We start from the raw sequence: 288,358 nt of genomic DNA, 5'->3' as shown, positions 1-288,358 counted from the left end.
GCTACCGGCCGCGAAATTCTGGAATGTCATTCGCATGATTACAAGAACGTTTCAATATCAAGCTAACTTTACATTTCCTCGACAAGTTTTAGAGGACTTTCTGCACACTCTCGCCCCAGTATCAGTAAATCCTCCCTTTATACCCTCCCCTGTGGGTGATTCTTGTCATTTTAATTTATTATTAAAACCAATCACATATAATGAACATCAATCTGTCCTATATAATGTTAATAGTTCCTCTCCAGGTCCTGATGCAATCACGTATCCTTTGCTAATGGCACTGCCTTCCCAAGGGCATATCCACTTACTACAATATTACAATGGCATTTTGAGACACTATAAGTACCAATGCAATGGAAATTTTTTTTTATAACTCCCATTTTAAAGCCCACCAAACGACCCACTGTGCCCGACAACTTTCGCGGAATTGTAATGGGATCATGTATCCGAAAAATTTTCTGTAAAATCCTAATGAAAAGAATGGCGTGTAAATTAGAATATTATTCGTTATTACCTAAGTACCAATCCGCTTTTATGCGCGGTCATAGTACGCTGGAACCTATTATTATATTACTTCTCGATATTTTATTAGCAAAATGGCGGAAGCAATCTACTATTGCAGTTTTCTTGGATATAAAAGGCGCCTATGATGCCGTTTTATTACATATCCTATGGGAGAAGTTATCTACCTATGGATTTCCCATCAGAATCATTTCTATTTTACACCAATTATTCACCAATCGTAGTTTAACAATTAAATCAACTCAACATAAAATTGATAGCCGGTTCACATCACAGGGATTGCCACAGGGATTGCCACAGGGATAAATACTAAGCGGAATTTTGTTTTCTCTCTATATGATAGATCTAGAATCTATTGTAACACCGTATGCCCGAATTCTAGCCTATGCAGATGATTATGTACTTTATTGTTCACACCACAACATTGACAATTGTAGAGCCACAATATCCCATGTTTAGAGTCTAGTTTTTCGGTGGCTAACGACCCATGGGCTTTCTCTTTCCTTACGTAAGTGTGCGGCGATGATTTTCACTAACAAAGAGTTTTTGATAGAAGTCCTATTATTTTCGATGATTATAACATCTCCTTTTCCCCACAACATTTATATTTAGGCATTTATATGGACCAAAGGCTAACATGGCATCCTCAAATACAGCCTTTAATTAGAAAATCTAATCGATACATCACTATATTAGGAACAGTAACGAAACGTACATGGGGTGCAGACCCCTTGTCAGCATTACAGCTATACCGTGCAACCATTCGTTCCACTCTTGATTACAGTGCACATATTATTGATTTAGCTTCTAAACAAAGTCTATTAGCATTGGATCGTTTACACTTTTCTGCATTACGTATCAGTGTGGGTGCCCTCAGAACAACACCAACCAACGCCCTGTTGGTGGAAACTTCAGAAGAACCGCTTCATATTCGAAGGTTAAAAATTTCGAAAGAATTTCTACTCAAACATATTAGTCGATCGAACTCCATTATATTCGCTAAATTAAAATTATTGCATGAATATTACCAACAGCGTCCCCCTAATAATCATCAATTCCCCGCAATATATATGGCATACGTTGAAATGCAACATATTCCCGAGGATGTTTTACGAACACCACGCTTGAATATGTACATATATGTGTATGATATTCAAATATTCCGTCCATCTATTATTATTGTGCCTTCTGGCTCGTCGAATCAATCTATTCGTGCACCTACCCTCAAACCACCTGCTCATAAGAAATTTAAAGGTTTAGTAAATTCTATAGATTATCATCTTTTTACCGATGGTTCCAAATCGTGTACTGGATTTGGAGCAGCATTTTTTGATCCACAAACACACACTAGCTTTAAATATCCGTTGCCGAATAGTTTAACCATTTTTACAACAGAACTATATGCCATATACCAAGCACTTTTATATGTCCAGCACTTGAATTACAGAAAAATAAATATTTTCTTTGATTCACAAAGTGTACTACAAGCTCTACAATCTTTCTCCCAAAGTCAAAATACGTATATATACGATGTTAAATATCTTCTTTCTCAACTAGAGACGTCTGGCTTTTTTATAACGTTATTATGGATAAAAGGGCATAGTCAGCACGTAGGTAACGATATAGCCGATTTAGCAGCCAAAGAATCAATTGCAGATACTGCTCATTTATTACAAATCAAAATTCCGGTCTCCGATTTCTTCCCACGTATCAAACATGAAGCTCAGCTTGCATGGCACACACAATGGCGTCTATCAGCTGGTACGAAAGGACAATACTATTATCAATTGCAACCTAACATCCCAATACAACCGTGGTTTGCAAACGGTAAGTACACGCGACGTCACATTCCTAACATTATTAGATTACGTTTCAATCATTCGCTAACCCCTGTGTACCTACACCGTTTTCATATCAAGAATGACTCAGCTTGTTCGTGTGGACATAATTATGGAGACAGCGACCACTTATTTTTCCAATGCCCCAATACGCACGACACCAGGAAATTTTAATGCAGAAATTAATTAGATTACACGTACCTTTGCTTACTCGACTTTCATTCTTGCTATCACAACCTTCGCCACACATCATCACTATTCTTAACGAGTATATTGACAACACTCAAATCAAATTGTAATTACGCTATAGAAATTCAGTTGTTTTTCCGGAATGCAGAGAAGTGGCACTTCTATACGTTCCCGGAGAGTGTATCACGACCCTAGCGTTTCACTTTTGTTACATCCTAGTTAAGTGTTTTTTAGTTTTATTTTCCTAAAGTCCATAAGGATCCCTATGTATTCGAAAGTTCCTAAAGTGTAATAGTTTGTGTGGCTCTACTCATGAAGAACAGAATAATGTTTTTTCTTATTACATATAACCCAGTATACTTGTGTCTAAAACGGTTATTTTTATGATGTGAGTGTATCGTAAAGTGACTCTAGTGAAATATTAAGTAGGACTTGTGACTGGGAAACACCATAATTAATCCTAAACCAACCTCCTCAAGAAAGAAAGAAAGAAAGAAAGAAAGAGAGAAAGAAAGAAAGAAAGAAAGAGAGAGAGAAAGAAAGAAAGAAAGAAAGAAAGAAAGAAAGAAAGAAAGCACAAAGCATACAAGCAACATTTTGTCGTGCGGTACACTAACTTGTTTGTGCGAGTTATTTGAGCGCTGCAGTGGTGATCGTTTGTGCATAGTACCGGTATATGTGTGGTGAAGGAGTAGTAAGCTATGGCTGCCGATAGTGGGGGGGGGGGACATTGGCAATGTCCGGGACTAATTTACTAGTGGATCGTGAAATTTAAATACCCATGGATGAGGAATCTGTGACTGATTCATCTATCGATACGAGGCAACAGTAGGGATCTCAGTCAACTGGGAATGATTCGCAATGTCTTAATACGGACGTGTCATCACGTTGTAATACTGAACATAATGGATAGAGCACAATAGATATTGCACTTACGAAAGGACCAATAACAGGCATCATGACTACAATATGGACAATAAACCAAGCCGTGATTAGGAAACACTTACCAATTGAAATACGTATCCAAGGGGAGTGGGAAAAACTACAGAAATAGACAATTCACCCCCTTTCAAGGTAAATAGATGTTGAGAAATGTAAAGATATGCTGGATTCAACTACACATCTAGACACATTAATAGATAATTCAAGATTGGATGATGCAACAGGAATAATAGAAGAAATCCTACAAAAGTCCACCATTCCGCGGGCCACAAGAAGAACAAAGATATGGTTTGATAGTGAGTGTTATAGGCTGAGGAGGGAGACCCTAGGTTTGCAACAGTTAAGGCAGAACTTGAATAATCAAAGTCTAATATACATGTACAATGAGAAGAGGAAACTCTACAAAAGAACACTGAAAGAAAAGAAACGCACCTACTTAGAATCGGAGAGCAAGAAGCTAGCAGAGGAAGCCAAGAAAAATCCGTTCATAGCCCTACACCCAAAGAAACAACAACAGACGCACTACATAGACATGGAAATCTGGGAATCACACTTTAGTAAGATTCTCAACATCGAAGGTCCAGCGCACCCCAGAAAAGATCTACATACCACTACTCCACATATACAATTAGACTGGGTACCCCTGACCATAGAGGAAACTAGAACCGCTATAGACAGCACCAAAACCAAGAAAGCCGCAGGTCCGGACGGGATCCATAATGAATATGTAAAAGACACTGCACACCTGCTAGCCCCTATATGGACAAAATTATATAACAAATGTATAGAAACTGCTTCCATTCCCGACCAGTTTAGAAAGTCAATTGTAAAAGTTCTATATAAAGGCAAAGGAGACCCAAGAGATTCCAATAAGTACAGAGGCATAGCACTGGAAAACTGCCCCTTCAAAATATTCTCCAAAATTATAACAGGAAAAATAAATGAGGAGATAAATGAGCATCTGCCAGAGAACCAATTTGGTTTTAGGAAGGGACGATCTACCCTGAACGCTATTGAGCTCCTGCTAAACCAAATCTGGGATGCCTTAGAAGACAACGGAAAATATTACACCATCTTCATAGATTTTACTAAAGCTTTTGACCTGATAAACAGAAAGCTAGTGATAGACAAGCTTAAGGATATGCTAGGCACGAACAACATATGGACCTATCTCATCACATCAATACTGCAATGGAACGAAGTACGAGTTTCAGATAACCTCAGTCTATCGGATCCAGTAGCTCAATCAAACGGGGTCCTACAGGGTGACCCACTGAGTCCTTTGCTGTTTATAGTTGCAACCGCAGATATCCTAAGAATTACCCAAAAGGAGGGAGTATTTTCTTGCGCGTATGTCGATGATATTGTAATTGGCACAAGAGACATAACAAAATTACAGGAAACTGTAAATGACGTCCAAAACTGGTGCTCCGAAAACAAGCTGTTCATAAACATCTCAAAAACAGACACCATGGTGTTCAGGAAAGGAGGGAGAGTACCCGCCTCAGCAGAGACCTTCATTCGGGATAAAAAAATTAAAGATAGTATCAGTCTTCAAATATTTAGGCATCACCCTGCAATCGAGCGCATATTGTTTCACAAAACATTTCACAGAAAAGGCAACTCAAGTAATGATGGCAATGCATGAAATAAAAGACATTAGATCACTTAGTCTGTAGACAGCAATGTTGCTATTCAGTGTAAAAATTCTTCCAATAATGACTTATGGCATTGAAATTATCTGGACAAATTTAACAACGAGGAACTTATCAACCTTGGAAAAGGTGAAAGCGAACTATATAAAGAAGGTGATAGGTGTAACAAAAACGACACGATCTAGACTTGTATATCTCCTCGCAAGGGAATCATTTCTCATAGAAGATCTCAGGACAAGTATGCCACTACCGAACACCGGCGCATCAAAGAAACTGCTAGCAAATCTGATGGAGAAGAGAGAAGAAGTCCAACCAGAATTCTATGGCACAGGGGCAATGATAGATCGCTCGTGGACAAAAGCTAATTTTGAATTAAGACATGTCATTACAAGATTAGCAGTTCACGGTTTTCATCACCTACTCTGCAAATCAAAACACTTCCATGACCCAAGTATAGACTGTGAGGGCAAACTATGTGGAAAAACATGTGAACAGTACCACATTGAATTCTGTACAAGAAGAACAAAGTCTATAAGTGATTATGCAAATATGTAACCCATCAGTGTAACCTATATTCTCTGTTATGCCTATTTGGCTGCATTAAATAAATGAATACTGAACAACGTAACCAACAATCAGCGGTGTCACAAGTAGTATCCCCTCCGGAATATTACAACAGGTATCACCATGGTCCGTACTTTGTATTTGTAGAATACACGACGGATCAGAACATAGGTAGTTTACACCCTATGGCTCTTGGTCGTCGTTTCTATGAAACAAAGTTAAATGTTAAATCTATCCAACGTAAAGGTCGCAACAGAATTCAAGTTACTTTCCATACGGCTGATCAAGCCAATGCGTTTTTGAACAGCCCTATAGTAGAAACTCTGAAAATCAAAGCATATATACCTTTATCGCTAGTTTTGCGTGTCGGAATAATCCGCGGAGTCGAGAAAGGTCTGTCTAATGAGGATATACTCCAGTATTTGGAATCTGAAGTACCAGTCAAAAGTGTGCAAAGACTCAATCGTTGAGTGGTCCAAGATGTTGAAACGCAATATCTCCCTACGGGCTTTCTTAAAATCGTATTCCGGGCTCAAACGCTCCCACCTCATGTTGCATTATACAAGGTTTATATGGAAGTAGAACCCTTTATTTTTTCACCTACCCGCTGTCGCAAATGCCAGCGTTATGGGCACATGATACGGCAATGTCAGGCAAAAAATGCACGTTGTGGCAAATGTTCCCAGCAGCACGAAACCAATGCTTGTACCGAGCAATTCATGCAATGTGTCTATTGTAAGAAGAATCACATTACGGTATCTCCGAACTGTCCTGAACACAAATATCAGGTTCAAATTAAACGGCTAATGAGCACAGAATATCTGTACTTTCAGGAAGCTAAAGATAGAACAGCACTTTCAGTTTATTATTCTGAACAACAGGAAAATCAATTCCCCCCTTTACCAACGAATCCTCACTCTTCACAGACATCAAACCCCAGTAAACGAAAGTTTACATGAGTTATTTTACAATCACCCCCTTGCACACCTGAACCCGGCTATGATAAGCAGGGATACATGGCCATACTTCGAAATGAGCTTCCTGCCCTAGTAAACCCTATCCCATCATCGAGTACGATGATACCATCTGAGCAAGTCTCACATCACCAATTTTGTCACAACAAAGTGGGCAGCAACATTCCGTGGCCCCCAAGCCATAAATTATACCCCTACGAAGGAACGCCTTCATCAGGAAATCCAGCGACTTATAATAATGTTACTCCAAAATATGAGCCATGAGCCACAGCTTCATCATGTACTATACCAATTAAGGGATCATATAATGAACATACTTTTATGATTAGATTATTACAATGGAACTGTCGAAGTGTCACTTCTAAGCAGCATAAATTACAATTTTTAATAAATGAAACGCAGGCTAACATTATATTTTTGCAGGAAACGTGGTTTCAACCACATTTTTCCTTCCGATTAAAAGGTTATCAGGTTCTCCGCCATGATGGTAATTTTTTCGATGGTTTAGCCACATGAGTACAAACGACATTAAGTTATATACCGCTAACTTTGCAATATATTATTCCACACACGTATGCGGTAGGGATAGTAAACCGTAATACTTGTTTTATGAATATATAACTGTCCTCCTCAAATTTATGTTACTCAGAGTCAATGGTCACAATTTTTTGAGTAATTTGCACAATTGCAGCACCTTTTCATTGACGCCGACTTCAATTGTCACTACACTGGGGGTGTACAACGGACACGACAAAGGGACCAAATTTACTTGTTATGTTAAATCGTCATGACCTTTTTATATTAAATGACGACTCACCAACGCGTTTTACACCGCATGGATCCCCACCAAGTGCTGTGAACCTTACGTTATGCCGTACAAACATGGCTCCTATTACCACGTGGCACACATTATCCGACACTTACACCAGTGACCACATTCCAATCATCATAATTTATGGTAATAACCCAACAACCTCCAGCTATAATGCCCCTTCGTAAGTAATGTACATTCCTATAAAAATTTCAATATCCAAACTTATCAAGCATATATCAATCATATTCTACAGCACCAACGTGGTACATCTATCACCTTTTCAACCTTGATTCCCTATTTAACTCATTATGTAAATATGTTCCATCCGTGCGGACCTCTTAAGGTAAAGAACTCCATCGCCCCCCCCCCCGGAGTACGTAATAAAATGGTGGGATAAAGAATGCCATGATCTCATTATTAAGAGAAACAATTATTTAAACAATATCGTCAATCTATGACACAACATCTTTACTTCCAATTACGTAATCATATAGAAAAAACAAAGCTAATTTTAACACCAAGAAACGTAAGGCATAGCAATCTTTCATTTCTATTTTACCTCCACAGCTACCGGCCGCGAAATTCTGGAATGTCATTCGCATGATTACAAGAACGTTTCAATATCAAGCTAACTTTTCATTTCCTCGACAAGTTTTAGAGGACTTTCTGCACACTCCCGCCCCAGTATCAGTAAATCCTCCCTTTATACCCTCCCCTGTGGGTGATTCTTGTCATTTTAATTTATTATTGAAACCAATCACATATAATGAACTTCAATCTGTCCTATATAATGTTAATAGTTCCTCTCCAGGTCCTGATGCAATCACGGATCCTATGCTAAAGGCATTGCCTTCCCAAGCCCATATACACTTACTACAATATTACAATGGCATTTTGAGACAATATAAGTACCAATGCAATGGAACAATTTTTTTATAACTCCCATTTTAAAGCCCACCAAACGACCCACTGTACCCGACAACTTTCGTGGAATTGTAATGGGATCTTGTATCCGAGAAATTTTCTGTAAAACCCTAATGAAAAGATCGGCGTGGATATTAGAATATTATTCGTTATTACCTAAGTACCAATTCGCTTTTATGCGCGGTCATAGTACGCTGGAACCTATTATTATATTACTTCTCGATATTTTATTAGCAAAATGGCGGAAGCAATCTACTATTGCAGTTTTCTTGGATATAAAAGGCGCCTATGATGCCGTTTTATTACATATCCTATGGGAGAAGTTATCTACCTATGGATTTCACATCAGAACCATTTCTATTTTACACCAATTATTCACCAATCGTAGTTTAACAATTAAATCAACTCAACATAAAATTGATAGCCGGTTCACATCACAGGGATTGCCACAGGGATCAATACTAAGCGGAATTTTGTTTTCTCTTTATATGATAGATCTACAATCTATTGTAACACCGTATGCCCGAATTCTAGCCTATGCAGATGATTATGTACTTTATTGTTCACACCACAACATTGATAATTGTAGAGCCACAATATCTCATGTTTTGAGCCTAGTTTCTCGGTGGCTAACGACCCATGGGCTTTCTCTTTCCTTACGTAAGTATGCGGCGATGATTTTCACTAACAAAAGAGTTTTTGATAGAAGTCCTATTATTTTCGATGATTATAACATCCCCCTTTTCCCACAACATTTATATTTAGGCATTTATATAGACCAAAGGCTAACATGGCATCCTCAAATACAGCCTTTAATTAGAAAATCTGATCGATAGATCACTATATTATATAATTTATTTAGCTTCTAAACAAAGTCTATTAGCATTGGATCGATTACAATTTTCTTCATTACGTATCAGTGTGGGTGCCCTCAGAACAACACCAACCAATGCCCTGTTGGTGGAAACTTCAGAAGAACCGCTTCATATTCGAAGGTTAAAAATTTCGAAAAAATTTCTACTCAAACATATTAGTCGATCGAACTCCATTACATTCCCTAAATTAAAATTATTGCATGAATATTACCAACAGCGTCTCCCTAATAATCATCAATTCCCCGCAATATATATGGTATACGTTGAAATGCAACATATTCCCGAGGACGTTCTACGAACACCACGCTTGAATATGTACATATATGTGTATGATATTCAAATATTCCGTCCATCTATTATTATTGTGCCTTCTGGCTCGTCGAATCAATCTATTCGTGCACCTACCCTCAAACCACCTGCTCATAAGGAATTTAAAGGTTTAGTAAATTCTATAGATTATCATCTTTTTACCGATGGTTCAAAATCGTGTACTGGATTTGGAGCAGCATTTTTTGATCCACAAACACACACTAGCTTTAAATATCCGTTGCCGAATAGTTTAACCATTTTTACAGCAGAACTATATGCCATATACCAAGCTCTTTTATATGTCCAGCACTTGAATTACAGAAAAATAAATATTTTCAGTGATTCCCAAAGTGTACTACAAGCTCTACATTCTTTCTCCCAAAGTCAAAATACGTATATATACGATGTTAAATATCTTCTTTCTCAACTAGAGACGTCTGGCTTTTTTATAACGTTATATGGATAAAAGGGCATAGTCAGAACGTAGGTAACGATATAGCCGATTTAGCAGCCAAAGAATCAATTGCAGATACTGCTCATTTATTACAAATCAAAATTCCGGTCTCCGATTTATTCCCACGTATCAAACATGAAGCTCAGCTTGCATGGCACACACAATGGCGTCTATCAGCTGGTACGAAAGGACAATACTATTACAATTGCAACCTAACATCCCAATAAAACCGTGGTTTGCAAACGGTAAGTACACGCGACGTCACATTACAAACATTATTAGATTACGTTTCAATCATTCGCTAACCCCTGTGTACCTACACCGTTTTCATATCAAGAATGACTCAGCTTGTTCGTGTGGACATAATTATGGAGACAGCGACCACTTATTTTTCCAATGCCCCAATACGCACGACACCAGGAAATTTTAATGCAGAAATTAATTAGATTACACGTACCTTTGCCTACTCGACTTTCATTCTTGCTATCACAACCTTCGCCACACATCATCACTATTCTTAACGAGTATATTGACAACACTCAAATCAAATTGTAATTACGCTATAGAAATTCAGTTGCTTTTCCGGAATGCAGAGAAGTGGCACTTCTATACGTTCCCGGAGTGTGTATCACGACCCTAGCGTTTCACTTTTGTTACATCCTAGTTAAGTGTTTTTTAGTTTTATTTTGCTAAAGTCCATAAGGATCCCTATGTATTCGAAAGTTCCTAAAGTGTAATAGTTTGTATGGCTCTACTCATGAAGAACAGAATAGTGTTTTTTCTTATTACATATAACCCAGTATACTTGTGTCTAAAACGGTTATTTCTGATGTGAGTGTATCGTAAAGTGACTCAAGTGAAATATTGAGTAGGACTTGTGACTGGGAAATAGTGGTCTTAATACCAAACCTACCTCCTCAAGAAAGAAAAGCATACAAGCAAAATTTTAAATCTAAGAGTAACAGAAAAATTAAAGAATTGTACGCATAAAGTGGTGCTCTAGAGAGTGATAGCTTCAGGACTTTTCGAAAAAGAGGTTTCGACGAACAAGAAAACCTGGAAACTTTGTTTGCATGGTACTTCCCTACATTACTAAGTAGAGGTTTCACGAATCTGGCCACCACAGTTACTGACACGTGTTCCTGGTGCTTGCTGTTACTAAAACGCTTTAAAATCTTACACTGGTACAAAGAGGGTAGAACATAGATTTTTATAGTCTGGAGCAGACTTGTAGATTTCTTGCAGTACGGTACAGCCGCCTTAACAAATTTCTGTAGCCCCATAATTAGGCCAATAAATCGTTGCTGGGGATTGCGCTGTTCATCAATGTGTAGGCCTATGCATTAATTGAGGTGGAAACATTATTCAAGCACGTGCTGCATTCTGTTTTTTCTTCGATTACACGCACTAAATAACCTCACACTAATGCCTGGGAAGCAGTTTCTAAAGTGACACACACCGGGTTCGATAGCTGCAGTCGCTTAAGTGCGGCCAGTATCCAGTAATCTGGAGATAGTGGGTTCGAGCCCCACTGTCGGCAGCCCTGAAGATGGTTTTCCTGGTTTCCCATTTTCACGCCAGGCAAATGCCGGGGATGTACCTTAATTAAGGCCACGGCTGATTCCTTCCGATTCTTAGGCCTTTCCTATCACATCGTCGCCGTAAGACATATCTGTGTCGGTGCGACGTAAAGCAAATAGCAAAAAAAATGTGTGACACACACACTGACTTAGGGGGCTCACGAACATCTTCCAGTAAATCAAGTACATACTCAGCGGCATCACTGATTCTGTTTCGTCAAGTCCGGGAGAGGATACTGAGGCAGAAAATTGTGAATTTTTTTTAGTGGATAAAGTTAGCGCCATTGGTGAACATTAAAATACCGGATTTCAGAATTCTCTTTATGGAATTCTGAGCTGCCCGGGAGTCAGTCATGTCATTGCACCCTCCTCCCATTCTTATAGAACTAAACATGGCTTCAACTGGATCTCCTGAAAAGGCCCATGTCCTGGAATGAAATACCACGGCATTCTGGTTTCCCTTCCTTTGATTTTCAGAAAGGCACGCAGTAGTACACCATGTTCACTGGAAACAAGTACAGTACTACCCTATTTCCCGCTATTTCATTCCGACAAGTCTGGAGCCGGTTGGTGCTGCCACTTGCTGTGGGTATTTGTAAACGGAGTGTTTCATTTAGTGCCGTGTTAAAATGTTATAATGAGCAGGCAGCATAAGCAGCCATCGGATGCAGATCGAGCAGGCAGTGGGTAGAATAGAATTAACATTATTTATATAACAACTAGCTGAAATTTTTCGTGACTGGACGATAACACATGAGTCCAACCACACCTTTCAAGAAGAAGAAGAAGAACTAGCTGAAATCCGTCAAGATATGACGGTCAATGGGGCAAATATTTATTGAAGGATTTCCTTATACCGCTATACGACAGTCCTTGCACTTTATTTTTTTACAGTTATCTTTACGTCGCACCGACAGAGATAGGTCTTACGGCGACGATGGGATATAAAATGGCTAGAAGTATGAAGGAAGCGACCGTGGCCTTAATTAAGTTACAGCCCCAGCATTCGCCTGGTATGAAGATGGGAAACCATGGAAAACCATCTTCAGAGCTGCTGACAGTGGGGTTCGAACCCACTTCCTCTCGAATGCAAGCTGATAGGTACGTCACCCAAACCATGCAGTCACTTGCTCTGTACATTCCTTATACAATCATATTTTTGCGCTATTGCAACTTTAAAATACCGCTCTCTTGACATTCCAACATTTAACTGGCCATGGCTGAAAACTCTGCGGAGAAACAAATAAATTTTGATTTCATTTTAGTCACCTGACCCTTTTTTAAGTTTCGACAGACTGAAGAACCTAAGAGTTACTAAAAATCTCCTGAAATTATAAATTATATAAAAAACGTATTGTGCAATCCCTATTGTTTTTTAGCTATATCCTTCCTTTCATTTCTTTAATTATTAAAACAAATACTTAGCGGAAATGAGCAAAAACTGTTGTTCGTTGTGGCTAACCAATTCATACAGCGCGGCAGCGTCTAGTATGTGCTGTGAGGAAGTATAGCAGGGGTATATTTTTTGTCAAGGTCATGGACAGTATAATTCACCCGCTTGCCGTGCGCATTCGTCAGTATGGCAGTCTCACACAGTACATGTGTCTGTGCAGATCCATCTAGTGTCTGTAACTTTGTTAGTGTGTAGTCAAATACTAAACGGCATTTTAATTGTATAATCACGCCAAACTTCTATTTAATTGTAGTACATGTGTAATTATTGTCCCTTTGCTGAAAGTTTTATTGTATAGTTCTATTATTACCGCACTAAATTTGGAGGACTCAACCTTTACGTCACTGTAGAACAGACTGTATTAAAAAACTTACCATTTTTGTAGCTTTTATCTTTCAACTCTTATGTCCTCCAAACTCCCCCCTCACCCCTCTACTACTTTGAAAATGGGAAACCACAGAAAACCATCTTCAGGGCTGCCGACAGTGGGGTTCGAACCTACTATCTTCCGAATACTGGATACTGGCCGCACTTAAGCAACTGCAGCTATCAAGCTCGGTGTTTTATCAGATGTTATTAATCAATTCTAGGGATTAAAACATTCTGTCCAGCTTAATCTCCACATATTATTTCCAAATCTAAACAATTTTCATTCATACCTCTTAGAATTAAGCCCTAATCTGGTTTTGTGCAGGAGCCATTGGGAAACATTCTGATTTCTAAGGAACTTAACTGTGGCTCCAAATTTTAGACTATGTGGAGGCAAACCATTAATTCCAAGGAATTCAAGAATTATGTGGGAAACTGAAGTAACTAGCTTTCTTCTTCAGTATTAATCTGTTGACGCTAGCATATGATTTTGCTAGTGGTTTCACGCCGCACCGACACAGATAGGTCTTATGGCGACGATGGGATAGGGAAGGCCTATGAGTTGGAAGGAAGCGGCCATGGCCTTAATTAAGGTACAGCCCCAGCATTTGCCTGGTGTGAAAATGGGAAACCACGGAAAACATCTTCAGGGATGCCGACTGTGGGATTCGAACCCACGGTTGCAAGTTCACAGCCGTGCGCCTCTAATCGCACAGTCAACTCGCCTGGTAGCATATGGTTTTGAACTACCGGATATAAGCCCATTGACTTTCAAATTAATTAAGAATGGCAACTTTTGAAAAAATTATGTCATCTCTCGCAGAAGTGAACATTTTGCTATAATTTTCAATCACGATATCATCATGTGCTAAAATTCTGGCTTGTACTGTAGTTCAGTAACATTTGATCCATCACCATCTACAGAAGGGCAGTCGCCGTTACCGATTTCTTGCAGAAAATCAGTGTATTACATTTTTATGTGGTTTTGTGTGCATATCTTTATGTAAACAGCTTGTTTTGAAGAAGGGTCGAAGAGGAGACTGTGTAATACAATTATGGCTAAATAATTGTTTGGGGATAAGCATGTAGCAAAACAGGCAAAACCTTTATGAAATCTCCCCCAAGAATAATAATTTTCCCACCAGAAGGAATGGAATGTCATTACCTATGATATATTTTAGAAGACGACTCACACACATTAATGAATGACTATTTGCTATTGGGGATTTTTTTATCCCATATTGAGCCATGCTAACCCAATATCGTTAGCTGCTTTGAAGTTTAATTTTAATCCAGACACCAAACTCTCATTTAAATTTAGAGGGATTTTGAAGGTAATGTGCACTGTTCAACTGCTGGGAAGCAAACCAGCGACTGTTCCTGTCCATGAAGTACAGCTGAACAGTAAGACTGTGCATGTGTGCCTAACCCATTTCACCTCCCCTATACTTTAATTTGCAATTTGCTTTACGTCGCACCAACACAGATAGGACTTATGGCGACGATGGGATAGGAAAGGGCTAGGAACGGGAAGGAAGCGGCTGTAGCCTTAATTAAAGTACAGCCCCAGCATTTGCCTGGTGTGAAAATGGGGAAACCACGGAAAACCATCTTCAGGGCTGTCGACAGTAGGTTTCGAACCCACTATCTCCCGGATGCAAGCTCATAGCTGTGCGACCCTTACCGCACGGCCAACTCGCCCTGTACCTCCCCTATCGTGCCACCTGTTCAGCGGTCTCACGATTCAGGCGGTCTTGAAGTATTAGTGAGCATATTGACCAATGAGAACGCCACATTTTTCTTTAATAATTTTAAAATATACTGGTACGGCAAGAATTGTTATGCTTTTAAAAGAGATTCTGAAAATCTAGAGGCCAGGAGCTTTCACCAGAATGCTTTACAATGTCAGTCAGTTCAGCCATTTTCTCAAAATCAATGTTACAAAAATCAGCCTAGTATTTTAAATATATAGATAATGTCAAGTTCAAAAAAAGTCATATTCCAATAATTTAGTTTTCACGATATAGAAGGTTTGGAGCAATAACACGCAATAAAGTCTGTCATCATCGATTTTCATTTATGGCTGTCACCCAGGTGGCAGATTCCCTGTTAACTGTTAAGGCCTACCTAGTCTTTTCTTAAATGATTTCAAAGAATTTGGAAATTTATAAAACATTTCACTTCATAAATTATTCCAATCCATAACTCCTCTTCCTATAAATTAATATTTGCTCCAATTTGTCCTCTTGAATTTCAACTTCATCTTTAATCTTTAAAAGCTCCACTCAAGCTTATTCATCTACTAATGTTATTCCACACCATCTCTCCACTGACAGCTCGGAACATACTGCTTATTGCAAGTAATGTATGACATGTGACATGTTTAGCCCAAACAGTTGAAAGATATTAACATTAAAAGTTCCCACCTTTACAATACTTAACAAAAGTTCTTAGGAGGTCATTTTGCAGTTGCTCACAATTTTGTAATTTATTTATTACTCTGTATAGAATAACATCATCTGAAAAAAGCTTTATCTCAAGGAAATGGTATACTGCAATCCCGCCATGCAGGCAGGAGAATGATGCTCCAGCATGAATGGATTCATACCCCGCTGCACTCATAATAATTCACGACGGGATCGCTCCTGCATTTGAGCAGACCTTTAAGGAAACATTTTAGTGCGTATGTGTGTGTGTTACAATATTTAAAAAAATGTTTTTAACTACTTTTCTTTTTAGTGTAAGTTAGGTTAATAGATCTTAGAATATCAGAATTTGGTTTTATAATGTCAAGTTCACTGATGAAGAGAGTGGGCTAATCTCTCAAAACATGTACGAATAATGTGTAAACTAATGAGTTTCATAATAAATATTGACAGGGTGGACGTGGGAAAAGTGCTATAAAAGAAGAAGTGTACTTACAGTGATCCCAGGGGTACTCACACCCCATCAACACAGTAATATAAACTGAGAGGACTTTTCCTTTTGGTGAAACTTACAACCTGACTTTTCATGCTGCTTACCAACATACCATTTTCTGCTATACATCTCGCAACATTGTCAAGGTCTTTTTGTAGTCATTCTCAATCCTGTAACTTATTTACTATCTTATACAGTATATCACCTGCAAAATGCCTTATCTGTGATTTCAGTTTTTCACTCATATAATTTATATATGGTACATAAGAAAACATAAATGTCCAATAATACTGCCTTGAGGGAACTCCTTCCTCCTCTTAATCATTGTAGAATTAGACAATCTTTAGCGTACCGGTACTCTAATTCTCTGAGTTCTATTTTCCAGAAATTTAGCCACCCATTCCACCACTCTTTTGTCTAGTCCAGTAGTCCTCATTCTTATCAGTAGTCTCCCATGATCTACCCTATCAAAAGCCTTAGATAGGTCAAGAGTGATACAGTTAATTTGACCTCCTGAATCTAAAATATATGTTATATCTTGCTGGAATACTTCATGTTGAGCCTCAGTGCAATAACCTTTCTTAAACCTGAACTGCCATCTATCAAACCAGTCAGTAATTTTGCAAATATGTCAAATGTAATTAGAAAGAATGCTTTCCCAGGGCTTAAAAGCAACATACATCAAGCAGACTGGCCTGTAATTATCCACTTTAAGTATATAACCCTTTTCTTTGTGTACCTGGGCTACTAACACAACTCTCCATTTATTTGGTATAGCTCCTTCATGCAAACAGTAATTAAATAAGACGTATTTCAGATATAGCAATCCCAACCCATTTTCTTTAGTATATCCCAGATTATGTCATATGTATTATGTTTATTATATAAACATTCAACGTTCACTACTAGTCACAGTAATATGTCAATAGTCACCAGTAATAATCAACATTCACTAAATTTTAAGATTCACTGTAACATATATAAAAATCAGTAGCAGCTCGTGAGCTGAACGACAGGTGAAGCTCTTATTGCATTCATGTAAATAAAGATCAGCTGAAAGTAGTTTCATTGTTGCTTGAAATTATGCTTTTTACAGTATGAAAATAATGTTAGTAATAATAATATCTGTAATAATATTTGGTATCAATCATGTATAACTGCATAATAGTGGGATGTAGTTGCAGGAACACTGAGGTCAACTGAGACTTCCAGTTCTCAAATCAAGGGAATTAACCATGTAAGACCAAAATTCCCGACTCAGCTGTGGGTTAAGCCGCAGGCCCTCTGAAACAAAGACCAGTACACTGACCTTTCAGCCATGGAGCCAGACTGTACAAGTCCAGCATTACATTGGTGTCTGTAATCCACAACCCACATCATTTTGAAGAATCATATTGCATCCACATCATTATTAATTTGCCACTTATAGCAAGACATTAATTAAATATAAAATACATTTCTTTCTGGCAGCACAGTAGCTAATTTTAGCAAATACTTGTTAATACAATAGGCCCTCCTAATGAAAATACTGAGGGCAGAATGAGATATTTGCAATGGGGAAGGTGCAAGGGATGATTTAAAATGTACCGGTACCTCCCTCTTGGCCATGTCGATGAATCAGACTGTCAAAGGAGGCTACAATGTGCCTTTGAAACTCCCAAGTAGATATGAAAATATAGATGTACCGGTACTTTGACTTGAATGACGTTTTAGTCAAACATAAGTTCTACTTGGTCGGTAGAACAGTAAACAGTAAATATGCACGTATCCTTTGCAACTTTGAAAGGAGCTTCAATTTCCAGGCCAAAGACAAGCGGGAAGTTCTATTAAGACAATAGTGGACCCTTGTACACACTCTCTCCTCTTCCTATTAGTACCCTCAGTGTTCCCATTTCAATGAGCTTCCGTATATTCGCCACATTTACCCATCACCTTTTTGTATCCTTCAGTTCTAATAATGTTATTGGCTTTACGTCCCATTAACTACTTTATTTTAAAGGTTTTCGGAGACACCGCGGTGCTGGAATTTAGTCCCGCGGGAGTTCTTTTACGTGCAAGTAAATCTACCGACACGAGGCTGACGTATTTGAGCACCTTCAAATACCACCGGACTTAGCCAGGATCTAACCTGCCAAGTTGGGGTCAGAAGGCCAGCACCTCAACCGTCTGAGCCACTCAGCCCGGCACCTTCAGTTCTATTTCCAACTCTTGTATTGAAATCGCTCATAACCACTCTCCTATCCTTGCTTTTGATGATGATGATGCTTGTTGTTTAAAGGGGCCTAACATCGAAGGTCATCGGCCCCTATCCTTGCTTTTGACGCTGACTATGATGTCACTCAGTGTTTCATAAAACTTGTAAAATTCATCCTCGTCACCACCGTCACATAAGGAGTAGACTGAGAAAATTCTCGTCCTAATCCCTCCAACAGCTAAATCTGCCCACATCATTCATATGCCTACCAAAAATTATGTTTCGTACAGTAGTATTCCTGATGAATGTAGCGCCGGCCATGAAAGCCTCATTTACTATATTCCTGATCAATAGTTCTACCCCACATTCTGCACTTCTCTTTTTAACACCTGTTAAGAATACTTAATAATCTCTTATATCTCCTCTTACTCAAATATCAGTAACACGTAACACATCCAAATGCATCCTTATTGCTGACTCAACCAGTTCTACTTTTTTTCTTACGTAAGTCCCATTAATATTGATAGCTCCCCATCAAATTCCATTTTGTTCACCAAGTTGTTTCTGAGGAATCTTTGCCTGTCAAATGGAAGTGGGATTGTGTTATTCCCACAGGTCCAAGGCTTGTTTAAAGTGATCTGAACTCTGCAAATTATGTGGAGCAGGATACTACCCGCCTCCCATAAGTCCAACCCCTCGTCCACGTCGCGGGAGGTGGGCAACGGCATGAAGTAAGGGATTGCCTGCAGGGGTGATGTACAGCGGGGACAGTGTGTGCCCCCTGACCGCTACGGTAGCTGTGAAGGCCCTACAGGAACCCTGAAAAGTGACGGCTAACGGAGTTCTGGCGAAGTCCTCAATGGCAGATGCGGCGGAAAAAGACACTTTTGGAACGGCAAATCTGGCAGATGAGGTAACCCTCTTCCCGTGGGGTTTAAAGAAACACGGGGAACCACTGTCTTGTGGTGAAGAGGGATCTTCAAAGGCTAAGGGAGACAACCCTACAGAAAACAGCAGGCTTGGAGGCTTAGGTGGCAGTCCCACCACCAAGCTCGGGTTGCTGTGGGCTAATAACTCGCACAGCCTTACATATAAACCATTAAAGAAACTGAAGTGAAACACAACCGGATGGATAATAAGTTGACGACTTTTGGCATGAAACGGAAAACGAGAACGTACCAGTAACTATGACTGTAAACTTGATAGTATATCATTGGCAGTTATTGCGCGAAATAACGTTTTCATATGAAAGCGTGTGAGCCAATACATTTTGTCAAAAGTCTGGAGAAGTACTGCATGTTCAACTATGAACCTCTTAATACCATTAATGAAAGTGAAAACAGAATGTCAGTATCTTAAACTGTTCACGACTTATTTAGGGTGGACATCTTAGCTGAATAATCCTGCATAATTTGTGAATAACTGTAGATAGGATGTACACCTACTCTGGATACTAGGGGCGTGCATTATTCGAACTTGAGACGGGGAAGATGTACTTTGCTACATATGCAACCCCCATTACATATGAGTGGAACGTGTAATCTAAAATGCCCGACTTTGCTCAATTCTTTCTGCAGAGGTGATGAGCAACGCTCTCGAGACCGATTCTCGTGTGTTGCGAGCTGAGCGACGTCCCAGTTACTACGAGTGTAAGCTTGATAGTTACCATCAGCAGTTCTCATATAGAAACGTGTGTGATGATAAAGTTTGTCAAAAGCCTAGGAAAACACTGTGTGTTGAACTATGAGCTCCTTAATAGCATTAACGAAAGTGAAGACAGAATGCCAGTATCTTAAACTATTCACGAGTTATTTCGGCTGGACTTCTTAGCTGAATAACTTGTATAATTTGTTAATAACTGTTATTAGGATGTAAACATACCTGGATGCCTCGTAATTGTTGTCGACAGGGTGGCTTCCTGTGATGCAGGCCGTGCTGGAGGTGTTCTGTGACTATTCCTCTTCATTTATATTATGTGTTTTTAAGTGTCAGATCATCCCAGAAGTATTTCTGCCGACGTATTTTACTTCTTTTGAACAAGCAACACAGCGGGCTGTGCTATGTGACATCTCTTCAAAATAACCGACACCCATGACTTACGATGCATTTCGGACATCGTCTTCAAGTTTCCGCGCACAACTAGACACAATTTCAACAGTCTAGCTTGAGCAAGCGGGGAGTGTGGTCGCATTGTGCAGTGCGTGCCGTGAACATGGTTGGAATTGAGCAATACCAGGCTGCGATTGGGAGGTGGCAGTGGAAGCAGAGGAAGGAGTTCAAGAATGGGCTGGTAAAAAAAGAAGAGTTGATAAAAATGGGTGAAGCGGTGCTGGTAGCAGTGGTGTTAACTATGCTACTGGTCATGAGAGGGGTGGAATTAAACCCCAGCCCAAACACCACTGGCAGCACTTAAGGTGTTAGTGACGGAAGTTAGACACGAAAATTGCCATTGGGATCAGGTGCAAGAAATAAAGGACATGATGAAAGAGCAGAGAAAGGAGATAGGGAAAATGGAGAAATGGATAGAAACAAAGACAAAAGAATCGAATAGCAAAATGGGCAACAATGAGAAAGAAATAGAGTTGTTAAGAGGGAAGGTAAAACATCGAGAAAGGAGGTGATGAAGATGAAGAAGGAAGCAGAAGAGTACAGTCAGGAGAGAATGAAGAAATATATATATGGTGTGGAGGAAGTGAGAAAGAAGGCAAGGTTGACGTAATCTATAAGGTGGTAGAGGTCTTACAGAATAAGATGAAGATAAATTTCAGTGAAGCTGACATAGACGATGTTGAAAAAGTGGGCAAGGCTAAAGTACAGAGACCAATTAGGGTAAAGTTATTCTCTACCCTCATGGCTGAAATAGTGATAAGAAACTACAACAACTTACAGGGATAGAAAGTATGGGTGAAAAGAGACATGCGAAAAGAAGGTGGTGAAAATATGAAGGTTCTGAATAAGCATCTTTAGAGAGCGAGACAGCAAGGCCTAAAAGCCCGCATAAGAGGGCAGAGACAAGTAGTGATGAATGGAAGATGGGTTAGAGAGCACTCAGTGTCAGAACTGAAAGACATGGACGAACACGTAAGCACCGAGATGGGAGTGATGGCAGTACAAGATGGAAGGAAGGAAGCAGAAACAACTAGGGATGGAGTGGAGAAAAGTGTGGAGATCAACCCAGTTGGAAGTGGACAGTGCAGTGTGGATGTAGAAGAACTGAGCAGTGAAGTGGTGAGTGAGGGAGAGCCACAAGAACTGTTGGGAGCAGTGTGCAGTGGTTTAGAGAACAATAAAGGAGGTGAGAAGAGTGACCGACATAAAGGTAAAGCAGTTATGAACAGAGGAAGAAGAGTCTAAAAGACTTGTGGGGGAAAGTGTGCAAAAGTATGGGTGATACTGAGGGCAGAGAACAAAAAAAAAAGTTTTTAAAAAGGAGAAATGGAAACAGAGAGTGAGGTGGCTAGAGTAACTAGGAGTAAAAATAAGGGAGGAAGTTTGGAAGGGAGGGAAAATACGTATAACTATATTGGAAAATAGGATGTGTGAATATTGAATGGCTATTAACCACATTAGGAAATAAAAAGGTTAAGGAAGTAGTAGAAAGTTTTGATGTTGTGACACTTTTGGAGACGTGGCTTGAAACAGGTAAAAACATATCATGGAATGGGTTTGTAGTTAAATATAATACAAAAGAAAGGAAAGGAATAAGGGACGCATCCCAGGAGGAATAGTAGTTCTAATCAAGGAAGAAATTAGTGGACTAGTAGAGGATAGTGATGATGATGGTGGTGATTATTGTTTTAAGAGGGAGTACAACTGGGCAACCATCCTCCTAGTAGAGGATATTGAGACAGACATGCAAGAAGCTATCTGGATGAGATTTAATATGGGGTGGGTAGAGGGAAGGATGAAGAAAATAAGTTTAGCTTTCGTATATTGCGATTCTAGAAGTTCCCTATATACAAATACGCACTTTGTTGAAGAGCTATTGGTGGACATTAGTATGATAAGAGAGAAGTTTGCAGAAGAAGAAGACATGCTGTTATTTGGAGATTGGAACGCGAGAATAGGGGAACAGAGCCCACTTTATAATAGAGAAGAAGGGAGGCTTATGTTGGAAAGTAGAAGAAGTGAAGATAAAATCATAAACAGCTACGGTGAGAAGCTCTTAGAGATGTGCGCAGCGGGGAATTTATATATTCTGAATGGATGGAAGGAGGGCGACAGTACTGGGAAATTGACGGATTTTTCTGAGAAGGGAGGTAGCGTGATTGATATAGTATTAAGCTCGGAAGGAGTGTTAGAGGAAACTGTAAGGATGGAAGTAGGTGATTGGATTGAATCACTCCATTTTCCAGTGTGGGTGTTGTTAAAAAGGGGGGAGAAAAAGCATGTAAAGAAAGAGGCTAAGATGAAGGATGATCTAGGGAGAGGGTATATTAAATATAAATGGACAGAGAAAGTGGAACGAGAATGGGATATCGTAGTAAAAGAAGAGTTATGGGTACTAAAATATGGATGGGAGGTTGCGTTAGAGGAAAATAATATTGATAAAGACTTGGAATTGCTTCTACATCCAATCAAGAGGATAGCTCAGGTTGAAAGAGGTAGAAGGAGAAAAAAGAGAGAGGGAGAAGAATGGTTTAATAAAGAGTGTGAAAGAATGCGAAAGAGGGTTTTGGGAGCATTAGGAGAGTATAGGATAAAAGGTGGGAGTGCAGAAAGAGAGGCTTTCTGTAAGTTAAGGAAAGACTACAAAAAAGAAAATTTGTGAGATAATAAAGGCATGAATGGTAGAACAAACTGAAGTGATAAATAAAGAATGTAGGATGAACAGTATGGAAAAAGTTTGGGAAAGAATAAACAGAATAAATAAGGGTGGACGGAGACTAGAGAAAATGAGTATTGAGGATGAATAGTGGGTGAGCTACTTTAGTGAATTACTTGGGGGAAGGGGGAGGAATGATTGAGTGAGATGGGAGAAGAAGTAATTTGGAGAGATAGGGGAGTTGCAATATATAAACTAGACAAAGAAATCACAAGAGAAGAAACTTTGGGGATGATAAGAGGAATCATGGGCAGGTCGGCGGGGGGTTGCAATGGTATCAATAATGAGTTTTAGAAAGAAATTAGCAAAAATGGGACAATGATAGAGAGCATAGTGAAATTAGTCAATAAGATTTTTGATGGGGTGAAAGTACCCTAAGGAGTGGGAAACAGGAGTTGTATGTCCAATATACAAGAAGAAAGGTTGTGAAAACAGCGTGAAAAATTATAGGGTTATATTTCCGTTAGATTCCTTAAGTAAAATTTATACAGGGGTGTTAGCGAATAGGTTAAGTGAATGGGCTGAAAGAAACAAAGCCTTGTCAGATTACCAAGGGGATTTAGAAAAAAGAAAAGAACAGTAGACAATATAATGTTAGTGAAGACGGTTTTAGAGAAATATATGAGCCTGTCAAGAGGTAAGGTTTATGTAGCGGCAATTGACTTTGTAAAGGATTTGATAAGGGCTCTGTTAGAAAAATTGGATAGGTTGGGTGTTTTGGGAAAGAAGATATGGGCAGTGGAGGTGATATATAAGGTGGTCAGGTGCTGTGTAAAATTGGGAGAAGACAGGTTGAGTAGACCCATAGAGTCTAAGGCGGGTTTAAAACAAGGGTGCAAATTATCTTCCATTATTGTTTATTTTGTTAATTAATGATATTTTGGATGGATACGGGGGAACAACTGGGCCATGCCGGTGAATAATAGGTTGGAGATACCAGAACTGATATTTGCAAACTATGTGTTATTGATCACTCTAACCGCAGGTGGGATGCAGAAAAGCTTAAAGGCAGAGTCGGATTTCACAATGAATTGGGCCTTGAAAATTAACGGGAACAAATCTAAAGTGTTAGTTGCACAGGCACACAAAGGAAGAAAGAAAGATGGGAATTGAATGGTGCAGGGATAGAAGTTGTAACAAGTAAGCAAGTTGAAATATCTAGGAGTGATTGTTAACAGAAAAGGGACTTGGGAGGGTCAAATTAGAAGAGCAAGAAGTAAGGGGATGGCCGCCCTAGCCTCAGTCAAAAATTTGTTGGCTAAATTTACGGGTATTAGCTATAGAACCTTGAGGTTAGTTTTCAGTTGTATTCTGTAGGGTATTGTATGGGGCAGAAGTATGGGGGTTGGATAAAAAGAGAGTGGAATTAAGACAAATTATTAATAAATTTGGTAAGTCGATGATGCGGCTCCCTCAGTGCACAGTGAATGCAGGGGTTGAATTAATGTGTGGGGAAGATATAGAAGTAGAGTGTGTGAAAAGAGTAGTTAAATATTGGATGATATTGAAAAGGGAAGAAGGTGGGAGGGTGTTGCAAGCCAAACAAGCAATAATTGAAGAGCATGTATAAGGGATGGTGGCTAACAAAATTAAAGGATACTTGGAGAAGGTGGGTTTGGGGTACATGTGGGCAGAGGTTTGGATGAAGAAAGAAGCCAGAGGGCTGAGTGTGCTTTCGAGGAGGATTAGAGATATGCAAAGGCAGAAATTATTAGGAAAAAGTAGGCAAAGAAATTCGCTTAGTGTTTTTAATAAAGTAATGGAAGTAACTGGGATAAATATTAGATATGTGGATAGGATAAACAGGGGTGGGGTGGAATGGTGGTTGATGGGGCTATACAAGGGTTGGTTGAAAGGGAGAGACAAGACAGGATATGTATTATGTGGGGTAGTGACGATTTTCACTTAATTGGTAATTGTAAAGAAACGAGTAGGATAAGGAATAGTTTATTGAGTGCCAAACATTGTGAATTAATAAGAAAAGGGGATGAGTAGAAAATTGTTAGGTGGATTATTAGGCAATGGGAAGATGGAGGAGAGTTGAACAGGTACTTATGTGTAATTGAAGGAATTTGTGAAAGGAAGTTGAGAGAGGAAGATACATAGGATGAATAAGTTGATGAGTTAAGGCTGCAAAGGAAGAGGAGCTTTTAAGTCTTTTAAAAAGTGAAGATGAGTGTAACATAATTATGTTAGGGATCTGATTAGATTTTGTAACTGTAGGAGGCCTTATCGATTGTGATACGGCAGGATATTATGGAAGTCTTGACTAATAGTGCACTGGAATCCAGCTAGTAGTAGGTCAGTGGACAAGAAATGTTAAGTCAGTAGTTGAGCAGGCATGCACATGTGATGAGGATGTTGAAATGTGAAGTCAGCGGATCGCGCAGCAACGAAGTGGTGTAATTGCTGTGTGTAGAATTTAAGGAAGATTAGGTGAGAAAGTTTAGGTAGAATTAGATGAGGGAGATGATAGAGTAGGGCTAGATTAGTTTTATTTATTTGTTTACTGGAATTGTAGGGTATTCAATTATTATTATTATTATTATTAGTTTTATTGTATTTAATTGTAACATTATTATTATTATTATTATCATCATCATCATCTGGTTTTATTTTCTTTTTATTACAATCTTGATTATTATTATTATTATTATTATTATTATTATTATTATTATTATTATTATTATTATTATTATTATTATTATTATTATTATTATTATTATTATTATTTCAGCATTATGACACCTAGTTGCATTTATTTTGCCATGTGCTGTTTTCTCACTATTTATGTATAGTAAGAGATGGTAAGGAGAGATGGGTAGGTGGAGAGCAGGACATATCCGTAAGAGGACGGGGTAGGACGGGCCTACCTCAAATATGTAAAAGAATGTTAGAGATATATGTGGAGCCAGGAGTGAGAGAGGCGGGGCATAGGAAGAGAGTGGTTTCTGCCTCATGTGGCCGGCAGCAAATGGAATGGTGAGAAGACTGCACTGTCAACTGGTAGGGGTTGTTGGGGTCTTCCTTTGGGCCCCAAGGATAGGGCCGGTCGTGTCATCACTGGGAGGGTGGCCTTTTCATCATCAGGGGTGATGACACGGCCGGACAGTAGTATTAGGTCGTAAGGTTATTCTTCTTATTATCATTATTATTATTTCTTATTTTTACATCTTGTTTTCTTAATATCCAGTAAAGATGATGGACGCGGCATGTAGGGCTGAGGATGACTGCTGTGGTAACCCTCCCTAGGGAGTGTTACATTTTCGGAGAATCTGATGGACCTCATGGCATGCCCAAGAAGTCTCGCGTTTTTTTTTCATTTTAAGTTGTTTGTGCATGAAACCGGGCATTGTGAACATGTATCTGGGCTGAATGCCTGTTATGTTCAATAAATACTTTTATTAAAGAGGAAAAGCGCACAATGTGCAGGAAAACAAATAGTTAACAATAGTCGTTAGGGTAGTCTCTGTCCCTCACTGCATTTTCAATGAGCACTTCCTTTCACTGCATATCATTGCGTGATATCGATCACAGCTTCTGTTGCACAAAGCACAAACACAAGTGATGTCGGGATCGTGATATTTGCTGGTCATTATATTAGAAAAGTTTGTGAAATTAATAACTGGTTCGATAGAAGGCAGTTCGGTTTTAGGAAAGGTTATTCCCCTGAAGCTCAACTTGTAGGATTCCAGCAAGATATAGCAGATATTCTTGGATTCTGGAAGTCAAATGGACTGTATCGCGATTGACCTGTCTAAAGCATTTGATAGGATGGATCATGGGAGACTACTGGCAAAATTGAGTGCAGTTGGACTAGACAAAAGAGTGACTGAATGGGTTGCTATATTTCTAGAAAATAGATCTCAGAGAGTTAGAGTAGGTGAAGCTTTGTCTGACCCTGTAATAGTTGAGAGGGGAGTTCCTCAGGGCAGTGTTATCGGACCTTTATGTTTTCTTATATATGTAAATGATATGAGTAAAGGAGTGGAAACAGAGGTAAGACTTTTTGCGGATGATGTTATCCTCTATAGAGTAATAAATAAGTTACAAGATTGTGAACAACTGCAGCGTGACCTCGAAAATGTGAGGTGGACAGCAGGCAATGGTATGTTGATAAACGGGGTTAAAAGTCAGGTTTGAGTTTCACAAATAGGAAAACTCCTCTTGGGTTTAATTACTGCGTTGATGGGGTGAAAGTTCCTTTTGGGGATCATTGTAAGTATCTAGGTGTTAATGTAAGGAAAGATCTTCATTGGGGTAATCACATAAATGGGATTGTAAATAAAGGGTACAGATCTCTGCACACGGTTATGAGGGTGTTTAGGGGTTGTAGTAAGGATGTAAAGGAGAGGGCATATAAGTCTCTGATAAGACCCCAACTAGAGTTTGGTTCCAGTGTATGGGACCCTCACCAGAATTACCTCATTCAAGAACTGGAAAAATTCAAAGAAAAACAGCTCGATTTGTTCTGGGTGATTTCCGACAAAAGGGTAGCGTTACAAAAATGTTGCAAAGTTTGGGTTGGGAGGAATTGAGAGAAAGAAGATGAGCTGCTCGACTAAGTGGTATCAAAAGTATCAAAAATGTGGAAGATTTTAAATTATTGTAACTCTCTGTGATTAGAAATTAATACGGATAATGAAGCTGATTACTTGCAATAAGTGGTATGTTCCGAGCTGTCAGCGGAGAGATGGCGTGGAATAACATTAGTAGATGAATAAGTTTGAGTGGCGTTTATAAAAGTAGGAAAGATCACAATATGAAGATAAAGTTGGAATTCAAGAGGACAAATTGGAGCAAATATTCATTTATAAGAAGGGGAGTTAGGGTTTGGAATAACTTACCAAGGGAGATGTTCAATAAATTTCCAATTTCTTTGAAATCATTGAGGAAAAGGCTAGGAAAAAACAGGTAGGGAATCTGCCACCTGGGCGACTGCCCTAAATGCAGATCAGTATTGATTGATTGACTGATTGATCCAATCACCTTGAAGTGGAAGCCATGAACGGCATAGCATGTCACTAAATATCTCAGCTCATAGTTCCCTTGTTGCCAATCGCTGTAGATCATAGCGTCTGCAGCGTAGAACTCTGACCGTATTTAATTTTTCTTTTTCCAAAGCACTTCCATGAGGCCTTTATATGCAGGAGTTGCTGGCAAAAGTAGCTGCAGTCATAGTTCCTCAATGAAGAAAGGCTCTCTGGTGAGCTCGTATGCAAGCCAAGATGGTGTGAATTTGGAAAGGCATAATCATTTCTTCACAAAAGTAGCTTTCACTTTCTCAATCTGTTCCAGATTTCTCTGTGTGCAGTGTATCCAAATTAATTCTAGTCCATATGTTATGATAGGAGTGATTTTAATTTTGAATAAATTTACCTTTAAATTAGACACAATTTCACATTGCACCGTCATATATCAAAGTACCTAATTTTGACGCAAATACTCTATAACATTGTAAGGAATTATTTCCTTCGCCACCAAAATATCGATAAACATACGCAGTGGTCATATGTTATTGAATGTGGGGTCTGATAATGATGCATACCTACCTGTCAAAAGAATTGGAGCAAACTCAAGCATTTTAGACTACACATTCCACCCATGCGTAATGGTACTTGCATATGCAGCAGGGCGGATCTTGCCTCGACTCGAGTTTGAATAATGCACGCCTCTAGTATTCAGGTATGTGTACCGACAGTAGCTATCAGGTTCTGTATTTAAACCACTCATACGTGTACCTACCACTGCATACAATGCCAGGATACTGCGCAAAATAGACCTCAGTAGAAATGAACGCCCTAATCGCTTGTTGACACGTATTTACAAAATGGAGAAGGTCCGTGGTTGGCTCTTCGGATACTCAGCACAAACAACATTCAGCTCCGACTATCTGTAGGCCTACGACACGCTGTTCGCCGCACAATGCGGGGACAACGCCCTTGAGATCTCCCAAAATTTCTCGCGAGAAATAGTACCTGCGCTAGTCTCGAGAAATCTTTAGACCTCGTCTCAGACTGCCCATCACTAGGAGACGGGCGAGCAAATGTAAATGACATGAGGGGTAAAGCAAAGTTGCGTAACTTAGCGAATATTCCGAGATGCACAAGCATCGTCCTGCATCAAAATGTCGTAGGATCTTTTTTGTTGCAAATTTTATCTACTTTCCGTACTGTATTTCTAAGTATTATTTCCCCAAATTATGCACAAAAAAGGCTTTATTAAACCTACATTTTTGGGGACTTTTCTAAAAATTGTGGTGGGGGTTGCAGGAGAAAATTTTGGTGGGAAGTTAAAAATTCAAATTTAATGATCCAAAAACCAAAGTAGGCCAATTTCCAGAACTACTATGAACTTTTCTAGGTAAAATCCGCTATTGCCTGGACTAATATTGTAGATTGATGTTTTGTGGTGTTAGGCATACATTTTAAACATCACTTTGTGCCCGCGGTCATGCGGTCAGCACACTATTCTCCCGGTAGCTCTATTTCTTCTCAGGGTATTCTATCTATCGCTCATAAAATCTGAGATTTTTCATTTGGTTGTTTTTAACGTGGTTTCGGAAGAGACTCGGTCTGCTGAGACACGTATCACTGGGGAATCTATTCGCTCGAGTAAGTGCCAACGGCCGAAAACCTAAAAAAAAACTCTTTCATTCATCAAATCCTTCAGTTACTTATATCTACTTAACAGCTAACTTATAAACTAGGTGTTGCCAAAAAGAATTCATAACACAGACACCTTCTAGAAAAATAATATAACAAGATTTATTGGAATAAAATAACGTTCAATGAAAATTTGATGTGGATTCTGGGTAGTATAAGCTTGATAACCTGTATGCATAAGGGATCAGAGTCAGCGCTGGCTCGAATAAAAGTTTTTTAAAACTATTTACACTCATTCGTACTCTTCCTATTCATGCTCATTCTCATTCAATGTTCAAGTTCACATTCATTATTTATGTTTATATTCGTAATCATGTTCCGAAATGAGTTTAAATTACTCTAATTATATTCAATAGTTCACTGAGCAATCACAGTCTCCATTTAAATACTTCTGTCTGTTGATGTGAATACTGTCACTCTCACCACATTTAAGTCAATTCTGTGTGATAAAAACGTTTGCTAGAATGAAGCGTAATAATAATTAAATGGGTTAAAGTCAGATTGTGAATATAAATATGAGCATATCTTTGGTTATATGTCTCCGAAATAAACTCTAGCGTGAGTATGAAATCATAAAACTGCTCTCTTAAGTTTGCATTCATAAATCTGAACTCTAATTATTTGGTCCTTCTTCTTGAACACGCTTAAATAACAACTTACGGGCTAAGACAATACCTCCCTAGAGCCTACGACATACGGCTCCTAGCTTACCATTTTCCTACTCATTATATTATTTAAGAACTTCAACTCAAATCATCTCTGCGTTAAAAGAAATAAATAATCTATCTAACTGTTTAGGTAGTTTCCGATCCACACACACCTCTACCATCGGCTCGATGTGCTTTGGCTATCTCTTATTACACAATATCTCTCATGTATGTGAACTACGCAACTCATATGGTCATATTGAAATATGTCACCGCACCAAAGAATATCATAAGTAGACTTAGCCATGAGCATAGTTAAACCATGTGTTAATGAACTCTCTCGTATATGCTACACAGCATTTACCAATGTCAGATAAAACTGTCACGATTCACAATTCTACCATAGTACATGTCAATCTTACCTTAAATGGGTCATCTGCGCGATGTGCTCTCTTTTAACGTACTCTTTCTGTGTGACACAGAACTCACCACATCTTAATCTAACGTAACGTTTCCTCAGCAAATAGCAATTCTTTTTCATACCGCAGCACATAAACAAGCATCTGCATTTCAAATATTCCTTAATATACTCCGAGGAATAACCATATTATAACACCATTTCAATAAAAATTATCACTCCACTGGCATACTCATTACCGTACACATATCGCCGATTACTCTTAAAGCTCTATGCCAAGCATCTTAGAATTGCCTTATTGTAAAACGCATTTCAATAACCTCTTATATCTTAACAGCAATCGAAGTTCAATGCCCTCTTTCTATAAAGTAAGGAGTACGTAACTTAAATATATTCATGTCTGCCGCGCAGGTAAATCGTGACGTAATCATTGTACAACTAATACGAGATCAATCGAAGTTTCACGACTTGTGTAGACTCATTGCTATCAGATCTTCAAAAGAAACACTTCTTTCATTTACTCATGCTAGTTTCTACTATTTCTGAGCAAGTGTGGTAGCATGTATATGATATAATAGAACTCTATTTCTACACTGCTATCTTATGTTATAGCCTTAAATATCTCACACTTCACTTTATAATTCACACACGTTCTTAATTAGTTCATAAATATCACCAATTAATCAGCACATGCCGAAGTTAGAGTGCGGGTGTAGATTGAAAGAAACTACTCTACTAGAAAATGTAAAGACTTAGCTCGTTAGATGTTATATTTGGTCTGGTTGTCGCTCTATTGCTTGGATGTGGTTAGACCCTCGGTTAGGATATGGATCTCAGGTTGGACATCGTCTTCCCGGTCATCGGCTGGTCGTCTGGTTGGCCGTTGCCTACTTCCTCATCGGATGGTCGACTGGTTGGCCGTTGCCTTCTTCCTCATCGGCTGGTCGACTGGTTGGCCGTTGCCTTCCCATTATCGGCTGGTCGTCTGGTTGGGAAGGTACCTTTCCCCAGTTCAGTCCATCTTGTAGATTTAGCAAGCAGTCATCATTCCAATTCTGCAGACAGCAAAGAAAATCCTTTCGACGGAGAAATCAGTCATGATATATTCCATTTCTTTGATGATCTATCCCAATTGACTGTTCTAATTCTTATTCTTAGGGATGAAATTTTCTTCAGTCGGAAATAAGTTCTCCGTATATATATATTAATTTATGTAACAGCCTGTTTCTCCAGAATTCGAAATATACTTTTGTCCTTTATTAGATTCAACAGGGATAATCTTCTTCCCGTATGAAGTTATCGGTCCTCTGATACAGAGAGTCCTTCTTCGCCAATCGCAAAAAGGGTGTTCGTGGGATTCTGGTCAGATGTAGATCACCGTACTTTACTAATTTTTGTAATATCTCGGGTCTTCTTATACTGTGCGCCGGTGAATTATTTAGTCTGTTTTGAACGTCGATCATAAATAGTCAATATCTTCTTCAGAAATCTTGAATAATCTTCAGATGTGAAACTTGGCTTGGAGTTGCGTCCTTCCTCTACCGATGAAAATTTTTTAAAGTGAATTTTTTAACAATTACTCCGCTGCTATATTTTTTTCGTAAAACAATCCAATTGACCCTCTACTGTCCTGTAGTGTCTTCCAAATTGGTCCGTTCCGAGACGTGCATGGTCTTCTATATACCGCATTAATGAGAAGTTCATTGCGTCTAATAGATCGCATGGGCCATACCTTCCTACGCCGCCATTTTGTAAATGGTCTACGAGATGTGAACGGGCACAACTTGTTCCTTAAGCAACATTTTATGGCATGCTTTATTTCTCCTACTTGATACAAATAGCATACTATTTTCATATTAAAATATTGTTTCTGGATAGACCTACAGTACATTCAAGCCCTAACAAAAAAGACTAGAACGTTCTAACGCACTGTAACAGCCTCATTTTATTAACGAATCCCAGAATCACTTTAACACCTAAACTGCAGTTCAATTGTAAATATAGACTACGATATACATGCAGAAAGTCAGAACGACAGTGAAAATATCTTATTGATGTCAAAAACATGTTTTACAGTTTGCTTTATATCACAACAATACAGATAGGTTTTATGGTGACAATGGGACAGGAAAGGACTAGGAGTGGGAAAGAATTGACTGTGGCCTTGATTAAGGTTCAGCTTGGTGTGAAAGAGGGAAATCACTGAAAACCATCTTCAGGGCTGCCGACAGTGGGGTTCAAACTAGAAAAGGGGAAATCTTATTTATTTAGAAGAACCAATTAATTTGAAACAATTCACCAAAATGATTTGTTCATTTGATTTGTTCATTCGATTACCACGTGATGGAGAGCCGAAAGCGAAACCATGGACTCAGATGATCCATTCTGTTATATTCTTTATAACTGCTAGCCTCCTCTGCGAACCATATGACCTTGCCGCGGTGGGGAGGCTTGCGTGTCCCAATGATGCAGATAGCCGAGCCGCAGGTGCAACCATATCGGATGGGTATCTGTTGAGAGACCAGACTAACGAATGGTTCATCGAAAGGTGGGGTAGCAGCCTTTCGATAGTTGCAAGGGCGGCAGTCTAGATGATTGACTGATACGCCCTTGTAATAATACTCAACATGGCTTAGCTGTGTTGATACTGCTACACGGCTGAAAGCAACGGGAAACTACAGCCGTAACTACCTCCCGAGGACATGCAGCTCTCTCTGTATGAATGATGTACTGATGATGGCTTCCTCCCGGGTAAAATATTCCGGAGGTAAACTAGTTCCCCATTCGGATCTCCGGGTGGGGACTACACGAGCGGGGGCGATTATCAGGAAGATGGATACTGACATTCTGCGAGTCGGAGCGTGGAATGTTAGAAGTTTGAATCGTTGTGGTAGGTTAGAAACCTGAAAAGGGAATTGGATAGGCTAAAGTTAGATGTAGTTGGTATAAGTGAAGTACGTTGGCAAGAAGAACAAGATTTTTGGTCAGGCGACTACCGAATTATCAACACAAAATCAAACAGGGTAATGCAGGAGTTGGTTTAATAATGAATAAGAAAATAGGGCAGCGGGTAAGCTACTACGATCAGCATAGTGAAAGAATTATTGTCGTCAAGATAGACACCAAACCAATGCCCACCACAATAGTGCAGGTCTATATGCCTACTAGTTCAGCGGATGATGAAGAAATCGAAAGAATATATGAGGAGATAGAAGATTTAATACAATATGTAAAAGGTGACGAGAATCTAATTGTGATGGGAGACTGGAATGCAGTGGTAGGCCAAGGAAGAGAAGGTAAAACAGTAGGAGAATTTGGATTGGGACAAAGGAACGAAAGAGGAAGTCGGCTGGTTGAATTCTGCACTGATCATAATTTAGTCCTTGCCAATACTTGGTTCAAACACCACAAACGACGGCTGTATACGTGGACGAGACCTGGAAACACCGGAAGGTATCAAATAGACTTCATTATGATTAGGCAGAGATTCAGAAACGAGATGTTGGATTGCAAAACTTTCCCAGGAGCAGACGTGGACTCTGACCATAACTTGTTGGTCATGAAATGCCATTTGAAGTTGAAGAAATTGAAGAAAGGAAAGAATGAAAAAAGATGGGATCTAGACAAGTTGAAAGAAAAGAGTATGAGGGATTGTTTCAAGGAACATGTTGCACAAGGACTAAATGGCTGAAGGAAACACTATAGAGGAAGAGTGGAGAGTCATGAAGAATGAAGTCAGTAGGACTGCTGAAGAAATGTTAGGAAGGAAGAAAAGATCAACTAAGAATCAGTGGATAACTCAGGAGATACTAGACCTGATTGATGAACGACGAAAATACAAGAATGCTAGAAATGAAGAGGGCAGAAAAGAATACAGGCGATTAAAGAATCAAGTGGATAGAAAGTGCAAGGTAGCTAAGGAAGAATGGCTGAAGGAGAAGTGCAAGGATGTCGAAGGCTGTATGGTCCTGGGTAAGGTAGATGCTGCATACAGGAAAATCAAGGAAACCTTTGGAGAAAGGAAATCTAGGTGTATGAATATTAAGAGCTCAGATGGAAAGCCACTTCTAGGGAAAGAAGACAAAGCATAAAGATGGCAGGAGCATATCCAACAGTTGTATCAAGGTAAAGATGTAAATAATTTGGTTCTGGAACATGAAGAGGCTGTTGATGCTGATGAAATGGGAGACCCAATTTTGAGGTCAGCGTTTGACAGAGCTGTGAGTGACCTCAATAGGAACAAGGCACCTGGAATTGATGACATTCCCTTTGAATTACTGACTGCCTTAGGTGAAACCAGCATGGCAAGGTTATTTCATTTAGTGTGCAAGATGTATGAGACAGGACAAGTCCCATCCGATTTTCGGAAGAATGTTGTTATACCTATTCCCAAGAAAGCCGGTGCTGACAGGTGTGAAAACTACCGCACCATTAGTTTAGTATCTCATGCCTGCAAAATTTTAACACGTATTATTTACAGAAAAATGGAAAAACAAGTAGAAGCTGAGTTGGGAGAAGATCAATTTGGCTTCAGAAGAAATGTAGGCACACGTGAAGCAATACTGACTTTACGTCTGATCTTAGAGGATCGAATCAAGAAGGACAAGCCCACATACATGGCATTCGTAGATCTAGAAAAGGCATTCGATAATGTTGATTGGACCAAGCTATTTATGATTCTGAAGATGATAGGGATCAGATACCGAGAACGAAGAATTATCTACAATCTGTATAAAAATCAGTCTGCAGTGATAAGAATCGAGGGCTTTGGAAAAGAAGCAGCAATCCAGAAAGGAGTGAGGCAAGGCTGCAGTTTGTCCCCTCTTCTTTTCAATGTTTACATAGAACAGGCAGTAAAGGAAATCAAAGAGAAATTTGGAAATGGAATCACAGTCCAAGGAGAGGAAATCCAAACCTTGAAATTTGCCGATGATATTGTTATTTTATCTGAGACTGCACAAGATCTCGAGAAGTTGCTGAATAGTATGGATGAAGTCTTGGGTAAGGAGTACAAGATGAAAATAAATAAGTCCAAAACAAAAGTAATGGAGTGCAGTCGAACGAAGGCAGGTGATGTAGGAAATATTAGATTAGGAAATGAAGTCTTAAAGGAAGTATATGAATATTGTTACTTGGGTAGTAAAATAACTAACGATGGCAGAAGTAAGGAGGACATAAAATGCAGACTAGCACAAGCAAGGAAGAGTTTTCTTAAGAAAAGAAATTTGCTCACTTCAAACATTGCTATCGGAATTAGAAAGATGTTTTTGAAGACTTTCGTATGGAGCGTGGCATTGTATGGAAGTGAAACATGGACGATAACTAACTCAGAAAGAAAGAGAATAGAAGCTTTTGAAATGTGGTGTTACAGAAGAATGCTGAAGGTGAGATGGATGGATCGAATCACGAATGAAGAGATACTGAATCGAATTGGAGAGAGGAGATCGATTTGGCTAAATTTGACGAAAAGAAGAGATAGAATGATAGGACACATCTTAAGACACCCAGGACTTATTCAGTTGGTTTTTGAAGGAAGTGTAGGTGGTAAGAACGGTAGGGGTAGACCAAGGTATGAATATGAAAAGCAGATTAGAGCAGATGTAGGATGCAATAGTTACGTAGAAATGAAAAGGTTAGCGCAGGATAGAGTGGCATGGAGTGCTGCATCAAACCAGTCTATGGACTGATGACACAAACAACAACTGCTACTGCTTTACAAGTTTACAAGTTACAAGAAGTGAACTGTTCCAGGTAATTGTTAGTATTTTAACAAAATAGCCTTTTTTATATTCTTTTTAGAGGTTACAGTCGAAAAATGCTGCACAACTGTCTGACTAATCCTTTCCAAACTTAAGTAGCTACCATTCGAAACTCTACGACAATCAAATTTGAAATTTATAGTGGATAAGGAAATTTTTGTGGCCATGTTTCACACGTTAGTTCACAGTAGTTCATGAGAACGAGAACGGGAACATGAACGTGAACCTTGGAGTAACCTTAACGTAATATTTCGCAACAGCTGGAAGTTGAGTGTATATTACAGTTCCGTGAAGTATCCGACTTGAAACGACGGGTTAATTTCTTATTTTTAATTTTTTTTGTAAGGTTAGGTTAGGAGTATTTGACTTGTAAACCGGACTTTTAGTTCAGATTATATAAAAAATAACGGAGTCGTTCTTCACAAGTTGTCATTGATTCAAAAATGGTGGATACGGTACCTGAAAATACTCCGCGGCTTTGCGGTAGGACATTTTTCCAGCCTTAATGGCATTTACTGCCGCATCGAGTTTACTTTTCTCGTAGTTGCAATACAACTGTCCTCCTAATCTTCTCTTGTACACACTCGGTATAGTCCGAAATTACCCCAGCCTTGCACAGATTCACAGAAAAATGTGTGTAGAGCGAAGTGTTTAAAGATAAAATTCGTAGAAGCCTCACGGATACTTTCAAACACAACAGAACAAATGGTAGACAATAGTGAACAGCAGCTAGACTCTTTTAATACCTGTGTACACTAAGAAGTTCCTGTACCAATTGTCAAGGCTATAATGAAACCGACAACAACGACCATTATTAACGTGATAATTTCGTAAGTAACGCAGGATATACGCGCTAAAATTGGCGCGGGAATTCGTCTTGAATTTAAAAAATTCGAGCGCGGGAATTCTATCTTTGAAAATTCAGAGTGACCAATCGTGAAACGAAAAAGTACCGTTTTGTCCGAAATTACCTCCTGCGTCCGAAATAACCCCAAATGACGGTACCCGATTTGGCGATATGAATCAGATTCAGCTTTCGATTCACAAACGAGTCGTTTCATTTCGTTCACTGAATCCTGATTCAGTCCTTCAGTGCAATGATTCATTCATTATGAATCACTCGTTCAGAATCTCCTCATCTCTAGTGCAAACCCACTACCTCCCGAATGAAAGTGACAGCCATGCGCATGTCACAATCGTATTTGTGGCAGGTTAGAGAGAACTTTAACCCCTCCTCCACATCGACAGGGCTAACACATTTTTCTGAGAAAGCCCTAGCCAATGTTTTGGTTGAGTTAGAATATCTTTTTCTTTCTATTTACTTATGTAAACTGAAACATAACTTTCGGGGGAGGGGGGAGGAATGGTTTACCCACTTGGTTCCCAACCCAAGTCCCAGGAATTCAATAGGACCCGCACATGGTGGCAGGAAGGGCTTCTGACCTTAATTCCTGGCCAAATTTTAAACGAGGTCTGGGTGATCTCCAGATTCCATGTAAGCAAGGAAAGTTTAATTGATGGAAATAATCTGGAACAAACTTTGTAATTTCTTATGAACTTCACTAGAAATTTTTAATCACAGAATAATTAAAATTAAATAAACTAATTAAGAAACTAGTGTGTAAACATGTCTTTTGCAGTATGTATTATTAGTATGTGAAATATAATTGGAAATTTGAAGTTAACATGTTAATATATCTTAAGAATAAATTTTACATTTCCCACGTTTCATACATGTCAACTGTAAAGAACCATAGCAGGTATTATAAAATTTCCTTATGAACCATACTGAGGGGAGTTGTAGATGGGAGTTGTACTTTTACATCTATGGATTTTCAGAGAAAGCTACATATAGTTATCCTTAGGAAAACACTATGTAAATCTTTTCCCTGTATGTGTTGTTGACTGTGACAGAAAAGAGCAAATTAGAGGAAATTGCCTCCATTTAAAAATGAACAGTATGTTAGAATTTCCATATCTTTTCTGGGAATAAAATACATTTTCCTGAAGCTGAGCCCATCAGAATTTCTGCGTGAACAGTATTTTTCTCTAACTTTACCACAGTCAAACTCATTCCATTGCACAACCCAGCATTAGCATTTAGATTGTGGAGAAAATTTTTATGATGCATCCATCTTTCATGTATATCTTGTGATGTGGCCTACCTGAAGGATGAAGATAGGTAAAAAATTCTACAGGATAATATACTATAGTACTTCATAAACAGCATCTAATTCTATGGAGTCGGTTCAAATGCACATCTTTCAGAATGTTCAAAATCTGTTGGTAGATAGTGTTAACTTGTCCTGCTACTTTTGGGAAAGAAATTAAATTCTCATTTGGCTGCAGAGAAAAGCAAATATTGGCTGGCACTGATATTTGAAGTTGTTAAGTACTTCAATACTTCTGCAGCTAATCTGCCTGTCAGTTTAAATTTTCCATCAATTATTATTATTATTATTATTATTATTATTATTATTATTATTATTATTATTATTATTATTATTATTATTATTATTATTATTATTATTATTATTATTATTATTATTATTATTATTGCGCTTTTACGGCCGCATTGGACCACTGTAGTCAATTTCTGTCCAGTCTTCTATGATGTTTTCTTTGTTTTTCTTTTCTGATCATCCAGTATTTCTTCATTCTATCTGATCTTCGCTGTCGTTCTTCTTCTGAAAATATCCTTTTAATTGTTTCTCTTTTATCACATTTTGGTAGGAATCTAACTTTACTGTTCTTCAATTTATTTATTTATTTACTTTGTTTGATTTATTCTTTTAATCCTCCAGTGTTATGGCTAATTCTTTCATGTCTTCTTTTATTTCTTTTATCTAGACAGGTTGTTGCTTTTGTTTCCAAAGCTTTTCCAAAATTCTGCATATTAACCTGTCTTGAGGTGTTCTCAACAGATGACCAAAGAATCATATTCTCTTCTTTCATTTATATGTAGATTTGTGATTTTTCCTAAGTGCATAACTTGCTTTTTTTTTTTTTTTGCAGCTCCTTTCAAAAACTCAATAAAGTTCAATCTTAATACGGAATTCTTGCATTTACTTTAAATTACATAACTTGATTAATAATAGATAGCAACCAGTCTATAATATTGTGTCCCAAACAATATGGCATCCATGTGGATTCATTTGCTTCAATTCTGGCAGCACGCTGGTGAGGTGCTCTATAGCATCTTATCCCATGCTCGTTGGCTGCTAGTATGGTGACAAACACAAATCTCGGCATCAGCGAGAAAATGCATTGCAGTATGTGTTGCCATCTCTGTGTTATATTGTGCTTATTGCCAAACACCTACAACGAAGCTTTCAACACATAATTTTATTTAAGAAGTAGAAAATGGTCGTGAGAGGTTCATTGTATTTTTCTTGCAAAGAAATATAACATTTACCATAACTTGTGTGAATTTCACCTGTTAAAATATTCTCTTTTTCCCAATATTGCTGTGAATGACTGACGGAATAGGGATTTTATATATCAATCACTGCCTGCTCGATCTGCATCCGATGGCTGCTTATACTGCCTGCTCATTGCAACATTTTAACATGGCACTAAATGAAACACTTCGTTTACAAATACCCACAGCAGGTGGCAGCACCAACCGGCTCCTGAACTGTCGGAATGCAATAGCGGCAAATAGGGTAGTACTGTATTTGTTTACAGTGAAAATGGTGTACTGCTGCGTGCCTTTCTGCAAATCAAAGAAAGGGAAACCAGAATGCCGTGGTATTTCATTCTATGACACGGGCTTTTTCAGGAGAACCAGTTGAAGCCATGTTTAGTTCTATAAGAATGGGCGGACATGACTGACTCCCGGGCTACTCAGAATTCTATGAAGAGAATTCTGAAATCCGGTATGTTAATATCCACCGATGGTGCTAACGTTATCTATAAGCAAAGTTCAAATTTTTCTGTCTCAGTATCCTCTCCCGGACTTGACGAACCAGAATCAGGGATGCCCGCTGAGTATGTACCTGATTTACTGGAAGATGTTCGTCAGCCCCCTGAGTCGGTGTGTGTCACTTTGGAAACTGCTTCCCATGCATTAGTGTGTGGTTATTTAGTGCATGTAATCGAAGAAAAACAATGCAGCACGTGCTTGAGTAACGTTTCCCCCCTCAGTTAATGCATCCCCATTGATGAACTTAATCAGACAGTCTGACAAAGGAGGCCTGCGCTATCCCCAGCAAGGATTTATTGGCCTAATTATGGGGCTACAGAATTTGTTGAGGCAGCTCTACCGTACGGCAAGAAATCTGCAAGTCTGCTCCAGACTATAAAAAAACTATGTTCTACCCTCTTTAAATAATAATAATAATAATAATACTAATAATAATGTTATTTGTTTTACGTCCCACTAACTACTTTTACGGTCTTCGGAGACGCCGAGGTGCCGGAATTTAGTCCCGCAGGAGTTCTTTTACGTGCCAGTAAATCTACCGACACGAGGCTGTCGTATTTGAGCACCTTCAAATACCACCGGACTGAGCCAGGATCGAACCTGCCAAGTTGGGGTTAGAAGGCCAGCGCCTTAACCGTCTGAGCCACTCAGCCCGGCTCTACCCTCTTTGTGCCACTGTAAGATTTTAAAGTGTGTTAGTAACAATAAGCACCAGGAACTTGTGTCAGAAACTGTGGTGGCCAAATTCGTGAAACCTCTACTTAGTAATGTAGGGAAGTACCATACAGACAAAGTTTACAGGTTTTCTTATTCGTCGAAATCTCTTTCTCGAAAAGTCCTGAAGCTATCACTCTCTAGAGCACCACTTTATGCATACAGTTCTTTAATTTTTCTGTTACTTTCAGATTTAAAATTTTGCTTGTATGCTTATCTAGCTGTATTCACGCGATAACTGGGTACGTCTGGTGCTGCGATCTAGCGGCAGTTTGCTTGTAAGTCGTGTTACACGTTTGAATATGGAATGAGCAGGCAGTATAAGCAGCCATCGGATGCAGATCGAGCAGGCAGTGATATCAATATAGATAGAAAGATAGATAGATGTGTGCGTTGTTATATATATAGATACATCTGTCATCTGTACTATCTGTATATACAGTATATAGTCAGGTTGTGAGTTTCACAAATAGGAAAAGTCCTCTCAGTTTTAATTACTGCGTTGATGGGGTGAAAGTTCCTTATGGGGATCACTGTAACTACCTAGATGTTAATATAAGGAAAGATCTTCGTTGGGGTAATCACATAAATGGGATTGTAAATAAAGGGAACAGATCTCCGCACATGGTTATGAGGGTGTTTAGGGGTTGTAGTAAGTATGTAAAGGAGAGGATATATACATCTATGGTAAGACCCCAACTAGAATATGGTTCCAGTGTATGGGACCCTCACCAGAATTACTCGATTCAAAAACTTGAAAAAATCCAAAGAAAAGCAGCTCAATTTGTTCTGGGTGATTTCCAACAAAAGAGTAGCGTTACAAAAATGTTGCAAAGTTTGGATTGGGAATACTTGGGAGAAAGAAGACGAGCTGCTCGACTAAGTGGTATGTTCAGAGCTTTCAGCAGAGAGATGGCGTGGAATGGCATTAATAGATGAATAAGTTTGAGTGGTGTCTTTAAAAGTAGAAAAGATCACAATATGAAGATAAAGTTAGAATTCAAGAGGACAAATTGGGGCAAATATTCATTTACAGGAAGGGGAGTTAGGGATTGGATTAATTTACCATGGGAGATGTTCAATGAATTTCCAATTTCTTTGAAATCATTGAAGAAAAGGCTAGGAAAACAACAGATAGGGAATCTGCCACCTGGATGACTGCCCTAAATGCAGATCAGTATTGATTGATTGATTGATTGATTGATTGATTGATTGATTGATTGATTGATTTGATAGATAGATAGATAGATAAATAAATAGATAGATCTTTTCACTGATTCCATGAAAATTTTATCAATTTCTATTTACCTCAACTACATGATTGCCACGATTTCATTCTGTGATATCTTTTGAACCCTTTGTTGGTCAGTTTGTGTTTAGAATGCAGCAGCAGTGTCCAGATCCCCCTGTGGCTAAGACCAAATGGTTTTGGAATGAAATTAGACTAAGACAGGGAAGAATACTGTCGCTATCTTTTGTGTTTACCATAACAGTAATGGATGAAACTGTGAAGGAGACAAAGGAAAACACAGAGATGGAGATGACCGTGATGTTTGTAGTTGGCAATGTGACAGGGAGAGCAAAAGGAGAGAAAGTACAAGGTCAATTGGACGTGTTGAATGAGTTTATTGGTAATTAAGGAATGAAAATAAGATACTCATGGAAGAAAACAAGACAATCTTGTTGACTAGAGTAGAAAGAGATGAGAAAGATAGTGGAAAAATGGGGAGACAAGACATTACAATTGTGGAAAGGTTCAAGTACCATACTTGGGAAGCAAACTGATGCAGAATTGGACATGGAGATCAGCAAATGGATACTACAAGGATTTTTTATTTTACAGCAGATGCAGAGTGGTTCTTGGCTGACAAGTGAACATGGCTGGTCTATGGTCTGCACTCCGGCTGGCGAACCGAGCAAAGGATGGGTGGCTACTGCTGTACCGTGGCTCTACGCCTCTGTATTCAGGACATGGAGAGGGACTGATCCCCACCGTCTACTGTCCTGAGAATGGTTTTCCATGGTTTTCCATTCTCCTGCACTAAGGCGAATGCCGGAACAGTTCCTAGTACAGGCCACGGCCGCCAACCCTCTCACTTTCTCTGATACAAATCTCCTGGCCTGAAAGACGGCATCTCCGTCTAGAGGAGGAATGAAAACATTTGGTGGTGGTGGTAGTAGTAGTAGTAGTAGTAGCAGCAGCTCAATAGCTGCAGTCGCTCAAGTGTGGTCAGTATTCTATTTGGGAGATAGTGAGTTCGAACCCCACTGTGGGCAGCCGTGAAGATGGTTGTCCGTGGTTTCCCATTCTTACACCAGGTAAATGCTGGGGCTGTACCTTAACTAAGGCCACAGCCAATTTCTTCCCACTCCTAGCCCTTTTCTGTCTCATCATCACCATAAGACCTATGTGTGTCGGTGCGAGTATCGGTGCGACATAAAGCAACTTGTAAAAAAAAAAGTAGAAAATGCATTTTACCAGAGTGTGAGGAACTTTATCTGGAAGGAGGAAGTACCAAGAAAGTGTAAAAAGGAGATGTTTAAGACGTATTATTACCCCATACTGACATATATGAAGATGGCAACAAGAATTAAGACGGGGGTATTTTAATGGACTTTTGCCAGAGGAACCAACTGGTAATAGGAAAAACATGGTTCAGGAAGAAAAAACAACCAGAAGATTACCAGGTATGGACGGGGAGACAGAAGAACAAAAATGTTGATTGATTACATATTATACCAGGAATACTGCTCTAAGTTAGAGTCCCTGATGTGTGAAGTTATGTTGCCCGCCGAGCGAGCTCATCCAGCAGCCTACAAGCATGCCAGCTGAGAGCAACGAGGAGTTGTGACGTCAAGAACTGTGGAACACCGTCAAGGCCACGCTGCGTCAGCCGATAGAATGTTCAATTCTTTCCATCATTGATATCTTTTGAGTGGATTCAAGTATGAAGAAATGAACCATGTCGTCGTGTAGCCCAATTTTTTATGGTTATGACTTCTAAGTTTGAAAGAAATATGTTAAGGATTAAGAGAGATATTAGAAAAATAAAACAGTCACAATTTCTCTGTCAAGCCAGTCTACTTTGTGCCGGTCGGTCGGCTGTTGGTCATTCTGCTGCCGTGATGTAAGTCCCCAGTTCGATTCTCCAATGAAAGTTTAAGTCCGCGTACTATTGATCTCTTGATTCTACAAGGCATCTACAAGACTTAGAAGAATTACAGTATTATTTGCGTGTGGTAATAGAAGTTGCGTATGAGTTGAGACTTGAACAGTTAAGGTGTTTTAACTATTTACAGGAACAGTATGATCCGAACTTATATTTCCTCACTAGTACGATACTACACTACCAAGTACTTAAAACATAATTTGGTGTTTGAATTACAAGATAGGATTTGAATGACAGTGTTTAAACTTTACAAAGTGATTTAACATTGAATGCTAAAAGTGATAAAACTTTGTCGTAAGTGAAACATCAAAACTGTACATAATTTTGTATTTAACCCTAACAAGTGATAAAACTTTGCTAATAGCAAAATGTAATTCAGTATTTCAAACTGTACAGGTGATTGAATTTTGTGGTAGTAAAATGTCAAAATGCACGATTACTCTACCAAGGTGTTAGAACATTTTGTCAAATTATACATTTATGTTACAAGCTTTTGACACCAGTAGTTGAATTTAACAGTGCTAGTGACCAGATTCTTGATAGAACATAGCCTTAGAACTCTGATTAAATAAACTGGTGCAGTTAACATTTCTTAATTATCAAGATAGGACTTGTGTTGAACCCAGGACAGTTCTAGAAAGGACAGTGTTTTCTTTTTCACCATTATTCAATCGTGAACGGGACTAAATTCACAGAACAAATTCTTTGATTTCATTTTTTTCAGGAATTAATTCAAACTTGAACTGTGTAAAGTTTGAAAGTGGAATACCGTATTTTGTTTCCTACGTCATTATTCAGCTCATATTAACTTTGATAAAGTGACTTATTTATTTTCCGTGGCTGATACATCACAGATTTAATGAGGAGTTCAATTTAATTTATTACTTAACTCACTTCAGTAATAATGACTGTGTACGTCAAGTTCAGTGATATTACATCGCAATTATTCAGTGTCATTAAACTATGAGGACAGTTTATCGCCACTTGTGATTTGTTTAAAATCGCCATTAACAATAACTTTGTTTGTGCAGATCAAACACTTTATGAGCCCATTTCGTATCCTAGTGCAGTGTTACAACCAATACCACGAGTGCTCCTAGATCTTCTAGATATTCAAGACCTTGTAGAAATTCGAGATATTCGAGACCTTCTAGGAAGATGGTGCCACTATAAACGAACATTGCGATCCTGCAATGTACCAGGACCGGCTCAATCCCAGGAGAAATACTCATTGTAACTACTGTGCTGAGGTGATGTTGAATTCTGATTTTATTTTATGATAAACTTTTGAGCAAAATTAAAAACATTCCATTATGCTTATTGTACTTCCCTCTCCTCTGTAACAAATCAGATAGAGACTCGACACCCCTGTGTCGAGTCTCGTGTTCAGCTAGCTGACATAATCAATTTTTACTGTTACAATATTAGTGGAAAAAGGACATTGGAAAGATCTTATGGATGTTCTTCTGCCTGAAGAAGTCTTTTGGGGGTGACCAAAGAGCAGTGATAGCAAAGTTGAAAGTAGGCAATGTCTCAAAACTATAAGAAAAAAGGAAAATAAATTTTAGGGCCTAGGGATTTAAGGAAAAGGAGGTTCGGGAAGAGTTCAGGACAGAATTATAAAAACATACCAAGGATAATTATTGTGATGTTGAACAGGAATGGAATAATTTTAAGAGTGCATTTGTAAGATGAGTAGAGGAAACGTGTGGCAGAACATTAGATGGAGTGAAAGATAAAGTAAAGGGAAACAAGAAAACTTGGAAGGAATGCAAAACGCAAAAAGACTGAAGAGAGTAAAGCGAGATACATGGAAGTGGAAAGAGTTCACAAAAATGTAGTAATTGAAGAAAAGTTGGGAAGCTTTTACCTAGGAAGTAAAGGAAGATTTGAACTGTGGGGAAAAATATTATTTGAAATTATAAGAAACTGTAGGAATGAAATGGTGAGCACAGGATTTGTGATAAATAAAGGAGAGTTACTGACAAAACCATAAGAGGTAATGGACAGATGGAATGGATATTTCATTGAACTGATCAACATGAGAAACCATACATGTGGAGAAGGTATCCAGATGTTGTTGGAGTTAGAGAAGGGTTCTTTCTCCATTTAACCAATGGAAAAATACATCATCAATGTAACATAGCCACTATAACCCAAAGCTCAGCAATTCTACTACAGACTCATTTAATATCTCTGTGTAGAAATTGGCTATGACTGGACTCAAGGGTCTGCTGTATTGTGATTCCATCAGTCTACAAGAGACAGGGTACGATTACATGAACATCAATTTAAGCATAGAAATTTGCCACATCAGCCCTAATGAATACACCTGTAATACTTAAGAATAATAAAGATGCAGTTTACGTATACATGCTCTATGTGGGTGGTGTAGGATAAGGAGAAAGCTGAATAAACATAATCAATTGTCCATTTACAATGATCTTTGATGTAGTACAGGCAGTGTTTCTTGTTTGTAGTTGTTTAGTACCGGTATAATATTTGCTGGCATAGTCCATGGATGATAACATTTGGCAAATGATGTGTTCATGACATGTGACTCACAATGAGTATCATAATTCTCCTGAAAATAGTAGAGCCAATTGAAGTGGATGGGAGAGAAGCAGATTAAATAGACCAATTGATCTGCCACCTGGACAACAGCCTTAAAATCAGATCACTGGTGACTGAATAACCATTTCAAATTCCATGCAGTAAGAAATGAGCAGGTATTTAGGATTATAAAATTCAAAATACAGTTGAGACTAGTTTATACATACAGTAACTCATTTCTGCACAATATACTGTTTTATACCTAAATTTCTGTAGGTCCTGGCAAGATATAACTTAAAAACATGTTAATTAAACCTCATTTGTACGTTACACATTTATATGTAATTCGGTGTTATATGTAGCTTTTGTTAAATGCAGTTTATTTTTACATTACAAAGTTAAATAATAAAATAATGTCACTGATATATGAATTTCCTGTGATCAAAACACAGGTGAGTTAGAAATACGATACATTATAGTCTGCTTTGTTGGCGGCGGCCACAGCAGATGTTAAAGGAGTGTGGTGTGTTGCAGTAGTGTAACGAAGGTTGTAAGAAGCGACCACGTGGTATTTAACTAAAAGAGAAAAATTACAAGACTGTTGATATGCATGCAACAGAGTTAAAACAATGCCATAGACATATGAATTTCCTGTTGTTATCAAAATGCAGATGAATTAGAAATACAATCCATTAGTCGGCATTTCTGGCAGCATTGGTATTGTTAGCTGCAGATGTTGGAGGGATGTGGTGGTATAGCAAAGATCATGGAAGTGATCGCTCGGTATAAAGCTTAACTTGAAAGATTGCAAGACCTGTGTTCAGGACATAGGACACGCTTCCGTTTTAACTGTAAGCAGGTTATGAAAATGAGATACATTAAAATCATGCCGAAAGGTGACATTTGCCGTATTAAATTATAAAATCATACCTGCCAACTTTCCCGATTTAGGCGGGAGACTCCCGATTTTCGACAGTTTTTCCCGCCTCCCGATTATTCTATCTTTTCTCCCGATTTTAGCTTATTTTTGGTGAACTTCAAACATTTGTTTTCAAATCCAGCCATTTCAGCTTTTTTACGCCAGTGGCCGGAAGTCCTTCGCTCATTGGCCGCTTTCAAACGAAATATGGAAGTTTATTAATGCGAGAAATGTGCGCGAATGTGCGATGTTTATTGAAACCTGTATATCGCGACGCGTATATCGATTGTCAATCTCTCGTTCTCGCGCGCTATGTTCGTGTTCGTTCACGTCAGTCTAGTCGATTCCATCCTCTCTGGTCGATTCTAGAGACTAGTCGCTTTCTTAGTAATTTAGTGACATAATTTCAATGATAACGACTAGTGACTTTTCTAGAGATTTTAGGAGCCATTTGGAGACAATTCTGACTAATTTTAATTTATCTCAGTATAAATAAAATGTTTTGTCTGTACATTTGCTCGGAATTTAAAAAGAATGATATTTCCATACCGGTCGTTACCATAGTAACAAGGGGAAATACACGTTTTAATTTTCCGTAATTTCTGTCTGTATGTCTGTACGTACGTAGGCTCATCACGAGAAAACGGCTGAAGAGAATTTAATGAAAATCGGTATATAACGTCGGGGAATAAGTCGCTACAATCTAGGCCATAAATAATTTTATTCACGCTGAGTGAAATGGTAGTTTAGGGGAAGGCCTAAAATTTAATTCTCAAATATTTATGTTATTATTGGCCCTAGCGATAAATACTACATAACTAAAGTTATATATTATTTAATTTCCTATCATTTATGTCTTATGCATTTTTACCGTACCGGCTGTGATAACGGAGATATTCATGAATTTGGATTTTTTTTTCTAAGTCCATATCTGCGCCGAGGTACGAGAAAATGGGTGTACAGAATTTTATGTAAAGTCAGGGAATAAGGAACTACAGTCTATGCTATAAATAATTTTATTCACTCTGTTCGAAATGATAGTTGAGGGGAAGGTGCCAAAAATTTAATTTTTAATTACCTATCTTAGTGGTCATATTGAAAAGTACTACATAACAAAAGTTACAAGCTCAAATGTCTGAAACATACTTTTCATTGTAATCCATGTATGAATAGATAATGTTTCAGACATTTGACCTTAAGGTTACCTAAAGGTTGATGATGCCCTTAACAAGGGGCGAAAAATGTCCCTGAGAAGTGTATATAGTATTTTGTAGATTTCAACCACATAGCACGTGGCTTGTATTGAATAGGGGAATAAATTATTTTTATGATAATTTGCTTATTCAGTTTTACCGTTCCGACTACAATAATATTGGTGGTGATGGTGATTAAATTTTGAAGATTATAAGAATGAGGAAAGTCATGAAGGGACGATCGCTTGTATAATAACACAAGAGGGAGTCATGAAAGAAAGGACGACTCGCTTTACATTAGATGTTCTGATATCACAGGTTCGGAAGAAAACTAAATGTGAAGGCCTCCAATATAGAAAGCTCATAAAATTGATAAAAATAACACTAGATTGACCATTGTTTGTTGTGATGTGCTTTGTGTAGCCTATTCTGTTGCCATTTATCTACGATAGACGGGATTACTGCTGCGTTTCAAGTATAACAGCCTGCCTGAATACTGGCGGGAAGAAGCTGGGGAGTGGGGAGTTAGATCTCTCTTCTTTAGCATGCCATTCTTCTGGTTCATAAATTTTCTGATACTACCAGTACGTAACACACTGGATCATCATAGTATTCCACCTATTCGATCCCTACTCTGAGGTAGTGATTTGAATGAACAGTGTGCATACTTAAAGAGAATAATTACACAGGAGTGTTCGCGGCTGTCTGCAGCCTGGTCATTCTAGCTCTGAAACTTTGAACTGTTAGATTGACACCGTAGTACTTTTCGCTAAAAGTGAGAAAATGTGCTGTTTTCATTCTATCGAATATTTCGTATGAAAGCATTGCTTTTAATCGCGACATTCATACTGGTGTCGTCGTAATGACATGTTGACTTCAGTTGGGAAAACTATAAGGACAGTCTTTCTGACAATTCCGTAGCGAAGCACGGGAACATCAGCTAGTTATTTGATCCAGATAGCAGTGTGCTTCGCATAATTGCGCGGGCGCTTGATGCAATATATTAATTTTTGCATTTCTAAGTAATGGCATCTAAGTGCATGACTGATTCACACATGTGGAACATGAGTTCATACTATTTTCGGTAGGCTTATCAGATACCGATCATCCCACTCACGTACTTCCTGTGAGAGAATAGAGATGTGTAATTTTTAGCCTTTTAGCCTCGTGCAGCAACAGTCGGGCTTTGAGACAATAAGTCTTATAAATATATCGTAGTACTGTTTTGCGCAAGACATGGAGAATAAGCAAGTTTGACCAATTTTATCTCCTGATTTCTCCTGATCTTTCCTGATTTTCAAATCAAAATCTCCTGATTTTTGGTTTTGTAAAGTTGGCAGGTATGTAAAATCTACTTTATTATATACTAGCTGATGTACCCGTGCTTCGCTACGGGATTCTCAGAAAGACTGACTTGGTGGTTTTCCTAACTGAATTCAACATAGGTCATTACAAAAACGTCAGTAGGAATGTAGCGATTGCAAGCAATGTTATCATATAAAATACTCGATCAAATGAAAAACCGCACACTTTCTCATTTTCAACGAACAGTACTACGGTGCCGATCTAACAGTCTAAAGTTCCAGAGCTGGAACAACCAGGTCGCAGACTGCCATGAACACTCCTCTATCATTATTCCGTTAAATATTCACGCTGCTTATTCCAATCAGTGCCTCAGAGTAGGGATTGAATAGCTCGAATGCTATGATGCTATTTTTTAAAATTTTTTTTTGCTATTTGCTTTACGTCGCACCGACACAGATATGTTTCATGGCGACGATGGGTTAAGAAAGACCTAGGAAGTGGAAGGAAGCGGTCGTCGCCTTAATTAAGGTACAGTCCCGGCATTTGCCTGGTGTGAAAATGGGAAACCACGGAAACCATTTTCAGGGCTGCCGACAGTGGGGCCCGAACCCACTATCTCCCGATTACTGGATACTGGTGAATGCTATATTTGAACCAGTATGTTACGTACCTGCAGTATCAGAAAATGTATGAACCAGAGGAATGGCATGCTAAAGAAGAAAGTTTTCCAACTCCCCAGCTATTTCCCGCCAATGTTCAGTCAGACTGTTATACTCGGTACGCAGTAGTAATCCCATCTATCGGAGTTGAGCGGCACCATAAGAAACGAAGAACATCACAACAATGGTCAATGTAAAGTAATTGTTGATCAGTGTTAAGCGCTTTGGATATTGTAGGCCTTCTGAAATACCACTCTCATCATAGTCGGTACAGTAAAACTGAATGAAACATAAATGATCGGAAATTGTACTGTCTATAACTTTTGTTATGTAGTACCGTACTTTTATATAGCACCAATAACATAGGTACCGGTATTTAAAATTAAATTTTAGGTGCCTTCCCCTAAACTACCGTACCATTTCATCTCGGGGAAAATAAAATTATTTACAGCCTAGACTGTAGTTTCTTATCCCCGACTCTATATAGCGGTTTTCATTAAATTCTGTTAACCCATTTTCTCGTGGCTTGGCGTTGATATGGACTTAACAACAAAAATACAAATTCATTAATATCTGTGTTATCAGAGCCGGTACGGTAAAAATGTATAAGATATAAATGACTGGAAATTGAATTCTATATAACTTTAGTTATATAGTATTTATCGATAGGACCGCTAATAATATAAATATTCGATAATTAAATGTAAGGCCTTCCCCTAAACTACCATTTCACTCAGCGTGAATAAAATGATTTATAGCCTAGATTGTAGTGGCTCATCCCCCGACTTTACATACCGATTTTCATTAAATTCTCTTCAGCCGTTTCCTCGTGATGCGTGTACATACATACAGACAGACAGACAGACAGAAATTACGAAAAAGTAAAAAGTACATTTTCTTGTTACTATGGACATGACCGATACAGAAATACCATTCTTTTCAAATTCTGAGCAATCTACAGACAAAACTCTTATTTTATATATATAGATTCCTGTTAGTTTGCTATGGAGAACACTGAAAGAGAAATAGATAAGACAGTAAAATTTATATGAGAAGCAGACAGTAATCAACACAAAATTAAATTGAAATAACTGACGATTTAGGAATGGCTTATATCAGTACCTCACTTTCCACAGTCATTAGTTAACAAAACAATATTTTAGATGAATTTTAAAAAATTGGGTGCTAAGTTAACAGTGTTGATTAATACTGTTGCAAACCTGATATAGGTATTAAAAGAATCATTAGTACAAATTACATTGTTAACTTTTATCTCTGAAATCTTATTTCTGAAAATAGAGAAAATTATTTTGATAATTATATGACACATTATCTAAATCCGATTTGTAGAGAAGTCTTAGTTGTGCGTAAAATCTGCTCTTCACCTTGTTATGTGTATAACTCAGGTTCAACAGCATTTCAAAATCATAAGTCTGCAAGATCCTTATGACATGAGACACAATGCTGCCACACATCTAGTTCACCTACGCACCGTTAGTTACTAATGGAAAACCTTGTTCACAGTAGAACAATGGAAAGTTTACCTTGGGTGGTGTGCAAATTATCTGTCTCTGAATAGGAAGAGCTATTGAAGATTTGAATTACGTTTCATAAAGTGCCGTCATCATAATCGGAGTTCACTAAGTGATCAAAGTGATAGAAACAGTGAAATCTGATGATGGCTACTTTGTGAAACCTAACTCCTCCCTCATACTGATCACCTTTAAATTCAAAGGCAGATACCAACCATTTTCTATTCTATTCACATCACTCAAAGGTAAACTTTCCATCCTTCTCTTGTGAACAAGACTTTCTATTAGCAGCAAACAGCATCCATGCAAAATAGATGTTTTGTAGTTCTTCTAGCAATATCAACAACGTTGTGTTTTCCCAACCCTGAAGTGGGTTAGGTTCCTTGTAAGAGTACTGTTATTTCCTTTATGCATTCTTAACTGTGGATTTGCACTGTGAATTGCTGCTTTCCATCTCTGTCCATGTTCTTGACTATTGCTACTTTTCTTGCATACAAGTTTTCCCATTGGAAACTTTCCTTTAATTTAATATTTCCAACAACCATAACCTGATATATTTCAGCTGACTCTGAAAAGAAATCAGTGTGCAAAGATAAACATTTTCTGTATTTATTCACTTAAAAGGTCAATACAACACAAAAATACAGTACCACATGTTTTCAGTTATAAAATTTATATTCTGAAATTTGAAAAATAAAATTCTTCAATTTAAGGAACCTAAAGTTCCATAGTTACTGAATAAAAACATTCATATTAAAATATATCATGTGAAATTCTAATTTTGTTGACATAATTACCTGAACTTTCTTGTTCTCACAATCAAGGCATATGCCTTGTTCATACCAACCCCTATATGTTCAGTCACTGAACTATATTAAAATACTGTATTCACACATCTTGTGTTCATAAATTCCATTTGCACATGCAAAGAATAACTTACTGAATAAACGACAGAGCACACAAAGTCTATAAAAGTCACGAAATGTCAAATGTTCAGTCTAACACCACAATTTCACTACAGACGACCAGATCGAGCATCTGTTATCACTCCCCACAGTTCAATGATGAAGTCGTCAGTAAAACCAAATTCTTCAAGTTCTGAATTGTCGATAGCTTCAGCAAAGTCCATACTGTTGGTCTTTCCCTGGGCTTGCTCCCAGATTAAGGTGGCTGAAACATTACCAGACAAGTGAGAAATAACTCAAAATAAATTCAACACTGATATGCTTTTAAACAATAAAAATATTAATTCTTCTGAAACCGTACACATTCATATAAATGTTATCTTTGTTAAAAAATAAACATTTGGAACTTATGTGCTGAAAGTTCTTTGAAATGATGACTTCTCTACCTATAGCATGTTGAAATAATCAATACACAAGAATTTGTATTGCATGTAATTGAGAAAAGTCCACCCTTTTCAATACTAAAATACTGTTTTATCTTTTTCAAAATAAATACACTTTTATCTAAAAGAACATGTTTCGTTCCTCTTTGGGGAGATCATCAGCTTATAGAAGATACAAAGATATACCAAAATACATTGCAAATAGTTAACAAAAGACACTAAAAATAATTTAAAAGGTTTAGGAACATTGCATATTAATAAAATAATAACACTATAGTCTTCTTTTTTAATGTACAGTTTTTGTATATTGAGTCTTTGTAGTGATGATTTTCCAGGTCATGAAAGATGATATGTTGACACAAAATTAGTTGAGTTAAAATCTCTCTTTATACACTAGTTATTTTGTATTTGATGTTGAGTTAAAAGCTCTTCTTATAAGCTAGTTATTTTGTGCTTGATGTTTTGAGGTGATAATTGTTGTAATTAGTAGAGCCTCCATGGCTCAGGTGGCAGTGCATTGGCCTCTCACCGCTGGGTTCCGTGGTTCAAATCCCAGTCACTCCATGGGAGTGTGCTGGACAAAGTGGAGGCGGGACAAGTTTTTCTCTGGGTACTCCAGTTTTCCCTGTCATCTTTTGTTCCAGCAACACTCTCCACTATCATTTCATTTGTCAGTCATTAACCATTGCCCCAGAGGAGTGTGACAGGCCTTGGCAGCCGGCACAATTCCTATACTCGCCGCAAAATGGGAGCTTCATTCATTCCATCCCTGACCGGTCACTGACTGGAAAACAGATTGTAGGTTTTCATTTTCAATTGTTGTAATTAGCCTAGCCAGGGCAACACAAAATGTAAGATGTGATTGACATTCTAAAGGAACCAGCAGGGAAACTCCTCAACAAATTATTTTGAACTATCTTCTAGTTTTACCAGCAAGTTTTTACATCTGTACTGCAATAAAACAGTATTGAGAGGAGTTTCCCTGAAGTGCTGAAAGAACATCTGGAATGGCATGTGCAGGTTATGAAAGAATAGCTACAGGAAACTATGGAACTACACTGCCAGGAAAAAAAAAACAAACAAAGAAAAACATGAAACATCCACAAGGACAAGGTCATTTTATTCACAAGCAATGTGACACGTAGTTCCTCATCGCAGAAGTATAAATATCAAATTCAGACCAAATGAAACACACATGTCACAGTAAAGAGTGCCCAAACAGTTGCATCAATACACAGCAAGCCCCCCACTATGGCGGCAATGCAGGCATGAATTTGTGCATGCAAGCGATCATAAAGGTGCCGAATGGCATCCTGCGATAGATTGTCTCAAGCCTCTTACCCCCTTTTGATGCAATTCATCATATCCCATATGTGTTCAACTGGCAAGAGATTTGGTGATCTTGCTTGCCAGGGCAGTTATTGTACAGTATGTAGAGCACATTGCATCACAGCAGCTGTATGCGAACGAGCACTGTCCTGCTGAAAACTCACATCACCTTCCTGTCGAAGAAACGGCAGTAGCATGGGGACAAGAACCTGTGCGAAATAGTGGGCACTGGTTACATTATCCTACGAGTTGTAACTGATGGTCCCCAACACCACGAAGCCTGAGGTGGGACGAGGGTGTCATGGGCGAATGCACTCTGAAATAGGCAGCTCACCAGGTCTATGGCGTACATGTGTACGTCCATCACTTGCATACAGAGCCTACTCTCGTCACTGAAGACAACACAGCGCCATCCCCCCCTCCAGTCAACTCTTTAACGACACCAGATTAGCCATGCTGGGCAATGTTGTGGTGTCAGTGGTAGCCTGGCCAGAGGCACACGTGATCATAATCTTGCTCCAAACAGATGGTTCCCAATGGTCCTTGGGTGCTACATGTGACCAGATTTAATTCCTGGATGATGTTTGGTTGGCCACCACTGCTCGCACAATGCATTGATCTGGACGTTCATCTGTACTATGCGGATGTCCAGAGCCCAGTCTATGGATGTGGGAATGTTCCACAAACCACTGCTGAAAGCAGTGACATATCACCGCTACATTGTGCCCAATATGTGCAGCAATCCGTTGATACATCCATCCGCCTTCCTGCAGGCCCACAATGCGACCCCGTTCAAATGGATGAAGTTATTCAGCAGGAGCACATATTCGTCGGCGGGGCATGGTTGTACCTTAGAATGAATGTTGCAAACACTGGTCACCTCTAACCTCAGCACAGTTACTGCCAGCAGAGACAAAACAGAGTGCATACGGACAGGCCTCCTGAGCGCCATCTGATTGCCAATGTCTGTGACAAATTAATCACAAACACAACAAACTCTCAGTACGCACATATTATACTCTGGTGCCAATGAACACAGTCCTTGAGGACGTTGCATATTTATTTTTTCAGCAGTGTATGAGAAATTTACTTAAATGAAAATAAGAATGAACAAATGAAAGAGACATAATTTTACATAAAGGGAACTCTATTGGGAAGAGTGCCTCTTTGATGGACTAGTAAAGAGAGAGGAAGGACTGCTGGAGCACTTCATTAACCCATTGCGGTCTGGACCTGATTATCCTTAACAAAAGTTCTGGACTGGGCATTTTTAAGGATTAAAGAAATATATATTTGCAGGATTATTTTCTTCTTTGTGCTTGTGTGAGCATCTGGTTTAAAAAAAAAATTATTTGTTTCACATCAGCTATCACTGGAGGTATTAATATTGTTTATATATTACACCATATTTTAAGAATGAAAAAAAAAATCTGAATTACTAAGTACAGTTTTCTGAAGTATTATTATATGTATTTACCCTATTTTGTTAATGTAAAATGTGCATTGCAGTTACAAAATAACAACAACAATAATGAAAATGATATAAAATAATAATTGTTCAATAACAATAACAAAAATGGGAGCTCTTATGAAATTTTATTTATCGTATTTATGCAAATAATCCCCGCATATTTTTTTTGCGTCAAGGCTGCCAACACGGTCCTGGCTCACCTAGTTTTCGATGCCGAGTGTACAGTTATGCTTTGTGCAACCGTAGATGGAAGAAAACTGTCCCCATATATCATATTTAAACGGAAAACAATTCAGACTTTACATTTTTTTAATAGTACCGTATTTTACAGAGTAATTTAAATTCAAAATTTTTCCGCGTCACAATAGAACGTGTCTTTGGAATGTGTAAGGGTAGCTTTCTACACTTTCACTCATTTTGGTGTGTCTATAGTGTGTTTCATAGTTGAAAATAGAGTTAAATCGTAATTCTTTTGTATTCAGCGTTTTAAGGAACACCACATTATCATGTAGCAGGCAGTACGCGGAAAAGCAGAATCCACGAAAACTGACGAGGGTTGGCATTTCTGAATTACAACATGGTTGTTGATTTGAGATCATGTAATTGGAAGTCCGATTTCTGTATTACAAAGACTTCGAATTAACAAGGTTTTACTGTATCGCAAAACTTAACATCAGATTTTGCCGGGGTGTCTATTTCAAGTGTTTACATTGCACAAAAAGAATTATCCACCACCGGTCGTGTTACTGTCCAGTAGAAGGAGACCTCGTGTGAGAAGTGTTTTAGATGTGGAGTGTGACGAACTTGTAAGTAATTTAGGAGAGGATTCTAGTGATGCAAGAGACAACGAATCTTCCCATCTACAGGGAATCGAGCCTATTGCAAGTTCAGATTAACGAAATACCTGTCATGTAAGTAGGCCTACTTGCTCATTTTCATGGAAAATATATTTCATAGCAGGGATAATGTATTTTTATCATCTCAGGCAAAGCAGCTATATCCGTAAATTTACATGTTCATATTTGCGTAAAGACTACGTGGACCTCGCGGAGTGATACAAAATGTTTGTTTATGCCTGTGTTACTCTTTTGATGGAAAGAATTTTAGTTCATTTCATTTCTTTTTTTCAAAATGAGCCTTCCTAAAATGAGGGTGTGGGCATTATTCGACGGCAGGGATTATTCAGGTAAATAAGGTAATTTTATGTGATGATAGTGTCTTGGAAGGTGATGTTAGCGAAGATGCTCAGAGTGAAGATGATATTGAAGGTATGCAATTATAATTTTAAGCACAAATGGAAATAGTATTGACATCTGAATTTGAATTCAACATGACATCTTGTATTTCATTATGATTGGAATTTTTTTACAGACTACCACATGTACCCATGCATTTCATAATTGCATGAATACATAAGATTATCTACATGTTAGTAAAGTTTTCTGGTTCTTTTTCTAGATATGAGGGATTACGATTACATAAAATATCTAAAATATCACTTTCATCAAGCACTTGCTTGCCGCAAAAAGCTGTTTTTGAGCACATTGAGTGACGTCTACTAATGCACACTCGTCAATAATATAGTAAATTCTCTGACTTAGACAGATAATACTGCCATCTGTTGAAATACTCTTGTAACTAATATATGAAGAAACATGATGTAACTGATGTGTGCATAGCTCATTTTCGACTTTTAGCGAATTGTCAAACCTTGCTCGCAGTGCGGTGTGAACATAATTTCAGCCGCTGCGAGCTATGCTCACAGTTAGACAAAAAAGAGTTAAAGTAAGTTCAAACTTTCAAGTAATAAAAGCACCACCATCTCAATCCTATAATACTACCTGCTCTATGCTATGCAGTTAACATGCTGCTTAGCATGAGCTCTCTGTATCACAAGCCAATATACCCCATCTTAACTCCTTACCCACATTGAGTTACTGCGTTTTTATTGAGTATTTATGTGTATGTTTCTGGTTGTAAAATTATGAATTGTTGCATTCCTTTCTGCAAATCAAAGCAAGGGAATCCAAATTCTTCAGGTGTGAGGTTTCATGAAAACCCCTCAAATAAAGAACTTTGAGGAAAGTGGCTTAACTCTGTATCAAGGCAAGGATCAATCAAGGGTAGTGAATGGATTACATCCAATTATTCTTGTGTTTGTATTCTGCATTTTAGGGATGGGGGTTATCAAGAAAACTGTAAGAGAAAGATAATGAAGCCAGATGTTGTGCTAAGTCAGTTTCCAGATTATCCCTATTACCTTCAAACTAGAAAAATATCTCCACGAAAGGCCAGACAGTATTGAGATTTCTTTGGAACAAATCCATGAGGAAACAAACTCTTCAACTGCAGGAAATACGTTGGATGATGAGTATGAAATTCATGTGAACAATAATTCTCAATCCGAAGTTGATATTCTAATGAGTAATAATGGCAGCAGTCATCAGAAGATCATAAATGAGAGGCTCCGATTGTGAGAAAAACTGATGAACTTAAAAGATTACACTGGAAATTTGAAGATAACCTAGAAACTGATCATCTGAAGAAAACAAAGGAAGCAGCTAAAGATAATGATCAAAAGGCCATTAATCTTTTAAGATCAAATCAATAATTTTTGCAAGACAAAACCCGCATGGTCAGAACAAACCATATGGTAGTGTGTGATAGTGTGTCAATTCCATCACAAAGTACTCTGGACAGGTACATGGGAAATGCTGTGTGTGGTGTCAGGATTTCCCAATTAGTGAAGGAAAGACTTAAGCTGAATGTGAAACTCTCCAACCAACAAAGAGAACTGTAAATGCAATTGCTGATGAAATGGCTATTAAGGAACAGCTCCTCTATGACCGAACCAGCAACAAGTTCGTAGGTGTGATCAAAGCTGAGGATGTGTACGATACAGATACTGGAAAATCTGCTGTTCCTGCAAATAAACTGTTGTGTTCTGTTGTAAACAGACTTTCAAAAAAAGTTCACTATTCCTGCTGCCTACTTCCTCGTTAAAGGTTTACAAAGCTCCAATCTATTCTAGTCCAGAAAGTGTTAAATGCCATTTAAGAAACAGGTTTTTATGTGCTTAGAATAATGACTGATAATCATACAACCATTCATTGCTGATGGATGTAGAAGAACTGGGACTGATGAAGGGAGAGCTTATCTATTTGAAGATGTGGAGGTTATCCTTGTCCTTTTGTGTTTCCATATTTGTCCTATGTCCCTCTTTCTGTTGCTCACTCTTCCCACACTAACCTGCCAATGTGTATGTACTGTTATTTATTCCTTTTCTTATTCCTGTCTTTCTGTATATAACATTAGCTATATTACCCAGCACTGCCCAGGCACTTTATTGTTATTTACTTTTAGGTATTTTATAACCTGTTAATTACGTGTGAAGCAAATTTTTGTATATTTCGTTAGTGTGACGTTGACTGATATTTACCCCTTTCCATCCCCACCCAGAGGGATGCACACACACGAATCCATAATCTGGGCAATTTTGGACTTTTATCACCTCTTCTCACCCCCATGTCGATGGGAGCTGAACTTGGACTTAAACGTCATGCAGAGTGTCACTGTTCATCTCAGCGATCCCGAAACCTATGGATTTGACAATATTTTTGATTATTTTTATATGCCACCCCCTCCCCATCTCCACCTCATAAAAGTAATTCTACTCCTTTTTCACCCCCTGTCCTACCCATTAAGTTGATCGCCCCCTCCCCAAAAGTGTGCATTTCTTTATTTTAAAGGGGATTCCAAATACCAATTTTCATGTCTTTAACATCTTTAGTTTATGAGGTATATGTATCCTCATACACAGAATTCAACTAATATTTCAACACATTCACTCCCCTTAAGTGATTTTCTGAAGACAAAAGACACTCGTTTCTTTACTTTGAAAGAAGATTCCAAATACAAATGTTCATGCCTCTAACATCTTCAGTTTTTGAGTTATAAGTATCCTCATAAAAAGAATTCAACTCCTTTTTCACCCCAGCCCACTAAGTTGATTCTCTCCCCCCCTCCTAAAATGCGTGTTTCTTTATTTTTAAAGGAGATCCCAAATACAAATTTTCATGTGTGTAACCTTAAATTTTTTAGATATAACTTTCTCTATAAAAAGAATTACATTTTTTCACTTCCTTTCACCCTCCGCCCTTAAGTGAATTTTCCAAAAACTAAAAATACTTGTTTCTTTATTTATAAAGGAGCTTCCAAATGCCAATTACCACGACTGTAACATCTTTAGTTTTGAGATACCAGTACATGTATCCTCACAAAAAGGAATTAAACTCCTTTTCCACCACGCCCGCCCCAAGTTGATTTCCCCCCAAAAATGCGTGTTTATTTTTAAAAGAGATTCTACTTTTCACGTCTGTAACATCTTTAGTTTCTGAGATATAAGTATCCTCATACAAAGAATTCAACTAATTTTTCAATTAATTTACCCCCCTTAAGTGGATTTTTCAAAGGCAAAAGATTACATGTTTCATTACTTTGAAAGAAAATTCCAAATACAAATTTTCACATCTGTAAATCTTCAGTTTTTGAGATATAAGTATCCTCATGAAAAGAATTCAACTCCTTTTTCACTCCACCCCCGCCCGTTAAGTTGGTTTCCCCCACCCAAAAATTGAGTGTTCCTTTATTTTTAAAGGAGATTCCAAATACCAATTTCCATGTCTGTAACCTTCAGTTTTCAGATATAAGTTTCTTCAGAAAGAGAATTTACATTTTTTACTTCCTTTCACACTCCCCACTCAAGTGAATTTTCCAAAAACAAACAGCACCTGTTTCTTTAAAAGAGGTTCCAGATACCAATTATCACAACTGTGATATCTTCAGTTTTTGAAATATATATATCCTCCTAAAAGTAATTCATCTCTGTTTTCATCCCCCCCACCTACCAAGTTGATAACCCCCCCAAATGCGTGTTTCTTTATTTTCAAAGGAGATTCCATATACCAGTTTTCACGTTTGTAACATCTTTATATTTTTGGTATATACACACACAAACACACACACACACATTATCATACAAATAATTCAAGTAATTTTTCAAATCTTTCACACCCCCCTCCCCCGGTTAAGGGTTTTCTCCGAAAACCAAAGAATATGTGTTTCCTTACTTTTAATGGAGATTACAAATACCAGTTATCATGTCTGCAACATGTTAAGTTTTTGAGATATACTGTTGATATGCTAATTTTAAAAATTCATCCCATTTTTCAGTTCCCCTTAAGTGGATTTTCCAAAAAAAAAAAAAAAAAAAAAAAATGTTTCTTTACTTTCACAGGAAATTCCTAATACCAGTTTTCAAATCTGTAATATGTTACATGTCTGAGATAATTTGCAGATATAGTCTTTTTTTAAATTCACCCTGTTTATCACTCCTGTTCACCCCCTATTCATTGGATTATCCAAAAACACAAAAATACATGTTTCTTTATTTTCAAAGGAGATTCCAAATACCAATTTTCATATCTGTAACATTTCAGTTTTTGAGATATAAGCTTCCTCATAATAGGTGTTCAACCACTTTTCTCCCTTTTTTCATCCCTCCCAATGGGATTTTCTGAAAACAAAAAAATACGTGTTTCATTATTTCTAAAGGAGATTCCAAATACCAGCTTTTTACATCTGTAAACTTTTAAGTTTTTGAGATATAGATATCCTCATTTTAAAAATTCACCCCCACCCCCCTTTTCACCCCCTTAGCAATGGAACATTCAAAAATCCTCCCTTACTGAGCACCTACACACTACATTAAATGTATCCCCAAAATTTAATTTCTTTATGTCCAGTAGTTTTGGCTCAGCGATGCTCGGTCGGTCCTTGTTATTTTATATATATAGAAGATGAACAGTGTGATCTAATTCCCTAACAACCAACGATGTTATATGAATTTTCATTTGGTATTCTTATTTGAAGTTTAAATGTCATCTGTCTAAATCATTTTAAGACATTGAATGTTGACTGTAAATCACTATTTAAATGTAATTTGTAAAAAAATAAAAGCAGAAAAAGAAAGGTATTCCTCACTGAGGATAGCTGCTATGGGGTAGGGATTGGGCACAGCAAATAGGAAACTGAATTGACAGTTAAAAAATACAAGATTAATTGTGCATTTCCCTTGTTATAGGGAAGCCATCCCTCATGAATATTCTCTCTCATAAAGTAATAAACACTTACCAAGTTCAGAATCATTGATTCCCATAAAGCTGTCCAGCAGCTTATTAATATTGTCAATACCTCGCTGCATTGATTCATCAGGCTGGAACAAGTAAAAAAATTTTGAAGAGGATTTGAAAATGAACAGGATAAGGGGTATAAACCTTATGAACAATATCTCATTAATTAACAATTATATAAAGTAAACTCGTGTCCTCATCCTGAGGTGGCACAGCTCTTTTCAGGCACAACCCCAATGGAGGTGAGCTGCATGTACCATTTTAACCACAAACCAGCACTCCCGCCATTCTTAAGTTTCTGGCAGTACCGGGAATCGAACCCGGGCCCCCGAGGATGGTAGCTAATAGTGCTAACCATTATGTTATGGACCCAGAATACTAATAATAATAATAATAATAATAATAATAATAATAATAATAATAATAATAATCATCATCATCATCATCATCATCATCATCATCATCATCATCATCATCATCTCTGTCTATGTGTTAAGTGTTGAACATACATACAGGCAAAATTTGCCTCTTCAAACATTGAAAAAGGAATCAGAAATAGGTATTTGAAGACTTTTGTCCGAAGCATGGCATCATGATGAAAAGAAGAGTACACAAACTTAATAATAAAATGGAAACTAGATAGCTTGAACAAATTCTGCTCAATTCCAATAAAGAAAACTCTGTAAGGGCTCATTTATATACTATAACAGAAACAAAAATTTACATCATAATCTTTTGTTATTACAGGCCAGTCAGTTGCATGTAAGCTTTGGGAAAGCATTCTTTCTGATTTATTAGACATGTTTGCAAAATTAATAACTGGTTTGATGGAAAGCAGTTTGGGTTTAGGAAAGCTTATTTCACTGAAGCTCAACTTGTAGGATTCCAGCAAGTTATAGGAGAATACCTACGATTCAGGAGGTCGAATGGACTGTGTTGTGATTGACCTATCTAAGATATTTGATAGGGTAGATCATGGGAAACTACTGGCAAAATTGAGTGCAATTATACTAGACAAAAGAGTGACTGAATAGGTGGCTATATTTCTCAGAAATGTAACTCAGCTTTATCTGATCCTGTCATCATTAAGAGGGGAATTCCTGAAGGCAGTGTTATTGGACCTTTATATTTTTCTTATATATATAAATTATATGTGTAAAGAACTGGAATCAGAGGTAAGGCTTTTTGTAGATAGTGTTATACTGTATGGAGTAATAAATAAGTTACAAGATTGTGAGCAACTGCAAAAAGATCTCAACCATGTTATGAGATGGACAGCAGGCACTGGTATGATGATAAACAGGGTTAAAAGTCAGGTTTGTAAGTTTCACTAATAGGAAAAGTCCTCTCAGGTTTAATTACCTTGTTAATGGGGTTGAAATTCCTTATGGGGATCACTGTAAGTACTGTCCCATTTCACTGTCCTAAAATGATAATACCATGGAGCTAAAATGGACGCAATTGCCAATATCAAAGTTAAACATGGTGCATGAACTCAGTCATTCATATCAAGGAGATACGATATACAGGGTGAAGCGAAATTCGCGCACTCGGGCGTCGCAGCGTGACTCCTCACATACCAGCAATAAAAAAAATAGTCTCTCACAAAAGTTCGTCCTGCGAGTATATCCGGGAGCAAAAGGACGTTGAAGAGTGACAATCTGGCAACACTGTAACCACATGTAGGGTAACTACCTCTGTCAGCACATATTAGTCATGCTGTACAGTTGGTGCAGTGGATAGAGTTTTGGGTTAGCATGCAGGAGGTCGAGCGGTCGATCCTGGTTTGAGGCGTATGTTTTTTATTTCGTAAATGTAGTCCAGGTGGTATGGTATCTGGCATCTTAATCGTCAACAGCGATTGCAGCAGGTCCTCTAGAAACCATTTGCACTTACATACTACGAGCCTAGAAAGGCATGATCATTCGTTTTCATTGGTCAGCTTTGAAAGACGCCCTTTCCACGTGGTGGGTGTGAATTTATTTGCACCATTTCATCTACTAGATGCATTACAACGTGTTCAGCGTTACTAAATTTTGTAAATGTAGGATACACGTGACCTAAAAAATGGTGTCTTACTGTATTACAGTATGTAATGTCTGACGGAAATTAGCAAATAAAAAAGTGCGCCTCAACCCAGGATTGAACCCTCAAGCTCCTGCATGCCAACCCATAGCTCTATCCACTGCACCAACTGTACATCACGAGAAGTATGTGCTGACAGAGATACTTACCCTACATGTGGTTACAGTGTTGCCAGATTGCCACTCTTCAACGTTCTTTTCCTGCCGGATATACTCGCAGGACAAACTTTTGTGAAAGACATTTTTTTATTGCTGGCATGTGAGGAGTCGTGCTGCGACGTCCGAGTGCGCGAATTTCGCTTCACCCTGTATAACGAGATCGGAATAGAAAAGATCAATATGGCAGTGGCTGAGACAAAGAAAGGATTCAGAATTGTTAAGGCACTGTACTATTGCAAAATGATAATTGAATGAGTAAGCTTACGGAACAGACGTATCCATCAGCAGAGACTAAAAATGCACATTTAATCTCAAGAGTTGCAAGAGAATCATTAAAAGAAGAAGATTTGTGAGATCTACATCTATTAGAGAACGCGTAATTGCAAAAGCCATAATAAAAACTGCAAAATAAGAAGAGAATTATAAAGAAATTTATACATTGAATTATCGTCACGGTGAAGAATAGGCCTTGACACAATTACAAGGAAGAAAATTTTGAGATTATGGAGAAATAGCTAAATCAATGCATGAAGTAACAACTACAACATATATATCTGACACAAGGGTAGACATATTGGTAATCTGCAAACGTTTTTAAGATTAAAGTTAAGATGAAAGAATTGTCATTGAAACTAAAATGTTAGAAGGCTATGAATTCAACATTATGATGCAACTAATTTCATATAAGTATGTTTGTATCTTATTTGCACAAGATCTAGCTGCCATGCATTTCTAAGAAGTCGATGATGAGATGTCCGGAGGAGGCTGAGCTGAGATGAGGGCAAAGGAGGCTTACAATGAGCATCCTGATGACCAATGGCAGGATGCGATTGCCAAGCCCAAGCTGCTGATGTCGAGGAGAAACTCATTCAATCCCGGATGAGCCAAAGGAAAAAGTTAAGATTTTCTTAGTAGAGTAAGATAAATAAATGTTGCAAATCCTAATATAATCATTCATATTTGTTGGTGAATAGATGGTTAATCCTTGAAGTCTTCAAAATATCTCAAATATGTTAGATTCTCATGGATTAACGTTGTGTGTCAAAATACACGGATATAGGTAGTCATCTGAAAGACATAATCAATCCTGGTTAGGAAATGTGAAATGAATTATTCGTTAGTGCCATTGCTATAATATTTAAGCATATTGAAAGACAAAGACACCTCCATACAGGCCATGAAGGCCCTTGGAGGAGTGGAAGGTAAAGGCTTCCACCATTGTTAACCGCGGTATGTGATGGGGTAGAGTGGTTAGCTCTACTCCCGGCCGCCTTTGCCCCCAGGAATTAACCTGGTACTCATTTTTGGTGTAGGCTGAGTGAACTTCAGGGCCATATGCATCTCTAAGCATATTGAAAGGTTATCCTATATGATTTGTGAGATATGTATCGGTAGAATATTTAAGATTATATGTGAGTAATGGTTAATATCTTGGAGTATGAAGGTTGAACAGTGCCATATGAAGTCAGAGTAGGATAATGGACATGAGAATAATTTGAAGTGGTAATAAGATTAATTGAGAAGAGATTGGATTAATCAAGTGAATAATTGAGACTTAAATGATTCCAAGCGTCAAGATGAGGTACAGTTGAGAATTATTTGGAAGAAAAGGAGGAAGTATATGATATGATATATGAGAGGAAAGTGATATTGAAGTATTAAATGAATATAAGGAAGGATATATAATTGGAATGTGTGTTGCTACATCAGTAAAGAAGAAAATGATTAATTATGAAGAAAAAGAGAAGAGTATTGATGCAATCCAGGATCATTAATATTCATGATACTATGATGATCAATCGTTGACAAGTAATCCATATCCTACGTTGGTGAAAACATATTGTGGTGTTTATAATAAGTTATGGCATAAGTAGATCATTGAAATGAATCATTTTAGGGAATGTTGAGTAGTATGTTGATTAATCTTAACCTAGATCTCTTCTGTAATGTTGAATATTCGTTGAAGAAGAACATGGCACACACCAAAATCATATGCATGGGCATTATTATTTTTTTATAAATAATTTCAGGAGGTTAGATAATTCATAGACTCTTCATGAATGATATCCTTTACCTATTTTAGTAAATGACACTTGGTAATGTGTTGGAATTCAGGAATTTATGTGAGAATATTTCTCATCAGACACATTTTTATGATTAAATTGAATTGAAGATTAATGAGATGAATGATACATTTGTGTTGACAAGTGATATTAGGTATTAATGTAAATATTAGCACATATTATGGCTAACTTTATACTTATCTTTTTTCTGACGCATTCTATTGAAATAATAATCCTACAACAAAGAAAACCTAATGCTCATCCTAATTATAATTTACGAACATTTTTTTTGTGATTGATGATGTGAAGGTGACATGTGAGTTCATTTCTAAAATTTTAAATTTAAATAATTTTTTTGTACATAATTATTATATTTCAATCAACGATCCTAGTTACTACAACAAAACTGAATAAATGAATTTTAAAATGAGATGATAATTTTCTTTCAATTACATTTTCTTTTCTCAAGTTTTCTTAGAATTTGAATAAATAGTTATTATTAAGATATATTGGTATTCATATTCATCATCTAGTTTAAGCATTTCATATTTTTACACTTTAGGTAAAATAGGAATATTTCTCGATGAAAATAATGATTTGTAGGATGGAGACGTCCATCATTAATATCAGCAGATGAATTGTCTGTTAAGAAGCCTTTCGCATCTCTCCCGGAATTCACGTTTTTTAAAAAAATTTGACAATCGACTAACCCTGAGAGTACCGGTATGCTAGTCTGGATTTCTTCACGACCCACCCTGGACGCAGGAAAGGTGCAGTACCTAGGTGTTAATATAAGGGTAATCATACAAACAGTATTGTAAATAAAGGGTACAGATCTCTGCACATGGTTATGTGGGTATTAGGGATTGTAGTAAGGATGTAAAGGAGAGGGCATACAAGTCTCTGGTAAGACCCCAACTAGAGTATGGTTCCAGTGTATTGGACCCTCACCGGGATTACTTGATTCAAGAACAGGAAGAAATCTAAAGAAAGGCAGCTCGATTTCTTGAAAATAAGATCTTATCTGGGTATGACAAAATCATTAGTGAACTGAGACCGGAATGGAGATCTAACCCAGACCAACTGAAAACAGACTTAAGTGAACGGAAGGGTGAGCAATTAAAGTTGAAAAACGAAGTACGCTCTCTCCAAACTGAGGTCAAGAATAACTGGACAAGAAGCGGTCCGAAGAGATGCTCGCCATTGTGGAGTCCGGAGTTTGAGGCCCAATGGAGGAAGTGAGTGCCCTGCGTGTGAACGCAATGGCTGTGGAGACACGAATGAATCCTGCTAGCGGCGATGGCAGCTTCACTGTCGTGAAGGTGGAAACCCCATGGGAAGTCGGGGATCACTTCCAGGAGAACATGCCGGACCCAGTTTGAGACTGGACTAATGTTCAAGAAGAGAGCTGAATATGCAATCGCTGGACTAGGTATACAGAAGATGACAGTACAACGCAGCCCGCAGCCATGTTCAACCTACGAGGAGGTTGTGGGAGTGCTCAACGTGTGCTGCGGTGTCCACCAACCAAGAGCGACCTGCCGTGTCCATCTCCAGGAGAGGACTCAGCGCGCAGATACAATGCCACAGGTATTCAACACTGAGATCAAGCAACTAGGTGATGTGATTATGGATAAGCCATCTGAAGGTGACACCAAGGGCGAGGCGGCTGACACCTGTGATAAATTGTGTGGCGCTGAAATCCGTCCAGGGAGGATGATTGGCGGGAAGCAGAACTATGAGGTGACTCTTGTGATGTCCCAGGAGATGGAGGCAGTGATGGCAATGGCACGGCTGGAGGGACCCCCACTAGGAGACGGAGCACCAATGGAGGACGAACCGATGGCCAAGGAACGAGGATGCCACCTGACTAGGACACTCATTCTGGCATGAAGCTGCGTGCCGGTACAGCAGGGCTAAGTCTGGGACGAGCAAACTAGGTCATGCATCACACCGGAGGACTACAAAGACGCTCACGTGCTGGAAGTGCGGATGTGGATGAAAGTAAAACTATCGAAGTTCCAGCTACCACACGAGGATTTAAGGATCATGATCACCAGGAACGAGGGCACCGTCGACCCGACCCAGCGGATCCCTCATGGGAAGGCGGTGGCCAACCAAACAAATGGTCTGGCGCCATATCATGGAGCAAGTCGGGATGCCTTGCCCTGAGGAGAGGGCAGTGTGGCATGGTGTGCCATTATGTCTGCCATGCCAAAGTGCAACCGCGAGAGGTAGCACGAGCTATTCAGCTCCAACCGCACGCTCATCACCAAGGAAGGCCCACCCTCTCCCTACTCCCCTTACCAGACGGAGGACAGCCACTTTTGGATTGGTCAACGCCCCCGCCACTGCTATCTGGATTGTCCTGCTAATGTATTAGAGGCCTCCGGCATTATGGAAGAATCTGGACGGCGTGCGGAGAGTATTCGCCTTCGGGAAGACTCTGGAGATGTGTCCCTTCTGGAAGCATCTAGATGGCGTGGGCCCAGGTATTTAAGTCAGGTGCAGTCTACGGAGTTGAGTTAGTTGAAGTGAGTTGATGTAGTTCAGCTGGTGTGAGTTAGTGAAGAGTGTAGTCAGTGTGTTAGTGACAGCCTTGGCTAAGGTGTCAGTCTGTTGGAGCAGAGGACTCATTTCTGTGTGCCTGTCGTTGTGCGTGTGAGTGTCTTGGACCAACTGCTGGAAGAGGATGTGGCCTGTCCTGTGCAGTATGGACAACACTGGGTGCCGACATGTGGCTGTGAGTGGAGTTCGACGGACTGAGGGGACAGCGGATACTACCTCGAACTGCGAGACTGATGTGTGGACTGCGGACCGTGACAGCGCTAACAAGCATGACTGAGCGGCTGAGTGAGTGTAGTGTAAGTGATCAAAGACTCTGTGTGTGTTGTTTTTTTTTTTTTTTTTTGCAGATAAGACATGAGAAATTAAGAGAGAGAGAGCGTGAACCATGTAAGTGTGTGTCCTGTGTACTTGCGTAAGTTGTGAGCTCGGCAATCTTGTGTGTGTGTGTGTGTGTAAATATTTAGTTTTAGAGCTTAGCTAATAAATTTTAGAAATAGTATACTACCAGGTTCTGTCTTATTCATTTATCCCACCAACATGTCACAATATCATCAACAGCATGAGGGGAAAGTGAAAAAATCTGTATATACTATTTAAGGGAAAGAAATAAAGAACGAAGAGCTTGTGTGTCAGTTTTTAAAATTTAAAGGCATAATTTACATAACAATATGACTGAATGGTTGCTCCTGTTCCATAGCAATTACATCCAAACTCTCTGCACCCTTACTAGGCCACTCATCTGTTACCCATTTTTCATAATCTAGAATATGGTGTTAGTACAGAAATCCATACCGGTACTACCGGTACTACACTTTGTGGCATTCCTAACAATTAACAATAATGATGTATGATGAAGTGTTACCTGTTCTTCAATTTGAGCATTTCCATTAGCTCGGAACCTGAGGGTTTCTTTGCCTGAACCATAATTTGCCTTCTTCGTTTTGCGCCCATCACCCTTTGGTCCAATATCTGTTGGATATAACATGTATATTATTAAGCATTTCCATTATGCCGTTATATATTACTGCATTTATTTTGAATTTAATACTTACTAAAACCATCCTTGAGGGGTTCCACCAGCCTGATAGTAAATGTTGTATCTTTAGGGATCTCCTTAAGCATCTTTGCAACCTCATAGTGCCGCCTTCCAACAAGATTCATATCATCGATCTTCTCAATGTGGTCTCCAACCTAGAAAGGTTATATTAGATTAAATTAAATGAAAAATGAAAATAAATAACAAAGATTGGAACAAAGAACTGCGATATTTCCTTATCCTCTTTTAGAGTGAGAGAAGAGAGCCTATATGTGCTGCTTATGTGCTGTACGGTATGTACACAATAGCGGGCAGTAGATTTTTAAATGTTTGTTTTACTATAACTGTTAGGTTCTTTAGTCAGTCAATACTAATTTATTAAATCATAGAAAATACCTGAGAAAGAAAACATTTAAGAACAGACTATACCTGAAAAAGGTATAACAACTTAATTCTATTTTAAACAAATTTATTATTTTTTGGGGGTATAATTTGTTAAATGTTTTCTTTTTTTAATATGTTCTAAATTTTATTTAATCATAAATTAGTTTTGAAAGACTGAAGAATCGAACGATTATAGATTAACTAAGTTGAAACTGAAAAGAAATGGCTTCCGCTATAACAAAAAATGTTTAGCTTATGTCGCAACGGGCTGGACAGGTCTTCCAACTATTGGATAGGACTGGGAAGGAAGTAACCGTGGCCTTGATTAATGTACAGCTCCAGCATATGCCTGGTATAAAAATGTGAAACCATAGAAACCCATCTTCAGTGATGCTGATCATAGGGTTTGAATCTACTTTCGAACCTTATAAGATTTTCAGTCTATTGAACACACATACACACTAAGCGTGCTATAAAAGACCTGTTAAGAATGAACAATTGTAAGTAGAATTATAGTTCCATTCTATAAGAACATCCTCAGATTCTAAGAAATCACCTTCAACCAACCATATAATGTACAAACTTGTTTACATTGTGTAAACCTGTCCATGATTGTGAATTGGTGATATTATGAAATAAATGGGACAAATTATGAATCTGTAGGCCCCTTAGTTGGCATTTAACAAACTTTGAGACAGTTTGTATACTTATCTGTGACCAGCTTTCTTTGGTGGACCGAGTCCAAGTCAGTTGCTTGCTATTATGGTTTGCCAACTCAAACAACATGTCTCAAAGTTACTTAAATGCCAACAAAAGGGCCTCTGGATTCATAATTTGTCTAATTTTTTCATAATATCACCAATTCACAATCACTGGCAGGTTTATACAACATAAACAGTTTTGTACATGATATAATAGTCTCATGGTTGAAGGTGATTTGTTAGACTCTTGAGGATATTCTTTTAGAATGAAACATGTCGTTCCACTTATAATTCATTTTTACAGGTATTGTATAGTGTTGTGAGTGTATATAATTAAGTTCAACAGACTGGAAAACTTATAAGTAACTAGCGAATGTACCCGTGCTTCGCTACGGTATTCTACATTGTATTCGAATATCGAAGTAAATAGTGTACATGCAGTAAATAAGATTGTTTTAAAATGGCATGTCTCTTAGCGTTATCCGAGAAACAGCATGGGGAGGTCCCCATACGTTGTTTCCAATGTAAAGTGTTTGTTACGGATTTGTGATGATAACGGCAGGCTCACTTGCCTACTGGCATTCACAATAGAGTTGGGAAGTTTACATTATAATTGCAGGCCCCATTGCCTACTACGCGGACAGAATCGATTTGGGGAGTTTTCGTTAAAATGGCAGCCGCCTATCCTACTTCCAGACAGATTACAGTTGAGGAGTTTCTATTATAATGGCAGGCAATTACCCTACTATCACTCGAAATTGAGTTGTGCAGTTATCATAATAATGCCAGGCCCATTTTCCTACTGCCAGCCAGCTTACTGCCAGTCACACCAAGTTGGTGAGTTTCCATCAAAATAGCAGGCCACTATGCCTAATACCAGTCACATTTTAGATGAGGACATTTCTTTATAATGGCAGGCACCCTTGCCTACTGCCAAACACAATCGGGTAGGGGAGTTTTAAACAAAACTGCATGCTCACTTGCCTTCTGCAAGTCAAATCGAGAAGGAAACTATTCATTACAATTGTAGGCCTTCCTTACTAATGACAGTTACACAGGAGTTGGAGAAGGAACCCTTTCCTACTGCCAGTCAAAGTCGGTGTGGGGAGTACTGATTACAATAGCAGACCCACCCTTTCTCGATCGCTACAAATCGACATCAGTGAATATATATAGATCGGCATACGAAAGTATATGCGTGTTTACAATATTGAAGACCTTCATTTACAGATTAACTGCTACTAAACGTATGTCATATCGACAAAGGATTATACCATAAGACATGCCGGATTTAGTGGCCTAAGTGGCTGGTCCTATGATATGTCATCTATTCTTGGGTCAGATTGAGTTAGAAACGTGGAACAGGGTAAAGGTTTTGTAAGATTATCTCACATTACATTACTTTTCGGATAATTATGTGACAGCTACATACATAGCATTTGGCTCACATATGGCTACTGGGTGGGCCAATTTTCGTGAAGAGTTTGATGATTCTGTATTTCATATAAGTAATTGAAAGTATGAATTATGCATGTGAAAATTCCAAATTGACTTAACATCGATTAATAGAAAAAAATCAAACGTAAAATGGATACAGATACAGCAAAAAGTCATAAGACCAAGGTTGTAGATCATTCCAAATTGAACGGAGATTGTGCAATCCGTTATGTGATAGGAATTTCCAAAGGTCTGCACCATCATTAAAATTGCCTGCATATTTCGATATTCTTCGGGGATAAAAAGTGAAACATTTAATGATCTAGGATGTTTTCCATTCGTTACAGGCTAAAACGTATAATTTTGTCAAATTTCAATTATCTTCTTTTTCTTCTGGCAGATTATGCCGCAATCTGGATTTTGGACGAGGCGGGTAAAAATTAGGACTTTCAGGAAACTAAACCAAAAATTATGGAGATGGTCATTATTACCCCTTAAACAGAAAGCTGTACGAAAATTTCGCCAAAATAGTCAGTGCAGAGGCACACAGTCATTACGATTTGATTTATATAGATAAGGAATCTGCTCCATGTACAACACCTTTTGGGCTATGTCCGCTGGACTTAACCTGCAAAAGTGACCATTCATGATATCTCCCTTATTAATCATCCTGACAAAAAAAGCACATGAAAAAAAAGGTTTAGAGGTGAAATTCCATCACGTTTGGTCGATTTCCAGTCAGGTTGGTCTTGTTCTGTATATATTGTGGAAGAGTAAAATCACCATTTCGGTTCCCTATAAACTGCCAGTCCATTCCGGAACATGAAATGTTATTTACGTTTAAAACCTACCTTTGGACAGGTGGATGTTAATATAAATTTTGGTTCGAATGTCTTCAGTAGTTTTCAAGTTGTAACGAATACGTAAGTCCGATGGGACTTGTACAGAAAAACGGTCCGTTAATGATATCTCCCTTATTAATCCTCGTATCGAAATAATGCACATGAGAAAAGAGGTTTAGAAATTAATTTCTACCAAGGTAGGTAGATTTCCATTAAGTTTGGTTGTGTATATTTTGTGGACGTGCAAAATCACTGTTTCAGTTTCGTATAAACCCCCAGTCAGTTCAGGGATTTAGAAACAATATTTGCCCTAAAACCTATCAAGGACAGGTGTATTCTAAATATGAGTCTTGGTGGAAATACATCTAGTAGTTTGTAGCACTCGCGTACATACAGCGTAATTAAGGAAGAAAATAATACAGTTAAGAAAGTTGAAAGTAATAGAAAATGGAGTATAACTGAGGACAGCCGGATAACAACAAATATGTAAATGTCAAGTGAATGTATTGGAAAATCAAATGCCCCTCAATAAATTATGCTGGTGTGAGTTATGGATATTAGAAAGAGGTAACAGAGGAGAAATTTAGGCGCAGACATTCTTAGGTCAACAGATAAGATGACTAATGGTGTTATTACTTAAGCTATTCGAGGGCGGTTATAACATCCAACGATATTCCACCAATATCCCGCAGATAGGCCGATTGACGCCTCTCTTGCCTTCTACCCAAGGAACAACCACGAATTTAAAAGCATGATGAGGAAAATGGCAATATGTTACTTCCCTGCTGGCATGCATCCGAGACGTTGCCATGGTAACCTGTAGGTTCGTTGTCGGTTTATTCAAAGATTTTAAAATAATATGCATATCAAAACCTTTCCCTGGATGAGTATACTCTAAATATGAAGTTTGGTTGAGATCTATCCAGCCGTTTCGAAGTGATGGAGGAAAAACCATTCAGGTTTTCCTATAAACCCCCCGTCTGTTCAAAGATTTTAAAATGATATGCATATTGAAACCTTCCTCGGGATGAGTGTACTCCAAATATGAAGTTAGGTTGTGATCCATCCAGCCGTTTCGACGTGATGGTGGAAAAATCATTCTGGTTTTCCTATAAACCCCCCGTGTATTCAAAGATTTTAAAACGATATGCATATCGAAACCTTCCCTGGGAAGAGTATACTCTAAATATGAAGTTTGGTTGAGATCTATCCAGCCGTTTCGACGTGATGGTGGAACAGACAAACAGACAGACAGACAAACAGACACGAAACGTAAAAACCACCGATTCGGTCTTGAGTTGACCTAAAATGGATAAATATCTGAAAAATTGGCAAAACAAAAGAAATTACAGACAGCGGACCCCCTACAATTTTATTTATATAGATACCAGGTGTATGTGTTTTTTTAAAAATAATAGTATTGGAAAAGAAGTGACCATGGCCAATATAAAAGCACCATGTAGTATGTCTTGGGATCATTTGTAAAATTACTTCATATCTGGCGGTGGTGTATACCTTCCATTTTTGAAGTCAAGGGTATTTACCACAATAAACAGCATTTGAATGTACTAAGCTACCTTAGCCTGACATTCCATGGACTGCATGATGGTGTAATGAGGAATAAAATATTACTGTGAGTAGATTACAGTTGTCTGATAAACTAAACCAATAGCTACTTCAAGGAGCACACCTCTTCTTATCAGGTATTCAATTCCTGGACAAACATAGAACCAGCTAGGGCCCAGCAGCTAGTTCTTGTGGTGAACACTAGATGGAGATCATCATATAGAAATCAAAGGCTCTTTAACTTTATGAATGAATCAACTGCTAATGATATGATGCTGTTGGAAATAATTATACCTTTATGAGATTTTGAAATTATATTTTTTTTAAAGGTGATGTACCAGGCCTTGCTTAGTTGTTATTTACAGCATAGAATATTTTATTACAGACTACAGTTCAATTCCTGTTTTAAATAAATCTTATCTTCAAGAACAGATTTTTATTTTTATTCCATTGTTCTCACCCACTGGCTATTAGAATCAATTTAAAGGTTATGACTTGGTTAAGAAATATATGTAAATATTACAGAAAGTGAATAAGCTGAACTTTCAATACTATTTATTTATTTTTCATGTCAATATATTCCTTGTTTAGTAAGTTAGATGGCAATTGTATAAATCTGAATGATTTAGTAGCAGTTGTCCTGGTTGAGCATACATTTGATAGATGTGATATAATCTTTCAAGGATGGAACAGAATACTACAATGATTTCAGTAGCACATACATCTTACAATGTCCTTCAGTGCCCAGTAATATTTTAAGTGAAGATGACTGCAACTTTAATACAATGAAATATGTTTCTAGTAGCAAAATACCACCAACAGATGGTCACTTGTGGTAGTTGTAGAAGGGAGGAGTGGATAGTCCTGGAGTCCCTTGCTAAGAGGCAGGAAACAAATTAGCAAACAACGGTTAGTGACGATTTTCTAGGAAACCTTAAAACATGGGTTTTGGTGTTCCATAGGGACCACACAAGTTTTGTCCTTTGCATCAAGAAAAAAAAAAGCTTTTTGCCATTTTTCAATTATGGTTTTGGCAGAGCTGAAAAGTAAGAAGTCAAAAAAGCAAAATTGAGGGATGGAGGTGGAATATTGACATTTAAGCAGTGTTTCCTTTGAAAGAGAGAAACAGAAAGAGAGATACTGCTCTTGGTTGTGGTGATTGATTACTCCACATACGGTAATAATTAGAGGAAAAATAAATATGGTGTACAGTAAAACCATGGACTGCGAGTAACTTGGTCCACGAGTGTTTTGCAAGACAAGCAACAAATTTTGAATGAATTTTAACTCTGTAAATAAACGAGGTTTTGCACTATGAGTAGTACTGATCTGTCTCCTGAGCATCAGTTAACCATAACTGAGTCATTTGTTTACCCCTCCCCTTTCCCTCAAGCTGTGGTATTGTGTGTAATCATTTTCCTCTGATTCTGGAAGTTTTTAATGGCTCTCAGAGGGGAAACAACAGAGTCAGAGGTAAAAGATAGATAGATAGATAGATAGATAGATAGATAGATAGATAGATAGATAGATAGATAGATAGATAGATAGATAGATAGATAGACAGGAGCCTGTGGCAAAGTTAGGGCTTCTGGCCCTTTCTTACACTTAAACACCATCACCATCATCATCATCATCTGCAGTTTCCAGCTGTTGGCCAGGTCTGGTTAACCAGAGACATATTATTACGGTACTTATTTATACTATGAAATTGACAAACTTAAAATACTAAGAATTAGCAAATACTGTAACACTAATGTTTAAGAGAAAAATATAACCCCCGACACACACACACACACACACACACGCGCGCGCGCGCACGCACGCACGCACATGCACGCACGCGCACAAACGCACACGCACACACAGAGGAAATACCTACGTAAAACAGATTTGAAAAGTATTAAATAAAATGTGACTAATTCTTGCAGTACTAGATCTGCGAAGGTAATCCCAAAAATAAGGTCTCCTATTTTTTTAATAAATACATAGACCTGTTTATTTCTTAAATGGTTTAAATCATTTTACAGCTTGAAATTTAGCTATTTTTCTACATAATCACCATTTTGGTCTATGCAGTTTTGTAGTCGCTGTAACAGTTTTTGTATGCCCATGTCATACCAGCTCGCTGCCATGCTGTTCAGGAAGTTGTGAACCTATCTTTCATCTCGTCGTCGGTGCTGAATCGCTTTCCAGTCAAATGTTCTTTCAACTTAGGGAACAAGAGATAGTCAATGGGTGCCAAGTCGGGACTATAGTGTGGGTGGTGATGATGATGTTCCATTGAAACTGTTGCAAGAGAGCAACGGTTTGCCGGGTGACATGCGGGCGAGTGTTGTCATGGAGAATGTTTACTCCCTTGCTCAAGATTCCTCTTCTCCGGTTCTGAATTGCCCATCTGAGTCTTTTCAGGGTCTCACAGTACCTGTCAGCGTTAATTGTGGTCCCAGCGGGCATAAAGTCGACCAACAATACCCCTTTTCGAACCCAAAACACAGTCGTCATGACTTTACCGGCAAACTGTCTTGACAGAAATTGTTCGTCATCAATCTCAGTCCGACTGGCTGCAAACTCTCTACACCACTTACGAACATTTTTGGCATCCATGCACGACTCACCATACACGTCCGTCGGCGATGGATTTCAATCAGTTCAGTATCTTTTGCATTCAAAAACTGAATAACTGCGCGCACTTCGCACTTGGCGGTAACATCCAATGGGAGCTCCATTCTCAACAGCTGCCAAGCCAAGACTGAGTGCCTCAGCGCAGTGTGTGCATGTTTATATGCAATCGCGGGAAACACTCTTCACAATATTTTGACCAACAGCCACATGAACAAAGTTAAATACTCTAATTATTACTAACCATGTTTACTTCTAATTGGTAAATACTGATATTTTAAATTTAATTAAATTATTGGTATACACTGTTAAATCAGAAAGTCATTGAGTCAGAGAAAGAGCCTAATCAATCAAGTTAGGATAAAAGTTATAGATGAACTAATTTACTACAACCTGAGAACTAAACTTAATTTTAGTTACCGGTATTGTATTAACCCAATATTTTCTTTAAATGTACAATAACCTCATAACATCATTTTCACATACAACCACTCATTCCATTCATACAGGTACCTTGCTGGAAGCATTTAATGAGGAACTGCTGGTAAGAGGTTTTAAATATACTTTTTGATGCAGAATCCTTTATGTCTTTGGGGAGAGAGTTCCACCATTCCAAGGTGGTGACAGTGAATGATCGATGGTATATGGTTGTTTGGTGGACAAGTATTTCTAGGAGAGACACTGAGAGAGTATCATTGAGATGTAAAGAACCAAGGTGACAAAAATTGCTGGAGAGATAAGCAGGGATATCTTATGAAAGCTCCTGGTGCACAAGAGTAGTTGAATGTAGTTTACATCTGTTGTATAGTCATAGCCAATATAATTGTTTATAGTAGGGAGAAACTCTAGCTTCATATCGTAAATCCATAGTATATCTAAGGAAAGCATTTTGAGTGCACTGTAGTTTCAAGCTCAATTAATTTGTTATATCTGTAAAAATTGCATCACAGTAGTCGAAAATGGTCAATAATGACTGAACAAGCTGAATTTTTAGTGATCGAGGGAATACATTTTTGAACTATTTTAAGGGGTGCAAGCCGCAGTACATCTTTTTACAGATATTCATAACTTGCGCTGACCAATTTAGAGTTTCCGTTGCAATAACTCAAAGATTAGTAAGCGATACACAACTTGTTTTATGTCATTTATACCAACCTCTTTAAACACAAATTTCTCTTGAATTGATGTAGAAGAAATTATTTGGACAGTTATAAAAAATATTATTATTATTATTATTATTATTATTATTATTATTATTATTATTATTATTATTATTATTATTATTATTATTATTATTATTTCCTGTTACAGTGAATTTGGCTGACCAACTGTAAACTTAAATCATCAAGGGATACGTTCGATGCCTGTTTTTATAACTTTCGACCTATACCCTTGTTCTTCAATTGTTTCCATATTTCTTTCAAGTTCTTGCATTTTGATACTTGGCATATGTGTTTATATTTACTGTTTCTGATTAACTGTTTAACCCTGTTTCGGAGAACGCAATAATTTTCGAAGTCATTAATATTACCCGTTCGTTTAAACCTTCTGTACAATGAGTCACGCTTTGCCATTTCTGATTTAACCACTAGTCAATCACGGAGAAGATGGTTGAATTACCTGGATCTCTTTCATGGGAGCGAATCTGTCATGCAGTTCTAATACCAAACCAGATAATTTGTTTATTTTTACATCAATAGCATCCATGCGTAAAATATCATTCCATGGCAGACAATATGCTTCGTGTCATCTTCTTTCCATGTCCAGATTTTTTTTATATCCCTACGTGTTACATATTTAGTTTCATATTTTGTCATCTTTAATGAATAGCAGACATATTAGGTCATGTATAGAAATACCTGGCACTGCAAGCTGTCCATGATTTAAAACTTTCTGAAGATTGTTAGTTATGATCAAGTCAGAGTGTGAGTTGTCTGGCTTACTATATGTAGGCCTACATGATTAGTAGCATGTATAGGTATTATGTGTAGTTCCATGCTAAAGAACATATTTTGTAAATGTAATGAATCATTTTTCACATTCAGCAGATTTGTATTAAAATCGCCAAGTATAATTATATTTTTATACAGTGGATTTAAATTGGCTAAGCAAGGTTCAAGGTCAGATATATGTCTTACGTCTGGGGCTTTATAAACAACTCCAATCAGTACTTTTTGATTGTTAGCCGAAACTTCTACAAACATAAAATCTGGTCAATAGGGAACTGTTGGATCTGAAGTAGCCACTATTTTACTTCTAAGATCGTAACGACAGTAAATAGCACACCCTCCTCCAAAATGTTTTCTGTGGTCTAGACAATGTAAAGTTATGTTATTTAATTATTCAACAAGGCCTGAGTTTAGTGAGAGTTGTAACCAAGCCTCGGTTACACATATGCAGTGCAAGGTATTATTACTATGAAAGAGGGATTTTATTTTGTCAATGTGAGCCATGGATGACAGCACGTTAATATGGCAACATTGTAGGGTTTGCGGATAGCTTGCAAGAGGTAAGAGGATTTCCATGCAGTGGATTTGGCAATCCTACCAAACTTTACTACAGCAATGGGCTCCGTGAAGAAAAAAGTTTAAGAGGAAGGCAGTAAGAAGAAGATGATAACGGTGAAAGTTAAGAAGGATATACAGTAATTGAGAAGTAGCCTACGAACAAGATATGCATTCGCCCAATAATGTGAGATTTTAGACAAAGTCTACATCAACTAAATGTGAGAAGATGTAGGAAAGTTGCTTCTCATGTGGATCATTTTATATCGATACATATTTTTGGGTTGTGGAATGAATCATCATCGTACAGGGAAAGAGCTTTGAACTGAGTAGGGGCTTTTCTGTACTCTGTGAAAGACGGACCTGAATGGGGAAGTCCTCAACCCTGACACGGCACGTCCCAATGGCTGATAGGGGCTCTCATGAGAGAGTGGTGTTCGCACCCGCGGATCAACTGAGGACATGATATAGTGGCAGCAGCTATATCATTAATGCTGATAAGTAGATCGTTATGTCGACCTTGTATCAGCATACAGCTGCCTCGCGTCCTAGCATCCTTGGATGTTACGATGTGACGTGGTTACTGCGCATCGAGGAAGGCAACGGGAAACCACCTCAATTAATTTTCCCTAGTAATCACCATGGCTATGCTTGCAGCTAAATTAGTATCCGGAGTAAGCTCCTCAATCGGATTTCCAGGAGGGGCAGATACAAGCACAGCGATAGAAAGACTGAAATATCAAGATAGAGTCAAAATTGGAACTTGGAATGTGAAGACGATGAGCCAGGCGGGAAAGATCCACAATGCAATAAAGGAGATGACAAGAATGAAAATAGATATTCTAGGAGTAAGCGAAATGCGGTGGCTAGGATCTGGAACCATCAACATAGATGAGCACCGAGTTTGCTACTCGGGTACAGACAATGGTATGCATGAACATGGGGTAGGAATCATACTGAATAAAAGAACAGCCAAGTGTGTTGACAACGTTATTCCAGTCTCACCACGTGTTATGTTAGTTCAAATCAAAGCAAGGCCAGTTGACTTAAATATTATTCAAGTCTACGCTCCTACTGCAGACAAACCAGATGAGGAAGTCGAAAATTTCTATAACAGCATAAACCATATCCTGAATAAGCTAAAAAGAGAAGACCTCAACATAGTCACGGGCGACTTTAATGCAAAACTTGGGGCGGGAAGAACATCAAACACCATCGGACCCTTTGGTCTAGGAGACAGGAATGCTCGAGGAGATGAGTTGGAACTATTTGCAGAAACAAATCAGCTAGTGGTGATGAATACATAGTTTAAACTACCACCACGCAACTTATACACATGGAAATCGCCCATGGACAAACCAGGACACATTGTGAGGAATCAGATTGATTTCATGATGGTGAACAAGAGATACAGAAATGGTTGTACATCTGTCAGAACATATCCAGGAGCAGACATACAATCAGACCATGTCCCAGTGGTTGGAAATTTTAAGATCAGAATGAAATATGTTGTCCCCAAAACAGCACGGAAATACGACTTGAGAAAACTGAAAGATGCTACCATACAGCAGACAGTCAAGACAGCTCTAAACAATAAATTGATTGACAATGGTGACAATGTTAATGAAAAACTCACACACCTACAAGAAGTGATAAAAGGAGTAAAAGAAGAGCATTTGAGACCGGACCTTAGAAAGAGGAAAACGTGGATGACAAATGATATTCTGGACCTAATGGAAGATCGAAGGAAGAGAAGAGGTAATTTGATGGAATACAGAGCGGCTCAAAATACAATCAGAAGGAAAATTAGAGAAGCCAAAGAGAAAGAGAAAACTGCATTATGTGCAGAAATAGAGTTTTATCAGAGTAGACATGACAGTTTTAATGTGCACTAGAAGGTCAGAGAAGCAACAAAAAAATATCACAAATCAGACTGTGCAAAGCTTGTAGATAGTAGTGGTAACCTCATAATCGACAAGGAAGAAAAAAAGAGAAAATGAGAGAAATATCTGGAACAGTTATTCCAAGACGACATGAGGAGACAGGAACCAGAGATATCAGATACAACAGGACCAAATATCCTAGTAAGTGAAGTGGAAGCGGGCATACAACAAATGAAGGAAGGGAAAGCAGCTGGGCCAGATGGCATACAAGCAGAATTTCTCAAACTGCACAGTGAGGGAAAAATAAAAATGATCACAAAAATATTCAACAACATTTACTCATCAGGTAAAATCCCTCCAGAATGGTTAAAATCAGAATTTATTGCTTTACCTAAGAAAGCAAATACCAAAGAATGTGGGGACTACCGTACCATCAGTTTAATGAGCCATCTGCTAAAATTATTTCTTAAAGTGATACATAAGTGGATATACAGTATTTGTGAAGAACAGATAGCGTCCAACCAGTTTGGGTTTTTGAAGGCAGTTGGCACTAGAGAAGCAATATTTAGTGTACAGGTACTGTTCCAAAGATGTAGGAATATCAACTGTAATGTATTTGCATGCCTCATTGATTATCAAAAGGCGTTTGATCATGTGAATCATGAACACCTGATAGACGTACTCAAGAAAACAGGAATTGATGGGAAATATCTAAGAATAATAGCAAATTTATACTGGAACCAATCTGTAGTCATGAAAATAGATCAAGACCAATCTGAGCAAGTGAGAATACGCCGAGGGGTCAGGCAAGGATGTATAATATCACCAATACTCTTCAATATTCTGAGCACGTATTCAAAGAAGCCCTATTTGATGTGGAAGAAGGAATTTCAGTAAATGGTATCAAACTCAACAATTTGCGCTACGCAGATGACACAATTGTCTTTGCAGATACGATGGAAGGGCTACAGAAATTGATGAACAAAATTTCTGAAACAAGCAAGAGATATGGTCTGGACATCAACACTAATAAAACAAAATTGATGATTATCAGTAAAAAGAACATCCAAGGCGTGAATCTGTTCCTCAATGGAGCAAGTATAGAGAGAGTTTCACAGTATCCATACCTGGGTACCATCATTAATGAAGCATGGGACAATTTGCAAGAAATAAAGTGTCGCATTGGAAAAGCAAGAAGTGTTTTCAATTCAATGAGCTCAACCTTCAAGAATCACGACCTTACCATGGATACCAAAATGCGGCTTCTTAGGTGCTGTGTTTTCAGTTCTCTTTTACGGTGTGGAAACATGGACCCTTACAAAAGCCACCACTACTAGACTGGAAGCATTTGAACTCTGGCTATACATAAGAATTTTGAGAATATAGTAGACTCAGAAAGTTACAAATGTTGAGGTTCTACGCCGAGCTAACAAGAGACCAGAGCTAATCAACACCATCAAGTGTCGTAAACTACAATATTTTGGACACATCATGAGGAATCAGAAAAGATATGAGCTGCTTCAACTTATCCTGCAAGGGATAATAGAAGGAAAAAGATCTCCTGGATGAAGAAGAATTTCCTGGCTCGACAACCTTAAAACCTGGTTCAACAAAACATCTGAAGAACTGTTCCAAATTTCAATGGATAAAGCCAGAATAGCCATGTTGATCGCCAATGTCCGAGGCGGACAGGCATGCTAAGAAGAAGAAGGGAAAACTCTCTTTGATATATGAATGCTTTAGATTACAAGCACATTTACAGAATGAATTATGCTCACAATCCAAGGCTTTACTGTATATTAGTATCAGTTACTGTAGTATTGTATTTCCATGCATCTTTTAAACTTCAGTCAGCGAAGTGTTTACAAACGAACAAAATTTTAGATCAATGATATTTTAATTCAATGATCATATGCATGTTGAGGAGGGTAGCTTTCTATGGTCATGTGACAGGATTGTCTCCTGACAGACTCATCAACCGTCACCTTCTGGCAAAACAAGAAAGTCCTTGCCAAATGACTGGTGAAGACCGAGAAGAACATAAAACAACTGGGATTGACAGATTTACAAAACAGACAGGGTGTGAGACAAGAAAGACCATAGTTTCTGTAATAAATCTCTGAAGAAAGGGTACCCCCTGACCAGAAGAAAGATAGGAGCTTCACTAAAAGATACAACAGTACTGGGAAAAAATCAAAGCCTAGCAGTTGAGCAAGTGTGGTTCCAAGTTGGCCCATTCAAAAAAAGAAGATAAAATTTCAAAATCTGAGAAGCACTTGTTAAAAAGTAAAAAAAAATATTTGAATGCAATGCCTTCGTCAAGCCCTGAAGGAAGGTATGGGTGGAGTGGCAGACCAGTAAGAAGGAAGAAGACCTGTCCACCTTTGAGACAGTGAGGAAGATCGGCAACCACAATGATCAGGAACAAGAGGCTGAAAGAAGCTGACAAATTGTGAGTCTTCTTTAGGGAGATGAAGATCAGGTAAAAAGCTACAAGGTGAGAGAATCTTTCATGAAAAGTTGAGGAGGCACACTGAAAATAAGTGAGAAAGACGTGTGCAAGGAAATAGAAAGCTACTTCAAAGACTTGCTGAACACAGAAGACCTGCAGGAAAGATGATACTGCAGTACATCAGGGCCACCAGAACAAATTAAGGATCTCAAGAACAACATGGCAGGTAATGATGGTACCTGTCCAAAGAAATCAACTGGGGTGGTCAGATGATAGAAGACACCATTTAAAGAATGATAACAGACATCTGGATGAATAGTAAGATACCTATGGCTGGAAAAAAAATAAATAAAAAAAACCTTAATCATACCAATACACAAGAAAGAAGACAAAAGGGTACTGGATAACTACTGAGCATCTACCTACTGAACAATGGGTACAAGATACTCTCAAGCAGGTTGGCAGAACAGTTCAAACCAAGCATAGGAGAATACAGGGGAATGGTTCAGGAAAGGGAGAAACTGTGTGGAACAGATGTTTGGTTTCGATCATAGAACAAAGACATAGGAAAGAAAAACACAATAGTGTCCTTTGTGGACTTCACAAAAGCCAGCGACTCAACAGGCAGGAATACACTACTTGAAGTGATATGCGACAGAGGAATGGGTACTATCACACAAGAATTAGAGAGGAAAACGCTGGAGGCTACAATTGCCAGGGTCAAATTCCAGAGTACACTGTCAGACAGCTTTGAAATAAAGACAGGAGTTTGACTGTTTAACCTGTTTCTAGATGAAAGGTGGAACAGTGGAGACAGTTGAATAACATTATGGGTGTTGAAGTTGTACAAATTGGATACAAGATCAAGCGTAACATTGCAATGGACTGCCTTACCTTTGCAGATGATATGGCATTGTTACATGTGAAGAAGAGAACATGAAAGCAGTACTGGCAACTCTAGCAGATATCATGTGGAAGGTTGGCCTGAAGATAACATACAACAAGACTAAGGTACTTAATGCATAGAACAAACATAAGATAGAAGGCCAAGTGGTGGAAAGAGTCAATAGCTTCCAGTACCTGGGTGAGAACATAACAGGTAAACTACAGATCAATAGGAGTACAACAGACTATCGCAGAAACTACAGTACATGGCCAAGACAACTTATGGAAAGAAGAACCTACCAAGGAACATTAAATTGCAACACTATATGACTACCATCAGGAATGCTACATTGTATGCGACGAAGATGCTGACATTGGGAGGAGAGCTTTTATACTTTTGGAGGAGGAGGAACCAAAGATTTTGAGGATTTTGAGAAATATGTGGGGCACCACAAATAAAGGAGAATTTTGGGTGCACAGGTAGAGACAGGAGCTGTATGAGAGCATAAAACAGAATAGAAGGTTGAGATTCGTTGGATACCTGATGAGGATGGACAATAGTTGTCCAAGAAGATATGGAACGTGACATGCTTAATGGGAAATAACTAGATGAAGGAAGTCAGGGAGAATTGGAAGACAATTGACATAACAGAAAAAAGTCCACAAATGGCAGTTTAGTATAGGTCCAGCTATGGAGACTGGTGGAAGGTTGCAAATGGACTGACACTAGGATCAAGATTCAGACCAAGGAAGGAGAGAGAAACAGGAGAGACAGAATGAAGAGATATTAGGAAGAACAAATGTATGCCAAACAAATCACTCTTAAGGGATCTTGATGAGCTAAATAAATAAATTATTTAAAAAATTTATGAGGCTTTTCATTTTTTTTAAATGGACAAATGACACAAACACTGAAAAATATTCTTTTAGCTCTCCTGTAAAATCGCAAGTGTGTGACATAGTACCCTCTGGGGCACATATGTATCCTCTCTATACACAGACCTCAATCCTCAAAACTGGTAACTTCATGTTTCTCTTACAATGAAAGATTGTGCATGGTAATTTTTAAGTAGTATTATATCTTATTGGAATGGTAACGTCTAATATCTCACCTGAATAACTTTAATGGAGTCTATTACACTTCCCTCCTTTATTCGCTTGATAAACGCATAGCCCGCTCCATTGTCTGTGATGGTCAGTCCAAGGGCATCTTCAGTCTTGGTGATTTCAATCTCCTTTGGCCGACCTATAGAAAATCAAATAAATACTGAGAGAATATTCATGAGCTAAAAACACTTTGAACATGGATTATTACAACATTTTCTCCACCAACAGAAAATTCTGAGACTCTGAAAATAATTTTTTTCTTGCCAGATGCTGATTTTTGTATAATACTGAAAGCACTTCTTTGTCGCTCTGAAATTTTTGATAGAATGTTTTTAATACCTTCAGCCATCATCAACATAAGCCAAATTGATTACAATTTTTCCATCCAACAGAATCTCAGTCAGTCATTTTATCCCTTTCAGTCACTGATCCTATGAACTGAGTGAAAGATAAGTCTCATTAGGCCCCTGTTCTATGACTTTAGTGCCATTGCCATTTTTAGGGTTTAGCATCCTGGACCTACATATTCTCTATTGTTTAGAACTTCTATATCCAAGAGATTTGTTATTTCTAATTCCCTTTAACAGTATTATCACTCCCATTCCTTGCATATTATGTGACTAATAGCTCCAGTATTTTTCACAGGAAGGTTCCTGCTTATGGCAGTACTAGTCCATACTCTGCCCCTATCTGTTTATACACTTTCCTGGAATATTGCTAGTGTAGTTCCTACCATATCCAATCCTACCCTTTTTTTTTTTTTTTTTTTTTTTACTTATCCAAGTATTTTTTTACTTTCTTAAATCCCACTGATATCGATGACATCCCAACAAAAGTCAGTTTGCTTGCTAGGTTATCTCCCCCCCTCGTGTGTGCTTCTACAATTGTAGGGGGCTAACCTTGGTTACCCTCTTCAATTGAAGATCCTCTTCGCGGTGAGGGGGACTAGTAGCTCCTTTCTTGCGATGCCGAATGGAGCCCTATTGGGTAACCGTTCGGCATACAAGGAGGAGGAAGCTAAAGCACCGCCCAACCCTAAGGTGTAACGCGACCCGTGCCGATGGGGTGCATGGCACATGGGAGATGTGTCTTGAACGGAGCCTTCGAGATACTTGGCGCCCTCTCGAAGTAAGTAGCCTTACCCAGGTATGCGGGGCTCTGCCTGGGCGGACATATATTTCCCTAGCTACTCGTGGGACCTACATGAGTTCCGTAGCCACCCATAAACCGGAGAGCTCTTCTGGGGCCTCCGAGAGAAATACCAGCACAACAACAACCGAAGGGGACTCTTCGGAGATACCCTCGGACAGTTCGACTTCAACAGTTAGAGGGCTCACTCAAGAGGTGGGCAATCTGCAGGTGAAGAAGAAGAAGAAACAGCGCTCTGGCACTGAAAAGAGGAGATACAAGAAGGCCTTAAAGGCCCGGGAGCAGGCCAAAGAAGGCCTAACTCCTGGGGCTGAGGGGACTTCTACTACCACAACAGTGACAACAGTGGAGGGATCCAATGGGCACAAGAGGCGGGACCCTGAAAAGGGCTCTGCTTCTAGGGCACAGAGGACCCCACCCACTAAGATGCCAGCGGGGAAACGACTTCTGTCGGGGGCAACCCCAGAAGAAGATCGGCAGACCCGCAAGAGACCCAAAGTGGAGTACGCCAGGATAGCTAAAGCTGGGATCAGGATGGCCATAGTACCTGTGGGATATCCTGACCAGCAGCTATCCGAGAAACAGGTGGAAGCTGTGGAAGAGGCTATCACCAATCTGATAGACGAGCTTCCGGAACAGGGGCCCATTAAGCCTCAGTTCCTGGACTGCTATCTGTCAAGGGGTGCGGCCGTCATCATAGCGGAGAACAATGAAACTGTAGCATGGCTTTCTAGCCTTGTTACAGGTATACAACCGTGGGAAGGAGCCAGGCTCACAATTGTGGGCATGGACAAACTCCTTTCCTACAAGAGAGTCATGGTCTGGATACCAGGACAACCAAAGGACAATAACGTCCTTTTGGGAAGAATGGCACGCCAGAACCATGGCTTAAATCCCGCCAGCTGGAGGGTCTACGACCGCAAGGAGGAGAAGAGAGGCGTCCGCCTTGTGGTCAGCATGGACTCCAGGGATGTGGAGAAAGTGGTGGGGAAGAAGATCTTCTGCGGGGTGCATGTGGCTACCTTTACATTAGTGGAGGGCAAGCGTGACAAGCAGAGGACCAACCCCACCACAGATAAAACCGAGACCAGCAGGGGCGAAGAGCTGGAGCCCGGACAGGAACTGGGGCCAGCCAAGCCCCAGGATCCATCGCGGGAGACGGAGCTGCAAGTTCCGGAGACCGCATAAGGTAAAGTATTCTATGAAAGTAAAGAATGATTACTTTCATACAAGCAAATATACAACATTGTATAGCGGCCTCCAGGGTACTTAATAGAAGTATCCAGAAAGGCGGGTTTTCGGTCGCCCTGATACAAGAACCCTGGCTTAGACAGGGACATATCATGGGACTAAATTGTGCAGGTTTCACTCTATTCAGTGGAATAGCAGAGGAGAAGCCTAGAGCATGTATACTAGTTAAGGATCATAACGCTTGGGCTATACCGGGTTTCATTACTAGAGACCTAGTAGCAGTCCTAATGAGATATGAAGAGGGCGGACAGCCAAGAGACTTGGTTGTCTGTTCTGCATATTTCCCAGGAGACTCTGAATCTCCACCCCCGCCGGAGGAGTTCAAGAGACTGGTGATATACTGTAGGAAACAAGGATTAAACCTCGTAGTAGGATGTGATGCCAATGCTCATCATAGCATTTGGGGAAGTAAAAATACAAACCGAAGGGGAGAGCACCTCATAGAATTTCTATGTACAACTGATCTTGAGATCATGAATATTGGTGATACCCCTACCTTCATTAATAATAGGAGCGAGGGGATCATAGATCTTACCCTGGGTTCCATGGGAATCATGCAGGAATTTAAAGACTGGAAGGTCTCTTTGGAGCCTTCCTTGTCAGATCATAGACACATTGTGTTTTATATAGAGGGCTCCATCGAGATCCCGTCTTACAGAAACCCTAGACGAACCGATTGGATATCTTTTAGGGAGGACGTGAGGAGGGGACTGGAGGGAGGACCCTCAAATATAATTAAAAACAAAGAGGAGCTGGAGCTCAGTGTGAGTTTTCTCACATGGACACTGGTTACCTCTTATGAATTAAACTGCCCTATTGTTAAGGCAAAAAGAGTAACAGGAAGCTTCAAGTGGAATAGTTATCTTGAATACCTGAGGAGAAATACACGAAGGCTCTGGAATAAATACAGGGAACTTCAGGATCAAGAAAGCCTAGATTCTTACAAAGAATCACAAAGAAGGTACAAGTCAGAAGTCAAGAAGGCTTCTAGGTAATCTTGGAGACAATTTTGTGACTCCATTGAAAGTCAACATGAAGCGGCAAGACTTCATAAAATTTTAACCTTGGATAGAAGGGCAAGGCTGGGCTCACTGGAGATTCCTTCTGGTGGATACACATCCACAGAGGGGGAGACCCTGAGCTTATTGCTTGATGCCCACTTTCCAGGTTCGGTTATCACGAATAGTGAGGTAGAATCGAGCGGATCCTTCAGACCCGATAAAAGTGGCTGGAGGGAAGCCGCAGAGATTGTTACCCCAAGAAGGGTTAAGTGGGCATTAGAATCCTTTGCCCCTTACAAAAGCCCAGGTGTGGATGGGATCTTCCCGGCGCTTCTTCAGGAGGTGGGGGGTCCTTATACCATACCTGGTCAGAATCTTTAGAGCCTGTCTCACTATGGGGTACGTGTACTCCTTGTGGCGTCAGGCGAAGGTGGTATTTATACCTAAACCCGGAAGGTCTTCATATACTAGACCTAAGGATTATAGACCCATTAGTCTAACGTCTTTTCTACTTAAGACCTTGGAAAGACTGGTGGATAGACATATCAGGGAGAAAGTATTAAGAGACTTTCCCCTGCATTCTCATCAGCATGCATATCAAGCAGGGAAGTCGGTTGAGACGGCACTACACCAGCTGGTTTCTAGGCTGGAGAGTGCCTTGGATCAGCAACAACTTGCTATGGTTGTATTCCTAGATATAGAAGGGGCCTTTAACTATACATCTTTGGGCTCCATAGAACGTAGTCTAGAGAGAAGAGGAGTGAGCAGTATGCTCATAAAATGGATTATGGCCTCACTGCAGGGCCGTCAAGTTCTGTTTACTCTCAACGCTGTAATGTTGAGAGCTAATATAGACAGGGGGTGTCCACAGGGAGGAGTATTATCACCAACATTATGGTGTCTGGTAGTGGACGAACTACTTACCAGGTTAAATGTTGGAGGAATATACGCCCAAGGCTATGCAGACGACATAAGCCTGATGGCGGTAGGAAATTTCCCCAGTACGGTTTCCGAACTCGTACAGAGCTCTCTACGTAGGGTGGAAAGATGGTGTCACGAGACAGACTTGTCGGTTAATCCCGATAAGACGGAGCTCGTGGTATTTACCAGGAGGAGGAGGCTAGACGGACTGTCAGAGCCTTTCCTATTCGGAAAAAAATTAGTTAAGACAACCTCGGTTAAGTACCTAGGGGTAATCCTTGAGGCAAGACTGAGTTGGAAGAAACATATAGATCATAAGGTGGATAAGGCTCGCAAGATTATGTGGGCCTGTCGCAGGGCCGTCGGGAAGACTTGGGGCCTAAGACCTAGGGTGGTCCAGTGGCTCTATATCTCCATTGTACGGCCCACGATCACCTATGCATCTTTAGTCTGGTGGCCAGGCTCAGAGAGTAAAACTGTGAGCACCAAGTTAAACAGTGTCCAAAGACTTGCGTGTCTAGGAATAACAGGGGCACTGGATACTACACCATTATGTGCAATGGAGGCCATCCTAGGTTTTCCCCCCTTACATTTATATGTTAAGGTAATAGCGGGAATGAGTGCCTATCGCCTTTGGTCACTCGGAGGATGGTCCTTCAAAAACCCGAATAGAGGTCATGCCTCTATTCTTACAAGGCTTCACCAGACTTGCCCTATGACAATGATGATCGGGGATCTGATGAAGCCTAGCTTTAATTTGAATTATAAATTCACAGTGGTGATACCCACAAGGGAGGAGTGGGCCGCGGACGCTGGGGCCCGTCTTAAGTCTGGGGGCTGTACATGGTACACAGATGGCTCGCGGACGGAGGTGGGCACAGGCGCCGGGGTCTGGGGGCCTAAGACAAGGCTCTCCCTTCCTATGGGTAAATATGCTACTGTTTTCCAGGCTGAAGTATACGCAATACTAGCCTGTGCTTTAAATATATGGAAAATGCCTGGACACAGAAGACACATCACTATATGTAGTGATAGCCAGGCAGCGTTAAAAGCACTATGTGCAGTTAAAACAACATCAAAACTGGTATGGGAATGCCAAAGGATGTTAGATCAGCTGTGTGAGCTTAGCTCAGTTACCTTATTATGGGTTCCTGGGCACACAGGAATCAGTGGAAATGAAGAAGCTGACAAACTAGCAAAACAGGGCTCAATGGGTTCCTTTACAGGACCAGAGCCCTTCCTGGGAGTGTCACTCTGAAGTGTGAGACTGGCAATATCCCAATGGATAAACCAGTCTCACCTAGATATTTGGAAGAGGTTAACCATAGCAAGACAGGCACGTGAACTTATCAAAGGGCCTAGTCAAATCTATAAAAAGGTCCTAACGAATTTGAATAGGACCAGAATGAGAATGGTAGTTGGACTGTTAACAGGTCACAATACCTTACAGAGACACCTACACATCATGGAAATCACCCAGGATCCGATGTGTAGAAGATGCGGTAAGGAGGAGGAGACCTCCGCGCATGTGTTATGTCAGTGCGAGGCTTTTGCAAGCACTAGACATCGATACCTGGGCTCACACTTCGTGAGCCTGGAGGACATCAGGAACGCCAAAATCCGGACACTGGTATCCTTTATAGGAGCACTAGGGCTGGACTAGGCAAACCCGTTCAAGGGGCACAAAGGGTCTTCATAGACCTACGTGTGGAGCTCTGCGAAAACAGGGCTCACCCATTTCTTATCTATCTATCTATCTATCTAGGTTATCTCCAAGGAATACTTGGATTGTCAAATGGAAGTGACACTATATCACTCTCGTTCATCCGAAGTTTGCTGGATATAAGTATGCTTTGGAAATGGGTGATTTTTGTGTTTTCAAGTTTGTCCTTTCTCCTTTTCTATTGCACCCTCTTCTGATGGTGATATGTCATTGTGGTCATCCTATTATGTGTTTCTATTCATGTTCCTACTTCTATATATCAAATCAAATCAAAATCTCTTTATTTGCAAATGAGGTGTCTACCTTGGTGGCAAATGGTACACTAAAATACATTATTATCAAGCATTAAATTTTAAATTAACAAGAGAAGAAGAACATTTTTCTAGAATACAATAATAAACAATTTACGCTAACAATTTTTTCTATTAAACAAACAGATCATTCTTAATTAATTTATATTGTTTACAAAATTCTACTTTTAATATCTCCTATACTTACAAATCAACTTACAAATAGTCAACTCATATACAGTATGTGGAATACTTCAAATAATACTATGCAACTGGAATAAGATTAAAATTTACATTGCATTTATTTACTTTTTCTTTTTTTACCCATTTTGGAACCTAAGTAGTTGATTTAGGTCTTGCAAGTAGTTTGGGTAGTTCTATATTTGTCTGAAAAATCAAGGAGAGTGAGGAATTTGGTGCCCATTCCAAATCACTCAGTAGCAGCACATGATCCTTATCAAAGTGTTAGCACACTAGTTTGTTAGAAACATGGATAAAAACTAAAGCTCAAATAGAATCATGCATTTTTAAACTTACACAAATCAATCCCCTCCATACATCTACATATATTATAGGCCTATCTTGTAACAGCTCTACCCAGCAATTTTTGACAGCAAAAATGTCTATAACAGAATCATGGAACTCCAGGTTCTTCCCACAGCTTTTCAGGAGGTTCTTCTCAATTGAAATTAATGACACTATTAATCATCTTTCTTGTGCTTGTGTACTTCTTACGTAAGTTTGTATCCACTTCATTGCTGAGACAGATCGTTCGACAATGGTGCTAGTAGCAGGAATAATCAAAATTAAAGAACAGAGTTTGGTTACTTCAGGTAGTGGCACATTTAATTCTGAACATGTTAAATATTTATAAAGTTCTAGTATGCAGGACTTCTTAAATTCAGTTGATGGGTAGATGGCTGACAACTCAGTTTTGAGTACTAGAAATCTGAAGTAGTTACCACACAATTTAACCAGGAACTTGAATGGCCGAGTAGAAAAAGAGTCCATATACGTTTCAAACAAGTCAAAACACAAAAGAGAAAGAAATTCCAGCTTATTCAGTTCAGAAAAAATGGTACGTTATACTGTATGTCGAACCATTGTATGAAGTACTTCACAATGCAGTCTGCAGTTTGTCAATTTCCACATCACCAATTTGCTGCCTTTTTTTATTCAATGAAACTGATGAATGTTTGTGTATGCACTGCTTCCAAAACAAATAAACTTTATCATGTTTGTTATTTACAAAATTTCTTGACTTCATCAACCTTGCCAGCACAACATCTTATGTCGTTAAGTTTGGTCTGTAAAATGTTGAACAAAAATTTTGCTTGAGATAATACAGAAAATGAAAATGAAAACCTACAACCTGTTTTCCAGTCATTGACCGGGTCAGGGATGTAATGAATGAAATATATATAGGCTGTTATTACGGGGTTGGCACTCCCAAGGTGATTTATTAATGAGTGATAAATGCGATGAAATGATAATGGAGAGTGTTGCTGGAATGAAAGATGACAGGGAAAACCGGAGTACCCAGAGAAAAACCTGTCCCGCCTCCACTTTGTCCAGCACAAATCTCACATGGAGTCACCGGGATTTGAACCAGGGTATCCAACGGTGAGAGGCCGACGCGCTGCCGTCTGAGCCACGGAGGTTGAGATAATACAGATGACAATAAATTTAAAAGAAAAATATATTCGAAATCTTGTAGAGTGGCAAAGAAACCTCTCGATTAGGTTCTTGTTTCGCCGTTCCATTCTTCAGTGTTGCTTATGACCGACTTGAAGAATGTCTTCAAATCCTTTTTTTTTTTTTTTTTTTTTAAACTTCTGATATTACTTCAACTAAACGATCTATATGTATCAAGCGGGTTGGGGCAGCTGATGGCAAATGCATAGTAGTAAACACCTGAAATGCAGTTTTTCTCCTTGAAGATCTTGAGATACATGTTGCGAACCCAGATGGAGCTTCAAGAATACTTTGCATGATTGTTTTAGTACTAGGTTTAGCTTGTGTGCATAGCAGTGCACAAATAAGGCTGACTGATGTTTGGCAAGAATAATCTGTTGTAGTCCATTATGCGCTCCAGTCTTAACAAAATACCCATCGTACTTTTGAGCAACTAATTTGTCACTAAATTGGAATTCATTGATTAAACTTAAATCGTGCCCAGCCAGAGAAACAGCCGAGTGATCGGTACTTACATCAATGAACCTAACAAATCTCTCCTGAATATCACCATTTGTAACATAAGCACAGATGAAAGCTGAGATGTTTGTGTTAAGACTGTAGCCTCATCTTCTATCACAGCTATAAATGGTGCTTTTTCGATCTCTTATTTTATTTAACCAAACAGCTGAGACTGAATCGATTAAATCGTTCTGGATATCATGGGAAATACCAAGAAAAGCAGGAGAGGTTTCCAAGTGGTTCCATAATTTTTCATTGTAAATGGCTATATAATGGAGCAATTCAACAAAATTTCCTCTATTGATCGTGGTTTTCAGTATGGCTCCTAAAAGACAGCTCTTGCTCTGCCAGGAAACCAGCATCAATTAGACAACTAACTATATACCAATTTGCTTTAATTTTTTCATTAAGTTTGTCCCAATTAATTTTGAAGGCAAGGCTTAGGGATTCCTCTATTCTAGTGCTACTGAATTTCAGTAAAGCTATTTTGGAATCAATATAGTCTACAGACTGCTCATGTTTCTCTGGTACAGAAGAACTATTAACATCACAAATTCCCTTTGTTGTCCAAACATTTGTGTCTGTTGAAAATAAAAGGCAAGGCCAGCAATACAAGGAACACTACTTCTTACAGCCACACAGCCATGTATCATGTGTGCCTCTTCTTTCTGTTTTTTTTTTTTTTTTTTTTTTTTTTTTTGCTAGTTGCTTTACGTCGCACCGACACAGATAGGTCTTATGGCGACGATGGGACAAGGAAGGGCTAGGAGTGGGAAGGAAGCGGCCGTGGCCTTAATTAAGGTACAGCCCCAGCATTTGTCTGGTGTGAAAATGGGAAACCACGGAAAACCATTTTCAGGGCTGCCGATAGTGGGGTTCGAACCTACTATCTCCCGAATACTGGATACTGGCCGCACTTAAGCGACTGCAGCTATCAAGCTCGGTCTTCTTTCTGTTACCATAGCTGATATACTAGGAGTGAGTCTCCCATTGTCAATGATTTGTATCTAAGCAGCAAGAGTTTGGCTAGAGAATGAATGTGTTAATAAGTCCTCAAAACACAGCTGAATTTGTCCTTCATCATAATTGAATCTCTCTTTAACAACAAGAAAGCCACAGCAAGCCAAGACACGCTCCTAACGATCACCACTGAAAACTGCATAGGATTACTCTTAAGTTAGCCTCTCGACTGAGGCAAACATGTGAACCTAGTTGCCAGTATTGTTAGTTCTGTGCTGTGTTTCTAAGTGCAACAAATGCACAAGCACACCCCGACTGAATTCAAGCTCCTCATGTTTGCCTCGGCGAAACAGCAAACAGTGCGCACAGTTGGCATATCTTTATCATGCGACAGATGCGAAGCTTTTGTCACTTAAAGTGGTATTTATGCAGAAGAGAATTAGGTTTTATGGTTGTTATAATATAGTATATGGTATTAAATAAACGATTTATATACCATAATATTATGTAGTCATATTCGTTGATCTTTCGTCTTAGATGGTGTTAGCCCGGCTAACATGGCAAACATAGACATGCCGCGCCTGATCTTACATGGTGTCCTGACTTTCGTGATCATGCTTAAGCCAATCGGCAATGTCCATGGTCCTCAAACTAGGACATGCGTATGGATCACACAAAGATTGCAGGTTCAAACCTGGCAGATGAAGTCAGAATTTTTAAGGACAGGAAAAAAAGTCTTATTTGATACTCTATGTTGAATGATGAAGGCATGTAAAAGGTCTCTAATGAAACATTTGGTGTTTACCCAGCAAAATTCAGCCACAGATCATCCAACACAATTGATTTGCTTTGCTATCTGGTAGAGTAAAACAGAACTCCAAAACTGATGTGCAGGCAGCCTAAATGATGTCTAATCAAAATGCCTGCATATGGTAGTATATCACCAAGAATATAACTTGCTGCTTTCCTTTTGATCATTTCCTTTTTTTTTTTTGGCTCTTAGGACCAAGGTTAACACTTGTCAACCTTTCTGGACTTCCGGTACGTCTTCATCTTTATGGAAATGCAGTTCGTTAGACAATTTTGCACCATGTCATCTTTTCAACTCTTTCTGGAAGATCCTTTTACCAGTGTTCCCAGGTCTTGAACTTGAGTCTTTCTTAAACCAGTGTCTTAGAATATACCTCACCGCAGTAGAAGGCTTCAGGACATGCTTTTGTGGTGTAGTGGCAGTATTTGATCTGGACTGATAAGTGGGTTTGCAGAGATGAAAAGCTCTTTCTATGTATTTAGCCTGATATTTCAGAGTTTCTCTGATGCATTAAAGGAAATTATCTCTGCCGGAGGTACACCAACTCTGTTCATTTAAAAAGTGCCTTTTAGAAGGCAATCTGTTATATGAACGGTGAAACTTATTTTAGAAAAAGTTTCTAACTTTGTCTTCAGATGTCTCTACTGTTAACTTACGTGCTCCCTCTGGGGGGAAGATAAAATTTTATTTTCTAAGTTTGCAAAACTGTAATATTTGTAGATTCCTTTCTGTGTTGTTAAGTTACTAGCACTGCTCTCTCTTCCTTCTTCTTCGAAATTTTCCACCAATCAGGAATTTTGAATATTTATTAAATTAACCAATAGAAATTGTGAGTGTGTACAGGGCTTCGGCTCAGAGAGTTCTGGAACCTTCCTCTCCGCTTAAAAGCTGGGACCTTTTGGGCCATGTTGTCTCTTCCATCGCTTCAGTCAAGAGGTTTAGAGTGTGTCAGAGGCAGGGGCAAGCCTCGCCCATGGTCAGAAGGCCCACCAGCTCAAGGTAATGGCAGACATCTTTTAATCATGTGATAGTCTCAGAAAGCTGAGTTGAGGAGAAAGTTTCAAATTTCTTTTGTAATGTAAATTTCAATCTTTCAATGTAAATTTTCAAACAAGTCCAAAGATCTTATTCTAACTTAGGGAATAAAGACTGTGAACCCTGTTTTTAATTCCCATTCAACTTGGTATTGGGGTGACTATGATTTTGTAAACTTTAAAATTTTATCTCTTCCTTTTGTAATTTAAAATATTCTCTCCATCTAGTCACCTGTGTAGAATAGGCTTAGCCTCTGTAACTTTGGGCCATAAGCCCACATAGGGTTTTAAGAATTTTCAAGTGAAATTCAAAGGAGTGCAAGAGTTTGCCTCCTAACGTTTTGGTTTCCAGCCAACATATTAAATCTTTTCTTTTTTTTTTTCACTAAGACCAGGTAGAATGGGCACTTATTGCCTCTGTTAATGTAACTTAGACTGTCGAGTGAATAAGACAGTGAAAACTGTTTGTATTTGATCTAATGTAAAAGTTAGATTGTGCCTTGGAGAGGCTTGAATCTTATAAATTTTGGAAAGTAGTCTCCTAGTTAACTGTGTGGAGCAAAGATGCTCTTTCGAATGTGGTAAATGTTGGAACCCCATCTCCTTACTTGTAATTGATTGGAGCAGTAGTGCTCTCTGTAACAGTGTAACGTTTCAGCTACCTAACTCATCTCTTAAAAATCATTATGTCTATTGTACCTGATCTTTCTTAGATTTTCAAATAACTATTGTAATAAGAACTGAAGAGCTCCTCTTCTGTCTATCCAACTGTTATTTGTTATTGTTTAACAAGTTTTAAAATCTAAAAGGAAAAAGAACAAGTAAAGAAATAAAATTTCAAATTTTAGAGTTTTAAATTAAGTTTTGCTCTTTTCTCTGTCTACTTATTCATGCCTACACCTTCTTACACCTCTGTGCTCAATAATTGAAATTAATTAATAGGGGTCCTCCTATTCAATTGAATACAGAACAAGAACAAGTTCAATATTATCAAGGTCAACAGTTTTACAGTGAATGGTATGTTCAGATTACAATCTAAAATACAACTTTTGAGGCTTCTTAGAAAATAAATTCAAGAGATTCGTTGGTTTTACAATTATGTCTCTGTGAATGTTCAAGAGAGCCAACCCTTTGAGTCAACTTTCACTTCTATATTGCAAGTTTCTGTTTATTTTCTTTTGTAAAAATTCCATGGGTGGGGGTGGGGGTTATAACCTCCAGTAAGCCCTCCCTGGCTATGCCCCTGGTTAATTTGATGATGGAATGAGTCTTGTTGTCCATGCCCATCTCCTTGAGGATATCAAGAAGACTGAATGAGTCAATTAAGCCATAGGCCTTCTTGAAATCAACAGAAGTAAATACAAGTGGTTTGGAGCAAAGAGATCTGATGTTGATTGATGATTTCTTTAGTGACAAGATTTGTTTGCTCTCGAATTCCAACTTTATCTTCATATTATGATCTTTCCTACTTTTAAAATCTCCAATCCAGCTTATTCGTCCACTAATGTCATTCCACGCCATGTCTCCGTTGACAGCTTGGAGCATACCGCTTAGTCAAGCAGCTTGTCTCCTTACTCCCAAGTCTTCTCATACCAAAGTTTGCAACATTTTTATAACACTCCTCTTTTGTCATATGTGATTAGTTTCATTTTTGCATATTGATGGTTTTGACTCACAATTACAGAGTTTTTCTGATGTTCCCACCTAATCAACACTATTTATGTTGAAGATTAATTCATTAACATCTAAATTACAATACTAGTTTCGATCCATGGATCATCCTCAATTGTCTACATTAATAATTAAAATAGTACACACAGTCATTAAAACCACTTTGAGTTTGTCATAAATTACGTCTTAAAATCTAGTGACTGATGGTGATGCTTGTTGTTTTAAGGGGCCTAACATCGAAGGTCATTGGCCCCTAATCTAGTGACTAGTCACTAGTGATTAGTCACAAACTCAAAGAAGTGGTTTTTAATGATTGTGTGTTCTATTTTAATTGTTAATATAAACAACTGAGGATGATCCATGGATCAAAACTAGTATTGTAATTTAGACGTTAATAAATTAATTTTACAACATAAATAGTATCAATTAGGTGGGAACATAAGAGAAACTTTGTAATTGTGAGACACTCCTCTTTTGTCGCAAATCACCCAGAAGAGATCTTGCTGCTTACCTTTGGATCTTTCCCATTTCTCAAATAATGTAATTCGAGAATTCTATGACAATGATTTTAAATGATACACACAGGTGCACATTTGTGCACAGAACCGCAGGACATAATGTAAGGAAAGGTGATGGTAGATGTGAATGATTGAATATGATCCAATGTAATGCCAAAAGCTGCAAAGGAAGTGTTCCACTCATAACATTTCTACAATTAATTTCCCGGGAAGTGTATATGAGTGGTTTTTGTAGTGGCAACATTTTATTTAAATTTAAATTTAAATTTAAATTAATGCAATTATGTTGCTCCATTTTCTAGAGAGGTCATGTGCCACTACAGTGACATAGCGATATCAACATTACATATACTTCATAAAGCAAACATTGTTGGACCAGAATTGACTTGCTTCTTATCAGCATTGCACTTAAGCAGATAATCTCTTTATCTCACTATTTACAGTGTTGTCATATAATGTGGTTCTCTCATCTGGAAGAGAGATATAGAGCCCAAGTTCCCCAACACAAATTTAAATTTAAAGAGAACTGTTCATACAGAATGAACACATCTGCTAGTGTATAGAAGGAAGAGCTTTCTTTTTCAGGCTTGCTGCTGTACTAATTAAAAGTATTCTTACATTCAGTACGATAACATTATTTTCCATTTCTGTATTCTGCGTTCATAGGGGTAAGTAATTATCATAGTGGCTTAGTTGCTGGATTTATACTCCAGCAAGTGAGGTTTAATTTCTGTTGACTGCAAGAGGTGATGTGTAGAGCATCTAGCCTTAAACCCCTGACTATGAACCTAAAAGGAGTCAGATTTGCTCTAGCAACCCTGGAAATAACTAGGATACACTGCAATCCTTTTTTCCCTTTCTTATCTTGTGTTCATAATGTAGTACAGCCATGGCAAAAAATTTGACTTGATTGCATTTTCACTTGCTGTGGATTTCTCTTATTTCTTAACCCCTACAACTCCCAACCCCCTTAAGGTTGGCAGTCGACTTCATTTCTACTTGTATTCTACTTGTACTGTTAGTGGTGTATCACACTGTCACTCTTGAAACCATCTACCTCTATGAAACAAAAGTTTCAAGTAGGAAAGAATGACACCTAATGGTGGTTTTATTTTTTTGCTGAGAATATAGTATAAAATAAAATCCCCAGCCTGTTTTCCAGTCATTTGACTGGGTCAGAAATACAATGAATGAAGCCCCCGTCTAGTGGCGAGGATAGGAAATGTGCTGGCTGCTGAAGCCTATCGCACTCCTCTGAGGCAATGATTAATGACTGACAGATGAAATGAAATGATAGATGAAATTAAATGATATTGGAGAGTGTTGCTGGAATGAAAGATGGCAGGGAAAACCAGAGTACCCGAAGAGAAACTTGTCCCACCTCCACTTTGTCCAGCACAAATCTCACATGGAGTGACCGGGATTTGAACCATGGAACCCAGCGGTGAGAGACCGGCGCACTGCCACCTGAGTCACGGAGGCTTTTTGAGAATACAGTATAGTTGGAATATTAAATGTCTACAATTTGCTTTATGTCGCACTGACAGAGATAAGTCTTTATTGTATTGATTATGAGGAACAACCTCTAATGATATATTCGTTAACAAATTACATCATCAATACAGATCATGAAGCTCATAAATTATGACATAGGTCTTGTGGCAACAATGGAATGGGAAAGGACTAGGAGTGGGAAAGGAAGTGGCTGTGGCCTTAATTGAGGTACACCCTTAGCATTTGCCTGATGTGAAAAGTCATTTGACTGGGTCAGAAATAGAATGAATGAAGCCCCCATCTAGTGGCAAGGATAGAAAATGTGGTGGCTGCCGAAGCCTGCCGCACTCCTCTGGGACAATGATTAATGACTGACAGATGAAATGATATTGGGGAATGTTGCTGGAATGAAAGATGACGGAGCTGCTGACAGTGGGGTTCGAAACCACTATCTCCCGAATTCAGCTTCACAGCTGCATGACCCTAACTACATGGCCAACTCACTCACAAGTAGTATGTGGAACAGTATGACACAACATTACCACCCACAATAATGAAACATTTTAGAGTAAGTATATTTGATACAGTAGAACCCTACTAACTGGACTCCCGATAACTCAGCATTCTGTATAACTTGACGACAACTACTTTTCTTCTTTCTTTAAATCACTAAATGATTCTTGCTGGTCAAGCAGAACATTATCTTTGAAATACTGGAGTCTATTAATTGTTAGACTGTAATATTCTAATTTTTAACAAAGTGTAAACAGTATAGGAACAATTTAAGTACAGTACTGTATTACTGTAACTACAATACTGTACATATTTTTGTGCCTGAATATTTGTATGATTTCATGTTCTGTTCAGAGATGTGTTACTGTATTCAATTTGTATCCCTTTCCCTTTGTGACACTAATTCATCGAAGTGTTGAACGACATTGGTGACAGGTTCTGTACTTTTAATGGAAATAGCGATCTACCCCATTTTCCCTTTCAAAACTTGTTGGTAAAAGGTGCATAGCTCCGGTCAATCAACACTCGCATTCTGTTCTTTATAGCCATGCACAGGTTTGACTGAAGACTGTTCCCTGTTTGAGCTAAACCAAGCAAGTGGCTGTGCGGTTTAGGTCACATAGCTATCAGTGTCATTGGCTGTTATGACTGTTGAAGTTCCGCCATCATTGAAACTATTAACAACTTCTTCAATTACACTACAGTTGGTGCAGTAGTACATGGTAGCTGTAAGCCAAGTTCCCCAGCATGTGGGATGAAATGAGGAGGTAAAGGTATCGTAGGGGCAATTTATTTTTCATTTCTGCACTCGTAGTGGAGCTTTGATGAAGATTTCCTTAACTGTTACAATTTACTTGTTCACTCAGGATAACTTCCCCGAATTTCTTCGGGAATTCTAAGTAATGTATTTATTTAGTTATTTATGTATGCATTTATTTGTTTATTTATTAATTTATTGAATGCAAATATACAAACATTACCCCAATTACAATATTTGCTCATAACATCTACTATTATTAAATATAATTACAAAAATACAAATAAAATGGATACAAAAAGCAAAACAGAGAATGAAATAAAAATTAGTTAATCTGGTACGTAGCAATAAAAGCTATAAGTAACATTATAAACACAATAAACAGAATATGATTAAAAAAAAAAAAAAACAGATTACATGGCATCATTAAGCTAATAAATAAATGTCTACAAGATTTCAAGAAGTCAGATTTTTCATCTTGAAATATATCAATATTTAGAGGATGTAATTTATTATAAATGATGTCATTTTATATAGAGGTGAATTTGTATGCTTGTGTTAACTCTCGGCAAGGAAAATAACTTCCTAAATTTACCTGCCAGTTTTCTAGGTGCGTATAACAGAACTTGTGAAGTCAGATCCATATTGTCTGTGTCATTGTTAACAAGCTTATGGAGAATCAACAACAGACAATTTCTTCTGGCATCTAGCCTTTTAAACACAAATATTTCAATAATTTTATAATAAATATTTGGGTTTTCTCTAGTTTGTCTGAAACACATGTATTTCAAAGAACTTTTTCTGGATCCTTTTATTCAAATATGTGTGCAACTTTATTCCTCGATTCCAAATAATAGAGGCGTATTCCAAATTTGATCAAACTAAAGCATAATACAAATGAAATAAAGGCATTATTTAGGCTGTAAGAATTCATAATTATAAATCCAAGGTTCCTGTATGCTTTATTCACAATATTTTCTATGTGAAAAGTAAAAGTTACAGCAAATCGTTAGATAGTATTATTCCTAAATTATAAATTTCATTTACTTATTCAAACTGAGTATCATTGATTGACTATGATAAATTTATTTTATCTTACCTTGTTGAAAAGTGATCTTCCTGCATCTATTGGTACTGAAGGGAAGTTTGCAAATTTTGCTCCATTTGGCCAGGACATATAAATTGGTCTGGAGTTCTAAGCAGTCATGTACACGTAGAATTGACTTACATATTTTGAAAGCATCAGCAACCTAATTTTACTGAGGATGTTATTTACAAATAAGAGAAACAGCAATGGACCTAAATAAGAGCCTTGTGGAACTCCTAATTTTACAACGAAATAAGATAAGTTTCAGTTTCTGTACAAACTGACTTCTGAGCTTCAAATACAAAACCAGAAGAGACATCAGAGACTGATCTACAGTACAGTCTATTAATTTACTAATCAATCACCTTGATCTGCATTAAATAATCGTGTTCTACTTTCTCAAAAGCCTTTTGTAAGTCTCTACAAAATAGCATCTACTTGATAACGATACAAATTGATCTCTTTAGATACATATCGGTACTGTATATTGTTATATAAATTGGTTACTGTAGATTTCTTTGCCATAAAACCATATTTATTACATGGAATCATTAATTTAACATTATTAAATATGAACATATAGGCCTACAATGTACTGAAATAATTTTTCTGGAGACAATAGAATTGTAACTGGTTTGTAGTTATTAATTAACTGTTTCATCCCAGATTTATACACTGGTGTGAATTTGGTATGTTTCTATTATTTAGAATAATTAGAAGTACCTAAGATAAGATTAAACATATCTTGATAGGTTAAGTTAATATTTCCCAACAACCTTTAAAATATAATAAATTTTATTGTGCACAATGTGCAAAATTTACATATTAACATTAAGTAAATTACAATTCACTCAAGGAGCACTTTGTTCAGAGCAAAATTGATTCAGAGACTGTTCTCTTCTTGCACTTCATTACGTGATATGTATCACACTGTTCATTGCACAATACACATACACACTCCTGGCTGGCCCTGTGGTAGGATTTCTTGGCACAGATACGGTGATGTAAGCCGTGTATTGCAAAGCGTGTCACCAAATGTCTCAACTCATATTCTTCTTTCATCCAATCCTTATTTATCAGTGCGTCTGTATTGTAAAAGCTTTCCTCGGTCGAGTCCCTCTTCTCTCATACTGTAGTTCTCGTAACAGCTCCTCGTATGCCGGAGTTTGCTGTAGAGGCATTTGTAGTCTTAAATCCTCTATCAAGAAGGTTTCCCGTGCTAAAACATATACGTACCGGGATCGGGTGAATTTAGATACCCCTAGGACCCTCTTAAGGTATCTCGGTTTCATACTTTCCAGTTCTTGTAGCTGTTTACATGATAGGTACTCCCATATTACTTCTAATCCGTATGTGAGCGTTGGTAGCACTTTGACTTAGAAAAGTTTCATGGCCGTCTTCAGTGACATTCTTTGCAGATGTTTGATTTCACTTATGTTTCTAAGTGCAGCAACTAATCTCTTCTTTATGTGTAGTGAGAAGGTCATCCCAGAGACTTGTAGTGTGATCCCTAGATACGTGAACTGGTTTTATTTTAAATATCCCGCATTATTTCAAAGGCCCATAGTGAAAAAACTTCTTTATCTAATTCATACTGGCAACTGTACTTCTACCTACACTGCTTCATAAATTTCTGGAATGTGTGATAATGATTATTACTTTAAACTTCCAAGTGTGAGAGACCATTTTTTTAAATTAACAGAGAAAATACTAGCCAGTTTCATTGGTGTGAAAATAATCAGAATTATATCATAAGAACTAAGAGTTTTTCTTACACAACTGATATTCAACAATGGATAGTAGGCAAGGAATAGTGAATTATAATTAACAACACAAGCTAAATAGAGCACCGCCTCGTTGATATGCATCACGTATGAAATTCTAAGAATATTATACTAATAGACTAAGAAGATAATGGTACATGTAGCATCTCCTTGTTTCTTTATTATGTACATGTTGGTCCTGCTTGGGTAGGTTTTTTTTTTTCCTGTGGAATTCTCGGGTGTTTATCAAGTTTATAAAAAGTTCAGTTTAATAAACTGCTAGTGTCCATTTTACGTAGATGATGAGGACCTTCTTCAGTTATTTTAACAAACCTTTAAAATATGTAAAAGGATACCCTATCGGGTCCTGCAAACGTGTTAGGTTTTGAATTCATTATAGTCCTGTCTATTTCTTTGGTTGTTATGTATTTAATCTCTACATTATTTTGTAGGTTTGATTCAACGGTATACCGGTACGTTTATGTTTATAAATTGTCAAATCTTCATAAAGGAAGCCTACCCGAGTACAAAAGTAGAAGTCACGAGTGAAAGAGGATTGGAAACCTCACTATTCTAGAATGCCTGGAATCTACCCTACATAATTCCGCACTGCTAACTGAAGCGTTTTGGTTTGCGTATTATACCTGTGTATGCACTAGTAGACCAAAGTTCTCACTTCAAAAAATTCCTTATATGTTACGGCCTTGCGCGGCTATTTTAAGCCTTTACGAACGCTCTAACAGTAGTAATTACATGACGTAAGCTACCACATCTGCTGTACCGGTATACCATTTACGTGTTATAGTTTATACCATAATTTGATAAGACCGTATGGTAAATCTAATAATTGTCTGTAGCCTGTAACGCCTTCTATAGTACTGATCCGTCACTTTATTTCAAAAATAAATGGCAGCTTGGACCAATTCGATATGTAATTCTCCAGCGACAGCTATTGGAGTGGACTAGTTACAAATAAAAATCGCGAAACATTATGAAAATAAACTAACCTGGAAATCTTCTAATCTGGTAAGACCACAACTAGAGTATGGTTTCAGTGTATGAGACCTTCACCAAGATTATTTGATTCGAGAACTTGAAAAATCACGACTTGTTCTGGGTGATTTCCGACATAAAGAGCAAAGTTACGAAAATGTTGCAAACTTTGGGCTTGGAAGACTTAGGAGAAAGGAGACGAGCTGCTCGACCAAGCAGTATGTTCCCAGCTGTCAGTGGAGAGATGGCGTGGAATGACTTAAGTAGACAAATATATTTGAGTCGATGTTTTAAAAGTAGGAAAGGTCACAATAAGAAGATAAAGCTGGAATTCAAGGAGACATACTGGGGCAAATATTCGTTCATATGAAGAGGACTTAGGGATTAGAATAATTTACCACAGGAGATATTTGACAACTTCCAAATTCTATTAAATTTCACTGGTGGAAAATTAAATCCCAGCACCAGGAAGGAGTTGTGCTACATAAAAGAAATTCAGGAGGGGTGTTTGCACATCTGAAAGATGACGATTATTCAAATTTGCGCGCCAGTCAACCAAAAATGGTGCTAGTAGCGCCAGTATGACCTTGCAAAGCAAGTTTGCTTCAAATACACGCTGTACACTTCGTGAGTGTTAGTCATCGCCCGGTATTGACGACGTGAGGTAGCTGAGAGACAAACACGAAGTATTAGCAGCTTACCGAGTTTGAATGAGGCCGTGTAATAGAGCTACGAGAAGATGGACGTTCTTTCCGCGACATTGCAGAAAGACTTGTCAGAGATGTATGCACAGTGCACCAGTGTTGGCAACAATGGCCACAGGAAGGCACTGTCTCAAGAAGACCGGCCATACACGGGCCAATACGGAGAAGGAAGACCGCCGTATTCGCCGCATGGCTGTGGTGGATCGCACTGCATCTGAACCAGCCATTAGAGCTTCAGCTGGCATCACAGTAACAAATCTATTACTTGAGGGACAACTCCGAGCCAAACGTCCTGTCGCGTTCATGCCACTAATTCCGAATCACTGCCATCTGTGACTTCAGTGGTGTCAAGCTAGAGCTCATTGGACGGCGGAGTGGAGATCTGTTGTGTTCTCAGATGAGAGTCCTTTCTGCCTTGGTGCCAATGATGGCCGTAAGTTGGAAAGGAGGAGGCAAGGTGAGCGTTTGTAACCAAATTGTCTGCGGCGTCGACACACTGCACCTACACCAGGAGTTATGGTCTGAGGAGCGATTTCCTTTGACAGCAGGAGCACTCTCGTCGTTAACCAAATAACCTTGACAGCTGATTTGTACGTCAGACTGGTGACTGAACCGGTTGTGCTGCCATTCATTCGCAGTATTCAAGGGGGTGTTTTCCAACGGATAACACTCGTCCTCATACCGCTGCGTTCACCCAACGTGTTCTACAGAGCGTCGACCAGTCGCCTTGGTTTGCGAAATCACCAGACCTTTCGCCCACTGAACACGTAACCATATACCGGTACTTAACATAGTCGGGATTTGAAGGAAACTGGAGTTGAACCAAAGAGATTAGATACGAATAGTAACATTTAGAAGGCTGAACAAGTAGAAACAATGCCAGACTCAGTTAGGGTCTCCGCGGTCATTGACCCACGGTCTTAAATTGAGATCCTCGGGGGAATAATCCCTTTTAATCGCTTCTTACGACAGGCAGGGTATGTCGTGGATGTATTCTATGCTGGCGGTGAGATTTATTTACCTTGAAGTCATGATTAGCTAAATGTATGCTGTAGCTGCCCATCAAAGCATTTATAGAACATTTCGTTGTGCAAATGACGTTGCAAGTCTATGAATGCGGAGTGACATTGCCGATGGCTTCCTATCAAGAAACCACTTTTCGAATTCCGACCAATACAGTAGGCCTACATCTGACCGTGAGATACGAAAGTGGTCTGTTGGTTTATTTGAGATGCTTCATGTAATGGGTCCAAGAACCTGTATGATTGTGTTGTCTGTACTGGTATGTGAATACTTAATTGGTGCTAGGTTTGAGAAAGGGAGCTTCCTAATCGAGGCGGTAAAGGCGTGCTCGGTTCACGCAGGAGTGTGTGAGTTCTTTTCCCCGTCAGGAAGTCGAAACGTTTAAGAACGAAAATTTCCACTTCTGGAGTGGCACATGACCTTGAGGTACACTCAGCGTACACTAAAAATGAGTATCAGGATAATTTCTGGGGGCGTCGATCTAACCACTCTATCCCACTTAGTGCCGAGGTTAGGAAAAGTGGAAGCCTTTACCTTTACCTTCCACTCTTCCACGGTTCTTCATGGCCTGTATGGAGATCGCTTTGCTTAGGTTTGAGGAAAGTGACTTTATTGTATTTTGCTTAAGTGTAAAAATGGAAAACACTGTAATGTTGTGATAACTAACTATTGCGTTTTCCGTATTTGTGAGGTACAATTACAACCCGATATGGAATTATGTTATGAAAATTAAAATCGACCGTGTCAGGAATGGAATGAATGAAGTCCCCATGTAGCGGCGAGGATAGGAATTGTGCCGGCTGCCGAAACCTGTCGCACTCCTGTGGGGCAATGATTAATGAATGACAGATGAAATGAAATGATAGTGGAGAGTGTTGCTGGAATGAAATTGACAGGGAAAACCGGAGTACCCGGAGAAAAACCTGTCCCACCTCCTCTTTATCCAGCACAAATCACACATGGAGTGACCAGGATTTGAACCACGGAACCCATCGGTGAGAGGCCGGCGCGCTGCGGCCTGAGCCACGGAGGCTCTAATTATGTTATGCTCTCTTGACATTCCATACAGATCAGATAAACTGCGTGGAGCTTACAGTCACTGACTGGGATCTTGATAATAATGAAAGTATTACACGAAAATTGTCTCTGGTTATTGTAAAATCGTGCAGTATTCGAACCAAGAACCTTACCGTTAGAAACTTATAAAACCTGATAATTACATACCGGTACTCTAGAAATACATGAATGAGTTGGGTACATCTCTACAAACGGTCCACGATTCTTCTGTATTGACATCGTAGTGACCATTTATTGTCTGCCCGCCTCTATAGGGTAACGATAGGCATTGACTGTTGTCCTCGGAGGCCTGGGTTCGATTCCCATATTGTCAGTGAGTTAAGAATAGCAGGAGGGCTGGTAAGTGATTAAAATGATACATGCTGCTCACCTCCATTGAGGATGCACCTTAAAAGAGCTGCACCATCTCTGGACAAGAACTCCTTGGCTGAATGGGCAGCATAGTAGTCTTCGGGTCAGAGGGCCTCGGGTTCGATTACCGGTCGAGACGGGGATTTTAACCGCATACAGTTAATTACTTTAGCTCTGGGGCTGTGCTGTTCCCAACATCCTTGCAAACTCTCATACCACACACATTATCCACTACCACAATAACACGCAGTTTCCTGTACACTGCAATACCGCCCCTCCTATCGGAGGGGCTGCCTTACAAGAGCTGCGGCGAAATAATAATAATAATAATAATAATAATAATAATTTGTTATTGTTATTTTCCTACGAGCCTGCGCAAACGAAAGAAACAAACCGAATCTGATGGGAGGAAACACTATGCATATATCTGTGAACTCTGGTTATATCACACTAATGACTGATGTTGCGCTTGAGTGGTCTACCTTCATAGGATGGAATAATTCTAGCTCCTCGAGGAACATCCATTACTTTTTCTTTCGTCGCGACGACTTTTTTGAACAGCAAACAACTCCATAATCATAAGCCTGGAGCGTAGCTGGTTCTGTGCTTAGAGGCACTGACCTCATACCCGTCGGCTCTCTGGTTCGAATGCCATGCTAGATGTTTAACTTCGTAGTTTAATAACGCTACCATCATCATATATGTATCAGTACAGTTCATGAAAATTTAGTGACCAGAGTTATACTACGGTGTCACTACAGGGTGATATTTTTAATATAACAAAAATGTCAAACGATTTAGAGATACATTTGGCATACCTAAATATAAAATTAAATGTTTCAGTGCATGTCTCTGGCTTAAAAGTATTTATTTATTTATTTATTTATTTATTTATTTATTTATTTATTTATTTATTTATTTATTTATTTATTTATTTATTTATTTATTTATTTATTTATTTATAGCAGGGTTAGAATACAACGATTAACCCTCTCTTTAGCAACCAAACATGAAGAAATTAATAGAAAAGTTGCTTGGAATCTAAAACTAGAAATTATTTTTCCAAAGTTCGCACTTGCAAGAAACATCACACTCAATGTTTATAAATCAAAGTATTTTGTTCTTCTTTATAATACCTACCAATATAGTTGGTCCGTTATTGGACATTATAAATTTTCCAGCTAACTCATTCCTGGTTGCCAGCGTTTAGCCTCAGTGTGCTAAGTTGGGCTCATCAGTTGGTAAATAGCACACCTACCAAGACGCATGGCTAGTGCATACCGTGGAGGCCACTGCGTACGCTACTTGGAGCCACCGGCGTCTTGGTAGGTGTGCTATTTACCAACTGATGAGTCCAACTTAGCTCACTGGGGCGTAACGCTGGTAACCAGAAATGAGTTAACTGGAAAATTTATAATGTCCAATAACGGACCAATTATATTGGTATTATAAATTTACTCATTCGGGACAAATATTTCACGTTCCCTATGGAAATCAACATCTGTATCACTTTGTTCTCCTTGTCAATAATGCGGATCTCAAGCAACATAAGCTTGGCTGTATAAATAGAGGTGACAAGTTAAACGTATTGTATTTAAAATTATTTTTGTTTGAAAAGGTGATCATGATTGTCACAACTTTCCAATTAAAGGTTAAATTAAAAATCCCCATTTAATTACGAATAACGAAGAACTTACTCACCTTTCCTGTGTACAAAAATGAAGTCGTCGAGACCAATCTGTCCGCCCAGAAGTTTGGTCATGTCAACTTTGTGCGTATTCAGCGTGCAGAACAGGATCTGTGGACAAGCAACTAGTTAGTTGAAACAATGACTCTTCTTGGTTGTGATATGATAAAAGTCAGATAACAGATATAATTATTCTGGATGTTCGGAGAAGCAATTGAGGCGGGTCGGATGCTCAGATATTTTGAAAGAAAATTTAGAGGTCACAACATATCGAAGGTAGAAATGTCCGAATGGAAACAGACTGGGAGAGTGTTCAAAGCTGTGTTTAGAGGCTAACTTAAACAAATAAAGAACTTGAATAAATATGAGAAGATAGAAAATAAAACATTTGTCAGAGAAAATTCTCACTGTTAACTAAAAACTAGTCGAAACTAAAATAGGCACGGCTCCTAACTAACCAGGTCGGTATTATTTCCTTAACCCTCTCATGCACACATTTTCATTTCGAAGCGAAAAAATAATTTAAAGCTTACAAAATGCGATCACATTTTTTTTAAAAACAGAGGCCTTTTTCCAGAAAATAGTGGTTATATATTGTATCTTCTTCTTCTTCTTAATCTGTTTATCCTCCAGGGTCGGTTTTTCCCTCGGACTAAGCGAGGGATCCCACCTCTACCGCCTCATGGGCAGTGTCCTGGAGTTTCAGACTTTGGGTCGGGGGATACAACTGGGGAGAATGACCTGCTATGCTGAACAGGGGCCTTGTGGAGGGATGGGGCGATTGGATGGGACAGGCAAGGAAGAGGGAAGGAAGCGGCCGTGGCCTTAAGTTAGATACCATCCCGGCATTTGCCTGGAGGAGAAGTGGGAAACCACGGAAAACCACTTCCAGGATGGCTGAGGTGGGAATCGAACCCACCTCTACTCAGTTGACCTCCCTAGGCTGAGTGGACCCGTTCCAGCCCTCGTACCACTTTTCAAATTTCGTGGCAGAGCCGGGAATCGAACCCGGACCTCCGGGGGTGGCAGCTAATCACGCTAACCACTACACCACAGAGGCGGCATATATTGTATCACGATACAAATAGTAGTATCATTGGAAAGATAGAGAGATAACATTTTTACCCATCGATTACAATTACTTTATGTGGAAGTATTAACTTCTGTAACTTTGCATGAGTGACACACGTAAACAAAGAACAAACTATAATATATCCTGCCAATGATTAAGTGATTAAAATATCATCGTCTCCTTGGTATTTATGTATGGACTCAATAAATCACCTTACTGAAACATAGAGAGAAATAAGCAGTCTTTGAAATTTGCCGTACCAACCATCAACAGTGTTTGTAGTTCTATTGAAACCTTCCTGAACGTGGTTATATCGCCGGATTAAATAAGGATCGGACTGCATGAAGCAGTCCACGAGTAGGTCTGCTTGTAATGTAATTGAAGTCTGCATATCATATTAATTAATCACTACTAATCTGCATTTAGGGCAATCGCCCAGGTGGCGGGTTCCCTATCTGTTGTTTTCCTAGTCTTTTCTTGAATGTTTGCAAAGAAATTGGAAATTTATTGAATATCTCCCTTGGTAAGTTGTTCCAGTTCCTAACTCCCCTTCCTATAAACGAATATTTGCTCCAATTTGCCCTCTTGAATTCCAACTTTATCTTCATATATTGTGATCTTTTCTACTTTTGAAGACACCACTCAAACTTAACATATTCTGCCATTTTAACTGCTTCTTCACCTAGATAATGTTGTGAGATGGACAGCAGGCAATGGTATGATGGTAAACGGGTTGAAAAATCAGGTTGTAAGTTACACCAAGAGGAGGGGGTCCTCTCAGTTTTAATTACTGTTTTGATAGGGTGACAATAACTCTTTTTTCTTTACAAGTTGCTTTACGTTGCACCGACACAGATAGGTCTTACGGCGACAATGGGAGAGGAAAGGGCTAGGAGTGGGAAGGAAGCGGCGTGGCCTTAATTAATGGGAAACCACGGGAAACCATCTCCAGAGCTGTCGACAGTGGGGCTCGAACCACTATCTCCCGGATGCAAGCTCACGGCTGCGCGCCCCAAACCGCACGGCCAACTTGTCCGGTGACAGTAACTCATGGGGATCACGGTAAATATCTCGGTATTAATGTAAGAAACGATCTTCATTGAGGTAATCACATAAGCGGGATCGTAAATTAACGTTACAGACCACTTCATTAGTTATGAGAGTATTTAGGGGTTGTAGTAAGGATGTAAAGGCGAGGGCTTTTAAGTCAATGATAAGACCACGATTAGCGTATGCTTCCAGTTTATGGAACTCTCAGCAGGATTATTTGATTCATAAACTATAAAGAAGAATCCAAAGCAGCGTTAAGTTGTTGTACGCGACTTCGACAAAAACAGTAGTGTTACGGAAAGGTTGCAAACTTCGAGCTGGGAATACCTGACAGTAAGGAGACGAGCCGCTCGACTAAGCTTAATGTTTCGAGCTGACTGTGGGGAGATGACTCGTAAAGGCATTTTTTATCGGATAAGCTTGAATGCAATTTTTTAATAAAGTAATTAGTAGTATTTATTCACTCATTATGTTGTTTACATATTTACTGGACTCTGTTTCTTATATACGTTACCCTTCTAATAACATTAATACTTGAAAAAAATAATCTTGTAACTAACTCTTACATATATTACAGAAGTAGTAGTATTATTATTAACATAATAATAATTAAAATAAATCGAACTTGTAGCTATCTCTTTCATATAATATATACTACGGGCTATTTCACACATTAAATATATTATTATTGTTATTATTATAATACATAACAGAATCACACCAACTTCGTTGTACAATCATAATATGAAGCTGGAATTCAAGAGGACAAATTTGGGAAAATACTTACAGGAAGAGGAATTAGGTACTGGAATAATTTACCACTGGATATGTTTGATAAACTCCCAACTTGTTTTATACCATTTAAGAAAATACCACCGAGCGAGTGGCCATGTTGTTTGGGTCACGTAGCATTCAACTTGCAGTCGGAAGATAGTGGGTTCGAACCCCACTGTCGACAGCCCTGAAGATGATTTTTCGTGGTTTTCTCATTTTCACACCAAGAAAATGCTGGGGCTGTACCGGAATTAAGGCCACGGTCGTTTCCTTCGTACGTCCAGCCCTTTTATACTCTATTGTCCCCATAAGACCTATCCGTGTCGGTGCAACGTAAAGCGAGTTCTTAAAAAAAAAAAAAAAAAAAAAAAGACAGGTAAACAACCTATAGGGAATCTGCCACGTGGACGACAACCCTAAATGCAGATCAGTGTCGATTGATTGATTGATTGATTGATTGATTGATTTCTGACTGATTGAATTCTAATAAATAAATAAATAAATAAATAAATAAATAAATCAAAGGCATCAAGAGGGACAAACAGCAATGCCATCAACAGTCTCCCACCGTTTCTTACATTGTTATTGTTCAGATTTAAGAATAAAACAAACAATGCCCATGGTTTCGACTTTTTTTGTAGGCCAAATGTCTCAATATCGTCTATACTTTCTGGCGTAGACCAAGTTACTCTAGGCTATGGTATACATAAGCTAAAATTATAAGTAGATATATTTGGATATAGACATTTATAAACGTCGACAATTTGTCCGTAGACGGCGTAACCTGGGATCGCTATTTACTTTTCTTCAATAATAATAATAATAATAATAATAATAATAATAATAATAATAATAATAATAATAATAATAATAATAATAATAATAATAATAATAATAATAATAAAAAAATCGAAATATCGTTTGACAAATGAATGTTCAACGGCCGAGTTCCTTTATTCTTCGACGTAAATTATTCTCTACCATTCGCCTCGGATTACCCCGTCACCGACGCACATACGCCGGGATCATACGCACAGTTTCACCATCGTGTTCATTTTCTTCGCCGACACAGGTAAGTCTTACGACGGCGATGGGGTAGGAAAGGGCTAGGAGTGAGAAGGAAGCGACCGTGGCCTTAATTAAGGCACAGTCCCAGCATTTGGCTGGTGTGAAAATGGGAAACTACGAAAACCCATCTTCAGCGCTGTCTAGAGTGGGGTTCGAACCCACTATCTCCCGGATGCCAGCTCACAGCTGCGCGGCCCTAAACGCACGGCCAATTCACCTGGTCATCGTCCGTCTCATTTAATGCTCAAACGACATTTCGAATTTATTTTATAATTAAAATAATGTTACTTGTTTAACAACCTCTCAATTACTATACATTTTAAGAGACGCAGGGAAATCAACATTTCGTCCTACAGGAGTTCTTTAAGGCGCCAGAAGTCGGGAGCAGTTAGTTGTACTAAGGGCATCTAAAATGCATCAGTACAGTAATCCATTGAACAAAGGACTTGCATAGGGAAGCCATCATAGATTTCTCCTCGTCTTTGAATCATGCTTTTTTTCTTCTTTTCATTGCGTGACGTTATGTTTGTCAGTGAGTTTATTTATACAGCATCAACAGACAGTCGTCAACTGCAGTCTAATCCACTTTATTGGGAATGGAGGGCAAATAATCAACTACGCCACTGAGGTGAGCTGGTTTTATTATTATTATTATTATTATTATTATTATTATTATTATTATTATTATTATTATTATTATTATTATTATTATTATTATTATAACTTAAATATTTAAGAAATATCCTCTAAAATGATCTTAAAGCCTTATATTCCTACTGCGAAATTCTAAGTTTATAATGTTTGGAGATATTCTGATGCCGGTATGTAGCATGATGAAGACGCGCTCCCATAAATACAATAACGTGCGAAAGAAGAAGCCCTGCAGTGCAAATCCCATTAACATTCTAATCCTCGTAGCAACAACGAAACTGAGAAATAAGGTGTGGTTAGATTTGTTGTGGGCCTTTTTTTCTTTTGGAAACAATGATCGCACTGTCTCACTTGTAACTTTTTGTATAAATAACAATTAATAATAATATAATATCATAAATAAAAATATATCAATAAATAACTGAATAAATAAAATTACTCAAAAACTTAATAAAATAATTGTAATAAAGTGAATTAATAAAAATAATTTATCGAAATATCCGTAGTATGGGCGCCAGAGTTCACCAGAATGGATCCCTCGAATTTAGATAGAGCATGACAATTCTTTATCGCCCAGGGCGTGTACATAAAAGCTGCGTACTGGTACATCTGCTTCAGGCCTTACCTAACCTTCTGAAAACGACTAAATAGGTAGGAACTGCACCTAGGTTCATCAATAACTCCACTGATTCTATAATATCTAACTATTCTCAATAAAATCCGTGCATGAGCACCTCATCAACACACCAAAATACACTTATAATACAGAAACAAAATATTACTGGGGGACTCCATATTTACAACAACAACAAAGAAGACAGTGGGGAAAACGAAAGCTAGAACTAAGCCACCATTTGCGGTTAGTCCGTTGAACAATGTACATATATGTAGATAAGAACCCTTCACTATCTCTGTATCAACACGACTTGCCGATTCTTATAATCGGGACTTATAATATCACACAGATACTGTACCTCATAATACTGTGTTCACTGACTTTAAAACTTGTTTTAAAGATATATACATTTGAGCAACACACGCTTGTCGTTCCTGAACATAAATTATAGAAAGTCTGAGATATAGCACCTCCCAGCTTTCAGCAACATGTAATACCAGACCGCCACAAGTGCTACAATACTTTAGCCTAAGCACTCCACAATTTGTACGTCAGCCACGTTCCACAAACATAATAATACTATGTTCCACAAACGTCCAGTCCAGTATATTGCAGCCGTGTCACTCCAATACAGTATATCCAGTTTCACTCCCGTGTGTGTTGGCACTACTTCCTTCCCGTACAGTGTGTCAGCACAACTTCTTTCCCGTACAGTATGTCTGCACTACATCATTCCCGTACAGTGTGTGTCTTTCCCGCCGTTTGATCACGTGCTAAATAGACATCAGCATTCCCCTTCCTCTCACATGATACGCCTAGATTGATCCCGGCCAGCCAATCATGAGTGGATCCTCTAGACAAGACCAAGCCGTGAACTTCTTCTTGGTCCCAAGATGGGGCGTTTCACATGAGTCATCGGAGATTTCTGACTACAACATCAACAAGCTCATGTCATTCTGGGCTATTCACATGATTCATAGAACTTCCCGACTACAACAAGAAGTCCATCTCATCGAACACTGGGATATACACATGACTCATGCGAAGTTTCCAAGTTCAATACAGCAATGTTTTCCCAGCCGTTGTACAAAACAAATTACTCATACCACATATGGAGACCTCCCAACTTACAATTATTAATGACAAAATATACAACTGAAATTCAGGTAATAATAATAATAATAATAATAATAATAATAATAATAATAATAATAATAATAATAGTAATAACCGTGCCCAGTGGGTAAGATCATGTGTAATGGTGCTGTGTCATTTGTCGGCTTATACAGAAGAACTGTACTTCTTTTATGGCTTCCGAGGAATAATAGTGGTTCTACTTGTGGTGTTATAAGTGAGTGAGTGTTATCTTGTGATTTTGTTGTTGTATAACAGGGTTTTTGATTAATATTTAATATGAATTTCATGCCGTAAATGTCCGCCATCTTGGAAATACGACAATTATTCCATAGATAACACGATCTAGAGTTGACATAACTGCACTCATTTTGTTTCTTTTGTCATCAATTCCATAGAAACCACGAATAAGATATGCTATATTCCTTTTACTATCAGCGTTGCCAATGTCACACTGCCGGCCACTATTGTCAGCCATTTTTAAGACTGGTAATGTGGCGCATATGTATTGGACAGCATAATACATTATTGCCTGGTCAGCTCACGTGGGGGTTTAGTTCCGAACTGAGTACGAACTAAGCATAACCCTGCGTGAGACACTGGGATGGGGCCCTTAACCCCGACACGGCGCGTCCCAATGGCTAATAGGGGTAGTCTCCTGTTGATATACAGGACAAATGTGAATAAGACGTAGTCAAATAGGCACTCGCGGATCAACTGAGGAAACTAGAACTGTGGTCAACGGCTTCGATGGCAGAAGAGGACATATGTCTCAATGGCTGAAAGGGCGGATGAACCAAAAATTAAATCCACCTCGCGTCTGACTCGGATCGAGCGGCGAAGTGGTCAGCGTCTGTTTACCTAGTAGGTATGGCTGTATAGTTACGTTCCAGGAACTAGCAATCCCTGGTCCTAATTTCCCAGTGGAAACACTGGACCAATTTTCGATTACAAGCTATGAGGTTTCGTGAGAGTAAAATCAGCATTACCCCAGGTGGTAACCAATCCACCTGTCATGAGACGGCTGCTAGGTATTCGGATTCTGGGGAACCCAGGCAATCACGAACACAGAGAAAGTCGGAGTTCTCTGGCAAACTAACATCCAAAACCTTCACATATATTGGCATGTTCAATGTAAATACCTTAGTCCAACCTGGTAAATTGCACAATCTTGTAACAGAACTAGATCGACTGAAAATCCAGATACTTGCCCTGCAGGAAACGAGATTCACTGATGAGGACACAAATGATTATGGAAACTACCGGATCTTCAAGAGTGAAACGGACAGGAGAGTTGATAAGGGAACTCCCTTACTAGGAATGGCCTTCATGGTACATAAAAGTATAGTAGGCTCAATAAAAGAAGTCACTCCCATAAGGAACCGGCTCATAACAATGCGAATCCAATGTGCTAACAAGAAATATACAATAGTGAACGTACATGCACCCACTAACGCGGACAATACAAAAGAACCCTCAAAAAATTGATGCATTCTGGGCTAAACTTGAGAAAATCATGGCGAAGATTCCAAAAGAGGATACACAAACTTTGCTGGGCGACTTAAACGCACAAATTGGTAAAGAAAAAGAACACCAGAAAACTGTTGGCAAGTTCCCTGCTCACAAATTCACTAACAAAAACGGGTTGAGACTCATTGAACTGTGTCAACAAAACCATCTTAAAATAATGACAAATTCTCTGAGACCTGGAGGTCTCCCGTTCCAGGGATCGGTGAATTTCAAGTCGATTACATTGCCATCTCTCATCCCATGCAGAGAGAGGTACACGATGTACAGGTACGCCGAGGAGCAAACGTCGATTCCGATCACTACCTAGTGAGAATAAAGGTAAAATTCACCCCGAAGAAATTTCATCATAAGAGGTCACACATACCGAAGTTTGACACGACACAGATAGGAAACACTAATCTGCAAGAAGTGTGGGAAAGGGAACATGCAGGCACTTGGGAGAAATTCCGCAACAAAATCATCCAGAATGCTCGAGAGCAAATTCCCCTGAAAAAGAATACTAAACACCCTTGGTGGAATTCTGAATGTGAACGTACCTTGAAGGAACGAAAAGAAGCATTCAAGAAATACAACAGCAAGAAATCACCAGAAAACCAAACATATTTCAATGAAACTAGAAAACGAGTAGCCAAAATCATCAGGCAGGTTAAGAGAAAACACTTGAAGCAACAACTGGACTCGATTGAAGATAACTTTCGTAACTACAACGTACAAGATTTCTACAGGGAATTCGGAGGACAAGTCCATGGGTATGCTCCTCAAAACCTGGTTTTCAAAAGATCAGATGGAAAACTTGCACTCAGTAATCAGGAAAATTGTCAGGAACTAGCACATTACTTCGCTGATCTTCTCAACTGTCCAGAGCCCCTCACAAGATTCCCTCAAGAACCCCCAAGACACACTTTCCCAGAATCTCCACCACCGACAGAGGAAGAAATCTGGTGCCACATTCTCAAACTTAAAAGCAATAGGACCTCCGGAGAAGATGGCATCATTGCGGAACTTCTGAAAAATCTTGGACCTAACTCCCTCAAGGAACTCACTCAAATCATTACAGATACCTGGCAATCGGAAGAATTACCTCAGGATTGGAAGTGTGCCCTCATCCACCCATTACACAAAAAGGGAGATAAGACTGACGTGAACAATTACAGGGGCATTTCTCTTCTCCGAGTGACATACAAAATTCTTTCAGCTTGCCTTTTGAAGAGAACGCAAGAACAACTTGAAAAAAGTATTGGTGAATATCAAGCAGGCTTCCACCCTGGTCGCTCGCGTGCAGAACAAATATTCAACTTGAAGGTAACACTTAAATACAAAGCATTGAGGAACAAACCGGTCATCTGCATTTTTTATTGACTTCAGGAAAGCGTACGACTCTGTTGATCGACAGTCTCTCTTCGTTATTCTTGAGGAACTGGGGCTTGATTCCAAGACCCTCAACCTCATCAAGGCAACACTCACTGACACTATCTCCAAAGTTAAATTTATGGGGGGGGGGGGATCTCTGAACCATTCCCGATTAAAACTGGCGTCCGACAAGGTGATGGCTTATCTCCGCTTCTTTACAACCTCGTCCTAGACAAAGTCATCCGCGAGTGGGAGAAGGCATTGAAAGACATGGGATACTGGCGCCCCATACGACTACGACGACCCAAAGACGGTATTGAGATATCATGCCTCGCTTTTGCAGATGACCTTGCCATACTGACAGATGATGTAGTCACAGCCGTTAAACAAATTGAAACCCTTAGTTTTCCTTTGAAAAGACCAAGTTCTTCTGCTCAAAACTTGACATCCAAAATGTGAACACGACATATGGGCAAATCAACCGAGTACCACACTTCACGTACTTGGGAGAAATACTTGAACCAACGGGAGGCGAGAAGGCTGCCCAGAAAATTCGCTTACAAAAATTTTGGAAAGCCTACGGTAGGGTTCACTACATATACAATAAAAAGTGCTTGTCCCGCCATGCAAAGATCAGACACTATAATACAGTAATCAAGCCCGAAATCTTATATGCCAGTGAGACCCTTAACACTAAATGGGAAAGGTGACCTAGAAAACATTTTAAAAGAAGAAAGAAGAATCCTGAGGAAAATTCTCGGCCCCCGAAGAACAGAAGATGGATATAGACTGAGGTCACGCAAAGTGACAGAAGAGCTTTCCAACACTGCAGCAGACATCCGCAAAAGACGTCTGAAATGTTATGGGCACGTTCGCAGACTGCCGGCAAATAGACTGACACACAAGATTCTCACCTACATAGAACATCTCAAAAATATGGGTACTGGAATTGAAGAAGGATCTGAAAAAAGCTCATATGAACTCAAATAACAGCGCGGACAGAAACCTCTACAGGAAAAAAATTAATGGATGGAAAGTGCAACCAGAGAACGAAGTGAAAAAGAAGACTGGAGCAAAGTGGACAGAAGAAGGAAAAAGGATCCACGGAGAAAGGATGAGAGGTGTTTGGCAACTCAGAAAACAGAATCGTTAGAGCTTCGCGTGATCCATTGGGTCCATACGCACATTAATAATAATAATAATAATAATAATAATAATAATAATAATAATAATAATAATAATAAGAGGAAGAAATCGAATACTGACAATAATATCTCTCACCTGCCAGGAACTTATACAGTACAATAAGCTCATTCTTTTTTTTCGAGTGACTGTAGTGTTTTTTCTCTTAAATGCAGAAGTTCTACCAATGTCCGTATTATAAATTTTAAACGGATTATTTCTGGCTTTTCTAACGGAAAAAATAATGACAGATGCTCCTCAACAATGTTCAGCTGAAATGATAGACGCAATGTATCAAACAATGAGGCAATATTTACTTACACCGAGTTCGATAGCTGCAGTCGCTTAAGTGCGGCCAGTATCCAGTATTCGGGAGATAGTGTCGGCAGCCCTGAAAATGGTTTTCCGTGGTTTCCCATTTTCACACCAGGCAAATGCTGGGGCTGTACCTTAATTAAAGCCACGGCCGCTTCCTTCCCACTCGTAGCCCTTCCCTGCCCCATCGTGGCTATAAGACCTATATGTGTCGGTGCGACGTAAAGCAACTAGCAAAAAAACTTCATATAGTGATATATGTACTATCACACACTGTATGTATGTATGTATGTATGTATGTATGTATGTATGTATGTATGTATGTATGTATGTATGTATGTATTGAAAAGGGAATGTCACAGTGACATTATCAACATATTTCTGGTGCATTCGAGCGCAACCAGTTGTAGCAGCTAAACATGCAAACTGCTCGCTGATGGAAAGCCAGCCAAGGACATATGATGTAGCCATCGATAATTCGATTCCTTCCATCTCATGATATCCAGAACCGAATGTGATACAAAAATTTTGGTCACACCGTCGTGTAGCCCATAACAACAGAGGGTAAAATTCCAAATTTCATTAAAATCGGCGGTGGAATAACCTGGAGATAGAAGATTGACGAATCAGCAGCCACGATGCCCGGACTACGGGTATATAATGAGCTAGTTGAATTAGTCCTTCGTCGACCTCTCCGAAATCGGACATCTCCGAATTTCGATACCTCGCAGAAGAATTGCATCTTTTCTTGACCGGCCGGTTCGCTCAACATCCTTACTTCAAGCTCCCTGCCGGACTCAATAAAGCAAGCGGCCAACTCCACGATTGGAAGTTAGCTTCTCCATTATGTACTCATACCACTCCGCCATGACCACCAGCACCACCACGACATTTGCACTCCTCCTTCCAAACGTTCCTATCACCACTATCACAATCTCCCATCCTTCACCAGTTATGTCATCATTCCTTCCTATGCCACCAATCCCTGAACGACCCAGTCTCTTCTACATACCACCCCGCTACCTTGAACACCAGCAAAATGAAGACGCATCTGCCACGCCACCTGTTACGACAGCAACTACCTCAGCAGAATCCGCATCACCACCGTCGTCACCACAGCGAGCATCATCTCAACACGCAATGTTCAGTTGTGTTATCCGCGGCGTCGATCCCATCATCTCTGAACAAGAAGTACTTCGAGAACTACGCACAGAAGGCATCCCAGTACGGCGAGCATTCAGGATCGTGAACATCTCTGGTCCAACCTATTTAGTACGCCTCCATCTCCCAACAGAAGAAGACATCCAGCGCATTTGCACAAAGTGGAACCCTCTCGCTCCCCTCCCCAAACAATTCCCAGACATCCTCACACCAGCATATGTCGTCGCACCCGGCCAGCCCCTCCTCCATATCAACCTGGTCATCACGTCCGTCCACCCCTTCCCCCAACTAGTTCCTTCTTCCCACCACCCCCGATAACTGACTTCATAAGACTCCTTACCACCCCTCTTTGCAATATCGCAACAACACTCCAACTCCTCACCCTTCACCTCAACCCTGGTAATCTCGTCTGAATCTCCACTCCTTACACACATCTCCCATAATTCCCATCTCCCTAGCCAAGAGGACCCCATCATTCCTCCTCCACCACATATCTTCTTTTTCCCATCTTCTTCCTTCAGTACGTCTCCTGATCTCTACCACTTCTCTTAGCCTGAGAGAGGGCGTTACCCTCTGAGTGGCCCGGCCCGCCCTTCGGGCGGGGAATGAAAACGCTTCCTCGTCGTTAGCTTAAAACAGTATCTGTGTGTATTCCCAGCTGCCACGGTATGCGGGCCAGTTGTGGAAGATATCGGTCAGAGATCGTTACTCTGTTTGGCAGAGTGCCGACGGTAGTTGTATTTACGAAAAGTACAAATGCTCGAGTCTGTGGACGTACAAATTTCTAAGTGTCGAAGGTGGAAACTTTGAACTCTATTTTTGTGCGATAGGAAGTGATATACTGAATTGTCAACAGCTGATAGACTTGTGTATTAAAACTTGAACAGTTCGAGCAATTAACATTCTTGAGAACGGGACTAAATTCTCCGAGCGAATAATCATAAATTATTATCAACTCGCATAAACTGGGCCGACTCGCCACATAATTGTTCATCGTCGTGTTATTGTACATATTCATGGAAGTGGTAGTTCAGTTACAAACGAGACTCTTTGACTCATGTCAGCTTTCGCAACGATCTGTGATGTCCCCGTGAAAATTGGCGATTTTACGAATATTTTAACAAGTGGAAAGCAAAGATTTTATTGTCTGCTTGAAGCCGCAACACATCACTTGGGAACTTGTGGCGAGCCGTGAACGAGTTTTTTTTGTCGTTCAGAGGGGTGCGATACGTCATCAGCAAGACTGTGTCAAGGTTATAGCTAACCACGTGACTACCTTCGCACGCGCGACTCAGCCTGTTTCTGGAATAGTCTGCGCAAATTAAAGGTGATCATCAGCCAATTACCGTTCTCGCTGAAGAACACGCCTTCCTGGGCTAATTAGATATAAGGCCTTGCTTCAAGTGAATCGCTCTCTTAATGCTTAATGCTCTTCGCTTTACGCTCTTCTTAATGCTTGTTCGCTGCGAGAGACATCACATCACCGGACCACGTGGAAGGAGAAATTTCAAGACAAGTCGACGCCCGTTCTACCAGAATTTAGTCTGACAATTAGTGAATTCTGTGGAATAAAAACACCTAGGAGCCAAGTTAAGTGTGACAGTGTAGACGAGCTGTTTATATTCTGCGTGTGTTTGTGCAAAATACTTAATTTTGTCATCTCAGTTACAGCTTGTGACCAGCAATCGACGAAGACGTCTTGGAATTGAAGATCTCAAGATGAAGAATTCCGCAACTACCAACATCATTTCATCGAGGGACATCCATCGCAGAGCCTCCATGGAGCTGTAAAAATGTAAGGCGTCTCTGGTAATTGGAAGAAGACTGGCCGGAGTATGCTGAAATAACTGACTGTCGACGGGAATCGAACTCTACAAAACTTGAGTACCTTTTTAATTTAATTTATCTGTCCTATCTTTTGTACAACTAGAGGTCTTTCTTCTTAAGTCGTAGATCTATCAGTTTGCTGTAGTTAGAAATATTTCATTTTCCTACTTCTTAAGGTGTCATGGTAGACTAGGTACGTGTGAATGAAATTTTGAAATCTATTAGAGTAGACATGTAGGTTGTCTTTGACTGACTTCCCATGCTTAAGGAGCTTAAGTTTAATAATCACTGACCACACGATAAATCTACTTTATTTGTAATATTGAAAGTTACCGGACGGAAAATTTGCGTGTACATCTTGAGTGAATAGGGTCGAACCTAGTGTCTTTTAAAATCACTTGTTGTTTTTAATGATGAAGTCATCTAATTTTTCGACATTCCAGGAGAATCAGTAGATGTAATAATCACTTAAATAATAATAATATTGATTAAAGATCGGGTAAAACAGAAGTAAACGCTCGTGAGCCATAAAACTACTGTAGAATTCCTAAATGTGAGATAGAATGTGCTCTGTTCATGAAGGGTCTGGAATATGGCCTATCCTGAGGGATATTTGTTGCATAATTGAGTAAATGATGAATTAGTGGTGATATTGATTTATTCTTGTGTATTTGGAGCGCAAGATAGATTATAATTAGTGGAGCACGTGTTTGTGAGTGTATTTCACAGGTAGGAAGTAAAAATAATGCGAGTAAGGCTCACGCTTGCGGTAAATTCAACCTGTAGCCCACATGATGGTAGTGCTTATGGATTTTACTAGAATCTTCCATTATAATCTCATGAATTAGATGAACTTGCGCTGATATGTGAAATGTATTTCTATCAAGTGATACTCATGACTTCGATCACTAGCCGCCATTAATGTAAGAGAATTCTGTGCACGAATTATTTTTGCGAGACATTACGCATCCCGACCATCGATAAAAATCATAACTAAAATTGCCAAATCAGGATTCGTTGTAAATAGTGTACATAAAACGTGTTTCCCTAGTGTGAATGTGTGTGTAAATGTGTATATTTCTCTTGTGCCATGCTTATTTCATTTAATTCTGATCTGGTCGCGCACTCGCCGTGACGCGGATCACATTCATCGTTGTGTGTTGCCTTAAGAAATAATTTCATGCCCTTAAGGGAAAGTTTAATTAAATTAAGTCAAGGAAGACTAGGAAGGAATTTAATTTTTTTTTGCGAGATTTAAAAGGAAAGATCATCTCGTTACTTTGTAAAGGCACTCGATTTGTAACAAAATTTATTTAACTAGCTCACACGTTGGTAATGTAAATTTCTAAAAATCTGAAATACTTTAAGATCAATCTGAATAGAAATGAAATGCAAAGATCAAAGGTAGAAATTTTGTCAGCCGCATGATTGCTTTAAAACATTGTGAAAATAAGTCATTAATAATTAATCAAAAATCATTACTCTGAAATATTAATGATGAACATTAGATAAATGATGCGGTGGAGAATTAGTAAGAACACGATCGTGTGACAATGAAACAGGTTAATTGAATGATAATAGTAATAATAATAATCAAGATAATAATTAATTAATTTTGAGAATTTTGGAACAGTTTTTCTTTGCTACTGAAGTTCATGTTAGTGTCATTAACCATTATTAAATATTGTAAATGACTAATTCAGTTGTGTACATCGTAAAGACCACGTGTTGAGGCAACTTTAAATTGGTGAAACTTTGAACACATATTTATTTAGTTCTTTCAGTCAAATGTTTGGTTTAAAAAGGCAAGTGGCCTAATTACTTCTTTGGTTTCATTTACAGCACAGTAGAGCTGGAGATATGAACACGTGTCACTCTAAATCGAGGAAGAAACCCGATATTATGAAAGCTCTGTTATGTAAAAAGGAAATATTAGCAAGAATATTTTGTTGTTTAATTGCTTATGTGAATAAATGTCAGAGTGTTGTTTTAATATTTCTTTTTATCCTGCTGGTCATCAATCCTACAACCCTTAAATGCCTCTAGAAAGTGATAGCCAACGATCGAACGGTCCACCTTGGGACTCATCGCTCGATGGCTGGGCTTAGCTCGGGAAAAATGGGGGCATTTAAGATGGCTTAATCCAAGCGTGGGGCTCGAGATTGGCTTATCCAAGCTCGAAAATGATCTTGTGCTGTCCAGTGTTTATGACATTGACAAGATCAGATGACCAATTAAATTAGGCTGACTCTGACACATTTATTCGCCCAAATTCTTGTGGCTAACATAAGCACATGTTAAATGTAACTCGTATGAATATTGTTAAAAACAAATTCTTGCTGGTAATTAGAAATTTGAATTTGCTGCGATGATAATTAATTAAAGTTAGACTCATAATTGCGACCGATATTGGTGAAAATTTGGAACTTTCATGATATCGACAAATTTGATGGAGTTCGATTCCCAATATTTCAGTAGTCCGGTTAGAATCCTTCCAATACCAGAATAGCCATTTAATGAATAATTGTAACTATGGAGGACTTAAGGCAGATGTTGTTGGCTATGGAGGAGAGGATTAATGCCAACTTGAACATTAGTCAAGCTAATTTGGAACAAAAACTTAGTGAAAATCAGGCCAGCCTAGAGAAAAACTTAGAGAAAAAACTTAGTGAAAATCAGGTGAACTTAGAGAAAGGACTCTTTGAACTCAATAATAGTCAGGCGAACTTAGAGAAAAAATTTAGTGACACTCAGGTACACTTAGAAAAAGGACTTAGTGATCTCAGTGACGCACAAATAAACCTCGAAAAATCTCTCGGGGAAGCTATTGAAGAAAAGTTGACGGACATTAAAAACCAAACTGAAGAAGGTTTAGGAAAAATATGTTCGGACATTAAACTTTTTAACGGCAAGCTAGCCTCAATGCAGAGCGAGCTCGTAATAGTCAAGAATGATTTCGCTACTATGAAAAAGGAGGTAAACGAAAACATTGCCAAGTCTATGGCGGGCATGTCCAATGAATTCAGTGAACGACTGGCAAACGTTCAGCAGGACATATTAACTGGAATCGACAAATACAAGGGCGAAGTTGAACAATCATTCCTGAATATTGAGGAAAAGATTGACACAAATTCAGAGGACCTTAAGGTTACGAAAACGGCTTGGGCGAAGAAATTCATTGGATTAAACGAGAAGCTACAACAAGTCGAAAAGGGCATTCTCGACAAAATCGAGACATCCCAAGTCGATACCTCGGAACGGATGGATTATATCCACGAGTCGCTTGAGGATAGTTGGGGCGAAATAAAAACCATCAAAACTACCCTGATGAATGCCATACATAAGGTCACGACTGAGTCAAAAACTGAAACCGAAGGGATTCGAAAGGAGTACACGGATGGAATTAAGGAGCTTGTACATGAAATGCATCTCCTGAAAATCCAGAACGAGAACACTAGCAAGGTCACCAACTCATTGCTAGAGAAGCAGGCATTACTGGAGCAACGTGTAACCGGCACGGGTCTGACGTCAACTCCGCTTGCAACTGCAGGGACAGGCGCTGCGAATACAATCGACATTTCTTCAGAGCCGACAGTAAATGCGTCTCAAATGAATACAACCGGCCAGACGCAAATAGTAAATATAATTCGTCTTCACGAAGACCAACCCAAGAAATTCAATAACGTTAGAGGAAACGTGACTCCGAAAGGCTTTATTCGGGAACTGCAGGATTACTTTCGCGATGCGAAAATTCCACCAGAAAGGCAGTTAAGAGTCACCGAAAAATTCCTGGAAGACTCAGTTCATACCTGGTTTGTCGCATTTCGATTTTCGTTTGACGATTTCGAAAGTTTCAAGAAAGCATTCCTGGAGAAGTACTGGAATAGCGACGTCCAATACAACCTTAGGACGGAGTTATACGCCAGGAAATATGCATCATCTACGCCCACGAGATATGCGGACTTCCTGTCCAGCCAATTAAGAAAATTAAGGGAACTAGACTCACCGCCATCAGAACCTGAGTTGGTTAAGTTGATCACCCGACAGTTACCACCAGATGTGCAGAGGATCATGATAGCCTCAAATACACAATCTGCAATTCAGGCTGAGGCGTTATTAAGACAATTAGACATGACGTCCAAGGAACCAGTTCGTCAGGGACGAAACTCGGAACCTCAGATCCATCAGGTAACAACGAATAAGGAGGAAGAATCGAAATCAGTCAACCAAGGGAGAACGTGGAAACGTAACCCTGGAGGGCAAGATTCACCTCGTGATCGATCGCCCGTACGCAGAAATAGACCCATTAGAAACTGGGAATATTCCAGACGTAACGAGAGGAAGCGTCCATACTCAGATTACCGAAGGAGCTGGAACCGAAACCAGGACTTCCGCCACTCAAGAGGAAGGAGAGACTGGCGAGAAGAAGAAAAGGAGAAATATCTAAAAGACCTTCAAAACTCGACGCAGGAAAACGAAAGATGGCGAAGAGCAATCCAAACCCAGGATACCAACCCTGATATCGTGGGGGCGGAAAGCCTTCAATACCAAGAGGCCAAGGCTCGGGGAAGCCAACCTAACAACTCGAGTCAGGAGCACAGCCAAGGTGCCATTAAGAAAAGACCTCATCTCCAATGAGAAGAGATAGAACGAATCCTGAAGGCAAAATCAGCAAACTTTAAGAAGGAAGTGCGATACAGGTCGACGCATGGACTCTACCGAACACCTACACCACTAGCTGACACCGTGTAACCATCTGTTAAAAGGGAAAAATAAGTTACTGAAGATGGAAATAAAACTTGAGGAACACCCTGTATGGAGAGACTAGGCTACTGGATGCCAGGAGCGGAACGAAGAACTCCGAGTCTCACACCTATCGCGAGCTCAACTAAGTTATTACCGGGTGATTCAACAACCAATTTTCCGGAACAATAGTAATGGACACTGTTATGTAATAATTTCATCTACAAATGAAATTATATTCCAACCAAGGGAGAGATGTCCCCGTGAAAATTGGCGATTTTACGAATATTTTAACAAGTGGAAAGCAAAGATTTTATTGTCTGCTTGAAGCCGCAACACATCACTTGGGAACTTGTGGCGAGCCGTGAACGAGTTTTTTTTGTCGTTCAGAGGGGTGCGATACGTCATCAGCAAGACTGTGTCAAGGTTATAGCTAACCACGTGACTACCTTCGCACGCGCGACTCAGCCTGTTTCTGGAATAGTCTGCGCAAATTAAAGGTGATCATCAGCCAATTACCGTTCTCGCTGAAGAACACGCCTTCCTGGGCTAATTAGATATAAGGCCTTGCTTCAAGTGAATCGCTCTCTTAATGCTTAATGCTCTTCGCTTTACGCTCTTCTTAATGCTTGTTCGCTGCGAGAGACATCACATCACCGGACCACGTGGAAGGAGAAATTTCAAGACAAGTCGACGCCCGTTCTACCAGAATTTAGTCTGACAATTAGTGAATTCTGTGGAATAAAAACACCTAGGAGCCAAGTTAAGTGTGACAGTGTAGACGAGCTGTTTATATTCTGCGTGTGTTTGTGCAAAATACTTAATTTTGTCATCTCAGTTACAGCTTGTGACCAGCAATCGACGAAGACGTCTTGGAATTGAAGATCTCAAGATGAAGAATTCCGCAACTACCAACATCATTTCATCGAGGGACATCCATCGCAGAGCCTCCATGGAGCTGTAAAAATGTAAGGCGTCTCTGGTAATTGGAAGAAGACTGGCCGGAGTATGCTGAAATAACTGACTGTCGACGGGAATCGAACTCTACAAAACTTGAGTACCTTTTTAATTTAATTTATCTGTCCTATCTTTTGTACAACTAGAGGTCTTTCTTCTTAAGTCGTAGATCTATCAGTTTGCTGTAGTTAGAAATATTTCATTTTCCTACTTCTTAAGGTGTCATGGTAGACTAGGTACGTGTGAATGAAATTTTGAAATCTATTAGAGTAGACATGTAGGTTGTCTTTGACTGACTTCCCATGCTTAAGGAGCTTAAGTTTAATAATCACTGACCACACGATAAATCTACTTTATTTGTAATATTGAAAGTTACCGGACGGAAAATTTGCGTGTACATCTTGAGTGAATAGGGTCGAACCTAGTGTCTTTTAAAATCACTTGTTGTTTTTAATGATGAAGTCATCTAATTTTTCGACATTCCAGGAGAATCAGTAGATGTAATAATCACTTAAATAATAATAATATTGATTAAAGATCGGGTAAAACAGAAGTAAACGCTCGTGAGCCATAAAACTACTGTAGAATTCCTAAATGTGAGATAGAATGTGCTCTGTTCATGAAGGGTCTGGAATATGGCCTATCCTGAGGGATATTTGTTGCATAATTGAGTAAATGATGAATTAGTGGTGATATTGATTTATTCTTGTGTATTTGGAGCGCAAGATAGATTATAATTAGTGGAGCACGTGTTTGTGAGTGTATTTCACAGGTAGGAAGTAAAAATAATGCGAGTAAGGCTCACGCTTGCGGTAAATTCAACCTGTAGCCCACATGATGGTAGTGCTTATGGATTTTACTAGAATCTTCCATTATAATCTCATGAATTAGATGAACTTGCGCTGATATGTGAAATGTATTTCTATCAAGTGATACTCATGACTTCGATCACTAGCCGCCATTAATGTAAGAGAATTCTGTGCACGAATTATTTTTGCGAGACATTACGCATCCCGACCATCGATAAAAATCATAACTAAAATTGCCAAATCAGGATTCGTTGTAAATAGTGTACATAAAACGTGTTTCCCTAGTGTGAATGTGTGTGTAAATGTGTATATTTCTCTTGTGCCATGCTTATTTCATTTAATTCTGATCTGGTCGCGCACTCGCCGTGACGCGGATCACATTCATCGTTGTGTGTTGCCTTAAGAAATAATTTCATGCCCTTAAGGGAAAGTTTAATTAAATTAAGTCAAGGAAGACTAGGAAGGAATTTAATTTTTTTTTTGCGAGATTTAAAAGGAAAGATCATCTCGTTACTTTGTAAAGGCACTCGATTTGTAACAAAATTTATTTAACTAGCTCACACGTTGGTAATGTAAATTTCTAAAAATCTGAAATACTTTAAGATCAATCTGAATAGAAATGAAATGCAAAGATCAAAGGTAGAAATTTTGTCAGCCGCATGATTGCTTTAAAACATTGTGAAAATAAGTCATTAATAATTAATCAAAAATCATTACTCTGAAATATTAATGATGAACATTAGATAAATGATGCGGTGGAGAATTAGTAAGAACACGATCGTGTGACAATGAAACAGGTTAATTGAATGATAATAGTAATAATAATAATCAAGATAATAATTAATTAATTTTGAGAATTTTGGAACAGTTTTTCTTTGCTACTGAAGTTCATGTTAGTGTCATTAACCATTATTAAATATTGTAAATGACTAATTCAGTTGTGTACATCGTAAAGACCACGTGTTGAGGCAACTTTAAATTGGTGAAACTTTGAACACATATTTATTTAGTTCTTTCAGTCAAATGTTTGGTTTAAAAAGGCAAGTGGCCTAATTACTTCTTTGGTTTCATTTACAGCACAGTAGAGCTGGAGATATGAACACGTGTCACTCTAAATCGAGGAAGAAACCCGATATTATGAAAGCTCTGTTATGTAAAAAGGAAATATTAGCAAGAATATTTTGTTGTTTAATTGCTTATGTGAATAAATGTCAGAGTGTTGTTTTAATATTTCTTTTTATCCTGCTGGTCATCAATCCTACAACCCTTAAATGCCTCTAGAAAGTGATAGCCAACGATCGAACGGTCCACCTTGGGACTCATCGCTCGATGGCTGGGCTTAGCTCGGGAAAAATGGGGGCAGTATCATAATCATTTCTAAAGACTGTGTCGTTCATTTGTTGGACAGTGTTAATTTCATTCCTTCGAACTATGCTGATTACGTTATAATCATGCCTTTTAGGTTCATAAGACTGTGCCCTAATATATTTCATGAAAACTGAGCTTTAATAACATAATTCATTTTCATGAGATTGTGCCTTAGTGTCAGAATTTATTTCGTAAAAACTGTGCTTTAATAACAAAAAATATTGTTTGAGACTGTGCCTTAGTGACAGAATGGACTCGAGGTTTTAGAACTGTGCTCGCTAAGTAGGCGTGGTGCACTAAAACAGTGCATCGAACGACATTCAGTGTCGTACCAGATCTCATTGACATTCTTTGCGATGCCTATACACTTCTTTACTCCCTTCATGGAATCGACGTGAAATTAAATGCTAAATCAATAATTCCACATTGCACGTAATCGATCATTAGGCGTTAGACTCTCGGGTTCGATCCCAATCCTCATCGGACTTTCAAGAGTTGTCAACCGCCGTGGGATAACGTGGTACCATGGTACTGAGGGGAGATACATGGCGAGGGGGAAGGAGTCCGGCAACGCGGGATATCGCCGACGCCGATGCCCAGAAACAGTGTCACTTCCAACCACTGTTTGGACTTTCTAAAATCCATCCTTCACATCTGTAAAAGGTGATACGTATATTGTCTAACTTGAATAAACAAACACTTACATTTCACAAAAACTTATTCAAATAAGCTTCTCTCTGTAGTTCCTAGCATGGACCGTACACGCCCTGTCGTCAACCCATGCTCTCCGATAAAACTGAAGTACGGGGGTTCCTGTTATAGTATGTATGTATGTATGTATGTATGTATGTATGTATGTATGTATGTATGTATGTATGTATGTATGTATGTATGTATGTATGTACGATGTATGTTAGTGTTAATGTAGAGAATGGTCTACAAATCTCACTCCTACGGATTTCCGTTTACGGACACAACCGAAATCGAGATTGTACCAGAAGATAAAGTACCTTGATCGTGATGTAATGCATAATAAATGTAATAATTTACATAGGCACTTTGATAGGTTAATAAGGTACGTGTTCGTCTTGAATGGGTTAATAATACATACATACATACATACATACATACATACATACATACTTACATTATCATTATAGACTGTTATGCCTTTCAGCGTTCAGTCTGCAAGCCTCTGAGAATTTACTAAACGTCGCCACAATCCTCGATTTGCAACTACTGTTGTGGCCTCATTTAGTTCTATACCTCTTATCTTTAAATCGTTAGAAACCGAGTCTAACCATCGTCGTCTTGGTCTCCCTCTACTTATCTTACCCTCCATAACAGAGTCCATTATTCTTCTAGGTAACCTATCCTCCTCCATTCGCCTCACATGACCCCACCACCGAAGCCGGTTTATGCGTACAGCTTCATCCATCGAGTTCATTCCTAAATTAGCCTTTATCTCCTCATTCCGCGTACCCTCCTGCCATTGTTCCCACCTGTTTGTACCAACAATCATTCTTGCTACTTTCATGTCTGTTACTTCTAACTTATGAATAAGATATCCTGAGTCCACCCAACTTTCGCTCCCGTAAAGCAAAGTTGGTCTGAAAACAGACCGATGTAAAGATAGTTTCGTCTGGGAGTATAATAATAATAATAATAATAATAATAATAATAATAATAATAATAATAATAATAATAATAATAATAATAATAGCAACACACGAATGGTACCCAGATATAGAAATCAGGATAAGAATCGGCATTGCAAGAAGTGTGTTTCTAAAATAAATACATCTTGTGTGTGTAACTGTGACCACTAATTACTCGAAACTCATTGGCATGACGTGAATTTGTATGCGTTACCGATGCTACTTTACGGTGTCGAAGGATTGACAATGAAGGCTTTGTCAGTGAATTGAGTGAAGATCCTTGAAATGTGGATACATGACAGAATGTTCAAGATTCCATGGTTAGGTCATGCGATCAACGAAGAGGTACTCCGTCGTGCCGGTAATCGCGTAAAGTCTCATCTCTCCCAAAATCCGAGAAAGCAGCCTACTTAGGCCACATCTTCCGAAATTACAAATACAGCCTGATACAACTGACCATAGAAGGTAAGACAGAAGAGGAACGAAGACGTGGGTGGAGAAAGAAACAAACTACTACTACTACTACTACTACTACTACTACTACTACTACCCCTCGTTTTTTTGCAAGCTGCTTTACGTCGCATCGACACAGACAGGTCTTATGGCGACGATGGGATAGGAAAGGGCTAGGAGTGTGAAGGAAGCGTCCGTGGCCTTAATTAAGGTACAGCCCCAGCATTTGCCTGGTGTGAAAATGGGAAACCACTGAAAACCATCTTCACGGCTGCCGACAGTGGGGTTCAAACCCACTATCTCCCGAATACTGGATACTGGCCGCACTTAAGCGACTACAGCTATCAAGCTCGGTACTAGGCTACTACTACTACTACTCGAGTGGAGTAGCCACGGCTATGGAGCTCTACATTCGGGAGAAGAGTGGGTTCGAACCCTACCGTCGACTATCTTGAGACTCGTTTTTTGTTGCTTCTCATTTTTACCTTCATGTACATGCCGGAACGTTCCTATTCATAGGCAACAGGCGATTTCTTCCTTCTCCTTACCCAGTTTCATTCACCATCATTCATTTCATCTTCATTTGCTCCTCGACATAGGTTGGCGTCAGGAAGGGCATCCGGCCGTAAACATATCAATTTCATCTCACCTCATCTCCAACTCGGTATCAGGAAACGGGACTATGGGGGTGGGCATACAACAATAACAACAACAATAATATATACACTGACTGACAGAGCAAATGCAACACCAAGAAGGAGTGGTTCGAAAGGGATGAAAGTTGGGGAAAAAACAGAGACGGCACGGACGAATAATTGATGTTTATTTCAAACCGATATGCAGGTTACACAATGCGCACGGCATCGACTCAGTAGGATGTAGGACCACCGCGAGCGGCGATGCACGCAGAAACACGTCGAGGTACAGAGTCAATAAGAGTGCGGATGGTGTCCTGAGGGATGGTTCTCCATTCTCTGTCAACCATTTGCCACAGTTGGTCGTCCGTACGAGGCTGGGGCAGAGTTTGCAAACGGCGTCCAATGAGATCCCACACGTGTTCGATTGGTGAGAGATCCGGAGAGTACGCTGGCCACGGAAGCATCTGTACACCTCGTAGAGCCTGTTGGGAGATGCGAGCAGTGTGTGGGCGGGCATTATCCTGCTGAAACAGAGCATTGGGCAGCCCCTGAAGGTACGGGAGTGCCACCGGCCGCAGCACATGCTGCACGTAGCGGTGGGCATTTAACGTGCCTTGAATACGCACTAGAGGTGACGTGGAATCATACGCAATAGCGCCCCAAACCATGATGCCGCGTTGTCTAGCGGTAGGGCGCTCCACAGTTACTGCCGGATTTGACCTTTCTCCACGCCGACGCTACACTCGTCTGCGGTGACTATCACTGACAGAACAGAAGCGTGACTCATCGGAGAACACGACGTTCCGCCATTCCCTCATCCAAGTCGCTCTAGCCCGGCACCATGCCAGGCGTGCACGTCTATGCTGTGGAGTCAATGGTAGTCTTCTGAGCGGACGCCGGGAGTGCAGGCCTCCTTCAACCAATCGACGGGAAATTGTTCTGGTCGATATTGGAACAGCCAGGGTGTCTTGCACATGCTGAAGAATGGCGGTTGACGTGGCGTGCGAGGCTGCTACCGCTTGGCGGCGGATGCGCCGATCCTCGCGTGCTGACGTCACTCGGGCTGCGCCTGGACCCCTCGCACGTGCCACATGTCCCTGCGCCAACCATCTTCGCCACAGGCGCTGCACCGTGGACACATCCCTATGGGTATCGGCTGCGATTTGACGAAGCGACCAACCTGCCCTTCTCAGCCCGATCACCATACCCCTCGTAAAGTCGTCTGTCTGCTGGAAATGCCTCCGTTGACGGCGGCCTGGCATTCTTAGCTATACACGTGTCCTGTGGCACACGACAACACGTTCTACAATGACTGTCGGCTGAGAAATCACGGTACGAAGTGGGCCATTCGCCAACACCGTGTCCCATTTATCGTTCGCTACGTGCGCAGCACAGCGGCGCATTTCACATCATGAGCATACCTCAGTGACGTCAGTCTACCCTGCAATTGGCATAAAGTTCTGACCACTCCTTCTTGGTGTTGCATTTGCTCTGTCAGTCAGTGTATATAAATCAAACCGTAACGACCGTGTGCCAGTACATTAACTATTTTGGCGAAATTTTTGTACAGCTATCCGTTTAAGGGGTAATAATGACCATCTGCATATTTTAGCTATAGTTTTCTGAATGTCGTAAATTTTACCCCCCTCGCCCCAAATCAAGATTGCGGTACAATCTGCCAGACGAGCTAGAAAATTGAAATTAGGCAAAATTATACATTTTATCCGGTAACTGACAGAAAACTTCCAAGATCTTTAAATTTTCACTTTTTATCCCCGAAGAATATCAAAATATGTAGGCAATTTTAATGACGGCGCAGACCTTCGTTTCGAGGTATTTCGCGGCTAAACGGCAAGTCCTATCACAAAACGGATGGCACAATCTCCGTTGAATTTGGAGTGATCTACAACGTTGGTCCTATGACGTTTCGTCGTATCTCTATTCCTTATGTGTTAGATTTGTCTCTATTTCTCGGTAATACCTACATTTTGCTCTTTGTACACGTATAATTTGTAGTTAGAATCACTTATACGAAAGTTAGAATAATCTAATTCTACACGAACATTGGCCCACCCAGTATTCATACGTGAGCCAAATTATATGATTGTAGCTGTCATATTGCCCGCCCCGTGGTGTAGGGGTAGCGTGCTTGCCTCTTACCCGCAGGCCCCGGGTTCGATTCCCGGCCAGGTCAGGAATTTTTACCTGGACCTGAGGGCTGGTCCACTCAGCCTACGTGATTAAAATTGAGGAGCTATCTGATGGTGAGATAGCGGCCCCGGTCTAGAAAGCCAAGAATAACGGCCGAGAGGATTCGTCGTGGGACTACGCGACACCTAGTAATCTGTAGGCCTTCGGGCTGAGCAGCGGTCGCTTGGCAGGCCAAGGCCTTTCAAGGGCTGTAGTGCCATGAGGGGGGGGGGTAGCTGTCATATTAGTACCCAAAAGTAATGTGAGAAAACCTTACCCAAAATTCACCCTATTCAACATTTCTAACTCAATTTTACCCATAAATAGATGAGAGAGGATAAAATATCTGAAGACCAGCCATTTGGGCCGCTAAATGAGGCGTCTTATGGTTCAATCGTTTGTCGATATGATGTATCGTTTAGCAGCAGTTGATCTGTAAATGAAGGTTTGCAATATTGTAAACATGTATATACTTCGTATGTCGATATATATATATATATTGAAGTCGAATTTTAGCGATGCAGAACGGGTGTGTCTGCCATTATAAGTAATATTTTACAAATCGATAGTGACTCTCAGCAGGAGGGCGTCTGCTATTGTAATCATTACTCTTCACATGGACTTTGACTGGCAGTAAGAATGGGATCCTTCTCCAACTCCTGTGTAACTGGCTAAGTAAGGAGGGACTACCATTGTAATGAATAATTCCAGTCTCGGTTTGACTGCCAGAAGTCAAGGGAGCATGCAATTTTGTTCAAAACTCCCCTAACCGATTGTGTTTGAGAGTAGGCAAGTGTGCCCGCCATTGTAAACAAATTTACCCATCTAAAATGTGACTGGCATTAGGCATAGTGGCCTGATATTATATTGACAACTCACCAACTCGGTGTAACTGACATTAAGAAGAGGGGCCTGTCATTATAATGATAACGGCACAACTCAATTCTGACTGTCAGTAGGGAAGGTGCCTGTCATTATTATTAAAAGCTCCTCAACTGTCTGGAAGTAGGAAAGAAGGCCAGCCATTGCAATAAAAAGTCCCCCAAATCGATTGTGCCCGCGCTATAGGTAATGGGGCCTGTCATTACAATGAAAATGTCCCTACGTGATTGTGAATGGTAGTAGGCAAGTGAGCCTGCCGTTATCATCACAACTTCACAACTTGCACTTTAAATTGGAAACAACGTGTGGGAACTTCCCCCTGCAGTTTCTGAATAACGCTAAGATACATGCAATTAAAAAAAAAAATCTTATTCACTGCATGTGCAGTCATTTACTTCGATATCCGTATACAATGTAGAATACCGAAGCGAAGCACGGGTACATTTGCTAGTAATAATAATATAATAGTTTAACGTCCATTTCGGTTTTAAGAGACACTGGAGTGCGGGGATTTTCCCACGGAAATAGCTCGTTAACGTACTATTAAATCTTCTGTCACGAGTATTTCGCATTTAGGTAATAGACTACATCAGGAATCGATAACGATATTTTGAGTGCCTCAAACTATGCTACGCAGCCGTTCTTTGGGAGAGATGACTCCACGTTAAAAAAATATGTATATGTTTTGGGAATAAATGTGCAGATGATAAAATGTATTGTCTGATTCCACTCATTTACGAAGATTTTCGACAAGTCCTATTGAGAGAGAACCTATTATTATTTGGGAATGAACCTGTATTTTTATTTTTTATATTTACAAGTTGCTTTGCTTTACGTCGCACCGATACAGACAGGTCTTACGGCGACGATGGGATACAAAAGGGCTAGGAGTGTCAAGGAAGCTGCCGTGGTCTTAATTAAAGTACAGCCCCAGCATTTTCGTGGTGTGAAAATGGGAAAACACGGAAAACCATCTCAGGGCTGCCGATAGCGGGGTTCGAACCCACTATCTCCCAATAGCAAGCTGATTGCTACGTGACCCAAGCCAGACGGCCATTTGCTCGGTGGCTCACGAAGCTATACTTGATACGGTGGGATTTGAAATACAATTTCCCCCAGTATTTTCCTTGGGGTAATATTTCTGATTATACAGGGTGAGACTACTCACGATAGCCAACGGCAATACCCATGGTCCAATGGCGAACCGCCAATATATCTGAAGGTCGTCTCTACAGTGAAAGAGTACTAGGAAGCACGAAAGCTACTAATGTATATTTCATACCTTGAGCAAGTGATTGCCACGTCTCATAATAGGCTACGTGCGCTCATCTGGAAGTCACAGCTGTGGAATCTTAAACTTGCGAATGAATGAGAAAGAGAACATTGTTTGATCACTACCTCATATAAGGAGAGGAAGCGTGGCTGAGTGCTTAGGAAACCCGAAAGGACATGGGTTAGAAACATTTAGAAGCGAGGCTTCCACTTCTAGAAAATCACATGGCTTTATAATTATCTCAGTCTATACCATAACTGAGTACAAGGTTAATTTCTGGAGGCTAAGGGCTGGGCACAGATCTAACCACTCTAATTCTGCAGAGCACAGAAGTTACGGAAACCCTCTCTATTCCACTTCTTCAAGGTCTTTCGTGGCCGGTATGGAGATGGCTTCGCTCTTTTGCTTTTGTTATCATATAAAGGGCTTTGGACAGCTTCGTCAGCAGACCCGTGTAGGCCTCAATTCATCCAATGAGTCGGACCTAATAATAATAATAATAATAATAATAATAATAATAATAATAATAATAATAATAATAATAATAATAATAATAATAATAATATATCCGTGGGAGGAACAAGCTTCTATTGAAATCCACGCTTTTTAAGCACCTTCCACGAAAGCAGAAGACCTAGACATCTCCACAAGTATTTGTCGGAGAATTCCAACTTGGCCACGTTGCCATCCCTGCAGGGTCCTCCAAAAAGAAATTCAGAATGTAAAAGTCCTTTGAGGCGTCAACCTCGACTCTGAGCATTACCTCTCCAAAGCAAAGATCAAGTTCATCCCGAGAAAAACACGGAAAAACAGACCTCAATGAATCCTTCGATCTGACACACAGAAACTTAAAGTACTTCAAACATAATTCTTAGAGCAAATCTCCCCTCTTTCACAAAAGGAACTCGAATAATTGGAATGTACCCTTGTTGGCACAGCTCTTAGTAACGCACCTCAAACGAGAAAACCCAGACACTCTTGGTGGAATTTGCAATGCGATGTAGCCCTTAGTGACAGACACTCATTAGACACTACGGACATATAAAATTTTCTCGAAACCCGCAAGAATACCGCCCGAATCATTAGAAACACCAAAAGAACTTTCTACAAGAACGAACTGGCCAACATTGAATCGAGTTTTCAGAGGAATAATTCGAGAAATTTCTACCACACATTGACACAGAACCTAGCCAAATACAACTCCACAAAACCTATGTTTTCGTGACCCAACCACTAACCAGGTCGCCCACAACGGACAAAACTGCCAGATCTTAGCAAAATGCTTCGACCCCTACTCAACTGTGATCCACCACAATCGACTTGTACCTGTTACTTATAAAATACTCTCCAAAGCCTTACTCACGAGAGCCGTAGAACAACTTGACTCGCAAACAGGTGAATACCAAGCCGGCTTCCGATAATCCAGACCCTGCACAGAATAGATCCAGAATCTAAAAATGACTATCGCCTACCTGCAACTCATAGCCACACCATTTGTCATCACTTTCGGAGATTTTCCAGAAGGTGTATGACTCGACTGACCGCGCAATCCTTTTCCAAGTTCTCCAAGAATTCGACCTAGACAACAAGACCCGGAAGATCATCCAAAGTACACTCACTGGTACGTCTTCTAAAGTGAAATTATTCAAATCTGAAATTTCTGAAGCCTTTTAAATCCAAAACAGGAGTTCAACAAGGAGATGGATTAGCACCACTGCTTTTCAACTGTGCTCTCCAGAGGGTCATTTGGGAATCGAGACATGCTCTCCAATCTAAAGGAATCCCTAATGGAGAGGACAAACTCTTAATAGTATCAATATTGATTCCCTTGATTTTGCAGATGACCACGCTTTGCTTACTTCCTCTCCTGAACTGGCTACTCAACAAATCAATTACCTGCACGAATGCGTAGTTAAAATTGGCCTCAAAATCTCATACACAAAACCCACTTCAGTTCTAACATCATAAATGCTCTATCACATCTTCTTACTACCCACGACTGAATCTTGAAAGTGGAAAGATTCAAATACCTTGGTGAATGGGCTGAATCCAACAAGTCTGATAAGTTCGTCTTCTTAACACGTGTCAACAAGTTTGAAACAGCTTTCCGAAGCAAACTCGAAACATACATAACAGAACGTCTATCTCTCAAAATGCAAAAATTAGACATTATCCAACTGTAATTAGACCTGAAGCATCATATGCAGCAGGATGTTTATCACTTCGAGCGCATAGCCTGCTTGAAAAACTTGCAATTAAGGAAAGGAGGATTATCAGAAAAATTCTTAGAAATGTACACTCACATCTCTTCGTCTTGTTCTTTGTTAGTTTTCACCGAAAATGATTGGAGATGCTACAGTTATCCATTCATATTCCGTGGGTACTTATAACAACAAAAAAAAATATTTTTATGTTCCGTTAACCACTTTACCGATTTTCAGAGACACCGAGGTGCCATAATTTTGTCCCACTGGAGTCCAGTAAACCTACCGACACGAGGCCTGGATTGAACTCTCCAATTTCGGCTCAGAAGGCCATCGCTCTACCACCAGTGCCATTCAGCCCGGCTATTTTCCGTTTATATCAAGGTATATGTTACTGGTCTTCTCCAAACAAGAGCATACATGGAATGGAGATACAGGCGTCGAAGAGTCCATAGTTTCATACTCTCTTTGTTACCGATCACATCTACATATTATGTTTATTCAGAATTTGTTGAAATTGTCTGTGATCTGGCTCCATACAAAAATTGTGCCAAGTGTTATCTAACAACCTCGATAAAGTAATAATCAACACATCCGTTAAATAGCGATTAAGATCCACAGCCTGCCGTTAATATGCGGATCTAACTATTCAATAGTAAACCAAACCAAAACCAAACCCCATTGTGCAACAGGCAACAGGCCAAGGCTGCTCAGCCCGAAGGCCTGCAGATTATGATGCTATTTGCTTTACGTCGCACTGGCACAGATATGTCTTATGGCGACGATGTGATAGGAAAGGCCTAGGAAGAGAAAGGGGAAGGAAGCGGCCGTGGCCAGGCATTTGCCTGGTGTGAAAATGAGAAACCACGGAAAACCATCTTCAGGGCTGCCGACAGTGGGGTTCGAACCCACTATCTCCCGATTACTGGATACTAGCCGCACTTAAGCGACTGCAGCTATCGAGCTCGGTGGGCCTGCAGATTAAGAGGTGTCGTGTGGTCGGCCGACGAATCCTCTCGGCCGTTATTTTTTAATTTTTGTTTTTCTAAACCGGGGCTGCTATCTCACCATCAGGTAGCTCGTCAATTGTAATCACGTACGCTGGGTGGACCTCAAACCAGCCCTCAGATCCGGGGAAAATTCCACGATTTGGTCGGGAATCAAACCCGGAGCCTTCGGATAAAAGGCAGGTACGCTAACCCTACATCGCGGGGCCGGCAATTCAATAGTAAGATAGTCCATATTTTAATAACAGTGAAAGATGCTTTAGCCTCACAAGGGAACCTTTTGGGTTTAACCAGGTCGACTGATTTAAAACTAGGGCGGACGATCACACGATCACAAAGTTAATGGTAATACTGTAGTCATTCTGCCGTAAAATCGTATTTACGTACTAAAAAATAGTAATCTGTCGCGGAAGTTTTAAATAGAACGTGGTGCATCGAAAGCATCGATTTCAATTAAACTTGACTTGTAAGCTTGACTTGATGATCAATAAAGATATCAGAACATCGCTGCAATCCTGTTGTTACATAGGCTACCCATATTCTTAGAGTTTCCTTGCTTGTGTTAATAAAAGGTAACATTAATGGCATGCATGTTTATTTTTGTATTTGGTCCTGAAAACGGCCATTTTTATCGGATGTTACGTAGTTAGGTTTGACTACATGGTGGTCTGTAGGTGGGAAGCAGGGTACCCCGAATATTCAGCGAAGCAATTGTTTGAAATGTTGAACACCTATGTTTATGCGTGTTTCAGCGCGACGTTGTAAAGACATACTTGTTCATTGTGACATGTGAGATATTAACAGCTTGGCATGTCTCGGTGATCAGTTGCCGAATGTGACTAGGATTTTCAAGCTCGTATGTATGCACTACTTTCTTTAGGTGACTCCACAGAAAGAAGTCAAGTGGGGTGATATCGAGTGATCTGACGAGCTAAGGAACGTTCCCCACCCCTACCCACTCCCCTCCCCTCCTATCAATTTATTAGGATATGACTGATCCGTTAGGTGGGGTCCCGTCCTTGTGAAACCACATTCGCAATCGGCCGAGCAGTGGCACGTTCTTCAGCAGCTGTGGGAGTTCATTTTGAAGAAAATGGTCCTATTAGGTAGTCACCCAAGATCCCAAAACAGACCTCTAATCCCCGATGCACTTAAAATGCGTCCTGTCTTATCCAATGGGGATTCTCCGCGCTCTAATAGTGCGTATTGTGCCGATTCACAGTGTCGTGTTGTGAAATTGTGATCCACCTGAAAAGAATACTCTCGACAAAAAGACTGCATCATTGGTCACACTGCGTAATGCCCAGAGACAAAATGTCACTCGAGCATCGAAATCACATCCTTGAAGCTGCTGGTGTAACTGCAGACGGTACGGGTGAAATATATTGATACGCAATATTCGGATAACAGACGACCAGCTGATGTTGGTCTGCATGCAAGTGTCCATGTACTAATATGAGGATTATTCCGAACAGCGTCGAAAGCAGCCAGACCTTACAGCAGCATCTCCAATAGGGGGTATCCTTCCACGTGTCCCAGTTGACCGCATTTGTCCAAGGTTTCGGAACGTATTAATACGGTAGTCGGAATTCAGGTACCCGCTCGTGATGTAGGCGTTGCGATCCGAGTGCTTTCTGCCTTGTTTCTCCATTAATTAGCAACATAGCAACGTACTCGTTCCTGGAATACATCGTGAGTGCTCTGATGTGACCTGGTAATTGTGGATAGACACTGTGTTCTCGTTACTAGCCGCTGCACGAGTCTTTGGCGGTAGGATTCGAGCGAACTAACAGTTGTGTGTGGCAGCAGGCTGATTCTAGTCTCCACATGGACGTAAATATTGGTACAGTGAAACATGACTTTTACCTCGATTAATATTTCGTGTGCATACTCTGTTCCCCTTGGGTAACATGTAGGAGATTTCCCGTAATACCACAGATCAGCCACAAGTGCAAGACAGTATTTTTGTATGAAAACGATAAAAGTTTAAGTTGTAATGCCCAAATCAGTCAGGACAGAAGTATTCGTACAGGTGTCTGTCAAAAAGGAAACACCGGGCAAACTAGCATTCTACCATACTCGGTCTCACTCGGGTTCTGACTGCATGTTAAACGAGCTGTACTGAGTGACTAGTGGTGTGAAATGGGTCAAAAAGAAAAGGAAGCTGCAGTCGAAATGAGGTGGCTGATTGTCTCATGAAATAGTGAAGGGAAATCGTATTTCGAAATCGCAAATATCGTTGGGAGATGTTGTTCAACTGTGCAGAGCATAGTTCAGGGATTCAAAGAAACGAACCTACCAATAAACAAAGAAAGAGTAGGTCGCCCACAAAAACAGACGACCAGGGAAACGAGGAGTGTGATGCAAATTATCAAGAAAGATCCAAAGCCTACATCTACTGGGATAGCTGATTTTTTTTGGAGAGCAGTTCGGAGATCAAGTGACTCAGCGAGGAATAAAGCGTCTCGTCAAGCATGCAGGATACAGAGGAAGGACATTCAGAAAGAAACCCTACATAAGTAAGAATAATCAGAAGAGCAGATTAGAGTTCGCGAAATCTTACGTAGGAAATGACCTCGCTTTCTGGAACAGCATTGTTTTCTCGGATGAAACTAAAAGCTATTACATAACAATGACCATGCTTTGATTTGGAGGAGGCCCAATATTACTCTTGACAACCAGAATCTTCAAGCTACTGTGAAGCATGGTGGAGTGGTGTTATGGTCTGGGGGTGTATGGCCGCGTCTTTTGTCGGGGAATTAGTTTTCACTGAGGGAACTATGGACAGATTTGCTCATTTAAACATTCTCAAAGAAACTTTGAAGAAGAGTGTAGACATATTGGGTCAGGAAAACGGTTACTACTTCCAGAACGACAACGATCTCAAGCACATAGCAGAGATTGTCCAACTATGGGTGCTTTATAATACGCCCCACACCCTGTAAACCCCGACACAGTCGCCCGCTCTCAATCCTATTGAGCACCTCGGGAGTGAACTGGAAAGAATAGTACGAAAATACCACTGCTCTAGCAATCTCAGCTAAAATAATTGCTTCTGAAAGAATGGCATAATATTGGAGCAGAGACAACTGGAAATTTGGTTCTCAGTATGAGCAAGAGACTGAGGGAAGAGATTCACAGACTGGGTAGACACACCAAGTACCGCGGGACAAAATTTACTGTTGTTTCTCCTTCGAGAAACGTGTGTGTACGAATATTTTTGTCCGGCTTAAAACTCGTATTGAAAGAAGAAAACATTAGTTTTTGTTTGAAGAACGTTAAAATTGTATCCTTACTGTGTCCAAGTGATAAGTTATCTTCATGTATATAAGAAGTATTTGTGTTTGTTTGTAGTAAGAGTTCTACAAATAAAAACGTTGGTTGTTTCTTAATGGCTGTACGAATAATTCAGTCTATGTCTGTATATTGTTGTGCCACTAGCACCAAGATCGGTTGTATATTGGACGCAGTGGGCTGATGACATGACCAAGAGTGAATTGATGGAACTTGTAAAAACTAGTGAATCAGAAACTGTGTACGCGGTAGACAGGATTTTGAAAGACAGTGGGGTTTAGTTTTATAAAACCCAACGAACCTTAAATTTCCCTTTAAAGGTCGATAATGCTTTGCATCTTGCCTATGTGTAAGCATTGTAAATGAGCCATGGATGTGCACAATTTCCCCGCCCAATTCCACGGGCCATTGTACAAATATGCGATTTACTGCTCCCAGAAATAACATATGTACCCTTAATACGATCGAATTAATCGGTTATGCCACGCGATCTGTGATAGTAGAAAGCGAAACGAACGCTATAAACCATTATTGAAAACTGTGGTATGGATGTTAATTTTCGAGGTGGAAGACCCGGTGTTTGATGATGATGATGTTTGTTGTTTAAAGGGGCCTAACATCTAAGGTCATCGGCCCAGGCCCGGAGTTTAGTAGCCTATTGCACTTCTAGCGAGTATCGCGTATGCTGTCTGTATGGCTGAGTCTGCAATGTGCCCGTGGCCTATGGTATCTGAGTATCAGTAGTGTAGTGGTCCGAATCCAACCTTCCGAAATAGGTCAATTCACATGTGCGACACCGACCGAATCCGTAAACCCGTAAGTGTCTTTAAAAAGAATATAACAAGCGTACTAAGTTCCCTGCAAATTCCAAAGCGACAGTCCCGCAAAACATTTTCTAAAGTTGATAAAGGCAGCGCCTAATTTCTGTCATTAAGCCCTCCCGCATAACGCCGACAACCCAGTAACGCCACGCCGTAGAGTAGAAACCGGCTCAGTGATTCCCAGATTCCCACTCACGCTAATATTCTAGCCATGTTCGTCTCGTTTGAGATAATGCTACAGTTCACACAACTTCGGCAAAGGACAAGGAATCACCAAAATGCATCTAAATAGGATATTCGAAATATTTTAATAATATCTTTGTAAAAATGTGATGATCACAATCAAAGTTATTTTTCTACTTCTAATTAAAAATAATAAAGTTTACAATGTCAAGGTACGGAATTATTTTCAGAATAAATTATAAATATGTAGTCTAACCTTACTTCTATAAAAAAACGTTAACATTAAGGCATAGGCAGATAGTTATATTGGCAAATATATGCCATTTTAGAACGAAAATGAGTTTAAATATGTTTTTTTTCCTAATTTAATGTGCATTTGTTAAGTTTAAAGTCATTCGAAAGTTTTTTATTTATAGATATTCCATATTTATATTTTTATAAATTATTAACATAAGATAAAAGGAATAATGTATTTGACAACGTATCAAATACATTAAATAACGTTTTCACTAAGAAGTATGACTTCTCACTTATTCTAATAATTGTATTTGCAAAAAGTCAGATACTATTTCGCACGGATATTTTTGTGAATAATTATAGAAAGTTGTTCGACTAGAAGTTAAAATGCAGTGTTAAGCGTATTTCCTACGGGACAACGAGAGGAATCGATACAACAAAATAGTATAAAACGCATTTTCTCATTTCTAGGATATATTATACTGTTACCGAGGTGTCCCATACACTCAGCCACAACAAGACAGAAACACAAGACTCGTAGTAACACTCACCAAAACATGGAAATCACGAATATGAAACATGTACCTGAAATAAGACACACATAGAATACACTCATCTTGGCATTGTGCACACGAGATACGAACCCTCGTCCATTCAGTTCCTCCACTGGTTAGCGGGTCTGGCAAGGCCTGGTAAAGTCTCAACATTCATTCTAACGAGAATAAAGGCTTTCTGCTGATTAGATTATGTGTACCGTTCAGACGCTCCACAACCCTCATGCGACAGGGCTTACCCAGGCATAAATCAGGACAGGTGGTCGGGTATCTCTCACCGTCGGTCAACATTTAAAATTGTAGGGACCAATGCAAATGCACCACCATTATTATAATACAAATAAAAAAACAACTGGAGGAAATGTGTTAGAAAACGTTTTACTACAGGCAATCTATATATATAAAATAACTTGTCCTGACTGACTGACTGACTGACTGACTGACTGACTGACTGATTCATCACCGCCGAGCCAAAACTACTGGACATAAAGAAATGAAATTTTGGGGATATATTCATATTAAGATGTAGGTGCTCGCTAAGAGAGGATTTTTGGATATTACGTCGCTAAGGGGGTAAAAAGGGGGGTGAAATTTTAAAATGTGTGTATCTATATCTCAAAACTTTAAAAGTGTATAGATGTAAAAATTGGTATTTAGAATATTCTTTAAAAATAAGGTGTAACCGTACAACAGGGTTACAGAATCCATTCAGTATGTATGTATTATTATTATTATTATTATTATTATTATTATTATTATTATTATTATTATTATTATTATTATTATTATTATTATTATTAACCCGATTCATTAGATTTTATATATTCTGTTTCTCATCATTTAGACTGTAATAATTAGGTATCACGTATATTATTGTATTTAATCATAGGTGAAGTGAAATTTATTTGTAATTATTCTGTATTGTAGTAAGTGAGATTTGTTGGTTTCATATTGTCATGCTGTGGCTTGTAACTTTGGCTGGATGAGCTGGCATAGTATTTTGCAATCGAGGCTATGTTTAACTGTGCAAGTAGATTTTCCGGTGACGCATTCAGCTTAGTCATTCTCAAGCCGCTTGGGTACGCTTAGACAACACTTGACTGATGACATCAGTGCGTGGGTACGTGATTGCGACCAAGTGTCAGTATTCGCCAGCTACTGTATGTTGAAGTGGAAGGGATGGACAGTGAGTAGGGAGAGGAGTCGTCATCGCGAGGTGATATAAGGTGATGCTACGATGGGGAGAGGTACTCAGTTCATAGTATTCAGTTCATATCGTGCAGATCATATGTAACAGTCAGATGTATCAAATGGAAGAAGTGGTCTTAGTGTGATGGTCAGAGCTAAGAGTTGTGTTTTCAAGAGGTCTGGTAATAATCGAGGAGGTCTACAAGTGGTGGTTGTATCCGAGCAGAGACGGGTACTATGCTGATAAAGAAACATCATCTTCTTGTGAGGATGGACTTCACAAGATGTCTCAATAATATTTTCCAATTATTTATAATATATTGAGTGGACGTAATTACATTGGAAATCCCTACACGCGTACATGGTATGTAGGCCAACTCCTTGTTATATAAGAAGATAACAGCAGACGGCTCCCGACTTCAGCTCACAGGTTTTCCCAAGAATTTCAAGTTCAACAGCGGTATATGCAGACAACAGGTAATTAAAGCATCAGACATGTTATGCATTCATAACATGAAGAAGAATGTAATCAGCGGCGATATCACATCTCACTTCAAGTTCATGCCAATAGCTTTTTTTTGTTTAGATTAAATTTTCCTTTTATTTAGTACCGCAAATCTCACGATATATTTCTTTTGTTAAATTAAAAGACGTCAATGATTGTTCATTGTGACGTAAATTATAGTCATAAACTCAGTTTTATTTTAATTATAATAAGTGATTCCAGTTCCATGTACAATCCTCAATTGTGGAAATGCAGCAGTAATTTAATATTGTCCTGATCCATATCCCTGTATATTGCCAAATATGTGAGTTTATCACCTCACGCCTTGAGATAATTGATATAAGAGGTATGCTCTACAGAATTTTGTTGTTTTTCTTAAAAAAAGCAACTGGCGCTCAAACAAAGGTTATTTATATTGTGTGGAAGATATGAAGGTATAAGAGAAGTGGTAAGAGTAGCCACAAAGTGTCGCCAGCAACGTGGGACTCGAAAGGTTCAGAAAAAGTGTTTCTGAATGGCAATATACATGGATAAGTTCTTTTAATGAGTACGCACATGTTAAATTCACCGAGTAATGTTAGGAAGGTCATTTTGTTAAAGTTTGTATTTAAGGGGTAATGTCAGAGGAATTGCAAGGGGAAATAGCTTTGAGATCGCGAAAAATAAGTAGGAAACCGAAGATGGACAAGGATAGCAATATGCAGTCAGGTGATGAAGCTGAGGTTATTGTGTCCAAGGAAATCCAAGGTGGTAACATAAATAGGAAGTTGGTGACTAAGGTGGGACCTGCTGAAAGTCAGAAAATAGTAGAAACTGAGGAAAACGCTGTCACGCAAGATCAAAGTAAAGGGGTGATTGACCTGGGTTTATTTAATTTGCTGATGTCCAAAATGACTGAGCAGAATAATGCCATTAGTGAGAAAATTGAATCTCAGAATAGTATTATGAGTGAGAAAATTGAAACGGTTATTAGTGAGAAAATTGAATCTCAGAATAATATTATGAGTGAGAAAATTGAATCTCAGAATAATATCATTAGTGAGAAAATTGAAGCTCAGGGTATTAGTATTAATAAGAAGATCGATGATGTTAGTAATAAGATAGATCATAATGTGTTAGAAATAAGTAAGCAAATTAATAATTTAGAAAGTAAGGTAAATAGGGAGTGTAGTGACATCAGAGCTGAGATGGAATTGGGTCGGAGCAATCTCCATACGGAAATAGAGCAAATTAGTGAGACATGCATCAAACAGATTGATGAATTAGGCGCCAAGATTGAGTCTAATAAAGGAGAAATCAATGAGTTAGTAGAAGAAAGGTTTGAAAAGATAACCAATACAGTGGGGCAAGAAACTAGGAAATATATTAGTAGGGTAGAACAGGTGGAAAGAAAACTTGGAGAAGTAGGTGATCTAGAGAGTGAACAAAAATCATTATCACAGAAGGTGAGAGAATCGGAAGAAAAGTTGCAGGAGGAATTAAGAAAAATTCAAGAAAAGGCTGAGGAAACAGTGGAAGAAAAATTTCTGAGTTGCCAGAGAGTACTCCAGAAAGAAGTGCGTGATAGTAAGAATGTACGTGAGATAATTGTAAATAATGGTTTAATCACTAGAGATCATGATTTACCTAGGTTTTCTGGGAAAGAATTCAACCCGATGGAATTTATGAGAGTAGTGGAGAAGAAATTTGCTGTTCAATTAAGAGACAATATTATTAGCTGGGAAACTTTATTGGAGATCTTATCTAATGCTTTCGTAGGAGAGACTAAGTCTTGGTTTCAAGTATATAAAAGCTCGATGTCTAGTCTAACTGAATTTAAGGAAAAATTCATGGCTAAATTTTGGAGTGAAGGTGTTCAGAGTAGAGAGAGAGAGAGAGTAATGTTTGGCAGGTATAATTCTAACGAGGGTGTTAGAATGACTGAATACTTTTTGGCTCATGTTTTGGTGTGGAGAAATTTAGAATGTATTGGACCTGAGGCTGATATAGTTAGACTTATGGCTAAGCACTATCCCGATAGAATAAGAGAAGCTGTTTGTATGCAAAGAGTGGAGACTATTAAGGAAATGGAGATTTTGTTGGAAAGTTTTGATGCTTTAGGTAGTAGCTTGAATAATAGTAGGACACTAAATAGGAATGTAGAAGGAAGGGGTAACCAATCTAATAATCAGGACAGGCCTATGAATAATCGTAACTACAGAAGAGAATATCAGGAGAGACCTAATAATAATTTCCACAGGGAGAGAAATTATCAAAATAGTTCGGAAAATTTCAGGACTGGGAGGCGTGATTATGGTAATCAACCTGAAGCTGGGAGGCGGGAGAATACAGGCCATAATAATAATAATAATAATAATGACGCTAGAGGAAATAGGCAACAGGGGAGGCCGACTGAGGTGTGTAACCAACAAGTCGTAACCGAACCAAGTACTTTAAACGCGCAACGGACTGTATAAACAGGTCACTGAGACAGTCCGTAAATGGTGAGTTCACGTATAAGGTAGATAAGTATGGCAATGTCGACCAGCCTATAGTGGTAAGTGAACATGATTGTGACCTAAGTAGCAATAATTCAAATGTTTTAAGTGACGACTTAATCGTAGACAATACATTTTATAAGTGTAATTTAAATTTAGATATAAGGCAAGATTTGTTAAGTGATCTTATATTATGTAATGAGGATAATTTAAGTAGTGTTACTGTTACACCGACGATTGAACTGCTGATATGGGGCAGAAAAGTTAAGATTTTGTTGGACTCTGGTAGTGAGAAGTCATGTGTAAATTCCAAGCTGTATGAGGAAGTTTTGAGAGAGAAGTATGAGGTAGCGGAAATTCCAGTGAGGAATACGTTCATCGTAACAGCTGTTGGAAACAAGTCTCAAAGAGTGAATAAACAAATAGCTGTCCCCATTACCATAAGTGGAGAATGTATTTTCCAACCATGCTTAGTTGTGCCTAATTTAGTTTATGCCGTTATTTTAGGTACCGACTGGTTAACGTGTCACAAGGCTAAATTAAATTTTGATCTGTGTAATGTCAATCTTATTTGGGGAAAGAGTAGCAGGGAAGTCAGTTTACCATATGATGTTTTGTCAGAAATTAGTGCGAATAAAGTGTGTTCTAGTACGGAAGGATCTTGTGAAATTCCTAATATGAGGAAAAATATTGATGTCTGCCATGTGTCTATACAGAGAGATTCTAGAGATGAATTGTATGAGACAGTGGAGAAATGTAATTTAGCGGAAAGTCAGAAGGACGAATTGTGTGAATTATTGATATCACATAGTGATGTTTTTAGCGATCGGCCTGGTGGAACACATCTTTACGAACACAAATTTAATGTTATTGATAACTCAACTTTTGTAGGACCGAAATATCCCATTCCGTTAAAATACGCTAGCGCTGTTGAAGAGCAGATTGACATTATGCTAGATTATAATATAATTGAACCATCATGTAGTCCTAATTTAAATCCACTTGTTATTATACCTAAGAAGGATAACACGGTAAGATTGTGCATGATAATTTTTGTAAGACTAAATTGGATGAATTTGAGCTTGGTGACAAGGTTTTACTCAGAGTGCCACTCCCGTCATCAGCAGAAGCTGGTCAATTTTCTAAGTTTTTCTTGTTATATCAGGGATACTTCACCGTAGTGAAACGGATTGGGAAATGTGCTTATTCATTAGAAGACAAGGAAGGAAATATCGTAGGCACATACAATATAAGAAATCTTAAGAAATATATCATGTGAGTTTGTTGATTAATTTTCATGATTATGTTAATTCACCATATTTTATGAAGCTGGCATTGCGAACAGGACTTCAGTGAAATTAGCGTGTGTTGTGATAATAAGTGAAGCACGGCAGTGCAATAAACTCCAGTGCTTGGAGACAGTGTATATAATGAAATGTCTTCGAGAATTACTTTTGAACACTCAATGAACGTTTGAAACGACAGAAGTGAGAAAGAAATGTAATCTGTATGTAAATAATACTGTATAATCAAAGTGAAAATGATAATTGATCAAGGTTTTATATGTGTAACAACGAACATCCAGATGGATGATACTATGTACCCAATTTGTAAAGGGCATTTTTATACATGTATCTATGGTGTACTCGATTTCAGGTGATTATGTATATATTTCATGAATCAATCGATTCAATTAATCGATTATTTCATGAGGGAGGCGTTCTGTAACCGTACAACAGGGTTACAGAATCCATTCAGTATGTATTATTATTATTATTATTATTATTATTATTATTATTATTATTATTATTATTATTAACCCGATTCATTAGATTTTATATATTCTGTTTCTCATCATTTAGACTGTAATAATTAGGTATCACGTATATTATTGTATTTAATCATAGGTGAAGTGAAATTTATTTGTAATTATTCTGTATTGTAGTAAGTGAGATTTGTTGGTTTCATATTGTCATGCTGTGGCTTGTAACTTTGGCTGGATGAGCTGGCATAGTATTTTGCAATCGAGGCTATGTTTAACTGTGCAAGTAGATTTTCCGGTGACGCATTCAGCTTAGTCATTCTCAAGCCGCTTGGGTACGCTTAGACAACACTTGACTGATGACATCAGTGCGTGGGTACGTGATTGCGACCAAGTGTCAGTATTCGCCAGCTACTGTATGTTGAAGTGGAAGGGATGGACAGTGAGTAGGGAGAGGAGTCGTCATCGCGAGGTGATATAAGGTGATGCTACGATGGGGAGAGGTACTCAGTTCATAGTATTCAGTTCATATCGTGCAGATCATATGTAACAGTCAGATGTATCAAATGGAAGAAGTGGTCTTAGTGTGATGGTCAGAGCTAAGAGTTGTGTTTTCAAGAGGTCTGGTAATAATCGAGGAGGTCTACAAGTGGTGGTTGTATCCGAGCAGAGACGGGTACTATGCTGATAAAGAAACATCATCTTCTTGTGAGGATGGACTTCACAAGATGTCTCAATAATATTTTCCAATTATTTATAATATATTGAGTGGACGTAATTACATTGGAACTCCCTACACGCGTACATGGTATGTAGGCCAACTCCTTGTTATATAAGAAGATAACAGCAGACGGCTCCCGACTTCAGCTCACAGGTTTTCCCAAGAATTTCAAGTTCAACAGCGGTATATGCAGACAACAGGTAATTAAAGCATCAGACATGTTATGCATTCATAACATGAAGAAGAATGTAATCAGCGGCGATATCACATCTCACTTCAAGTTCATGCCAATAGCTTTTTTTTGTTTAGATTAAATTTTCCTTTTATTTAGTACCGCAAATCTCACGATATATTTCTTTTGTTAAATTAAAAGACGTCAATGATTGTTCATTGTGACGTAAATTATAGTCATAAACTCAGTTTTATTTTAATTATAATAAGTGATTCCAGTTCCATGTACATTCCTCAATTGTGGAAATGCAGCAGTAATTTAATATTGTCCTGATCCATATCCCTGTATATTGCCAAATATGTGAGTTTATCACCTCACGCCTTGAGATAATTGATATAAGAGGTATGCTCTACAGAATTTTGTTGTTTTTCTTAAAAAAAGCAACTGGCGCTCAAACAAAGGTTATTTATATTGTGTGGAAGATATGAAGGTATAAGAGAAGTGGTAAGAGTAGCCACAAAGGAAACACGTATTTTTTGGTTTTCAGAAAATCCTAATAGGAGGGGTAAAAAAGGGTTAAAAGGGGTTGAATGCCTTTAATCAGGATACCGGTACATATATCTCAGAAACTGAAGATATTACAGACCTGAAAATTGGTACTTTTGATCTCTTTTAAAAATAAAGAAACACGTATTTTTTTGTTTTTGAAAAATCCAATTAATGGGAGGGTGAAAATGGGGTGAATTTTTAAAATGAGTGAATCTATATCTCCAAACTTTTAAAGTTTGCAGATGTAAAAATTGGTATTTAGAATCTTCATTAAACATAAAGAAACACGTATTTTTTTGTTTTCGGAAAATCGCAATAGGAGGGGTGAAAAGGGGTGAAAAAGGGGTCGAAAGCCTTTGATGAGGCTACATATATTTCAGAAACTGAAGATATTACAGACCTGAAAATTGGTGTTTGGGATCTCCTTTAAAAATAAAGAAACACGTATTTTTTTGTTTTTGGAAAATCCAATTAATGGGGGGTGAAAAGGGGGTGATTTTTTAAAATGAGTGTATCTATATCTCAAAACTGTTACAGTTTATAGATGTAAAAATTGGTATTTAGAATCTCCTTTAAAAATAAAGAAACACGTATTCTTTTGTTTTCGGAAAATCCCAATAGGAAGGGTGTAAAAGGGTGAATAATGGGTTGAATGCCTTTAATGAGGCTACTTATATTTCAGAACCCGAAGATATTACAGACCTGAAAATTGGTATTTGGGATCTACTTTAAATGTAAAGAAACACGTATTTTTTCGTTTTTGGAAAATCCAAATATTGAGGGGTGAAAAGGGGGCTGAATTTTTAAAATGAATGTGTCTACATCTTAAAACTTTAAAATTTACAGATGTAAAAATTGGTAGTTGGAATCTCCTCTAAAAATAAAGGAACACGTATTTTTTTTGTTTCCTGTAAATCCTAATAGGAGGGGTGTAAAAGGGTGAAAAATGGGTTGAATGCCTTTAATGAGGATACACATATCTCAGAAACGAAAGATATTACAGAATTGATAATTCGCATATGGGATCTCCTTTAAAAATTAAGAAACACGTATTTCTTAGTTTTTGGAAAAGCCAATTAATGGCGGTTAAACAGGAGTGACAAATTGGGGTGAATTTTTTGAAAGACTATATCTACAGAATATCTTGGAAACGTAAAATGTTACAGACGTAAAAAGTGGGTGAAAATCTCCTGTAAATGTAAAGAAATATAGGTGATTTTTTTTGGAAACTCCACTTAAGGGGAACTCAAAAGGGGTGAAATTTTAAAATGAGAATTTTTACAGTATATCTAAAAAAACTTAACATGTTACAGAAGTGAAAAATGGTATTTTTTATGTCTATTAAACATAAAGAAAAGTGTATTTTTAGTTTTCGGAAATACCACCCTCGGGTGGAGGGTAGGGGGGTAAAAGTGACTGAAAATGGTGATGAATTCTTTTAATTAGACTACTGATATCTCCAAAATGAAGATGTTACAGACGTGAAATTTGATTTTTGCAATCTGCTTTAAAAGTAAAGAAACACGTATTCTCGGAAAATCCAATGAAGGGGGGTGGGGTGAAAGAATTGAAAAATTAATTGACTTAATTGTATGAGAATACATACATCTAATAAAAACTAAAGTTGTTACAGACGTGAAAATTCGTATTTGGATCACCTTTAAAAACAAAGAAAAACGTGTTTTGGTGGGGGAAACCATCTTGGAGGGCGGGAGTGTAAAGGAGTTGAATTCCTTTCATGAGGACACATAAGTCAAAAACTGAAGAAGTTAGAGTCGTGATAATTGGTATTTAGAAGATCCTTTACTATTAAAGAAACAAGTATTTTTTGCGGGAAAATTCACTTGGGGGGGGGGGATTATTGTGAAATGAAGTGAAAAAAGTTAAATTATTTTTATGGGGATACTTATATCTCAAAACTGAAGGTAATAGACGTGAAGATTGGTGTTTGGAATCTCCGTTAAACATAAAGAAAAAAGCATTCTTTTAATTTTCTTTTGGCGGGGGGGGGGGGGGTGGCGGTAAATAAACTTAAGGCGGTGGGGTGTAGAAGGAGGTGAGACCAATTAATTTTACTGTTATTAATGTACTTATAAGGATCCTCCGTTGCTCAGGCGGCAGCACGCCGGCCTCTCACAGCTGGGTTCCGTGGTTCAAATCCCGGTCACTCCATGTGGCATTCGTGCTGGACAAAACGGAGGCGGGACAGGTTTTTCTCCGGATACTCCGGTTTTTTCCGTCATCAGCCATTCCAGTAACACATAATAATAATAATAATAATAATAATAATAATAATAATAATGATAATAATAATAATATTCCGGACCGTCGTCAAATCTGCGGACCGCGCTGGAAACGGCTCCTGGACGGGTAATGACTAAGAATGCAGTCCGGCCGCGGGTTCAGTGCCGCCAAGGCACCCAATATGACAGCACGCCAGATCTCCTGAAGGATTTTATCCATATTAAAAATATTATAGGAAAAGATGGCAAAGATTTACGGACCCAACTGACCGGGAGGAATACAGTACCTGAGCCTAAACCTGGAAGTAAAAAATCGATTGCTGGAAAGGAAGATTTAAAAATGGGAGGAAACGTGCCGTAAAATAATAGAAAACGAGTCAGATCGGGAATATTGGTGGATTCTCGCAGAAAACGAGTCAGATAGAGAATTTCGGCGGATTATATATTTAAAACAATAAGCATTCAATTATAAATTTCAGTATAATACCGTAGCGAAGCACGGGTATCTTGCTAGTTTTATATAAAATAGGTACCTACTGTGTGAACCCTCCGTGGCTTAGGCGGCAGGGCGCCGGCCTGTCACCGTTGGGTTCCGTGGTTCAAATCCCGCTCACTTCATGTGCGATTTGTGCTGGACAACGCGGAGGCAGTGCACGTTTTTCTCCGGGTACTCCGGTTTTCCCTGTCATCCTTCATTCCACCACCACTCTCAAGTATCATTTCATTTCATCTGTCAGTCATTAATGATTTCCCCAGAGGAGTGCGACCGAGCTCGATAGCTGCAGTCACTTAAATGCGGCCAGCATCAAAGAGAATGGCCAGTATCCAGTATACGGGAGATAGTGGGTTCGAACCCACTGTCGGCAGCCCTGAAGATGGTTTTCCGTGGTTCCCATTTTCACACCAGGCAAATGCTGGGGCTGTACCTTAATTAAGGCCACGGCTGCTTCCTTCCCACTCCTAGCCCTTTCCTGTCCCAACGTCGCCGTAAGACCTACCTGTGTCGGTGCGACGTAAAGCAACTGGTAAGAAAAAAGAGAAGTGCGACAGGCCTCGATAGCCGGCACAATTCCTATCCTTGCCGAAAGATGGGGGCTTCATTCATTCCATCCCTGACCCGGTCAATGACTGGAAAACAGGTTGTAGGTTTTCATTCATCTACTGTGTATCAAAACATATTCAACGAGAAGAGGTAGTGATGGTTATTGTTTTAAGAGTCATAACGTGGCAACCATCCTCTATTAACACTAATCAGCGATTGGACACTTCGAAGAATGAAAATATCGGTAAAAGAAAGAGAAGAGTCAGCGTGAAAATGAAAGAATCCGTAGGCCTCGAGATCCTAATACAGTGGACGTCGGGAAAGAACAAGTCGAAGAGGTCGAAAGCGAAGAGACTGGCACTAGTCAATGGAAGCAATGCAAGACACAGCTAAATAAACCGTGGTCACCAAACCACTCCCCCTAGTTGATAGCCCCTTTGTAACCTCTTAGTCGCCTCAAACGACAAGCAGGGGATATCTTGGATGTGCTGTATTCTGTCGCCCCCACCCACAGAGGGATAAAAGATTGGAAAGTGAGTATACATGTTGATGAAATATACGTACTAAATAATTCTGAATAATTTCAAAATGTATTTATATCTATCAAAGCTGAATATTATGTATGAATACTTACGGCTCAGATTTCCCTACTGAAGATGCAGGGGCTTAGCCAAGGGGGGGAGGGGGTTACTTGGGGTTAGAAACCCACACACCCAACCCCCGGATGGAAATTTTACAAAAAGAAAATAAACAGAAACTGACAATAAACATTAAGAGACATATTTGTAGAACCAACAGATCTGTTGAATGCATTTTATAAGAAGCCTCAAAAGTTGGATTTTAGATTGTAAAATGAAAATACCATTCGCTTTAAAACTGTTGACCTCGACGTGTTGTCCTTGTTTTGTATTTTGATGATGATGATGATGATGCTTGTTGTTAAAAGGGGCCTAACATCTATGTCATCGGCCCATAATGGCACGAAATGAGACGAAATGTAAGTACAATTAAAAATATATAATCCTCCACGGACCAGAATTCAAAACGTGAGGACGAAGAATGAATGGATGGATATGAAGTTAAAACAATCAGTGGATCCGACCCGCAATGCCCCACATGCCCAGAAACTAGTGTTAAACAATAGTATTACTGACCAAGGGACTGCTTATGAAGCACAATACTGAATCGATGATGCTTGTAGTCGAAACGGGTACAAAATCCAGGTCATCGACCCCTCATAATGGTACTTCGCTAGGAAAGTAGAACCATGGTATTTGTCATGTTGCGGTACTAATCAAAAGTAGCGTAGATTCGCGGTATTCCAGACATTATGGTACTACTCACAGGTAATGTCATGCGCACATGTAACACAGACCTATGGTGTTTCGCACATTGTGTCGCTATTTACAGGCAACGCAAACCTATGGTGTTCTTCAGATAAGTGGACTGACCATAGGGAATCGCACTATCCCGTGATGTTCCTTACATAGTGGGTACTAATCATAGACAAGGCAGAACCGTGGTGTCGCTCATATAGTGGTACGAATCACAGGTACTGTAAAATGCATCCTGAGCACACACTGTCGCTACTAATCACAAACCTATTGTGTACCTAACATAGTGGTAATACGCGCCCTTTTTAGTCGCCTCTTACGACAGGCAGGGGATACCTGCATCCCCCACCCACAGGGGGTTGTTTTGTATTTTTTTTCTAGTTGCTTTTACGTTGCACCGACACAGATAGGTCTTATGGCGACGATGGGGCAGGGAAGGGCTAGGAGTGGGAAGGAAGCGGCCGTGGCCTTAATTAAGGCAAAGCCCCAGCATTTGCCTGGTGTGAAAATGGTAAACCACGGAAAACCATTTTCAGGGCTGCCGACAGTGGGGGTTTTGTATTTTAATGTAAGGTTTTGTAGTGTACTGCAGTCTAAATATGAGCATCATTCACTTATATCAGTGTCCTTATAACTACAAGCCTTGCATGCGCGCACCTCACAAGCACAAACACCTTCATTGTCTTATATCATCAAACTATAACCCCCCACCATCGGCCGATCCTGGCTACGTTACTGTGAGGAAGTTCATTTCCTAAGTGCATTATCAAACGTTAATATGAAGTGCAATAATGTTTAATGTCCAGAGCCACTCGTACGATTGACAGTTTGCCAAGCCTAGGAAGTAATTTTCCTCCCTTCCGTGGTTCTTTCATTAGCCGAGGTCTTCATTCTTCAAAGGATTTTTCTTGCTAGTGGCGTTACGTCGCACCGACACAGATAGGTCTTATGGCGACCATGGGATATGAAAAGCCTAGGAGTGGGAAGGAGGCGGCTGTGGCCTTAATTAAGGTACAGTCCCAGCATTTGCCTGGTGTGAAAATGGGAAACCACGGAAAACCATCTTCAGGGCTGTCGACAGTGGGATTCGAACCCCTTCGAAGGATCAGACCCCTTTTTATTTCTTCTATATGTCATATGATTAAGATTAACCTTGTGATGAATTCTGTTGTTTTGTCCCTTAAAATAACAATTACCTCGTATCAGTGTTGTAACAAGTAGACTAAAAATAATACTTTTTGGAATTATGTCCCACTAACGACGGATTACGGAACTTCGACGTTCCGGAGAAAACTTTCTCCTGTAGGTGGTTTTTTGCGTGCCGGTAAATATGCCGACATGAGTCAGAGGGTATTTGAGCATCTTCAAATATCACCAGATGTAGCCGGATCGAACCAGCTAAATTGAGTTGAAGAGGTCAACTTCTACCGCTCCAACCATTCAGTCCGATGTCGTAACCAGTAATCGGATGTAAAAGATGCCCAAGTTATTTCACAGCGACGAAAATATCAATGACATTTTTTTCTTCTCGAGGGACAATTGCGTAACGTAATTGATAGGAGTGTTCGACTTTCAATGTTCAATATTGCGGGACTGTAACCCGGCGTACTCTGTTATAAATAATGGCGTAAGAACTCCGGAGAGGCCTGGTGCAGATCTTTCGAAGTGACGTCATAGGCGACCCATGCGTCTGTGAGGCTGGGGTCCTACCTCCGCGCCGGCAATTAACCCGATACCCCTTGGACCAAACGCCAGCACGCTAATCATTTAGCGATCAGTTGGCATTTAAGAACGCGTCCAGTTGGTAGATAATGAAACTATGCTCAGGAAAAAATTGGGACAATTCGGTGTCTCCTAAATTCTACGTCAATTAAAGGTGCTACCGATACATGCCATTTACTACAAGAAGTAGTCCGGCTCCATGGCTAAATGGTTAGCGAGCTGGCTTTTGGTCACAGGGGTCCCGGGTTCGATTCCCGGTAAGGTCGGGAATTTTAACCATGATTGGTTAATTTCGCTGGCACGGGGATATCGTCATCATCATCATTTCACCCTCATCATGACGCGCAGGTAGCCTACGGGCGTCAAATCAAAAGACCTGCACCTGACGAGCCGAACATGTCCTCGGGCATTCCCGGCACTAAAAGCCATACGCCATTTCCATTTTTCTTTTTTACAAGAAGTAGTTTGTATGCCAGCTGAAACTAACCCTCCAGGTATAACAATAGGTGACTGAACGTATCTACTTCTTATGGTTACTTCCTCGGCAGTTTAATAACACAATGATCTGGGGAGGATGCCGCGAGGGGGGAGGGTGGGAGGAGGGGGAGGAAAAGTAATTGAATGCTGAGAATTTTTTTATTTATTTTACAAGTTGCTTTACTCGCGCCGACACAGATATGTCTTATGGCGACGATGGGACAGGAAAGGCCTAGGAAGTGGAAGGAAGCGGCAATATTCTTAACTAAGGAACAGCCTGGTGTGAAAATGGGAAACCACGGAAAACCATATTCAGGGATGCCGACAGTGGGGTTCGACCCCACTAGCTCCAGAATACTGGATACTGGCAGCCCTTAAGCGACTGCAGCTATCGAGCTCGGTAGAAATATTTCTACTCCTTAAGTGTCGAACAGAATTTACACTGACTGACAGAGCAAATGCAACACCAAGAAGGAGTGGTTCGAAAGGGATGAAAGTTGGGGAAAAAACAGAGACGGCACGGACGAATAATTGATGTTTATTTCAAACCGATATGCAGGTTACACAATGCGCACGGCATCGACTCAGTAGGATGTAGGACCACCGCGAGCGGCGATGCACGCAGAAACACGTCGAGGTACAGAGTCAATAAGAGTGCGGATGGTGTCCTGAGGGATGGTTCTCCATTCTCTGTCAACCATTTGCCACAGTTGGTCGTCCGTACGAGGCTGGGGCAGAGTTTGCAAACGGCGTCCAATGAGATCCCACACGTGTTCGATTGGTGAGAGATCCGGAGAGTACGCTGGCCACGGAAGCATCTGTACACCTCGTAGAGCCTGTTGGGAGATGCGAGCAGTGTGTGGGCGGGTATTATCCTGCTGAAACAGAGCATTGGGCAGCCCCTGAAGGTACGGGAGTGCCACCGGCCGCAGCACATGCTGCACGTAGCGGTGGGCATTTAACGTGCCTTGAATACGCACTAGAGGTGACGTGGAATCATACGCAATAGCGCCCCAAACCATGATGCCGCGTTGTCTAGCGGTAGGGCGCTCCACAGTTACTGCCGGATTTGACCTTTCTCCACGCCGACGCCACACTCGTCTGCGGTGACTATCACTGACAGAACAGAAGCGTGACTCATCGGAGAACACGACGTTCCGCCATTCCCTCATCCAAGTCGCTCTAGCCCGGCACCATGCCATGCGTGCACGTCTATGCTGTGGAGTCAATGGTAGTCTTCTGAGCGGACGCCGGGAGTGCAGGCCTCCTTCAACCAATCGACGGGAAATTGTTCTGGTCGATATTGGAACAGCCAGGGTGTCTTGCACATGCTGAAGAATGGCGATTGACGTGGCGTGCGGGGCTGCCACCGCTTGGCGGCGGATGCGCCGATCCTCGCGTGCTGACGTCACTCGGGCTGCGCCTGGACCCCTCGCACGTGCCACATGTCCCTGCGCCAACCATCTTCGCCACAGGCGCTGCACCGTGGACACATCCCTATGGGTATCGGCTGCGATTTGACGAAGCGACCAACCTGCCCTTCTCAGCCCGATCACCATACCCCTCGTAAAGTCGTCTGTCTGCTGGAAATGCCTCCGTTGACGGCGGCCTGGCATTCTTAGCTATACACGTGTCCTGTGGCACACGACAACACGTTCTACAATGACTGTCGGCTGAGAAATCACGGTACGAAGTGGGCCATTCGCCAACGCCGTGTCCCATTTATCGTTCGCTACGTGCGCAGCACAGCGGCGCATTTCACATCATGAGCATACCTCAGTGACATCAGTCTACCCTGCAATTGGCATAAAGTTCTGACCACTCCTTCTTGGTGTTGCATTTGCTCTGTCAGTCAGTGTACTAGTGAATAGTATTTCAATATACTGACATTTTAACCATGAAATATTGTTCTTGTTATGGCAGTATTAAACGGCTCTGAGGGAAGAACTATATGTTTTAACCAGTCATACATGTGACGTAGATCTTTGTTGCAGGGTTCATTGACTGTTCTCTAACGACTCGCCCCGGGCTGAGGATGCAGACCTGTTATGCTGTACACAGTACAAAGCAGCACCGTGATCTCTTCTCTTGTTGGTAAACAATCGGCCACCAACTTCGTACACGTCACGTTCTTAACCAGCAGTGCTGGTCTTTTAATTACGGACAACAGAGGTGATAGTGAAAGGTCAACACCCACTATGTGTATTTTCCTTCAACAGAAGTGTATAATGACTTCCCTGACAGGAAATGGGAAACCAAGAATGTTTGAATGTAGGAGTCGTTCAGGTCTAATGGTTTTGGAGCTCCATGTACGAATGGGTTTTCGCAACTGTTCGAATTTGTAGAGTCTCTTTGATTTCATAGTCATAATTATTTTTTTACAAGACCGACACAATTAGATTTTATGGCAACAATGGGATGTGAAAGAGCTAGAAGTGGAAAGGAAGCGGCCGTGGCCTTAATTAAGGTACAGGCCGAGCATTTGCCTGGTGTGAAAATGGGAAACCACGGAAAACCATCTTCAGGGCTGCCGACAGTGGTGTTCGAACCCTCTATCTCCCGAATACTGGATACTGGCCGCACTAAAGCGACAGCAGCTATCGAGCTCGGCTGTCATAATTCAAAACACAATTATTTATTTCTGTTTGGAGTCGCTCGTCTTCTTCTTTCCTTCCTTGCTTCATTTAGTAACTTTAAAGACTAGAGAGCTCTTGACCGATATTGATTGGGACTTGCTTCTAATTACGTTAGCTGTATTCCTATATACAAGAGAGAAGAGATATTGGGGTGGGGGCAGAGATTTTTTGTGTCTTTTGACGGCTTTTTTTTGTGCTAGAGGTTTAACGCCAGGTTGTTATCGACGGTAGAATGGGAAGGGAGCGAGTATGACTTTAATTAAGGTACAGCCCCACCTTTTGACTGGTATGAAAATGTGGATGACGGAAAAACCATATTCAGGGCTTCGAACCCACGATCTTCCGAATGTAAGCGGAGGGCGTGACAGCCGAGCGGTATAGCCACTAGCTTCTCACCAAAGTGACCACGGCGACAATACGCGTGGGATGTTTGAAATTAAGAGTCACGTCCCTGTGGTTCGGATTCAACGTAAACCTGGTGGTCTCGTAGAACTACAAGACTGAATGAATGATTTTGCCGAATTTCAGCCTACAGCTATATGTAGATGATCTGTACACGTAGCCATGTTATTCGGTAAAATGAGAGGGTATGTTTCTCATTCCTAATCTCAGAAGTTGATTGACGCGTCAAGACACACCACCGTCCACACCACATGTTCTTTAGGATCCACGTTAAAAACAGAGCGACTGCAGCCACAAAAGGAATCTTTGACAACAATGGTAGAACAACAGACGCGAAATCGGGAGGTTGTGAGTTCGGCTTCCAATGGTGTCCGGTTGGCCACTTTTGTTCTGTAGTTAACATTTCTTCAACACGTATTATATGTTCGTAACACGATCTAATAGGTTGTAAGTTGATTTCGATTACAATGCGGTCGTATTTTTCCGGTTTACGTTTATGACCTACTCACGCGTCATCATTCCACCAAGATGATCAATTTTCTCATCATTACAAACATTTGTTCCTAGGCATTCCCTTGCTGTTTCTACTGCAGCATCCCTGTATGCCACCCATTCTCGTTCTATATTCTGAACCTGCTTACTGTCTAACTTTTCACTAATCATGTCCATGTACTTCTGTCTCATTTCCTAGTCCTAGAGATTTTCTACCTTATTCGTATGCAGACAGATTCCAATTTCTCTAGCCTAGGCTTAGATATACTTCACTACAGATCGCATAGTGGTCTGTATAATAAAAAAATCCTCGGAATACCCGCACATTCGTACAGATTTCCTGAATATCCTCCCATGTATAGCGGTGAACAGCCTTATGCTTGAAGACTTTATTCGTAACTGCTAATCCCATATTAGTACGGAAGTCCAGCAAATTCCTCCCATTCCTATTAGCTTCCATATCTTCCCCACATTTACCCATCACCTTTTCGTATCCTAAGTTCTATTTCCAACTCTCGCATTGAAATCGCCCGTTAGAACTATCTTATCCTTGCTGTTGACCCTTACTGCTATGCCACTCAGTGCTTCATAAAACTTGTTAAATTCATCTTCATCTGCAACCTCACGTGGTGATTAGACAATTCTCGTCCCATTTCCTTCAACAGCTAAATTTGCCCACATCACTCGCTCATTTACTTCACTAACAGGTTACGTGCAATAGTATTCCTGAGGAACAGTCCTACCCCACACTCTTCCCTTCCCTTTTTAACACCCGTTAAGTACACTTTATAATCTCCTATCTCTTCCTTGTTTTCTCCCACTACCTGAATAAAATTAACTCTTAACACTTCCAAGTGCATCCTCGTTGGTGATTCAGTCATTTCTACTTCCTTTCTTCCATAAAAATAAAAACAAGGTCATTTTCGTACAGGCCATGAAGGCCCTTGGAGGGGTGGAAGGTAAAGGCTTTCACTATCCGTAACCTCAGCACTTAGTGGGGTAGAGTACGCCCGGCCGCTTTTGTCCCCAGGAATTAACCTGATACTCATTTTAGTGTAGGAAGAGTGAACCTCAGGGCCATATGCGCCTCCGGAATTGGAAATATTTTTTCTTAAATTTTTCGACTGCTTGACGGCGAATTGAACCCACATCCTTCCGGGTGAACCGAGCACACCTTTACCACCTCGACCAGGCTGCCCCTCTTTCTTCCATAAGCCCCAATGATAGTGATAGCCCCATTGAATTCCTTTTCGTTCGCCGAGTTGTTTCCAAGAGTCCCTTGCCTGTCAAATGGAAGTGGGACTCCGTTACTCCCATAGGTCGGAGGTTTTGCATAAAATGTTCTAAGCTCCGTAAACTCTTTGAAGCAGGATTTTGCCCTACTTACACATAGTCCCAATGAAGATCTCTCCTCCCACGGGTTAGGGACCACCGGTGGATTGTATAGTCCTAGACGTCTGAGCACGACTCCCATTCCACAGGAAATTGTATCCCGACACTCAACACCACTTACTAAGCCACTCAGCCGTTACCAAAGGTTCACGAACTAGGACGTGGCTACACTAACCCACACCGTAATATAATATAATATAATATAATATAATATAATATAATATAATATAATATAATATAATATAATATAATATAATATAATATAATATAATATAACCGTAGCACATGAAAATCCACAGCCTACGTCATTCGACCGGGTCAGGAATGGAATGAATGAAGCCCCGACGATAGGTATTGTGCCGGCTGCCGAAGCCTGTCGCACTCCTCTGGGGCAATGATTAATGAATGACAGATGAAATGAAATTATATTGGAGAGTGTTGCTGGAATGAAATATGACAGAGAAAACTGGAGTACCCGGAGAAAAACCTGTCCCGTTTCTGCTTTGTCCAGCACAAATCTCACATGGATTGACAGGGATTTGAACCGCGGAACCCAGCGGTGAGAGACCGGCGCGCTGTCACCTGAGCCACGGAGGCTCTAACCGTTGCACATACAGCCCATCAATGAACCTGGCCTCTCAAGAAAACTGCTGTCCAGTCAGAAGCCCTTGAGTCATAAGAGTGCCAAGTGTTCATTATGACGATATCCTCAACGGTATTGCTTGGCTTTCATGGCCGTGTCTACTGCTTCTCATATTCGAGCGCTCTGTGAACGCTGTTCCAGGAAAAGCCAGAAATTGAATCCATATTCAGCAATCAATACAATAGTAAACTGTATTTAGTATATAAGAACATGAAATTAGAAAAGAGCTAAAAGCATGAACACAACACTATTGATAATTCCTCCGCTGAGGTTGGTGGCTTTTACGAATATTTCCATACATTCACTTCGTTTCACTGGCTTCTGGCATATCAAATAACTCCTGCGAGATGAAATTCCAACAACTCAGAGTCCCTGAAACGACGCTAAACAAGTATCGTTATTGTTATTATTATTATTATTATTATTATTATTATTATTATTATTATTATTATTATTATTATTATTATTATTATTATTATTATTATTCCGGAGGTGCATTTGGCCCTGAGGTTCACTCAGCCTACACCAAAAGTGAGTATCAGGTTAATTCCTGGGGGCAAAGGCAGCCTGGCGTATAGCTGACCACTCTACCCCACGAAGTGCCGAGGTTAAGGATAGTGGAAGCCTTTACCTTCCATCACTCCGAGGACCTTCATAGCTTGTACGGAGGTGACTTTGCTTTGCTTTGGTTTGTTAATATTGATGCAGATCTCTAATAGAGAAAAAAATAATACCCGTATATTATAAACTACACATAATTATTTGGTCAAATCTGAAACAATATAATCTAAACTATCTTTCCCTCCATTTGAGTTACGAGATTGTCGTAAAAAAATTGCTCCTTTCCTCAAAGGAACTGTCACATCTCGTACGTCATTATGTTCTGAAAGAATACTAAGGGAAGAAAAAGCTGCCTAGTTAAGCGAATACATATGACACAATGACAATTACAAAAACAGACGAAAGTTTCTGCTCTACATTGTAGGCTACTAGAACACCTGTGCTGAGCAAGAATTAAGGTCGGCATTGAAAAAAGCATACGACATGTCAGCTGGCAAAAACTTTGAATTAACTACAGTGAGAGCAAAGTGCATAAGGTATGCAGTGGCCATTATTGTGTCATGGAAGACTAATGTGTCTTTCGAAAGTAAAATGAAAATCCATAGCCTGTTTTCAGTCACTCGACCGGGTCAGGAATGGAATGAATGAAGCCTCCACCTAGTGGCGAGGATAGGAATTTTGCCGGCTGCCGTAGCCTGTCGTACTCCTCTGGGGCAATGATTAATGACTGACAGATGATATGAAATGATACTGGAGAGTGTTCCTGGAATGAAAGGTGACAGGGAAAACCGCAGTACCCGGAGAAAAACCTGTCCCGTCTGCGCTTTGTCCAGCACAAATCTCACATGGAGTGACCGGGATTTGAATCACGAAATCCAGCGGTGAGAGGCCCGCGCTGCCGCCTGAGCCACGGAGGTTCTACTTCGAAAGTAAAAGTAAGGTACAAAATCGCTAGAGAAACGCGTTAGAAACAATTTGAAAAACCTTAATTATTATAAACTTAAGTAAAGGTTCGCAGATAATTTGTGGCTTATTTCCCACAAAATAAAACGTAGGTTTTTCTTTACTCAGATGTTAAAAAATATTGCATAATGTTTAACACGAAATAATCCAAGTTCATTTTTCCTATCACTACCTATAGTTTCGTCAAGAACACAGTTGGACACCTGTTTACTGACTGTTCGCATATACGCACTTATTCAAAACCTGTTTTACCGGGAGAGTTGGCCGTGCGGTTAGAGGCGCGCGGCTGTGAGTTTGCATCCGGGAGATAGTGGGTTCGAACCCCACTGTCGGCAGCCCTGAACATGATTTTCTGTGGCTTCCCATTTTCACACCAGGCAAAGGCTGGGGCAGTACATTAATTAAGGCTACGGCCGCTTCCTTCCCACTCCTAGCCCTTTCCCATCCTATCGTCGCCGTAAGACCCATCTGTGTCGGTGCGACGTAAAGCCAATTGTAAAAAAAAAAAAAAAAAAACCTCTGTTAGTGCGGCATCTGTACGAGATTATAACCACAATTAATGGAATTAGGATTGAGGAAGATCTCGCAGAATTCTAAATAGAAATCGAACTTAAAGTAAGTCTGGAGTTGCACGCGATTTATAGCCTTGAAACATACGTCATGGGACCTAAAGAGTTTTATAGAGTCCGAACCACAAGGAGTGAATTACATTTCGAAAACCTAAACATGAAGTAATAGTGCTCAGAATCGCAGATACCGACCGGGCTGTTGAGGTCTTTTCGATAAAATACAGCACAGTATTTCCAACGGCAATATCACATAACATGACACCAACAGAGTAAGACACCTGAAAAATGCAACCCTTTGACATAACTTTTGCAATTATCTTCCCCTCCATTGTTACTAATAATAAAGATTTGTTTTACGTCCCAGATACCTGTTTTCGAAGAAGCTGAGTGCTGGAATTTTGTCCTACGCGCTACCGATCCGAAGCTGGCGTATTTAATCATCTTCAAATACCGTTAGACACAGCCGGGATCAAACCATTGATGCTGGGTTCAGAAATCCAGAGTCCTACTGAATTACTGGGTGTCGTCCTTTCCACTCCTCTTTAATGAAAGCTTTCTTGAATCTCTTCCCATGACTCGGCGTCGAACAGCTGATATTTAGTGCCAGAGACAAACTACTACATCGCTCATCTAATGACCGAACTCATATACAGTATCAGTTCTACCCAAACATTAGTCTTGAATGTGGTTAGCCAAAATCTGTTGAATTTAGTTCAATACTCGGCAGTTGAAGTGATTTAAAATGTCTAAGGCTAAGTAAAGGCATTTTCGCAAAGAAAATGAAAGCCGCTAGAGTACATAATAATAATAATAATAATAATAATAATAATAATAATAATAATAATAATAATAATAATAATAATAAATAATCATAATGTCCGCCTCGGTGGTGTAGTGGTCAGTGTGATTAGCTGACCCCTCCCCCGGAGGCCCGGGTTCGATTCCCGGCTCTGCCACGAAATTTGAAAAAAATGATACGAGGGCTGGAACGGGGTCCACTCAGCCTCGGGAGGTCAAATGAGTAGAGGAGGAGGGGGGTAGATTTTAACCTCAGTCATCCTCGAAGTGGTTTTCTGTGGTTTCCCACTTCTCCAGGCAAATGCCGGGATGGTACCTAACTTAAGGCCATGGTCGCTTCTTTCCCTCTTCCTTGCCTATCCCTTCTGATCTTCCCATACGCACAAGGCCCCTGATCAACGTAACAGGTAAGGCTGTCGGGAGAGGTACTGGTCCTCATCCCCACTTGTATCCCCCTACCGAAAGTCTTATGCTCCAAGACACTGCCCTTGAGGCGGTACAGCCTGGAGGGTAAACAGATTATGAAATAATAATAATGAGTAGAATAATCGTGTGGCCTCAGCTATCCAGTTGCAGACGTCTACGAATTTACAGTATATATTCAGATTGTGCTATTACCTGGTAGTAAAAGCGGAATTACACTGGACAGTTCCCATGGTTGAGTTAATTTAGTCAGGAGACACGAAGTGCACCAACAATGGAATGAAGTGCCGTCCTTCAAAAATCTACTTACTACCTTGGCCGGGACCGAAACCGTGAACTTGGGATCACGACCCAGACACTACAACTGATCCACCGAGGCAGCTGTCTCTGAAGTAATGGAAGGTAAAGGCTCTCTTGCCCCGTACAGTACACCGAGCAAGTGGCTGCGCGGTTGGAGACGTAGCTATCGGGAGGTTGTGGGTTCGAACCCCACTGTCGGCAGCCCTGAACATGGTCTTCCGTGGTCTCTCATTTTCACACCAGGCAAAGGCTGCAGTAGTACCTTAAATAAGGCCACGACCGCTTCCTTCCCACATCTAGCCCTTTCCTATCCCATCGTCGTCGTAAAACCCATCTGTGTCGGTGCGACGTAAAGCAAATTGTAAAAGAAAAAAAAAACTTTTTAGACCCTAAAACTCTGAAATGCTTAAAAATGACAAAAATCAAATCCTACTACTACTATTTTATAAGGTCGTGTTTTTAACTTTCGCAGCCATGAAGTACTTATTTTAGTATCCAAACTGAGGACTATATCAACTGTGCAAAAGCAAAACTCTCTCTGTAAAGGCCGTGAAGGTCCTTGGGGAAGACGAGGTAAATCCTTTCACCGTTTGTAACCTCGGCGCTTAATGAGATAAAGTGGTTAGCTCTATGCCTGGCCGCCTTTGGCACCAGAAATTAACCTTATACTTTCTCATAGTAGGCTGAGTTCGCCTCCGGGACACGTGTCTCTCAAGAAGTAGAAATATCGTTTTTAAATTTTTCAACTTCCTGACAGAGAATTGAACCCACGTCCTTTCGAGTGAAACGCTTCGACTAAGCGGCTTCTTATTAAATGAACATTGCAGTCATAAATGAGTTCTTAACGCCACAGGCCGCAACCATCACATAGCGATGTCCAAAGAACTTTCTTATTGGCTGAATTAAATTACCACGGTTTTTAATGCGTAACTTGTGTTGCACAGGCCAGTGATTACGAAATGCGCTGCATTGTCGAGGAGCTGAAACACGATTAAAGCGAAAGTTACAGCGGGTGAGACTAGAATTTTACAGCCCGGTGAATCTTAACTGACGAGGTTACGGTTGCTTACTTTCATCTGTTCCAAAACCTTTATAGGTAATACGACAATACAATACAAGAGGGAGAAAGAGAACCGAAACGAAGGCAATGACATACTAGTGTTACATTATAAAAGCCATGTAAAAAGCAAAGTCTTTTCCATACAGGCCGTGAAGGCCCTTGGAGGAGTGGAAGGTAAAGGCTTCCACTATCCGTAACCTCGGCACTTGGTGAGGTAGAGTGGTTAGCTGTACGTCCGGCCGCCTTTGCCCCCAGGAATTAACCTGATACTGAGTGAACCTCAGGGCCATGTGCACCTTCGGAAGTGGAAATGTCGTTTCTTAAATGTTACGACTTCCTGGCGGAAATTCGAACCCACGTCCTTCCGGGCGAACCGAGCACGCCTTTATCGCCTCGGCCAGGCAGCCCCTATAAAAGCCATGTGGCATGTAAATAATAGTAACTATAGGAAATGTGTTTGCATTTAACACTGAGTATTCAACAGACTTGCTGGTCCTAATTATTTCTCAAAGAACAGTAAGTAAAAGCTGATAAAATACCAGTGTTTATGAGGCTTTCTTCCCACATCAAGATTTGTCGAGATGAGTGTCCTCGTGATAAAAGTGGGAAGCAGAAACTGGGTCACTGAGGTCTGAAAAGAAGTGGATATAGAAGAATTCGGACTGATGAGTAGAGAGCCTGACTATTTGCAGGCGGCAGTGTCTGAAGAAATGGGGACTGTCCTTGTCCTTCTGGTTTCATGAAGTATATAGTAGTCATACTTGTGGCTTGGAAGACTGATGTGTCGGGTGGAAGATTTTAACCTTGTATGGTTATTTCCCCGGGCTCGGGGATTGGGTGTTTGTACTCTCTCTAACATTCCTGCAACTCACACACCACTATCCTCCACTCGACAAACACGTAGTTCCCACACACAGCAGATGACGCCCAACCTCCTCGGAGGGTCTGCCTTACAAGGCTAGCAATAGCCACACGAAATTATTATTATTATTATTATTATTATTATTATTATTATTATTATTATTATTATTATTATTATTATTATTAGTTTTATGGTTTCGGAGATGCTGAGATGCCCGAATTTTACCCTGCAGGAATTATGCTACGTGCCAGTAAATCTATCGATACGATGCTAGCGTATATGAGCACATCTTCAAATACTACCGGACTACGCCGGGATCGAGCCCGTCAACTCCAGTTCAGAAAGCCAGCTCTCTACTTAAAGAGCTACTCAACCCGGATATTTAAAATGTACATACAAACAGAAGCTGGCAGTGCCATCAACCAAGATACAAGGGCAATTCCTTTAAAAGATCGAGAACACCACCAGTTCGAAATAAAGTTAAAAGTTATCACCACACCAACTTTCTTACGGATACTTGGTCATGAAGCTAAGTCAGCCCATCGTAGACCTTCTACAAGGAAAATGGCGCATCAGCGAGTACTGGTCACTCGGAAAGTAACCAGCTACTCGCACCAATAAACCAGAGAGGGGCAGGTATTACTTTCATTCATATCCAATGTGTCGCAAGTGACATAGCTCCTACGGGTCAACACTCAGGTACCTCGGCGTCTCCGAAAACCGTAAAAGTGGGACGTAAAACCATTATTATTATTATTATTATTATTATTATTATTAAAATAATAACCTGAGAAAGTTCTCATTTTGCTAACAAAAGTTAGATTTCCGACTTCAATGGGTTTGGTAGCCAAGTGGCATCTCATCAAATGCTCGTCGTTCGAATCCCCGCCGATGCATGTAGGATTTTTGAAATGAAATGGTACGTTTCTATGGTTCGAAATCCATGTAAAGATAGAGATACTATGGTTATAACGATGATGTCAACAGTCATATAAGGAACCTTTAGTTGTTATACATATTTCAATCATTAATTAATTTGATACTGTACATAACCTTTTTAATATATTACTAAATTTATTAGCTAAAACACAATATTCACGTCTTGTGTATGTAGTAAGCTCAAGCTATAATGTTGTAAGCTGTAGTGTTAAGCACTGGAAATACTTAAGTTGTGTGTGAATTTGTATATGATGCTGGATTTAGAATGTTAAACTAGTAGTATTTCTTGTAATATTTTCTTTCTATGGAATTGCTTGTTGTACTCGTGTTGTTGTGTGATTGTGTTTTTACTTTATTATCACACTACTGTAAGTGACCGTTGCCATCGAGATATTTTCCCAACTGCAATGTATTTGTTAATAATAATAAAATGTATGTATGTATGTATGTATGTATGTATGTATGTATGTTGTAACAACATTACAATACTTGCCTCTCTGTTTGAGTGTCAATTGTAATTTTACAGATTTTACTTTGCCTTGAACTTGAAATGAACGAATAAGTGAAAGATAAAATAATTCATTGAATGTCCGTAATTTGGATTCCAGAGCTCACCAAAATGAATTCCTCTAATTTAGATAGAGCATGAGGCAATTTTCTCTTTCCTTTCAGAGCGTGTAGGCTACGCGATGATTTGTACTGGTACATCCACTACAGGTCTTATCTAACTCAATGAAAACGAGTACACGGGTTGGAACTGCACCCAGGTTGTTCAGTAACTTCTCCACACTAATTAAAAAAGTATCTATATTCTGATATAATCATAAACCGTGCAAGAACACTTCAACGACTCACAGTAGGCCTAAATACAAAATAGAATCACACTTAATAAACATTAACAAATGCTGGACGATTCTCCCTGTTCCGTGGTATTTCGTGGATCGCAGAGGTGAAAGAAGGTGCCGGGGTGAATGGGTCTAACTACAATGTTAAGAATTTAATTTAAAACTTAAACTGAAGGTTATATTTTCAGAACTTCACACATTACAAGATTTTATGACAATATTGCAAGTACAAGTAGCAATCATTGAACAATATTGTGAAAAATCCAAGATTAGTGGTTTTAATACATCATGGGCTTCAAGCCCTCGCTTCACTTTTCCTGAGCTCCTAGCTCAAATTTACAAAGAGCAAAAATTTACTCAAGGGCAGAAATCTGACAATACATGGAGCACTTGCTCCCTAAATTACAATGTCAGACCTCCCAGAGGCACTTTTACAACACTTGAAAAAGAGCTAACGGGTTCTCAGTTTTCCAAGCCTACTCAAGGCAACATAGCATGAAACTCTAATAATCTCTGGCCTTACCAGGCACTATTTAAAATCAGAAAACCTATTACACAGAGGTATCTAGTACCCAACCTACAGGGTCTTAGTGAAGAAGAAACAGGTTAAATAAACGGCCCGAGTACAATTTGAATGGAGTTGAAGACTGAGCTCCAAAAACTTAAAACCTATAGGGCGCTTGGCCGACGAAATAGGGGCTATTCCCAAACTACTGAGTTTGCACGCATGGAAATAACTTTAATATATTGCAGAAACAAAACGTGGCACTTCAAACCAACATGAAGGGGAACTCGAGAGGGTACATTACTCTCTATCCCCGATTTACAGTTGAAGATTTTATGAAGTTATTACATTAGCCGGCAGAAAGTTACATTTTTAGAAAAGAAGGTTACATAATTGATGATTCGGACCTTTCCCTCGGGTTAAAATGCGGAGTTAGCAAGAAAGAAAGAAAGAAAGAAAGAAAGAAAGAAGGAAAGAAAGATGTTATGTGGCCATTACCTGGTAGAAGTTCTACCAGCTGACGAAGAGGCCTCCCGCCTACTGCTTGACACACACACTCAGTAAGATGACGATCAGTTGGCCAAGAGACGTGAAAATCCACAGTTAATAAACCCTCGGGGAAAGTTCGAGACCATGCAAGATTAAACTAGCCACACCCTCTCAATTTTATTGGTTAATTTAAAAGTTACACTCAAAATCGTAGAAGAAGACTGTGATTAATTACAGAAATTATTGATTGGTTGGATTCAAAACTGGCGGAAAGAAAAGATAAATATTGCCAACCCAAAAATAAATGAACATCAATTAGTAAAAAAAACTTATGAATACAAAACTTCTTTAAATCAAAAGTTCTTTCACTTCGCACCAGGGTGCATGATCATAGTTTTTAGTAGTGACCTCTATGGAAGAATGTCCAAACTTCTTGATGAATTGTAAACAAAACAAGTAGAAATACAGTCAGTTCAGGAAATTTCACAATAACAAAATTACATCATATTTTAGTGGTGACATCTTCTGAGTAAATTTATAAGTTGGTGCAGGTTAAGTTTCACTGTTTCACCAGTAGAGGAGTTCCTTTAGGCGCTAGACTTAAATGCGCGGCGTTCGGGTGTACCTCGCGGTACACTCCCTATATACAATATGGTACTGTATTAACAGCATTTGACAGATACAGCCAGAAGTGAACAACGAATTGTAGTGAGACCAACGAAATGAAAATACGTATGTTCGATGCTCTTTGTATGTTTTATGTATAAACATAAGTTTCAGAATTTTACTATGGACACATAATATCCTGAGTTTCATTCAACTTAATACCGTACCATTTTCTATTGTCTAATTTTACCACGTGGAGTAATTATTCTTTTGAGAAAACGCATGCTGCTAATCTATGCCTTGGAGCAGTTATACACTAGATTTACAAGCACTTTTACTCTTGACCGGGTACTTGTTCTACCTAGGTTAGCCTGCTGAAGGAACGTCTGAAAAAAAAAAATACATAATATCCTACGAGATATGCAATGAAATACAAATAGCACGTACAAGACAAGAGTTTTGTCTGTACCGGTCTGTACAGTATTCAGAATTTTAAAAGGATGGTATTTCTGTACCAATCGTGTCCATAGTAACAAGAAATGCACTTTTTACTTTTCCGTAATGTCTGTCTGTCTGTCTGTCTGTCTGTCTGTCTGTCTGTCTGTCTGTCTGTCTGTCTGTCTGTCTGTCTGTACACGCATCACGAGAAAACGGCTGAAGAGAATTTAATAAAAATCGGTATGTAAAGTCCGAGAATAAGTCGCTACAATCTAGGCCATAAATAATCTTCTTCACGCTGAGAGAAATGGTAGTTTAGAAGAAGGCTTTAAAATTTAATTCTCAAATATTTATGTCGTTGGTGGTCCTATCTTATTGAGAATCGGTATGTAAAGTACGGGAATAAGTCGCTATAATCTACACTATAAATAATCTTATTCACGCTGAGAGAAATGGTAGTTTAGGGGAAGGCCTAAAATGTAATTCTCAAATATTCATGTTATTAATTATCCTATCTTAATGAAAATCGGTATGCAAAGTCGAGAAATAATTCGCTATGATCTAGGTCATAAATAATTTTATTCACGCTAAGTTAAATGGCAGTTTAGGGGAAGGCCTAACATTTTATTCTCAAATATTTGTGTTATTAGTGGTCCTATCGATAAATACTACATAACTAAAGTTATATAGTATTAAATTTCCGATCATTTATGTCTTATACATTTTTACTTTATCGGCTATGATAACAGAGATATTCATGAATTTGGATTTTTGTTGCTAAGTCCATATCATGGCCGAGTCACGAGAAAATGGTTAAACAGAATTTAATGAAAATCGCTATTAAAGTCGGGGAAAAGGGAACTACAGCCTACACTATAATTAATTTTGTAAGACGCCCTAATATCACAGAGTCGCAAGAAAACTAAATGTGAAGGCCTACAATACAGAAAGCTCATAACATTGATCAACAATAACGTTCATTGACCATTGTTTGTTGTGATATGCTTTGTGTCTCTGTTGCCACTCATCTCTGATAGATGGGATTACTGCTGTATACAGAGTATTTTTGTATGAATTTGCTTTATGTCGCACCGACACAGATCCCTACACTGAGGCACTGACTGGAATGTGCAGTGTGCATATTTAACGGAATAATGGCAGAGGTGTGTTCACGGCTGTCTGAGGTCTGGTCATTCCAGCACGGAAACTTTGGACTGTTAGATCGGCACCGTAGTCCTGTTCGTTAAAAGTGAGAAAATGTGCGGTTTTTCTTTCATTTGATCGAGTATTTTATATGGTAACATTGCTACATTCCTACTGACATTTTTGTAATGGCCTACGTTGATTTCAGTTGGGAAAACCACAAAGACAGTCTTTCTGAGAATTCCGAAGCGAAGCACGGGTACATCAGTTAGTTTACCACATAACCCAACCAGTTGTAGTACCCGGCTCTGCCTGGGCACTATTTTATGTTTACTTTTAGGATTCGTATTACCTGTTTGAAGTGATCTTTTTTATATTTCTTTATTGTGACGTTGATTGCCATTTTACGAACTCTTTGAAGATTTAGAGTTATTGTTTAGTTTAAAGTTTTAGTTTGAGATTACTTAGCTTGTCCTTGCAGCAGCTGGGAAGTAGCGCATCGTTTCAAATAAATAATAAAAGCAAATTATAACTGTATGTATTTACGCGTCGCGCTACAGATATGACTTACACTGTCACTGGGATTGTCAACAATCAGCCTAGCGACCCCGAAAACCGTGAATGCAACACTTATCTCGTTCATTTCGGACAGTTCATTTTTCTTCCCTTCTCAACCTCCATGCCGATGGAGGCTGAACTTGGACATAAACGGCATCCAGCGTATGACAATTCATCTCAGCGAGCCCGAAAATTATGGATTCGACACTACTATTGGTCGTATTCGATTATTATATGTCATCCCTCCTCAACCCTACCTCTATGGCTGCTAGTTGTGTCTTATCTTTCCAGATAGTAGGTCATGTGTGTACCAAGTTTGGTTGAGAGCTATGCTAGAAGTCACACATAAGCCTACATCCATAATTTCGGTTATTTTGGACATTCTTTTTCACCCTTTCTCACCTCCCATTCGGATAGGGGCTGAACTTAAACGACATCCGGAGTGTCACTATTCATCTCAGCGACCCCGAAAACTATGGATACGACACTAATTTCGAATATTTTTATATGACATCCCCTTCCTTATGGGGATATCAGTATTTTCTCCATATAGTAGTCATACGTGTACCAAGTTTTGTTGAATCCAGTGGTTTTGGAGATGTGGAACATACACTCACACATACATATATCTTTATAGAATAATACACACTTAAACAGTGATACGAATAAAACACTGTCTTATCGATCTAATTTCATTCTAGGATGACCCAGTTAGTATACACGCAATCATATTCAACCATGAATGACCACGCTCCACTAATGCTGTTTATTTTCAAGTCTCTCACAGCAGGACTCTAGCTGTGCAGTCTTTACCTGGTACGGGATATAATCCTTACTGACAGACATCACCGTTCACTTTCGCTCTGCACGTTCAATCACTTCACACATAACAGCTACATGCAGACAGATCTGAACACTGGGCTAATGACCACTACAACACAACACAACTGTTCCTTGGGTCCACTTTGGAGGCAGACTGTCACTCACACAGTCCGCAGAATCAATTCACGTGGCCGCTCCACACAGTGAACTACTCGACACTGACGACTAACAACAGCGGTCACATAACAGCAACAACTCAGCAGTACTAAAAACCACTACGACATTCCTTACAACAACGACAATTAAGACTGCTCTAACTCTACTCGCACCAAGAGTTCCACACACGGACTCCACGTCGGTACATATGCAGTGCCCAGTACTATAAGGCAGTACACATATAGAACTCAGTACTTCGTACTTCAACACGACGATACTCAGACATTGACTCTGGTTGAACATTCACTACACATTCGACATTACAGCAACAACAACAACAACTCTCCGACGACAGTCAACCCTCTACACCCATCACACCAACGCTGATAACGGACAACACTACTCCGTCCAGCCCCAACAACTCCCCGACTGTTCGTGCTTAGCCTCCTTTTATATCGCTGGTGATGGAGTACTAGAACCTTCGGGGCTTGGCAAGAGACGGAAAATTCTCTTTTCGTATTCGAGAAGGCACACGGGGAAAACAAACGAAGAGAACAATAGAAGGAGAGGTTGCGGCATTTCCTCGGGCCTGGCTTACTCATCCCTTCCAGATATACCGAAGGGTGTTACGACAAAGCTGGCACATAATAATAAATAATAATAATAATAATAATAATAATAATAATAATAATAATAATAATAATACGTTGTAATAAATGCAGTGTGGGGATGTGATACATGTACTATCATAATATGCCCTTCCTACGAGCAAAATATAAACCTGAATGTTGGTCTGTATCTTTCTTACATGTGAAAAAAATGGACCGATCGAACTCAAATTTTGTCGAGCTTATATCAGGCAAGGAACTGACTTGTCGAGATAGTATAGGCGTGTTCGGTTCATCCCGAAGGACGTGGGTTCGATTCCCAGTCAGGAGATCGAAACATTTAAGAAACGCGATTTCCACTGCAGGAGCTGTACATGGCCCTGAAATTCACTCCCCAGCAAGTGCCGAGGTTACGGAGGGTGGGAGCCTTTACCTTCCACCAATACAAGAGATTAAGGCCTGTACAGAAATGACTTTGCTTTGCTTTGCTTTGCTTTTAGATCAGGTAACCTCAGTTAACATATAGACTACTTACTACCATGAGGTACCTTAAAGGGTCCATGCAGCGAAAGAAAATGAAGTAAGTCTTCATCCGATGAAAATGAAATAACGGGGAAATTGTAGGTTTTACAAACAAAAGGAGTTTACATACAGGATTTATAATTCATCTTCCTATACAAATGCGCATGTGCATTGTCTTCCTAACTCACGATTTGCCACAAAATTGTCCTGTTTTTTTATGTTAAAGGAGCATTTCAAGCGTCCGGCCGAGAGCGTTCACGCATCCAACGCAAACTCGAAGAAACCATACGTAAAATGCATGGACCATTGTTTAAAAGACCTCGAAAATCTTCTGAAAACTCCGCAGTAAGAAACAGAATTTCAAGACGATCAATAATATATGCTACAATATGTATTTCCGATCAGCAGTATCCCTTTAGGAAGTGTTAAAAGAAATCACACGCGCTTTTTCTTCTGCAGATACAGCTAGCTCACGTGTGGACAAAACGGGGCGAGACGAGACGGACGGATCACCTCTCCTACTTGCGTGGTGACGAAGACAAAGAATGAAGAAAGGTAACCCGCTACCGCAACATCCGGATTTCCTCGAATTTCTTTTATAGTGGTTGAGGAACTGTCATACGTGTCGTTTTCGCCAGCTTTGCTTCACATAATGTTCGCTTGGAGTGCTGAAGCACTTCTCACGGAAAAGCAGTCGGTCGTGAAGTACCTGTACTGGATTATTGGTTGAAAACGTCCGGCTCCATGGCTAAATGATTAGCGTGCTGGCCTTTGGCCACAGGGGCCCCGGCTTCGATTCCCAGCAGGGTCAGGAATTTTAACCACAATTGGTTAATTCCCCTGGCACGGGGACTGGGTGTATGTGTCGTCTTCATCATCATTTCATCCTCATCACGACGCGCAGGTCGCCTACGGGTATCAAATCAAAAGACCTGCACCTGGCGAGCCGAAGTCCTCGGACACATCCTGGCACTAAAAGTCATACGCCATTTCATTTCATTGCTCGAAAACTAACTGAGAAAAAAACCGTGCGTGCAAAACCGCGGGTGAACGCTAACTTTTTCATAATTCACAAATATTTCGTTTAATATACACTGCATTATCCTTGGCTGAATGGTCAACGTCAAGGCCTTCGGTTCAGAGGGTCTCGCGTTCGTTTCCCGGCCAGTCGGGGATTTTAATCGCATGTGATTAATTCTTCTGGCTCGGGGACTCGTGGTTTGCGTTTGTCCCAACACTCTCCTTTTCATATTCAGACAACGCAGCACACTACCAACTAACGCAGAAACACGTAATAGTGAATAGATCCCTCCACATAGGGTTGGTGTCAGGAAGGGCATCCGGTAATACAACTAGGCCAAATACACCACCCACCGGGCGAGTTGGCCGTGCGCGTAGAGGCGCGCGGCTGTGAGCTTGCATCCGGGAGATAGTAGGTTCGAATCCCACTATTGGCAGCCCTGAAAATGGTTTTCCGTGGTTTCCCATTTTCACACCAGGCAAATGCTGGGGCTGTACCTTAATTAAGGTAAATGCTGGGGCTGTACCTTAATTAAGGCCACGGCCGCTTCCTTCCAACTCCTAGGCCTTTCCTATCCCATCGTCGCCATAAGACCTATCTGTGTCAGCGCGACGTAAAGCCCGTAGCAAAAAAAAAAAAAAAAAAATACACCACCCAGTGGTGACCCCAATGAATTGTGAAAAAGCCAAGGAAATAATAAGCAGGCGCAGTTTGAGGCTCGAACGCGTGAGCTTGTATTCGGGAGATAGTGAGTTCGAACTCCACTGTCGGCAGCCCTGAACATGTTTCTCCGCAGTTTCCCATTTTTACACCAGCCAAAGACTGTATAATTAAGGCCACGTTAACTTCCTTTACAGCTGCAGTTCTTTTCCATCCCACTGCCGCCCTAAGACCTGTCTGGGTCGGTGCCAATCAATCTATCAATCCACAGTCCACGTCTTTGTAAAAGTTTATATCACATTACTTGCGATGTTTAGAAAATATTAAACGTTGAGCCGTGTATATCATGCCATAGGCACTCGTCCGCAGAGCCACGTACCGTATCGAGGAGAGATCGCATGGCAAGCTGCAGTACACAACGAATGCAGAATGGTTAACCATCTATGATGCTCGACTAATAACTTGATATGGAGAGCTAGATAAGGCTCCACGTTCTGAAAGGCAGCTCAGGTCTAATTACTATCGTCAGAAATACTGTACAGCGACGATATCAATTTAATTTGCCGAATGCGTTATACTTTATTGCAAACAAATTGCAGTATAGGTCCTTTCTCAGGTGCGTAACATCGCTATTCTTCGTAAGTCCATGACGCAATATTTTAGTCTCTTTCCCATTCTATTCCTCACATGCACTGCTGTGTTCGCATTAACAAGAGCTAAACCCAGGGTTGTAATTTCAAACTGAGAAAGTTAGAATTGCTAAATGGAAAGAGAAAATACATCGTCTCCAGAACTGAATGGAATTCAAAGAATCTCTGCCTCTTGGTCATGCTGAGAATTGGATTATTTAAAACTCCTTTAAAAGGGTGAGGTTAGTAGATGCAAAATGAACCTGGAGAAGTGGAACCTCCACGCCGACACAGCCTTCTGCGACTGCGATGAGACACAGACAACTCAACACCTGCGATGCTCATCCTTGTGTCTGTCAGTATATCCAATGGAGGAGTTAATGCTGACTAACCCCCGTCCTCTTGAAGTAGCTAAAGTTTTGACAGGAAACATCTAATCTCCAGGATCAAATTTTCTGTATCATTAGCTAACTTATAGGTGGGCAATGAGAGATTCCCCCGCTCCTGGAGCAAACGGTATGAGCACGGGAAGAGTCGATAGCAGCTGACTTCTAACAGTTTGTGCTGAAGATATGCGGAGTCAAGGCGCAAGCAAAGCCACAGCAATGTACCTGGCAGAGTTATTATGTTTACGGAATACATTCGCACAGTTCGTTTGTTGTTCATTGTTTATATTGTATTACTAAACAAACTTGCATGTTGGCCTGCAGTATTTCTATGAGTCAAAGGAGTATTTAGTTATCACAGGCCAAAATAATTCATTTTGTTTTCCTCGCAAAACCTACTGAAATTAAAGTAATTAAACGCATTTACTTAGCACAAGGTATTTGAATACAAAATAACTTATTTTGTTTCGTCGCCATAATCTATTGGACTGAATAGAACGAGCTATTAGGGACAATAAAACTGTTAAAAATGTAAATCTGTTTAGATACGCGCCCCTTCACTAGTTTTAAGCGAGAGCCGTGCAAGCAGCTGCTGGGCTATACCTTCCATCAGAGTGCATACTCCGCTCTGGAGCACTGCTCATTGAGCCAAATTGTGCCCACCCTTGAGCTAAATGAACTGTAAACTTTTCCATATCTTCAGAGCTTTCGGCAAATATTCCCAAAATTACATATTTCCACTCACACCACAACTTCGCTGCATTCTCCCACGAATGTAGCCTTGTAAATCGACTTTATATTAGCTCAGTTCTCCAGTGATATATACATATTACTTCAGTAGAATTACCCTTTTTGTCAAACTGCTGAATGGTCAGAGTACCAACCTTCGATTCAGAGGGCACCGGGTTCGATTCCCGGCCGGGCTGGAGAATTTAACTGCGTGTGGTTTATTCCCCTGGCTCGGGTAAGGGGTGTTTGTGTTCGTCTTAATAAACTTTTCTTCATCTACATTCAACAAGTCACACTAACTACCGCCATAGAAATATGCAATAGTGAATACATTCCAGCACATAGGGCATACGGCCGTAAAACTGTGCTAATTCCACATCAAGTTACAACCCTAATAAATTGGGAAAGGGTAAGGAAGAATTATTTTCTATTGTTTTCTAATGCACAAGAACCTCGTTTATCCGGATTAAGTGGGACCGAAAAACTACAATACAAATACAGTACATATTATATAATCTAATAACATAACTTGTACAGTATACCTTTTTTCAATTGTACAAAAAATATATACTCTGTTTTATGCACTAAAATAATGTGTTTCTCTGTTTTACATTTGTATATCGTTTGCGCGCAGCACGATCACGAAGACCTTTTACTAACAACAGTTCTGCCGATGGGGTTTCAGTCAAGGATTCTGAATAGGTCATCAGTTTGTCCAGCTGCGTTGTTGCCTCTCCATGAGTCATTGGTTTTCCTGATAGTGCGCCAGTTTCATTTTCGAATTCACCATCAGTGAATTAATAGTGCATTGCATTCAGAAGAGCGTGGGTTCAAATACCACCTCGGCCGTCCTGGAAATGGTTTTCCACAGTTTTCCATTCTCAATTCCAGTCGAACGCCGGGACGGTACCTTCCATAGACCGTGGTCGAATCGCTTGCAATTCCTGTCCTTAAATATCCTTGGCGGAAAAGACATTCAAGAAGTGTCGACGCTGTAAAAGAAATACTATACAAGTAAAAATAAATTATTATTTTCCATCCGGATAAACCGGAGATCCGGATCAATGAGGGCCGGATAAAAGAGGATCTTGTGTACTTCTGATTCAAATAAATTAAATAAATAAACAAATAAATAAATGCATAAAAAAAGAAAGAAGGAAAGAAAGAAAGAAAGACTACTGCTGAAAGAAATCGACATACAGTAGCATCTTGTTATAGCTTATGGTGCCATTCGGTCGATCTCTGAAAGTATTATTTGAACTTTCGTCACCTAGAATCATTAACCAGATGTCCGGCTCCATGGCTAAATGGTTAGCGTGCTGGCCTTTGGTCACAGAGGTTCCGGGTTCTATCCCCGGCAATGTCGGGAATTTTCACCTTAATTGGTTAATTTCGCTGGGACGGGGGCTGGGTGTATGTGTTGTCTTCATCATCATTTCATCCTCATTACGACGTGCAGGTCGCCTACGGGAGTCAAATCAAAAGACCTGCACCTGGCGAGCCGAACCCGTCCTGGGATCTCCCGGCACTAAAAGCCAAAAACCATTTCATTTCATTAACCAGATTAGCAGTGTACTTTAAGAGTGAGGTATAATATGAAAGTAAGTGTCGGGCTGAGTGGCTTAGAGAGTAGGAACGCTTTCCGAGCCCAAGTTGGAAAGTTCAACTCCGGCGCGGTCCGGTGATATTTGAGAGTTCTCAAGCTTGTAAAATAACTCCCGCGGGACAAAATTCTAGCACCTTGAGCGTCTCAAAATCGTAAATGTAGTTAGAGGGACATAATATCAATATTAAAACACAATTAATAATATTAATACTGACATTCCTGCAACTCATGCGCCACATACAACACTATCCTCACCACATTAACAAGCAGTTCGCCATACGTGACAGACGCTGCTCTCTTTCATCGGAGGATATGCCTTACAGAGGCTGCAAGAGGCTAGAAATAGCCTTGCAAGATTATTATTATGATTATTATTATTATTATTATTATTATTATTATTATTATTATTATTATTATTATTATTATTATTATTATTATTATTATTGGGTGAAATAATATTTTATTTCATTGAAGTAATAGAAACAGTCTTCAACATATTGAACATTACTTTGCCACCGTGTTTGCACAACCCATAAAACTACACTAATCGGAATGGACACAATGGTTTGAATTCACACATCGAAAGAGAATCATCATACACGGACTTCAATGGTTGACTCGTCTAAGGTCGTTCCCATCCATGTGCACTGACATGTTACGGCCGGAGGTACTATAAACTAAACTAGAAATCGAGCCATTCCGCTGTCCACCGAAATAGCTGAATTACTTATATGAGTTTTTGAAAACGGTGCTACATACAGCCCATTAACAGTCTTGGCCTGCCAAGACGACTGCTGTCCAGCATACATTGGAGTGCTACGTGGAAGTCATCCTTAGCCGTATTACTTGACTTTCGTGACCAGGTCCACTGTCATCGATCAAACAACTCTTTAGTCCCCCTCAGTTCCAGCGTTCAGTCCAGAATTAAATCCTTGGACTGGTCGGGGTCTCCAAGTAAAAGTCAGACATCCTATCCCTTCACGTACGCGGCTAGCTTTTGTAGGAGCACTGCATCGAACAAATACCTACAGCCATTCCTTCCTGGTCATTGCTTCGAAGTTATGGAATACGATCCCGGTAGATATTAAAAAGCCTTGCTCGTCTAAGACGTTTAAAACAGCCTACTGTAAATTCCTCCAGAGTACATACAGCTGACTTGAATGAAAGTATGAGTGAATGATGCGTAAATGATACCAAAAATCATATCTTAAATGTATCTTAGTCTATCCTATTGACGTTTAACTCATGCATTTTCTCAGAATAGACAACACAGTAAAATGGTCTTTAGTGAACTCAGTTTGTTCCATAGTCATATTCAGTTCATTTCATTTTGCCTTATATTAGAATAAGTTTCCATTTTAGCTAGTTAAAAGACACTTAGACATTCTTTAGTTATTCATTTAATATTTTCCTGTTTTTGTCTACTCCCTTTTTATTCTATACTTTTTCCCTAATAGTAATCGTAATTAATTGTACTATTGTTACTCCTTTTATAATTTACATGTTTTCTCTCATTATAACTGATTACCACGATATTTTAAATGAATATTGTAAACATCTAAAACTTGTATGTGATTAAGTGTCAGAAAGGGCCAACAGTCCTAACATTCCCACTTTATAAATAAATAAATAAATAAATAAATAAATAAATAAATAAATAAATAAAACGGGAAAGAAAATTCCCTCTCTAGGGACTCGAACTCGAATCCCCACTCTACTAACATATGACGTACATACCAATGCAATAGAAGTATTAAACGTGTTCAAACAAATGAGCTTCGCATCTCATTTAACAATATAGCCTATCTACTTACAATCTGGATCACGTCTAAGATGCTACATATTAAATAAACTAGACGTGATCCAGATTGTAACATTCAACAACTCCCCGACATTCACAAGTTGACATTTATTAGTCGTCAAACCATTAAAATGTATGAAGTTGTATTTGCTTCTGATTCAGTTCAGAAGAAATTGAGACATTCTGTTTTGTGGCAGTCTATTTCCATGGTTGAACTGTCAGCGTCATGGCCTTCGCTTCAGAGAGTCCCGGGTTCGATTTGCAGCCGCGTCAGGTTAATTCCTTTGGTTCGATGACTGAAGGATTTTATTAGTCTCAATATACACCACGTTAGCAGATATCCAAAGGGGAGGGATTAACCCCCGTGCGTACGCCAGTGATTCCCTTACTACAGATAGAATACTCCAGAATTCTAGACTGTTTTAAAGGAGTTCTTTAAGATGCCAGTAAACATGCTGACAGATCTTCCCTATTAACCTCTGCCAAACGAAGGCTTTGTGCGAGCGTCTAACCCTTTACTCTGCGTAGTCGATATACAGCAAGTTTAACGAGAGGACATACTTTCAACTTTATCATATATACAGATGATATATATTACATTGATTACACTATCAATTACATTCATTATCTTCTTATTCTTCTTAGCTTTTTCTCAGCTTATTGGGGTCGGCACTTTAATGTGGTTCTGGCCAGTTTTCCGGCCGAATGTCCTTCCTAACGCCAACGCCTTTTGGAGGATGTGTTCACTAGTGTGTGTATCTACGGTGGTTGGTAGTGTGATTGTGTTTTGCGTAGATGAGGAGTTATGCATTTAAACACATTCCCGAATCAGAGGAACAACCAGATGCAGTTAAAACTGAAATCGAAGCTGAGGACCTCTGAACGAAAGGTCACCACGCTGACATTTCAGGAGCCGGACAGTGTTCTTCCTATTTCGGGCAATTCTCGAGTTGCTGGAGCCACCTGGCCCCTCATGTGTGACCGGGGATTTATGCCTGGATGTCATTCCTGACACCGTGTGGTTATTCAGGGAAAATTTCCAACCCGATATCGACGAGGAATCGAACCTCGGCCGTCCGGATAAAAAGCCGCAGCTAAGCCACTACACTACCACGCTCCGCAATTAAATTGGTTATTCAGTCGCAGTTGGTACACCAAGAGGTAGATTCAATAGAGAATATCAGATGTCGTGAAAATAATGGAATGTAATATTTTGTCGAATGTGGTTACACTTCACGCTTCTCAACATCCACACTTCCATTTGCCATGTGAGATACCATGCAATTTTTTCATACTTTAAGCTGGTATTCTTCAAACAGAACGTTACAGCGAACAGTGTAATGTAAGAAAAAGAAAGACTTTATAACATATGTCGTGGCCTCTGGGCAACGGGTACATTCTTTAAGATACACGGCTAAGTCATGTAAGGGCAGAAAGCGAGTTCCCGACGCTTAAATGGGGACCAATCAGCTAAGGGAGACAACCCTAACAGAAAACATCGGTCCTCCACGATTGCTGGGGGTTGGAGCAAGGCTAACAACCTCGCTCCGGAAAACCAACTGTTGCGAAGCCCCAGAATATGCCTCGGAATGGTGGATTTAATAGACGACGAGCTAAGCTAAAGGCAATGGACTACGCAATTGGTACATGGAATGTACGCACACTTCTACGAGCCGGAGCAATGAAAGTACTGATGCAGAAACTAGAAGTCAACAAAGTGGACATAGCAGCTATACAAGAAACTAGATGGTCAGGAAGGGATGAGATATGGGACACCAAAACCCACACAATATTCAGTAGTGGGAAGTCAAGGAATGCACAAGAAGGAGGAGTAGCATTTATAGTACGAAAACAAGCTAAAGATGATGTACTACAGTTTTCGGCAGTAAATGAAAGATTGGCAACATTGCGTGTTAAAATGCGATTCTACAACTTAACAATCGTAAATGTATATGCACCAACGGAAGACAAGGAACAGATAGTCAAGGATCAGTTCTATGCTGAACTGGAACGAGTGCTAGATTCAATCCCATCGAACGATGCTAAGATGATAATAGGAGAACTAAATGCACAAATTGGGAAGGAGGAGATATATCAAGGAATAATAGGGATCCATAGTTTACACAACACTACTAATGATAATGGACAGAGATTGCTTAACCTTGCTACCAGCAGAAACATGAAAGTGATGTCAACTTGTTTCCCTCATAAAGAGGTACACAAGCAAACATGGATATCGCCGGATGGAAAGACCTGTAATCAAATAGACCATGTAATAATGGAGAAAAGATGGGCATCCAATATCATGAATGTCAGATCATTCAGAGGAACAAGTTGTGGCTCCGACCACTTTCTAGTTAAGGCAATCTTAAGGTGCCGCATTATGAAAACAAGAAAGGAAGGAATGGGTAGGATAGAAAAGTACAATACTTGTGAACTGAAGAATAAGGAAGTATCAGAAAGATACGGGAAAAGAATGGCAGAAGTGCTCGTAGAGAAATATAATAAGGACCAAACAGCAACGGTCGAGACCAAATGGACTGCTCTGAAGGAAAGCGTTAAGGCCGTGGCAAAGGACACACTAGACATTGTACCCAAAAGGAACACAAAGGAATGGTTTGATGAGGAATGCCAAAAATCCATAGAAGAAAGAGATAAAGCATATAAAGCATACCTAGAGAGACCAACAAGGGTGAAGAAACAAGAGGTTGAAAACCAGAATAAAGAAGTAAGGAATGTATGTCGAAGAAAGAAGAGAAGAAAATTAAATGAGAAAATGGCTAGAATAGTGGAGGAATTTAAAGAAGATAATAGCTACATGACTTACAGAGAAGTTAAGGAAGTGAAAGGATTCAAGGCAAGAACAAACATGTGTAAGGACAGAAATGGACAGCTTTTGGGAGATAAAGAAGGGATCCAAGATAGATGGAAGGAATATTTCCAACACCTCCTGAACCCAGTAGAAATGAAAGGGAAAACACCAACTAGCTCAAGGAATAATACTGAGACAAATGAATCAGAAGTCACAGCACCATCTATGCAAGAAGTGATAGAAGCCATACAGAAACTGAAAAACAATAAAGCACCAGGTATCGATGGAATCCCTGCAGAGTTGTGGAAATACGGAGGAACCACACTACAAGAAGCTATATATGATCTAATTGTGAGTGTGTGGAATACAGAAGAAATGCCTGAAGACTGGCGCAAAGGCATCATATGCCCAATATACAAGAAAGGGGATAAGTTGGTATGTAGCAATTATAGAGGGATCACACTGCTGTGTACAGTATATAAGCTGTTCACCTCCATCCTGAAGAAGGGACTAGAACCCCTGGTGGAAGAGATTCTAGGAGAATACCAGGCAGGGTTCCGGAAGGGAAGATCCACTATTTATCAGATATTTACTGTGAAACAAGTGTTGGAGAAGTGTTGGGAACGGGGCATAGATGTGGTACAGATGTTTATCGACTTTCAACAAGCATACGACTCTATTGACAGGGATAAATTAATGGAGATATTAAGAGAGTTCAAGATACCAGAAAAGCTGGTGCGACTGGTGGAATTGACTATGAGAAATACGATGGTGGGAGTGAAAATTCAGACTGAAGTAGGCAGCTTCTTCGAAGTTAATCAGTGATTGAAGCAAGGAGATGGCTTAGTACCAATTCTGTTTAACCTGGCACTAGAGTCAGTGATTAGAAAGTTAAGGGTGGACACCAGTGGAACACTTCTGTACAAAACAGCTCAACTAGTTGGATATGCTGATGACATAAATTTGATGGGAAGAACAACAAGGGCAGTTAAAGAAGCATTTGAAGACTTGAGTAGAGAAGGCAAAGAGATTGGATTTAAGATCAATGAACAGAAGACGAAGGTAATGGTGCAGGCTCTGAGAAGGAAGTATACAAATGACCAACTTGTCCCTGAAGGATCCAAAGTGGAGGTGGTGGATGAATTTAAATATCTTGGTGTACATCTGAGCAACAAGAATGAGGAAATGGTGGAAATACAGGCAAGAATTCAAGCTGCCAACAGAGGATACTTCGCAGTACTACCACTTTTCAGAAGTAGAGATATAAATCGGAGCTTAAAAGTTATGCTATACAAAACCCTCATTCGCAGTATAGTGATGTATGGAAGTGATACGTGGACCCTCCCAAAGAAAGCCGTGGAGAAGATAGATTCCTTCGAAAGGAAAATCCTGAGGAGAATTTATGGACCCATATGCGTACAAGGGGAATGGAGAATTAGATATAACAATGAACTATATTCCCTGTATGGGGAGGCACCCCTGTCGCATGCCATTCGAATGAAGATACTTAAATGGGCAGGTCATCTAATTAGGATGGAAGAACACAGAATCCCAAAGAAGGTATTCTTAGGAGACTTTGGAGGAGGAAGGCCTGTGGGAAGGCCACGTAACAGATGGGAAGATGGTGTACATCAGGACGCAGCACATATCCTCAAGATCCGGAATTGGAGAGTAGCTGCACGAGATCGACAAATTTGGCGGACAGCAACTGGGGAGGCCATGACCCGAAAACGGGCCGTCGCGCCATAGCGATGTTATAACATATGTAATCAATTATATATTCTTTTCTAGCAACAGAACTGATGAGTTGCCTAGGAGAGGCGGTAAATTTGTGCTCGATTCCCCATCAGGAAGTGGAAAATAAATAAATAGATTTCCAGAACTGGAGCGGCACATGGCCCTAAGGTTTACTCAACCTATAACAGAAATGACTACCAGAATAATTCCTCGGGACACTTAGTGCCAAAGTTAAGAATGGTGAAAGTCTTTACATTCTACTCTTCCAAGGACCTTCATGGGTTGGGTTTGCCTTGCTAACAGAATCGATATGTGATACATTATAGGCAGTACATTTTCCCGCCTCTATGCTGAAAAAATAAAAAAGGAAAAAAACAGAAATGTTACTCAATTGCGTTGGTACAGCATGTGTTCAAAATGTGCACCACCACGTGCCGCCCATTGTTCATAATGTTTCTCAAGATTGTTGCATATTTTTATGAAAAAAGTTGCTGTTAGGACATAAAAATGGAGTTTTCTCGGTTAATTTTTTTTGCTAGTTGTTTTACGTCGCACCGATACAGATAGGTCTTACGGCGACGATGGGACAGGAAAGGGCTAGGAGTGGGAAGGAAGTGGCCGTGGCCTTAATTAAGGTACAGCCCCAGCATTTGCCTGGTGTGAAAATGGGAAACCACGGAAAACCATTTTCAGGGATTCCGACAGTGGGGTTCGAACCTACTATCTCCCGAACACTGGATATTGGCCTCACTTAAGCGACTGCAGCTATCGAGCTCGGTTCTCGCGTAATTTGGGAATATTTGTAGTGGGTCATTTGTCTTGAAAAAATGATTCTTTCAATATGCCCCATATACTGTATAAGCATCTGGGTCCGTGACGTCCGGGGAGCAAGAAGAGTAGGTCTGCATGAATGAAGTTCCATGAGAAATTAGGTGATCTCCAAAGCGTCTGATAGGAAAGATGAACGTGAGGAGAATGGTACAAGAAAGTGGAAAGTTCACAGCCCTGGGAATGACTTCTTTCAGTTGCCACTTGCCACTCACGACAGGCGAGGGATATCATGGATGTATTCTACCGCCCCAACCCACAGAGGAAGAATAAAATATATTATGTACCGTCTCGTTAAATGTTAAATACATGTATATAACAGAACTAATGTAGTTGTGTACAATACAAAATGAATTGAATGTGTTTTGGCCCTTTGTATTGAGCAACGCTCTGAATATGGTTCACGTGTTCTTTCTATTGGTTATATGCATTTATCGCAGGACCTTTCTCTTAGAAGTTATGATTTGATCGTGCATCAAAGCGTATGGATACCGCTGATTATAATAATGTTAAATATTCAGCGTCCCTCAGTTTATCTTAATGTTCGAATATGTCAGAGTGCGGGAATTTTGTCCCCCTGGAGTTCTTTTACGTGCCTGAAGTCAACGGCACAAATAGAGTTGTCGCATTTAAACACCGTCGATCTTAGCCAGGAGCGAATCCGATATGTTAGGACGACGATTGAAACGGATGTTGGTGCAATCTAATCACTTGGTACATAAAAATCCGTTACCCTAGAGGCGTTACACCTTGTACGGGTGCAGAGAGGGAACCAACTATCTCTCCTGTCCTCATTCTTGCAATTGAGGTGTTCTGTGCAGTAACTCCCTAACCCCAAAAACATGAAACACAGATATTGATGGTTAAAGTTTTCAGGTATAAAAATATGCTACACAGAGGCATGCTATATATCTCTAGTAACAAACATAAACAAGAAAACAGAGGATATGACGACACAAATAAATATTGCTGTTTTCTCTTTTCGAATTAGGATGGAAAAGTTCAGGGGTTCCTACATAGACAGCTATAGAATTCAATGAATCATTCCAAACAAAACTTTACCTTTTCATTTTAGGTGTATCAAAGATAGAAATAAATTTTTTAAATGTAGTATTTTATTTAATGTTTAAAATACATGAAATACGATGGTTTGACGCCAATTCAACTAATATTTTAAAAACTCAAATTAAATTTCATGTTAATTTTAATATTTTACGAATGAGAATGTTAATTTCATATTTTTTAAATACTCGTGTCTCGAACGTAATGCATAATATCGCTAGATGCAATAAGCCCCTAAATGATCGGCGACTATAATGCTCCATTCCGCGGTCTATATTAATAGTAGACTTGTCTATTTCTCTTTGCATATAGTAGGAGATAAATTGACGTCAATGACGATGGAAAGGGGAAAAGCTCCTAATCAGGACTACGGGATTCTTTCAGTGAACATTCCAATTATAAGTTAGTTGCTGTTGAACCGTATTATGGGCTTTGTACGTTGAAAATGGCCGTTGTATTGAGTATAACTGTAACTGACAACTTCGGACTAGGATTGCGACAGATGCTCCAGGACTTGAAATAAAGCACAATCTTAGAAAGCTCCCAGAATAAACAGAAGGGGGAGCGCCCTCAAGATAATCGTCGTAAAGCTGAGATTCTAATCCTCGAACAATGGAGCAGAACTCAACAGTTCTTCCGTAACTCACTCATCTACAAAAGCAGGATATTCATACAGTCGTTAAACACTGGATGATAACGCTGAACCTGCAATTTTCTTTCATGGCAAACCACATGGCAGAAAAAATATTAAACACGTTCTTCTTCTTTGCTTTTCTTCTTTTGCTTCCGCTTTTTCCCACATATGTGTGGTCGCGGGTGTGAACTGAGTGGCACATGTGGATTTGGCCCTGTTTTACGGCCGGATGCCCTTCCCGACGCCAACCCTATATGGAGGTATGTAATTACTACTGAGTGTTTTTGTGGTGGTTGGTAGTGTGGTATGTTGTCTGAATATGATGAAGAGAGTGTTGGGATGGACACATACACCCAGTTCCCGAGCCAGAAGAATTAATCAGAAGCTATTAAAATCCCAGACACGGCCGGGAATCGAACCCGAGACCTTCTGAACCGAAGGCCAGTATGCTGACCATTCAGCCAACGAGTTAAACACGGTCTAATTAGCAAAAATAAATTAATGTATCTATTGCGGATGAAGGACAGTGGCTCAGGCGGTAGACTGCCGGTACGTCAAACAAGTATCGTCTTCGAAGTCTTCGGAGTCTTTAAAAAAGTGCAAAAGTACTCCGTGGGACGTAAAAGGAATAATATTATTTTTACGTTGTGAATATACACTCATGTTCACAAAAAACAGAACACCTTGAAAGACTAGAGATAGGAAGTTCATATTCACAGGACATATTCATTAGTGTGTTCTACAGAAACGATTAGCATTTCAGTCACCTAGGTTCAGTATGTGTCCTGTTGCCTAGTAGGCACTGCACCCTCCATGGGCACTAATAACTTGTTTCATGCGTGATGGCATCGACGCGTATAAGGTGCGAATGGCGTCCAGGAGTATAGTCATCCATGCTACATTCACCTGGTTCCACAGTTCATATTGGTGGTTGGCGTTGGATCACAGCGCCGCACCCGTCGTGTCACCATATCCCACACATTTTCGATTGGCGACAAGTCCGGTGATCGGGTGGGCCAGGGCAACAGTCTGGCATCCTGTGACAACAAAAAGGCACATGTTCGTGCAGCAACATGTGTTCGCGTATTGGGCTGCTGAAATGTGGCGTCTGGGGTGTCCTGTAGAAAGGGTCGCAGGATGTCATTCACGTAGGTCAAACTGGTCACATTGCCCGGACACGCACCATCTGTGATTTGTGGTTGTGCCCAATAGCACCCCACACCATAAGGCCTTGAGTTGGCGCTGCATGTCTTGCGCGAATGCAGTCAATGTGGCGCCTCCCTCCCTGTCTTCGGCGAACCAAAATGCGGCCATCATTTTCAAACAAACAGAACCTGGATTTGCCCGAAAACACTATCTGCTGTCATTCCTGTCCCTGGTGACGTCGTTCCATACACCATTGCAGTCCAGCATGCTTATGCACATTAATCAAAGGTAGGCGGAGAAGTGGACGACGCGCCGGTAACCCACACCGTAATAAACGGCGACGGACTGTCACTCCTGATTGTGTACGATGTGTTACATTGTTCCGCTGTTGCGTCAGAGCCGAGGAGGACGCAGATTTGTTCTGCAATGTCATTTGGATGAGATGTCGATCTCCTCGGGGGGTGGTCTGGGTGGTGTGACCAGACCCATCTCGTCGTGTTCTACGACCTTCTGTGAACCATTCTGCACACTCCCGTTGCACTGCCGACACACTTCGTCCCACACGAGCAGCAATTTCCCAGATGGATGCATCACGTTCTCTCATGCCAATAATGCGCCCTCTTTCAAACTCACTCATTTGACGGTACGGTTCTCGCTTACGTCTGCGAGATATCCTGCACGTCTGCTCAAGTCACACTGATCCATTACCTTCGGTTTATAGCGACACCGAGAGCCGCACGAACATTTTACCAGTATGTGGTGGTGCGTCGAGATATCCATGTGGACCTTGAACCTGAGGGCCGACATGGTTCAAATGCTAATAATTTCTTCAGAGCATACTAATGAACATGTCCTGTGAATATGATTTTCCTATCTTTAGTCTTTCAAGATACAGCCTCAAGATTTGCCTGGTGTGAAAATGGCAAACCACGGAAAATCATCTTCAGGGCTGACTACAGTGGGGTTCGAACCCACTGTCTCCCGAATGCAAGCTCACAGCTACGCTACCGTAACCGCACGGCCAACTCGGTCTGTCAGCCATATTATGGGTTGATTTGGACAACGAAAACAATAACCCAATAATCATGCGGAGTAAGGCCATAATGTTGTCAGGCCGTAATTAATATTGTCGATATTACAAACTCATTTATTGAAGTGATCATTTTAATCCTTAGTTTAATATTCACAACGGGTACCTTTCTTTTACAAAAACAAATAAATAAATAAATAAATAAATAAATAAATAAATAAATAAATAAATAAATAAATAAATAAATAAATTTTATATTTTCATGATCAAAAATATGCCTGCTTATACTTCGGACTCTCTAATGATCGTTACGTAAGAGATTACCTCATGGAAACCTTACCAAAGAGGTGGCTACTAAACCTTCCCTCTTCTTCTGTACTGCCACGTCTCCGATTCCTTTCAAAATGAAACAGATATGCTGTGTCTCCGTGTTTAAAAATACCACACCACACTTGATATGAGGCGTTGTGAATACAAAGGCAAACTCAACAGATGCATGTTTTCAGGGTGGGGGAGTTTGAAATCATTTAATTCGAGCGAACTCAGCAAAGGGGTACTTAAAATACAAATCCAGATAAAAATATGTATTCAGAAAATGAAAATCATTCTATGTTCTACATAATACTTATTTCTTTAATAATCGCATGGCTTCAGCTACCGTGTGCAGACATTTGAATTTGACGCCATTTGGTTGTCTGCTCTTCAATTTCGACGTTCCGTTTTACTCTAGGCCTACTAGATGGCAAAGTAAACCGAATCTCTCTCGGGCGTCTATGGCTGAGATTTAATTAATTTTGTCGGTTAAACACCAAATGTGTCACCAGAGATCTTTTACATGCCGACATAGTAAGACATGGAGTGTCGAATGGACTTGTTTTCCGCCCTTCAAAAATCCGACTATCTCTGCCGAGTTTGAACCCGCTACCTTCGGATCCGGTGGGCAACACTGCAACTGATCTACGGAGGCAACTTACATAATACAAAGACTAAATATTTATAATGAACAAATTAGGAAGCTGCAACACAGGCGTTCACTATCAATCACAATAACAACGCATAATAGTGAATACATCCCTTTACATAGGATTGGCGTCAGGAATCGCATGAGGCCGTCCGACACAGTTCACACCCCCGACCTCACCGGGGTGTGGGAAAAGCGGTAGAAGGAGAAATCATAGTCAATCATGTCGCCGTCACTATTGTCATTCTATTTCTCTTGTAGTGAGGATGTAAAGGAGAGGGCATATAACTCTCCGGCAAGACCCCACTTGGAGTATGGTTCCAGTGGATGGGACCCACATCAGGACTACTTGATACGAGAACTGGAAAAGATGCAAAAGAAAGCAACAAGATTTGTTCTGCGTGATTTCCGAAAAAGGAGATTTGTTACGAAAATGTTGCAAACTTTGGGCTCTTGGGAATAAGGAGACGAGCTGCTCGACTATGTGTTATGTTTCGAGCTGTCAGTGGAGAGATGGCGTGGAATGGCATAAGTACGCGAATAACCTTGAGCGGAGCGTCCGGCTCCATGGCTAAATGGTTAGCGTGCTGGCGTTTGCTCACAGGGGTCCCGGGTTCGATTTCTGGCAGGGTCGAGAATTTTAACCATCATTGGTTAATTTCGTTGGCACGGGGGCTGGGTGTATGTGTCGTCTTCATCATCATTTCAACCTCATAACGACGTGCAGGTCACCTACGGGAGTCAAATCAAAAGACCTGCACCTGGCGAGCCGAACTTGTCCTCGGACACTCCCGGCACTAAAAGCCATACGCCATTTCATTTTTCTTGAGTGGAGCTTTTAAAGAAAGCAAAAATCATACTATGAAGATGAAGCAGGAATTTAAGAGAACAATTTGGGGCAAACAGTCATTTATTGGACGAGGAGTAAGGGATTGGAATAAAATGATCAAGGGAAATGTTTGATAAATTTCCAAGTTCTTTGACAACGTTTAAGAAAAAGCTAGGTAAACAATTGGTAGGGAGTTGCCTAGTTGTACTTCCTCTTAAAACAGTAATCACTACCACCACCACCTGCCACCTGGGCGACAGATCACTCATTCACATTCCTGTGTCACCTGAGTCGATGAGGTCGACACAAAACACCCTCGACAGTAAAGAGACATATGGCAATAACTCATGTACGTTCGTTAGGTTTGCAGGAGGTATGGCGATTGGACACTTATACAATTTTTGCAGATTATTTTATTTGCAACATGTAAGTTTTCAGGCTCGTCACTTTTGCCATTTACTTTTACGCTTACGTAAACAGGGAGGAGACCAGAGAGGATTCGAAGCCACACCGCTCAAAATCCTTGCTGCGTTCTTCAGTAAAAGAAAAGAAGTGTGAATTCAATAAAGTTGACTCACATTACAGCTTTCTGTGACTCAACATTAAAAAATACGAAAAGATAAATTTCGTTCCATGTTGAGTTTGCCCTTTAACTTCCCAAGGCCTGATATCACCACAACCGCACATAAATGTTCATATCAGCGTTAAGGAAAGTTTGATGTGACTTGTTCTGTTCCGTTCTGTAGTAGTACACGACCGTAACGTAAGATAAGCTCCTACTTAGCACCCGGCATGCAAAGGATGCTTCTCACTGGAAGTCCTCATACGGATACTGAACCATACCAGTGACACATACAGCGAATTAAAGGTCTTGGTAGGCAAAATAATTGCGGTTCAACTGGACTGCCTGCAGATACTGGACTATAATTGTTTACCTTTCTTAGTCCTTGGAGTCCTAATACCACTTCATACTATACAATAATGTTATGTGTGTAGTGTCTCTTCCAATTCTGTAGATTTTAAGAACTGCCGGAATTAAGGCCCTGCAGGAGTTTCTGGAACTTGGTCTCTGTCAAGATCTCATGAAAGGCACTTTGGTTAATTTAGGAGAAGAATTTTGAGATTCGTTTTTTGGCCAGTAGAAGATAAAAAATAAGGAGAAGGAGATACAACTATAAGCTTAACAAGATATTTAATGAAGCTAATAATGTTAAATTCATTATGATCAAGAGACTACGCGAGAGGATGAGTAGCTCGGACGGTAGTGCGCTGTGTTTCTGAGCCCAACTTGGCATCGGGTAGTCACATTTAAACTCTCTGAAATGCCATCGATTCCAGATGGAATGAAACCCGCTATCTTCAGAACAAAAGGCTTAATAACTAACTGACTGCGTCACTGAGATAAACATTTCAAACCAATGGTGTGAGCGAATAATGTATGGCATTGTGACGTCAGCCGGCGAAAATACCATCATTTATTCGAATTACTCCACGAAAGTGAGGTATGTTGAATAAATCATTTCAAGATGGCCTAGTGTTGAGATTTCTAACTACATCCACGATATACGAGATATTTTGTATTCCTATTTTTACTTCTTTTGGCATTGGCAGAACCATCTGGGAATAAAATCATGCATTTGATGATTTTCACCCTGTAAAAAATTATCAAAACAATATTAACAATATTAATTTACTTTTCTAAAAATTTATTTTCAACTTTTTTCAATTTTCCTTCACAGTACTACTTCACTAAAAATAAATTTGTTCTATTTCTATACTAAAACATATATAATTAATGTTATTTCAATTAAGTAAATTCTCCCATTCACTAATTTTAAATTGATACTTTCAAAATAAATCGAATCGCACGAACATCCTCTCAGTGTAAATGAGATGCTTCACTTTAAGCTTTATCTTGCATTCTAGATACACTTTCCAGTACATCTACTATGTTACTACTAGAACTGAACTAAAATTGTCGCAAAAATGGACTGAAATCATATAAAATAATCTAGCTTGTAGTTTCACGCGGCTATCGATATCGAGATCATAGTTTCAGGACCTCCAGTTTTACGTAGAATAACAATCACAAAAACTTGTATTTTCATTTTAAAATTCCACATATACTACTCGGGATTCAAGCGACGGTCGCCTTGTTGAGAAACCAGGGACGATACTACCAGGATAAAAATCATATAAAATTGTAAATAATTATGTAACATTTTTGTTAAACGGATTCCATTCATATATAAGAACATTCCCATCAGCAGCGGCGGTTGGGAATTAGAAGTAGGGAGACGGGGGCAAAAGAATGTGCATAGTCATAAAGTGCCCGGGTTTGTTGGATATAGCGGGAGTAGGGGGGGGTGTATATACATCAAAACTTTAAAAAATGCTAGAATTTCGACAGAGAGATAATGGATGACAGTTTACAAACTCAAGTGCGGTAGTATTAGTTCTTTGAGATTTTGCTTCGGTACTATAAAATAAAACTTTCACCAAAGGAACAATAATTACACAGGTATTACAATTAAATAGAAATACGGCGTGAATTTACAATTAAAATTAATTTGGCATTTCAGTACATACTAAGAAAATAAGACACTGAAGAGACTGCGCGCGGCAAGCGGGTGAATAATCTTTACCTCTTGAAATGTTTATCTCAGTGACGCAGTCAGTTAGTTATTAAACCTTTTGTTCTGAAGATAGTGGGTTTGATTCCATCTGGAATCGATGGCATTTCAGAGAGTTTAAATGTGACTACCCGATACCAAATGCAAAGTGCCCACTACTTGCTGTGGCATTATACAAATCGATTAGGCGCAACGAACGACATTTAGTTAATTTTTTCAATTAAAGTAAGGAAATAATTGACTGAGAAGAAAACAGGGCTTGCAAAAAACGCTCTTTTTAATAATTCCTATTTTCAGTAATATTTTGCTCTACAAAGTTGGGGGAGGGGGGGGGGGTGACTGTTCCTAATCGCCGCTACTGATTCCCATAACTTTACGTGTAGCACAATAAGATACCATGGCGTGATGTGCACTGGTGACAGGAAGTCCGTGCAGCGACATTGTCAGCATCTGGCTTGCAGCTATTTCCTGCCGCATTCAGACCGATCGGTATTGGCGTTACCACGTAAACAAATGGAATAATGTTGTCCTCAGTCCCGTGTCGCTTGAGACTTGAGAAAGCTGTAACATCTCCAATAAAATCACTATTCTAGAAAAATAAAGTGGGAGGACATGATACTTCCTGATTTTAAACTCTGTATAGAAGACAAATGGCATCTGTTTGTATAGCAGTCTGTCTCCCTTTCGTGGTTTCCCATTTTCACCCCAGGCAAATGATGGGGCTCTACCTCAATTAACGCCACGACCGCTTCCTTCCAACTCTTAGGCCTTTCCTATCTCATCATCGCCATAAGACATATCTGTGTCGGTGCGACGTAAAGCCACTAACAGTCTCCCTTTCGAAACAACACGTCTAAATCGCTCGGTGAAATTTCATGAAATTTTGCAAAAACATTCTCCGAGGAATTATCACATGACTATGTTTTGTTTCAAAATATTCACCTAAAAAGATTATTTGTGAATTATTTTGAAAAAAGTCGCTCAAGCACGCCTGAACTACAATTGACCTGAAACCTGTTATGTACACTTCTCACAGATATTCAGTTGAAATACAAGCCTATTCTGATTTTTCAGTAATTAACTTAAACTTTCCAAAACACAGTCATTAATATGTGGGCATTTACTGAACTTGCGCATGTCTTATCCGCTAAAAAACAAAATAGTGGACACATGGGTATCTCCATCCTTAATAAAGCCCAGCGTGTGGACTTAAAATTCAATTTTCTACAAAGTCATGTGCATTTTCTTTGTAAAAATGGTTCTCCACAAAATGAAGCTTTTTTTTATTAAAGGAAGAGTTCCAGAGCCTCTAGAAACAAATCAACAGTAGCATTAGGCCTCCCCATACACGATCAAACAATTTGTGCAACGTCCAGTTTGTGGAAACTTTGGCATATACACGTTGCAATGGTTTGTGCAAACCTCAGATCATTTTTGAAGAGGAGAGGATGTCCGACACAGAAGCTGCTTGCGCCGCGATAGTTATTGCTTGTTTGACGGAAAAGAAAACCAAAAAGCGAAAAACAAAGCAGAGAATATGGATGAAGGAGAGGAGTGACTTTAGTCATGAGTCATGACCATTTAGTAGCAGAGCTAAAAATAAGTTCTGCAGTAGACTGCAAAAAACTATATTCGAATGGATGTAGATACGTTTGGTGAGCTGCTGGAAATGATCACATCTTTCATTGAAAAAAGAAGTACAGTCACGAGGGAACCAATATCGGCAGAACAGAAATTAGCCACTTTGAGATACCATACCTTCCTATTTTTGTACACCTCACACTTCACTTTCCACAGTTCAGGCAACTCGCGATAAATTGAGATGAACTCTCGTCAGAATTCTTTATTAATGTTTTTTGTTGACGCCATACTAAGCAGGACTCAGGGTAGATACAGGAAAGCGTCTTCACGCGGACAACTGTCGTCGAACACTGCCATAGACGTTCAAACCGCTTGTCAAGCAGAGTGTTGCGCAAATTATTTCGGTCTCTCCCGACTTGTTTCAAACAGTTATGCAACTAGTCAAACCGTGCCATACACCATCAAAATGTTTGTGCAAAACCCTTTGTTGCGCGAATTGTTTGATCGTGTATGCGGGCCTTTACACTGACTGACTTGTTGCTGTAAACAAACAAACAAACAAACAAACAAACAAACAAACAAACAAACAAAACACTTTGTAATTTATCTCCATGTCTACTACCACTACATGGAAGTACTGCAATGCATGTGATTGATGAACTGTTAATCCTCCAAGAACGGGGAGGACTGTGGCTAGTCAGCGTGTTGTGTTTCAGGTGTGCTGACCGAGCTACACGCGGCCACCCATCCGCTTCCTGCCACTCACCTGACAGTAACCTCGAGTGGTCAAGAACACCACAACCCCCAGGGCAGTACAGTAGAGCTCCACCTCTTGGAAAGCATTACGTGTTTCCCAACATAATATCCGACAATTACCCTTCACTGAGAAATAATGGCATGGCAGTTCGTTTGCGAATATTTGGTAGGCACCTATTGTAGAACAGTCGCGTGAGGAGAGGCCGATAGGAGCAAATAAATACAGTATTTGAGTGCTATATAACTCCAAAAAAGCTAACCAAGTGAAAGGAAAAATGAAAGGTTTGGTGTAATATGTTCGCGTGGTTATGATAGCAATTGGCGTTACGACGCACCAACACAGACAGGTCTTATGGCGACGATGGGGTAGGAAACGGCTAAGAGTGGGAAGGAAGCGGCTGTTGTGTTAAAGTACAGCCCCAGCATTTGCCTGGTGTGAAAATGGGGAAAACACGGAAAGCCATCTTCAGTGCTGCCGACAGTGAGGTTCGAACCCACTATCTCCCGAATGCAAGCTCACAAATGCGCACCCCTAACCCCATGGCCACCTCGCTCGATTGTTATGATAGCCGAGTGGCTTCCATCAATAGTTTTTTCACCGAGGCGAAAGTGGTTCGAATCTCGATGAAAAAAAAAGTGAGATTATCGAAGTAGATGAGTGTTTTCTTCCCCTAGATTTCAAGTAAAGTTGGCGGTGTTGGCAGTGGCTGATGAGAACAGAAAAAGTAAGTTGTCCGACCCTCCAAAGAAGGAAGGTATCGGCATAAGAAAGAGAAGGGCAACGAAGAATACCGCCGGAGTGGGAACAGAATAAAAGCTGACTGAGGAAGGTCGGATTGGAAAGAGAGGACGTGGAAGCTATGGCTGACTCAGATAGGGAACCCGTGTTTGCCAAACTACACTCCCAAATATCTTTGTAGTCGTATCTTACAACAAGCAGGCAATACCGAGGATGTATTCTGAGACGACAGTTGATATCATAGCCACGGCAACTGGTACGTCCCGTGGCTTAACTTAAGATAAATCAGTCAAGTAACAATCAATTCGTTTTTACTTTTTTAAACGTTGGAGAAAATGTTATGAAACATTTCGTGAATAAATTTCATAATACTTGTGGAAGTTTACAAATATCCGTAACAAGGTACTCGTATAATCTCTAGTTAGCTTTACTTTTTATAGACAGTAACCTGCTGCATCATTGAAATGAAATGAAATGAAATGGCGTATGGCTTTTAGTGCCGGGAGTGTCCGAGGAAAAATTCGGGTCGCCAGTTGAAGGTCTTTCTATTTGACTCCCGTAGGCGACCTGCGTGTCGTGATGAGGATGAAATGATGATGAAGACATACACCCAGCCTTCGTGCCAGCGAAATTCTCCAATTATGGTTAAAATTCCCGACCCTGCCGGGAATTGAACCCGGGACCCCTGTGACAAAGGCCAGCACGCTAACCATGCAGCCAGTGGTCAAATGATTATAATCTATAGCTTTTTGAGTGAAACACAGAGACCATGATTGTGAATCAAGGACGTGGACAAATAATAATATTTATGTTTAATGCCCCCTCAGTCCGACTCCTCGCCTGAATGGTCAGCTTAGATTCGATTCCCGGCCGAGGTGGGAATTTTAACCGCGTTTGGTTAATATTCCTCTCGTGTTTGTTTTCCTCTTAATGCACATCTTCGTTTACGTACAATACATCATAGGGCTAATCCACACACACACACAGTGATGACCTCAACTAATTGAGAACTGGACAAGCTAGGCTGAGTGGCTCAGACGGTTGAGGCGCTGGCCTTCTGACCCCAACTTGGCAGGTTCGATCCTGGCTCAGTCCGGTGGTATTTGAAAGTGCTCAAATACGTCAGCCTCGTGTCGGTAGATTTACTGGCACGTAAAAAGAACTCCTGCGGGACAAAATTCCGGCACCTCCGCGTCTCCGAAAACCGTAAAAATAGTTAGTGGGACGTAAAGCAAATAACATTATTATTTTTATTAGAACTGGACAAGAAGGAAACGAAGTAGTAGTTTAATGTCCCTGTTTTAATAGACGGTGGTTTGTTGTAACTTTGTCCCGCATGAGTTCTTTAACACCAGAAGCCAATGACTCGAAGATGATTCATTAGAATTCCTTCCAATGCCACCAATGTTAACTGGTATCTAATTCCCTACCTTGAGAATAAAACAGCGCCAACCAACTGTATGGCTGAGGGTGACAAAAATATGAACATCCATATTTCGACTATGTTGTTTATGCTACACACAACGTCGGTATCGGCTCCGTGTTCTAGCACTGTAGCTCGTATAACTGTTATTGCTGTCATTATTCGTGACCAGAAATAGGACAGATATCATCCGGCATTTACGTGGAGTAAATGTGCAAAACAGGTATTTATAGAGTTCCTGACTTAAGTTTTCGGCTGCACAGCAAGCATTTTTTGGTTACCTGGTAACGAACTTGTGAAAAATAATTTAGATATCGAGTCAAATTTGCTTTCGAGTGCACAGATTATTATTATTATTATTATTATTACTATTATTACTATTATTTACAATTTGTTTTACGTCGCACCGACACAGATAGACAATGAGATAGGAAAGTTTTTGGAGTGGGAAGGAAGCGGCCTTGACTTTAATTAAGGTACAATCCTAGCATTTGCCTGGTGTGAAAATGGGAAACCACGGAAAACCATCTTCAGTGCTGTCGGCAGTGGGGCTCGAACCCACTATCTCCCGGATGCAATCTCACAGCTGCGCGCCCCTAACCGCACGGTCAATTCGCCCGATTATTATTATTATTATTATTATTATTATTATTATTATTATTATTATTATTATTATTATTATTATTATTATTATTATTATTATTATTATTATTATTATTATTAGAGAAAAGACAAGGATTTAGCCCGTGTGGTGGCCATGATTGTTAAGGCGTTGAAATCTAAAAGGTCTGACACCGTGGTTAGCCGGTTCGAGTCCCTTTGTTCGAAAAAATGTTCACCATCAGAATGTTGGCCGGCAGGGTAGGAGAGGTGGTGGTGTACAATTTCTAATCACTAGATTGCATGCCAAAAGCCTGGATTAAATTCCAAATCTCTCCACAGTGCTCATATGGGGTGAGGGCATAAGGCGCTGTTGATGCTGATTTGTCCGTCGGATTAGGACGTTAAGCCTTGAGCAGACCCCCTTGGTGTTATTGGACAGGAGTAGGCTATGTGGCAGCACCGAGTTTCTCCCTCTCCCTTCCTACTGTCATATATCACGTCACTCACTCCATCTCATTAACGCCTCTGATGAGGTTGATGTCAGGAAAGGCATCCTGTCATGAAAACACGCCATGACAGATTCATCTCACCTCATAACCGACGGGACAAGAGTTGGACAAACAAGAGGAAAGAAGGATCTCTTAAAATTGGAATTTCGGAATATGAGTTTTCATTACTCAGTAAAACTGGTGTGATTGCCATAAAATTACGTAAGTACAGTCGAAGTGCAAGAATGAGTGTGCGTGTTCAGAACAGAAAGAGGCTTCCCAGCAGAATCTGAATCTGTTCAGATCTAAATCATTGTTCGTCAGACACATTCCGCATACAGTTCATCTGCTGAACTCTTGCTCGAGTTTGTAGCCTTCGGCCGGTAACTACCAAGATCTATTACTACACGCCATATCTCTCGAGAGAAAGACATCTAGTCTGCAATCACTTATTCTTCAAGGACGCCAATAATAATAATAATAATAATAATAATAATGGCTTTACGTCTCACTAACTACGTTTATGGTTTTCGGAGACGCTGGAATTTAGTCCTGCAGGAGTTCTTTTACGTGCCAGTAAATCTACCGACACGAAGCTGACGTATTTGAACACCTTCAAATACCACCGAACTGAGCCAGGATCGAACGTGCCAAGTTGGGGTCAGAAGGTCAGTGCCTCAACCGTCCGAGTCACTAAGTCCGGCATTGGATGCCAATGTCAAAATCTGAATGTGTCAGTTTCCAGATACGGGAATCACCCCGGCATTCATCCGGGTATAAAGCGGGAAAACTACGGAAAGCCTCATCTAGGAGAGCAAGCCAGGCGATTTAACACCAGGCGAGTTAACTGTGTAGTTAGGACCGTATAGCTGTTAACATGCATTCGGGAGGTGGTGGGCTCGGACCCTTCTATCCGCAGCCTTGAGTATAGAATTCCGAGGTTTCTCATTATCCCACCAGGCAAATGCTGACCTTAAGGTCAGAGACGCTTCCGTCCCAGTCCTAGGCCTTCCCATCATAAAGCCTGCCTGAGTTGGAGCGACGTTATACAACTAGCAAAATCCGTCCATTTGAGGGTGTTTAAATGTAACAACTCACTAGGTGTCGCTGGCTTTCTGGAATGATAAAGAACTCTACCTGGGATAGAATTCCAACCTCTTAGATCTAAAGCATGCCTTTGCTGGCAAGATGTAGTGTTTACAGTGCACTACGTCTTCTGGTATGGGCTAGAATAAATTTGTTACTTTCACTGATCTGTCTCACTCTCATCCTTGGCTTTGATAATATGAAAGTGACTGAAGTATGAGCGATTCCAGTAATACCGTTCCTTATGCAGCCAGTCCCTATTACGAATGGTATGAAAATATCGCTCATGGGGTCGGTTGGTGCATGCATTTCAGTGGACTTGGCAGACTGATATGTAATAGCAACTTCTGTCTCGGTGAGGAAAGCAACGGGAAACTACCTCCCTCCTCATTTCCCTAGTATGCCTCTTCAGTGACACCTAGGCTATCTATGAGAGCTGTTGGTGGAGCTTTAGAGGATCAAACCAGCCTCCGGGCTGAATACCCAACATACATACATACATACATACATACATTACATACATAGATCTACAGCAATTAAATTGCTAGTTGCTTTACGTCGCACCGACACAGATAGGTTTTATGGCGACGATGGGACAGGGAATGGCTAGGAGTGGGAAGGAAGCGGCCATGGCCTTAATTAAGGTACAGCCCCAGCATTTGCCTGGTGTGAAAATGGGAAACCACGGAAAACCATTTTCAGGGCTGCCGACAGTGGGGTTCGAACCTACTATCTCCCGAATACTGGATACTGGGCGCACTTAAGCGACTGCAGCTATCGAGCTCGGTAGCAATTAAATTAACATTAAACAAATTTCTAATCGATACCATCTATTGCCTGTAGCCCAACAACATGTTATTGGGTATTTTGAGTGCTAGCACGCTTCGATAGGCTACTCATTAGCGCATAAGCGACAGCGTACATACATCCTGCAGCCTTCAGCGACAAGGTCGTATCTTAAACATATCCTACACTGGACTGTTAAACCTATTTCTACCAACTGAACCGATTTGATAGTATTACAATCTTTACGGATGGCTTTTCTGTGAGGTTTTATATTATTCTAAAATTCAACGAGGCCGTAGGCCGTAACAATTGCGATTATGTTATTTCACAAACAGTTATTAATGACGTGTTTACACGGACAGAAAGAAAAACAAATTTCTCCATCATTGCGGAGCTCAACATATCCAGACACCCATCTCCTCGCGTCAACCAGAGGATCCTTCAACTTTTTGATCGTGTTGTTAGAAGAGATGGTGAGAACCTGAAAAAACTGATGCAAGGGAAAGTATAGGGTGTAAAGCCACGCCGAAAGACAGCCGGCAGATGGTTAGATCAAATAAAAAGGATCACTGGTCTTACCGGTCTGCCTTTTCAGCGTCATATTAGAGAAGCAGAAAACCATCAAGGGTGACAGAAAATGACAAAACATGCAACGTGATGGGATCACGACGCTCAGGAATGAGTGAAACGACTGATGATTACATGGTAAACCTTGCTATTTCGTTATTTGTCAATTAGTTCATAACATAATATTTATGGGGGTAAAATCTGCCATTAAATTAGTTGTAGTCATAACCATGTTTACATGGAAAGTTTGCTGTTAGAGCCTATCCTATCTGCCAAACAGTAACCGTGTTTACACAGTAAAACTTTCTACAATGAACTTTGTCATATGGCTGTTTATGTTCGTACAGTTGTCAATTGCCTATTTTGAATGTATTTGCATGTTGAAAGTTGCTATTCCCTCTACTTTCCAAATAGCAATCATGAACGTGTTAGTCCGACTCCGTGAACGTATTGGGGGTTTCAGGGGCGTCTGGTTAATCCCTCTGTCTCGGGGACTGGATGTTTATGTTTGTCCCAACACACTCATTTTCATATACATACAGCGCAGTAAGTTGGGTGCTCTGAAGTAATAGGTTCTTCAGGGAAGTAGATTTTCAGTCCAAACTCCCGATGTGTTGGCAACCTCTCAGTTTCACCTGTTTAGCGGGACACTCTACTCTTACAATAATAATAATAATAATAATAATAATAATAATAATAATAATAATAATAATAATAATAATAATAATAATAATAATAATAATAATAATGTTATTTGTTGTACGTCCCACTAACTACTCTTTTACGGTTTTCGGAGACGTCGAGGTACCGGAATTTAGTCCCGCGGGAGTTCTTTTACGTGCCAGTAAATCTACCGACACGAGGCTGACGTATTTGAGCACCTTCAAATACCACCGGACTGAGCTAGGATCGAACCTGCCAAGTTGAGGTCAAAAGGCTAGCGCCTTAACCGTCTGAGCCACTCAGCCCGGCACTCTACTCTTACAGAAGATAAATGTTGTAGGTTTATAAACGAGAGACTACAACTGACTATACGAGGGTGAAAACACTGTTAATAAGAGGAGGAGTATTTGCTGACGTTATGGCCTCCCTGGCTACAGCCAAGCGAACGTTCCGGCTGCATGCTGTTTGTTATTCAATGGAGCGGGGGCGTTATAATTGGTGGATATGCTGCTAGTGTATGGGAAAGTCGGAGAAATGGATTTCTTTCTGCGGAGTTAAATGCGTGACATAATATACACAATATTGCCTGTCAACAGGGATGCTTTTGTAGGAAATCTCGGAAACAGCAAAAGGAAGTGTCATACCTTTCATGCTATCGAGGGGACACACAAAAAAAAAAACCGTTATGGGGCATATTTCTTTCTACAAAAAAAGGATGGGTATTTTGAAAATATGTTATGCATAATGATTCAATAAAGTAGTCAGCCTCCGTAGCACGACGGTTAGCACTATTAGCTGCCGTCCTCGGGGGGCCGGGTTTGACTCCCGGTACTGCAAGAAATGTCGTTGAAATGGTACATGTAGCTCACCACCATAGGGGTTGTACCTGGAAAAGAGGTGCACCACCTCGGGATGAGGACATAAGTTTACCTATCTATACAAATAAAATTGTAGGAGGTCCGCTGTCTGTAATTTCATTTCCTTTGCTAATTTTTCAGATACTTATCCCATTTAGGTCAACTGAAGACCGCATCAGTGGTTTTTTTTAGCTTTCGTGTCTGTCTGTTTGTCCGTATGTTCCACCATCACAGCGAAACGGCCGGATAGATCTCGATCAAACTACATACATACTCATCCAGGGGAAGATTTAGATATGCATACTATTTAAAAATCACTGAATAGAATGGGAGTTTATAGGGAAACCACAGCAGTTTTCTTCCATTTTCTCTTATACTATTGATTTTCTGTAAAATTCGTAGACTACATGTTAAACGTCCCTTCATTTTAAACAACTTGTTTTGAGTATAATTTCGCTTACTCTTCAAATGACGGAGAAAATTACTACTTTCTGCGGATTTCATGCTCTGCGTTGAGTGGTTGACAGACTGACAACGAACCTACCGTTTACTATGGCAACGTCTCCGACTGCTTGCTAGCAGGAAAGCAACATTAGGCTAATGCCATTTTCTTCAACATTCCTGTAAACTCGTGGTTCTTCCTTACGCAGAAGGCGAGAGAGACGTAATGCTGCCATTCTGCTGGATATTTGTGGAATACCGTTGGAGGTTACAATCGTCTTCGAATCGCTCTAAAGGGGCTGTTAATATTTGAAAAGTACCGTGGAGCGTGGCCCATGATTTCACACCATAAATTGCTTTCTGGCATTTGCTATAAATTATACTGTATTTCTCTTCTACTTCTGTTATCCGCTTTAATTTCTTGCCTCTATCTTGCCTCTTTAGGGTTAAGTAATAACACCATAATTCATCTTCTTATCTGTTTACTTAAGGATCCCCGCGCCTAAATTTCTCCTCTGTTACTGCCGTAACTCATTTCATCGCAATTTAGTGAGGAACATTTCATTTTATAATACATCCTCTTTGTGTTTACATACTTGTCCTATCCGGCTGTCCTCAGTTATAATCCTATGTTCTATTAATTTCAACTTTCTTAACTGCAATACTTTCTTCCTTAATTACTACGTATATATGCGAGTGCTAATCCAGAAACCTGGGCACTCTTTCGTACGGGGAAAAATTCAAAGTACCGAGCTCGATAGCTGCAGTCGCTTAAGTGTGGCCAGTATCCAGTATTCGGGAGATAGTAGGTTCGAATCCCACTGTCGGCAGCCCTGAAAATGGTTTTCCGTGGTTTCCCATTTTCACACCAGGCAAAGAATCAGTTACAACGAAACGAAGGTGTGCACCATCACTGAAGTTGCCTCCATATTTCGATATGTTCCGGGAACAAAATGTTATACATATAAACAGTTTTTTTTTTTTTTTTGCTAGTTGTTTTACGTCGCACCGACACAGATAGGTCTTACGGCGACGAAGGGACAGGGTAGGGCTAGGAGTGGGAAGGAAGCGGCCGTGGACTTAATTAAGGTACAGCCCCAGCATTTGCCTGGTGTGAAAATGGGAAACCACGGAAAACCATTTCAGGGCTGCCGACAGTGGGATTTCTAAACGGTAAGTCATTTCACAAAGCAGATGACACAATAGCGCTCAATTTGGAGAGATCTTCAAGTGTGGTCCTATGCATTATTGTCGTATCTAGATTCTTTGTACTTTAGATAGCGCAGCATTTCTTGGTGATATTCAAACCTCTCCAACTCAATGGTGTCTGGCGTTGGGAAAGGGGGCCTGTCATTATAACGAAAATTATCCATCTCTATTGTGAATTGCAGTTGGCAAGTAAGCCTGCCGTTATTGCAGAAACTCCCGGACTCGAGTGTGAATGGCAGTAGGAGATGTGGTCTGCCAATGATCATCTCAATTTACCGAACGTGCACCTTACATCGGAAACAACGTGTCGTGTCCTCCCCGTTTTGTTTATCGGATAGCACTAAGAGACATAGCAATTAATATAATCTTACTCACTGCGTGTGCAGTAACTTACGTAGAACTCCGTATTCAAGGTAGAATACCGTAGCGAAGCACGGGTACATTTGCTAGTTTATTCAATAAAGTAACGAAATTGCATTTCTTCATTCTATTACTTTTACCCTTACGAAGTCGATCGTCCCGCTGTACAGATGAAGCAGAGAGGTTACCAAACATCGGGAGTCTGAACTGAAAATCTGCTTCTACGAAGCTGGTGTTACTTAAGTAGCCAACTTACTGACGTGAATGTGTCTGAAGCACGTAGTACACACACCACCTCACAGAAACACGCATAGCGAATCCATTCCTTCACAGACGATTGGCATGAGGAAGAACATCCGACCGTAAAACAGAATGAAGTCCACAGTGCAACACAGTTCACACCGGCGACCCCACCAGGATGTGGGAAAGGTGGCAGAAGACGAAGAAGAAGAAGAAGAAGAAGAAGAAGAACGAACGACTAACACGCTAGGCGAGACTACTAGCCATAACGGTGACTAAGGGCTTATGGCGAACTAAAATACTATAGTTATTGGATTTCGGTCCTACTACACAATAATAATATATGACCTCTTAAGTCCCGTTTCCAGGTACAGGGTCGGGGATGAGGTGAAATGAAATTATATACATGCTTTTACAGCCGGATGCCCTTCCTGACGCCAAACTCAGTTGAAGAGTTAATGAAGATGATATGAATGATGATGAATTAAATTGGGTACAGAGGAGGAAGGAATCAGCTGTGGCCTATGATTAGGAGCTGTCCCGGAATTTGCCCGGAAGTGAAAATGGGAAACCACAGGAAACCATTCTCACAACAGCCGACGTTGGGGCTTGAACCACACGTCTTCCGAATGTAGAGCTTGGCTCCATAGGCGCAGAGCGTTTACACGCGCGGCCACTCCACTCCATTAGCTACACAATAATAATAATAATAATAATAATAATAATAATAATAATAAATGGATTTACGTCAGTAAAGTTACAGTTTTTGAAGACGCCAAGGTGCCGAAAACTTTGTCCAGCAGGAGTTTTCTTTTCTTGTCGGTCAATCTACCGATATGAGGCTTGCAGATTTGACCACTTACAACACCAACAGACAATCTGGGATAGAACACTGCTGTTATGCGTTGAGCTCTATAATCTGAGCCACTCGGCCCGACATGTGGTGAACCCTTACAATTATAACGTGCGAATATTTCGCAGCATGTATTAAATGAGAAGTCATGTGTCACTGACAGCCAAAATGTGCTTTTTATATCTCTGTAACTTCCATCAAAATAGTAGTACAGCAGGACCATTACATGAGAAAATACATTTGTCAATCCTCGCTTTACTTGTTTACAATGTAAATGTGTTTCAGTGAAACCTCGCTAATTTTCAGTGGCTTGAACAACTGGCAAATTAGCAAGAAGAAAGCTATCTTCAGACCAATACCACGAGCTCATGCCTACCTGCAGCATTGTTCCGCTTGCCTACGTAATTTCTCCTAATTGAACTCTTTTCGCTATATAATTATTTTCCAAGCTGACGGTATTAAGTTTGCTAGATCTATGTATGTGTGTAGATTTTTCGGCGCGAAGGCTCTATCATCCGCTATCACAGAAGACCTGCCAGTTGCTGAAGAGGCGTGATAGCGAAATGACGAGTTCCTGTTGCTTTCTCACTGAGCCAGAAAATGTTAAGACTTATCAGTCTACCAAGTCCACTGAAATGTGAAACCCTTCGAGTGAAGCTTTTACACCATTCTTTACAGAGACAGGTTGCTTACGGGAAAGCTCACACCTCAGTCACTTTGAGACTGCCAAAGCCAAAATGAGACAGACAGAAATATGAAAGCAACGAACGTGCTCTAGTCCTACCAGAAGATACACTGCACTATGAACACTATACTTCATCAGAGATAAACGTCAGAATAAAACCCTCCGTTATCCTCTATCCGAATCATGTGCAGGATGAGAATTATAGTTTCTTCAGCCATGGGACTGTAAAAAAATATCATAGTTTAACACTTGTCATGATAATGTATGTTGAACACTTTTCGTAAACAGTAAAAAAAAAAAACAAGTTTCTTTAGTGCGATATTTTGTGTTTACTTTCTCTTTGGTAAGAAAATATTTACTCTAATAAAGCATAAATTTTCGAAATGAGAATAATTCTCTTTTTATATTCCTTTTAAAGTTGAAAATTTTCTGTGAAGAGTTGTGGGAGAGCACTGGTAGAAAAGCATAGCAATCCTGGTACAGCGCTCTACGTTTTTAAAGAGATAGTTGCTCTGTTTTCTGCGACTATCTTAAAATATTAATTTTCTGAGAAGACACCCCCCCCCTCTCTCTCGCTCTCTCTCTCTCTCTCTCTCTCTCTCTCTCTTCCAAACTGGGCTACTTTGTACACCCCCTCCCCAATCCAACCATGCTGAATACTCCACACTCATGCAGTAGTTAGTACTTGACTGATGTTATTAAATAATATGTTCAATTACTTGCAGTACGCCTCCACGCGAGCTTGACCAAATGATCAGTTCACCAGCAATACCGTACCTCTTTCTTAATGATCCGCTAGCTTGCCACACCGTGACGCTTCTTGTTTTCTTTTTCTACAGAAGACGAGTCAGTTAAAGTACATCATGACGTCAGGACATTCCGGTGCTGCATTACCGGTTTCGCTGTGTTGTACAGTCATGGCATTAACGTGAATCTCAACAAGCAACCAGAAAGTTCCACGGCGGCAAAACAATATGCTCACTGGGAGTATTTTCCCTCGCGCTCTACTGAACACTGGGGCCCGAAAGGCCCTGTCCAGATATTTAATTATTTGTCATATATTTATGTGTGTTTGAATGGTAGACGTATTTTTTCACTTATCAAGACAGTTGGGACTCAGCAAGATGCTTCACAGGTTCCTTTAAAAATCACCGCACATTACTCAGCAAGTAACAAAGAATAACTGATATTTCTTCTGTTTCGAAAAAAAAAAATTTGGGGATCGATGATCGATGTTCGGTCCCTTCAAAAATAATCTTAACAACTTTGATTGTTCCTTCCTTCCTTCCTTCCTTCCTTCCTTCCTTCCTTCCTTCCTTCCAGGGGCGTAGCCATGGTGAGGGGTGTTACTGGGGATAAGACCACCCCCCTCCTTGGAATTTTTACAAAAGAAAATAAACAAAACAATGAAAGTCGACTCAATGTGTTGGCTCTTTCGAACATTCACCAACAAATCTCTTGAATTTATTTTCTAAGAAGCTTCGAAATTTGGATTTTAGATTGTAATCTGAACATACCATTCGCCGTAACACTATTCAACTTGATCACATTGTTCCTATTCTGTATTTAATATAAGATTTTTTAGTATACCGGTACTGATATGTGAATGTCAACATAATTTACTTGTGTCAAAGTCAAATGACGCTTATGCATGCGCGTACCACAAACGCACAAGCACCTTCATTATGGTCTATCATCATTTTGTAACTATACCCCCCCCCCCACCTATTGGTCGATCCTGACTACGCTACCTTCCTTCCTTCCTTCTCTTACAAGGAAGACGAAATACACTACCCCCTCTTCGAATTATTATTATTATTATTATTATTATTATTATTATTATTATTATTATTATTATTATTATTATTATTATTATTATTATTATTATTATTACGGGGATACCCGTGGAGGAGAAAGAGATTAAACAAGGTGCTGGGGTGAATGGGTCTAACTACAATGTCAAGAATTGAATTTAAAACTTAAACTGAAGGTTATATTTTCAGAGCATAAAACTTAACAATTTTTTCATGACAATATTACAGGTACAAGTAGCAATCATTAAACAAGATCGGAAAAAGTCCAAGATTCAGAACATTACCGCTTTGGGCTCTAAGCCCCTAGTTTTACAATTTTACAAGGAAGAGGAATTATTTAATGAGGGGCACAAAACCCCTAATTCAAGAGCACTTGCTCCCAAAATGCCTTCAAGAGGCATTCATTAATCTTACAAAAACTTTGAAAAAGAGCTAACAGGCTCTCAATTTTCCAACCCTACTCAAGGCAACATCAACTTACGATTTCTGGCCTCTCAAGGCACAACTTAGAATTGGAACATGATTTTACAGGGGTATTTAATACCCAACCAACTGCACATTCATGGAAAAGGAATAACGGTTAAATAACTGGCCCGAACACAAAATGAATGGAGGCGTATGCTTGCACTCCTAGATATGAACTCTTAAAACCTAAAGGGCAGTAGGCCGATGAAACAGGGGCTATTCCCAAACTACCGAGGTGACTCGTACACGGTTAAATGAATGCGTTACGGAAAGGAAGAAAAACAGTTACAAAACGTAGTCACCTCAAACCAAGATGAAGGGGAGATCGAGAGGGTACATCACTCTCTATCCCCGAGTTACAGTTAGAGATTTTATGAAATGTTTACATTAGCCGAAAGGAGATTTACATTTTAGAAAAGTTGGTTACATAATTAAAGATTCGGACCTTTCCCTTGTGTTGAACTGGGGAGATAGCAATAAAGAAAGATGTTATGTGGCCATTACCTTGTAAGTGTACCGCTGCCTGATGAAAGAGGCCGCCCGCCTCCTGCTTTGACACACACACTTAGTAAGATGACGATCAATTGGCCAAGAGACGCGCAAAGCCGCGGTTTATAAACCCTCAGGGAAGGTTCGAGATCTTTTACGAATAAACCAGCCACACCCTCACAATTTTATTTGTCAATTTAAAAGTTGCACTCAAATCGAAGAAGAAGGCTGTGATAGGTGGAAAATTAATTACAGAAATTTGGTATTGGCTAGATTCAAAACTGGCGGAAAGGAAAAGAAAATATTGCCAACCCAAAAATAAATGAACATCAATTAGAAAAAAAACTTATGAATACAAAACTTCTTTAAATTATAAGTTCTTATACCTCGCACCAGGGTGCATGATCATAGTTTTTAGTAGTGTCATCTGTGGAAGAATGTCCAAACTTCTTGATGAATGGCAAACGAAACAAGGAGAAATTCACCCAATTTAGGCAACTGCACAATAACAAAATTGCATCATATTTCTGTGGTGACATCTTCTGAGTAAAGTTCTAAGTAGGTGGAGTTTCAGTTTCACAGTTTTACCAATAGAGGAGTTCTTTTAGGCGCTAATTTTGAATGCGCGGCGTAGAGCTGTACCTCCCGGTACAATTATTATTATTATTATTATTATTATTATTATTATTATTATTATTATTATTATTATTATTATTATTATTATTATTATTATTATTATTATTAAAATTAGCTCACACGTCCTTGTGTAAAGTCCGCGGAACATCAAAACCAAATAAGTATTTTGTGTGGGAGAGTTAAGGAATGAACAGAAATATCTACACAAACAGCACTTGAAGTCAAATTCGAATATTCGACGGAGAGTGAATAGAAAATGTTTTGTTTAGATATTTCTGTTGAAGCTAGTGAGATCTGAAATAAATTATGTTGCAAACTGTCAATGAACTGAAAATACAGTAATGCACCGTCTCGTCAACTTCCATGGACCCTGATCGTTCCACACGACAGAGCATTCACATTACGAGCCTTTCTACGACTACCAGTGTGCCCCTCACAGCTAAACTGCTTCACTCTCAAACAATATAACGAGTATATAGCTGACTAACAATTAAATGTTTACTTCTTCATTGAGTGGCAGCGTGAAAATTAAAATTCAGTCAATACTGATTTTCCACTAAAACTATTCCTAATCGTTTCGACCGGTAACCTCCCTGTTAATAATAATAATAATCGTATGGCCTTAGCTACCGTGTGCAGACATTTCAATTTGACGCCATCTGGCTGTCTGCTCGTCAATTTCGACGTTCCGTTTTACTCTAGGCCCACTAGATGGCAGACCGAGTGAACCGAAACTCTCTTGGGCGTCTGTGGCTGAGATTTAATGAATTTTGTCGGGTAAACACCAAATGTGTCACCAGAGATCTTTTACATGCCGACATCGTAGGACATGGAGTGCCGAATGGACTTTTCTCCGCCCTTCAAAAATCCTACCACCTCTGCCGGGTTTGAACCCGCTATCTTGGGATCCGGAGGCCGACACTATACCGCTGATCCACAGAGGCAGCTACCTCCCTGTTCATTTGGTGATTTTGAATTCATATGGACGCTGAAACCTATCACTGAGTTGTTATACTCAAAGTATGGAGTTTTGTTACGATATGTCCCGTGATTTCCCCGTTATGAGAAATCGAAGAGACAGACAGACAGACAGACAGACAAAGTCGGTCTGATCGATCTTCTTGGAAAAAAGTAGCAACATTTTTTTCTTAGAAGCTATCCCCAAGAACTTTAGAACATACTTCCATTTTCAGCTTGGTGTTTCAGCCTTTCCCTTCCCTACCACAAGTCGGTTTCTAATTAAATATGCCGGCACATACAAAGATATTAAGTAAAATATTTTGAAAGGCATCTGATAACGAACGACAGTGTGTTACAAGAAATTCCACAAGGAAGAACGCTCTAGTCTATGTCAAATGGGAAGCTGCTTCAGTTGCGGTTGTTTTTATGAAGTAAAAATATTTTATGCTGTCATAAGTGATGAAATGAAATGGCGTATGGCTTTTAGTGCTGGGAGTGTCCGAGTACGTCATAAGTGATATTAGTCCGCCTCTGTGGTGTAGTGGTTAGTGCAATTAGCTGCCACCTCCGGAGGCCGGGTTCGATTTCCGGCTGTGCCACGAAATTTGAAAAGTGGTACGAAGACTGGAACGGGGTCCACTCAGCCTCGGGAGGTCAACTGAGTAGAGGGGGTTCAACGCCCACCTCAGCCATCCTCGAAGTGACTTTTCGGTGGTTTCCCACTTCTCCTCCAGGCATGTGCCGGGGTGGTACCTAACTTCAGGCCATGGCCACTTCCTTCAATCTTCCTTGTCTATCCCTTCCAATCTTCCCGTCCTCCACCAAGACCCCCTGTTCAGCATAGCAGATGAAGCCGCCTGGGCGAGGTACTGGTCATCCTCCCCAGTTGTATCCCCCGACCCAGAGTCTGAAGCTCCAGGACACTGCCCTTGAGGTGGTAGAGATGGGATCCCTCGCTGAGTCCGAGGGGAAAAAAACAACCCTGGAGGTTAACGGATTAAGAAAGAAAGAAATGAGTTATATTAACAGCAGTTATATTTTCCGCGGAGCGCAACGCATTCAGTGAGTGGGATAACGCGGCAACAAAGCAGAAGTTTCGTTGGACAATTGAGTCACTCATTTTCAAATCCTGCTAAACGACATGTTTTCGAATTGCAGTTATTAATACCAATGAAAAGCACTCAGCACCCTCTACATGGCTGTGAAATTGTCTATTTAACTCTGATAAAACAGTTTGAAATGAACAAAAGAACTTCCGTCAACTTGCAAAACCTGCTAAATTACACAAGCTGCATGGCAGCTCGTTAGGATACATAGGCTAAATTTTTCGTTCCTACACATTCATAACACCACGTAAATCATCCTGATACCTACATTAATATTATGAAAAAAAAACCTGCTAAAGTTATAAATCTAGGACAAGTATGTATAGTTCAAGGCTATAGACCTTGAAAGAAACCAGGCAGTAGTATTTCCAGTTTCGAAAAGCTAAGAAACGTATGATCATCATCATCATCTGTTTACCCTCCAGGTTCGGTTTTTCCCTCGGACTTAGCGAGGGATCCCACCTCTACCGCCTCAAGGGCAGTGTCCTGGAGCTTCAGACTCTTGGTCGGGGATACAACTGGGGAGTATGACCAGTACCTCGCCCAGGCGGCCTCACCTGCTATGTTGAACAGGGGCCTTGTGGAGGGAGGGGAAGATTGGAAGGGATAGGCAAGGAAGAGGGAAGGAAGCGGCCGTGGCCTTAAGTTAGGTACCATCCCGGCATTCGCCTGGAGGAGAAGTGGGAAACCACGGAAAACCACTTCCAGGATGGCTGAGGTGGGAATCGAACCCACCTCTACTCATTTGACCTCCCGAGGCTGAGTGGACCCCGTTCCAGCCCTCGTACCACTTTTCAAATTTCGTGGCAGAGCCGGGAATCGAACCCGGGCCTCCGGGGGTGGCAGCTAATCACGCTAACCACTACACCACAGAGGCGGACAGAAACGTATGATAACGAAGAATAAGAGTAAGAATCTTTGCCTCGTTCGCGGAAAATCGTTTTAATCTTTTCCAATCCGGACAACCAAAAAGCTTAAACAAAAGAGGGATGTCTGTTCGAAGCGAACTTTTTCCTAATTATACCACCAAGGGCATCGTCCAGAAGAGCCAAAATTGAATGACGTCAAAACATTTCTCAGAAAACTACGGAGACAACTGGGAGGAGCAGAAAAAATCTCGAAGTTTTTTGACCTGTTCAAGGAACTTTTGGCTTATTTTAATTTTTATTTTAATTTTAATTTTAATTTTAATTTAAATTTTAATTTTAATTTTAATTTTGTAAGTACGATTTTTTAGTTAAATTTACGTCATCATGATATCCGGACCATGAATAGAGTTCATTTTGTTAGTTACTTTACTAGGCTTTTACTTTACTGTTTCATATCATTTTTAAATTCCGAGTACAGATCAAGCAGAAGCTAAGTTGTTTAATGTGTTCAGTTGATTATTCTATAAGCTCAGAGAAGAGGGGATTAATTTAAACATTGAAAATTACTTAAGAGTAAATTTTTTGTGATCATTTTTTTTTCATTTGGTTGTCAATCTCCAGTTACTTGTTTGAAAATATTGTAATACTGCAGCTTCTTATATTTTACAACACTTAAAATGAGCTTAAAATACGTAGACAAGACAGAAGTCAGAACTGCTATAACACTCCGGTAGGTTTTGCAAGTGGAAGCCAAAGTTGACAGAACATCAACCAGATGGCTACCGATGCAGGTGCAAAACCTGATCAATTGGACTTCCACTTGCAAAACCAGCTATCCGTGAATTTTAAATTATTATAGTTCAAAAAAACGTTGGTAATATTATGCAGACTAGCATAAAATCAGCGATACTTTTCCTATTTATAGAAAAAAACAATCATTGATTTATCCATTGTGGGTTCGTCGTAAGGCGTTTTTGCCAATCTCCTCCGTTACGTTAATTATGCGTTTAGCAGGGTTTGCGAGTGGACGAGTCAATTCTGAGTAGCCTTTCGAGGGCAAAACAATTTCCAATTGACGCGGACTGTGCCGACAAATACTAAAGCACCAGTATGGCACACGAGACTGCTATTTGTTTTACGTCGCACCGATACAGATGTTATGGCGACTATGGGATAGGACAGGTATTGGGAAGGACGCGACCGTGGCCATAATTAAGATTCAGTCTCAGCATTTTCCTGGTGTGAAAATTGTAAAACACGGAAAACCGTCATCAGGACTGCCGTCAGTGAGGTTCGAACCGAGTATCTCCCGAATACTCGCTAACAGCTACACACCTCGAACGACAAAGAACTTAATCCCTGAAACCTAAACAAAATGATCAATTGAAGGTGTCTATAACAGTCGTATTACCAAGCTCTCAGATATGATTATATAGTGCTGCTGATGCCAAGGTTTTAGGCTGACAGAAAACACTTCATTTATTGTAAATCGTCTTAAAAAGCACAGAGGCTTATACATTGATTTAAATCAGCTGTCGTTTATGTCGATATTAGTTTTCATGTTGTGTGCCTTTCTAGTTTGTAATGTAATGTGGACGTGGCATTTAACTGTACAAATGCCGAACATCTTTTACTTTACCCCTTGTTTTCCAACCTTTCTTCGTTAAAAAGTGTATTTTCTCTACAAGTATCCGGCACTTTAGCATGAGTTCTTTCGCAGTTGTGAAAAAAATCTGAACATCTCAACTCAAAGAAGAAATATTGTAATAATATCAACCATTACATTCCTTTTTAAAATAATATTTGTTGAGAAATACATTATTTTATTAGATCAGATTATTGTTTACAACCCCGGACGAAGAAAATATTCAGGAAACAAATGGAGACATAAATTTACAAATTAAACTGCCAATTGTTCTATACATTCAGTGCACGTTGTGTCCGGCTCCATGGCTAAATGGTTAGCGTGCTGGCCTTCGGTCATAGGAGTCTCGGGTTCGATTCCCGGCAGGGTCGGGAATTTTAACCAACATTGGTTCATTTCTCTGGCACGGGGACTGGGTGTATGTGTCGTCATCATCATCATTCCATCCTCATCATGACGCGCAGGTCGCCTAAGGGAGTCAAATCGAAAGACCTGCATCTGGCGAGCCGAACATGTCCTCGGACACTCCCGGCACTAAAAGCCATACGCCATTTCAGTGCAAGTTGTATTTTTTTAAAAAAAAGAAGGAAAGCACATGTATGATTCTGGAAATTGTTTTCGTCAATAATGTCAAATAGTTGGTATGGTGTTTAGCGCCCCCTCACGGAGTCTATAGATGTATTACTGAGCTTTGATATATCATCGCGTAATTCCGTTTGTTGAGGCCAAGGTATCAGGTTGACAGAATGCACACTTCAGTAATTGGAACCTTGCACGTGTTCATTTGCACTTGTAACAATAGAAGTCTTGACACGCATTGCTAGAATCGATTTGGCATCACGGTGGGTATAGTGGCCATGGAATGAAGCAGCGACTAGGGGGCCGTGTTTTCCCTTCCTGTCGCTAGCAAGCCAGCGTGCTTCCTGCATTCCGCCCCTCTCTGACTGCATGTGTTGCGTGGCACACAAGACGATGGCATCAGTGGTCCAGGGAGGCAAATTAGGCGCGGAGAACAACGCAATTCGTTCGGGTCACGGCCCAGCTGATTGCTTCAGGCTTCATAGATGGAATGGTAGACCGTTATCAACGCGACATTCAAGAAAATATGAACGAGGACGAGAACGACCACACAGACGTGTCGTGTCCAATGTGCCGGCTTTAATATGGAAATTATTGAGATAAAATGCAAATTTTAGAAAAAATTAATTACAGCTGGAAAATATCACCAATATTTTTATTGCTTATTTAGGCCTATTTTTTCTAGTAGTTTAACGTCGCAATAATACATAACGTTTTCGTGACAAGACTAGGAAAAGACCAGGATTGGGAAGGTAACAGTCAGTCCTTGAGTAACGTAAGCCTGGTGTGAAAATAGGAACACCGAAAACTGTGTTCAGTGCTGCCGACGGTGGGATTTGAACCCACTATCTCCCGAATGCAAGCTTGCAGCTACACGATCCGAACCACGCAGACAACTCGATCGGTACAATATTGTGACTAAAATTTGATGGATGTGAAGAATATCGCACTGAACGAATGGCTATCTCATAGATTCTTACTATGATTATATTTTAGATTTATTTTGATAAAATGTAAAACTCAGAATGTGTGTATTACAAGGAAAGCAATATATCTTAGAAGTTGCATTCTCATGCTGCAGAACTGTGTCGGAAGTATCAAATCGTGGAGGTCACCTGTCTTTATTGCCCTAATTACCATAGCAGCGACAGTTGCATAAACCGACCGTGTAGTGCAGTGGATTAACTGTTCTCGCGATTACACGATCGAATCCTGGCTCATGATGTGGCCATTTAGTAGGGCTGAAAAGTTAAAACATAATGAAAACCGTGATAGTAGATTTATTGGCACATAAAGGAATCGGAGAGAAATACTGAAATTTTATTATTATTATTATTATTATTATTATTATTATTATTATTATTATTATTATTATTATTATTCACCCCTTGGTGCTATTGGACAGGTGTAGGCTATGTGCAGGAACCGTGTTTCACCCTCTCCCTTCCTACTATCATATATCACGTCATTCATTTCATTAAGTCCTATGATGAGGTTGACGTCAGGAAGGGCATCAGGTCGTAAAAACGCCACGAAGATTTATCTCACTTCATACCCAGCCCCGTAGAAAAGCGGGACAAAGATTGGACACACACAATAATACATGAAAGAGTGTGTTTGACCGCACGTTGTGAACAGAGGTTGTTACGTGGGATGCAGGAGGGACAGGGGCAGTGACACTTTTCATGCTGCGAGGTCGAAGAGACAAAAGGCTACTCGATCAAACCTGAATCAGCTAGAACAATAACAGTAACTGATACTCGTTTTCCTGTGCCCCATGCCCATATTTTTCATTTGTTGTTGTTTCTTACTACCTATATTTAAAAGTATTGGCGTAGTTTCTATTTGAAAATTCGTCTATAAAAGGTTCATAACGTTCAACGACAAAATGACTGCGTCAGTGAGACGGGCTATTATTATTATTATTATTATTATTATTATTATTATTATTATTATTATTATTATTATTATTATTCATGAAAGAGCGTATTGGAACGCACGCTGTGAAAATCGCCGGCCACAGAAAATACCCAAGAGGGCATTCTTCTAAAAAAAAGTGATAATAATGAAAAAGGAAGTAACAGTAGCTCAAAGTAAAATAATCCAGAACACACTGATGGACATTTCTTACTTCTGATGTCCAAACTACAACTGCATCAGATCCATAAATCTGTTAAAATCCCATGTGTTTTAATATCGTCATCTCTTTCACCTAAGATTGCGCGATTCTAATGTAATGTACTCTTGTCCTTGGCAGTAGTTCTCAGCTGCACAATCCATCTCCATCTCGACGTGATGCCGCATGTTGATACCGTAAATATGCCAGGTACACATTCCATATAACACAGAGTAACATAGAAAGGTCAACGAGTGCTTCCTTCCGCTCTCTGGTGTGGATCAACACCTGGCCGGACCTGCGTGTACGGAATACTGTAATCCTATGTAAACTGTTATGATGCTGCGCACTATGAACATTCATCATGATGGCGACTTTCAGTTCGAAGCTTCTTTTCTTTGCCGTTTTGTATCAGTGCACCGAATAAAACATTATTGTATTTTCTGCAGTACTCACTAAAATAGCTGCTGTTTCGAAGCAAAAACATCTCAGTATAGACTGCGCAAGCCCTTGGAGGATTGGAAGGTAAAGGCTTCCACTAATAGTAACCTTGGCGCTAAAAAGGGAACTATTTGGGTTAGACCAGATAGACTTGAACGAAACTTGAGTACATTAACATATCATTAATTTGATGGTAATAATCATTTTGCCAATAATATTATAATTAATTGCTGAACAATAGTTGGGTGGCTCGGAACAGTTAGCTGATTATGACATCAGTTCACAAACCGTGAATGACCACAAGTATACTGAATTTTTACAATTTAGACTATGATAACCGAAAATATTAAAAATACTGTAAATAAAGAAAACGCTCAACGATTTATCATTTAGGAGTAGTAAAAGTACCGAGCGAGTTGGCCGTGCGGTTAGGAGCGCACAGCTGTGAGCTTGCGTTCGGGAGATAGTGGGTTCAAATTCCGCTTTCAGCAGTCCCTGAAGACGGTTTTCCGGGGTTTCCCATTTTCACAACAGGAAAATGCTATGGCTGTACCTTTATTAACGCCACGGCCGCTTCATTCCCACTCCCAGCCCTTTCCTATCCCATCGTCGTCACAAGACCTATCTGTGTCGGTGCGACGTTAAGGCAATTGTAAAAGAAAAAGTAGTATAAGTGATAATTTAAAATGTCCACTACATACATATTTTTTCCAGAGTCGTGAGATGGATTCCAAGCTTTTTTCAAGATTTCTCATGGATACAGGTACACTACCTCTCTTCCACATAGTTCTATTTTAAAGTTAACCTACATGCAACATTTCATACCGAAAATATACATTGATAACATTAACATAATTGCACTCTCTTCAGAACTATTTTACTAACGCTTACATCGGAAGAATATCTCAAAATTGTAGGGTTTTAATACTTATGTATCGTTTAGAACAGAAGCTAAATATAATATAATGTAGTATGGAATTGTGGTGCCCGTTACTTTGCCTCATCGAGACCTTCGGTTCAGAGGGTCTCGGTTCGATTCCTGGCCACGCTTGAAGGATTTTAGCCGCGTCTGGTTTATTCCTCTGACTCGGGGACTGACCTTACATTCCTCTTCATATTCACACAACACATCGCACTGTCAACCACCACAGAAACACACAATAGTGAATACATCCCATCGCATAGGGTTAGTGTAAGGAAGGACATCATCGAGTGAGTTGCCCGGTGTCGCGGAGCTATGAGCTTACATTTGGGAGATGGTGGGTTCGAATCTCACCGTCGGCAGCTTTGAAGATGGTTTTCCGAGGTTTCAAATTTTCACACAAGCCTGTACCTTAATTAAGGCCAAGGCCAGTACCTTCCCAATGCTATCCCTTTACCAACCTTGCGTCGCCGAAGACTTTGGATATGTTAGTGCGACGTTAAATGTTAAACTACTAGCAAATACATTTAAAAACAAGGGCATCTAACCGTAAAACAGGAACAAGTCCTCATGTGTGACAAAGTTTGCATTCGTGATCTACTCTCTCCAGAGTAAGTCTATAGGAAAAGCGGCGGAGAAAGAAGAAATAGAAGAACCATGAAATCTTACGTCAACTATATGTAAACGTGCAAGCTATGCATATGATGATCGATTAGCACAAACGAGAGAAGAGCCGTGGACAGCCTAATGTAACAACGACAAGCGTGGTGGGATGTTCTGATGCCCTTACCAAGTTTCATGCCAATCGGTCTGCTCCAACCCAAGCAGTTCCCGTGTAAGTGGATAGAGTGTTCACCGAGCGGGTAGGGCCGTGCGGTTAGGGGCGCGCAGCTGTGAGCTTGCATCGGGAGATAGTGGGTTCGAAACCCACTGTCGGCAGCCCTGAAGATAGTTTTCCGTGGTTCCCATTTTCACACCAGGCAAATGCTAGGGCTGTACCTTAATTTTAAGGCCACGGCCGCTTCTTTCCCTTTTCCTTTTCTATACCTTCCAATCTTCCCATCCCCCTATAAGGTCCCTGGTCCTCCTCCCCAACTTCATCCCCCGACCCAATGTCTCCAGCTCCAAGACACTGCCCTTGAGGCGTTAGAGGTGGGATATCTCGCTGAGTGACGGTCCTTGGACGTAAATAATAATAATAATAATAATAATAATAATAATAATAATAATAATAATAATAATAATAATAAAGTTTATCCTACGGAGACGTAGTGGACGCAGTGACTATAGTGTTAAGAGGAAGAACGATTAAGGAACCGCCCCTTCTGACGATAATCAGAGGGAAGCAACTGGAAGATTTGGGACTCTTCGAAGAATGAGGTTATCGGAAGAACAGGGAAAGGGACACAAAGGGTGTGAAAATGAAAGGTTCGCTAGGCCTCACAACCTACTACAGTCGGGGTCGAAAGGGAAAAAGAGTTCACCAAGAGAGGTTGGACAGGAAAGGTTAAAGCGAGGAGGCTGACACAAGTAAGTAGAATGTTAGACTCAGAAATCCCGCGGTAACCAGAGCACGCTGAGAAACTCTGGGGCTTACCTATTTTAGGCGCCTCTTACAGACATGGGAGAACGTGGGTGTAAGCAAAAGCACCCCTTTTTCTCCGTTGGGGGACGGAGATATATAGGAAGATCCTGGCTTCGTAGTTACCAGTGATAGGAAGAGCACAAAATAAAACCAAATGGACCAAAATTGTTATATTTTTATTTATATTTATATTATTATACATTATATATTATTCATATTATTATATTATATTTTATTGAATTACAAATTATTTTTCAACAAGTAATCAGGAAAATTACAAGTACAATTACTTCACAGAATGCCAGTATTTAAAGAAATAAGCGAGACTAAACATGATACCTTGGAACTTTCAAAATGATTGCTCCTTAGCAAAGTTTGAATTTCGTACTCATTTTCTCATTGTTTATGGGGCTAACTAATTCAAAACAGTTATTCAAATAGGAGAATCGAAATTCCTTAATTCCTTTGCGAGTAAAGTATATTTTGTGACGTGTTGAAACACCGGATCCCGTGAGATCTCCGAAGTTAAGCAACATTGGGGGTGGTCAGGAGTTGGATGGGTTGCCACGCGCTGTTGGTGGGGGGTAAGGGAATGGAGGAGCGGAAAGGAACTGGCCACCCTACCGCACGTAAACTCCGGCTCAGGAACACCTCTGCGGAGGTTCGGACCTGCCTTCGGGCAGAATAACCCTTACCCTACCTATATTTTGTGAAGAGTAACGGTTACAGGTAATTCGGTCACTTTTACTCAATCACATCCGAATAATGTTATTGGCTTTTCGACCCACTAACTACTTGTACGGTTTATTTTGGAGACGCCGATATGCCGAAATTTAGTCCCGCAGGAGTTATTTTACGTGCCAGTAAATTTACTGACACGAGGATGACGTTTCTGTGCGCCTTCAAATACCACCGGACTGATCCAGGATCGAACCTGCCATGTTTGAGTCAGAATGCCAGGGCCTCAACTGTCTGAGCCACTCACTTCGGCAATCAATCACATTCCAAACACGGTGAGTACTATACAGCGTGGTCGGAAACAACGTGAACTGGGTATACGTGCCTTAGAGGATTGGTCGCACTAATAAATAATCTGAAAAGTTACTTGGATATATCGCGCCGTTGTTATTTTATTAGCTACTGAAGTTAGCCAATCAGATCGCTTCGCGGGCGAATTCAAATGGGCTTTGCGGGGCGCTGTTGCAAAATCTGCACGTAGCATAGACCGGCTTGAGAGCCATGCCGAGAAATCAGCATCAAACACAAACAGCCAGTGTCACCGTAGCGCGATCCTGTCAGCTCGGAAGCCCGTGTTTCAATCCTCCCCGGGCGAAGATATTTCTTAAGCTACGTCCATATTTAGCAACGTCGCCTCACAAAGCCTATGTGAAATCGCCCGCGAAGTGATATGATTGGCTAACTTCAGCAGCTGATAAAATTGCAACGGCGCAAGATATCGAATTATTTTTTTCAAAATATTTATCAGTATGACCAACCATCTAATGTTCATATACCTGGCACATTGCTTCTGACCATCCTATATATATATATAACTTTTTAACGCCTGGTATACAGGCGAAACATCGAAAGTTTAGTAGTAATAACACAGGATCTCAAAGCATATGATTTCATTGAAAATGGCCGAAAAAAAGTCGGTAGGATAACTGTATTACTACTTTCTCCATTGTGAGCTTCAGTTAATGAAAGTTGATAACGTGATAATTCTTTAAAGAATTATACGACTCATAAGATCACAGATTTCTGGAATTACTCATCAATAACCTAAACAGATTAGAAGAAGGAAGATCAAATACAGAATGTATGTAACGACCAACTCGAGGTACTATAGTAATGGACCAAACCGGACGTCTTTGCAACGCCAGTGGCAACTCTTACTGGCTAATGGGAGATTAAGTACGACATATCGAACAATTCTTATCATGCTCAGGTAAGACACTTAGCAAGATAACACTCCTTAACGTTATCTTCAATAATTATTCAAATACACACTTTTAAATGTCACTGATAACATTAATATCTTACATTTCACTTAGTCTCGTCATGGTTCACCGAACAAAATTATGATTTCATAGGCGTACACGATTGCTCGGTATACATTAAGGTGTCATTAACTTCCTCCAATCATTAAAACGTAATCTTATTCACGATCTCGAAATATTATGTATCCGTTTCAAACAAAGGATACTTTTTTTGAAAAAAATAGTTGGATATATTTTATGCTGGAAAGGAATGACAAACTACAAGAAAAATATACAAAATTACTTTTTGACACAAATTTACTACCAACACTTTGTGTGATGTAACAAATAACCGTTCGTTTTTCTCAATTTCTTTTCCTTCATAATACGTTAATTTTAACTATAATTCCACAACAATTTTAACAGTTAAATGACAGATATTATTAAAGTCCTTCAGTTTTAAGGTTGCCACGCAACTTTAATTCATAGTCCGCCTGGTGGCCATGATCGTTAAGGCGTTATGATCTGATACCGTGCTTAGCCGGTTCGAGTCCCATTGGTGGAAAAAATTACCATCAGAATGTTGGCCGGAAGGCTAGGGGAGGTTCTGGTATACAGTTTCTAATCACTAGCTTGCGTGCCAAAAGCTGGATCAAATTCCAAACTTCTCCGCAGTGTTCATATGGAGTAAAATGAAATGAAATGGCGTACGGCTTTTAGTGCTGGGAGTGTCCGAGGACAAGTTCGGCTCGCCAGGTGCAGGTCTTTTGATTAGACTCCCGTAGGCGACCTGCGCATCGTGACGAGGATGAAATGATGGTGAAGACGACGCACACACCCAGCTCCCGTGCCAGCGAAATTAACCAATGTAAAATTCCCGACCCTGCCGGGAATCGAACCCGGGACCCCTGGGATCAAAGGCCACCACACTAACCATTTAGCCATGGAGCCGGACTTCACATGGAGTGAAGGCATATGACTTTGTTAATAGTGATTAATCCGTCGAATGGGGACGGTAAGCCTTGAGCAGACTCCTTGGTGTTGTTCGATGGGAGTGGACTATGTACCAACACAGCTTCCACCCTTTCCCTACATCATCCTCATCATCATCATCGCCCCCACATCCGGACGCGCAGGTCGTCCATGGGTGTCAAGTACAAAGATCTGCACCACGCGAGCCAAACATGTCCTCGGACACTCCCGGCACTAAAATCCATACGATAAATAATAGCCTTAATTTATTTATTGAAATGTTCTAAATCAGTTTGCATTCTATACTAGAATTATACAAAACAAATTGATAGTTCAATGACAATAATAATATAACCTTTCTGATCGAGCGCGCGGCTTCGCGGTTTGGGTCACGTAGCTGTCAGCTTGCATTCGGGAGATGATAGGTTCGAATCCCACTGTCGGCAGCTTTGACACTTTTCCGTGGTTTCTCATTTTCACACCAGACAAACGCCGGGGCTTTGTTTTAAGTAAGGTCACGGTCGCTTCGTTCCTACTCCCAGCCTGTCCTATTCCATCGTCGCCATAAGACCTACCTGTGTCGGTGCGACGTAAACCAAATTGCAATAATAATAATAATAATAATAATAATAATAATAATAATAATAATAATAATAATAAATGAAAATATTCTGAAACCGTTTCGATGCGTTGACGGTGACCGACATCAACAATTCACAACAAAATGCTGCAGCTCCTTGGCGATTAACTGAAACATTTCCAGCTGAAATAGAGGGAGCAAAGCCTACACAAACGTGTGGTACGGGTTTGGACTGTCTACTGGGAAATATGAAGCCTTAGAAATACGTTCCTTGGCTTATACAAATGTACGGCCAGGGGCTGAAAGGAGTATAGTGCCACCACACGAATAATTAAGTTTATATTGTAGTGTATGTGCTGTCTAGTCATGAGCTCTGAGGTTTCTTGGATCATCATACAGCACTATCGAAGATTGTGCAGTTATAAGGAAACCGAAAACATGATATGACAGCACCATACTAGGGCGTTCTAGGCAAGATGAGGAGTGAGGTAGTTTGCCATTGCTTTCCTCACTGAGCCAGAAAGCGTTATTGTAGCACGACTGGGTCTATGAGTAGCGTCTTTCACAGCATCTAGACAAACTAGTCGAGCTCTGAATGATGGCACTCAGTACCATATATGCCACGGCAGCTTTCATGCTGTGAGACTTCAGCGGAAGCTATATTTTCTAAAGCCTGTGCGAAAGAACAAATTCAAACATAGCCTACTGCATCCATCAAGAAACAGCTACAAGCGGATTGGATAAAAATGTACAGCTAAGATAAGACAAACTGAATCGTTCGCAACAATATTAAAAGGAGAATAGGTGCCTTTGAAATGAGGTGTTACAGAATAATGTTGAAAGTGAGATGGGTAATAAGCAAGCAAAGCCACCTCCGTACAGGCTGTGAAGTCACTTGGAGGCATGGAAGGTAACGGCTTCTACTAGCCAAAACCCCGGGATATAATAGTTAGCTCTATGCCCAGCTAAATTTTTCTCTTAGTAATTAACCTGGTGCTCATTTTTGGTGCAGGCTGAGTGAAACTAAGGTCTATGTGCCTCTGCAGAAGTTTCTAAATGTTTCTAACATCCTAACGGGGAATCAAACCTACGTCCTTTCAGGTGAGTGAGTAGTTCAGGTCAAAAAGGAATACATAATCTGTACTCGGAACGTGTCCATTTGGCTTTGGAGGAAAGAGTATGAGGTAAGAACGAAACATTAGAGTAAATGTAGGATGCATTAATTACGTGCAGTTGAAGAGATTAGCACAAATAGGGTGGCATGGAGCACAGCATCAAACCAGTCTATGAACTGACGACCGCTGTAGTGGGCTGGTACGGGCCGGTGTGCCGTAGCACGTAAATAAAATCCCGCGGTTAGCTTAGCGGCAAAATACTCCTTCATATTTATTAAAAGTTATTTGGTAGCTGTTTCAAACGTTTATAAATAGGGTCGACTTATTATAACACCATTTTGATTGTAAAATTTTGCACGGTGTTCCCTTGTTTGAACAACCGCCTCAAGAGTGACAGTGATGTTATCGTGGCTAGTTCACTCTAAACCAGGACCTCTCAGGGTGCATGCGCCTGGTGCATGCACTGTGCGCGGTGCAAAAGACGACTTCGCTTGGTTGACCAGAGTGCAGACCCCCACTCCACAATTTGGGGGAATAGCGCTGTCTCTCTCTTTTCCCACGCCTGTCTCGCTCGCTCCCCTCTGTCTCCCTCTTCCTCACTTGCTCCGTAGCGCTCCAAATCCGAGCTGAGTTGAGCCAAGTTGAGCCGAGCTTAGCCGAGTAGCCCAGAGACGAAGCGTTGGTCCGAGCCGAGCCGAGCGGGACCGATGCACTGTGCACAGGCTCTGCTCTAAACTTATGGCGTGGCGCCTCAAGAATTTCACTGCAGCCTTTCGCTTATTTCAAAAATCGCGAAGGCGCCGTGCTATCAAGTTGCTAGAGGAAGAATGAACTTATCCTTGTTGCTACTGCATCGACGTGTGTCTAAAACTAGCCCTTCTAAAGAATTATTTAGCCACATAATTTATTTAGGTTTGAATTTAAAATATATGGTAGGCATATTCAAACGTTCATATATCTACTATAACAATAGATTTCATCATCGCTAATAAAGGAGTTCAGCCATTTTAAATTTCACGCAAGCGATTTTAGTGTGAAGTTGTTGGCTAGTTCACATGAGTAGGCCTACATGAAGAGTAATAAACGCCACAAAAGAAAAAAAAAAAAGAATGTGACTCCATCTGGAGCCTCCTTTGACATAATGGTGAGTGGTTTTAACAGTATTCCGTAAAAAGTTTTCCAACTACTGGACTGCCCAAACAGCAACAGAAACAAAAACGTTGTAAATGTCTAAAGTATAATTATATTCCTAACACAAAATGCGGCGAGTGTAGTGGAGTTGGTGGTCATAATAATGTGACGACTGTGTACTTTAGTTTTGGAAATCTGATTAACCTAAAAGCAAGTTTGTATGTATGTATGTATGTATGTATGTTGGGTATTCAGCCCGAAGGCTGGTTTGATCCTCTGCAGCTCCGCCAACAGCTGTCATAAAATAATAGCCTAGGCGTCACTGAAGAGGCGTACTAGGGAACTAAAAGCAAGTAAATGATAGACAAATCAACGGTCACAGACACGCGGCTGGCGTATTTGAGCACCTTCAAATACCAAAGGAGCGAGCCGAGATCGAACCGGCTAAGTCTGGGCCACAATCCGCCGATTAAAATTAACACGACCTCACTGTCTCATACTGGGAACACATGCTGAATATCTCGTGCAATAGTTCGACACAGTCTCTCTACCTCGCAGTGAGCAATCTGATGTTGTAGAAAGTGCAAGGAAAAGGCATCGTTTCTTAACAGAACCTTGATGAAGTTCCAAGGTCTGGCTTTCATCATGTCATGGATGTACTTAGCAATGTGTTGTAGTTAGTGTATGATTCTGTACCTGATGTATGTAGGACTTTCTAACCACCAGAAGGTGAATTTATTTCCCTGATAGCCACGATAAGACGTAGATGGCAACATCACTGAGTATCCGATAATTCTTTTGCTGTACGTGCGGTCCTTTGTGGTAGGCATGACGAAAGCTCGTGTTGTCTCGAGATTGCTATCAGCTGATACTGTCCATCTCCTCTATCTCTGTTTTACACAACTGGTGTAACTGAGATTGAGGACAGATAGCTGGGAATTAATTAACTCGCCATAGTTAAATACCCTTGGAAAATGTTACACTATCTAATCTCCTGTTCCCTTGCATGCGACAAATGTGGACTGACTCAAGTGAGGGACTGTATCGGAGCATCTGATCTTTGTAAAAGTAGACTAATCGACCATTGTCAGAATCAGCCTAAAGGTTTATTGGACCCTCCAATGAGGACACCATGAACTCATTATCTGTTACGATGTTAGTTTTTTTAGACATTTATATCTAGCGCTTTCCGAATGAGTTAAATACTGTTGATAGAGCGAGTTGGCTACGGCGTATATTTTAATATTTACCAGATGCTTACTTTCTGTACCGGATAGGACAAATAATGGCCAATATAGGGTTCAGATTAACTGTGTTTAACAACATCACTGGAAAATACTGTAGATAGGTGTATTTACATGAAACTTGGCATTTTCATTAAAGATGGTCGATTGGAGTCCGGGAGTGCTGAGTGCTAAGTTGTGTAAGCGAAATGGGGATAAGCAGAGAACTCTACTGAGCGGTCATCGGCCCATGGAATAACCGCATAGTGATCGTAGGTGGCGCTTTTGGTAATTAGAGCAATGGAAATAAATCCCGGCCCGTTGAGTTGGGAAGATATTGAAAAAAATTAAGGAGGTGGTAAATGAAGTCAGCCAAGCAGACACGACGAGGGAGCTAATCATGGAACAGAACAAGGAAATTCAGAATTCGAAAGATAACCTCAGAGGTGATATGACAGGTATAAGAGAATGCCTAGATAAATATCAGGAGGAAATGGAAATTTCAAAAGGAACATCTCATGTTGTTGAAGCAGCGCACACGAGAGCTGGAAATGCAGATCCGGAGATCAACGCTTGTCCAACGCAGCAAATGCCTGATTATTTATGGAATTAAAGAAATTAGGGGCGAGAGTAAATTGGCATTATTATCTTCTGTGTTAGAAGTGATTAAGGCAGGAACGAAAAAGAACTGCACGGAATCTGAAGTGAATGACGTGCAGAGATTAGGAAGGACTCAAGAAATAGGCCGATTAAGTTGCAAATGGCATCTGGGATGAAAGCCTATATGAGAGGTGCTCAGCTGGGCGCCCGTTGAGGCCAGCCCAGTGCGGCCGAGCTGGCGTGACGTAAGTGGGGGTAGACTACGTAACAAGCATACGTCACACTTTGCAGGGAAGCGAGGGAGCATTGACGTTCACTTGTGATTACGAAGTTCTTCTCCACTACTTAATGGAGTGCTGATTGGAGAGCACGGAGCAGTATTTAAAACAAAGCGAAAAAAAGAAAAACTGACATTTGCAGGATATTCCGGATTGATTTATACTGCGCTCGTTATAAACAATCAGTTTTATTTTCTTATATTTATTCATTCAAAGAAAGCTAACACGTTATAATTTTTGTTACAATCTACAAAGGTGCAGGGTTTAAGCGCACAAGCTACGATTTACAATTCCTTGCATGGACATGACAGTATTTCCATTTAAAAAAGTAAAATTCCTGTTATTCATTTAGCAAAAAGTAATATAATTACATAATTCAACAAGTTTACTGCTTTATTTTGCAGTGTTGTAGTGTTGTGTGACTTCCTACGTTCACTGAATTTTTGAAAATAGTAGACTATTTCAAATTTAACGGGCGTCCATTATTATTATTATTATTATTATTATTATTATTATTATTATTATTATTATTATTATATTTTATTTATTCTGGCAAAGTTAGGGATGTACTCCCTTTCTTACACTTAACCAGTCTTAACCTAGAACACTGTTAATAATAACTACTGATGACAATAATATGAAAACAATAATAACAGTAATAGTATTAATAAAAGTAATCACACGTAAAAAAAAGAACAAATGATAATAGCCAGCCTCTAAATGGAGAGAGGGAGTTTCGGCACAAATGAGGACATAGGTACTATCCAGGATTAAAGTACAACAATCTAAATATGTCTACAAGATAGATATACAGTATGCCTTCAAAGCCTAACTGATGTTATTCGCGGTAAGAATGACTGGATTGTTTTTGAGTTTATCAGATAATTTAAACCCAAAGAACTACAAGCCACAGCTTATCCACCTTAATTCCGCATTATATTAGACGTATTTCTAAAGCACCTCTTAAAGTTTAGTAGTGAAAATTGTAATTCATTACGTACATTATCAAAATATTTGAGGCTGTAGGCCTAACTCTATTGTATCCGGTCAACATATATAAACTGCAATGAACGTAAATAACTTATTTCTCACAATGTAAATTGAAAATGACGTGAATTTCCACCCTCTTTCTTACATTATTTTCTACCTCCATTTCAAACTCGGGTGTCGCCGCAGTGATCGAGAGTGACAGGGAGAACTTCGCCCAACGTTCACGGCCTGTGACGTAGCCACAACGTCACTGTGCTAGAATAGCATACGCTCATCGCCTGCCTGCCCGCCCGCTGGACGCTGGGCGCCCGCCGGACGAAATGACCAGCGTGGGCACCTCTGGCCAACATTTAAGATAAGGGCGAGTAGGATCTTAACTGTGTGGGTTTCAAAATAATTCAGAACGATGGGCTCTCTTTGAAACTCAAGATCTGCCCCTTATGGTTAGTTTTAAACGAAAATTTCTCGTAAGAAAATTTACACAGAATCTTAATCATAAATTGACAGCGGCCGTAAAGAAGGTAAGTTTAAGAGCGGATAACTAATTCTATGGGGAATTGCTAATGAGAATGTCCCGGCAGCGTTTTAAAACCTTTCTACACCGGGCGAGTTGGCCGTGCGCGTAGAGGCGCGCGGCTGTGAGCTTGCATCCGGGAGATAGTAGGTTCGAATCCCACTATCGGCAGCCCTGAAGATGGTTTTCCGTGGTTTCCCATTTTCACACCAGGCAAATGCTGGGGCTGTACCTTAATTAACGCCACGGCCGCTTCCTTCCAACTCCTAGGCCTTTCCTATCCCATCGTCGCCATAAGACCTATCTGTGTCGGTGCGACGTAAAGCCCCTAGCAAAAAAAAAAACCTTTCTACATCTGTCTCTACGCCTGTAATAGTAACATGATACTTATTTGTTATACCGAAAGGAAGATATCAAATTTAGGTTAAGGGGAACACTCTACCAAAAAGATAGATGAAACTGCAAGGGGCCAGACGGAGCCAGGAAGTGAGTATAGTACGCGAACCTTTTCTTGATACCTGAACTCCCTAGTGCTGAATCGGAACTTGGGGTCAAAAAAAGGTTCGCGTACTATTCGCCACCAGGGAGAGGCCTCGGAAATAGCAAGAGAGGATCGATACAAGTGTAATCAAGCACATGCTCTCCATCACACGTTGTCCATCACATGCTCTGTTCAGACGATGGACGATTCATAAATCGACAAATTGTTTTGGAGATTAAATTCGTGTTAAAATCATTAAATGCTGGCGAATTATAATACGACCTAATATCTCAAACAATATATCATTTAGTGGTTGTGAAAGTCTACGTTTTAATGTTCATAAATCGCCTTACCGTATTTTGTCAGCATGCCTTTTCTCTCTCACAGCTGTCTTCTGATATAGGTGCGCACAAGTGTAAAGAAAGCAAGAACGAAGATTATATTTTTTAAATTGTATGGAAATATGATGAGTGTGATTTTTACGAGTATAGTGAAGGTAAGTTGGAGTGAAATAAGCTGTAGATATTTCACACCATTGTCAAGTTCTGGTAAAAGAGCCAAGAGAAAACTATGATTAATATTGCCGTTCCATGACTGTTCAGTAGCAGTGGAAATACAAGGTACTTTTTAGTCTATTTCAACCATTGTCGAAACATACAAATAAATCTGGTGTGGGACCTGCATAAGACTGAAAAGAATTTGGGAATGGAAAGGTTAACTGATCTGTTGATTACATATTTTTATTGTTGTAACTTATTGTCTAAGGACACGATCGCTTGCAGCTCGCTGTACAGTAAACCAGCTTATGTGTGCTGATTTAATTTTTATTAATATTTAGTAACTTCAGTTGTTGTTTTTGTTTTTGTTGTTGATGATGATGATGATGGTGATAGTTATGATGATGCTTTTTTAAAGGGCTTAACATCTAGGTCATCTGCCCCTAATGGTACGAGATGAGACGAAACGTAATGACGATTTCAAATTGCAAAATGCATCCACTGACCAGAATTCAAAACGTGATAATGAAGAATGAATGAATGAACGAATTTAAAATAATCAGCGGATCCAACTAATATTGAAAGTTAAAGTAATTCCAAAATTCATCCACTGACTAAAATTTAATACCACGATGAACAATTATTATGAACTTAAAATAATCACTAGATCCAACCTGCTATGCCTCACTTTCCCATAAAATAACAAAGCAATGGTATAAACAGGACAAGGAACTGTTTTCAAAGCAAAATCCTAAATCGATGATGCTTGTTGTCTAAAGGGGTCCTAAATCCAGGTCACCGGCCACTCATAATGGTACTAGTCGCTGGTAAAGTAGAACCATGGTGTTCCTCATGTAGCAGAACTAATCAAAGTAACTTAGACTCGCCGTGTTCCTCACATAGCGGTACTACTCACAGAGAATGCACTACTCAAAGGTAACGAAGACCTATAGTTTACCTCACATACAGACACCACTCATAGCTAACGCTGACCCATGGTGTTCCTCACATAGTGGTACTAATCACAGGAGCCGCTCAGAGCCGTGATGTTTCTCACATAGTGTTACTAATCATGGGCAACGTAGACCCACGGTGTCGCTCATATAGTGGTACTAATCACAGGCAACGCCCAGATCCGTGGTGATTCTCACACAATGGTACTAATCGCGGGTAACGCAGACCCATGGTGTTCCTCACATAGTGGTACTATCACAGGCAACGCCCAGACCTGCAGTGTTCCTCGCATAGTGGTACTAATCCCAGGCAACGCAGATCCATGGTGTTCCGCATATAGTGGTACTAATCGCAAGTGAAGTCGACCCATGGTGTTCCTCGCCTGATGTTACTAATCACAGATAATCTCCATCATCCTTTGGTTGCCTCTTTTAGTCACCTCTTACGACAGGCAGGGGATACCGTGGGTGTATTCTTCATCTGAGCCCTTCCCCCTACCCCACAGTTACTGTAGTAAAAGTAAAGCAAAGCCATCTCATTACGGGTCACGAAGGTCCTTGGAAGAATAGGGGATAAGCTTCCACTATTCATGACCTCGACACTCACTGTAAGTGGGGTGATTGAGCCACCTTGGCCCATGAATTAAGCTGGTACTCATTTTGGTGTCATCCTAGTTATCCTAACAGTATCGACAGGTTTCTTCAATAAAACTTCTAGAGTCATTCTTGTACGATTCTCCAAGATAATACAGAAATTTTCGCTTGTTATTCCGTGCAGGATGTGAAATCAACGGTAAACTCAAGCTGTGTTTTTATAATAGAAAAATAAGAGAAAAGAGGAAAAATCAACATACTTTCTTGCGAACTATACATCTAGCAACTAACTCTGTTTGCAGTCCCATTACACAATGATCACCCAAAATATGTGTGAAGCATGTCTATAATTAGGAGCTATGTGGGTGATATTGCCATGTCTGGAGTAATGAAGGCGTGCAGCCACTTTCTAGCAGCCGCTGTCGTAAGCGTGGCGATGAGACACCATCACGCGAGGCCGGGAACACAGCACTGAGTTACGTAAAACAAGCAGATCGCCTGATAATAACGATTTGCCTCTATAGCCAACGAATTTAAGACACGTAACATCAGGGTACTAAGTTTAGTGGTTCGGTCCCAAGACCACGGCAAGCATTCGAGATTTTGTAATAATCAGTCTAAGAACCTCCTTGGTCTAGCCATTACCCCGAGTAAGTGCAAATTGATCTTCCGTAAAGATGGTAACTTAACAACAACGGTTATCAATGGCTCTATCATAACATCTATTACAGATTCACAAGAACGAATCAGATACTAGGGAATACATTTTCATTATGAAATTCTTTTCGATGAATGTGATACCATCAAACAAATTAACAAAGAATATTTCAAAACTACGTGCCTTTCCTCCTGTAAAATCAGACCAGAAGATTTCGATCATGAACCAATATTATAATCGTTGCGCCTAGAAAAACCGCTAGAACTCTGACCAGAAAGGTTGTGTAAAGTATAACATTTACATGTGCTGCGGGTCAGTATTTCTCCCCTGCGCATTGTGATGGCGCAAAGACGATATCTGGTCCAGCATCATATATCCTCTTCAATGTACACCATCAGCAAATGAAAACGTAGATTTTTAGAGGACATTGATAAGACTACAACTTATAAATCTCATTTTTGTCAAGTTTATCACAAACTTGAACATTGACTTGTTGAGTGTTTTAGTTCAACATGAAGGACCATTTTATCTCATCATTAATATTATCATCATCATAAAGTGTTTTTAATTTCTTTTATGCCAATTTTTGTATCCTTTTTTAGCTGAAGATGTTCCACATTAGGAACGAAACATGCACTTTTTAAAACAATTTAACGAGATTTTAAGCTGGAATATATTTTATAATTATATGTCTGGCTGTTAGGTCATCAGCCCAGAGGCTGGTTGGATCCTCAAATAGCACCACCAAAGGTTATGCGGTTATAAGGAAACCGCAAAAACCAATGGCAGCACCGAAATGAGGCGTACTAGGCAAGACGAGGAGTGAAGTAGTTTGCCATTGCTTTCCTCACTGGGTCAGAAAGTACTATTGCAGCACGACTGACCCTATGAGCAACACCTTTCATAACACTCTGATGCACTAGTCGTGCTCTGAATGCCATTACTCAGCACCACCCATACCCCAGCAGCTTCCATATTGTCACAGCCTTGGATGAGACTGGGACTTCGGTGGAAGCTACACTTTACTCTGGCCTGTGCCAAGAGATGGATACAAAAGTACTGCATCCATCAAGAAATGGCAGCAGGCAAAGGTTAGCAATAAAAAACAAATAAGTATTGGAAGGTGGGATTCTTTCTTCAACCTAACTTTAGTTGATCAGACTGTGAAAGGATCGGCTAGGGAACTTGTTGGACTCCCTAATGGTGGTCCTCATGGAATGTTCTACGCTCCAAACGGTATCGAGGCCTAACGCTGATGAGGGCCATCTAGGAAGCCTCAATTCAGCATATTTACATATGCAATACCTTACTACTCGTCAATGACGCTCATTTGAATTTCCTCAGAGATCATTCATCAGGAAAGGCTTCAGCCCTTTCTAAACTAGAGAACTTGCAAACCGAAGCCATTAATTGGGCTGGTAGACGAATACGGAACGAACTTCGAGATGATGCCTTTAAGACCCGGACAAGGCATACCTTGAGATGCAAAGGAGTCGTTCTGTACTCAGATGTCCCGCAAACTAATTAATGGGTGAGCAACAGAAAGGCGATTTGATGTTCCAAATGGACTAGTGCTCTGAAGATGTAATCCAACATTACAGCGATTTGACGAATACCGGGTCGATGTTCAGGAACAACCCGCTGCCGTTTTCCAGACTGTCGCGAGGCAAACTCTTTGACACATGCTGGGCATGCCCGAAATGTGAATTGCTGGTGATACAAGACATCACAAAGTGAGAAGTGCTTTAGACTCATCCTCGAGATCGTTAAGATGGGAAACCCATGAAGAAATCTTTTAGAAGAGCTGATATTATCACAGCAAACCGGCACACAGGAAAAGATGTTTTATTAAAGCCAACAATTCTCTTTGAAACGGATCAACATCAGGCATTTAAGTCCGCCATGAGAAAAAGGCCATCTGTGAACCCTGTCTACCGTACATGTTGAGATCACTACCATGTTCCGTTCAAAAAGTGGTGTGTTTTATAGGACTATACTGTTTGGAAGGTGGGGTGTGCAACTGTTGACCTGGAAACATGTGAAAACCTCGGATTATCTAACCTGTCTAAATTACATCACCTTGAACATTATTAAGGATTCACTTTAAATGTTTCATTTTATCTTCATATCAGTTAATTAGGCCTACCTATACCTAGAAGAACTGTATGTTCTACGGCTCAACTTTAGTAACCTTAAAATGTTTTCAACAATCATTACGGCAACCATACATTATTAACAATAACTGTTTACCTAAATGGTCCGACTTCTTGGCTGAATGGTCAGATTACTCACCTTCGGTTCAGTAGGCCACGGGTTCGATTCCCGGTCGGGGTAGGGATTTTAACCGTATCGGAATCTGGATGATTGTGTTTGTGTTAATACATAGGCCTATATTCATTTGCATATGACACACCCCTGTATAAATACACAGAAACACGCAATAGTGAAAATATCCCTCTATATAGGTTGGCGTCAGGAAAGGCATCCCTCTGTAAAACTAAGCTCAAACCTCGTATAGTGCCGACCAAAAGTAGTTGGGAAAATGCAAGGAAAAATAATAATTGTTGATATAGAGACAGAGAGAGACACACAATGACATTCGTATAACTGTAAACAATTAATAATAGAAGTGAAACCCCTTTCACAGATTTTCATATTTACGCTTAAATAGAAATTAGCGTCTCGTAATCTATTTTTGTTTCATATTCAGATGCTGACATTGACAAAAATATAAGTCTACCTATGTACTTCTTTGAATCAACTTCTAAAACTGTTTCTGAATGGCTGTTTTAAATCGCGACTACCACATGTGATGTCCGCCGATGTCATCTGAAGGTACTTGAAGCGACATGGTTGGAATCCTCTCAGAAAGTTGGCAGAAACATCATCAAGAAAACCGCGAGTAGTTTCATAGATGACGGTTTTTCAGGGTTAAGGTAGGTTATTATATGGGAATCATACTCACTGGGTCGATGACCTAGATATTAGGCCCCTTTCAACAACTCACAGTGATTGTATAGTGTTGTCAACCGCGATATCCTCAGCAACAATAACGAAAGGCTGAATTATACTGTGGGTAAAGCTTTACTTTTCGTATACGAGATGGAAATATCCCATCGAAAGTAGGTAAAGTAATATTTACATTAATACTGTCCTATGAGCTCTTTATCCACCAGTGGTGAGATGTAGCGTCTTATGATACGTTGTTACTTTCATTGACCAGTCTTAAATACCAACCGATCCGACAGGATCACAGGGACTGGTTGCATTAGACATGGCGTTACCATTACTAGTGTCGCTCATATCTCAGTCATTTTCATATTGTCAAAGACAAAGAAGAATGACTCCTATTTGTCTCGTATTTCTCCTTTTTTCGATTTAATCTAAGGTTTCCTAACATATCTCTAAAATGTTCATATTTGTATTCTTTTCAAGAATTTTTGTAAAATTAGGACACACTTGAATTGTAGAATTGACCTCTCCCAGAAAACGATACGGGTATTTCGTAACGTTGACTGAAATACAACATTATATCGCATTCGGACATTCACCGCGGACCTCGGCGTGTGCCTCGCTAGGTAGACCTACTGAACTTTATTGCCCACCTACACTATTCAAGTAGGAAAGGTGAAAGTCAAGACTGCTGTTGCCGTAGTTACCATTAACTATGCATTATTGGAAAGAGTAATGCAAGAAATCATAAATATACAGGGTGGCACAAAAGTCCGTTAACATTTGCCGAGGCAATACTTCACGGAATATTGAAGATAGAGAGGTCATAATCCTATGCTCAGGTCAACTCAAGACCACTAACCTATACGTTGGAGAGTAATAAGGATCCTTTACCACTGTTCATTCGAGATGTGCAGCAGACTGATACCCCAGACCGAGACTCCTATGAAGCCAGTAACCTGAATCAGAGGCTTCGGTACAGGCGAAACTTGCATGACCAACTAAGGAAGAGATTTTGCTCTGAATACTTAGGGCAGTTGACTTGGAACAAAAGGAGACCCACTTGTGAGCCAAAAGTAAGAAAAATTGTGTTGTTCGGATGAAGAGGCTAGAATGACCGCTTGTTTTTGTTGAGGAACTCATCCCAGGGAAGGATGGAAAAACTCTGGTGCTGAGATTCCATACCCCTACTGGCGGGATTGTCAGACCTCTGTAGTGAGTCTACCCATTGGAGGTCCACCTGTCTGATCCTGAACAAGATGCAGATAAAAAGGACTTGGATTGTGGACCTACAGTGATGCCTTCATCCCTGAACATAGGATAAGACAGGCCTAAGACTGGGAAGGAAGCGACTGTGGCCTTAAGGTACAGTCCCAGCATCTTCTTGGTATGAAAATCGGAAACCACGACAGCTATACAACTCGAACCACGCAATCAACTCGCTCGGTGATCCACATCTGGAAGTCTTCTCACAGTCATGAGGATCTCTTCTTACGATAACATAAAATATCTGAACATTTTAAATGATACATTCAAGAAAGCAGTAAAATAATGGAGCACGCTTTGAAGACGTAAATATATTGTACAACCAGCGCGCTGTTTCCTCAAAAAAAGAAAGAAAGAAAACAAATGAAACAATGTACTTCCTGCGGTACTCGACCTTCTGGGTCAGATTCGTGTGAGTCACTGGTTTGCGTTACAATATAACGTCCTTAAAACGGCACCATAGCTAACAGACAGGAGCACGCAAACAGTCTAAAGTAATACAACTAAATTAAATAAGCGGGATAATACCTCACTCTCTTCTATGAAAGGGGGAGCTTTTCCGTGGTTTCACACTTCAACTCGAAGTGAATACCGGGACGCTAGCTGTCTGCCAGAAATAAGGCTCATTGGTTCAATCCTGCCTAAGGTCGGTTGTATTTGAGGATATTTAAATGCGACAACTCCATGTCGTTGACTTTCGGTACGACAAAGAATCATGTGGGAAGAAATTCCAACGTCTGTTAAAATCTACAACAATTGATGGACTGTTAAATAACTAGGCCTAATAACTAACTATAATAATGATAATGATAATAATAATAATAATAATAATAATAATAATAATAATAATCTTTCTTTCTGAATCTGTTTACTCTTCAGGATTGGTTTTTCCATTGGGCTCAGCGAGGGATCCCACCTCTATCGCATCAGGGGCAGTGTCCTGGAGCGTAAGACTTTTGGTCGGGGTACAACTGGGGAGAAGGACCAGTACCTCGCCCAGGCGGCCTCACGTACTATGATGATCAGGGACCTTGTAGGGGTATCGGAAGATTGGAAGGGATAGACAAGGAAGAAGGAAGGAAGCGGCCGTGGCCTTAAGTTAGGTACCATCTCGACATTTACCTGGAGGAGAAGTGGGAAACCACGGAAAACCACTTCGAGGATGGCTGAGGTGGGAATCGAATCTACCTCTATTCAGTTGATCTCCCGAGGCTGGGTGGACACCGTTCCAGCCCTCGCACCACTTTTCGAATTTCGTGGCAGAGCCGGGAATCGAACCCGGACCTCAGGGGGTTGGCACAGCTAATCACGCTAACCACTGCACCACAGAGGCGGATAATAATAATAATAATAATAATAATAATAATAATAATAATAATAATATAAATTTATTTTAATCAGAACAATGATCTATTAAAATTCATTTATTTGTTGCTTCTTACATTTTCGTAAGTGCGGCAATATCCTCGATTACAAACATTACAATGTCTAAAACACTTAAGGAACCATACAAACCACGAAATATTTATTTATGGAACAGGAAACAGAAGAAAGGAGCTCAATGTCAAGCCACCAATCAGTTACAATGTACGCTACTACGATATGGTCATGGAATGTTACGTTCACCTTTTCCACTAGCCTGTGATAGCAAGTTATACAAAATCGCGTACATGTCAGTAATTTAAGCACGTCCACTTAAAACTGACACCTCACGGTTAGTGTTTAAAAATGTGAAAGATGATTATGAAATAAAACAGTAAGATTATTCATGATGACTGCATCAGTGTAGTAACTCAATCGGCATTATGTACTGTAACTGATTCTGCATTCCGCAACCACGCCGTAGCAGACAGTCTGAAGTAAGAAGTGTCAAAAGCTGTTGTCACTCCTTACTCAACGCCGTCATCCGTTCTCATTCTTTTGATCAATGGCTAAATACTCTGTATTTGTTTCCCTCCGCTGTGATTTTGTTGTTGTTCCTTGGGTCATCAGTCCATATACTGGTTTGATGCAGTTGTCCATGTCACCCTATCCTGTGCTAACATTTTTCATTTCTACACAACTACTACATTTTACATCTACTCTAATCTGTTTGTCATATTAATATCTTTGTCTACCCCTACAAGTCTTACCCCCTGTACTTCCGTCAAAAACCAAATGAACAAGTACTGAATATCTAGATGTGTCGTATCATCCCATCTCTTATTCTGGTAAAATTTTACCAAATTGTTCTCCTCTCGCCAATTAGATTCAATATCTCTTCATTCGTGATTAGACCCACCCATTGTAACATCACAATTCAAAAGCTTCTATTCTCTTTCTGAGCTACAGTAATTATCGTCCGTGTTTCACTTCCACACAATGCCACGCTCCAGACGGTCTTCAAAACATCCTTATAATTCCTATATCCATGTTCGAAGTGAGCACATTTATTTTCTTAAAGAAAGGCCTTCCTTGCTTGTGCTAGTCTACATTTTACGTCATCCTTACTTCTGTCATCATTAGTTATTTTACTACACAAGTAACAATATTCATCTACTTCCTTTAAGACCATTTCCTAACTAATATTTCCTGCACCAGCTGACTTCGTACGGCTGCACTCCATTACTTTTGTTTTGGATTTACTTGTTTTCATCATGTACTCCTTCTACAAGCCTCTGTCCATACCATTCAACAGGTTCCCCAGATCTTCTGCAGACGCCGATAAAATAACAATATCATCAGCAAATCTCAGAGTTTTGAGCTCTCTTTGGATTGAGATTCCCTTTCCAAAAGTCTCTTTGATTTTCTTTACCACCTGAACTTTATAAACAAAGAAGAGGAGAGGGGATAAAGTTCAGTCTTGTCTCACTCTTCTCTCGAATGCTGCTTCTTTTTTCAAACGCTTAGATTTTTGCTACTGCAGACTGACTTTTGTACAAATTATTTCTCGGTATCTCATCCCGATCACCTTCAGAATTTCAAATAGCTTGGCCCAATCAACATTATCAAATGACCTTTCTAGATCTGCGAATGCCATATTCGTGGGCTTGTCTTTCTTAATTCGATCTTCTAAACCAAGTCGTACTCAAAATTGCTTCACATTTCCTACATTTCTTCTGAACACAAACTGAGCTTCTCCCAACTCAGCTTCAACTTGTCTTTCCGTCCTTCTGCAAACAATACGCGTTAACATTTTGCAAGCGTGAGATACTAAACTAATGGTGCGGTGGTTTTCACACTTGGTCAGCGCCTGCTTTCTTGGGAACGGTGTAACAACATTCCACCCCCAAGTAGTCCGACTCGTTACCTGAATGGTCAGCGTACTGGCCTTCGGTTCAGAGGGTCCCGGGTTCGATTCCCGGCCGGGTCGGGGATTTTAACCGTCATTGGTTAATTCCAATGGCCCGGGGGCTGGATGTTTGTGATGTTCCCAACATCCCTGCAACTACCACACATAACACTATCCTCCACCACAATAACACGCAGTTACCTAGACATGGCAGATACCGCCCACCCTCATTGGAGGGTCTGCCTTACAGGGGTTGCACTCGGCTAGAAATAGCCACACGAAATTATTATACCCCCAAGTAATAAATATTGATCCCGAAGAAAGGGGAAACAATCCCTACCAGAAATGTTTACTGAGAGGTGGATGGTGGAAAGCACTGTCTTCGTAATGTACAGGCCGCACTGTGGAAAGTGCACCAAGCCTATCAACTGATCAATTAAGGCGAGCTAACCGAATGTTACGAGTTGTACTTGTGAGTGTAATGCATAAGGATTGGGAGCATTCTTTGGATAATTGTGACTATTGAGAGACAGACCTTTATATTTAAGTATACTGCATGTCTGTTCTCTAAATTTATCACATCAGGAATTACGTAAACAGCTGTCATTAAGATAATGAGACCTCATAGTTTAGGTTAGGTATGTTATCTTCACATCATGAGTAATGAAACCTCAAGAGACATGATACTTCTCGTGGAATTTATTCATTGAATTTTTATCGTATAGCACGTTTTTGTGGTAATATAATGTGTTGCGAGTTTAAATACAGTGTGTGAAAGTTTGCAGTTGCCACAGTGCTAAGAACTTGTGCTTACCACGGCGAAAATACGACTATACAAGTAAATACACACTAATATTTTCATTTTATTCGTATGAAAGCAGGATACCTTTATGAAAAACGTAAATCCCAACCGAAAATGCACCTCTTACGAAGAATACAGGAGTATAATTTACTCAGTTTCCCAAGCTGAGGGTGAATTTGCTTTTGATTTTCTTGTTATATAGATTTATAGCAGGTCGTTTTATTGTTGATACAGAACAACTATGAAAATAATATAAATGCTACGTCGCACCGACACGGATACAATAGGTCTTATGGCGACGATGGGATAGGAAAGGCCTAGGAGTTGGAAGGAAGCGGCTGTGGCCTTAATTAAGGCACAGCCCCAGCATTTGCCTGGTGTGAAAAAGGGAAACCACGGAAAACATCTTCAAGTCTGCCGACAGTGGGATTCGAACCCACTATCTCCCGGATGCAAGCTCACAGCCGCGCGCCCCTAACCGCACGGCCAACTCGCCCGGTGTAATATAAATGGTCAACAACCAAGTGAACATTCATATGGTTATTTCTTGGATTAATAATGTTGACTACGCTCTGCCTTCTCCCCAAAATTAATCCGAGTAAACGCAAAACCCAGTCTTCTCTATAAATATAGGACTAAATGCAGTTTATGAAACCTAACCGTCTGTTAAACGATTTTAGTATTTTTATGCATACATTTTAAAATTACACTATTGCTGGTAGATAACATTTAGTTGTTAGAAGCAATGCAACTTAATAATTACGAAATTAGTACTTAATGATTAAGGAATTATTCCTCGGCAGTTTTTATGAATGTGGGAAATAACTAACAGATCTTCCTGGTCAGTGCATTAATATTTGGTAAAACATGGGCTATTCCTAAACAAAACAAAAATGATACATTTGTTTGTGTGGAAGAAAGGGGTGTCAAGAAAGTCTTCGAAGGGTAGTGCCAGAAGAGTCAAGAAAAGCCAAGAAAGCTACTGTATTTATGGCTAGGTAGAGATATATCTCCATATTTTTATTAATGCATAATTATTTGTTGGGTATATTTACGAGTAAAACCCTCAAGCTTTGACCGCGTGGATCACTCTTCAAACCCACTTCTCCTAAAATTACATGGACCTAACTTACGAGTTATCATGCGATTACAGGTATTGATGATCTGTCCTGTTATATTAATAAAACATTTGTGAATATTTCGTAATGACAAGGTACAGACGTATCATGTCCTTGCATTGCACGGGTCGGACGGAGGAAACAGTTCGCCTCTGCGTGACGTCATCGGAGCTACAGTACGGCCTGTACATCACGAAGGCAGTGTGGAAAGTAAAGTTTTCAACTCCACCTCCGCTCTGTGGAAGAGTGGTCAGCTCCACACCCAGCCGCCTTTAGGCCTAGGAAATACGGATTTTTACATGGTACCCGTTTCTGCTGGAGACTGAGTGAATCCCCAAGGTCATATGCAACGTCCAAATCGTAGTTGGAATTCAAAAGATAACTAATTAAAATTTCTACCTAACAAAGGTTAAGTAATGTAAAATTACCTTTCTCTGTCGTCCTCAGAACACATTAAATTATACCGCAGAAGTGCATCACAGACCTTATTTTTCTTCGTACCCTACTCGGACGCTGTCAGAGGTGTCTTCAAGCCCGGTCTGTTTTAGATCGTGACTCTTTGGCAGTAACCATCTTATACTTTATCGTTGATCTCGGACGGATTATTATCCTGCTTTAAGTATTCTAGCCCAGCTGTTACAAGACATTTGTGTCGCAACGCAATAATTATGCAATAAATAATATTCTGTCTTTGTTTTCTTGACACTATTTTTTAAACATGCGGATATCTCGTGACAGTATCCCTACACAATATTAACAGTTGCTTTTGAACCACTAGAATTAATTTAGTTCCACATCCAGCCACAAAGAAAACATTATAACATCCATTACCAAACAAAGTAACACATCGAGAGCAATGCAATAGGCAAGAGTACATTTTGACATTGTGCCACTGAATGTAAATGGGTTCCAATTGCTCTTTGTTATATTTACCCATAGTACACGAACTAAGACGTAATTACAGAAACCTTCAGTAAATTAACGTTGCTTGATTTTTCTGTATAAATCAACGTTCAGCACATTAAAATAAATCAAAACATACACTGAATGCAGTCTACACGTGGAAAATTATCAAATCGGGAGTGATTAGAAATAACAAAACATGATTCTGTCATGTGTTCAAGAGTATTTAGATTCGGGACAAAGTAATAATAATAATAATAATAATAATAATAATAATAATAATAATAATAATAATAATAATAATAATAATAATAATGGCGCAAAGCCTCTGAAGAGGCCTGGTGCAGGTCTTTAGAGTTGACGCATACAGGCAACCTGCTCACCTGTGAGGATGGGACCCTACCTATGATGAATTCTAATGTTGAGGACGCGAGACACACACACACACACATCTCCCGAGCCATCGGAATTAATCAATGAAGGTTAAAATCCCCGACCCAGCCGGGAATCGAACTCGGGACCTCTTGCACAAAAGGAGAGCACGCTGACCATTTAGCCATGGGGAAGGACACACTCGTATCCTCGGCCCGAGTTTCTGCAGCTCTTTTCAGGCACCCCCCCACCCAAATTTTAACCACAAATTTTAACCACATACCAGTCCTCCTGGCATTCTTAAATCTCTGGAAGTATCGGGAATTGAACCCTGGGCCCCAAGGACGGTAGCTAATAGCGCTAACCATCACGCTACGGAGGCGCACGACTCACAGTGAAAATGGTACACTTAATACGTATGATATTTGGTAGGAAAATGCCCATTATTGGTAACCTAATTTAATAAATAATTCGATTCTTTACGTCCCACTAAGCACTTTTGCCGTTTTCAGAGACGCCGACGTGCCGGAGGTTTTACCCCCAGGAGTTGTTTAACGTGCCAGTATATCTACCGACACGAAGCTGACGATTTGAGCACCTTCAAATACCACCGGAATGAGCCGGGATCAAATCCGCTACCTTGATCTCAGAAGGTCAGCGCTCTACCACCTGGGCTACCCAGCCTGCCTAGTAACCTAATTTATTGAAGACTTCCATCATCCACCCAGCGCTGAGGATTTATAGATATGCACGTTATTATTCCTTACAGTTACGCATAAAATAGGAAACAACAAAGCAACTGCAAAATAAATATCACAGGACATGGTATACTACATCCTTCGTACCCTCCATTTGATTACTATGTGCCATACAGACTCAGCTTTCTGGTTATCTTCGTTCTGTACACGATGTTTCACTTTTCTATCCAGGTAACCAGTCTTAGATCACCGTGGAACATGAACGAGAAAATATGACTGTAGCGCTTAGAACACTGGTAAATTTCAACCAAAAACAGATCAAATCTTTGCGCAACAACGGTAGTATAGTAAATGACAGACATTCTACTGTCCAAAATATTGTGAATTGGTTTTACCAGGATAAGAGAATAGAAAACAAGAAATATATATTGCCAGAAAATATTCAGCGCATCAGATGAGCAAAAAGTCTTGCCCAGAAAATGTTACGAGAGTCCTTCGTATTTAAGACTTCCATGGTCGAATAGAGAGGAACAGTCGTCTTAGGATGCAGTCTGCCACGGAACACTCAGGTGAAACTTCTTGGTTAGTGGAGTTCAGAAGAAAGAGCACATTAGAAGTGTGCACTTCCTATACGGTAACAGGTCCGTAAGGTATGATGTCACAATCACTCACGCAAGCGCAAAACTTGTCACAGCGAGAGCACAACCGATGTGAACATTCAAGCAGTGCTGGAAGTCCGAAGCGTAGAACCCACCAAACTGAAAATGCAGCAGGTCAAAATTCTAACTAATAAGTTAGACACTGAGTAATTAAAGGGCAACATGGGTCCCACTTCGAGATTGTGGGTGTTCACGTGCACTTGTGCTGTTGTACACGAGCCGCCGCTTGACCAGCAGTAAAACAAGACGGTGAGTCCCTGACGGTTTTGGAGCTTCAAGTGATGCGAAAATGAATTTCATAGATGGGTACTATGGACAAATATACGCATTTAAGCATTCTGAGCAAGCAACTGACAACAGCAGAAAATTTAGGCGTAAAGGACTGTTTCCCACGGCACCAAGATATGTATCCCAAATATAGGACTCATGACTACACTACAATTAATTGTCCTTGTGTACATGATACCCTTCCACAGTCCCTAGACATCAAGTGAACTGAAAATGTGTTGGCTTTGTTAAAGGAAAATGTGCGCCAACATCCGATAGCTAAGAAGAATCATCTTAGAACGTCCTTCAAGAGGATCGGATGAAACTGAACCCTCCTATTTTAATTAGTTAGTTCACTCGACGCCAGGCGGAGGTGGTGATGGTGATTGTTTTAAGAGGAAGTACAATTAGGCAATCATCCTCCATATAACACTAATCAGAGAGATAAAATGGAAGGGGCCCTCGCAACCTAATTGCGTCGGGGTCGCAAAACAACAAGAGTTGGCCAAGGGAGGTCGGATAGGATAGATGAAAGTGAGGAGCCTGACACAAGTAAGTAGAAGCAATGCCAGGACTCAGCTAAGAGCCCCTTGGTCGCCAGCTCACGCTCCCAAGTTAAAATCCCCTGAAGCCTCTTTTATTCGCCTCCTACGACCGGCAGGGGATACCGTGGGTGTTATTCGACCGTCCCCACCCACAGGTGGACATTCGACGCCAGACAGGCTTATGGCTTACAGGGTACTAATTATAAATATGCCTCGAAGATAGAAGACAGACTGTACTATTTGCACTGGATGTCTTAAGTGGTGTCGGCCTGTGTATAAACTTTGTACGTTTAGATAATATTGTTTTATGCATATGTTGTATGATAATAGCTACTTTGTGCAAAGAAAGTCCTTATACTCAAGACTTCAATTTTTACATAATTAAATGTACAGGTGTCCGCTTTCACATGGACTACCTCACAGCAAAGCAAAGTCATCTCCTCACAGACCATACAGGCATTTGGAGGAGTGGAAGGTAAAGGGTTCCAGTATTCGCAACCTTTCCACTCAGAGGGACAGAGTGATTAGCCCCATGCTTGACCGCCTTTGCTCCTAGGAATTAACCTTGTACTAATTTTTAGACCAGACAGAATGAGTCTCTGGGCCATGTGCCTCTCCAGAGTGGAAATCACTTATCTTTTTTTCAAGTTCCTGACGGAGAATCGAACCCTCATCCTTTCGCGTGAGCCGAGCACGCCTTTACTGCCTTGGCTAGGCAGCCCCTACTATCCCACAGCAGTGGTTTCAGACAGAGGTAAGCATCTTCTCATTTGAAGAGGCTTGTATGCAAGACAGGAAACACACTAGTGCTCCACTTTCTACAGTGCAATGCCGGGAGATGCTCTCTACTTCCTAGCATTGTACTGTATGCCATCTCAGAGAAAGCTAAACACAATGGTCATGTTAAATTGGCCTTGGCTCGTTTATGAGCACCGATTGAGTGCGTGGCAGGGTGACAGCTTGTGGGATCCATGCAAACACTGCATCTTTGTTGAAGAATGTTGTAATAGGTTCCCACGTAGAACGAAAATACATACCGGAGTGATAACAAAGAAAAGTGGAACGCAAGTCTGCATAGCGGAGCTTACAAAACGTGCCCTCTTGAACATTTCCGGAGGTAACTCACAAGTGATGTCATTATGTTCTCTAGGTCTTTAGCACTCGAGAAACACCGACAAAGGACTTTCTCAGGACGGAAAATTCCGAAGTCGTCAAATCAACAAAGCATCCATCATAATTTCTTTTCTTTGGGTGATCTTTATTCATCCCCCTGTGGTTTGGGACAGTAGAATACCCCACGGTATCCGCTGCCTGTCGTAAGAAGTGACTGAAAGAGAAACCCCAGAGGTCTCATCTTGGTAGCGTGTGTTGACAAACACAGGGATCCTAGGTGAGCCCTCCGCGTTCGAGTCTCGACCGGCTCGAGGGATTTTAATCTTAAATAGTCGATTCGCTTGGCTCGGGAACTGTGTGTTTGTGATATCCCCAACATTCCCTTAACTCATACACCATACACAATTCTATCTTCCACTACACAAGCACGTAGGTTCCTACACACGGCAGGCACCGCCCAACCTCATCCGAAGGTCTGCCTTACAAGGGTTGCACCAGGCTGGCTATGAAATTATGATGTACACATATTTCGTGAACACGATGACGTGGTTTTTGTTGGACATATACATTCAAATTTTACTAAATCAAGTCAGATTTAACGAAAATTATATTGAAGCATAGTTTTGGCCATACTGTAATAATTTTAGCCGATCTCTATTATACACATTTTTTTTTTTTTTTTGTCGATAATACCAAGTTACTTTGTTCGTTGTTTTAGATTCCCTTTTGTTAGAAATATTTTGTAGTTAAATTAAATTTCAAGATAACAGGTTTAGCGAGCAATAAGTTATCACAATGGAAAGGCAAAAGTAATTTTAGGAATGTAGCCAGTTTGCTACTGGTCTGCTGTCTTGGTGAAGGTTTCTTATCAGTTTTTGGACACTATTTAAATTCATAAGCGTCCTATTTTAAAGATTTAAAGTCATATTTAGGCATTTATGGACATACATATTTCCAGATTTGTCGCAGACATCCAATCCCTCTTCACCAGTCTTAGTCGAGCGAGTTGGAAGTGCGGTTCGGTCCGTGTAGCTGCTAGCTTGCATTCGAATGATGGTGATTTTCCGTGGTTTCCCATTTTCACACCAACCAAATGTTGAGGCTGTACCTTAATTTAGGCAACGTTCGGTTCCTTCCCAGTCGCAGCCCTGCCCCATCCCATCGTCGCTATAAGACCTGTCTGAGTCGGTGCGACTTAAAACCAATAGGAACAAAAATGCGGGATTATAATATAATATAATATAATATAATATAATATAATATAATATAATATAATATAATATAATATAATATAATATAATATAATATAATATAATATAATATGTGTTAATTTTTCCTGGGTATGCCCCCGATTGGTTGATAATATCTGAATCAATTTCATTTGTTAGGTTTGTCACTTTATTATTTTATTTGAATGAAGGCCATTTTTATCTGATCTGGACTGAATTGTCCACGTATACATACAGTACATACGTATTGATTATAGACTTTTTTGTTTACAAGTTGCTTTTCGTCGCACCGACACAAATAGGTCTTATGGCGACAATGGAAAAGGAAAGCGCTAGGAGTGGGAAGGAAGTGGCCGTGTCCTTAATTGAGGTATAACCCCAGCATTTGTTTGGTGTGAAAATGGGAAACCGCGGAAGACTATCTTCAGGGCTTCCGACAGTGGAGTTCGAACCCACTATCTCCCGAATACTGGATACTGACCGCACTTAAGCGACTGCAGCCATCGAGCTCGGTTATAGACTTTTATACCTTTCATTATTATTATTATTATTATTATTATTATTATTATTATTATTATTATTATTATACCGTACATATTTTAATGAGAGATAAATCGATTCCAATTCTTAAGTTATTCTTGTACTACCGATGCTGTATTCGAAATCAGCCTATAAGTTAGCACAATGCCGCTCTAATATGATTGGCAATAAAGTTTGTTGACCAGTGTTATCATTATGAGATATGTCAAGTACCTTTGGCAGATAAGCGCACTTAGTTGCACATATCTTCTGTACGAAACAGTGCGCTCTATGAATTCACATTCCAAAGGAAATTAACGCGTCAGCCGTACATTAAGGGAGACCTTTAAAAGTATTCGTGACACCGAGAAAACAATGTGCATTATATTAGTAACAGAAGAAATGCATCCGAAGAAATGGTCAAAGAATTATCTGAAGTATTTCCTCTTCTAATTGCGATGCGGTCACACTTCACATGCTGCACAGACAAGAAGGTCGTTTGAGGTAGGCTCCTGGATCCACCACTTCAGCAATAACAAACTAAAAGACTGGTATCACGTGTTGTTTGAATTTATGAAACATTTTCGTTTGAAACGATCGCCTGCTGCGCACGGCCAGAAACAGAACCCTACAATGTCACAAATAATCCTCCTTGGCCATCGAAATCAAATTACAACTATAAGTAAACGTCCGTTGCTCAGAGCAATCCTTGGAAGATTTTCCAATTCCTTTTGTATCACTAGTGAAGAATCTCGAGGTTATCGTGGACGAACGCATGACTATCTGCACGTCATAGGCCTGCATAACTGCAAAATAAGTTTTCTCACCTCTACATTCTTGATGTTAATGTTATTGGCTTTACGTCCCACTACCTACTTTTACGGTTTTCGGAGACGCCGAGGTGCCGGAATTTAGTTCCGCAGGAGTTCTTTTACGTTCCAGTACATCTACCGACACGAGGCTAACGTATTTGAGTACGTTCAAATACCGCCTGACTGAGCCAGGATCAAACCTGCCAAGTTGGGGTCAGAAGGCCAGCGTCTCAACCATCTGAGTCACTCAGCCCAGCATTCTTGATGTAAATATCAACATATCTTTCCAATAAATCTTTAAAAGATATTAATCGACGCTTTTGTAATTCCACATTTTGACTATTGAGGTGTTTTCAATGATGAGAGACCAGAATTGTCCCTAAGGCAATAAAGTGGTCGTGACTGCCAAATTCGTCGTCACCATCATACTTTGTCTCCTCATCTACCATTCTTCGGGCTTCCATTACTTCTCGAATGTTCATAACATAGATACGAGGGCTCAAGCAACAAACCTGCTCATCATTCCTCGGCCTTTTCTTTATTTTAGGGATACATTTCTATTACAATGTAGGCACCTAGTAAGGAAGGAAAACCAAAATATTTCATACTCCGAAACCGTTCACCGAGAAAAGTGAAATTTCACTCAATGATTGCTCCTTTATGTACTAGATGTTAAACAACACAAATTTAGACACAAAATTCAGCCCATAAAGGTTGAATGGGAGTTAATATCCGAAAACAAAAATATTCATTTCCCTGAAACCGCTGACATTCGAGGTGAAATTTCACATTATGATTGCTCCTATATGGAATAGATTTTAAGTAAGAAGTGGTCTTAAAACAACGCACCCCTAAGGGGGTTTGACTGGTAATGGAGGGTGGGGAGGGCTGAAGACATAAATATGCATTTATCTCAAACCTTTTTTTTTTAACACGCGCGTGTGAAATTTCACATGATGCTTGCTCTATGTGGTTTAAATAAAAGTTGGTCTTAAATTAATCCACCCCTAAGGTGTTTCGACTGAGGATAAGGCATGAAAACATAAATATTCATATCTCTGAAATAGTTTGATTTACGAGGTTGAAATTTCAAATGGTAATTGCTACTATACCGGTATGTAATAGATTTTAAATAAAAAGTGACCTTAAAACAATGCACCCATAAGGAGTTTTGACTGGGTCCTGGGGATGAAGCCTGATGGCAAAAATATTCATTTCTCCGAAATCGCTTGACATACGAGATTGAAATTTCACACTCAGTGTCTTAGATCACGGCCTCTCAAACGTCCAAAACCTCACGCGTGCAAAACGAGGCGCAGAGGTTCTGTGCACCGTGCATCGGGCCGACTCTGACCAGCGTTCTCTCGCGGCGACTCGGCTAAGCTTGGCTCAGCGCGGCTCGGATGTAGAGCACTGCAGAGCGAGTGAGAAAGGAGAGACAGCGCTATTGCTCAAGATTGAGGAGTAGGCGTCTGCACTCTGGTCAACCTAGCAAAGTCGTCTTTTGCACCTTGCGCCGCGCAATGCACCGGCGCATGCACTCGGAGAGGCCTTGTCTTAGATTTTAAATAAGGAGTAGTTTTGAAACAATACACCCCTAAAGGATTTTAACAGGGTAGAAGGTGTGAGAACGAAGACAAAAATATCCATTTTCCTGAACTACAAAGTTAATATTTCAAATGATATCCTAGGTGTTAAATAACAGAAGTTATGAAACAAATTTAACCCCTCAAGAGAGTTAAATGGGGGTTTAGATCCGTAAACAAATACACTCATTCCTTTCTCCGATACCATACAAACCGTATGGGCAAAATTCCAAATATCGGTATATATTTTAAATTCTAGTTGTGAAATAGGAAATATTTTTATACATTCCACTCCCAAGAGGTTAAATGAGCTTAGCTCCGGAAGCGAAATTATCCATCCCTCCAAAGCCATTTGACGCACGAAGTTGTAAGTTTACGAGAAATTTATTGTCCTAGATGAAAAATACCAAGCCGGCCCCGTGGTGTAGGGGTAGCGTGCTGCCTCTTACCCGAAGGCCCTGGGTTCGATTCCCGGCCAGGTCAGGGATTTTTACATGGATCTGAGGGCTGGTTCGAGGTCGACTCAGCCGACGTGATTAGAATTGAGGAGCTATCTGACTATTAGATAGTGGTCCCGTTCTAGAAAGCCAAGAATAACGGCTGAGAGGATTCGTCGTGCTGACCACATGACAACTCGTAATTTACAGGCCTTCGGGCTTGGTAGGCCAAGGCGCTTCAAGGGCTGTAGTGCCTCGCCTCACATGACCCCACCATCGAAGCAGATTTATGCGTACAGCTTCATCAATCGAGTTCATTCCTAACTCAGCCTTTATCTCCTCATTCCGAGTACCTTCTTGCGATTGTTCCCACCTGTATTTTACCAGTGATCATTCTCGTTGCTTTTATGCCTGTTACTTCTAACTTGCAAATAAGATATCCTGAGTTCACCCAGCTTTCACTCCCGTAAAGCTAAGTTGGTCTGAAAACAGTCCGGTGTAAAGATAGTTTCGTACGGGAGCTGACTTCCTTCTTACGCAGTAGTGTTGATCGCAACTGCGAGCTCACTGCATCAGCTTTGCTGCCCCTAGATTCAATCTCACTTACTCTATTACCATCCTGAGAAAACATACATCTGGCATTCAATTCTCTCAGATTTCTTACCTACTGACATCAGTTTAGTCTTCGAAAGGCTAATTTTCATACCGTACTCATTGCACCTATTTTCAAGTTGCAAGATATTAGACTGCAGGTTTTCGGCACAATCTGCCATTAAGACCAAGTCGTCAGCTTAGGCCAGACTGCTTACTACATTTCCACCTAAGTGAATCCTTCTCTGCCACTTCAACCTTTCAGCAGATGATCCATGTAAACTACGAACAGGAAAGGTGAAAAATTACAGCCTTGTCTAACCCCTGTAAAAACCCTGAACCAAGAACTCATTCTACCATCAATTCTCACTGCAGCCCAATTGTCAACATAAATGCCTTTCATTGATTTTAATAATCTGCCCTTAATCCCATAGTCCCCCAGTATAGCGAACATCTTTTCCTTCGTTACCCTGTCATTTGCTTTCTCTAGATCTACAGTCCGGCTCCACGGCTAAATGGTTAGCGTGCTGGCCTTTGGTCACAGGGGTCCCGGGTTCGATTCCCGGCAGGGTCTGGAATTTTAACCATCATTGGTTAATTTCGCTGGCACGGGGGCTGGGTGTATGTGTCGTCTTCATCATCATTTCATCCTCATCATGGCGCGCAGGTCTCCTACGGGTGTCAAATCAAAAGACCTGCACCTGGCGAGCCGAACTTGTCCTCGGACACTCCCGGCACTAAAAGCCATGCGCCATTTCATTTCTAGATCTACGAAACATTAGAAACAAAGCATTAGAAAACAGAGATAAAAATGACCTATACAAAATTTTATGAATACAGAATAGTTGTTAGTAATTGTAAGTTTCAAGGGAGGAAACTGGTTATAAAGCAGTGTTTCAAAGATAAACAGATTGTATTATTTAAATCTGATAGCTTGACTCTAGATGGAATGGGTATGAAAGAGTAAAGGGTATTTTACTTCTTAGGAAGCTTGGTCAGCCAGGATGGAGAATTTTTTTTTAAATTTCGTGTGGCTATTTCTAGCCGGGTGCAGCCCTTGTAAGGCAGACCCTCCGATGAGGGTGGGCGGCATCTGCCATGTGTAGGTAACTGCGTGTTATTGTGGTGGAGGATAGTGTTATGTGTGCTGTGTGAGTTGCAGGAATGTTGGGGACAGCACAAACACCCAGCCCTCGAGCCATTGGAATTAACCAATGAAGGTTAAAATCCCCGACCCGGCCGGGAATCGAACCCGGGACCCTCTGAACGGAAGGCCAGTACGCTGACCATTCAGCCAACGAGTCGGACAGGATGGAGATGATTTTAGGGATATGATGAGTCGTATAAATAAAGCCAAAGAAGCTTTTGCACAGTTACGACCAATATGGAGATCCCCTGACATTCACGTACAAACGAAGCCAACAACATTCAACTGTATGGAAGTGAGATCTGGAAAGTGACCAAAGACATTACCACAAGGCTACCAACTTTTATAAACCGTTGCCTGAGGTACATAATGAGAATATGGTGGCCAAAGACCATCTCAGACTCTTGGGAGGCCACAAGTCAAAGCCCTGTACAACAACAGATAATGAGAAGAGAATGGACACGGATCAGGCGCATCCTGAGAAGACTACAAGAAAGTATTACAAGGCAGGTATTGAACTGGAATCCGCAAGGTAGTCACAGGCAAGGCAGACCGGGGATTACCTGGAGGAGAACCATAGGGAGATAGCTGCAGTCAACAAGACATGGAGAGAGGTTAAAGCATTGGCGGTAGATAGAACAAGCTGGAGATAATTTCCCGGAGGTCCTATATTCTACCGTGGAATTAAAGGAAATAAGTCAAGTCATTTCAGTCTGAAATTTGAAAAAGCATCATATAGTATTTGAATTTTAAAAACAGTCGATCTGTACCAGATACGGCACGTAAGGCGCACAAAAAGAAATCCAATTCTTGCAACGGAAGCTATTATAATTAAAATTATCTGCAAAAGTTCAAAGAAACAGAAAAGCTGAGGAAAGAAGATTCATAAATAGCGGCTATGAATTGCGCACGAATTTGAAATAAAGACACTGTACGAGTCGTGTAATTGTAAGTTTGCATTTGGGAGATGGAGGGTTGACATCCCGAAAGACGATTTATCCGTCGTTTTCAAATGTTTACGCCAGGCAATTGCTTGGGTTGAACCTTTATTAAGGTTGAGGTTCCGGCCATCTCATTCCCAGTTCTTTACCATCCCAGCGTTAAATAAAACGTTAAACCAGCAGCAACATGCAGGAGTTTGTTACCTGGGGACACTCACTCATCGGGCGTGACGTTAAACAAAGCAACAAATACGGTACGTAAACAAATAGATCATCTCAGGATGCATCGAGATATGACAGCACAGTAACCATCAGTGTTTATCCAACCGACCTGGTTCGAAACCCATTCAATACATGTAAGACTTCCGAAGTAAAAGGTCAAGTTTAAGTGGTTCAAATTCCACTTATAGCTTCTGCTTATAATAATAATAATAATAATAATAATAATAATAATAATAATAATAATAATAATAATAATAATAATAATAATAATAATAATAATAATAATAATAATAATAGGTCTGCAATTTTCATATGAAAAGACAATGTATAGGGAAGGTACAATATCAGGATTTAACAACCATCCTCTAATCCCCAGATACGGGAAAATCTCCCAAGTAGATAAATTCAAATATCTAGGCGAATATTTACAACCAAACGGGGTATGTCAGCAAGCAAACAAAGAAATAATTACAAAATTACATACAAAATTGCCTGGAAGCAGATACAACAAAATATATATATATATATATCCCAAAACGCAAAATTACGACACTGCAACACAGTTGTCAAACCAGAAGCCCTTTATGCATCAGAAACTCTGATAATTGGTGGCAGATCACAAATTAAAAACATCGAAAAACAAGAGAGGAAAATTCTCAGGAAAATTCTAGGACCTAAATGCGAAAATGGCATTTGGATGAAAAGGAAATCACAGGAAATCTATCAGTAACAGAAAAAACTCATAGACACCATTAGAAAAGGAAGATTAAAATTCTATGGTCACCTGATCAGGATGGGTAGCAATAGGCTAACAAAGAAAATACCCAATATCGCAGTATCTTTAAAATATCACAACAACTGACTTACAGAAATAAACAGAGATGTTCAAGAAATTGGTATAAATGAAGAAATATTGTAAGACTGAAAACATCAGAAATCTCATAAACAAACACAAATTTGCTGATCAACCTTAAAGACAAGCTACAGGATGGACGGAAGAACGCAAAAAGAAGAACATTATGGCGACGATGGGACAGGAAAAGCCTAGGAATGGGAAGGAAGCGGCAGTGGCCTTAATTAAGGTACAGCCCCAGCATTTGCCTGGTGTGAAAATGGGAAACCACGAAAAACCATCTTCAGAGCTGCCGGCAGTGGGATTCAAACCCACTATGTCCCGGATGCGAGCTCACAGCTGCGTGCCCCTAACCGCATGGCCATCTCTCCCGGTAGGCTTAGGTTTGAATCCTGGTCGATTCTGGGTCAATATTATCTCAAGAATAATGTGGCCTCAGGAAGGCATCCTCTCTTAACACCCGACTAAAACCAAAATGAACCTGGGTGGCTCCAGTGATCCCGTAAATAACTGGGATACGATGAAAAAAGTTTGCCCGGTTTTTTGCCTGAATGTGCAGCGCACAGTCCGCGCGGACTCAGTACTCTGTGATCAGTGGCGGCGCGTTCTGTATGTTCAATGGTTCAGTGAACCCCCTAGAAATAGATGTCTGGGTAAAATGGTTTATCAAGAGCCTATTCTTTTAATTCGGCTATTTTCGGAATTGCGCTCTGTAACTCGTGTCTATCGTTGGTCCAGTTGCCAGCTTGCTTGCTCCTCATTTCCCCTCGCCATACACACCCTCCTGAACGTCTCACGACCCTGCGCTCACAGTCTTGAATTTGAACCTCTTCACTGGTTTCGGAGAGCAACCGAGTGCTGATGTCAAAATTACAGCTACGCGCGCGAATATACAGAGCTAATTAAAGCCTTTTTCCGTAGATCTAACAAATGTAACGATAAGCCACAATCGTCGAAGGGAAACGGCAATTTCACACTCGATCAAGTTCGATGATTACGATGGGACAAAAGATAAATAATATTCATAAAAATAAGAAGAAGAACGTGTGGTCTCTGGAGAGGCCTGGTGAAGGTCTCTCGAGTTGACTCCCTACAGGCGACTTGCGCGTCAGTGAGGAGCCATTGGAATTAACCAATGAAGGTTAAAATTCCCGACCGGAGACCTCTTGGACCAAGGGCCAGCACGCTCTACAATTGACAGTGGAACAACAGGGACGAGATTTTCTATTTCGAAAACCTCACAATTACTGAAAAGCAAATCACATTTACCCTGGTGGAAAGAACGTTAATTGGCAGTGATGTCACTCCCGAGTCCTAAGAAATGCACCTGCCAGTCAGCAGGTTAGAATTCAAGAGGTTTGATTATCTACCGAAATGAGTGTTAATAAAGTGTTTTAATGGATTATTTATAACGTTGTATTTCTGAACGGTGTTCATTTTCTAGCTGGAAATTTATAAAATTAATTCCTTAAGTTCTCAACCCCAGTGTACGGCTAGCGTCTGTGCCCCTTATCCAGATGCCCCGAGATCGAATCCCGGGTCGTTTAAGTATTGAAATCCTTGTCTGATGAAAATAACTTAAGGCGGATGTCACGATGAGAGACATTTTCCGGGCTTGTAGGCCGTGTTCCATTTGGGCCCTAGTTCGCAACGTTTCTCCAGAGACTGTCCAACATTTTCAAGGCTCATCTAGTTGTCCTTCCTCTTAAAACAAAAATCACCATCTCTCCTAAGGTCAGTAGCGATTGGACCGCTGCCCATGAACCCGGAAAATGTATCCGATATTCATCCTGGTTCCAGGAACCCAGTCAACAAAGTCAAGTAGTGCAGCAGAGGAAGTTGTAACGCTGACCATGTGTCACTATTATCCGGAGACCAACTGGCTGGGCAGTGGTAGTATTCGCAGTCACAAGGCGCGTATGGGCTGTGTGAGCAATGGATTATTCATTATAATTTTAATTCTTTTTAAACATCTACGGCAACCATTCTCAAATTGTGCTCCACGGACCGCTGGAGTGTGCGTGGTGGCGGGGCGGGGGGAGGGGGGATCATGCAAGGTGTTCGCAATAATAATGTAAGTTGTAAGTATTTGAGGAGTGTTTTTCTTTTGTACACAGACAATTCATAAACCATTATACTAAATTTAGGAAGTATGTCTTCACTGTTGTATAAATTACATACAGTATATTTTAGCTTAACTTGGCCGATAGATGATACAAGTTAGCAGCGGAAGAAAGAAGAAATACTACAAGGCAGTGTAAGTGATTTAATTGTTAGAAACCTGGTATTGCTAGTATCTACATTCAGACCATATTTTTCGCCTCTGGTTGAAAAAATCTCGTGGATCAGAAATCCCTTTTTTGAAACTAAACATGAATTGCCTTGCCTTGAGGAAGATCAACTAGCCCAAGTATCTAGGCAGAGAAAAGGTGAAAAATAAATGAAAGTGTGGTATGGGTGGAGAATCAGATGGAGTGGCATGTTTAGCTTCAGAAGGTTCCATGAGTGTATCAACTCCACGTCTCTGATCGACTTTTGGGTCCATGACATCCCCTATACCCTACAATTTCTAGAAAGGAAATACTGAGTTCAATGGCTTTCATGACAAAATACTTGTGTGAGTGTATCTTTTCTGTTCTCACACAAATGAAAACGAAGTACAAAACAGAGCTAATGTGGAGGCTGATCTTTGGTTCGAGTGACTACTCTTGTAAAACGCTTGGTCTTTGGAAAACACCATCATCCGTCCCATTGATCAAACAACCGCAACAAGTTAATTTCAATCAATCATCAGTGATCTGCATTAAGGGCGATTGCGCAGGTGGCAGATTCCCTATCAATTGTTTTCCTCATATTTACATTTATTTATAACTGTTTACTCAGCTTCTTCTATACTTCTATACTAATATTATAAAGAGGAAAATGTGTTTGTTTGTTTGTAACGAATAGACTCAAAAACTACTGAACCGATTTTAAAAATTACTTCGCCTATAGAAAGCTGCATTGCCAGTGAGTAACATGGGCTGTATTTTATTTTCAAAACAATTCGAGGTGGAGGGCACGGGGGGGGGGGGAAATATAAAAATAATAGGCTAATATAAGCAAAATATCGAATTTGTCGTATAAGGACGAGACAAAGTTCAATTTAATCCTCTTGACGCAAAGAACAAAACTCGGTAAACCATGTTTTAAGGCCCTAAAACCAACCGTTACGGAGATATTGGCACCACACTACCCCTGCTCTAGGAATCGGATAAAGTAATGAACTGCCGTAACCATGGCAACGTCAGCTCCAGGATTCTACAGCAGCGAAATTATCTACAATAAATCACAAATCCTAACATGTTACAGACATGAAAACTGATATTTGGAATCCTCTTTAAATATAAAAGAACACAAGTATTCGTTTTCAGAAAATTCACTTTAGGGGGGGGGGGGTGAAAAGAAGTAACGAAGGAGTTGAATTATTTATATGAGGATACATATATCTTATAAACTGAAGATGTTACAGACTTTAAAATTGGTACCTGGAATCTCCTTTAAAAATGAACACACTCTTTTTGGAAAATCCACTTAAGGGGGTGAAAAGAATTTCCCTTGATAATTTATTCCAATCCCTTACTCCTCGTCCTATAAATTAATATTTGCCCCAACCCGTCCTCTTGAATTTCAACTTTATCTTCATATTATGATCTTCCCTACTTTTAAAAGCTCCACTCAAATAAGTTTTCAAGTAAGTTTACAGATCCAGACTGTTGTAATCATTAGCCAAGTGGCACACTGTTTTATAATTTCTGTGCATGTATGTAGTATCTTTATACAAATGAAGTTAAACTAAAGTTTCTTTGAAAGTCAGTTATAGTTCTAAATTATACGAATAAAATCAACCATAGTATCATTAATTATTAAAAATTTCTGTTTTTGTTTACTGAATGTCCTTGATATGCTCAGGGGGCCTCACAGACAAAACGTTTGGGAAACCCTGGTCTAAGGTATTAGTAGCCTATATTCATGATGTCTTCTGACGGGACGGCCGTCCTTATCATCTCATACAGTTCCGCTTATGTGTGATGACTGCTCAAGAGCTCAGTGTTATCCCCACTCATGACAATAATTTATATCCAGTAGAGAGCATTCCAAGGTAAAAAGCATCTGCTACCAACAAACTCGGAAGACCTTTGAAAAACCTTTGTATGGAACGTGCTTCTGTATGGTTGCGCAAGCTGGACATTAGGAATGCAAGAAAAAACTAGAGGCAATTGAAACGTGGATCTGGAGAAGAATGCAGAGGATTAGTAGGACTGAAATGAAGAGCAATACCGAAGTCCTTAGAGAGATAGGAGGAGAACGGAATCTGATAACTGAAATTAAAAAATGGAAAATAAAATTTATTGGTCACATTCTGAGGCATGAGGAGTTCCTTTGTAACATCATTGAAGGAATAATTGCTGGAAAAAGAGGAAGAGGACGACCCAGAGTGTCTTATTTCAAGAACCTGCTTCTGAGGATGAAGTGTAAAACCTACGCTGAGTTGAAAAGATTGGCTCATGATAGACATCTGTGGCTGCAGCCTATAGAATATGATGATGATGATGACAGCGGGAATGTAAATAATAAAATAAACCAGGCCACACATAAAGAGCTTCATATCGAGTTTGGGATAACAGTTTTCCATCGTCCCTGTTTGTGAAATCCTGGAGGGAAATTCTTTATCTCGATCGAGTTATCCAAGTGGAAGTGGATCCCCAAACGGTTCATTTCTGGTAGATGTAATATAGTTTAGCTCCTATCCTGAAAATTACAACGATCTTATACGGGACCAGATGTGTGAATCTGAACATATCAATCATAACCTAACATTTACAACCCAGTAGTAAAAATAATTTTCTACAGCAGAAAAAGTATGTCACGTAAAACTGTTCTAAAAGGAGAAAATTGCCCTACGAAAACATAATACTGTACTGAGTGTTTTGAAAGGTTACTGGCATACTCTCGGAAGAACCTGCGCCCCATAACCGCGCTTTCCGAATGTAAACCTAGGCGAACACAACTCTTTGAATGGAAGGTACTGTACAGCACTATGATATGACGCTCCTCTATTACTTCTTCTGGAAATATATCAAGATCCTCGCTTACGACACACAGGATTTGTCACACACACGCAGTCACAAGATTCGTACCATCTGGAACACGGTCCATGAAGTGGAGCAGCGCTTCTTTCGATTAGCCATTCTGAGCAATGAATAAGTGATCTGAAGTCCAAATTCTAATATTGGATTCATTATTAATCAGGTACAAAGTAAAGATCTTTCATTAGTATTTTCTTGGAATGAAAAGCTTCTACTGACCCAGACCACAGCTATGAATTACGAAGCCGTGAGATCAGATATTTACGTGTTCAAAATATGTTTGCACTCTGCCATGCCAGGAACTACTCCTTGTTTATACCCGTTGCTCTGTCATCCGTCTCTGTCGACAGGTACGTTAGCGCATTAAATCTAAATCTATGACTGTTCAGTCACAAGGGCGCCCATAGGATAGTTTGTAGGGGGGGGGGGTGTAGACCTGGGGGTATGTAGTATTTTTGATATTTTGGAAGATGAATGGCGACTTGTATTCCACGGTAGAATACCAAACACGGTATCCCCTTCAACTTCAACGTAATACCGATTTTAAATCATTTTCTTGAAAGAAAAACACCTGACTATATTAGATTTTTTCCTTTGCCTGAAAGCTAGTGGGGAGGGGCGTCTCCACCTTGCCCCCGCGCATGGGCGCCCATGTTCAGTCAGTCTGTAAGTCCTTGGTGATACAGTGGTTCCTTTCGCTTTAACTTCGCTAGCCCCTGCACATATTCCATTCTGAAATCACTCTACTGTTTCTTTTTTGTTTTTGTTTTTCATTTGTAGCACTCACAAATTCTTCTTTAAAATTCATTTTGTCCTATCGATATTGCGAGACACGTGATCTGTCGTCTATCACCTAGGTTAAACAAATACTAGCACCTAAATGCAACTGTGTTTTAAATAATTAATACACACACACAAATATTTCCTAAACTAACTTACCATTTTTTGTTCTTTTTTAGAATGTGCTCTTCGTCGCACCGATACATATGTCTTATGGCAACATGGAATAGGAAAGGGCTAGGAGCGGGAAGGAAGCATGAAAATGGAAAACCACGGAAAACCATCTTCATGACTGCCGAGAGTGGGATTCGAAACTACTACCTCCCGAATGCAAGCTGACAGCTACGTGCCTCACACCACGTGGCCTTTATGGAAAGTAAAATAAAAATAAATATAGTATAGCCTATACGTAATTACACACGTGCTTATTTAAGAAAGGACACCTACATTAATACGACAAAAAGTATTTTTAACCTTTTTGAAATATCCAGTATAGGTCTAAATATAATAATACTGTTCCTGAAGTTGTTTGTCTGGAGAAGGGATCATATGAAAGTGAAGACCGAGCTCGATAGCTGCAGTCGCTTAAGTGCGGCCAGTATCCAGTATTCGGGAGATAGTAGGTTCGAACCCCACTGTCGGCAGCCCTGAAAATGGTTTTCCGTGGTTTCCAATTTTCAGACCAGGCAAATGCTGGGGCTGTACCTTAATTAAGGCCAAGGCCACTTCCTTCCCACTCCTAGCCTTTCCCTGTCCCATCGTCGCCATAAGACCTATCTGTGTCGGTGTGACATAAAGCAACTAGCAAAAAAAAAAAAAAAAATGAAAGTGAAGGTGAGTTGAGTACGTCGGGTTTCACTGACGACTAGCGTATACTATGAGTAGAGGTAATTTACTGCTGAGGGATGTCATATCATGAATATAACAAAACATTTTTGAAGAATCGCCATCTACAGTACAATATCTATGTAGAGATGGAATACTTGGTACAGAATATGGTAATTTGGAGCGTTTAATGAAATTAGTATACAAATCGATATAAAACAACCAAACAAATTATGGTGAACAAGAAACGAGAAAAAATCAGGATGTATTCCTCGTTTCACCCAACCACGGCGTATGATTATTACGGTATAGACTGGTTTAATCCTGAAAACTTGCCGACTGCAATTTGGGATATATCATAATATGTAAGTTACAGTATATGTTAGCGTGCACCCAGTCTTCGCCATCCGAACCTAATTTATCAATATCACGCAGGAACGTAATTGCTGCTTGTCAAGATATGAATGCCAACAGCGTAAGCTGTAGGTCGGTCGGTGTGCTATGTGGGCGACAACTCTATTCATACGAGATTTCACAAGAAGCGTGGAAGCACTGACGAAATACGTACAATATGACACTGCAAAATGTACAATTCATACGTCACTGGAACTGTTCAACATGCGTAGCTTCCTCGACCGGTGTGTTACGAGATTCACGTCCCGTCTATTGCTACAGATTTGAAGACGCCGAGGTGCCGGAACTCTGTACTAGCAGTAGCTGAACGTACTCGAAGTCAGCGACGCAGAGTAGTCGCATTTAAACATCGTCAAATGCCAGCGACGCTATCGGAATCGAAACCGCTATTTTGGGAACACAAGGACATCAACTAACCGATTGCGGCATTAAGTCGGCAGTGTAAAAAGAGGGTTAAAATATGTCCTTGGAATGTCACTACCAACGTTGTCCTATTGCGATGTACTGTACGACAAAGTGCTGGATGACGTCTCGCTAAAAAATGAATTGGCGTATGGCTTTTAGTGCCGGAAGTGTCCGAGGACAAGTCTTTTTTGATATGACGCTCCGCGTCGTGATGAAGATGAAAGGATGGCGATACATACACCCAGCCCCAGTGCCAGCGGAATTAACCAATTATGGTTAAAATTCCTGACCCTGCCGGGAATCGAACCCGGGACCCCTGTGAGCACGCTCACCATTTATCCATGGAGCCGGACGACGGCTCGGTAATGCTACGAACGTGATTCCTTTCCCGGGTAGACCGAGAATCACAGCGAACACCACACACCGATATAAATAATCTAATAACGCCGGAACTTGAAAAGATAGAATATCGCCAGAACGGAACGAAATTCACCAACCTCGCATACAAACCCAACACACGCCAGAGACGTAGAAAGTATACAAAAGTATACAGATAACTTTGGATCCTAAAGAGACATTGCGGAATCAGAACTTCACTATTTGCAACTCATGTATAAACTACGATACAATTATCGGATTTAGGGAAGCAGAATTTAAATTAGTCGATATTTCACTACCATACTATACATTCATGAACGGATTTAAATGGCAGAGAAGGAATGGTACCCAGTCCAGTAGTGTCTCATAAGAAAAATTTGCGCCAGGTCCCAACCTGAAGGGGGGGGGGGAGTGAACTATGACGGAGATCTAGGGCTGCATCAATAATCTAACAGAGTAAGATTTAAGATGTGTGGCCTCCGAAGAGGCCTGGTGAAGGTCTTTGAAGTTGACGCCGTTTAGACGACCTGCACATCTGTGAGGATGGTGCCTTACGTATGATGAATTCTAATCTTGACGACGGCAAACACACCTTGCCCCCGAGCTAATGGAATTAACCAATGAAGGTTAAAATCCCCGACCCGGCCCGGAATTGAACCCGGAACCCTCTGGACCAAAAGCCCAGCATGCTAACCATTTAGCCACGGAGCCGGACATCATTTAAGATATTATCAAACTTAAAAGAACAGAAAACAAAATCTAGTGCTTTATCCAAACCTCAACGTTGGCGACCTAGTCATTGCCCGTCCCCTCCAGCTATGCCAACATCTTGGCTAAGCCCGAGATCACAGATCAGGCAACCTGAGCCCGCGGTAGGGTGGTTACTTCCTTTCCTCTCCTCGTCTTGCTAAAAGCACTAAAAGCACGTGGGCTACACATCCCATCCAAGTGGTGACCACGCCCAATGATGCTTAACTTTAGAAACGGATCCAGTGTTTCAACACGGCTACGCCGTTGACGTACTGAACTTACGCAATTAATACAAACAATGGTTAAAAAAATAAATATTAAAGATTATCATCGTAAATATATCTATAAAGAACGGACTCACTAAGATCGAAGTCAACTCAATCATCTCCACGATTCTACTAAACCACTAGCAGATAAAGTACCGTATACACTGTAGAAGTCCGCCTCTGTGGTGTAGTGGTTAGTGTGATAAGCTGCCACCCCCGGAGGCCCGGGTTCGTGGCTCCGCCACGAAATTTAAAAAGTGGTACGAGGGCTGGAACGGAGTCCACTCAGCCTCGGGAGGTCAACTGAGTAGAAGTGGGTTCGATTCCCACTTCAGCCATCCTAGAAGTGGTTTTCCGTGGTTTCCCACTTCTCCTCCAGGCAAATGCCGGGATGGTACCTAACTTATGGCCACGGCCGCTTCGTTCCCTCTTCCTTGTCTATCCCTTCCAATCTTCCCATCCCCCACGAAGGCCCCTGTTCAGCATAACAGGTGAGGCCACCTGGGCGAGGCATTGGTCCTCCTTCCCAGTTGTATCCCCGACCCAATATCTCACGCTCCAGGACACTGCCCTTGAGGCGGTAGAGGTGGGATCCCTCGCTGAATTCGAGGGAGAAACCAACCCTGGAATGTGAACTGAATAAAAAGAAGATATCCTGTAGAAGACGATGCAATTCAAACTAGCGGATGAAGCACTAACCGAGCTTTAATGAAGGTAAATAAAAAACGGTAAACTGTCTTTTAGTAAAAACTTTGCGACCATGAAAGGAGGGTGGATTGTCACCAGCTCTCACCCATCCTTTTAGTTTTATTTGTTTACCGTTTTCTTATACATCTCTTACAATTAACACCGTTCCGTGATTTTCGTCACCGAGGTAGTGATGACTTACTCGTATTTACTAATATTTAGCTCTGGTGGACAAGGTTCAAATCTTTATGATGAGGGGTGGAATGGTTACCTGACAAGTCATCTACCGTCAGATACAGAGCTGATTATCAACCACCTGCAAAGTACTGGCCCACAACACTAGTCTCCAATAGACGATTGAAAATCCACAGCCTGTTTCCAGTCATTCGACCGGGTCAGGAATGGAATGAATGAAGCCCCCATCTAGCGGCGAGGATATAAAATGTGCCGCACTTCTCTGGGGCAATGATTAATGTATGGTTAATGAAATGAAATGATATTGAAGTGTGTTGCTGAGATGAAAGATGACAGGGAGAACCGGAGTACCCGGAGAAAAACCTGTCCTGTCTCCGCTTTGTCCAGCACAAATTTGAACCACGGTATCCAACGGTGAGAGGCCGGCGCGCTGTCGCCTGAGCCAAGGAGGCTTCCTCCAATATCGCTCTAAAAAGAACTTATTCCGCGGAAAAGTGTTTCATACGCCGTAATCCGCTACTTATATTCAAAGAATCTGACCAAATCCTAGTAAGTCAGGGAGACTCTAGTGATCCTCACCAGGCCTAACTGGGATCACCTGAAGATGTAATAAGTATCGAAAGTGAGTTATAAAGAGTACCTAGAAATAATTCACAAGATGACAGATCTGAGGATAAATAGAAATTAACTGAAATCAGTACTTACATCATCAGCTGGAAATTCGTAACATTCTGCTATCTTCTGATACAATTCTTTTACATTTGAAAATCCAGAAATGAGTCCTGTCGGGCTGCCCTGGGCTTGTTGACAATGAAAAACTAATTTCGGACGTCCAACAGAAGATTCTCCGGGCTTTTCGCCGGGTTTAGTTCCATTCTGAGGTCTTGGGTCGGCAGCTTCCTTGTGATCCTGAGCGCTGCCACCACTGGAGGTGGAATCCCTCTTTGCACTTTTTGGCTTAAAAATCGGCATTTCTTTAAAACAACTGTGAACACTCACTCGACAAATACATCAGCAGAGATCGCTCCTAGTTTAAGATACTGCGACTGATAACTGATAGTTCTTATCCTGAAATGATGATATCAAGTCATCCACTATCTTGTAACGAGAGTATCTTTAAAAAAGTCATTCCAAAGTTCACATCCACGTAAGCTCTACTCAACAGCAGGTCCCCGACTGACACCGTCCCAGCAGGTGTTTCCAGTAGACGATGCGTGCCAAAGGTGCGCTGTACCATTTCAAGCGCTTCTGCCATCTGTTGGCAATGGTCAACATCCGCTCCACTTCATTCGCTAGAATATGAGGTTCGTCTGCTCACCGTCTTTCGCGTGCTGCTCGCGGGTACTTCACAGCTTCCCACCACCGCAGTTTGATCCCCGAGATCAGTCTTCTTTTTCTACTGCTTTTCCTACACCTGTGGGGTCGCGGGCACGAACTGTTTCGCACATGTGGATTTGTCCCTGTTTTAAGACCGGGTGCCCTTCCTGACGCCAATCCTATGTGGAGTGATGTGATCACTATTGCGTATTTCTCTGGTGGTTGGTAGTGTAGTGCGTTGTCTGAATGTGAATAGGAAAGTGTTGGGACAAACACTAACACCCAGTCCCCGGGCCAAAAGAATTAATCAGAGGCAATTAAAATCCCCAACCCGGCCGGTAATCGAACTCGGGACGCTCTGAACCGAAGACCTTAACGTTGACCATTCAGCCAATGAGTCGATCCCTGAGATGAGTAATAAATTTATTTTCCTGCGGCCGCGGATTCGATTCCCAGGCTGACCAAGGAATTTAATCCTAGACTAAGGGCTGGATCAGGGTTCGTCCAGAAACGCGAGACCAACCAAGGGCCTGTTGCTGCGAGAGGTAGCGTACCCGGTCACGAAAACCAAGCTGTATGACTGAGAGGATGTCATTGCACTGACCACATAGCACTCAAATATCTACAGGTCATCTGGCTGGACAGCGGCCGTCTTGACACGCCAAGGCCCTTTGATGGGCTGAATGCGTCATAGAATATTTTGTAGTCACCTTCTTGCTCATTCGTCGCTAACTCGCGGGTTGAGAGTATCCCTTATTACAGTTCATGAGTTGATGATTTTTAACTAGTAGGGGAATGGTCAGTTCCTTTTTTCTCATAACTCGTTCAATAAACGAGGTTAGTTGCTGTGGACTAAGTGAAGAACACCCTTACAATTCTCCAGTTAGAAAACTACTTTCAGTTTCAGAGAAGTTTCTGAATGTTTAGTTAATTCCTGAAAGGTACTAATCTATATAAATAAAATCGTAACGACCGTGTGTCTGTACATTGACTATTTTGGAGAAATTTCCGTACAGTTATCCGTTTCAAGTGTAATAATGACAATCTGCATATCTTTTAGCTTTGGTGCATGTTTGTCTGTTTGTCTATAACATGAAAACTACTGGATATATTTCTACCAAAATTCATATTTAGAATCCACCTGTCCTTAGGTACGTTTTAGGGGCAATATTGTTTCTAAATCCCTGAACTGACTGGAGGGTTATACGAAACCGAAACCGTGATTTTGCACTCGCACAGAATATACACAACCAGACTTAATGAAAATCTACCTGCCTTAATGGAAATCAATTTCTAAACTTTGTTTTATCATGTGCATCATTTAGATACGAGGATTAATTAGGGAGATATCATTAACGGACCGGTTTTCGGTACAAGTCCCATCGCACTTAACTCAAGAGCGGATACGTGTAAAGCTTATTTCTTATAACTTGAAAACTACTGGAGATATTTCAACCTAACTTCATATTTAGCATCATCCTGTCGAAATGTAGGTTTTTAGGTCCATATCACGTAAAATTCCCGGAATGGACTGGGGGTTTATAGGGAAGCGAAACAATAACTTTACTCTCCCACAATATATACAAGACCAATCCGACGGGAAATCGACCAACTTTGATGGAAATCCATTTATAACATTTTTTCTCATGTACATTTTTTCGGTAGGAGGATTAATGATGGAGATATCATGAACGACCTGTTTTGCAGCTTGAGTCCAGCGTACATAGTCCAAAATGTGTTTTACATATAGCAGATTCCTCATCTATATAATAAACTCGTAACGACCGTGTGTCTGTACATTGACCTTTTTGGCTAAATTTTCGTACAGGTACAGCTACCGTATCTGTTTCAAGTGTAATAATGACAATCCGCATAATTGTTAGCTATAGTTTCCTGATAGCCTTCATTTTAACGCCCCCAAATCACGATTGAGGCATAATTTGCCAGACGAGCTAGAAAACTGAAATTTGTCGAAGTTACATGTCTTAACCTGTAATCGACGGAAAGCTTCCAAGATGCTTTAAATATTTCATTTTTTACCCTCGAAAAATATCGGAATATTGAGGGAATTTTAATGAAGGTACAGACCTTCGTTTCGAGGTATTTCGCAGCTAAACCGTAGGTCGTATCACAAAACGAATGGCACAATCTCAGCTCAATTTGGAGTGATCTACAACGTTATCCCTATGACGTTTCGTCGTATCTCTATTTCTCATAGGCCTATGTTTGATTTGTCTCTATTTCTCTTTGTACACGTATAATTCGTAGTTCGAATCACTTCTACGAAAGGTAGAATAATCTAATTCTACACGAGCATGACCCACCCAGTATCCATTCGTGAACTAAATTCTATGTTTGAAGCTGTCATATTAATACCCAAAAGTAATGCACTGTAAGAAAACCTTACCCAAATTTCTCCCTATTCAACGTTTCTAACTCAATTTCACCCATAAATAGACGAGACAGAAGAAAATATCTTAAGACCAGCCATCTAGACTGCTAAACGAGGCGTGTTATAGTACAATCCGTTTGCCGATATGATTTATCGTTTAGCAGCAATTAATCTGTAAATGAAGGTTTGCAGTATTGTAAACATGCATATACGTCGTATGCCGATCTACATATATTCATTGAAGTTGATTTGTAGCGATGTAGAAAGGGTGTGTTTGCCATTGTAATTAATATTTTACATCGATAGTGACTCTCAGCAGGACGGCGTCTGCTATTGTAATCATTACTCTCCTCATAGACTTTCACTGGCAGTAGGAATGGGATTCTTTTCCAACTCCTTTGTATCTAGCATTAGTAACGAGGGACTACCATTGTAAAAAGTAATTCACTTCTCGATTTGACTGCCAGAAGTCAAGGGAGCATGCAATTTTGTTCAAACCTCCCCTAACCGATTGTGTTTGGGAGTAAGCAAGTGTGCCCGCCATTATAAACAAATTTACCCATCTAAAATGTGACTGGCATTAGACATAGTGTTCTTGCTATTATAATGGAAACTCACCAACTCGGTGTGACTGTCATTAGGAAAAGGGGTCTGTCATTATAATGATAATAGCACAACTCAGTTTTGACTGGCAGTAGGGAAGGTGACTGATTCTATAGTAAAAACTCCTCAACTGTAATCTGTCTGGAAGTAGGAAAGGACGCCTGCCGTTGTAACGAAAACTCCCCAAATCGATTGTGACCGCGCAGTAGGTAATGGAACCTAAAATTATAATGAAAACTGTCTTACCGGTACTCTATTGTGAATGGCAGTAGGCAAGTCAACCTGCCGTTATCATCACAACTCCTCGACTCGCACTTTACATTGGAAACAACGTATGAGAACCTCCCCGTGATGTTTCTGGATAACGCTAAGTGGCATGCAAATTTAAAAAAATCTCATTCACTGCATGTACAGTAATTTACTTCGATATCCGTATACAATGTAGAATACCATAGCGAAGCACGGGCACATTTGCTATTCTAATAAATGTTAATATTATGTTGTAAACTGTTAGCCGGCCTCGTGGTCTAGGTTTAGCGAGCCTGTCTCATACTTGGAGATCGCGGATTCAATTCTTGGCCAGGTCAGGAATTTTTACCTGGATACGAGGGCTGGTTCGAGGTCCGTTCGGTCTACGTCAGAATAATTGAGGAGCAATCTGAAAGTACGATAGCGGTCCCGGTCTAGAAAGCCAACAATAATGGCTGCGAGGATACGTCGCACTAACTATACCTCAGGGCTTCGGGCTGAGCAGCGGTAGTTTGGTAGACCAAGACCCATCAAAGCTGTAGCACCATGGATTTGTTTGAAGATGAGACTTCCTACACAGTTGAAATGAATTGGCGTATGACTTTTTGTGGCAGGAGTGTCCGAGGACATGTTCGGTTCGGCTTGCCAGGTGCAGGTCTTTTGATTTGACTCCCGTAGGTGACCTGCGCACCGTGATGAAGATGAAATGTTGATGATGACGACGACACATACACCCAGCCCCCGTGTTAGCGGAATTAACCAATTATGATTAAAATTCCCGACCCTGTCGGGAATCAAACCCGGGAACCCTGTGATCAAAGGCCAGCGCGCTAAGCATTTAGCCATGGAGTTGAACTCCTACACAGTTAATCTCGGATGTATGACACTGGGACCACAACTGAACTCAAATTATCTAATTTGCTAATGGAAGAATTCCCTTTGTATCCGGTTCAATATTTGGCTGATTTCTTGGAAAACTTAGAACTACTGGTGTTGAAACTCGGTTCTTCCAGATAGAATCATTGGTAAAGTACTTCATTTGGAGATGCACGGTGCTTCTGCCCCCTCCCCCACCCGTGGAGGAGGACAGTACAATAACACCCACGGCATCTCCTGTCTGTCGTAAGAGGCAACTGAAAGGGAACCCAGGGTCTAACTTACAAGCGGGGGTTTGCGATCACGGGGCCCCTATCTGAGTCCTGATATTGTTTCCACTTCCTTGTGCCACGCTTCTCACTTTCATGTATCCCATCCGACCTCCCTTGGTCAATTCTTTTCCGACACTGGCGGTATTAGAGCATTCGAGGCCTAGGGATTCTTTCATTTTTCACGCCCTTGTCTTTCTTTGGCCGATACCTTCATTTTTCGAAGTGTCGGACCCCTTACATTTTCCGCTCTGATTAGTGCTAATAGGGATGGTTGCCCAGTTGTACTTCCTCTTAAAACAATAATCACCACCACACTCTAGTTACAATGCCCTGAGATTATAATGGAGCTGTTCTTCACATGCTATAGTTAGAGCCCTGCACGGATACGGATATCCGCAGATTTATCCACGGTTATCCGCGAAGTCAGTGTCTTGGGGGATACAAACTATATGGCAGTGCGGATAATTTGCTGGTAAATGAAATGTCGTATGGCTTTTAGTGCCGGGATATCCCAGGACGGGTTCGGCTCGCCCGGTGCAGGTCTTTCTATTTGACACTCGTAGGCGACCTGCGCGTCGTGATGAGGATGAAATGATGATGAAGACAACACATACACCCAGCCCCCGTGCCATTGGAATTAACCAATTAAGGTTAAAATCCCCGACCCGGCCGGGAATCGAACCCGGGACTCTCTGAACCGAAGGGCAGTACGCAGGCCGTTCAGCCAACGAGTCGGACATTTTGCTGGTAATTTCTAAATAATGACGCTGATTGATTTTCACTCAGGTAAATTCTTCTTTTTTGTTTATGATTGGGCGACCCTTGACATTGGTATGGTAGAATGGTGATATATAAAGAGCCTTGAAACCATGAAGCCATAAATCTGACCTAAGCCTACCTGGCTGCTGCCTGCAATTAATGGAAGGAAGGAAAAAAAGGTCAATGTCGCAAGAGAAAATTCCTCATAAACCTGTGACTGTACGGTTTCTGCTGTCAGGCCTATTCTATTATGATAACAGATCTATCCGTTTCAATACATTGGGTGTAATATACTGTAGTTAAATATTTACAATATCCGCGGATAACCACTTTGCGGATGCGGATAACCATTCGCGGATGCGGGTGCGGATGAAGGAAGTGTGGATGCGGAGCGGATGCGGATATTATTTTGCGGATGCGGATATTATTTTGCGGATGCGGATAACCATTCGCGGATGCGGATATTATTTTGTATATCCGCGCAGGCCTCTAGCTATAGTCTATGTCGTATTTATTCATTTTTCAACATGTCCATTGAGTCCTCAGCCCGAAGGATGACTGGGTCCTTAACATCCCCACTATCAACTGACATATAGCTGAGACGGGCTAGCGTACCCAGCGGCATTCAAAGAGTTCGGCAAACGTTTGATCTCCCTAGCCACTCACTTGCCTAGTAGGGGGTGATTTATGACGGCAGTGGGTTTTAAAACGGAAGTTCGCATTCCCCTTCAGAAATCCTCACAGCTCTGTTGCCAATGCACCTCTTGTTAAATAGACGTCAGTCTCTCTTTTCAGCTCAGACAATTCACACTTGCTTTGTTCGCTGTTTGAAAGTTTTGGGTTATTTCTTTGCTTCGTTAATTAATATTTGTGAAGTGTGTTGTTTTTCACTTCGCTTCACGCAGTAATGTGGAGGCCGTGGGAATTACACCTGGAAATTATCGCATCAGAAAATCCTGAATTAAATCTGCCAGTGCAGGCAAACGATCCTCAACCGAGCATCGGTAACAGTGATATTCGACCGAGTAGTACTGGTTCCGTGTCCGCGAGTGATACTCAGCCGGGTAGTAGTCGTTCCGCGGAGAAAAGAAAGGCGACTAAAACTTTAAGTAAGCAAAGTCAACGGCTGGTATGTAACGCATACGAATACGTTATGAAGAACAACGTTCGCAAGGGTTATATTTCTGAGACAGCTAAAATGTTGAAACTTAACAGGAAAACTGTAAGTAAAATAGTAAAGAGGGGACCTACAACTCCGAAAAAGTGTGGTAATAAAAGGGTTATCTTTAATAAAATTGATGATTTTTGCTGTGACCTGGTGAGACGCGAGGTATATGCATTCTTTACTAAAGGTAAGTCACCAACCGTACAGGAACTGTTAAAACATTTGAAAAATGTGTGTGGCTTTCCTTATGAAAAAACTACTCTACGACAGCTGTTGAAAAAACTTGGGTTTTGTTTCCGTATTCTGAAGAAAAAACAGATTGTAATGGAATCTGGTAGAATAGTAGCTTGGCGATATAAATTCATAGACCGTCTCCGGAAGTTGCGTTCCGAGGTATGCAGAGTTGTATATCTAGATGAAACTTGGTACGATACTCATGACATTGTGAAGAAAGTGTGGGATGATGGAACTTGTAATTGCATACTGAAAGCACCAACATCGCGAGGCAAGCGTATTATGGTATTGCATGCTGGAGGCAGTGAGGGCTGGGTTAAGAATTGCCTTTATTTATCGGCTAAAAACATTGGAGACTGCAAAGCTGATAGCCATGACGAAATGACAGCTCAAGTTTTCGAAAACTGGTTTAGATCTCATCTTGTAGAGAACCTACCACGTGACCGAAAATGTGTAATCGTGATGGACAACGCAAGCTATCATTCGAGGCAGCTAATTAGGTTTCCTTCCATGAACACTAATATTAAAGACATTATTAAGTTTATGGAGTACAATAACATTCCCGTACCAAAACCTGTACCCATCAAGGCAGTTATGTTGCAGGAAATCAAATCAGCCTATATCAGTAAAAGGTACGCTGTAGAGGAGATCGCAGCCTCACGTGGACACAAAGTTTTGCGACTCCCTCCATATCACTGTATTTTAAACCCCATATAAATGATCTGGTTTCAGCTGAAGACGTATGTTAGGAAAAATAATGTTACGCCAACTTTGAGTGCTAGTGTGTGTCAACTTCTTCGTGAAGGAGCTGGAACGATCGGTCCTGAGAGGTGGTCTGCTTGTGTTCGAAGCACCATTAAGACAGAAGAGAAGTACATGAAACACGACACGGATAGCAACCAAGATAGATTTGTAATTCACCTAGCAGACAATGACGAGGACGACGAATAGAGGTAAGGTAAATACTGCATTTGTTTTAAAAGTAGCTAAGTTTGCTGGCTATTTCTTGTCCGAACTACATACTCCGACATTTATTATTATTATTATTATTATTATTATTATTATTATTATTATTATTAATCTGCTTACCCTCCAAGGTTGTTTTTTCCCTCTGACTCAGAGGGATCCTACCTCTACCGCCTCAAGGGCAGTGTCCTGGAGCGTGAGACATTTGGTCGGGGGACACTACCGGGGAGAATGACCAGTACCTCGCCCAGGCGGTCTCACCTGCTATGCTGAACAGGGGCCTTGGTGGGGGATGGGAAGATTGGAAAGGATAGGCAAAGAAGAGGGAAGGAAGTGGCCGTTGCCTTAAGTTAGGTACCATCCCGGCATTTGTCTGGAGGAGAAGAGGGAAAACACAGAAAACCACTTCGAGGATGGCTGAAGTGGGAATCGAACCCACCTCTACTCAGTTGACCTCCCGAGGCTGAGTGGACCCCGTTTCAGCCCTCGTACCACTTTTCAAATTTCGTGGCAGAGCCGCGAATCGAACCTGGGCCTCCGGGGTGGCAGCTAATCACACTAACCACTACACCACAGAGGCGGACAATTATTATTATTATTATTATTATTATTATTATTATTATTATTATTATTATTATTATTATTATTATTATTATTATTATTCCAGTCCCTAGTTCGTGATTTTACTTTTCCTTTGCCAGGCGAGTTGGCCGTGCGGTTAGGGGCGCGTAGCTGTGAGCTTGCATCGGGGAGATAATGGGTTCAAGCTCCACTGTCGGCAGCTCTGAAGATGGTTCACCGTGGTTTCCCATTTTCACACCAGGCAAATGGTGGGGAAGTACCTTAATTAAGGCTACGGGCACTTCCTTCCCACTCCTAGACCTTTCCTAGCCCATAGTAGCCATAACACCTATCTGTGTCGGTGCGACATAAAACAAATTGTAAAAAATTGTTGCACTTTTCATTTCTTTACTGAAAGCGAGACACTGATATTAGCAGCATAAAATTAATATTTTAATGGGCCTACTTTGGTATCAATTTAAGTTTAGTCTTTGTCGAGTTTATTTGCCAATGCCTTCTTCCTGTTTTTTCTTTCTTTCTTTCTTTCTTTCTTTCTTTCTTTCTTTCTTTCTTTCTTTCTTTCTTTCTTTCAACATATGCGACCACCGCACGGGTTAAGCACGAAACAAATTATTCTGCGATATTGGTTTATGCTGTGGTTCATTATCAAGTTTTTATATTTATATTTTGACTTTAGAATAAATTAAATGTTAACATGTTTAAATAATCGACGCAAAATATGACAACCTTGTTTTTGACGGAGCTCACTTGCCTTTTAAACGACACGCGCCTCATATGTCCAGAGGAAAGGAGCCGACTGTCAACCCTCATTATCACTAGGGTGGGCAGACTGACAACCCTCATTATTACCAGGGTGGGCCAAGTTTTGAGATCAGAAGATACCGCTTGGGTATGCGTTGAGCGTCAGGACTTAACATAGCGTAGGAGTCACTGAAGACGCATGCTTTCCTCTCTATACCACAAGGTGCTCTTTCATACGTCTGCCAAGCCACTAAAATGAACGCACCAACTGACCCTACAAACAACACGTTCGCACCACTGAGTGACTGCATAAGGAATTACATTACCAGCATTGCTCATATGTCAATGACTTTCATGTTGTCAAATACCGGAGTGAGACAGACAGGTCAATGAAAGTAACAAATTTATTCTAGCCTATGTCAGAAGACACAGTGCACTGTAAACAGTATGTGTTGCCAGAAATGGATCTGGGCTGACAACATAATAAAAGGAAGTTATATTTGCCGGAGACGAAGAAATGTGCTCCTTGAAAGCGTTTCACTTTGCGCTAACAAAACAGTGCAGCCTCATTTCCGCTTAAAATCAGTTTATACTGCGAAGCAAGTAATTTGATCAAGGGGGCAGGGGAAGAGGATAGCCGAATTCGTCCAATGGTGCCCGAAATCCATCGGCTAAGGATTTGTCTTCGTCCATTTCCGAATACCAATTTAGAAGAAAAAGGTTTCGTATTTAGATTTAAAGCGTTTGAAAAGCGTGTAATAATGGACCCACAGTTTAATTAAAGGTATCTGGGAATCCCTCACACTTCATATAAAAAATGTTTTTGAATCTACACGCGACATTCCATGTAAAATCAGACAGTAAAACGATTATTTTAAAAACGTTTGAAGCAATATCTTATAACAATGAAGTGGTTGGAGATACTATTCTTAATATCAGCTTCCTCTATTCAACAGTCTTCATTATATTATATGATGGGCCGATGACCTAGATGTTAGGCCCCTTTAAACAACAAGCATCATATTAGATGCTGAATACACTAGCCTATATTTTTCCGACGGACAACTTTTTACAGCAATATTATGTTCAAACTATTAAAAATATGACCATTACTTATTTACTATTGTAAATATAATATTATACACAATACAAACATAGCCTTTTAAGAACGTAATTATTCATTAACATGTTCTGGAAAAATATTAATCAAAATTGACTCCCTTTCCCACATTAAACAAATATTTTAGAAGTTATTACGGTTTCAAAGCAGAAGTCGAACTGCGTTTACAAAACTTTAGAGGTCTTCCTGTAATTATATAAAAGTGAATTTATTTGTCCAGTTTTGTAAAATCGCGCCTTAATTATATTCAGTCAGACACGAACTGCAACTGTCAAGTAGGGCTGCACCTGGCTAGAAATAGCCACACGAAATTAATTATTATTACCGACAAGTGACTGAAATACATGCGCACTCCAAAAGACCGCACCGCATTGCTGTCTGCTTGTGCTTCTTGTGGAAGTTCGATTTCACCATATCGATTATTCACACTACGATTTCACATGGCATACGCAGACATGCACTGAAGATCAATGTCTGAGACACGTCATAGTGACGCTAAACGGACATCAGGTTCGATTTTTGCCCTGTAGTCGGCGTTTGTCGTGTCGGGCGTCGGCCAGTTTATTATCACTTGTAAGATCGGTGGTGTACAGGTAGCACGTATAGGACTGAGGAAAACATGCTACTGAACGCATTCAAATTGTGTCATTGCTGCTAAAAAGATAGTGACAAGATGAATGTCACCGCTCGTGTTGGAGTGAGCCAGAGTGATGTTTCCAAAGTTTCGAAAGAGTACAGGGAGACACAAAAGGACCGATATCAAGTAGGCTTGCGACGAAAGCTCCTCTTAACCATACCATAGGGCAGCTCGTGTGAGGTTGGCCCATGGCATCAGGAACAGTGAAAGCGAATGTTCTTTCCTGATGAGGTTACCACAAGCTTGAACAAGATCATTAGAGTCTGGAGAAAATTATCTGAGAGATGGAACGAGCTCTTCATTCTGAAGCACCATCAGCATCACGGGTTTTCCGTCCTGTTTTGGAGTGGGAGCATGTTCGGTCGACGTACGCCTCTAATTCCTATCCAGGATAGTATGACTGGTGTGTTACACAGGGACAACATCCTCCAACCTGTAGTTGTGGGATTCATTGCCATTGTAGCGAAAGCCAGAGGCATAACTACCGGGGCCGCAGGGTCCACCGCGAGCGTGAGAGGTGTCGTGGGGGAGGGGGGTTCTGGGGCCCAAAAACCCGTTGTATAGTACATGCTAGCTGAATACGTAATTTCGTTTATATTTTAAATTAATCCAGCAAGCGTATTCTGCGCCAAAATAAATTATGCAACATCAAAATATTCTTGTTTTTTGTAGTTGTGTAACACCTAAACATCACCTACATAATTATGTGATTCACGTTGCACATGATGATGCAACCTTCTATTAGAGCGTGACTGATGTTTGTTTCAACGGGCCTAATATCTACGTCATCGGCCCTATTAAACGTTTCGTATACTGATACGACATTTGGTTAACCCCCAAGCTGTATATTAACTGGCAGTTCGGCTGGGCTGAGACACGCACGCACGAAGTGAACCTGATTGTCAATCAGTGTTGCCAGGTTCCTCGAGGTACTTCCCTGCATGCATGTTAGGTTGAAGGCTCGGATTTACAGCATCTCTCCATTCTTGTTGAACTCGAAACTCATTCTTGATTGCATTAAGCAAAGGAAAATCACCGACCCACATTTATAATCAGATGAGGATCGTATTTCACAGTCAGTTGTGATCAGTTAAGTTGGTGATTTGGTGACGTGTGCACAAGTGTATATTATGAATTCAAGTACCGGTAAATCTAAGCAATTAATTGGTTTCATAAAACGCAAGATAGTCCATGAGAAATTGAGCTATGTATGTTCTAAAACAGTGGGTGCTGAGTCAGCATTTTCCCACGAGGTCATTGACCCGTAGTTGAGTATTAAGGCTATGTACATTCCGACGCGAGGTCATTGACTCCTAGATGAGTAGTAAGGCTATGTAGGTTCTAAACCTTTTAACACGGAATAACGTCATGACCTTGCATACGAGAGCAAGCCTAACCTCACACACTCCATTGGAGGGGCCTAATTGGTAAGGGAATGATCTGGAGTGCTTTCAAACCCCCGTACGTGAGGTTATGACGCCATACGATACGTACGAGAGCAATGCTAACCTCATTGGCCAACCTGGAGTATTTTGACCGTTAGGTGAGGTCATGACGTCATACCCTTACGTACGAGGACATTGTTAACCTCACGGGCCACTTTGGAGGAGCCGAATCGGACGGGCCCCCAGTGGAGGAGCTGAGTTGGAAAGGTCACGGACTCCTTTGGAGAATACGAATCGATCGGGCGCCCATAGAGAAGCAACAAATCGGTTAGGTGACCTGAAGATGAGGTTAAGACGTGTTAACCTAACCTTGAGCACGAACGCTAACTTAACATCACACACAAGCTCCCCTTTGAGGAGTCCAATCGGTTAGCTGACTGGTAGTTGAGATTATGACTTGTTAACCTAACCTCGCTACGAGGAACGCTAACCTAACTTCCGACGGGTT

At 40.2% G+C, this 288,358-nt stretch overlaps 1 protein-coding gene across 1 annotated transcript; it reads right to left on the bottom strand.

Annotated features, from left to right (window-relative positions):
- Window positions 1-53,454: 53,454 nt before the first annotated feature.
- On the bottom strand, window positions 53,455-275,741 carry kermit (PDZ domain-containing protein GIPC-like protein kermit). The gene is made up of 7 exons (XM_067150607.2): window positions 275,258-275,741; window positions 112,477-112,573; window positions 87,494-87,627; window positions 71,125-71,263; window positions 70,935-71,041; window positions 63,200-63,281; window positions 53,455-54,029 (listed from the first exon to the last, which is right to left on the bottom strand). The coding sequence occupies exons 1-7, from the start codon at window positions 275,522-275,524 to the stop codon at window positions 53,875-53,877; spliced, it is 981 nt and encodes a 326-aa protein (XP_067006708.1). The 5' UTR covers window positions 275,525-275,741; the 3' UTR covers window positions 53,455-53,874.
- Window positions 275,742-288,358: the final 12,617 nt, after the last annotated feature.

This window comes from Anabrus simplex, chromosome 1 (genome assembly GCF_040414725.1).
Source record: "Anabrus simplex isolate iqAnaSimp1 chromosome 1, ASM4041472v1, whole genome shotgun sequence".
Lineage (NCBI taxonomy): Eukaryota > Metazoa > Arthropoda > Insecta > Orthoptera > Tettigoniidae > Anabrus > Anabrus simplex.
This window is presented reverse-complemented; position numbering and strand designations above follow the sequence as displayed.

What these genes read in the sequence shown, in the direction of transcription:
- kermit (XM_067150607.2), bottom strand. Translation starts at nt 275,524, where the DNA reads ATGCCGATTTTTAAGCCAAAAAGTGCAAAGAGGGATTCCACCTCCAGT. An exon ending in ACGAATTTCCAGCTGATGAT is followed by an intron (nt 112,574 to 275,257) that starts GTAAGTACTGAT and finishes GCTTGTCCACAG; the next exon opens with ATCCTGTTCTGCACGCTGAA. An exon ending in ATGCTCAAATTGAAGAACAG is followed by an intron (nt 63,282 to 70,934) that starts GTAACACTTCAT and finishes TACTTGTTCCAG; the next exon opens with CCTGATGAATCAATGCAGCG.